Source organism: Corvus kubaryi, unplaced genomic scaffold, assembly GCF_017639235.1.
Source record: "Corvus kubaryi isolate FWS band 111438036 unplaced genomic scaffold, C.kubaryi_AGA036_p1.0 71, whole genome shotgun sequence".
Taxonomy (NCBI): domain Eukaryota; kingdom Metazoa; phylum Chordata; class Aves; order Passeriformes; family Corvidae; genus Corvus; species Corvus kubaryi.
The window spans coordinates 13,833,971-14,122,328 of record NW_024582059.1 but is presented as its reverse complement, the minus strand read 5'-3'; the positions used below and the strand labels follow the sequence as shown (position 1 = coordinate 14,122,328).

The following is a 288,358-nucleotide window of genomic DNA, read 5'->3' as shown; positions in this document are numbered from 1 at the left end:
TCTTTGTATCCCCAGTACAAAGCTGTGCTGGTTATTGGCATGCCAAGGGGAGTTTACTGCAAAGGAAACTTGCAGAAAATAAATTGTTAAATCAGACTTCTATTTTGATCACAATTCAGCAATAGCTTATACTTTGTTTCTCTTATATGTAATTCATGAGGGGTGACTAAATGGTTAATGCAACTTTAGACAAACTAGCTGGAAATACGTTGCCTGAAGTCATGCTTAATGTTCATATATATAGTATCTACTTCTCAAGCAACATGCTTATAGTATTTACTGTGCATTATTGAGCCTTTATGAATGCATTTTAACAGAAGACCTGACATTAAAAGGAATGTACTACTTTTTCTCTTCTGTGAAAGCCAAATCTATTTAAAATTTGTGGGTTTGACTTGAAAATGACTTCTTAATGTCTAAGATGAAGCTTGGTAATGAAATAGTGTGCACATTAGTAATAAAAATATGTAATTTTATAACTCAGGGATGTACTGTGTAACCTTTAATTTAGAATAAGTGAATTGTAATTTGGAGGAAAAGCAGCTACCCATATGGATGCCTCAGACATCACAGGCATGCAGGTGTTCCTTAGGTCAGCCTTGTATATTGGACTTCTGGGAGCTGTCCTGCTGGTCTGATTCTTTCTCTCACTGCCTTGAAGAAAGACCCATTTCCTGCAGCCTTTTGGATGATTTGAATCTGCTGCTCTCTGAAAGAGGCTTTTGGCCTCTTTGGTTTGTGGTAAGCTTAGTCTGGCTTGGAGAAGGCTTTGTGGGTCCTGTCCCTTGCAAATTAGAACTGGAGAATGGGTTGCTTGGAACAAGAGGCATTTAGCTTCCAGGGATGCTGGAATTAAAGCTTTAGGTGCAACTGAAATTTTGGAGGGACAAAGCATTTCCAGACTTGATGCAAGTTCTGCATTAGCTGGCAGTTGATACAGGACTGTGCACTCCAGGGTTTGTTTGTACCATTTGGGGCTTTCAGGTGAGATGTAACCATGCAGGTCCCTTAGCAAGGCTTGCTGTCTCTTACCCTTTGCCCTGAAAGATGACTTGGTACTTTGCACACTGTAAACTTTGGTCATTTCCATCAGGCTCTTGAAAAAAACAAACCCAAAATGCAAAAAAACCACACACCCTGCTTTTTTTTTTTCCCCCTGAGTTTAGAGCATAGAATTATAAAATCTCTGAGGATAAAGATTGAAAAACCTCCAATAAATAAAGATAAGATAAAGATAAAAATAAAGATAGAGTGAAACACCTCCAATCCCCACACCTTTTTCCATCATTATTACTTATGCCACAAGAAAGCCGAGGAGATTTGTGCTTATAAATAACAGTATTATTCAGAAAGGGATGGGCAACTGGAAATATAACTGCTATGTTCTACTTTGAGTTTCCCCACTTTTCTCAAAATTAACCTAACCTAGGTGTTTCTTCAGTCAGATCTTTGAAGATTTCTCTCTGCAATTTTTTCTGTCCTGCTGGACTTAACACTAATACCTTGCACATGTTGAATATTTGGCTTTTCCACTGACTCGTGAGTGTGGAGCCATTGCCCTGCAGGTAACCACAGTTACAGGAGGCAACAGAGGTTTTGGAGGGGAGGGGGGTGTGAGGAGAGCCTGTATGAGTCCTGCCTGGAGGCACCTGAGGGAGCTGGCACCTAAGCAGCAGGGAAAAAGTCCCTTTTCCCTGGCAAGCAGCTGTATTGGAGGGGTGTGCTGAGAGAGGCAAGGAGCCTGGCTCTGTCCCAGAGGAGCAGCAACCCCCATGGTAAGAGGCAGACATGCCTGAAACCACTTTTTGCTGTTCCTTTCTCTGTTTTCTTTTCATTCCTGTGCAAAGCCTAAATAACACTTGGCATTTGAGCATGTACAAGCAGCAAATCACTGTTAGCAGTGAGCTCCCAGAGGACAGGTCTGCTTATACCCAGCTGGCTCCAAACTGTGGGTGTAGCAGATTTTTCACAAGGCACTGGCTGCAGGTCCAATAACTGTTCTCTTCCCCAGTGCATCCTTTGACTAAGCTTAAACAAATTTCAGCCAGTATTCTGAAGACAAAAATGAAACATGAAAGAACTCCTGTGAGGGTTTTCCTTCCCAAAGAAACCCAGGCATTCAGGAACATGGGACACTGATAAAGGTGTGCCCTGAAGACAAGGTACCCAAGAGCCACATGTGCCCTGCATGTAGGCACAGCCAGCTGATGTATGTCACATATTTCTCTCTCTTACCTGCTGTTAAATTGTGGAGCTGTTGTTGTATTCTCTCTTACTGAAGACAGATCAGGAGAGAGTTGGAATAAATGGGTCTTGCCTTCTATTCTCATGTAGTCCAAGCCTCTTGACAACAGGAAAGAAAAGAGGGGGTGAATTGGCAGTGGCAGTCAAATACCTGGCTCTGGTGTGAGCTGAAGTGGATGAGACAGTAGCTGAGGTCTCTGCAATTGTTTCCATTGCACAGTGTGGACGTGTCAAATCAGACAAAGCTCACTAGCAGTGAGTGCTTGACGTACTTGGTTTGCTTCAGGCAACCTTACAGTAATAGACATTACGTACCCTTATGTGCAGCATTGCAAACTCCCAGCTCAAACCCCTTATCTACATTGCAGCCTGTAGTGAGATAATAAAATATTTTACTTTGCTGCAGATAGTTAAAAATGAAGGTAAAGTATTGGAAAAATTATGAATTTTTTGATGTCAGATGTAGTGAGAATTTACTTGCTCTTCCAGATGGCATTAGCAAAGGCACAGAATGTCACAGGTTATTATCTTAAATTGAATAATAAAATATGCACAAGTTATTTTACAGCTGCTTTAATACCTGATTTGTAAAATGATTGCCAGTTAATAACAAATAATAGTTGCTATAATTAGGACTAAGTCATTTGTAATTATGGAACCCTAGAAGACAGACTATTGAAAGAAGTGAGGAGAAATAACTTGTCAACTCAACTCAGTAGCAGCATCATTTATTGAATGATGAATATTAATGAATTATCAACTAACTAGTCGTTACCTGATATAAGTTATTTATAACTGGAGCTCAAATATGAGTTTGTGGCTGAGAACATCTTTGTGGCCCATCCAGAAATAACTGAAAAACAAGCTGCTCTTAATTCTGTTGGCTTCAGTGGGACAAAGAGCTGAGGCTGTTCTCAGGTGAGTTCTATCTTCACTGCTTTTTGTTAATGCAAGCTGCAGAACTTTGCTGACTTCACTGAGTAATGCAATTTCCCTGAGAGCATAAAAATGACCTAACCAAATTCAGCAACAGGTCTGACAGCAACATGTGCCTGGGGGAGCAGCAAGTGGAGGGGATGGGTGGTGGTGCTTTCCTGGGATGTGGTTTCTGTCACCCTGGAACTAAGAGACTGCTGGGAGCCAAGGTGAAATTCTCATCGGATGGCTTTTAATTCATTGGTCTTCTACAAAAATGTTCTACTGCTCTTTGAACCTGAGTAAAATTTTGATATTCACATAATGCTGTAGTAAGTTATTACAGTTTGACTGTGCATTGCATGGGAAATTGTAGCTTTTTTTTTTTTTTGTCTTGACCCTACAACCTGCTGATGTGGCTTGATGCTTTTTAGGCTTTATCTATATGTATTTCAAATTCATTTTTAATAGCATTTTTTATTTTAAACCTATATCATATCATCCCTCTGTTATTTTAGGCCGAAAAGCTGTAGGCGATCTAGTTGTTCCTTGTTTTGAAGGTATATCATACTTCTGATTTTCCTTTCCCTTTCTAGTTCTAGTGTATCTTTTGAGATTTGGGGAGAGGCCAAACCTTCAAGCAATATTCAAAAGTCAAGGTCACTTGGATTTATAGAGATATTTTCTGTTTTGTTCTCTATTTAGTTATCTCTATTTTGTCTGACACTTTAACTGCCGCTCATTGAGTGTTTTAATGGAACTCTCTCTTTTAATTCTGACTTTTCTGAGAGGTAATGGTTTGTTCAGACCCCATTGTTGTGAATATGAAGTTAGGATTGCTTTTTGTTATGTGCATCACTTTACATTTCTTCAACCTTAACTTTATCTGCCATCTACTCAGTATAATTAAATCTTTCTGCAACTCTTTGGAGTTAGCTTTTGGCTTTTTTTCTATCCTGAACAGCTCAGACTCTTCCCTTTTTATGCATGCATCTGTTTCTTGGACTCTTTAGGAAATGTGCCACAGCCTATTGGCATGTTCTACCCCCTCTCCTGTTCTAGGACAGGACAGCACTCGCTAACATGAAACAGCACACACATTTTGGGGTGTGGCCACACTCTGAAGCCATAGTGGCAGGCAAGAGGGATCTCTCCTGGCACACGTGCTGGTTTGTTCTGCTGCAGGTCAGGACTAGTTAGCCTTTGTGAAAGTATGACTGAAAGGATCCATCCTCACAGCTGGGCTGGCCAAGGAAGCAGACATGGATTACCAGTAGGCCAAGCATGTCAGCAAGGGTTCTGGTGTGGGTGGTCATATCCAGCTGCACAGCTTGGAATTTTTCCAGGTATTACCTAGAAGCAGATGGTAGACTCTATAATTCTATATGATCTTCTCGACCGGCTGCCATTAATCAGGCTGCAGCTCTAGCTCTGTCTTGGGATCTCTTCTGCTTTAGCTCTAGCACTGAGCTGGAAACAAAACTGTGAGATCCCCACAGGCTTTCCCATCTGTCTGTTAAATAAATGTTACCTAGAGAGTTCGCCCTTCTGGGAATTTGTTGTTATGGTTAATAGAATGTCTGAGAACAGCATAAGTTAGGGGTGGGAGGGGGGTTGAAAAGGCACAAAGGCTCATGGAATTGGCTCTGAGAGGGGGATTTCTCCAGGGAATAGTTGGAATTACAGCTGTTTACCTGAGAATGGGTATTGATTGTTTGCTTCCACCTTGCTCTGCCCCCCTGAATGATGTCAGGATTGCTTCCTAAGTGCCGTGTGTCAGTTGCCCAGAGAACGTTTTATACAGTGAGCCCTTGAGCATTGCTGACTGTCCTTTCAGTCTGAGGGCTCCAAACACGTGTCTGCCAGATGCCAAACCCGAGCACAGACCTGCAAGCTCACCTGGAATGCATCAGCCAGCCTTCCTGTTGAGGGAGAGCTTTGTACCTGTGTAGCTCCTGCACTGCTCATGCATTTTACATCCAAGTCATTGCATTAAGGGAGGGAGGCCAGGAAATGGGACAGGGCATAGAAAATCCTCAACGTAGGTTTCTCACTAAAATGTAATTAAATTAGTCTTTTAATTCCAGTTTGCAAGCAGAAAGAAAGAGTAATTTGGCAAGACTTCTTTCCTCCACACACTATCTCTCCACCCAAATTTTTCAACCATGTTTTCTGTAAATAACAAAAAAAATGTGTGTAAAAAGTGTACTGAGGAAAAATTGTATTAATACTGTTTCTCTGGGGATGTGTGTCTCGAGAATATAGGTAATTCAAACACTTTAGGAGCAAGAGTAGTGAAAGTGATTGTACCTTCAGAAGCAGGATTAGTCTTCATTTAAAAGTGGCATAATTTTCCTTTCTAAAACTGCTAAAGCATTTTAAAAATACCGCTATTCAACGTTAGGCTTTCTGTTATTATGAATTACTGCAAATTGTTACTAGCATAATGTTGATAAATAGGTATTTAGATATTGAGAGAGGAGAATAAATTGAACCTTACATATGTAATGATAGGTTCTGGGCTGGCTGCTACTCCACAGGAAGTATGTTTGGGATTGTAATATTAATTTATAGTAGTACCAAAAAAGGATCTCAGCTGTTAGCAATTAACTATCAGATGAGAGAATGGGGAATAAAGTGAACCTGTTGGAGCTGGTACAGAGGAAGGTCACAAAGATAGGGAGCTGGAGCACATTTCCTCTGTAGACAGGCTGAGAGAGTTGGGATTTTTCAGCCTGGAAAAGAGGAGACTCTTGGGACAACTTAGAGTCCCTTCCAGTACCTAAAGGAGGCCTACAAGAAAGCTGGAGAGGTACATTTCACAAGGGCATATAGCGATGGGACAAGTGGGAATGGTTTTAAGCTGAATGAGGGTAGGTTTAGATTAGATGTTAGGAAGAAATACTATAAGGGTGGTGAGACTGGAAGAGGTTGCCAAAGGTAGTTGTAGATGCCCCATCCCTGTCAGTCTTCAAGACCATGTTGGAACTAAATGATCTCTAAGGCTATTTCCAACCCAAACCATTCCATGATCCTATGTTTATCATGTTCTCTTTAAATCCAAAATGCACTTAGATTTTGATTGTGCAGTCTGCTCCCCTCATCTCAAAAGGGTTATGGAAGGAAAGCATGGACAGGCTTCCATGTTGGTGCATATGAGCTAGGACAGCAGGCAGTGAGAGGAGGGTGTGACAGGGGGTCTGTGAAACCTTGAGTGGGATACAGGTGGTAAATAAGGGTCCTCTGCTTTTTTTCATGCCGGAAGAGAAAGCACAGCTTGGAGGCAACCACTGAAGCTACAAAGTGTCAGACTGAAAACAGGGCAGCAGCTTTTCACATTTTTGTAGATAATAAACCTTTACATGACTTCCAGGGGCAATTTAATGAAAGAGATGCCTCTCAAAAGACTATAAAATAAATAATAATAATAAAAAGAAGAAACCTAGCAGCGTCTCTGAATCAGGATGCAATTCAGCAACTTGGTTGTCTGCAAAACTCGGGAAAAAATTTGTCTGTTCTAGAGAGAGAATGGATCTTTCATCTGATTTTATGTAGCCGCTCTTACCAAAACATGGGAAGGCCCCCAGTGCTGCCAAATCTATTCGCTGTGGGTATTTTTACTTGTAAGCATGCTGAAACAAGTGCCTTACACTTTTGTGCATACATATGTGAAGATCAGCTATAGATGGACTAAAGCATGAGCAGTATGCTGACAATTTCAATGAGTGTGAAAAGCAGGAAGGACTTGAGCTCTTACCAGAAAGCTACCCTCTCAATATATTGTCTCACCTGAAAAACAGACTTTTCACCCCTGTCACTCTGTCTTTTTGAGGAAGCTTAAGTGTTAGCAAGTATCACTCTGCATCTGTAACCCAAGAAAAAGCAAATAGGCTTTTTTTTAAAAAAGAACACAATTACACACCAAAGTGAGTAACCTGCTGTGATGGTGCTGTCTGCTCTTTTTTTCTTTTTTCTTTTCCTGAGGGTTTGTTGTTTTGAAATCCTTTGCATATGCATGTTTATATTTAATATTTTCTACTCTAGAAACAATCCATAAGATTTGATGTCAAACTGTTGGAGTTATGTACAGGGAAAACAAAAGGAAATAAAATATCAGCTATAAGTGTGTTGCATCACCTGAACTAAGTGAAACCATGCACTGGCTGAAGTGCTACCCTGCTACCCTCAGTATATGCAGAGCTCCTTGCCTATGTGGGTACCCTGTTTTCAGGGCTGAGAGAGCTCAGACAGGAGGGAGCAAAGCACTGGGGTTGGCATGAGAACCTGAACAGCACTGAGGACTTGCTGGTTCTTTATATTGGCATGAAACTTCAGTGCACCTCACTCCACTTCTGGATTACTCATTTCCAAACTATTTTTTATTCTCTGGTGCAATGGAGGGTCAGCCTCATAGTTTTTAAAGTTCATTTGAAACTTTATGAGAAGGAAATCAAGACAAGGAGGAAGGAAATAGGATGGTGACATTTTGAACTGATGATTAACTCAGCAGAATTACAGTGGACCAGCTGACATTTTCTTACAGTGCTGTCTGGGAGACCTGCCAGTGTGGAATTATATTAGTCAATGTGTGAACTGATAGGATGCGTGGTCTGGTGTTTGCAAGAGAGAGCAAGATTTAGATTGCAAATCACCTTATTCCAATGTGAATCAAAAGATAAGTGAAAGTCCTTTTATAAAGACCAACTAGTTTTCCACCAATTAACACAGGAATTATTGTCATAAGATTTACAGAAGAGTTGATGTCATTATGAACATTTCTGTTTATCTAGGAATCAAGCAATTATGAGCTGGTTTTAAGAATCTGATACTGGAAGGGTCACAAATGCTGAAGGAAAAGAAATATTAGGTGTGAGTGGAGAGCAAAGAAACTGGTCCTCACTTTCACAGAAATATTATTTCTGTCTCAGTACCACCTAAGGATATAAAACTCCCAGAAGCATAAAGTAAAAATGATGGGATCTAAAAATAATAGAACCTGGAGGACCATCTAACTGCTCAGTAATTTTGCATTGCATGTAGTAAGAGCAAGGCAGTCAAAATACTGACCCAGTGCAAATGCTGAATGAGAGCAATTGCTAGGGAAAAGTTGGTTCTTCATGGGATCACGTCATTTTTAAGAAAGTAAGAATCACTATGCAGATTCAAAATGAACTGAAATAGCAGTGAGAGTTAAGGGAGGTGCAGATTAGCAGGAAGTGAACAATATGTCTGAAATCTCTATTTTCCGTGGTTACTGTTCCAAAGCTTGGAACAAGAAGTATGATGTTTCAAGTGTTTTTTTTTTAATTTACTTGTAAGAGACTCATAATTTTCACAAGCACGATCATATTGCTTTTTTAAATATACATTTTGAATCTCTTAGCAGCAAGAAATGGGAAAAGCTCCTGTTATTGAGGCTTACACTGCAAACTGCTCTGAAGGTACTGTGGAGAACAAGAAAGTTGTGGGTGAGGTCTGACAGCCTGCTGGCATTCAATATTCCATAGGCAAGAGGGTCCCTTGGGTCTGAATGCAGTGGATTTCTGTAAAGAGGATTTTCTGAAGGGATTCTTGCATTTGAAATGAGAAAAAAATATAAAATGTAAGTTGGGAAAATGATGGGTAAGAAAGAATTGAATGACAAATAGCTATAGCTCTGCAGACATGAAAATAGTCTGGAAAGTTAGTTTTGTTGCCAGGGATGGTATAAAATTTTTTCTCTCTCTCTTCTTTTGCAGAGTCTTCTTTTGGAATAGTCTGTCTTTTCCTTTTTTGTGTTCTAAGAATAGATACATTTCAGGTTTTGGCTGTGAGAAGTTAGTTTCGGATATTTCTTTCTATGGATAAAATGTTGTTTCTTTTGCTGTGGGAGTGTCTTTGATTTCATAAAGAATAGTGATTTATTTGTGTCCTGTTACTGATTTATTTCCTGGGCAAAAAATAATGAAAAAATATTGAAGCATATTTGAAACTATTGAGCAATTTGTGATTGCTTATGAGTACAACTTCAAAACACCTAAGACTGGAACGGACTTCTGAGATTTGCTCAGTTGTATTTTTGTTATCTCCTGGGCTGGAGAATCCCAAACCTCTTTGGGCAGCCTGTTCCAGTGTTTTATCATCCTGGCAATAAAATAGTATTTTCTTATGTTTGAAAGAGATTTCTTATATTTCCATTTGTATCCATTGCATCTTGTACTGTCACTGAGTTCCATTGGGAAGAGTATGGCTCTGTCTTATTTACCATCCTCCCCCTGCTTCAGTCAGTACACACACACATAAAGTCTCCTCTAAACTGTCTCATCTCCATGCTAAGCAATCCCAATGTTCTCAGTATATTTCAAATATCACTGTTGGCCCTTTACTGGACATGCTCCAGTGCGTCTAAATCTGTCTTGAAAGGCAACTTAAAAAAGAGTGTTTAATCTCTGAAAAGAATGACAAAAATACAGACTTCTAGAAATAGTCTTTGTGGGTACTAAACCCAGGGCTGTCAGATACCTGGCTGTCAAGACTGGAATTTGAGGGAATACGTCAGTAAATCATTATAAATCAGTAAATCACTTGACCTTATGTAAATCCCACTGCACAAATGAAAATTTGTTATGCCTTTTCAGTAATATTGTTCCTACGTGATACCTGATAAATTTCTCAAGGACAGGAAAAGGGATGGAAAAAGAAGAAAACCTCCCAGTCTGACCCCAAACTATATTTTTATGAATGTGTTGCCTTAATTATATCATTCCAATACTGAAGAAATGATACAGAATCCTTGTTTTGATCGTTTCAGGCTCTTAGAAGTTGGACTGCTAGATAATACTGCTAGAGCTAGATAGCTGAAAGTAAATTCACTGAAGAAAAGTGATATTACTCCACAGGCACATGAGCTGTAGTATTGAAACATTCAGTGGAACTGAAGATTGGATTCTGAAAAGTGTGCAGCTTCCAATGGTTGCTGTAAACAACACCGTTTTAAAAAGGCAGCTTTTCAGAGGCATGGAAATGAGAGCTAAGCTTTACAGAAAATCTATTCTGCATGACTTCATTATTTGAAAAGAAAAGAAGAGCTGGTAGTGATTTCACATTAACTAAACTGTATAAGCAAAATATAAATATTTGGATAGCATTTGAACACAAAATTCTTTTGCATTTCTCCATGAGCTGAAGTAAAGTTGGGAAGTGCTGTTAGAATAGGAGAGTGAATGGATGCCAGCAAACGCAGCAGTGGCAAGGCTGGCTCTCCAGCAGGAAGGCAGAGTGGGAAGTGCAGCTGAATGGAGAACATCTCTGATACTGTCCTGCAAGGGGTAACACGGCATTGGCTTGCTATGAGGCTAAGCGAGGAAAAGAAGTGGGCTTGCTATTTATGGCCCAAGAGAATTTAATCCCTGAGGTGTGTGGCATGAAATGTTATTTGCACATTTCCAAACTGCAAAAAGTAGTTGCAGCTCCCAGGGTTAGAGAAATCCCTGTCCTACAGCTCAGGGTGGAACTCCTGCTGTCAGTGATGCTAAGTACCCCACTCTAACAGCATGGTGAGGTTTTTTGCCTTTGAAGATCCCCAATATCCATGAGCCAGATTGACCTGAGAATCCCTTTGTAAAATGGGCTCAAGACGTGATGTTGGGTTCCTCGAGATTCCTCTTTCACAAGGTACCTTCCCCTCCCTCCCCGAAGCATTTGGTGGTTTGAACCTTCCTTCCTTCGTACATCTGCCCACACAATACAGGGAATCTGTTGTTCAAACCCCTGATCCACCAAGTGAACTGAGACAGTCTCTGGGTCCTTCCTCCCACACTGGAAAATGTATCCAGAAAATTGTTTGAGGGGGAAGAAACAGGTGGGGGAGATATAATTGTTGAGTTGATGAGCTGGAGAGGAGCCAGCTCAAGTCCAGGATGAGCAGGCCATGCTGGAATGTTTGCAGAGAGCTTGAAGGCAGCATAAAAAGGAGGTTTCTAAACCTGAGGAAAAGTACCAATATTTCAAGGATGGACATGGGATTCATTGAGACTGATAAAATAGGTCTTCCACAAATGAGTTGGCTCTAATCTATTGTTTAAAAAAAGTAATAATAATTTTAAAAACTCCCCCCAGCTAGAGCTCTCCATGTTTAAGGCAAATTTTACAGAAGCTGTAGGTGCTTATTTTCTTGATGAAATTTCAATGTTTTGCAGGCTGTTATAGGAAGGAGGGAAAAGAACCAAAGGTGAGAGCCGTTACTGACATGATTCAGTCCTGTTTCTTTCCAGAAAATGAAAACCTGTGCCTGAATGCCTGAATATAGGCACAATCAAACAGCAGGACAAAGAATCAACTGGTGGGAATGTCAAAGGTCCAAGGCTTCTCTATTCTTTTCCACAGACATAGTCAACCTGACAAAAAATTCACACTATCATTTACTCGAGGCTTTCTTGTTTGGTTGGTTTTATTTGGAGTGTTTCTGTGCTTCTTAGGATTTATTCCTGCTCTCCTTTATCACATGGATGTGCCCACCCAAAGGGATCACTTTCTGGAAGATTTTGATCCAGCTCATAAAAGCATTTCCCCTCATAGTTTTGGGCTTTCTATAATAGAGATTTAGCAGTAATCTCACACTCAAGAAAAGCTTCATGTTCTTCAGTTTTAACCAGTAACAGGAAATCATTGCCACTATCAGCAAGGTACAGGAAATTAGGTAGCACACAATATATTGGAAACATTTTGGGCATGTACTTTTCCCCCATGAGTTCTTGTCACTTTCTTTAAAGTGTGGTTTGTGTGTTTCAGGAAGGTTTTCTTTGAGCAAGGTTTTATGGTACGCTGGTCATTCTTTGGGGGTTTTTTGATGCTGAGATTTCTCTGCATCCTACTGTCTAATTAGGCAAAGGCAGGGATGTACTATGAAAGGACTGGCAGCCCATTTTAGGGACAGCTAATGGGATCTCAGGCCAGGCCCACTGAATGCAGTGGGTCACTTAGCACGGCTTGGGATCAGGTTGTGATCATCAGAACTTGTTTTGTTGCAATTGTTAGATGCCCCTAGAAGACCTGCAGGAAGATCATCACCTTCCTATTCTCAGCAGATTTTCCTTTTATTCCCTATCATTGGTATATGCAGATGGTTTTGAAGGAATAAGAGGATGTGAAATTGAGAGAGGTGTTTTTACTTCCCTCTGTTGAATGAATTATATTGAAAATTTGGCTTTAATGATGTGTTTCTTTGACATTCTTCCAATCATAGTAACTTTCTGCCTTGTGAAGTCATGTGTGAACTAAATAAATGCTTTCCTGGGAGCCTCATTTGCCATCTATGCTGGTAGCTAGGTATTAGGTAGTCATTTTGCAGCTAATGAAAGATAAATCAAAGTCACTGCAGGTGATTCATAGAGGGAATATTTCCCTTCTGTTTAGACACAGGGAAATGATGTCTGATTAGCTGGCAGGTCTAGATTTTTGTATTTTAGGAAGTTCAGGTCCAAAGTAGGGCAGTTGCTTATTGTTATAGCTGAAATTAAAGTGCAAGCACATTAAACTAAATATTCTCACTTGAAGCACAGAACACAATAATCAGAGGTCATAAGCATGTTTCCCTTAAGGACCGTGTCAGAGCAAAACAAAACTCAGCTTTTGTGTCTCCTGGATACAAGTAACTTGCTGCATACAATTTTGTTATCCAGACACCCAGAAGAGAATTATGCAGAAGAGTGTAGGTATGGAAAGCGTGTGGTCCCCAGGACTGTGGAGAATTTCCTGAAAATGTGTGAATTAATTAATTGTAAATTTACCTAGTGTTTTTCTTGTGTGAAATTGTTGACAGATGGATTACAAACAGCCAAATACTGAAGTTTACGAAGGAAAGTGGGTGCAGTGCTGATAGTCAGGCCGCATTCCTTTGTTGCTCAGAAATGCTGTGCACATTTGGTGCTTAACGTTGTGTTTTAGGATTGATTTTATGATAACACGTGATGGAGCTTTGAGCAGGGTTCTGCTTCTTCCCCACCTCTGGCATTGTTTATGCAGTGCTGGTACCAGGCACATTGAGCTGCCCTGCTTTAAAGGAGACACCTGCTGCCGCTTTTGCGCCCCATGGCACAGCAGCTTTGCCCTGGGAGAAAGGGAAGCATCCCCTGGAGCAGCATAGTTGGCATGGAGGTGTGGGGTGTCCTGCTGCAAAGCAGAAAGCATGTCCTATTATCACTTGCTCGGAACTAAACAGAGGTCAGTGGAATGCTTTGGTACAGCTGAAATGGGAATGAAGTGCCTGATTTATCTTCCGCAAGCAGAGTGACTTCAGCTCTAAGGAGCAATACCTCTTGCTGACTTCTGCCCCATCCAGTGGTGGCAAGTGATAGCAAAAACCCTCTTTGTTACTGTCTGCAGTGCTGCTCCACAGAGTGTTAAACAATCCTTCGTCTTAACATCTGGAAAGACTTTTGCTCTCCCTGTGTTAGGTAATAGTTTGGCTCTCAGTGGGAAGACATGTCTAAGTAGAATTTAAATAAACTAGCTTTCAGATGGGACGTGGTGGCCAAATCTAAGTGCTGGACCTAAATATGTTTAATTCAATGTTTGAGACTTCTTGTTGCCTCACACAGGCAAACCATGAGCGATGTGTTGCCACAGCAACAGGAGTCTGACAATGTTTTGAATACTATTTTCAGCTAAGTGCATGTAAAATAACTGCAATTTTTTAAAAGCTGTGATAACCACTTTAAGTACATTTATGCCTGAAGAGAATTTTTGTACTTACATGTTCCTATCCAAGGAGTTAAGAAAATTGTTGTAAAATGCACATTACCAGCATATCTAGACTATTTAAATGGTTAAAATGTATCAAAATAATCTTTCAGCAGTTCTCAGTTTTATTTATTCTTTTTCTAATGTCATATAGTTAAAGTAATCTTCATTCATTTTTAACGACTGATAAAAAGTACAAAAAATGAGAACTGTTAAACATCTTCCACAAAAAGTAATTTCTAAACCTCGCTTCAGTCACACGTGAGAGAATAGATTGTGTGCCTTTTGCACAGTGTAATTTGGCTTCCACTAAGGAAGCAAAACTAGGTCAGGAATACAACATCCTCATTTCTAATCAAACTATTTATTTGAGTGGATTAGTTCACTGCAGAGCTGATGATCTCCCTCATGGTTTTCACACCTACAGCTTCTTACAAATGGTGTGACTGCCTTCTCTAAGCTGCAATAAAATTGTCTCTTGCCAAGGAGAGTAAAAAGCCTGATTTTTAATATTCTAATATTAAATAAGCCTGGGTTTCTTCGGTGTACTCAAAGGCTTGCTTTATTTTCTATTTCCATTTGGCTGAAGAAGCAGTGAAGTTCAATAATGTACAGTGCTGGCTTTAGGTCTGGGCACCTGAGCCTCTGCCACAGAAGATGCAGGTGCAGATACCCACCAGAAGGCAGTGATGGTGTGAGATCACTTTCCTGCTGGACCTGGAGCATGTTGTGGGGTCATCTTCTGGCCTGTTTCAGCCAGGCACTCTATGGCCCAGGTGGGATTGGGGCAGAGAGAGGCTGACTTTCCATGAGGTGCCTGATCATTGGTGTTATGCATATGTGATTAGGAGCCCTTTTACTTCACTGCAGCTTTACAAACCCATCTTGATTGAGGAGATTATTAGAAGATAAGACCCCAAATCCCTGCATGTGGGTGAGTGAAAGCAGAACTATATGTTGGAATCAGGGTAGAAGTCTCTGTGTGAGTATCTGGCCATTTCCATATGCGGGTGCTCAGGTTTGAGTTTTCTCTTGCTGCTTCTATGAATCAGCCTGTGGGCAAAACAATGAGTATTCAGATATTGCAGACAGAAAAACACCTAATTTGTCTACCAGTGGTGCTGATACTGAAGCCTCACAGAGTCCAACACAGATTAGTCTCGTTATTTGAATAATTTTGTAGCTGTGTGCAGCTGAATATAAAGTTCAGCTTACTGCAGGCTATTATAATGTTAGGTCGGGCATATTTGAGTCGTGTCCTTGTTGCAAAAGGCTATACCTATAGAAATTTCATGAGTCACTTCTTTAGGATATGGTTTGAAAAAAAGCAATTAGTGAAGAGAATAAAAGACCATGTTTCCTTGTGAGGAAACTTTATCTTCTGAAAGAAGCCTTCTTTAAGAGAAACTGGCAGACAGTGATGTCTGTAGAAAGAGAATTAAAGCAAATTGATTTTATTTCTGGGCTTAGGATGACTGCATGGGAACACTTTGGGTAAGGTATTCTCTGGGTTCCACAGTACCTTATGATGTATGTCACTGCAAGGCACCAATGTACTTCTTCAAGGAGACTGGTGTTTAAGCCGTGGGAGCTGCTCAGGCACTGAACAATTACCTCTCATTCCTGGAATCTGGCAAAACTAAAAAGCAGCATAAGACATTATGAGCATTAGTACACACAAAGGGTAATATTTCTATGTAAGCAGGGACATGGCAAAATTTAGTGGTTTTTTTCCTTCAGTGTGTCTTTCTGAAATTACTCTCTTCTCCTCGGTCACTTAACTTGCCACAAGTTAAGAGGTAGAGCCGTTCCTTGGAATCATTGCTGCTCTGCATTTCTGTGAACAATCTAGCTCAAGGTCTGCCTTGTGTTATTCCAGGTTGATATTGAAATAATTGCATTGATGTTGATAGGTGTGGAAATGGGATAAGTCAAAAGGTCCTTGTAGGTTCATAAATTGATGTTTACCCCAAAGGTAAACCTTTTTAATGGTTACTGTTTTCTTTTCTGATACTTGTGCTGTCCTCTGACTTTTAAACAATTATCAAGAATAAAGCCAAAATAAATAGTTTATCTTTAAGACTGTCATCTTTCAAAAGGACAGAAGCTTTTCTTTTTTGACGAAGAAAATGCCCAGCTGAAACTTCAAAGGGATAGCTGCACAGAACTGATTGAGCTCCTAATGCTTGAAAACACATCAAAGACTCCTGGACTTATAATCTTCATATTTTATTCATGAGCTCCTTAGAAGGAAGTGATTCAGCATCAGTGAATTTGCAAACAAGATACAAAAAAGGAGCATTTAGAAAAGAACCCTATTTTAGTGAGGGATGGGGAAACCTACTATAAGAAGATATCATAATCAATACTGAAGTAGGCAGAGGAACAGAATGCCTCACTAGATCAGGAAGTAGTTTAGCCTTTAACCACTGAATCTTCATTTGCAATCCATGCCTGATGAACAGCAAGTCCTTGTCCATGTGATGAGTCAGCTGGCAAAGCTTCAATGTCCTTTTTTCTACTGCAGGGACAGCCACATCATAAAATGCCTGACTTTTATGGGTCTTGGCTCCAGTGCTGGTTGAGGTTGGAGGCTGAATTTTTGTTCCAACCTGAAGATGTTTGTCAGCATACCCTTGACCCAGGTCATGATTTCTGACCCAAAATGTATTTGGAATGACAGGTTGACACCATTATCAAAAGGTTACCTAGACCAATCTACTTTTAACACAGAATGAACCATTCCTTCTTCCCACCAAGCAACCTGGTACAGATACTCTGTGAAAACAAGACTGCTCTTCCCAATGCTTCTTAGTTCACATAGGTGTGAGGAAAAATATTTCTAACTTAAAATGGACTGGATCTGCCACAAGAAAACCCTTCATACCTCACCCACTGTTCACGCAGAGATCATACTTGGTAATTCTAAACCCTGTTAGTGGAGGCAAATGGAATAAAGGGAAAGAATTGGTTTAGTATTCCAGACTCAGGGGAAAAAAGGATTTAAAAAAAAAAAATCACCCTCGGCAATTTTCTGGAGCCATGATCCTCACCTCTATCCCTACTCTTCCAGGGTATACACAGGCTTTGTCAGCTGAGGTGGTCAGCCAAGTTTGTCTGGCATGAGTAATTCCCTGGAAGAAGCTGTCAGAGATCCCTGCTGGTCCCTTGCTCAGTGACTTTTATCAATGAGCATGCTGTTATTCTTTGAAATGTCTTTTACTGCACTGTCCTTCTAGCAGGGAACCTTTAGATATTTTTTCCCCATTTCTTTGTTTAACTTAAATATTCTCCTTTCTACCCACGCCCAGGTCTTTCCTCCTACAGCAATGTTCTAAAAATATTGAACCAAGAAATTAATGTATGCTTACTTCCATGTCCCCAAAGAGGAGTGAAAATCAAGATGTAAAAGCAAGTTTTCATGCTTTGTTCTTCCCCATTTGTTCTGCAGCACTGAGAAATTGAGATGTTAATAGGCAGGGCAGCAGGCCAGATATCAGTGTAGCGCAGAAGGTGCTTGCTGGAAGTATATAAGATTTTATGCCTGCATTTTTCTTTTGTAGCTTAATGTCTAAGGAAAGACATTACATTTTTCTGGGAGCATAGCTGATTGACTGAAAAAATTGACTGGAAATAAAGAGGTCTGGCGTAGAGTGTTCCAGAGACGCTAACCTCCTTTTTTTCATTCTTCCTCTTCTTTCATCTTGCAAGCTTAGCCACGATCTTTACTCTTTGTCTTTAACACTTGGAGAATGCAGCCTTTCAAAGAGTAGAGTCTCAAAATCAACTGGAATTTCTAAGGCTACTGTAGTTGTTTAGGAAATCTAGTAATCTTTAATTGTTCCTTGGTATAATGAAATAAAGGTCTTGTGAATCTAAGGAAGAGGAAGAAAAGGTTAAAACAGGTGACCTGATAGCTGCTAAGAGGGCAGCACCTTCCTTCTGTGCAAAGAGCTCTGGATAAGAAAACGCTCAGTGAAATCTTTGCCATCTGCCTTGTTAGGGAGAGCTGCTGCTGTTAGGATCATCAAGTGGAATGTTGGCTTATACATTCTTATCAAAACAAATATGGTTATTTTACATTCCTACAGTACTTTGAGATAGATAAATGATTTGCTATCAAAACTTTACTGATTGATAGGGAATGTTTGTGTATTACCTTAAAGTTTATTAACAGGGTCTCACTACGCTTTGTTGCACTTTTTGATTTAATGTCACAGTTCACAGGTGATTGAATTTTCAGAGACATAACTTTTTCAGATGTTTTAATGTCTAAAGGTTTAGTAGAAACCCCAGACCTTGCTCGAATGTTGTATAGTATTCACTGTCTGACATTGCCAGTGAAAGCTCTGCCTGTAGTTTTCTCACACTTTTGTAGCACTTCAGCCTAATTCCATTGAGCATGTGTTCACTCTATTGGGAAATAAAACTTGAAGGGTTTAGACATTTGAGTTTTGCTGAGAAGCGTGTAGCCATTCATCTTCTTTATTGTCACTTTTTAGCTCCACCAGCTGAGTTTGGTAAGTGAACATACGGGATAGAAACCATGATAGACTCTCTTGTCTCTCCCAGCCTGCCTTGTGTCTGTCTCATCTACTCCTACTTTTTTTGTCTTCTCATCTCTTTTCAGGAGTCAATTGGTTGATATTAATAAGCATGATAAACTGAAAAATAGTAACTTTGGCATATAAAGAGCTGTATCTTCATGGTGACCTCTTCTCTGAAGAGACATGACAGCTTGGTTGCCTGAAGTGTTCATGGCTTGTTCTGAAACCGTTTATAACCAATCTTTAAGTTGTCCTCGTATCACCTTTCTTGCAAGCAAAGCATTCCTGTGAGATGAACTGTGTGGTGTTCATCCCTCCTGTAAGGGTCTCCCTCAAAACACTGCACACTGAGAATTGTCCCTAGTAAGATGCATAATGCACTTTTTTTAGTATGTAGAGTCCATGTTGGATGTGAAGAGAGCAAAAGCCAGAAGAAAAATTAGTTATACCTGGGTTTCATCCCATATGTCTATTATGAAGCTACAAGGATGTGATTTCCATAGGCTCCTGTGGATAGGGCTGGAATTATCATAGAGCTCACTGTGTTACTCAAAGTGATGTGTCTGGAAGGCAGGTCTTTCCACATCTGCACATCTTTGAAATTACTTCAAGGCTACTCACATGGCATATTCTATTCCCTTGAAATACACCTTTTTGTCCACAATAGAAGTTCTTTCACAATAGAAATGTGTATTTTCTAGCCCTGTGTTTTTAATGATTGCCTGTCTGGATGCATAGGGAAACACACCCGACAAGGCTCCTAAACTTATTTCGCCGCAGGAGCTTCTTCTACCCATTCTGACAATTTGTGGGGTTTGATGAATGATTTCAGTGATAGCTGTAGAGAAAAACTTCATTTCTGTAGCACAGTGGATTTCAATAAGAGGACTGATCCAAAATAGATGCAGCTCTTACCCTGGGGGTTAAGTGTAAAAATGAAACCCATGGAAGCAACCATTTCCTCGACAACTGCAAACTTTTGATGTGGTCTTTTCAGAGCTATTATACAGGGTCAGGATAAGACTATTAAATGGGTCTTAACATAACAGTGCCTTTAATCAGAGAAATTGTTATTGCATGGAGAAGCTTCTAGAACATCCTAAAATGTATTTCATCAAATGACTTGGCAGTCTCACTTTGCATGAAACCAATGGCACATTTCACTTTTGACTTCCTAGTAATGGGATTTTCTTTCTGTCACAAAACATTACTTCTTTTTTTTGCCTTGGCTCAGAAAAGATCCAGCTGGTGCTGGGTAGTAGAGCAAGCACAATGTTATTCACTGGAGTTATGTGCTAGGTCAGTTTCTATGTAGCCATTTCAAGGCAATGGAGTCTCCAAAATACACGTTGGCTCGGTTCTTCCCTTTTTCCCTACCCTTGCTTTCAATTAGAAGTCCAAATTGTCCATCAGCTGTGAACTCCCTTCTGAAATTTAAAGTTGCAGATGTCTGCAAGTAGTGAACCTATCTTGAGTGCAGCTTTTAAAAGAAGTACTGTTAAAGTAGCCCACTAAGTGGGTTTAGTATGTATGTCACACTGACAGGCTCTCTCTGCTGTGTTTTAGTGCTTCAAAATGACTATTTACCTGTAGAGAAGTCTGTCCATAGTATTAGTGCCCCCAAAAACTTCAGACTACAAATGGTTCAGGATACAGCTAATGTTATCTACTGTGGATGCGCTGCTGCATCTTTTGTACCAGAATGAAGTCAGTACTTGTATGTGGCCAGATATCTAGAGTTGGAAAATCAACCATAAAATTCAATCCATGTTGATATCTAGCCTTCAAAATATTAATTGTACAAATTACTTTGACAGCCATAATATATCTGACTGCAGACATTCCCTTTATTCCACACTGGATGCCAGCTTCTAAGAGGAAAACACTGCAGAAGTTTTGCAGGGGAATAGAGAAATAGGAATTAATCCATTGGATAAGGCAAGTTGGAGGGAAGGAACATGAAGATTTCTGGGTACTCAGTAATTAAGTATTTGCAGTCATTACGGGGAATAACTATTATAGGCATATTTTGGTTTGAAACTGAATTTCCTCTGTGGGCTTTAGGAAGTACAGGCAGTTTAACATCTATGGGACTTGGTACTGAGAAAGTAACAGAGTATTGAGGAAGTAATGAGGTGTCTTAACAATTGGAAGCGCAATTATGTTTTTAATTACTTTGCACAGTGATTTTAAACTACTGGAGCAATCCATGCTTTAACAGCTCTCCCATTTCTATGGGGTTAGGTGTTGGGCATGTTTTAAGCAATTTTGCAGTCAAATGTTGCAGGTGTTAATTAATGTGAGAATGATCAAGTTTTGCCTGTGTATTCAGCAGAGGCCTAAACTCATATCAAGACAAATTAGAGAAAGCTGAGCCAAGGCTAGCACAACCAACTTTACAGCCGACTGCTCATCTGCAGCTCAGGCCGAAGGCATCCAAACTGGATTATACAACCCAAAAAGCACTAAAAGGGAGCCACCAGCACAACATTGGATTTGATGCATTCATTTTGCTGTCAAGTGTACTTACATTGCAATGCTTGTGCATTTGGCTTGTGCAGCTTTCTGTCATCATTTTGTTTCTCATTACTGGGGTGCTGAAGAAGGAGGCATGGGGATATTTCATTTTTTTCCCTGATGGTCCCAGCCAATAACTTGAATACCTGCTTTCAGGCTCACATCTTTCTGGTTAGACTCCCATCTAGAAATATTCCTCTTTACTCCACAAACTGTGTCAGAGAGAGATAAAGCTCCTCTCAAAGGGAAGCCTTGGATAGGAAGCCTCTTGAGAACTTCTAACATAGATCTTATCTAAGCAGCATCTGAAGTATTTGCCCATAAGAGAGCTTTTGCATGTTGTTACCTCCTCTTTTAAGAAAAAATCAATAAGAGGAAATTGATAGCTGGATCATTGCTCTTCCTATGTGAACTAAATGCTTGTGTGTAAGAGAGAAAGAAGGATCTGTTCAATGTGTGAAGGGAATATCTTCAGTAAAAATGCCATCAGTATATGAAATCCGACGTGCTTTGTGGTGTGTTTCAGAGGGGTTAAAGGATGAAGGGGGTTCCCTGAGGTATTAAAGAGGAGAACTTTTGATTCTGAGGAATTTGGAGATGACTATGAGTGCTGTGAGTGATCGACTAATGGCCTTTCATGGAATAAACTATCTATCAAATCTAGGCTGCTGGCTTGCTTCTAGAGTGATTTAAGGAAAGAGGTTTCTAGCTCAGCAATTTGTCCAGTGATCCAGCCATGTAAAATCTGAGCAACCAGATTTCAAAAGGGGCTTTTGTTATCTTCTTACTCTGAGAAATCAGGAGAAAATACATTTTTATATCAGGTTAAAGGAGGATGATTGTATTAGAAGAGCCCTGGGAGTTTAGCCTGGGAAGCATTTCACAGGGTCTGAGGGATGGCTGTGGAGCCACCTGTGCTGATCAAAAGGCAGGCTGTCTGGTGGGAAGACCAGAACAGAGCTTCTCCCTGGCCAATGTGGTGACTTGCTGTCTGCCAGCTTAGCGAGCTGAAATGGCTCAGTGCAGGGTTGGAGAAAGGCCAGTGCTGGCACAGAGAGAGTCCAGGGTCACAGTTTGTGATAGACAAAATTAAAATCAGGAATGTGACAGCAAGTGGTTAGATCAGCCCAGGCTAACCTGGAAGCAGAGGTTTAACTTTCTTAATTTTTTTCAGTGTTTTGACTGATTTCATGCCTTGTACCTCCCCCCAAAGGTTTCTCTCCTCATCCATGTGTCCTAGTGGGCCCACTGTTCTCTCCGCAGCACCACATGGCTCTGGCTCTGCTACATTAGTGGTGCTTTCCGCTTCCTCGAAACATGTATGCCCAGCAAAACTGCACTGAAGTTGCAAGCTGTTTGGCTAAAGCTACTTCTGAAACTCTAAAACAAAGCACCCTTGACACCATGTTATTTCTAAGTAGGCAGTTTTGGACCTCAGAGGCTGGAGAGGTAGCACATGCAGGGGAGAGAATGGTATGGGAATTAACAGAAATCTGTTGTTGGGCCTTCAGCCAGGTGCACAGCAGCTGCCTTGGAGTAGTGCAGCACCAACAGAGATTTTCCTGTGTGTGGCTTTAGACACATAGTTGAAGTTCCCAGCCTTGTGATTTCTGCATGTTCTCTGCCCCGGTTTCAGTAATCCAAATCCCTTTTCAACTGGCGGTCTTGAGGGCTTATACTGTCCTTACTGATGTGAACAGGAATCACATCTGTGGCAGTTTGTAGCTCCCAGCAATTCAGATAGCAGTCCAAGGTGGATGTGAAATAAACAAATCATGGGCTTGAGGAAAAAATAAGTGTATGGCTGAATTTCAGATATTACTTGTGCTGCATTTGGAGAACTAGTTGTTCACTGCAAGTAGAATCACAGACTCGTGGAATCATAGCATCATAGCAACATAGAATCATAGAGTTGTTTGGGTTGGAAGGGAACTTACAGATCATCTAGTTTCCACCCCCTGCCATGGACTGGGATGCCTTCAGCCAGCCCACATTGCCTGTTTGCCATGTGGGGACTGCAGGTCTTTGCTGAGACTTGCGTAATGACAGTCTGATCTGGGAGATGGTGAGCCCTTGAACCTCCCTTTGTGCAGAGGTGGGATTTATAGTGGATGGTCATTCCCATCTCCCTGCTGTGAGGGTAGAAGTTACCCCAGGGTTGTAGGTAGCATGGTTACCTGAGCAGCTTGCTCAACTCCCCTGACAGTGCAGAGAGGAATGTGTGAGTCGATGACTGTCACCAAAAAGAAGCAGATTCTTTCAAGGTTTGGCAAGATTTGGCTTAGTTTGTGGATTTGTCAGCAGCTTTGCCCAGGTCCCCACATGCAGCAGGTGGTAATGCCTTGTGCCAATGAATGTGTCAGTCTGTGGTTTTGTTCTGCAAACTTTTCCAATGAACATTTGACTGTAAGCTTTCCATTTACATGTTTTAGACGTGATTTCTACACAAATGCTTTGTGCTGTGCTGTTTCCTAAAGCATGATCAAGATGGGCTGTGAGAATTCTTGACTGTAATACATATGCAAAATATGTACATATGGGACAAAATTAAACAATAGACCCTCTCTTCTTGGCCAAAAAAAAAATACATGTTCCTAACATGTACCTAATTAAAAGCTGAAAAATCTGTATTACTGTCATGCAAACTCCATAATAAAATTCTTGATCTTCAACTTCACTCAAGAAACATATACAGAAAATTAACTCTACCTTTTATTTTACAATAATATTGCTTTGTTAAATTCCACTGTTATAAGGCTTATTTTTCTACCAGTAAAGTAATAAAGGCATAAATGTTCTCATGAAACCACTGTCTCAGGTAAACATCACTTATTCCCTCAAAAGACGTGCTGCGGTTTACTTTAATGGAGCAACATCTGTTCATTCAGAATTAAGTGAGTTCCCTGGACAATAATTAATAAAGATATTGCCACTAAGTACGCCTGGCATATTTTTTATAATAATAACATAAACCCATACAATTGGTGCTCTTGTTTGCTTCCCCCCTTCCCCCACCCCAAGGGCCTCTTAACAAAGAGCTTCACTAGATGGTTGATTTGTTGGTCTGAATGCCTAAACACTGATAATTCATTTTCCAGGGAAGACTCGATATGTTCTCAATAGCAATAACTGTAGGAAGATATCTCATTCTTGTGGTTGCGAGATGATATGGAGTCAATAATCTGAAGGCATTGTACTACGGTGCTGCAGAGCCTGAGTATGTAAAAGAAAGTCCTAATGCATGCTATTTTACGTTGCTCCTCACCAGCAAAATTCACTAGTCAAGAGAGCAGGTCACTGACCTTCCATCAACCAGCATGCAGCAGTTTCTCATTCTTTAGAGTGGATTTTGAGATTTGCAAATAGAAATGAAATCCCTCCAAGTATCACAGGAAGAGAATGGTGAGTGTACTCACTTCATTTTTTTTTTTTTTTTTTAAATATTATAAAAATACAAAGTTTCATTGCACTCGTCTTGGACATCAGATGGTAGGGTGTTCTTAGGTTTCATAGCCATTTCTCCTGTAACTTTGCTCCTGGTCATTCATTGCAAAGAGGTTTACTATCTCACACAATAGCTAAACAGGACATGCTAACAAGCTGATGGTAGAATTTACAACGTTGTAGGAAAGATGGTTTTTGTGAACAATTGAATAGTATATCCATGTTATACAATGGTGCTGGAATATATTTTCCTCTGTTGATAAGGAGAATTACAGATTGGACTTCCCTGTTCTTATTTCTCAGTGGGCTTGCACTGTTAAAGAGAAAGGGAAGACTGGGTGGTTGTCTTAATGTCCCTCTATTTCTAATTTCTCTGGCTGTGATTACTACTTTCAGTGACACCTTTGCCCATTACATTTGCATGTCACTTGATCTAGGACTGATGGCATCTCTATAAAGGTCAGTCTCTAAAAGAGTATGCTGGGATTTAGGTTCCCTAGGAGCATGCATCTTCCCTGAAAGGGAGAGAAGTGGTTAAATTTGGGGGGGTGGAGGGTGGGAAGCTTTTTTTCCATTGTAAAGGAAAAAGGCTTTCAAACAGTTCAAGCTGCACCACTGTTAACAATGCAGACTATTAAAGGGATAGCAATCAGCCTACACACCAGACACACAGATTGAATTCTTGCTGCTTGTCATGTAACCAGAGATAAGAGTATTTTCCAGTGACTCTGATAAAATAAATGCTGTCATAATGATTCTGAGCGAGACTCATCCAGATGTTGCAGACTTCTTGCTGTGGTATTTATTCATAAATCTTGTTAAAATATAATCAGAGAAAGCATGTCTTAATTAAAACCATCAAAACTCTGTGACAATGTTCATGCAAATGTAATAATAATCTTAATGTGTTGACACAAAATTTTTGCAGTAGGTTACTGGTATATTTGAGCCTACCGATTAGAGCTCAGTAATTAGTACAAAACTAGCTTCTTACAAATGAAGGAGGATGTGTAAGTTCTTCTGTACATGAAGGATTACGGATTATGCTCTTTTTGCCTGTATACATATGACTGCTGGGACTTCCACAATGCTTAAAATTCATAAAGATTTTCATATGTATTAACCTGTACATGTGCTCTTAACTTGCTTCCCCTACTCAGTCTATACAGTTGTTACCTGGTCCTGATGCATGATACCGTTTCATTCAAGAATCTGGTTGTGTTACATAAGTAGAGAAGAATATAAAGATGAAATGGAGTTTTATGAATAATTTAGACAACAAAACAACTTGCATAAATTAGGGTATCACCACTCTTCTTTCGAACACTTGACTGTGCAGCCATAGCAGTCTGCTTTTCATTTTCCTCTGGTGAGCTGTACCTAAAGAAGCAAAAAAGACTTTAATTCTGTATTTGCTTCTAAATAAGCTGCTGCTGTAGGAATACTACTCAGTTACCACTGGGAGAGGATGGTTCTGAGCTGATGATTCTGTTAGGATGTGATCATGCCATGACAGATTTAAATGTGAAGCTTTAAGACTACTTGTGAATGCCAAAAGGAAACAATTTAGCTTGAAAATTGTAACATCATGTGTCAAATATAATTTGGGAACAGAAAGATTGCAGGGATAATTCTTGACATTTAGGCTCAACATTAAATCTGGATGAGCTTTTTGGGGACTGAAGTGCTGCAACAAAGTCTTGAGGATACTTACAAGTTAAGGCATGACTGACCAAATGTATCTTAGCAAGTTCAGGAGCATTCAAAGTAGCTGGATGGAAGAAGGCTAAGCACGCTTGGTTATCTGACATGCAGTAGCTTGCTGCTCCCTAGTAACCTGTTTGTGACTGACACCGTGGTGAGACAAGTTAGGACTCCTGCCAAAAATTTGTGGCAAACCTGAGAGAAACAAATTCTCACACTGCAGGACAGAAACCACAATGCTGAGGCTTGTAAGCTGCAAATTGATTCTATAAGGCACAACTGTGCCAGCCCAATGGCTTTATCTTTCAATAACATTGCACACTGTTGCAAAAGGTTCCCTGGCATCCAGATATGCTCTGATTGCCTTACCCCATACCACAGGGCTATCCCATCAATCTCTGACCACTGGCAGGCAGTTCCTCCTCTCCTGTCACTACACAGCTAACATTTTCATGCTTGGGAGAAATGTGCAGGAGGTGTGCAGCTGTTGCACTAGTACCTGGGTTTAAGTATTTTTACATCCTGTCTTGATGTTAGCAAGACATCAGAGAATTCTCTTCAACCCAGATTGGGAAGGTGATACTGGAAATAAAAGAAGATAAAACATGCCAAAAAAACCCAAATTACAAGCTAGATCCAAGTTGCAAATTATAGGAGAAGGAATGAAAGAAAACTGCACTTGATATAAATTCACTGATCTACAAAGTCTCTCTGTGTACTCAGGGAGTTCCTTTAGAGTTTCATCATGAGAGATTGTGTCCTCTCACATGCTCTACATCTCAGACTCTCTTTATGCAGAGAGGTCCTAGAAGAGAATCCCAGCTATTACACCTGATGACTTGCAGCCCTCCAGGGGTTCCCTTCAGTCACCCCATTTTCCCCTCCAAAATGCATTTACCTTTGAGTTATTCAGGGAATACACTTTTAGCTTCTGCTGGTAAAAGGACTCTTTCACTTTTTGATGATGCAGGTGCTGCTTTTGCAGACTGGATGATGTTTCCTGTGCTGGACTGGCCTGGGGTCATTCCTTAGCTCTGAGAGTTATTTTCATCTCCCTCACTCCCACGGTGAGCCAATTTGTATGCTTCAGTGTGAAGTGTCTCCATACGCTAACCCTGTCTTTCTTCGTGCACAAGCTGATGTAAAATGTATGTAGCTCATTTTTTCTTTTGAGAGCGGATGCTTTGGGTGAAAAATAGGTTTGGAGTGATTGACTCTTCAAATCAATCTTTGGTAGTGTAACACACAGAATTGAGCTGCGTAGGTTTCTTTGTCCTTGCAAACCACACTGTGAGGCAGGAAAGTGCTATTCTCTGTATTATTCCTTGCAAATATGAGCACAAAGAGGCTGAGAGGAGATTCCCCCAAGTGCTTCAACAATCAGTATTTTTTAAGTGCCCCTCTATGGCTGAATCAGTGTGCAAGCCACAAGTCTACTGAATACCCCAAGTGCCCAAAGAGTTTTTGCATCTTAAGTCCTGTGTGTTCCCAGAACAGTCCTCGTCCCACATGGGCACAATGAGCATGAGTCTGTGTCTTCTAGACATTTTTCTGCCTGTGTTTTAAAAGTCCAAAAAGATATTGGAGGGGCTGGAGAAGCTTATGTTCAAAAGTTATTGATTAACAGACAGCAGCCCAATACCTAGGCAGTGTGTCTGGGGTGTGGGGAGAGGAAGGTTTGATGCCCAGCTCTGCTTAAAACATTCAAAACCTTCCAGCATTTCAAGCAGAATAAGAAAGAGCCTGGAAACTCAGGTATTTTATGGTGGGAATAACTCTCTCACAACTTTAATCTCTCTCAAAACATTTGAGCTTATGTTGGAGCATGGATGGGTACTTTGGAAGGAGGTGGAAGATGCCCCATATGAACTGCTATGTCTGCCATCTTATGCTCCCAAGACTTGGACGTCTGGATGTCTGGATAACAGTAGTGTGGCATTTGCTAATGCCTAAGAGCCACCTAGTCCATTTGGCTGGATTATACATCTACCTCGCTCTTAAAATCTTGGGGTGTGGTACTGTTTCCCATTTTCATGCTGAAAAGAAGAGTTGTTATTTCCAAGCCTATCAAGAATATACTGGTTAAAAGCTATAAACTGTAATTTCATAACCCTTTATTGCCTCAAAGTGCGTATCTAAGGAAGCATTTCAGTAGGCTGAAGTAGTATTGACTCATCATCTAATGGATCTACAGCAAACACTACTCCTCTGTGGAGGACAATCTAAGGACTGTGGCCCAAAAAACAAGTAATAGCTGAAATGTAATCATCACCAGCAAGAGAATGAGTTTATGACAGGAATTACTACATGGGAAAAAAAGTGTTTTGGACAGAATACTTCCTGAAGGATGGATGCATGGCTTTGTGCTTATGATTGAGAAAGTTCAGGTTAAGTTTGCTGAGGGGGATATTTCTGCAAAATCTCTCTTGATGAAAGTCAGGTCCTTAATTTAAAAAGGCTGTCATACTGTCTGCAATCTATTTATCAAAGTAGGATGGAAGACAGATCTCTTCAAATTTATAGCCTCATCAGCTTGCAAATGTAGAAGTAAACTGAAGTAGAAAGTGTTGTGTTGTTTTAAAAACTGATTACTTTCTGGAAAAGACCTCTGTCTCTGTTTGCTTGTCTCATTATTGTGACAGCGTTTCTGTGATAGCATGCTACTGCCAGTCCTTGTTAGACAGGCAAACACATAGGTGCTTTGTGGGAACTGTTGTGTTGTCCTCTGGATGGACTTTGTCCTCGGTCTTCCCAATTTCCCTATGGTGGGCTATGCAAACTTAGCACTGGGAAACTCTTGATTTCAAAGGTGAGAGCCTTGTAATTATGGCTTCAATTTTCATCTGCCAGAGAAGCCCCATAGTCTTCATCTACCCCAAAGGTATGAGATGGAGTCCATGTGCACTAACATTTTGATGCTTAAGTAATCCAAACTACTACTGACTGAAATCCTCTCTATAATCACTGAACTGCCTCTGGAGCCTGATCTGTCTGGTTCTATCACAGTGGTTGTAAAGTGACAGGCTCAGGTGTTTAATCTTAAGTGAAAGCAGTGTCACCTATTTTACTCAGATCTTACTGGAAAGGGTTCTGGCCAGGCGTAGAGGACCAGACGTTCAGAGGAGCTCAGCTCTCAGGTTAGGCACTTAAATGAGGTCAGTTTTTCACTTTTGTTTCTCTCAATGTAAACTAGAGGGAGCTCAGCAGAGTTGCAAAGTGCAGTTTAGTAATTTCAGCTCAATGTCAAAAATAAAGCAGTGTCAAAAATACAGCAATGACATCTGCATGTCTCAGGAAATTGCAGCATTTTACCACCACTGATCTCGAGTCAGGGAAAGAGTTGAAGTGCATCAACAGAAAGTTCACAGAGCACAGAGGTCTTTTACTTCATTATTTTGCAGTGATAACAGAATATTTCAACATTTATAAATTGTACTCTTGGTTTTGTTAATCTCTTTAGGGGCTGCAGGGCTCATATGTGGAAACAGTTACAGAATGTTTTGTGCCTCTTTATTCTCCATTTCTCACAGCCAAGATTAGCAGGTGGTGCTCACTCTTTGTCTGTGGTCCTTCTCTCTGACCTGTTCAAAAAACAAATGCAGAACTGGACCTTCAGAGAATGAGAACAGCCACTGTGACAAAGATGATAAGGTAAAGTTCTCAATTTAGTGCCTATGCTATACCAGCCAATGAACTACTTGCTGGAAAACAAGCTAAGTGGGATGAACTGTAGTTACAAATAAATTACTGCTGGTGCTTGTGTGGCAAGTTTGGAAGCTTCTCATAGCACCTGCTTTTTATTATGCTGCTCCTTGAGTGTTTTGACACATTCCCTGACTTACAAAAGCATATTTTGTGTTCCTTTTCTTCAAGGAAACAAACAAGGAAGCCTGTTTTGTTCTATACAGGAAAGAAAATCTGCATCAATACTCTAAAAAACCAAGGAATGCAAAGTGCATCCAGCCTTTACCCCCTGGCAGCCACCTTTCAAAAGGGATTGGATTCTTGCACACACAGGGCTTCGGAGGATGTCTTCAACTCTAAGTTGGTCTGTCAGGCCTGTGAATCCCACCAAACCTCACTAGAGATGGACCATGTTTATAGCAGCCCCTTCCTTCACACATGCAGAAGTCCTCAGCAAACAGCTGCTGCAGGGAAAAACAGGGTACAGGATTTGTGGCACCTAGGCAACGGGTATCCCCCTGTCCTGCTGCTGGAGGGAAGCAGCCGCTGAGGAGGGAGTGGATTTGGAATTTGGAGTGAATATCTTCTCTAGACAGCACGGGAAGGGCTGGCAAAACCTGCCACTTGGAACCTATCACTTGGAACAACTCAGTTGTTCCACAAGCTCTGTGGCTCCTCGGAAGTATTGCATTTAGGAGAAGCTGAATCAAAAAAGAGCTTTTGCCAGAAGGCTGAGATGCCATTGCTTTTTCCCCCACATATCATCAGCAGCTAGATATGCTGAATTTGCTGTATGCAAGGACACAGTGCAACAATAACTGTTTTCCTACTTGTATAACAGGCTGGAACCTTTAAAAAGGGGAAGATGGATGCTTGGATGTTGGGTATAGCACAAGGTCTTGGTTCTAGCTTTTTAGAGTAGAAGAAAGTAAACATTTGCTCCCATAAAAAGCAAGGTTTTAAATTTCTGTATACTACATATAACTTCTTTGCATCAGTGGATAGATTACTTGTATCAACCTGTGAATACCCAGTTTGGGGGGCTGTCTTTTAAGGTGATTTAGCTAATAATTTTAAATGATTTTTCACATTAAAAGTTTGGGGTTTTCCACAAGGTATTTCTATTTGATTTTGTGTTGTTTCCTTGAGCATTAATAAAAATTGATTCAGGCAATAAACTTTGTGGTGGCAACCCAATAAATAAGAGAGACCTTGTGAAGTGGTAGTGAAATAGGAGACTTATTGTGAATTGCTTGATCAACAACTTTCCCCTTCAGGTGCCAAACCATCAACAAGTAGCCCTAAGTTATGTGCAATAGCCATGTTGCTGTAAGGTAAGGATGGGCTGGTTTTTCCTTCCAACAATTCCAATAAGATCTTGTTCCTTCTAAGAAACTGCTTTGGCACAAGTCTGTCATTCAACTGCTTGTCAGCTGTCTCTGAATTTATGTTAGAGAAGTGAGTTCTGGGAAACTGAGGTACGAGACTTTTCCTCCCCTTTTCTGTTTCAGAGAAAGGGATGATTAAATGGGGAAAGCGCACTGTGACAGAGTATGGACAAAAGAGCTGCAATACAAAAAAAAATGTGTTTAAATTATAAGGTGCTGCACACTTGTCTTGATCTAGAGCTCCTGAATTCCTCAAAATCACACCTAAGAGAAGTTAAAATACAAGTAAAGGATTAGGCAGTGATGTTTTCACCTGAAAAGCTGACTCTTACCAGGAAGTCTCTTTCATGAAATGCTGCACTAAAGTGCTGGCTTAGTCCAAATGAGAGGTCTTTGCTCTGAAGGTCAAAGCAAAAGGATGGGCCATGTTGCAGAGAGTCTGGACTGAATACAAGACTGGATTACAAAAGAGTGGATAGGCCTAAGCAAGATATAAATTTGGATGGTATGGTATCTAGTGGCCCACCCTGCCTTCTCATCATCAGATGGTGTGTTATTACCTAGTCAAGGAGAATTCTGGGAAGGATTTCTAGTGAGATTATCAGTGACATTTAGCAAATATTTACAGCTGCTTTCAAAGACAAGAAAGGACAAAGAGGACTTTTTTTACAAAGTGAGGGATTGAAGCCCCTGTTTTTATTCCAAATGGCAAATCTTGGGAAATTGTTCATGCAAGATATGTGGAGTTTCCCTTTCCTCCAGCATTTTTATGCTTTATAATTATTTTCTCCCATGGAAAATGATTATTTATAAGAATAAGTCAAAAGGGTGTTTTTCCTGTTTGTCCTGGATTCTGCTGGAATAGAATGGGGGAAGATGAGCAAGTGGGTGTGTGGTATTTAGTTGTTGACTGTGATCAAACCATGACACTGCTGAAACCCTGATAGTAGGAGTAATGCCTGGTTTTCTACTGTTCCTAGATGTGACGAAGTTGAAAGTTAGTGCTGCTCTTTGAGGGAGCTGGTCTATTGCATCAAAAGTCCTGCAGGGTTCTTTGAAAATCCCTGCCAAAATTCCTTCAAAAAGTATTTACATAGTGTGTACATCAGTGATTTGCACCCATGAATGAGATCACTGGTTCTGACACTAGTTAAAACATTATAAATAACTCTGTTATCAGGAGAGATGTGTTTTTATATTCAAGAACAGTTTAAACTTTCTAATATTTGCTTCAAAATTCTTAAGACCACTCTCTTAATGCTCTGTGACACATCCATGAAGTGCTGCCCATGCATTTGTGGTGCTAGTCCTGTTCAACATGACTTACCAGGTTTCAGGTTTCTATGATGCATAACAGAAAATATTAATTTGGGGGTAGAGTTATAGGTCTGGCTGAAAGTTTGCTGGCAAATGCTGTTTACATTATGACTGTGTAAAAATGTGCTGGCCAATGGCTCCTAGGAGGAAGCCATCCCTTTGGATGAAGGAGTGTAGAGCAGAACCTGTGCCTAGCTCCAGACATCAGCTGGACGTCTTAGAGCAGACTCAGTGCTGGAAAGAGTAAGAGAGAAGAAGCTGCTCTGGAGGGAGTGGGAGGTTGGGAGCTGTTTGCAGCCCTACACTATCTGAACAGAGGAGGAAGGGCTTACTCCGGTGGTAGACATAATTTCCAGTCATCTCAACCGAGCTCTAACTACAAAGAGACTGGGAATCTGTGATCTGAGGCTTACACTGCCTTAATGTAATAATCCTAGTGGAAAGTCTACAGCCATGGATATGGCCTGTGGTGCTGGATGTTAGAGAATATTTAAGGCCATAAATATTTCACTTGAGTCAGAATCCACGATGGAGTAGCTTGGACAAGGGAGCATTTCTAAAATGAAAAGAGATGAGATAAGGTAAAGATGAAAAGAAAAAAAAAATGTATTTCTAAAAATGAGGTAAAGGAAGTTAATTGATCTGTATAACAGTGAAAGCACAAAGGACTTCAGAGCTCTGTAGGCTTGGCTTGAGAGGCAGAGGAACAGCAGGGTTTAAAGATGTCATAGCCTAGCAAAGGCTTTACATCCATTTTTACTTGGGAGAGACTTTTCTGTTTTCTGGCGTGGAAAAGAGGTGACAGTGAGTTATTACACAAGTTTAGCAACACTGACTTGGTGGGACTTGTAATGGCTTGTGGGGACGGGCAGCAGGGAAAGAGTAGGAAAGCTCTGCAATTAGGAGCGCCCTCTATGTGAAGCCTCTTGGCTAGTGGTGAGCCTGCCCCATTTTCAGCTGCGCCTCTTATATCAAACAAAACAGAGTTAAAACATGAAACATCCAGTAATAAAGACCTTTTCATCCTCCTTATCTTGATCCTGGAAGTGGCAGTCAGCTTTTGGGAAACTGGTATGGAAGAACCACTCTGGTTTTGGGTTGTTTCCCAATGTATTGCCGAGTGTCTAGGGAGCCGAAGGTAGCATGGACTAAAATAATTGTTTTGAAAAAAATTAGACCTGGTGTAGTTTTACATCTCTTTGAGGCTGTTTTCTTGTGGTGGCTGGCCACAAATCAGATTATTATCATCTGAGAAGGATGTCTTCCCCACATGGTTTTTAACTACAGAAGATACTGGTTTCAGATAGTGAGGGGAGCACAGGTGCATGTGCTTAGGCTGTGGCAGTCTGAATGTGGCAGTGTGAGGCACTGAGAAGTGTTGGTGGGAGATAGCCTGTGCTCTTGGTGCTGGATTTCCAGAGCTTTTGCCTTTAGTTAGAGAGGATGAATTATGATGCTGAATTCCACATCTTTTATCTGAGTGGAGAACATGTAATTAATCTTTGCATGGCAACCTGTTCTGTCCATCTACATTCTTGTATGTGCAGAGCAATATCTTCCTTTATATTAAGAAAATGTTACCTGTTTGTACTTATTGAAAAAGAGTGAGAAACATGCAGACCCTGTGAAGAAATATAGTTAATGCCTTGCCATTTGGTAAATTGGAGAGGCAAAGTCCTACCTGTCTCCTTCTGGACAGTCCCAGGCATTGGTCACCCTTTCCCCCTCCTTTCCCCTGCTCTCCCCCCAGTACAGTGCTGACAGCGGGGCAGATTTCAGCTTGGACAGTCTCTTAAACTGGTCATACCTTTTGCACTTTATAGCAATTTTATCAGTGGCCATCCTACCAGCACTAGTGTTTCAGTTCAGGGTGGGAGGGAAAGTGTCTTCCTATCATCAATATCGCTAGATATATGTCATCAATATCGCTAGATGAAAGAGATTTTAAGGATGTCAGTTGGCATAAAATACTTTCTAGGGGAAAATCAGGAAAGGTTCTGTTTTGTGAAGTTCACCAAGCTCCTCCTGGCCGTTTCAAAAGGAACCCTTTGAGTCCCCCCCAAGCCTTTTTATAACTGTTTTTCTTCACTCCTCAAGGAGTGTTTCTAAACTTCTTCTTGACTCTTAAATGGAAGCCAGAATTATTGTTTTGTTTAAACAGAATGTTTTTGTCACTGTGCTCTTCCCCGGAATTCCATTTGAAAGAAGCTTTGATGGGATTTTTCTATTTGGTGGGAGGGTAAGGTGTCAGCATTCCATGCTGAGCTCACACTGCTCCCTAACAAGTGTCTGCAAGAGGGCTGTGTCTCACTGTGGTTATACTTCCTTGCCAAGACCAGATGCTTCTTCCACAGGGAGAAAAAAAAAGGCAACACTATTCCCAAGTATTCACTGTTTGCTTTCTTGAAAACAAGTGCAACTAGGTAAGTGGACTTTGGGGTAAATATTGACACAGTTAAGCTCTCTGCAGTTTTGATTCTACACTGTACATGTCTAAAACAATATTGCAATTTAATGACCAATTTTCTATGGTATAATGTAGACATTGGGGCAGTTCTTAGTTTTTATTTGTTTACCTGTGACATCCCAGCCACAGACTTATGCTTGCAAGGTACTGAATAAGCTCAGGGTACTTTTTATAGGGGTTGTTATAATAATATAACTTTCATATAAGAATACCTTGCTCTTTTCTTGCAAATTCCTGAATAGATTTCAGGGCATCCAGTTGCATTGTTTTGAAAAAAACCCAAACAACCATTAGATTGTCCTCATCCTTTCTGAGCCCTGTCTCTTTAGAGTTACAGGTACTGATTGCATTGGGCAAAGTAAATGCTTGCTGTTAAATAATTAAAAGCCTTTTTTTTTTTCTTAAACCAGTAGAGAATACTAAAACTTAGGCTCCTTTCTGGCAAGTTTTCCTCCTCTGTATCCTGGCTTTCCCACAGGCACTTTAACAATTCTGCATATTTTCAGTCTTTGGGATTTTATTACTTTTATATTAATACATCTCTTTGCCAATTCTCTAATTGCAAATATTCTCAGCACCAAGGAATGCTGCAAATAGCACACCCTGAGCCGTGCAGTCACCTCTTTTCTGACTCCAGGAGCTGGCCTGTATGAGTGCAAATGCATCTTTTTCATCACTGTCAGGTGTCATAGTAAGCACCTCGATTTTCCATGTTCGGGAGAGGATGGGCAAATATTTGGGCTGCTTAGCCCAAATCTTATCTTTCCTGTGAAGCTGAGTTATTTAGGAGATCTGAGTGCTATGTTTAGGTAGATAAATGGAAGCTTAGCAGTTTCTCTCTTCTCCCTCCCCATCAATATTTGTCTCCACTCAAAGGTGCGAGCCAAACTGAACCTGTGAGAGTGCGCAGAAATATTTCATTGGCTGTATTTGGATCAAAACTATGTGGGAGAGTTTGGCAGACTAGCAGATGTATGAATGTAGTGTTTCTATAGCATAGATGTATGCTATAGTGTTTTCTTGATTAGGATTTCTATCATATTACAAGAACAAAAACCAAAAAAGAAAAAGCCATACATTTTAAAAATGCCAGAAACTTAAAAAAACACCCAAATGTGTTTTTAAAGGCATGCAAGTAAAAGGCATTAATTGCCTCTCCTAAAGTGGAAAATCTGTGTTAAACTTGGTTGAAGTTTGGCAATCTTCAAGCAAGCGAGATACACATTAAAATATTGAAATATTTCCTGTCATTCCACTCCCAGGTTATGATGCACTGGTTAATCAGTTTCATGACATGCAGTTTCACTGGGGATGGCCTTTTTCTTTATTTGCGTTCCTTAATCTCAAAATAGATGCTTAGATGAGAAGTTCACACTAGAAAAACTTTTGCTGTTTAGCAGCAAAGGCCAACAATATCCTGTTTCAAGTAGTCATAGTTCCTGGAGACTTTCATTTCAGCTTGACTCTTGAGTATTTGGGATGCTGAACGATGGGGCTTCAGGTCACTTCTGCAATCACCTATGTTCTTAGTTCTTGTGGGTTAGATTGTAAAAGCAGTCTGAAAGCTTTTGTAGTTGACATTACTTAAATCTTAGGCTGGGAATTAGGAGTTTGGACTTTGCTCCTAACTTTGCCACTAATTGGCTTTTACAGCCAGGCATTACCTACCCCTTTTTGGTCTTGTTTCATTTTCCAGGCTTTAGCTAATGGCACTACAGGGATTTCTGAGTTCCCTGTACTTACACAGAGTGCTTGCTGCTCAGCACAGCATGGTCCATTTTCAGCAGCTCTTCTAGACTGTAGAGTAATATGTAATATATATAATGTATAGTATAATGGTCCTGATGAAAGCAATGGGGTGGAATAATAACATTGTTGGCTTGTGGAGCTCATGGACATGCTTCCTTTTTGCAAGATAACTCCTCCAACATGCAGTGTTTCATGCTTTCTTTCAATCCCCTCTGTCAATGCAATTTTATAAGAGGTTACATGACCAGCAGTCACGTTCCTCTGAGCACGTGTGGGTAGTGAAGACATGCTGCTGTAAGATAATACTTATTTTTGAGATAGTAATATTGGAGTTCATCAACAAGGCTATTCTAGCTTTGGAACAAGTTGGTGTACACATTCTGACTTCTGGGTGAAAAGTCCCTTTGTCAAAGATACGTTTTAGGATTGCCTGTTGCAGAAAGTAAAGAAGCAAAGCTGAGAAGTATACATTGCAATTATTCTTTATTGAATATTTCATTTTTAATACTGAAGCATCTTATGTTTTGCTTGCATTTAACACTAAAAAATTATTTTAAAGTGGCATGTAACAACTACCGTAGGTTAATCGGATTTCTCTTCAATTGACTATAAAAACAAAATGTGACTGATGGTTTACTTGAAGTATGTGTGGGGTGTGTTCAGGATTATTTGGTTGTGCTTTCCAGGAAAATCAAAATCAACTGTTTGGCCGTCTTTTATTATGAGTTTTTTCTTATCTGATTACTCAGATGACCTTGCTGTCTGAGTTTAAAAGCCTACCACTGAAAATAGAATAAACAAGGAAGGAAGGAATAGAAGATAAGGAAGAAAGTGATGTTTGCTGCTAGTTGCATTTTGCACATATGTGTATATAAGGGGCCTTTTAGCACAGTTATCTAATGATGAAGATCTTCAGGGGGTTTTTCCCCTGTATGTCAAGAACTATGTCTGGAAAGCATGCTGACTGTGTTTGTCATACGGCTGAGCAGCCATGTTGTGACATGTATTTAAAACATTCTCAAATACAGAAAGCATACAAAACTTTGATCTTAATGCATTGTTATTTCTATAAGAAAGTTACAATGTTCATCTACCATTGCAAACCAGACTGTTGTCCAAAGACTGGGGGAGCAGGAGGGAAGGAGAGGAGATATTGAAGAGGAAAATCATATCAATACCATTAATGAGAAACGTAGGCAGTGTGAAGAGAACCTGTAACAGAGTTGACATTGAGTAAGCATTGAAAAAAATATTTCCCCCACATTAAAATAACTTAAAAGTTTCAGAATTGTTTGGTGAAGAATTCAGTAATAATCCAGAAAGAATTCATGAAAATACATGGATGTATTAATTGTTTTGCTATGAAATCTTGGCAAACTAAAGATATCTCATAAGTGTCTGAAAAAGATGCTTCTATACTCATCTAAAATGCTTGGATAGCTTCTGCCTTTAAAATACAAAGTAGGTAAGAGACAGCCCTCCTTGGTCTCAGAGGTGTAATGAAGCAAGGCTTCTGTCTGTTCTACCTTGTAAATCAGAGCACTTCCCCATTTGCAAGTGTATAAATATCCCTTATGTTGTAGCTGACTGATGCTTTCCTCCCCTTCATGTTTCAATAATGCATCTCACGGGTATCTAGTTCTTCCCTTAAGAAGCTTCTTAATAATTTCTTTGTTCTGAAACAGAGTCCATGCTTTAGTTCCCTTGCTTCCATCCCAGCCTGACTTCTATGGCATGCCCTTGCCTATATTTTTCCATCACACAGGGCCAGGTTATGCTGCCCAAAGTTGACAGTATTTTATCAAACACACTGTCCTGCTGACTCAAAAAGATTTGATTTGTCATGGTGGCCCTTGGGCTTTGAAGAACAATATTATATTTCTTTTCCATCTACCTTTCCTGTTTTCAAAAATGAGGAAAAGAAAACTGATCTAGTAGCACTCCAGGTTCTCCGTATATCTGGGGAGTAAAACAGGGGCGCCACTTCCTCGGGAACTTTTTATTTTTTCTCAATTTTTTCTGTCTTCACTGTTTTCCCAGTAGCCTGCTCTGTTTTGCTCAATGGGTCTTTAGTGTTCAGCTTCCCCCTCCCTCCCATGAGTTTTATGCATGTTATTTAAGGACTGACTTCCAAGTCCCAGAACTTCATAACAGCTTTGTTGCCAGTAATGCAAATTATGTTCTTTAAAACAAATTCTTGATGGCAACCAGAAAGAGAAGTTTCATTTCTTGGCTGTTTTCAGGTAATTCCTTAATAATTTCTTTTTTTCTGAGGTTGACTTAGCAACTTTTGAACTGGCAGAACGTGATGATGTTTTTAAAAATACATAAAGCACTTAGGGAAGGTAGCAATGTGGGGCAGCCCATACCGGGTTAAGAGGTGCAGAGACTGATTGCAGTGCAGAGTATAAATGAAAAGAGAAGCTGGATTGAAGGGAAACTTGGGGTGGGGATCCACACAACTCTAAAGCCAGAAACTTAGTGCTTTATTTCTGTTTCTTCACTGTGTTATAAATGCTTCAGGAGGAGGAAATGCCTGGAAAGATTCCCACCCCCATAAGCAGCAATGCTGTAGACCCAGAGGGGTCCTCAAGGTGTCTGTTCTCTGCTTTTCTACAGGCACAGAGCATTTTACAGATGCTGTTTCAGCAGCACTCCTGTGAGGCAGCTAATGTTGGTTTACCTTAGGTGAAGTGGGGGTCTGTATCTAGCCTGATAATGCATGGGGTGTAGAGGCAGCAGCACAGATGGAATTGGACTTGCTTACGTTTCTCAAGAGTAACAACCTACTCCCATTTCCCCACCAAATGACTCTTGGTCTGTGGTCTCCAGGCCTGGAACTAGAAAGGTGTGATCCCTGGCATGCGTGGAGCTCTGGTGCAGGGTGAACAATTACTCTGTTGTGTATCCATACACGGAATGTCTGCCAAGTTCCCTGCATTCATTGACTTTCTGACTGAGCTGGCCACATTTCAGATGCCGGTGTTTCCTCCAGACAGAGCAAGCCGGAAGTGAAGTTATGTTTCTTGGTCAGTATAAGACCTCAAGGACCTGATTTCAGTCTCTTTTATAGAACGCACCTGAGTTGCTCAAAGCAGCCATCCTAGACAAGAGAGGAGGCAAAATGGGGAGAAAGATGGAAGAAGGCTTCAAATAAGGAGCAAAAACTTGTTAGTACATATTAGATACATGTCTTCTCCCTCTCTTATACTCAATGACATAAGGAGCTGCTTACAGCCAAAAAGAACCATAATCCCTAATTCACTTTATAAATCTGGCCCTTCGGTGTTCATAAATAACACCCAAGCAAAGCTTTATGAGGAATGTTTTCAGCCACTTTTTAATAAAATCTGAGACCATAAATGTGCAACACGTAGCAAAATTTTATGCCAGCTGTCACTGCTATAGACAACTTAGCAGGTAGAAATGTAGCTCAACGGTTCCATCCCTGATCCTCTCTCTAGACGGAAGAATTTTGCTTGTTTATAAATGGGTGGACAAACTCCAAATTCCCTTAGGAGGAATGAAATTTAATAGTAGGAGAGCTTTCTTGCTCACAGCCTAAGGCACCTCAGACAGAGGCTTTTCCTATGTGCTTGGGCTATGTACATCTAAACTCCTCCAGGTTGTCTGCACTTCCTTTCTTTTTTCCCACGCACTAATAATGTCCAGCAAAGCCTTTCATCTCTCTTTCTGAAATTTCTCACTTAATTCACTTCTGCCTTTGCTGTCATTCCTCTTGGCTGTCCCAAAGCTGAACTGTGGTTGTTACCCTTGCCAGCTGCAGTGAGGCTTGGTGGAAGCTGAACAGTATTTATGTGGTTTCTACTTAACTGTGTAATTTTTAGATATGCTCAACTGAATTAGAAGCCAGTCATATTGAAAAAATAAAAGTCATTTATGAAACCGGGAATTAGAGCCTTTTAAAATGTTAAACCAAATCCCTGTTCAGAAAGGGATGAAGTAAGTATAACTTCATAACCAAATCCCAAAGGTCAAATTTTTTTCCACCATTTTTTTAAGGCTTTTCTCCTGCTTCCTTACAAGAGAGATATTTCTTTTCCACAAGAGAGAGTGTTTGTCTATGGCAGCATTCAAGGATTTTAATGATCTTAACAGTAGACAGCATTATATGTGATGGGACCTGTTATTTCTCTTGGGTCGTCTTTCAGAATTTTTGCTTCATTCTTTGTGCTTTTAATCTCGTGTTCATTTTGGCTGAGAATATCCCATGCAGCTGTGTTTAAGCCAATACTCGTGTCTGCTCTAGAAAGCACAGGAAAATGCCAGAATTTACTTCATGAACTTGAGCTATCCTTGCTAGGGGAAGTTTTGACGTCTCCTTTTGGTCCCTGAAACAGATGAAACTTTTGGATGCTGGTTGTTGATCACTCCGGAGGTGTCAGCGCAGTGTTTCAAGGGGGACAGAATGGAGGGTCATCTGAAGGATGGTGTCTCCCTCTGAGAAGCTCTGAGATGGTGCAGCATTGTGTGGTGCCACAGGAAAGTTGTATCTGGATGGCAGAGGAATTTGCTTCCAAGTTATCCACAGGTGAATTGGCTGAATTTTGCAGTATTTTGTTTTTCCCAATGACTCCAGAAACTGGAATTTTATGGGACACTGGTAGCTTTTATTTGAAAATATGCCTTGGCATGTTTTTAACTGTTGCCCTCTTCCTATCTGCTGATGGAAGAAACATGGGAAGGGTGAAACATGAAAAAGAACATGGAGGCAACTAAAACAAGCAAGCATCCCATTACTTTTTTATGGTTAAAATCCTTACTTTTTAAGCCTGCTGAGTGTATTCTTGGAACCAGGCCCAAGGTCTGTGAGCTGTGTGTTGGCAGCACTGCAGCTGACATCCTGCTCTGAGCATCATCCTGCATTTTCTCTGTGTTAATCTGACACAAGTGTTTAAAGCCAAAGGGACCATTATCACCACCTGCAGATCACAAATGAAAGAACTTCGCTCAGTAGTTCCTGCACTTATTATTAACTGGGCAATGGAAGGGCTGTTAAGATAGAGGTGAAATACAGACCATGACTGTTTGGGATTGGAGTAGGAAAAGAGAGCAAATCCTTTGGATAGACCCTGGATGGTCGCCTGTATATATTCCTGTAAGCCAAATGTATGCATAGGAATGTGTTTCGACTGGAAAACGTTTTTCCTAGAGCTGTAAAATGACATATAAAATAGGATAGTATTGCATAAATGGAAACATTAGGAGGCTTAAAAAGCCATTTGGCAAGCAGATGTGTGGAGTTCTATTTTATAGATCTTTCCAATGTTATTAGGAAGCTGACATCTAATAAAACTTAATTCCATAATATTAAAATACTCACTTATTTGCTATAGAAAAAGCATCACTTTGTGAGAGAAAAGGGTGGAGGGGAATGTTCCTGGTCACTAGGCAACGTGTTGCCACATTTCTACATTAGTGCAAATGAGACATTTACCAGGTGAACATGGATGAAATATTGTGATTACAGGAGGAATTTTCAGCTTGAAGAAACTATCATATGCAGATAAAATGCAAAAAGAATGGCAATGAGAGCATTATTCAAGTGATGGGGAAGGAAAGCTGTGACACATAAAACTCTAAAAAGCTGCAAAGCTCTCTTAAGGGTTATAGTCAAGCAGTCGCTCCTGCCTGTATTGCAGAGAGCATCATCAGTTCTGGTCTTGTGGGGGGCAGGCTACATAGCAAAAGCTGGCCTCACAAGGCCTGAAGATCTTGCTGGTGAAAAATGTAGAGAACTGACTTGCTTTGGCAAGTCCCTAGAGCAGGTTTGAAATCAAAGCTAATTGAGCTGAAGGGTAGCAAGCACTGTGAGGGGGTTGACCCAACATTTCACAGAATCACAGCAGGGGTAAGGCTGGAAGGGATTCCATCTCTCTGGGCAGCCTGATCCAGTGCACAGTTACCTGCACAGTAAAGAAAGAAGTTCTTCCTCATGTTCAGGGGAAACTTCCTGTGCATCAGTTTCTCCTCATTGCCTCTTGTCCCATTGCTTGCCACCACTGAGAAGAGCCTGGAAACATCATCTTGACACCTCCCTTCAGATACTCATAGACATTGATGAGGTCCCCTCTCAGTCATCTCTTTAAGACTGAACAGCTCTCTAAGCATGTCCATAAGGAGAGATGTTCTTGTTCCTTAATTGTCTTTTTCACCCTCCACTGGACTCACTCCCTGTCTCTCTTGTCCTGAGGTGCCCAGAGCTGGACACAGCACTCCAGGTGAGGCCTCACCAAGGCTGAGCAGAATGGCAGGATCTCCTCCCTCAACCTGCTGGCCATGCTCTTCCCTATGCACCCCAGGATACCATCGGCCTTCTTGACCACCAGAGCCCTGCTGGCTCATGGACAGCCTGTTGTCCACCAGGAGAGTCTTCTGAGATCTCTGAAAAGGCTAACATTAGCTCTCCTGAAATCCATGTTTGTAACCTTACTTGCTGCCCTACTTCTTCCTGACCTGATACTGAACTCCACAATCCCATGATCACTGCAGCCGAGGCTGCCTCCAACCTTCACATCTCCAACAAGGCCTTCCCTGTTCGTTAGTATGAGGTCAAGCACCACCTTGTTATTTCCTAGCAAAATTTTTATTTCAAAGCCACTACTATGAACTGCTCAAATAGAAATATTTTTGTATTCATTTTCTCTTAGAAGCACTGTTTTAATTTAACCAATTTGCTCATCCTTAAAGGCTGAGCACACACTGCTTTGTAGGTTGAAAGGTCTAAATCTCTGAGTCTGATTTACAAAACCATCTTCTACAATGTGTGGTTTCTCAAGAATAAGCAACTCTCCAGTGCAGTAGGAAGGATTTATTGTAGTCATGTAGATTATTTCTCTAACTTCTGGGTTTTGTGGCTCATTCTCAACTTATGTTGCTAAAGATAACACTCCACACTATCTTGCACTTCATATAGGCTCCTTTGTGTATTATTTTGATTAGCAGATATATTATTTTGAATAGCAGATTCTCAGTAGCAGCAAAATATCAATAGTATTTATACTTATATCCTGGCCCATGAAGAGAAGCACCCATGAATTTTCTTCTTTGTCTAGTTGCAAATGATACAGCAGTTAGTAACTGAAACAGTTTCTTCAAAATTAAATTCCTTTTGAGCGAAAACATTATTTACTGGCATTTAAATTTCATCATGCTGTTTTCATATAGTCTTTACTCCATTTATATTTATTTACAGTAGTGGCAAAAACACTTCTTCAGAGATCCACAGTGCATAACAGCTTAGGATGGCTGGCATAACTTTAGCTTACAAAATTAGTATTTTTCTTCTCTCCTCAAACTACGAGTATAATTTCAATTTCTCTGCTGTGGATCCAGTGTTAACTAAATAGCACACAAGCTCAGTGATGTATTTGTTTAACATGCAAGAATGGCAGCCACAGGGAGCATTTAAAAGGTTTTCACTGGAAGTATCTGTGCGATATCTTGTTGTGGCTTTCATCTCTTCAGAAGCATGTCCCCTACCTGTATTTTTTAAGGAAGATTAAACTATCCCTTTCCTGTATCTGGGGAAAGTGTGTGCATGCCTGTAACTCTCATACTCTGCCACATATAGAGCTACAGGATAGGGGTAAAGAGTTTTATTCTTTTCCTCTGTGTTCTGCATCACTGCCTTTGTTCTCTGTAGTGATGAAAAACCACCTTGCTCTGCACAGTGCAGTGATATGATTTCCCTATCTCCTCTGAAGGCAGAGGACACTACCAGATGTGCTGTGTGACCCACCCTGTGAACCTTCTTCTCAACCTTCTTGCCACAATATCTGGACTGATATGCCAGGGAAGGAGGGTGGCACTGACTGTGGCACCTGTTGGTCCCATTATCTCTGTGGCTGTGCCTGTCCCCTCCTCCTGTATCTCAGCCACTTTATCTGCTAGCTGTCATCACCCCAAACTGGCAAGAAGAGCATCAGCACTGGAGAAGTCTTACTGCTGCCAGGTATTTGTGTTTGTCTCCAGCAGAAACACGCTCCTGAAAGGAAGTTCAGCAAACTTTTCCAGAGAATGGCTGAATAAACGGTGGCAGAAACAAGAGCAGATAAAAAGTAATTAGCATTAAAGCAATTTGAGAGCCTGGGTAGAAACCTCCTACCTTAATTTAGTATAAGAATGTACATTTATAAGGATTTCCAGGTAGCATCAAGCTCTTAAGATGGGGCAAAATGTTGACAGTGCTTAAGAATAGGAGGAGAGCTTCATAGATAATGTACTAAACTGAGGAGGTGCCAGTTCATTGGTTTGATCTGTCACTGCCTAATTAGCTTTATATTTAAAATAGAAAATAAAACCCAAGTCTGCCTGTGAGGCAAAAATCCCAGTTCTATGAAGAAAACAGGTCAGAAATTGGGCAGGTGTGATGGAAACAGGGATGGTGCCTTAGCAGAGGGCTTGCTAACACGCTATGGACAATAAAGCCAAGGAAGCTTCATGGATAATGAGAAAATTATTGTTGTCTGACAGTTCCTAACCAAGAAGCTTTGGGAGGGAGGCTGGCTGAAAGCACTGCAGAGATGCATCCCCCATAAATGGATTATTCTGTGCTGTCAATCATGTTGGGTTCATGCTTTACCTGTGAAGCAGAAATGCATTGCTGTGACCAGATTCAGGACCCTTGATGAGTGTAGAACATGCTTAATATATTCTGGCAGTTCCTGTGTTGAAAAGAATGTGAGCCATATAGAAAATTAAGCTATGTCAAGTAATTATGAGCATTATTATTATGGTTTCAACAAAACAGAGATGGTTTATTCAAGATGCATTTTAAACACAGCATAAATCTTTCCTTCAAAACTGGGTTGCAAATACTTGATAATCCAGTATCTAATCCAGTCAATTGTTGATTTAAGACTATTTTCAAGTCTGAACATTCAAGAAATCTTCATGACAGAGATTGCTGGTGGAATCCTGACACTCTAATTTCTCATCTCTAGGCCCTGCAAATGATGATAAATCTTTCTCAGAACTCCCTGTTCTGCAGCCTTTACCCACTAAGCTCTGGCCCTTGCATGAACCCCACATTGGTGAAGAGGTCTGTTCTCTTCTTGAGTTTATTGGACGATCAAGACTTAATTTCAGGAAATGTGTGGTTTTCATTTACTTTATAATGTGGAAAGGGACTCGGTATGTTCTGTGTGCCTCTGAAAATCCTATTCAAATGATCTCCTGCTTGGGCAGCCCTAAAAGCTCAGCATGTACAAACACAAATTTAGAACTTTAGAGAAGTTGAAAGCTGCTGCCCTGCTCTGTTAATCCTTTAATCGCTGAGCAGAGAACATCTGAGCACTGTTTCCCAAGCATCGATTTGAACTACTGAGCAAAACTCTTAGATCCCTCTGAGACTTGTATCCGTGGAACTGAAACCATCACCATCCTAGAGCAAATATATTCTGAATTATTAGTTTCACTTCTTTTTGTACGTGACCTGAGAAGTGTTACAGTTCTTTGTCTCCACTGAATGTTTTCAAGATGTTCCTGGTTTCTCAGCACTAAGGGTGCTGATACTAATCAATGCCTCTTAGCAGCTTCTCCCTTTTCTGTCCCTTTACAGCTGTTTTGGAAGTAATTCCTCTCCTGACTTTATTGCATTGATGTGCTTGTCTTTTTGAGTTCATCATGCAGTAGAAATTGCTCTATGTTCAGTGTACTGCATTGTCTCTAGGTAACATCATTAGCTCAGACTTTGATATTACTGTTTATATCATCATATTTATTATTGGGGGAGGGGGAGATATTGAAACAGAAACATTTACTTTCTTATCAAATTCTTTTTGATCTAATTACTTTGGCTTTAAATTCAGGTAACAAGAATTGTCCATCCTGCAAATTACATCACTGTGGTTACAAAAAAAATCCATTCTCGGCTAGTGCTAAATTCTTGTTTTCCTCTCATTTATAGAATCACTGAAAAGTAAAAAGCCACCAGCAGCATACAGGTCCTTTTGTATCTCTGCAGGAGGCTTCCACTTCCTGCATCTGAGGCTGTAGGACTGGGAACCAGATGTTATCGGGCTCCCATTCCTCATCTTCTTGTTAAACCCTTCATTTTTGCTGCACTCTGGGAAAAGAAAATCAAATGAGACATATGGTATCTTCTGCTCAGACATTAAACTCTCCTTCTCAAAGCAAAATTTTGCTTTTTGGTGGACTAGGGGAAGGAGGAGGAGTGACTCTCTCCTTCATAAGTGTTCATGATGCAAGAAAACTGACTATCATTCCAGTCCCTGCTATATGGAATTCTACATTTTCCTGAGACTCATATGATCCTTCCAGCTTTCTCACTTGCATGTTCCCAATTCAGAGTCAGCTTCACATGGCACTGCCTAGCTCTAGGTGAGCCAATAAAGGGACAACAGCTTTCTTCTAGAATATAGGTAATGTAGGGGTTGTTTCTACTCTACATCCCCAAGAGATGTGCTGACACTCATTCCTCTAGAAAAATGCTCAAGAATAAATTTCAGAATTTAATTTTGTGTTTAGGAAGTCCATTACCCCTTAAAGTAGCCATAAAATGCTGACTTTTGCAAACGGTACAATTTTGCAGCAAGGATTTCACTTCTGAATTGCTGCCTTGGTCATGGGTGATTTCAGTTCCAGTAACAAGTGTACAAAGCCTTTCTTTTGGGGAAGGATTACCAAGGTATAGAGTTAGAGAAGTTCTCAGAGTACTTCAAAAAAATGAAAATGTCTGCACCTCCTTGCAATGTGCTGTCTGTGAACATCTTAGGCAATATAACGTGTTCTGCCCTTTATTTTCTCAGGGAGTGCTTGATAACTTGTGAGGGATAAGATACTCTAAGGGAAAGTACTTCTATTTTTTTGGATGACTCTTATGACTGCTTATTTAGGAAGGCTTTATGGCACCTATAACTTGACAAGTCTGGCCATATTTGAGGAGTGCTATTCAGCAGTAGTAGGGTTCAACTACTCTAATCAGCTTTTAGCACAGAGCCTTTGAGTCAAAAGTCTTCCTCCTAAGGACACGTAGTATGAGCTCCACGTGATGTTCACAGTGAGCTGGCTTTTTTCTGCTTCAACATCTCAAGGTTTTAAATTGCAAGTGACTAGAAAGAGAGTCTTAAAGTGTTTAGACTCCTCACCTTCATATCCTGAAGTATCATATCAGCTGTCTCATGTGTGTGCTGTTCATTCAGGCTTTATGTATTCTGACCATCCACTGGAAATTTGTTGTGGATATGCAATAATGTACTTCAGTCTCGGCACACAAATTGTATGTTCAGTGCCTCTTGTACAGCAGTGTGAGCTTTACAACATAACAAGTTTATCTGCATTAATTTTTTTTCCTCTGTGACAGTGCATCTCTGAATCAAGGGGGTTAAATATTTATCCTTCATTTTGAGCCGCTTTGGTGAAGGTTTCTTAAGGGAAACCGAGCAAAACAAAGAAATTCAAAACAGATAATGTACTGTTCTATATAGCTGCAAATTATATTCTCTCTCCTGGCTACGTGGTAGGCAATACAAATGTATTCCTGTGGGTACCATGTTTTTCCTAATGCTGCTAACAACAGCAGCAGCATTTCCCAGCACACTACACTGGTGCTGTGAGCCCACCAAACTTTTGTTCAGTTTGGCAGCTGATAAGCATCCTGTGAGTTTGGGCACTCTTTAAAGTTATTCACCACTTATAACCATCAAATTCTGCAAGTTTTGCTGGTGCTTCGTTTTGCAGAATAGTTGGCCTTCATTTTTCAAAGTGCCAGAGGCTGGGCACAAGGAAAAGTGCCATTTAGGTTGGCAAGTAATGTATGTTATTCCTTTTGGGGTCTCAGAAGGGAAAGCACAAGATGCTAATGAGAATTTATCCTGTCAGACACAGAGTGAATTTAATAGAGATTATGGGCTGTGAGGCCAGAAGGGTGCAGAACTGTGAGGAACTGCTGTATGAGGAACAGATGTGGTTGTGGTTTTATACCCTGCATGCAATTTGGACAGCCTGCACGAGATTTGTGCACAGCTTGACCCAAAATTGAAGGGAAGCAATTGTATGGGCAGGCTCTCCCACACAGGGAAGAAGTGGTTATGTGGTCAAACACGGCTTCCCTGAAGCAGCAGCAGTGTTAAAACACAGAGCTCAACACACAGCCAGCATATGCCCTCACTCCTGCTGCCCGAGAAAATTAACTCACCTTTTGACAGGAGACTGGTAGAGCAGATTTGCCCAGCCCTTGTCCACCTCTTTCAGAAAGAGTCAACAGCTGGCCCTGGAGATGCAGTCCTGCAGAGATCAGCCCAAGTCCCAGCTGCTTGTCCTCCCAAAACCATAATGAGACTGCACAGGTTTGAGAGGGGATCAGTGCAGCATTAATAAGGCCATCAGTCCATGGCAGCAGGCTGTCTGTTGCTGGTTTCATGGAGCTTCTTTGGCCATTAAAAGTATCTGCTCTTGCTGTTTTCTTTCCCAGCTGTAAGCCTTATGGCACTGTTGTTTCTGATCGTGGTGTTTGCTTGACAGGGTGTACAAACAAACATGAGCCTTGTTACATCTTTTCACTAATTCTGTTAAAAGAAAAAAGGAAAAAATAAACAGTATTCCTACCCCAACAAAGTTTTTAAAGGTACATAATTTCTTGTTTTCCTTTTTTTTTTTTTTTGCAGGATTTTCGGTAAACATAGAAATTCCTCTTTCCTTCATTCTCTCCAGAAGGCAGATGTTTCTTGAGTCAGAGGAGTATCTTGGGAATAGGGTGTAGAGGCAGATTTAAAATTATTGTTAAAAGGAGTTGCTACTATGTTAACATCCAATTTTCTTTATGTTAGGCTTAGTAAATAAAATTCATGGTAAGTTGTAATAAGAAGTTGAATTGAAGAGTTATAGTCACAGAACTGTTGTTCACTTCTCTGAAGACAGTATGACCCTAAAAACTCTTACTGTGGCATGCACAAAATCATGTTTTGAGTGAAAAGTTAATGTATGGACTTGGGTGGTAGTTGTTGACTGTTTTGCTCAGCACTACTATTGCTACACTGGTTAGCTTGCAGATTTGGGGGGGCTGGTTTTTTTTTTGTTTAATACACTATAAATAACATCAAATGAGATGAAATGGTGAGCTCTCTTTTACTCTGCATACCACCTGGAAAATGAGATCTATTAATACTATCAGAAGATACCATCTCTCTCCTGAACAGCAGTCAGAAGGAACAGCTGTGTGTTATTTCTGCCTCAGGTTGGAGCTCATTTCAATAAGCTGAGATTGGCTGCATTTTCCAAGACTCTGCTATCTGGCTCATTTGTAACAGCCATTCTTCAGAGCTCTTGCATCTGTCAAACCTCACACAAATCCTCCCCTAGAGGAAGCAGATGTTAGAAAGTTATAATTTAGATGTTTGTTTTGCCTCTTAGAAGTATTCTGGACAGCAATCACTGTGGTCTGTTAAACATCATTAGCAAATGCAAATTGTTGATGAACCTGTATTACTTAGCAAGTGCTGTTTGTAACAACTTTTCACCTCAAGAATTAGAGCAAGGGGAATAACAAGTTAATCTACTACTACAAACTGCTAGAACTGACTAAGCTATAGATTCATGCACAGAGTTGAAGGATGCTCCCTAAAATATAGTTCTTTAAATGTGTTGCTGGAGTCATTAGTAGTGTAGACTAAATGGAGAAATTCAGACAGTTCTGTCACAAGTATTAGATGTGTGAACACTTTCCAGAGAAGACCTTCCCTTCATTTTTCAGGTTGGCTTTTTGGCCATCTGGTGCCTATTTTAGTGGTTGTCCTTTCCTGGGGGAGTTAGAGCAGATACGAGCATCTGCCTGGCAGCCTGAGGGACTTAACTGTTATTCCAGTGGTCTGCAAAGCTCCAGAAGGAGATATGGGCATTTTTTGTTGGGGCTTGGATTGGGGAGCACAGGCTCTGGTTCTGTGTGTGTTTCCAGAGTTTGTTCTGTGCGTGCACTGTCTCATGTCGGTTTGCTTTTAGAGGTCATGTGAAGGAAAAAAAATGTTAACCCTGACCTGGCTGCTGCCCTTGGGGATTAAGTGGATGAACAAAGAGGTATTTGTTTCAGCTAGCTGGAGTTCAGCACTGCAGCAAGCAGGATGGATTGTCTGCTGAGGCAGGTTAAGAGGGATGAGGCTTTTTTCATGCAATTGTCAGGTTTCCTCAAAAATCAAACTCTTAACAAGAAATACGCAATGCAGGAGAAGTTGCACTTAATTTGTCCTCTGGCAAATACAGCACCTTGTTATGTACTTTTGTAAATATCCAAAATGTGGTGAAGTAGCACATTCTACTCTGTCTGCAGTGAAATACGTGCATCATGGATTCATTAAAAAGCAGATGCTGCACACACAACCCAATTATTACACTACCTCTGCACTACAGGCCTTGGAGTGCTGAGGTAGGGTCACAGGGCAGATTTTAATGAATTAATAAAAACAGGTCCTTTTACTCATGTCTCCTAAAATACCATACCGTTGTTGAATCTGGTCTTCGCTGGTTTTGCTTTTAAAATCTTAAAAGATAACATGTCTTTTTCCAAGAACACAACCTGTATTTTTTCTTAAAATAATGATAAAAAGTTCTGTCTGTTCACATGCTGAATTATCATCGACATTTTTCAAAAATAATTATGATCTGTGGCATACTTCATTCTTAATTAACAAAAAAGGAGTTGCTGCTATTAACTGCCAACACATTTTGATGTGGGAAAATTGATTATCCATGCTACAGGAGATGAACAGGTCAGATTTTCAGCTGAGATAAACTGTCACAACTGCAGCTGTTTCTCTTGTCCCTGTTCCAGACTTAATACTAAAATAAATTTAAAAGAATCTTTTATCAAAAAATGTTTCTCTGATGGATGAGAAGTGAGGCTAAAAGTGAATTGGGTAGAATACAACCTGTTTTGCTCTGTTGCATAAGTCTGAGCAAGCTACTTTAACTTCTCTCTGCCTGGTATTTCCCCCCAGCAATCAATTCTCTCATCTAATTAGGCAGAGCTCTTTTGAGCAGAGTCTGTGGTGCATCTTTCAGGGTTCTCCATCACACTGCAGTTATCCAGTCATCAGCAGGCCCTCAGGTTGGGATTGATCATGGTGATTCTAGAATTAGGAAGTTGTCTCCCCAGGGAGATGAATGAAGCTGAAGGAGGGATAACTAGGAAGAGCAGAAGGTAAATAATCTGTCATCTGAATAAGGTCAGCTACGGTTTTGGGGGACACAGGACTTAGTGAGGCACTTAATCCCACCATAACTGGTTATCACAAACCACAACTGAAATTGTTTCACAGGTGCAGAGGCTGTTCTGGTCAGTCACAAACTTGGTCTCCCACACAAGCATCCATCATGGAGCACCCATAGTTGTCCTACTGTAGCTGTCTGAAATTTTTCCAGTTGTTGACTCACAGAGCAACAGTGCTTAGGACTGTGCAAAACTATAACCCCACCCAAACTGTTTGTCTGTGCTGGTTGTGAAGATTAATTGTCCCATCTGCTAAATCTGTGCACCTAAATTGATTTATTTAACTTTGTTCTCACTTCAGTTCCAGTTACGGATGATGTTATGACTTTCCTGAGGGATTAAAAAATTCTTCTACTTCTGGTTATTTGCTTCCTATATTGGCACTCAGACATCATGATCAATTCACTTTACATACTATCTGGTATTTTACCAGTTTATTATTCCTGAAATGTGCTTGATGAAGAGAACTGCCAATATAGGGTGTCTATTTGCAGAATGGATTGACAAAACTTTTAACGGTTCCTGGAGTCTGTCTACATTTGCTTGATGGCAGAATTTATTTTGTTATCTTTCAAATATCCCTTGTAGGTGCATATTGCACTCTTCAGCATCCCAGAGCTTTAGAATCTTGTGGGATTGAATTCTAGGAGATCACCTCATTTTTAAATTTATCTTTTAAGCAGAGAAAATTAAATCATAGCATTTTGTTTTAAACTGTTTATCTTGGTGGGTTTTTTTCTTCCCACTGGGAGAAGAGTATTCTTCTGCATTATTAAAGATATCTGGGTCCCAAAAACTCCTTGTAACACACAGCATGGCTGGATAGACCTTTGTTCTATAGACTCTTAGCTGGGAGGTATTACATCTTTCATGGCTGGTGAGATGGGAGGCAGACAGGTGAAGGTGATCAAAAGTGTGAATGAATTCAAGATTCCCAAAGGAATTAAGTCAAGAAAGGCTTAAAGTTGTAGAGGTGCAAAGATGCAGGAAGGATAAATGTGATTAAATAAAACTCTGGCACTCCTCTGAGATAAGTGAGATCTTTTCTGAAGTAGAGGTTTTGCACATCCTCAAAGGGTCCGCTCAGATAATGCAGAAGCCACAAGCAAGTAACTTGAGGAAGGCATTTCGTCTTAAACAAGGGTTAAAAGGACAAATTTGAGTCAGGCTTGGCCCCTGGTATAGCTGCCATGTAGGTGTTTGCAAGCAGTGAGCACTTAGCAGGATAAAGGCAGCATTCCTAAGAATATAGCTACATTAACAAAGAAAAGGATGTGTGACTGTAATGCTGTCGTGAGTCTTTGCAAAATCTTACTTCATCAGCTGCTTGCAACATTTTGTAATGCATTTGCCTGCTCTGTGGTTTGTGCTGATAAACACCACTGCAGCCCCACATAGGCTTGGTGTGAGTGATGCTGGGAAACCATCCCTGAACCACCATAAATACTTGTGGTTTCTTTCTGAGGGGACTTGGTGTATCTTTCTGGAGCATCTGCCATCAGCCCATTAATCACCATATCTCGGTATGCCAGTTCTGCCTTTTCTCTGAGCTCATATAGACACATCCAATTTTTTTTAAAACCCATTTTTTTGGGAAGAGAAGGCATATCACCTTGGAAATTTCTGCTTGGCTTCCAGTGGGGATACAAAATCCTCACCAACCCTGTGAACAAGGAGACTCTGGCATCTGTATCAACACCCTCCTGGTCAGGTTTGTGTGTTCCTACATCTGCACTGCAGCTTGTTTGTCTTCACAGACTCCCCTGATCTTCCTTATACAAGACGGGATTTAATCTGCTCTGGAAAACTCATTTCTAATGCCTCAGTAGATATCCAGCTACTGAGCTCTGGAATTAATCTAAAGTCCCAGGGGCTTGTATTAGCCGTTTAAAGACAGAGACACATGTCCTGAGGACACATGGGCCTGCAGTGTGGCTAAGGCATGCCAGGAGCAGCAGATCATGGCTAAGAATTTTGTATCAAGGCCTTAGTGCAAATATGTGTTAATAGATTTCTCAGTTATCCTTCTGTATGCATTGCCCAAAAGATTGCATCAGAAGCCTGGAGAAAACTTGACTGTGCAAAATGGGAGTTGTTAACTAGAAACAAAAGGAAATAGTCTGTCCCTAACATTAAGATTGTTTTGACTATTTAAGCATGTTGTGTGTAGGAAGCAATTTTCAGCTTCATTTAACATGCCAGTCAAAGAGGAAATTGTGGGTGATAAGTGCTGATACTGTCAAGCTTAACTGTCTACTGTAGGTCCAGGTGTCTATTTCATGACTTAGTTCTCAGTTAATGAAGTGCATGTTGCTCCCTGCAGGTTATTGGTTTGTTATATACATATCTATGCAATAGGAACATCAGCTCTCCCTCCCTGGGAAACAGTTTGCAGAAAAAAAATGTTTTATTAGTGATAAGCTGTATGCATCACAAGCTCTCTAAAAGTCTGGTTTCCTCAACAAGTCTTTAAGCAAAAGAACCCTTTTTATTTTTCCCTTTTACAAAATGCCTGTGTCTGGCTGCACCAGTGGGAAATCTGCAGAGTGCTGTAAGTAAGGTTCAACAAGAAATGATCCAGTCACCTCCCAGGGGAGGAGCACTCTGCAGCAGCAGTGCAGCAAGGAAAGTGCAATTGAACTAACTGAGTTATTAGGGCAGTTTTGTTGTGGAGCAGCAGCAGTTTTCCACTGAGAGTCAGAACATTGCATTATGTGTTGTTTGTTTATTTGTTCTTCCCAGTAACCAGCTCTAAAAATCTCAATATCATTAGATTGTGATTACAGCAAAAAGCAACAGCAAGAGGGATATGATTAATGAATGTGTTCTTTCTGTGCCTCTAAGTGCTGTTGGTTACTGCACTGTTGCTGACACACCGTGCAGTACAGAAAGCCTTCCCTGCACTGGAAACCTCCTGTAGCATTTCTTATTTGTTCTGATTATTGCTGTTAAGATGTCCTTAAGCGTAGCAGCTGGTAGCTCTAATCAATATCAAGGCCCTGTTATGCTATTGATTGTGCAATGCACTGTAAGGGACAGGTCCTCAGCCAGCGAGCTCACAGGGGGCAGGACTGGAGCAGTGACTGGACCAGCTTGATGCAACAGGCGACTGGCAAAGCCAGGACTAGTGTACAGGTGTCTTGGAAAGCAAAGAGCTTCTGGTTTCTCATTCCGTCTTCTGCTTTTGAAGAATGAGGTCTGTTGCAGATGACCCAGTAAAATAAACAGGCTAAGGTAGGAAAATGAGCAGACTTGTGAGTTTTCATCCAGGAATGAGTCCAGAGCAAGCTGGAGGTTGAAAACTGTTTTTGCAGGAAAACCCAGCCAAACCATTGCAAATGCAAGCAAATGAATGAAAATCATGATATGTTTTCTGGCATGCTTTAAGTCTGTGATAGTACTCAGTATGCCAAGTTAATAAAACTTGTTAGGACTTTGCTCAGTTCTCAACGAAAAAAAAATCATGAGTTCAATTCTTTACTTGAAATTTTTCAAATAATACAGCTCAAAGTGGAGCTCTAATAAGTATGAACCTAGTTTTTAAATGTAGTCTTATATTCAGGTCTTCACTTGGGAAATTAAATAAATAAATCACCATGTCATTGAATTTAGGTAGAAATACTGTTTTTCCTGAAGAGACTTCAATGCCTTGGGACAGCTGGTGAGGGAATCAGGGGCACAGTTTATTTTTTCCTCTCTTCTTCCAGGTGCAGGTAGTGACATTGAAAGAAACAGATGGTTTCAGATCCCTGGACAGTTAGTGTATTAATACACAGCTCCATGCCAAAATTTTTGTTTTCTTTGATAAAGTGATGGCCTACATGACACCAGGCTTGCTGAATTCAGACAGGATTCACCTCTCTTAAAGGGGGAAGAGGGTCTTTAGTCAAAGGTTAGTGGGGCTTACTGATAGGGCTTTAAACTATATGAAACAGGGGAGGGGAATATCAGGTCTAACCGTGATAAGGTGTGGGACAGCATGCCATACCGCTCAGCTCAAATCTGATGCTTGCTCTGAGTTACATGACTGTTGTTTCTCTGTTGAACTGCAAATCAAGTCTTGCACTGATGCTTAAGCAACATAGCAGCTCAAGTTTAGCAGTGTAATTTTCAAGTTTTTCTTGTCGTGAGGAAGAAACAGCGAGGCAAGAAATCTTTTTCTTTGGATTTTCGGCTTAATTTGAAATAAGCACTTGAATTTCCTGATTTTATGGGATGTACTCGGAGGTGCATTGCTCATGATCTTGTTCCTTTCATCTCACGGGTGGCTAGAGGAGTCAGACCAAGGAAATGCCAAATGTGCTGTTAAAGGTAACATGGAGGAATGTAGTGAACACCCCTTCATCTGGTGCCTGTCCAGGGGAATTCCCTACACCTGCACCTCTTCAACGCCAGTGTGCTGCCAGGCAGTGAAGTAGAGCTTTCTGATGAGGCTTTCAGTAAATATAATTAGCTCAGGTTCCCCCAAAGGGAAAGGCTTTCTCATTTTTTGGACAAGAAAGGCAGTGGAACTGTCTGCGAGGCTGGATAATAAATTATTAGGTATTATTAATTGCATTATTATAACATGCTTACCTGAGACCCGTCCTCACTAGTTTGCACTGATATCAGCAGGTTTTTTGTAAGCAAATAGGCCTACTTAGGTCCATGTGCCTTCTCCTGAGAGTAAGACTTTGCGAAATCTGATGTCAGCACTTTAATAAATTAAGTCACAAACAAAAATATATTTCTTGTTTGCAGGTACTGAACCTATGTACCAGATCCATGTCAGTGGGGAAATATGCCTGTCATTGAGCAAATGTTCTAGTCAGCAAAGCACAAGGATTAATGATGGAAAATACTAGATGAATGAGCATTGTAAAAACTGCCAAAGCTCAGACTCCCATATCAGTTACATTTTACCTTACACATTCCCTTGGTGTAGCAGTAAATTATTAATGCTGAAAACTGTTATTTCATTCATGAATAATTGAATATGGTACTGGATGGGTGATGGGGAGATAGTATACAGTGTAGGAACAAAGGCAGTGGCTCCTGCTGATCTATGATGTTCTACAGGCTAAGCAAGAAAAACCCTGGGTCATCTGTTGTATATCTAGGAGGCAAGAATAGAATTGATGGATCTTAGAGTCCTTCAAAATGCATCTAGCCTGTGCTGCTGAGTGATACCAGAAGTAGTATCTGCAGAGAAAGTTTCAAGGAGTAGCATTTAAGTGTGAAACTTCACAGAGAGGGTGTGTTTGTCTCGGCTCAGAATTGCATAGCACTTTCTCTGCAAAGGGTCGAGAGGGAAAGCTGTACTTGCCCCATCAAACATGGGAGCCAGAAGGAAGAGCTGCCTGAGCTCTGTAACAGAACCTGCCTCATATTACCAGGAGGGGAATCTGGAGTACCCTGGAGCTTTGCTTGAGTGCTGTAAACTGCTCTCTGGAGAACACTTAAGTGTCCAGGTATCTCAAATGGATGCCTGGAGGTAAATGCCTCCAGATTGCTCTTTGAAATTCTGCCTGGTTCTCACTTTCATTGCAGTCCTGTTCTTTTCTGGAGCAGCTGAGGGAATAGAATCACCCTCCCTTCAGTTACTCATAGATATCGATAGGGTCCCCTCTCAGTCATCTCTACTCAAGGCTCAAAAGGCCCAACTCTTTCAGCCTTTCCTCATAAGAGATGTTTCAGTTTCCTAATCATCTTTGTCGGTCTCCACTGGCCTTGCTCCAGGAGCTCCCTGTCTCTCTTGTCCTGAGGTGCCCAGCACTGGACACAGCACTCCAGGTGAGGCCTCACCAGGGCTGAGCAGAGTGGCAGGATCTCCTCCCTCAACCTGCTGGCCATGCTCTTCCCCAGGCACCCCAGGATACCATTGGCCTTCTTGACCACCAGGGCCCTGCTGGGTCATGGACATCCTGTTGCCCACCAGGACCTCCAGGTCCTTCTCCACAGAGCTGCTCCCCAGGGGCTCAGCACCCAGCTTGTGCTGGTGTGTGGGGTTATTCTGCCCCAGGTGTAGGACTCTGCATTTGCCTTTGCTGAATTTCAGATGGTTCTTCTCCGCTCATCTCCAACATATTGAGGTCTCTCAGAAGGGCTGCACAGCCCTCTGGGGTATCGGCCACTCCTCCCAGATTTGTGTCATCAGTGAACTTGATGGGGAGGCAGCTTCCCCTTCATCCAAGGCATGGATGGACAACTTAAACAATATTGGGCCCTGGGGGACACCACTAGTGACAAGTCTCCAACTGGACCCTGTGCCACTGATTACAGTCCTCTGGGATCTGCTGTTCAGCCAGTTCTCAATCCACCTCACTGTCCACTCATCCATTCCTCGCTTCCTGAGTTTTTCTGTGAGGTTGTTGTCAGAGAAAATCTTGTGTGTGTGTGTCAAAAACCTTGCTGGCATTCAGATAGACAACATCCACTGCTCTCCCCTCATCCATCCAGCCAGCTGTTTCATCATAGAGGCAATCATGTTGGTCAAGCATGATTTACCTTTTATAAATTCATGCTGACTGCACCTAATCACTTTCTTGCCATCCAGGTGGACAGAGATGGCCTCCAGAATGAGGTGCTCCATCAGCCTTCCAGGGAGGAGCAGTTTACTGAAGCCCACCACAATTCCAGCTCTAACATCTATGTTATAAATACAGCATTTCCTATAGAGCATTGAAAAGTATTTGGTCTCTGAGGATGCAAAACTGTGTTTAAAGTGCACTTGTTTGGAGCACATGCGCATCTTGGCACAAGAGCACCACTAAGTGAGCTGCAGGGTCGTCTCTAGGTCAACCTTCCAGCCCAGTCACCAGGTTGGGGTGTTGTTTTCAGTTTTCAAACTTCACTATCTTTTTAGCTGTATCATGAAACACAGGGTAAATTACCAAGTTTCTAGGGTGATTTCTCTTTGTAGAAGTTTCATGGCTTAGTTATTCATTGCTAGCAGGGGTGGAAATGTCAAAGTGTTGGGGATGAAGGAAGGTTTCTCACTGTGGTATGCCAATTAATTGGTTCTGGACTGATCTGAGACCAAGGCTGTTTCAAGAATGGAAAGAAAATGAGAAAAAGGTTGGATTTGCCAGCGTTTTTTTTTTTTTTTTTTTTTTTTTTGCTTGTGAAGCATCTGATAGCTGTGCAGAATCTGCATTCAAACAACCAGGAGCCTGACTTTCATGTGCTGTTTGTTTTAGTGTGATTACGAGGGAAATGGGGGGCCCACCTCACCTTATCCTTGAATAAAATGAGACCTTATCATGCATGTGTGCAAATAGAGAGGGGAGTGCTGGCAAAAACTGCTTCCTGGAGTGAGGTAAAAGGAGCCAAAATGCAGTTATTCAGTGTCTGCCTTCATCCTGCTATTCTCTGAATACTTCTACCCCCTTGCTGTTGTTATTTCTTTAGTTGTGCTTAGCAATACTGAGTAGGTATTTTGAGCAATGTCTAAACCCATTTTCTATTGCCTTCAACACGGAAAGAACTTCTCTCCTAATTTTGCTGTCAAGGCAGCAATCCCTTGACTACAGCACTGGAGAATATTATGTTGATGCCCTTAGCTTTGTTTGGCAGCATTTACAACTGGCTCAAGCTAGGCCATGCTGACAGTTTTTTCCTGACTTTGGGGGTATTACTTATCCTGATGAAGGGGATGCATTTTGCTTAACTGGCACTGTTCATGGTACACGATTCCATTGCCTGTGAGTGACTCTAAACCACAGAGATAGGCTCATAAACAAGATATGGATGAGAAGACTAGCTGATGCTTTTTTTTAATTTGCAGAGATATGGTGAAGCTAAGTAAATTAAATGATTCATTTATGCTAATTTTACATGCACACCAAATAATGCATGCCACTTTTGTACTTGATTGTAATATCTCTAATTTAAGGTGATTATAATGTAAAATCAGCAATACTGTGAATTGAGTAATTGGTGGAAACTCCATGGCTCTCAAAGCAAAAGGAATCTGTCTCATAGTAAGGTTATCTTTAGAAATGAAAGAGGGGGGGAAGGAAGGGGGGGCACATTCATGGCATAGTAAAAAATCTGTTTGAGTCAGGCAAACAATCTATAAAGAGTTCATGTGGAAGAGAGCAGGGTAAAATAAACCATCTGATTTTATAGGAAAAAAACAATCGGAAAAAAATTTTGACATAGCTGGACATAATTTAGGCCACACAAAGATCTGTCCTGCTGCTTCAATTAAAAAAATTACATTTTTTTTGTGGTTCTTGCCTTATATCTGTAGTTTAGGAAGTAAGAGTGTGCTCTTGCTTGGTGAGAATCTATTTGTTTCCATGCAGCTGCTGCAATGTTATAAAAATGTATCTGATCAAAATAGCCTGCTTACCTGAACCTGATCTCCTCCTGCATGACAATTCAAAGCCTCATTGAGCCGAAGAGCTGCAACTGAAGGAGGCTGCGAGCGTGGTAGGTGTGAGGAATGGTATCTCTTGCTAACACGTCTTGTGGACAGCATAAACAGCCAGATTTTATCTTTGGAATTGCTTATCATATTGATAAAGGTTAGTTAAGTTCACTATCAGCATTTTTATGAAATATTTGATTGGAATGATAATTTGTGCTTGCTAATTAGAAATCCCATTGAAGCATCTTGTGACCTAGATATCAGGTTAATTTGCATGCAGAGGCCTCTGCACCCAGTAGTGTTGTAAACAGAATGATTTTAAATGGAGAAGTAATAAAAATGTAGTTATTTCTGTTTGATGTCTTCCCCCTTCTCATGTTTTCTTCTCTTCAGAAATATAAGTATTACTTATATAGAAAAAATCTGAAAATTACCAGCACAATTCTGTGACATTGTATTGCTAGACTGTTGCCAGCTTAGTTAGACTGTATGTAAAAAGTGCATATATTTGTGTTTATTAATAAAAATGGCACCACATTTTGAGGGCAGGAATCCCCTATCCCCAACTTTTCACTTCTGTTTTTTTATTTTTATATGCTAGGCCAAACAATATTCAGAGTACCTATTTGAATCATTGGCAAACATTTAGTGCAGAGACACAGAAAATTCTGTTTCAGAAAAATGAAGGTTCTTGTAAATTACAAATTGGTTTTTCTGTTTGTAAAATGTTCAGCTGCTTCAGCTTCCTCATAAAGACACAGGCTTGTGAAGAGGAACTGATGTTAGTTAGGATTCAGATGCTGCTCTGAGCTGCTCACACATCTCAAAGAGTTGCTTGACTACATCTGAGCAGAGCACTTGGAAAGGGTTCCCACCTGCATCATGCTTTGGGCTGAAGAGCAGCAAGTGGTTGAAGGATGCAGTGTTGTGTAGCCCAGGCCTCTGATAGATGGGTCCTAGACACAATCTAATCACAGGAAGGTCCCGTGGGAAAGCAAAAGTTGAGGTGATGGTGTCTGACTCAGCTACAGACCAATGCTGGACTTTGTACATCAGTGTGGCCAAGTCACCATTACAGAGGAGATTGTCACAGATGCTGTATTTACCCTTGTGAAAAAAATGCATTCCTTCTGGGAAGGCCTGAGGAATGGAATCGAGTCATTCTGCTGATGCTGCGTTTTGAAAGGTGGATGAGGAAGTCTGGGGACTCAGAAGGCAAAGTCCATCCTCTCAAGACTCTTTCACAGCTCCTGGTTTGCTTTGTTTCCCTCCTGACATGGGAGGAAGAAGTTGAGCTGATTTCCATCTGAGCTGAGTGGTGAAGAGCAGAGTGGGTGTTATATTGTATCACTAAAGTTGTTTGTCCAGGTAGACATTGGATTTTTGGTGTTAAATAAGCCAATCTCCTCCTGGCACTCAGGGTTTACACTGTGCAGCTTTAGGAAGATTGGGAAAGATGATTTTATGTGCTGTGGGATAGCACATGCAGCTGACTTAAATGGAGAGACTCTCTCTGGATGTGTGGACTTGCAGCTATAAAAAGTTCGTCTGGGATTTGCAGGGAAACTTTTGAATGGAGAAAAAGTTTTGTTATGCTTTATTTGAATCCTTAGTTCCAGTACATGTGCTATTGTATCTTCCGCCCTTCCGCCTCTTCCCTACTAAAAAGTCTTTCTTTCATACCCTGAAATAGACCCAAGAGTGTTGGCAAAAGGAGAACCACCATCTGGTAGGTTGGATTCAGAGAAAGTCTCTCTTATTAATTTTTCTGGGGTGGAAATAAAAGTGCCCAAGGGTTTGATCCAGCTGTTCTGTTACCTTTTGATGATGCCCTGAAGTATTATCTGAGCCCTTCTTACTGTCTGCAGCACCTGGTTATAAGTATTAGGCAGGCAAATCTGCCACCTATTCTTTTCTTTCATTTCATTAATCAGTAAAGTGGTGCTGGAATACATTTAGGATGTTTGGAAAACAAGGCCCGCTTAGGGCGATTCTCATCCTGGGAATGTTTGTAAAACCCCACTCCTGATTTCCAGCAGTGTGTCTGTGACCTGTATCTGCCTGATACAGGATGGAGGCCACAGCAAGATGATGGTCAGGTTTTAGCTAGTGGCCAAATCTCAAGGCAGGGCTTTCACAGCCTTGTGACAGTCACTGTGTGTCTCCCAAGGCCTGAAGATTACTTCTGCCACAATTTAATTTGCATTTTACTGGGAAGGCCTGAAGTAGACCCTGTTCTCTGACTGCACAAGTCTCCAACTTTTTCCTTTGTCCTTTTATTGAGAACTAAATAAAGCTGAATGGAGCTGCTGATTCATAAAAAGAACAGTTGCTTTTGGAAAATGTTAATATCTTGTGATAAAGCAGTCATTGCCATTTTATGATACCTGACAGAAATTACCCAGTTTCTTTGCACACAATTAAATGGAATTATCAACCCATTAGGTTAGATACATTTCACAGTAGGAAAATAAAACCTAATGTTTACTTATCGATGTTTAAATAAATTGTAATTATCATTCCATGACAGCCCTGTACTACTGTAATTAAGCTTTAAAATAAAGGGTAATTGGAATTAAGAGGGCTTATCTACATTTCATTTAGAAGTTATTGTTTAAGTCAGCTGTGGTAATGTGCAATAACTTTCAGAAAACAGCACTCACCTGTTTCTGCCATGGATTCCATACAATGATGCTGGCACTCTAGAGAAAGAATTTGTGAACACCTCACCAAGAGAGCCACAAGGAGCCAGCTGCATATTTAGGGAAACTTCCTTGCACTGAGCACTGATGGTTTGTTTTCTTCCTTTTCTTGGGTTTGAGTGTCTTTTGAGACTGAATGTCTTTTGAGACTGAGCTGAGCTTCTTTGTTTTTCTCCTGCTCTTTGATTTCTGTTTCTTGCAAGAATAAATTTTTCAGTTTTCAGGTTTTTTTCCACCCAGTGTGGTAAATTGAATTATATGGATTGCTGGCTTTTGATCCAGCAGGCTTTGCATACAAACCTTTGATTTGCCAAGGAAACTCAGGGCTGGGTGAACAAAAAGGGCCCAAATCTACTGCTTGGGGACTTCTAAATTCCTAAATTTGATGCAGGCAACAGGACTTGGATCTTCAGGGGAATGAGTGAGTGTATATGTTCAATAGATACGGGATGGGTGTGGGGAATGCCTCAGGGAGAGAAATCAGCTCTCCCCTGAGCAGCAGCAATATAGTAACAGTAATGCATTAGCTGAGACAGCTCTTGGCACTAGTCCCTGAAAAAAAAGGTATGTCTGACTCTCAAACACCCCTTAAAGACTTCAGCAAAAGGATTTTAAAGCGGACATGATCTCTTCTGAAAATGGATGATTCAGAAAACACCTGGAACAAACAGCCTTCTGCCAGAGATGTCAGTAAGTGGGGCATTCGAGTTCCCCCCAGCAAAGGGACGTTCAAGCATGACAAAAGTTGTAGCCTCTGGCTGCTTAGGTAAAAATGCTTCCTTTGAGACTGTGCCAGACATCAGGAAAGACTGTGATCAAATCTTTTCTGCAGAATTTTTTGGGTTTTCTAATGTATTCATCTTTTTTGAAGGCTTAGGAAGGCATACTGTTTAGGATTTTTGAAATTTCATTTGGATATTGGGAATATTTTGCATAAGCAAAAGAAAGCAGCCATTCATGTACATCAGTCATTTGTTTGAAGATGTTTGTTCTGGTGGATTTGGGGTTGGTCTTGTTTCCTTCCTTAAATTGCTCTATGTCAAGAATCTAAATTGCCTAATTAAAGGGAATATTTATTTGAGTTTCTCCCCAGGCCCTTCAATTCACCAAGGGAGCGGACAGATCCATAGCCTCACAAGCAAAATGTGTTTCCCATGGGATAAGAAGCTCCTTTGGTTTAGCTTTTTATTGCACATGAACACTGATGATATTGGAGCAGCATTGCATGTAGTCTTTACTCCTTGTTCTCTTCCCACTGTGAGTAGGATGAATTTTCCTTTTCCTCCTGCCTTCCTGCTCCTCCTTGAGTCTGTGGGATTCCTGACACACTGTCAGGGCACAGTAGGAAAGGTCCAAGTACCAAGGGGCGCATCTTGAGTATCTCCCATACTGAGCTGTCCGTGCCTCAGAAGGCTGACAGAGGCCACCTTAGCTGATGGATGCACTCTCTCACATCTTGAGATGTCATGGTCTCGTCCCATTTTGTGAGAACAGCCAGGAAGATACTTCCTGCTCTGTAGTTTCCCACAGTAATATCTTCATTTGACAGGGACAGCCTATGCCAGAAGGTGAAGTCAGGACTGAGAAAGCACTGCCCACTGGATAGGGTTTAAAGTTAGCTTTAATTGCCCAGATTGGTATCAGGTTTTGTCTGGCTTCTCATTGTTAGCTACTAGTATTTCTCACAAGGCCACATAATTTTAGGGGGACACTTTATATACTTAAGACCTATATTTTAATTTGGTAGTGGCCTTGGAACTCTTCTTATGAAGTAGAGTCTATAAACATTCGAAGTGCTCTGAACTAAAACTTATAAAGGAGTTTGTTTTTCAAAAATATCTTGAGGATTGTGGCTTTTTAATATTGAGGCGGAGGTTTTTGAAAAAGTCAAAGCTGAATCTGTTTTTTTTTCTTAGAGTGTTTAAATGGATTTGGATTAAAGCTCATCTTCAGCTTAAATATAATTTAAGAATGTAGAATAAAGACATAAAGACATTCAGGACTAGCAACTACATCACTTTGAAAACTAATTAGGGAAAAAATGAAGCTAGAAGATCATATTAGTTATGCAGTACTGCTATGTAATTTTTCTTCTTAAGGAAAGTAAACACATGAAGCTATTAGTCAGCTGGGATAAATCAGATTTGGTCCTGTTACTATGGATTTATATTAGCTATGGATTTACTTTGACTTCTGGGTGGTGCAATTCAAAATTATTCCTTTCTGATTACCTTGAGATTTTTTTAAAATTTTGTATATTTTAGAGGAAGTCAAACTTGCAGTCTTGCCATTGCAATTAAAGCACATGGGTAGGCTTGGAGGAGAATTTTCACCTTTTTTGAATCTGTATTCTGAGGCTGGAATGATAGGAATTAACTACCTTCTTGAGTTTAATGTGGTATGAATTTTAGCAGTTATACTTTGATATTTATGATAGGATTTTTTTTCTTTCTTTCTTTTTTTTTCTTCTTCTTTTTTTGGTAGTATCAGCCAAATCTAGATTTTGGTTCATCATTTTCAGCATGTGTAAATTAGAAGATCTGACCTGATTTTAATCCCAGTTAATACCAGACAGGAACCTGCCCACGAAGTGACGACTAGGATTCCGAATATTTGGAAGTGATTTTTAATGATTTTCCTTAAACTATTTGTTAGTGTATTCACAGAATTCTGATCTGGTTTCTCTCTCTCTTCTCTTTTTTTTTTTTTTTGTTAGTATAAAGGGAAAAACATACCTAGATTAATCAAATAAAAAAAGAAGGTGTCATCTCACAACAAAGTTATATTAAATTTTAGCGTTTAAGGTACAAATGCCTCTGCAGCCAGCCAGCTCTGGAAGCTTTAGTTTGATGTGCTAAGCTAACATAATTGAGTGTGGTCACAGATCCACTGAAGTTAAAAGTAAAGTTTCCATTGTTAGTGGGCTTTGATCAGTAGTTGAAGAGGAGGGGATGTCAGGCACATTGATCTCCATGTTAGCTCTATTCACAGTTAAATTAGTGGCTTGCATACAGTTTCCCGGGTCGGATCTGCAGTTTTGTGAGTTCTAAGTTAGTGCCTTGTGCTGTGTATTTTCAAAGACGAACATCAGAGAGAATCATGGATCATCCGGACAGTTTGCTGAAAAAGAAAAATTCTTCTTCATAGCGTTGGTTGGCAAGAGGGGCGGCTGGGGGTGGCAGGTTTGTTAGTTACCAGCAGCTGTGTCTCTTTGGTGAGGAAGTTCTTGCAAGAGTTGTGTAGCTGTTGCTCTGTCTTCCCTCATGACCAGTGCCTACCTTTTAATACTGGAAATTGAGCAACTTGTGGTGTAAGGTCTTTCTTCCCATGAGTGAGGGAACAACAGGGTTCCTCTTGGTTGCTAACCCTCAGGATGTGCTTTGATTTCCTGAAGGGTAACAGACACAGTCTGATAGACATCCACAAACTCAGCTGCACTTTAACAGGCTGGGGTTTTTGAAGGAGCATGCTGTAACACATATGATAGATAAAAAAGTGTTGAAACAATAAAAGTCGTTTTAAAATTCCAGTGCTTGTTTATTCTGTTTGTGATCTTTACCTTGGGGAGCAGATGACGTAACGCCTCTGTTTTAGCCTGAAGCGGTGGAGTGCAATCATGTTTTCTTATTCCACTATAAAATTTTACATTGGATACAGTTGACATTTTGGTGCAATGGACCATAAATTAATGCTGGTATGAGCTATAAAAGGAAGGACATTAGAATAATCAAGTGGCCACAGAACTAGTTGAGTGCGTGTCTATAGCACAGAATTTTTCGATTAGCTTACTTTTAAGAGCCTGCTCTCTTCACTTTGTCTACATCCAACATACCTTAATTTCATTTTCTCTCCAAAGTAGCTCAAGGGATTGCTGAACCTCTTGAGTTACAGGATTTTTGTGTCAACAGAAATTTAATTACTTCAGCGAAATGAATCACTGCAACTCATCTACAATAAATCTCCACAATATAATCCAGAGAATATGCTTTTTGTTGAACCATAAGGTGTAATCTTTATCAGCATTTGTCTCTCTTATAGTATGACCATGTTAGAGATGTAGTTGTTCACTTTTTTGTTTTGTTTTCTTCTGTGTAAGCTTTCACTGCCATTAGGCTTGATCTCTGTTATGAAGGTAATGACCTGTGCATGGCACATCTCCCACACTAAGGTTTGCATTTCACAGAGACACTGTTAGCACTCCTGAAGTGACTTGCTCATGCTGTGTTTGCCAATATGAAGTAACTACTTTACACTGGAGCTGGCAGTTTTTCACCCTGCCAATTATTTAATCAATGTTAATAGCACATTGAATTACCTTAAATTGCTCCTGTTTTAGGACTTAAGGCCTGGACTTCTTTTTTGTGGACTGTTTCCCACAGCACGAGCATTGTCAGGAGCTGGGGAGTAAGGAATTAAAATGAGAGGAAGGAAGGGTTTTGCTCTGTGCTACAGCTGGAATGGAATAGTGTACTCTGCTCCATGTATATTTTAACAATTTGACCTGTAAATTTGTTAATTCAAACTGAGTTCTATGTAGCAACATGACAAGATTTTGGTTTCTAGCTACTGAGAGAAATCATTTATTTCTCAGTTAAAGTTCTCAGTTGCTGAAACAACCTGAGCAAGAGAAGTGTGGTTGTGGTCGGTTTTTGGTTGGTTGGTTGGTTGGTCTCTTCCTTAATCAGAGCTCAAAATGGAAAATAATACTGTGCAGGAGTCAGGAGTTCTTTCTTATTAGTAAGTTGGTGAGTAGATTTCTTTCCAGTACAAAAAGAGGAAAAATTACTTTTAGGTGGACAGTAGATGTGAAAGCTTTAGTTTCCACTCGAGTTCCTAAGAAAGGTTGAAACAGGGGGAAAAAAAATTACTTTTCTTTTTTTCCCTCAAGGAAGACCATGCTTGTTTTCCTTATAAGTTTCTTAGTGAATGGTGATCTCAAAGGAGTGAAACTGGTGGTCTTCTGGGAATTTTGCTCAAATATCTGAGCACTGATATATTTCAAAGATGTCTTATGATGTATTTCAAAGATGTCTTATGTCATGGTAATATCCTATTATTTGCTCTGAATCAAGTTTGTTATTACTGTGTTATTTCTGTGTCAGTGCAGCCTTTGGATTTGTGATGGTCCACAAGATGATGTCTTGCCTTGTGTAACCCATCTAAATAATTTTCATTTTTGATCCCTGCGATGTTGTTTTTCATTCTAAAAGAAAATATAATCTCTTTGTCAGAGTAAAGGTGTATAAACTGGTGCTATGTAATTTGCTGTCACATAGGAATTCACTTTCTTGTACCACACTTTGCAGCAAATATGCTCATTACACTTGGTGACCAACAGTCCTGTGAATATTATTGGAACTGGTATTGTATCTTTCCATGCTTCCAGAGAGGTTTCCTTGTTTTGGTAGCTGCTTGCAGTGAGGTCAATGGGATCAGCTATGGTTCAGAGATTCTCTGGATCTGAATTCTTTGCCATATTTGGCACAGAGAAATCACCTGGCAGTGAAGAGATCTGGGATATGCTGTTTGTGACAGAGGGTATTTTTCTATCCTGTTCACAACCTTCAGCACTTTTTCCATTCAACATTTTCACAGAATCATGTAGAAATGCTTTCCTACATCTATCTTGAAACCATTTTACTGCAGCTTACTCCCATGACTTGTCTGCATCTTTAAGGACATGGAAGACAGAGGCCTTGGCATATTTTACATGTGGATGTTTTACATTTAATGCTATCATACTTCCCCTCAAGACCTTTCCTTTTAGGTTATACTCTGAACTCCTTTTGTCTTGTTGGTAGGTGCTGTTTTCTAGACTTGAATTATTCACAGTGCTTCCATCTGGATTTTGTCTAGCTGCTCCTTTGATTTTTTTCCACCTAGTATGTTCGATTTGTCAGGATCCTTTTGGACCCAAATGCAGTTTTACAATGCAGATTATGTCCCTGCTAGTCCTATATGGTTGTCAGTGGTAAGTTTTTGTCACTATTGAATCATTTAGGTAGTTATGGAACTACTGTCTTAAGTCAAACCCTGTGGTGAATAAACATAAAAGCATCTGACTCTAAGAATGGGGTTATCTGCTTCTTTTTATCTCTAGGTGAATGTTACATCTGTTTGCAATTGTGCAACTTATGTAAAAATGAGTTTGGGGGGTTGATTTTTTTTTTTTACTATTTATATTTCCCTCTTTTTCCCATCCTGTCAGTCCTTATGCTTCCAGAGAAATGCTTCTTAACTACTGCCAAGCGACTCATTTTCAGCCCATCAAGATAAAAATGCTACCAAAGTAGCTCAAACCTGCCCTTAGGTCTTAAATAGGACTGACAGAGCAATTAATTATTGCTCTTCCTAATGACACCAAAGTCACAGAACATTTAGTGTACTTTACCTGCATGCAGAGGAGGAATTAAAAGGTTCCTTTTGACCCAAGAATAAGACAAAAGAAAGAAATATGAAGACAGGCAAGTGATATGACAGTCTGAAATGAGTCTCTAAGACCTTTTGATAAACTTCTGCCATACTGTCGTGGTGGGATGAGTCATCTGAGGCCATCAGCAAGCTAGTGGGTGGTTTGTTTTAATTAAGGATTCTTTTGGTACAGACATTATATTTTAGATAGATAGATAGATATTTGCTGAAGCTTACATGCACACTAAATAGGTATGAACATAAGTCATTGGTTTCTGTGCCCACTGCCTATTGGTTCATAAGACTGTCAGCCCTCAGTTACAGAAGTACAGCTTTTTCTCTCAAGCAGCTGTAGCTTGTCTTGCTGTGACCCTGCTTGATCCCTCTAGCTGGCTGCAGGCAGTATTTTGAAACCCACTTTTTAAAGCAAGTAGCACAGCAGCCATTTGTGGGCATATATTGGAATGGTTCTTTGCTCATCTTCTGCTCTGCTTGCCAAGAATCACATTGAAACTAAGCTTATTAATATAAAGTAATTTACTGCACGTCCACCATTCTCAATCTTTCCAAAATGCACGCTCTGTCATTGTACAGTACCTTTGCCATTTAAAAGTGCCTGCAAGATACTGACAAAGATTGCTGCTGTTACAACCCAGGTCCTCACTTGCTGTAAATCACTGCAGTTAATAGAGCAATACCAATTTCTCCAGGAAATGATGAAAATACAATTTTCCAACAGAAAGTGCTTATTCAACAAGATCAAAACATTTTGTGGAACATGCCGACTTCAATCAAACTCCATTTATAAAAGAAATCAAAGCGAAGTAGCCTTTTACCTCATTAAAAGATAGCTTTTTGATTTTTTGCTTTGAAGTTTAGATGAAGAATTAGAATATGATATTTTTTAAAATGTTCAGTTTCAATTTATTAAATGAAGTATTTGCACAAATATGTATTTTAAGGGATATTTTGACAGTTGGCAGTTCATTCAGATGTTGAATTAAGTTCATGAATGATGCGAATTCCTGCATATCTGAGGACTTTTGCTAGGCATTCAGGGATGCAGATCAGAAGCCATTATCACTGATGACTTCTTGGCATTTTCAAATATAGCCAATGAACGATTAAGAATGGAGAAGCAATTCATCCCTAAGGTAGGAATGGTCCCTATGGTATCTTATAATGAGGAAAGTGTAGGGAATTGTGCATTTCATGCAATATAAGCATACTTGCATGCCTATGCCTAAATGGCTATGCATTTATGGATGAAAGTGATGCAAGATTCCTTTCAGATTTATTTCTGTATAATATAAACACACAACATGATAATAATGTCTTTAAGTACAGGTAATGAAACTTTATTAGCCTGTGATAGCTATGTCAATAAAAATGTGAAGGGTGTGCAGCTGTTCTGAAATAAGCTTTGAATTGTGTGTGGCAATGGAGTTATTGCCATCTTTGCTGATAACAACACCCATTGTAGAATCAATGGAGCTTTGAGGAAATGAGCAGGAAGTTGAAACTCTGGCTCAAGATTTCCTACTTTGCTGTGAAAGTGTGCACGTTATTTTGGAAGAGAAGGGGAGATGCTGGCTGGGAAACTGTGGTTTAGCCAAGTGGATGATGGGGAAGGTAAGAGGCAAACCAAAGGAAAACCTTCTAGGAGAGTGTTTCCCAGGGACTGCTCACATTAAGGCCACAGAGCTGTTTGGTTTCAGTGCTTCCCTGGAACTAAAATTCCAGTAATGAAATGGGTGAGTGGGGTAGGCACCATGCCCGTGTTCCTTTGTAAGAGCAGGCAGTGATACAGTCATCTGGCCAAACTGGGACTTTCTGGCCTTGGCACCCCACTTACACTTGTACTGTAGCCAGGAATGGTCACGCTGTAAGAAGCCTTGGAGACACCAGTGGCGTTTGTGGTAGCTGCTCCTGTAATCCTTGGAGAAATACAATCTTAATCTATGATTAATTAAGAACACGAAGCAACTATGACTCCTCAGCACTAGCTGATATATGATTGTAGTCCACTGCATGTCCCTATAAATCTGACAGCCAAATAGTAAACAATAAATTTGGGCTATAAAATCCGGCAGTGAATGCTTTGGTGTTGAGCAATGCTTAGATCTAGCACATCTAGCACATAGCATAGATGATTTGTGCATTACAAACAACTAATAATCACACATGCAGCTTTTTGAAAATACCCTCTAACGTAATGGAATATACGTGTAACAGTTTGATAATGTCTATAACTTTGGACAGTGCTATTTACCTGTGGTTTGGGTCCATTTCTGTGTGTGGAGATGTGACTGCCCATCTTTCCAGGCTCTCCTTTTCTCTTGGTTTGTACCTGGTCTGTACTCTAGTGTGGTATGGGCTTTTCAGAGAGGACCACTGCTATTTTTGCCATTCATGTTATTCCTTCTACTGCTGTTCCCCTGCTTCTGGATCTCTCATTGCTGCAGTTGCACAGTTTTCTTTTGCTTTCATAACACCAGACTAGCTGACAACAGGGAAGGATCCAACCCAAAATGTAAGCAACACCATAATGTAATGAGAGGTATAACAAGTTTCTTCAGAATTACCTTGGATGAATTTCAGATCAAATTGAATTGAAATTCTAATGCTGAGTCATACCCACACATAAGTCTGGCTGAAACTGGGTATCCTGAGAAATGAAAGATGCAAGTCAGTGAGGCTCATTTCAGTGCTGAATTTCCATTAATCTTAAAGATACACAACTCATGCATTCTTTTGCAGGAAGGAAAGAAGTAAAACACTGTCTGGGCATATTTACACATGTATTTGCAGTCACATTTTTTTACTTTTAACGATACTGTGGAATTTAAGGTTCCCAATACCAACCTGTTTTGCTAGCAAAACAAATTACTCAAGGGCCTTTTCACTGTAGGGAATTTTTCTTCCTGAAGAGAACAAATCTGTTTTCTTTCCAAGTACAAATTAAAGAACAGGAGTTGCATTACTGTTGGCAGATGAAAAGATGGCTTTTTCTGTGCTGTACGCTGATCAGGGTTTAGAGTATGAAACTGAAGTTACATCAATTGTTTTAACCAATTGCTAGGCAGAGCAGATTTTTCCACTACATTACAGCTTTTCCATGAAGGAGAGCATAGAATCTGTTTTACAATTTAACTTTCTTTCATGTTTATATACCAGAAAGATAAGTGACTTTCTAGAAACTTTGCTAGACTTAGTAAGCAGCACAAAAACCCACTACCTCATTCTTTGTTTTTATCCAGGTATAGCCTCTGGATATTATCCAGAGTTTTTAAGATTCCAAATATTTTAGCACATCTTTGCAATTTTTCCATCCCTTCAGGTTATACTATTCATTAAAACTCAGTTCATTAATTTACTACTGTCTGTGCTTTCTTTCTAAGTGGCAGCATTAATATTCAGAGTTATCAGTTATTGTTTTCTTCCAAAGTATTTTGTTGTCTCAGCTTTGTACAAGCCAAACACTTTAATTGCTGCTTTTAATCTTTCAAAGTGCTTTGCAAAGATGAATTAATTAATCATCATAACCCCATTGTTGAGCAGGTACAGTTGTAGTGGGCTTAAATTGCAGGATTCTGTGCTTGCACCTGAGCACCCAGTTATGTCCCACATGTGTGTTGTACCAGGAATATGTCAGAGGATTTCAGGCATTGAGATTCTCCAATTTCCACCAATTTACTTGGAGGAATATAGAGGCTCTGGCTGCAGAGCTGAGCTAGCCTAAGGGAGATGTGTCCCAAAAGAACATGGTTGCTGTGGACAGTGGATGGAGGCAGTGACCTCTCTTAGAGCCCTTAATGTTTAGGGTAATGTAGTGGTACCCTTTGCTGTGACATCAAATATTCTAAATTTAGTGCAACTCATGCCCCTGCAGGTCTCGTTTGCTCATAGTGAGAAGCACATGCCTTCCCCCTGAGCTTCCCTGCCCATAATTTAGTTAGGGGCTGGACACCCTGGTCCTACACTGGCCAGCCCCAGGGGCTGACAGGTTCACCTAGGTAATAAAAATCAATTTACATCAGCAAATGCCATTTCCCTTCCCTCTCAAAAGTAATACTTGCACCCAAAGTCTGCTGGGGGAGCCTTCTACATGAAATGCTGTTTCTTGTTGAAAAGCAAATTGGAAGCAGTCGTGTCCTATAAATCTTTGACTAAAAAGATAGGTTGTCAATTTTATCAAAGTTGCACTGCAGAATAGCCCTAAGCAGGAGTTTCTAAAACCCTACTTCATATTCTACAGATAAGGATAAATTATAAGCCTCCTTGCTATATATCTCTGAAATATAATGTACCTATGTCTGTAACACAGGCTATAAAATGGAAATGAGATAGCCAGCACTGCGGTGTTTTTCTGATGTACAGAGGTTATCCTGGTAATATATCTCAGAAACCTCCAGCAATATTTTAAAAGATCAGCAATGTCAATTTGCATAATTTCCTATATAATCTTTTCATTTTTCCTAATGGCTGAGGAATGGTGAATAAAATTTCACACTATTCACAGTAAGAACAAATAATTTAATGTGTGAAAATGCTGCTGTTATCTGTCACACAAGGACCAAGGCGAATACACTATAGGTGTGACTTTCAGAAACCTGTCAAAATTATCTTGGGCTTGCACCTTGCATCTATAGTGGAGTTACAACTGGAAATTATTTCATTACTTCTTTGTCAAAGTGAACAGATATGGAAATTTTGTGGTTGACCTTTGACATTTTGCTAAATATAATTAATTAGATTCAGCATTTAGTGGTGTACTTAGCTTGGATTACTGCTGTGGCAAATATATGCAAGTTCTTTATAATAGATGCTGGTTACTCAGTGTTTGGGTTCATAATTCAGTGGAATGCCAACCATGAGACTTTTACTTTTTTAGACTAGGTCTTCACTGGATTAAATCTGTTGGGCTTCAATTTTTACAAAGACTTGGGGTTTCCATTTTTTTTAACAGACATATTTGGATAAAAAATTTCAGTTCTTCTGTGAAGGAGATTTTCTTCTTGGTTTTGCACGGGGAGAATTGAATATTTGCAAAACAATACAAATTTCAGATATAATTAGCACCAACTTCAAATTCAATGTTCTGCTTTCTCAGCAAGTGAGAAATAATTTCTTTCATTTTGAATGAAATTGTAACTGTCTCATTTGGGGACAAAAAACAGAAAATGCCATTTTGAAGGGAAAAGTCAATAGCTCCATTTTAAAACATGGCCACAAACAAACTTCTGACTTGGGCTAGACTTTAGTCCTAAACTCAGAGAGATCAACCCCATGTTTTCTGTTAATATGCTAGGTGTCAGAAAACTCTAATCAGCCTCTCAGCCAGGCAAATCTCTTCAAATCTTTCAGCTGCATTTGACCTATCGATATGACAGGCTGTCTAATCCACAGATATTTCTTCTACATCTACCTCTCTGGAAATATTTGTTCAGCAAGTTAAACTTATTAACTGATTTTTTCCAGCTCTTGAAAGCTGATCAATTCCTTGTGTTCAAAGTATATAAATTCTCTCTCATACATCATCTTTTCATCTCATTGATCCTGATACTATAACTTTCCTCTATGTGTATTTCTGTGGGGGCTGTGTTGAATGAGACCATACCAATTTCAACCAGAGGTCTGTATTTTGTCTTTTCCATTCGCATTTTGTGAGAGCTTTCATAGCTCCTGTTGCCCTCAAACTACTGCTGTGCTGCAGGGCAGATGTGCCTGGGTAGGTGTATTCCAGTTCTGCCCAAATAAGACTCTAACAACTGACTGTGCAAATGTATTTGCTACAGAACTGTGTTCATTCTTGCATGCAGTCGCAAATTTGGAAATAATGTCAGTCTCATTTTTGTATAGGGAGTGCTATAATTCATGATATATAAGGATATTGCAATTTTCTTCTTTTCCCAAAAGATCATTTTCACAAACTGAATCATGCTTGGGAAGATATATCTTGGATATCTCCAGAGCAAACAAATATAGAATATAATATTTTTTCCTCCAAACAAATACAAAATATAATTTTTTTCTCCAGCTAACTATATTGACAAAGCCTTATCTGCTCCATAATGGAAAGTTTTGGTGACTCAATTTATCCTTTAAAAAAAATTAAGCTGCCTAACTGTTTTAATCCATTTATTAGTTTGTCTCACCCAGAGGTGGTGTGAATACTAAAATGTGAAGGATGTGTTGATGTTCAGTCCTTGAAAAGTTGAAAAGTGTCCTCACACAGTTAAAATTTATTTTCCTTCTGCTTCATCTTAAAACCAGAGATTTGGCAAGTCTGTTCTGTAAGGTCCGATAAAGGAGTGAACCGAGACTGAAGGATCTTACTGCCTCAGCAAAATACCACCTGCATATTTAATGTTCCTTTGGTTTAGCTTTACTGTCATCTCAATCTGCATTTTCAGGGAGCTTCTGCTGAAGCCTCAAGTGCAAGCACTAATTAAAATGAGAGAGGGGAATGCCCTAGCTTCTCTTCCTCATCCCAAAACAGCAGGGTCAGGCACCCATTACCACTTTCCCAGAGGTCTGAACACCACTTTTTCATGTATTTGATTCTCCTGGTTGGGTCTAAGCCAATCCTTTCAACTGTAAAAGAAGAGGTACTCTCACATTTCATGAGATTACATCTTGTGTGGACAGTGGAAGTGCTCAGCGTGTGCCCTGTTGCCTTGGTCTCCAGGAGGCCAGATCTGCATGTGCTGCTGTCTCATCATGCACAAAGTCCCCAGCTGTCATCATTTGCACCTAGCTGATGCTGCTATATCCAATATCATCTTGCATCTGCTCTGTGGGTGTTCAGTGCACAGTCACTAATTATTCCTTCAGCAGCATATGTAGCTGTTTCTGTGTCAGTGGTGTTTGCTTCTTGCTTCTGGCCTCAGACAGTGGATGTGGAAAACAGTTTGTACTTCACTGAGACCTGTGGCTGATGAGCTTGACTCTGACCTGGTGCCAGTACTGCCGCTGGTTACAGGAGATGATCCTGAGGTTTAAATGGCATGCTTCTTGCAAAAGCTTTAGTCCTGTGACCATACCAGTCTTGACACTACCCATGTACAGGAAGGAGTCCCTAAGTGGGGTGAAACATCTCCATTGTTGCTTTTAGGAGAATATGTGGCTTGACTTAAACATAATTTTTGTTAATGCTGTGTTTTATCTCATGAGGCAGAGCACATGAGTGTGTGCAGGGAAATCAGTGGACTTGTTCCATGTGAATGAGCACTTACTTGGCTTTTTCCTTTCGTGAGTGATTTCCTTATTTGTGGAGGCAGAATTGGAGTTTGGGAAATGAGCAGACACCATGCTGTCTTACAGGTGCAGGGGATGGAAGGGACGGGATGGTGCCCCTGCATGAAGTGGGAAATTTGGTTGTATCTACATCTGTTCTGTTTCAGACCTCATTCCTTGAAATTCATCAAGACTGGAATGTTTCCATTAGCTGAAGCCAAAAGTCTGTTGTTTGACTCACAAATGTGAAAGTCTGGGGGACACCAACCTTCCAGAACTCCTAAGGCACATGTCAAACTCTTTGTGTGGCTGAGATTCATTCAGCTAATTTCTGCTGTGAGCTGGAAAAGGGAACATGTAGTTGCTGGGTGGGATATCCATGACACCAGCTTCCTGGAGGTCCCATCACCCTGTTGTGGAAAGGCACTGGCCCGTCAGTAAGCCATGGAGGATACTGGATGCTGGACTCACCTGCCTCTTCTGACTCAGCTTCATTTGAGAGCAGCTTTCCAAGGACCATCACAATGGTTGGCCATGTCAAACTCTCAGTCTGCTGAGAACCTAATCATGTGCAGAGTTAGGGAGGAGAAGGCAGCTGGGAAGCACTAATGAAATGGGCAAATAACTGCAAAGGCCAATTGATGGGGAGCAATGCAGGGAGGTGAGGGGATTGAGCATTGAGATTTTGGGCCAAGCTGGTAAAGCTGGTAGATAGCTACTTCTGGGGGTGTGCAGAGTTAGTCTGTGGATTGTGTCACAAGGTTTCTTGAAATGAATTGTATCGTTTGCATATAAACTTTCCCAGGAGCTTTTTGGGGCTGCTTTTTTCTTTTGAATGCACTTACGTGATGCTGAGCAAGGCGTTAATGACCCATACATTGAAGAAATTCTTTCTTTGAGACTTTGGCTCTGAGGGATTTCTGTACAGCAAATGAGAGTGGCAGAGGATGGAATGCATGGAAACACAGTGAGCTTAGAAAACCTTACCACTGTTATCCGTAGTGTTAGAGAACATGTCATCTACACCTTACCCCCTTGCTGAAGAGAACAAATGCAAGTTAAGAGAAAGATAACATCTGAAGTATTTGAAGGTTTGAAAAGATTTCAGTTAATTTGGCCAGGGTTTGTCTCTGCAGGTGCAACAAAGATCTGAGCAGTTAAGACTGGCTTTGTTAGAGATTTCATAAGGCAGGGGAAATGCAGAAAATGGATCCTGGCAAATTACCTAAGACAAGTCTACAAAACCTAGCAAAATCTAATATTGGAATAATCTGAGACGCCTCAAGCCCTGCACAGATGGCCCTGCTCTGTGCAAGCATTAGTGCAATGCATAGATCGAGGGAGAAGATACCACTATATTTGAAGTGTTATTCAGGAAACAGGATGGTGTGCCAGGACAAGACAAATGGCCCGTCAGCCTGAAAGTAAAGGGACACTTATTAGTTTGAAGTTGGACACAGGTTCAGAAGCCAACATGGTGCCAGAAACCATGTTAGCATTGCAGAAGAAACTACAGATGGCTGAGAGAAAATAGTTAAAAGTCCAGGATGACAGCTGGGATCTGGCCACTGCTTTAGAAATACATGAACCAAATGTGTGGCTAACAAGGTAAAACATACAGTTTGTAAAAGCATCTGAGAATGGATCACCCTGTGGGTTAGAAGCAAAACAGGTCCTTGGTTACATATGGAAAATGCTGCTTTTGTAAGAGTAGAGTAGAGATTTACATATCTGTCCCCTTGAAGGTGTGCTCAGACACCCTTCATCAACTTTTCTGCACTCTGCCAGAGTCTGAGCAAATCTGTCTGGGGATCGAGATGCATTTGAATTGTTAACCTTTGGCTCAGAGTGATTATGGAAACTCTTGCTGCAACATGCAGAAGGTATCTGATTTTTTTCCTCATTAATCAATGCCTCCATCAATACTGCCAAGATGTAGTATTTCCAGACTAGGAAATACTTGCAGAGGCAGCTAACCACTCAGGAATGTGTGGCTGAGTATTTTCACACATCCCCACTTTATCATGGGAGCTGAGAGAGGAAACATGAACAGTCACCAAACTCCTGTCTGTTCACCTGTGAGCTGTATGTCTACCACTATGTTTCTATTTCAACTTTACCTTACATTAGCATGCTTTTTGGTTGTTTAATCTTTCCAAGTATATGTTTGTGGCAGCTAAGCAGCCATTGGAAAGGAAACTATAGAGAAGTGATGTAAAAATAGGTTTTATTTCAGTTCATCAAGCTTCAGTTTGGGTGCTGCACTCACGCTCTTGCTAAATCAACAGGAATCACACTGTTTCTTGGCATTTGGTGAAAACAGCATTTAATTGAAGACCCAAGCAGTAGTTACAGATGAATACTATTCCTCATTTTGCTTCTGGACACTTTAATCAACCTGCCTGCATGTTGGGATCAATCAGTTTCAGCAGTTCTGTTCATTCATCTTTGTCCTGCCATTCATCTCATGGCAGCAAGGAGAACACTGTGTAATCGAATTTAGTTGAAATCTAATAAGAGGAAAAACCGTGACAAGCCACCTATAATCAGCTTGATTCTGAATTTTCAGAACAAGCATTAGCTTTGTATTTCCAGGAGGAATATGTCGGGGGTCCCACAGAGCTTCAGTGAGAAAGCTGGCAAAGAGAGTGAAAAACTGGAGACGTGGAGTCTGTTTTGTGGTTTGGTTGGGGATTTTTTGCCATTTATACTCATTTAAAATAGAAATTATGATATCTTGCTTGCTTTCACTCAGCTTCTACACTGTTTGCTTAATTTAGAAGGGAAATCCACAACCTTTTCCCTTGTGTAAGAAGTATAAAATGATATTTTGTGGTGTGTGTGTGTGTGTGCATGTATTTGGGTCTTTTAGGGCTAATGTAACAAATCATAGAGATAAAAATCTCAAAATATTTTTACTGAAGCAGATGTAGGTCTGGATTTTAAATTTTTCTGAAGTGCTCAGCATTTGATCTGCATTTCTACAAAGGCTCCCTTAGAAACGATTGCAGCATTGTCATGTTCATGGAGTCACTGCTTTTTTGAAAGCAGGGTATTAACCACTTGGGTTTAACATGCTGTAAGTTATGTATGTTGTCTTTAGAGTTTCAGATCTGACTTGACTGGGTATTCCCATGGAGCCGTGGCTTTTTTAAGACTTTTACCATTGCAGATCTTTCTGACAGAATTGGAGGACATCCCTATAAACAGAAACCAACTTAGGAATACTCAAAGGATTTCCCACTGCCTGTAAAGTCTTTATTTTTGGTAGTAGCTTTACACATGAATTGCAAAATGTATTCATAATCTGAAATAAGGGAGGTAAAATTGGGGAAGGAAAGGTCTCTATATACATATGTATGTGAAGAGATTGCAAATAGTCCATCAAGGACCTATTACAAGGGCTTACAATGTGTTACTCAAATTGGATATTTAATAAGATATCTCTTTTTTTGGAGTGTTATTGCAATACATTGCCAAGCTCTTACAGAGTTAAACTCCTGGGAAGTGCATGTGTGACCATTTTTTCAGATCCAATTTGGTGAAGGGAATATGCGTCAGGACACAATTCTAATTTTTCCATAATAGTTAGACCCTACTATTCTCCAGGACAGTAATATTCACAGTCCTAAGGTTGTAAGAGTATACCATGTGTCCCGATTACGTATGTATAGTTTAAGCAAAGTGCTTCAAAAATATTATTAGTTGGGGAGGGGAGTAATAAACCTATTCCTCACATACATTTTTAAGAAAACTAGGAAAATATCTGCTTTTGCTGGGTTTTGACTGCTGTAGCTGTGTCACTGAATAAGAAATGGATATGCTCAGAATGCAGCATTTGGCTTTTTGGTGATTTCAGATTACGACATCAATGAGTGTTTAATGTTTTACAGTTTAAAACGCCTGCACAGCCACCCACTGTGCAGCATTTAACCATGAGGTGGTGCACAGTTTTGAATTGAAGCCTTCCATATCTCATGCACCACGTTGGACTGGCATGTAGAGGAAATGGGTATAAAAAATGTAGAAGATTAAACATGTCAGAATACCATTTTTGCATGTTAAGGGACTACTTTACCAGTCTGTGGCCATGCCTGGCTACAGGAAAGGAGCAGCCCTGTGTACAGCCATTTGTCATAGGCAAATGAGGAAAGCACAGTGACAGGGACCTGTGCTGGGGGACTTGATTTCACTCTGCCTTTTTTCCAACCTGGCTGGAGATAAACAAGTTCTGGACTAAGGCTGTGCCCAAGCTAACAAGCCTCATTCAGCTTCTTTAATTCAATTATCTGAATTTCCCAGGTCACCCAGCTCTCACAAGCCCTGTGCCTGTTGGACATCTTTCACAGCAGTCAGTCACTTCAGGTAGCTGGGAAGAGCTGTAGGCAAGTCTTTTCTGTACCTAGAAATGAGATTCTGAGATTCCAGTTTTTGCGAATCATTTGTGTTCTTAAAAACAAACACAAAAACCTTCTCAAATAGCATCATGGGCACGTAGTTGATTTTCTCTCACTTTAACCAAAAGTAAAATTAATCGTAATTGATTGTTGGTTATTCTTGTTATTTCTCTTCTGTGAGAGTAACCAGTCCAAGCAAAACGTATCCAAGACCCAAACCCTCTAACTGTAGTGTGAGATAAGTAAGAGCAGGAGAGTACTACAGGGTGGGCAGTAAGCAGTGCACAATGTGCTAATGAGGTCAATGCAATTAGCACAATAAATCCTGGCCAAATCATTGCATGTGCTTGTGCCAAGAAGTTTAATGCATTTTTTCCTTTCATGTGAAAAAACTGTGGCAAGTGCCAAAGTAGAAACATGGCTCTATTTTGATTTTTATCTGAAAGTGTTTGGGGTTTCTTCACTCTAAGTAAATAATCTCTAATTACAATGTTCTTGTGTGTACTCTCCTTGCTGCTTTCTATTAGTGTATTTTTGAAATCACTGGGATGCCTGGAAATTACTCAAATAGAAGATGCAGGATGTTCTCATAGGCATAAATATTATGTGGGAATGAGGCTGCTAAATCTTCCTTATCCACTAAATTTGAAACACATATAGATTATATTCTGAGACAGAACATAATTTAAGGGGGATGTAATAACTCTCATTACATTCCCATTAGGCAGTAACATAAGCCACTTTCTAGCTGTGGAAGACTTCACAAGAATAGGCTGTGGTATTGTATGAATGAGATGTTATTCGTGGTAGTGATTAATTCCTGTAGTTTCTGAGATATTCTGAATATGTACCTGACCTGTGCTGCCTCCAGTGTTACAAGTACCCACTGTTTTTACTTTTCTTTCCTCATAGCTCACTGTAACAAATTCAAATTTTCAGTCTTTTTTTGTTGTCCTCCAACAGCTAAAGGTATAATTGTCTACTGGTGAGAACAGGCTGCTCCAAAACAGAGCATGTTCATTACAACAAAACTGATTTATTTTTATTTTATTGTAAGTTTTAGTGTACTGCAAGAGGGAAGGGATGAAAAATGTTTTTGAATGAGATTAGCTGAGTTATTGGCTGCTTCATCCCAAGTGAAACTACTTTTAAAAAAAGAAATTCTTCCAGCTTCATTCTACTACACTGAGCATTTCATAGGTTGTAACATTTGTCAAATTTTTACCAGGGCTTTTACAGTGTTTCTAGATATTTCTACTGATAGCAGTAGAGTTTGCCCTCTACTTATTGTGTTCTTTTTGCCAAATTTTATTAATTTTGAGGTATGTTTTAAACCCCGAAAGGATCATTTCATTACCTAAATGCATCTGCTAATAAAGTACTCAGACATCCCCTCTGTAATGCAACTCAGTAGCAGAGAGGTTTTGTAGGTCTGGAGAAGGATTGGAAGTGGATTCTTGATCCAGGTTCTTTGTCTCTCTGTTTATCCATTTTACATGCAACAGTTAATGGTTCCTTAAATCTACACAGCAGAAGAGACTAGGGAGAGGAACATGGGACTTCTCCCCTTCTGAAAGGATTTATTTTATACTAGCAGCACTTATACATAATATGCTCTGTGGAGAAGAAATTTGGGTCCAGAAAGTTGGTGGGAGTTTAGCTTTGTTGCTCTCAAAAGGCCAAGATTTTGTTTTGTCTCCTATGCTTTAATTTACTGTAAACAGCAAAAGCATTCTTACTTACTTATGTGGGGAGGTCTAAATCATTGTAAGTCAGTGCAAACAGAGGAAAACTTTATATGCAGCCTGTCAACAGCAAATGTCAATGGAAGAGCATTAGTAATAAATGTCATGGTGTGCTCTAATTACCTCCTACAGCTCCGCTCCTTTAGGGTAGATGTTCTCTCCATTGAGGTCATGCTGTGGTACATATTAATTAAATCTCTTCAGTGTTATCTGCTGTTTCTGGAAGGCAGCAAATGTAATGTGCAAAATAGTGGCTTATCTGGAAGGAAAAGAACACATCCCGGAGCAAGGAAATATCTTTATCTTCTTGAAACAGATATCATCTATTATTAAAGAAAACATAATGGGTGCCTGCTAGATTTTCTGCCCTTGTTAATAGCATGGTTTAGAAATATTGACTAGAAAGAGAAAAGGGAAATATTCTCTGACATGAAAGCACAAGGGCTATAGTTGGGTAAATATGTGTTTCCATTAAAATTATGACCCTGCAGAACCATTGGCTAGTGAAGAGAGGCATCCATAAGCATTGGAAAGAAATGCAGATACAAGCAGCTCTTTGCCCTTTGCTTGGAGAGATTTCATTTTATCTGATGGAGAAGCAAATTGTTTCAATATGAAACCCTAAAACCCACTAAAGTCAGCCAGTGAAAAAATGTGAGGCTTTCCTGTGATGCATGTGTCTGGCTCAGGTTTCTGGTACTCTTCTCATGTATATTAACACTCACATAGCCATTTTCGACAGAGCTGGTTTTAAGAACTACTTTTGCATTTTTATTTCAGCTGCAAAAATATATATCTGCACAGGCAAACCCACCTTCTTGCCAGTCAAGAAATAGGATCACTGCTTGATGACACACTGGAAAGGGGAAATTTTTGCAAACTGTCTGAGAAAAGGGAGAATACAACTTGGGTTTGAGGCAGCTTGCATTCATGTCTTTTAGAGTTTAGCAGAAATGCTTCTTAAATTTTTGAGAGTCTTCAGAATCACTAAAGAGCTTATTCTAGGTGCAGGAAGTTGTTCAAAGTGGGTGAGAAAACCTCTATGATTAATTAACAGATTTAGTATATTCCAAGTAAAATGAGTTAGAAGCACTGCAATCCAGTTTCTTTGGCTCTCTACTGTCTAGGCTCTTGTGCCTTGTTGATGAATTGGGATTGATGTTCTGTGGCAGGGGGGAAAAAAAGGAATTTCCATTTTACTCAGTTATAATGTTCATCTAAATCATTAAATACGGACATTTTTTACTAAAGTCTGTTTGTTTGTGGTTTTTAGGCTATGTCTGAAACACAGATACCAGTGGACAAATACTTAGAAGAACTCAGAGTAGTTAAGAACATAACTGTCAGGAAAGTTTAGGAGCAAGTAGTTCCTCTTGTTCCTAGATGTACACATATGTTTTGAGACCTGGCTACTGTTTTAAGTTTTTAAGGGACTAATCTTTTGGTCTGTTAATCATCTCATTCAAAACATTTTGGATGAGACACAAAAGTCTAGCTCTGTCAACAGCATGAATGTACCTCATACATTTTATAAAACTTCTGGGTCCAGCCTGAGCTCCATTAGGCCCAGAAAAGGTAACTTAGCTGTACCCTGGGTGGATCCCACCATTACATGGTGATTTGATTTGTGAAAGTGCTGGACTGCTGGTGGTCTTGAATGCTGAGGATCTCAGCCTTGATACCCACAGACCTTCACCCGTGTGTTCACCCTGTGTTGGCTGAACACAGTGTGAGTGCATCCAACATGGTCCTGGCAAGCCTAGGATTACTGTGCATGAGCTTACACTGGGAGAGAAAGCTGTGACTGTTCCCTTCATCTTGGTAACCCTGGATTTTAGCTGGTGAGTATTCAGGGTAGAGAAAGCAACGCTTCAGAGGGGCTCAGCAGGGCTGCTGAGGCTGTGATAAGCTATTTGAACCATCTCACATACCTGAAGAGGTGTTTCGATATTGAATAGCAACAGCTATTAGTATAAGTTATTACTTTAACGGAGATACTTTGGTCTACTGCCAAGCAATTACAATAAGTAGTGTTTAACTAGGTGTTAACATGAAGGAGAATTTCTTTCTTCTCTGTTGTACAGTTCAAGAATTATCACGTAAAATTCAAAAGATGAAAGGGAGAAAACAGGACACAGTGGAAGACGATCACATTGCTCTGTTACCATCCAGCTCAAATATCCTCCTCAGTTTTCAAAAGTATAAGGACAAAGTTCCCAGATGGGTTCCTGGATTTAGATCCAAGTTGCTGTCCTGAACTTTTCTCTGCTTTAGGTCAAATCCAGCTTTTGGGATTTTGGAGGAGTGTGAACCTGGATACAGAGATTAATATCTAGCTGCTTTTGAACTAAGGTGCTTAGTCTAGATGTGGTGTCCTGATGCAAACTTTTACTTCAGGCCTTCTTCTAGTTTAAAATGTTTTCAGATAGGACTTGTTTCTTTCCGAGGCAGAGAAGAAGCGGGGCAGCCCTGGAGAAAGAAGGTATTGTTTTCTCTGTACTTCATTTCTTTGCAATGTCTCTCATCTTAACTCATAAATATTTAGCTATGAGTATGCTTGACAGCTTGTCTTCATCCCATGCCTAGACAGGAGGCTCCTGCAGATAACCAACACCACTTGTGTGCCTTAATCTGTCTGCCTGAATATCCCTTAGTGCAGAGATGTACTTTAAAGGGTCTGGGAATTGCTCTGGTCTCTGCATACATTGCAGGCTTTCAAGCTCTGGGTCACTAGTAGGTCTCAGAGGCCATGGGCACCTTAGCCTCCCGCTACTTGCTGCATTTCTTGATCAGGTAACAAGGAATTCTTGTTGTATTTACATGGAAAAGGAGATCTCATTACGGGAAGAGCAGAATATCTTCATATCTGTACTAGCTCTTGGCTGTAGTTCAACACTCATCTGTTTTCACCGGGTACTGGGGACTGGCATCGACCTCTCTCAGGAGACGTGAGGTGAAAAAGTCACATTAGAGAAGCTAAACAAAAAAAAATTGCTTTTTATTTTCAAGTGCGGGCACATAAATTCTCTCTCCACAGGGCATAGGTGTGTTACAAGTAATTGGACATTTGCATTTGTTATTTGATATAAGAGCTTCCCAAATAGTGGTTTTCTGCTGATTTCAAATAGCCATAAACAAATTATTTTAATTAGCTAAAATAAATAGATCTTCCCATATATCTACCCAAATGTAGCTGCATGAGTGTTAGATTCTTTTTCTGTTAACCTGAGGTAGTAGCAATAGACAAGGGCACCACACAAAAGAAATTTACAGCATTAATGATGTTGCAGCTGTCCAAAGACATCTGCTCTTTTTATTACTGTACATCTTTTGGTGATGTGACAAATGATATAGCTAAGGCCATGGCACAAAAAGATACCTGGATGTCAGCTTGCACAAAGATGAGGGCTACTTTCTGCCAACAATTTATTAGAAAGTCAATGAGCATAAGCAGTTGTCCACAAATTTACAAACATCGCTCTTTATTATATCAAGTTGTGTCTTTGATATCAGCAAGGCTAGTCGTCTTCCTCACCCACCTGAAACATCTCACTGCCCAGCTGAGTCCCCACCACCACTGAAGGCATCCTTTGGGAAGAAAATGGTAACTAATGAAATTCAAATCCAGTGAATTATTCCAATAGCATGGATGGATATAAGTTAGGGCCTGAGACCTGCTTTAGGCTGCAGCAGTGTTTCCAATAGCATGCAGCCCCCGTTTGCTTAGGATCACTGGATAGGAAACCACCTTGCATTCAGGGACACAGTTATAGTGGGAAGACATGGAGGGAAGTGCAGCCCAAGTGAGCTGAGTTTTAACTCCACCTCTGACATGATCTTGCAGGGAATCTTGAGGAAGTAATTTTGCCTCGGTTACAAGTCATTTTGGACCTGAGTTTTTCTTAACGTGCTCCAAGTTGATTTTACTCTCCAGCATTAATCTGGGAAATTCTTTTCAGCCATGCAAGCAACTAAGTTGTTAAGTCACTTTAAAAACACAGGCAGAAGTGCAATGCTGATGTGAAATAAAACTGAGTGGCAATGCTTAAGAGACAAATAGTCCACTTGGCTGGAACTCCAGTTGCTTATGTTCTCTTCCTAAATCTGTCATCTGCTGTCATGTGGCACTGCCCTGTCAGGTATCCAAAATATTGCAGTCCTTGCCTTGGGACAGACTTGGTTCAGTAGCATGGCTGTGAAGGCATGGAGTCTTGAGAAAGAAGCACTGGAAGCACTTTACCATGACCACCACAGCTCTCTGCTCAGTTCCTGCTGTCTAGCTCTAAAACAAATATCTACATGGCATGTTTCCTCTTCTCCCACTTTGCCTTTTTGCTCATTGTTCCTTCTTATGTGTTTATAGACTGCCTGAAAGCAGCGGAAGGCTCTGTGCTTGGTGCTCGAGTAGCACACATCATCTTACAGATGAAGTTCTAAAATCTTTGTGCTTGCAAGGCTTCATCTAGATTTTATGGTGCATATAGCAATTTTTAAATGCTGCTTGTGGAGGTTCCCATTTGAAGGACAATGTTTATAAACAACTGGCTCATTATACACTTTGAGATAACACAGCTGGTTCACAGTCATACAGCTTAATTCGGTGTGCTTGAGCAATACTGAGGTTCTAAAAGGCACTCCAGGCAAGGGGATTCTTGAGTTACTCACATTTTCAGCACTGAATCTGTCTTGCAGGAGGAGTATCCACACTTCAGTCATTAAGTAAATCTTCAGACAACTAAGTGATTTTCTCCAATCTTCAAAAAGCCTGAGGTCTGAAATCATCCTGAAATCTCCTATGTTTCCAGAAATGCCACAGAAAACTGAATGAAGAAGCCTTTCTGAATATCAGGTTGACTTTAGGTGTCTTATTTTGAAAAAAATTGCTTCAGCTTTGCTCTCCCAAATCATTCAGTGAGTTTCTTCATTATATAGCACTATGTTTATGACATTAAGTTTTTGACAATCTCCTTGCGCTTCTATTTTCCTAAGTATTGATTTTTTTATTTTTTACATGGAGGAAGGGAAAAAGGAGGAAGGTCTTTTGAAAAATAGAGTTATATTCAGCACTACTTTGAAAAACTGTCACTTGCAAAAAAGCATAAACATTCTCGGTATTTGTTATGATTTACCAGAGTTCTAACAATAGCATAAGAGAGCAGATTCATAAAAGGGAGTATTTTTCTTCTTTGATAGAGAACAAACTGCACTTCTTATAGAAAGGAGGATCATTTGTACTGGGCACTGTGGTTCTGACAGATTAGTAATAAAGCTGCAGAATTTTTCCTTTGAAATCTGTGCTTCAGGAAGATTTATGGTGAGACAGAAAACTCCATTTGATTCTGCTCAAAATTTTGGGCATGAAAAGCTTAAGTTTAAAATTCTTTTGAAGAGAGCCCAAAGTAATAGAAAAGATAATTTTGAAGGAGCTGTGGCTTAAAAAACTATTTGTTTCAGAGTTAGGAGCTCTGCAATGAATTTTGTGCGTTTCACAAGAGCTGTAATGTAGTTCTTCTGCAATGGCTTAAGGCCAAATACTCGCTACTACTTTCAGGAAAGTGATTTACTATGAGCTCGTGCCTTTAAATAAGACAGTTTGACTTCTCCCCAGAATCTCTTCTGTCAAAGCCAGTCATTGCCAGTCTTCAAGTGATCCACAATATATTTCTTTAATCGGCTACCTTTTGGATTAGATTTTTTCTTTTTGAGGTTTTGTTATCTCCTTGACAACCTTCACAGTATAACAGTGTTAAAAAACAACAAAATTTTAAAATAGAGGGCTTTAAATCTGGCTGGTTGGTTGTGTTATGTCTTTTTGCTTGGTTTATGACTGTTGAGAAATTGCAATGCAGATCAATATATTTTTCAGCTATCCTTTAAAGGAAGTAGCTCCTGCCAAACCATTTCCTTTAATCTCATTTATTAACAGTGGCTGAGTGTGCCATCCATGTATGCATTTGGAAACACTGTGCTATATTCAGATGATGAAAAATTCATCTCACCTCTGTGTGATAAGGATTGCAGCACACGTGCAGCAGAGTTTTTACGTAGAGCTGGATCTGATTTCCTCAGGGCAGGGAATACCACAGTGGGATCTTTTCAATGTTACTGTGTGACTAGTCCTTATGATCTTCAGGAGATGCATTCTGCTGAACTTTAGATTCAAATCTCACCTCAGTTGCAATAGCCTTAAATACTTTTTGTAGCTTGGAACTAATTTTAAGTGATCCTTTCTCCAGATTTAGTGCTGACAAGTCTTCATGCTTGGGGATGGGCAATATTTAGCCTTAAGGAGTCATTTTCAGGATCTACATTTAGGGTCAGGAAGGTGGCATGATTCTGGATAGTCACTTCTCTCCAAGTTTATTCAGTCTATTACTTCTGTTTCTACTGTTTCAACTTTTCTGTTCCTAATTCATGTGTCCTCCAGGGTTTCCTTCATGCACTGAGGCTTATTTATTTATCTTTGTTTCCATTTACTGCTGTAATTTGGCATAATGAAGTAGATTTCCAGTTGTGTCCTGATTTTATGCAAATTTATTTCCAGGTGTCTGCTAGAAAGCCAAGTACTACATATAGTTATTATTTTGATGGACATCAGCATTTGAGTGTCAAGTAGCTACTTATCTCATCTTGTAAGGAAGAATAAAGCACTTCTGTAAAGCCTTTGGCATCACCTTTCTCAAGCTGTTTTCCCCTGTTGAGATTTCTCTTTTCCTGTACCCCAGGCTGTGATATGTAGGCACTCTTCTGTGCTAAGTTGCTTGGTGCAGCTCGTCCTACAGTGCTGTTTCTGGGAATGGCTCATTATTATCTCTGTGCTGACTGTCAGGATGCATAAAGAAAGGACTTTATTTTTAGGAGGTAAGATCCAAATACACTTACAGTCACTCCCAGTTCCTCTTGAGTGCTAGAGACACCATTTCAAACTACTGTAAAGCTTGAGAACTAAATATTTCTGCTTTGAAGCAAACATATCTGTGGAGCCAAACTAGGTCCTCAGATGCTTAAGTGCCATTTCCACTGGACAGTGGTGCCATCCTTCTTGGGAACACAAAGCAGAGTTTGGCATAACACAGTGGCTCAGGAATTAGGATTTTATGAATTGGCAGTTTAGTTCTTACTTGCTTTTGTTTAAGGCAAGGGTGCGAAAAAATTAAATAACCACTGTGAGGCTTAAGAGTCACTGTGCTTTTCATGAAGCAGAGGTTGTCTGTTGGGGAGATTTTAAAACCTGTGTTTATGTTTTGAAATAAGTGGCCTGAATTTCATATATGTTACAACATACATTGCTTTTTGAAAGTCTTACCCTTCTCTTTCCTGCTGCTGTATTTGCTGTTCTTCACCATCCACATGGTATTAGCGACAGATCCCATGCCACTCGCTGTGAGACTGGAGGCTAAACCAGCATGGAGCCACAGCAATAGCCATAATACAAAGCATCCTTGGATTTAAGAACTCAGCCTGTGTTTTACTGCTCCTACCATTCTCACAGAAGTCTTTTATTAGAGAAAGCTCACCTTGTTGATTGTGTTGCTAGACTTGAAGTTCCAGAATCTACCAGAAAAATGAGCTGGCTGCCTCTGACACCCCATTTCACCTCTCCTGGCTTTGTTTCCCCCACCTGCAAGGGGGTCCCAGGGTGATCTTTGGACACTCTTCCAACAGGCTGGGCATCAGGACCTCCTGCAACCTGCAGGACTGGTCAAATGGGCTCAGCTGGATGAGCTCACATGAAATTAACAGATTGCACCTTGCTGATGGAAACATGCCTTTTCCTTTGTCTGTAAATTATGAATGGTGATGGTTTGGGCAGCATTTCTCCTGAGTGAAAGCACTACCAGCTCAGTATTATGACTCACCAAGCAGCACATTCCTATAATGGCAGGCTTTTAAAATATTTTATGGGGTATTTGTATGGGATTGAGTAAGACTAAATAGAATTGCACAGAGCATTTTCCACAAAATTTGCTATAAACCTCTAACAGGGCAAATCTCATTGCAGACTAATTAAAGAGATCCTGCTGAAATGAAATTTGTCTTTATTGCTCTCACTTGAATAGTTTGGAATATAGCAGTATAAGCAGACCAAAGGATTTTTTAATCTTAAGATATAGCAGAAGTATTTGATAATATTTCCCACTGTTTAACTAAAAAACCAACATTGTACAAGGTCAAATCACCAAGGACCATCTTTTAAAGCTGATCCAATATTTGGGAACAAATTTTCCAGGCTGTCCCCACACTTTATGTCACCTCCACATGGTGGGCACTTTCTCTGCAGGTATCAGCACCCTCCCTGCACCTCTGATGAGCACCCAGTGCTGTGCAGACTGAGGGTGTGTTGTAAGTTCAGTGATAGCTGTCACTATGAGAGGGTTTGAACCCTTTCCATGTGAGGTCTGAAGCTGGGGCAATATCCTTGTGCTAAGAGAGAAGTAAGAGATGATACTTGTCTTTAAATAGACTAGGTGCAGAGCTCGTCCAACTTCTTCCTGTCTCCAGACTTTCCCAAGTGCCCGGGATCTGTCAGGAGCAAAAACAACAGATGCCATAATCTTCATCTGCAGGCCAGAGAACACATCTTCATGTCTTCTGGGGTTTTTTTTATTTTTCATCTTGCCTCCTGAAACTTGGAAGAACTAAGAAATGTATGTAGTAGAGGAGAAAGAATGTTTTTAACATGTGTGATAATTGCAGTGTCTGCCCTGGTGTGTACTTCATTATATGCTGATAGCTTATTCATTAAGAGCTTTATTACAAACACAGACATCTGACATTTTAATTGAAAGAAATAGAAAAGTTTGAAAATTGTTTTGTGCTCAAGTCTTATGTAAAAATTACAAACAATTTCTCTTCCTGATATATAATGCTGATTTTTCATAGTGGAATGCTCTACCTGTGGAATTTCATCCTAGAGTGCATTTTAATAGCTGAGTTCTTAACCCTTCCAAATAAAAGCATATAATGGAACTAATGATAGACTGAAATTCCACCCTTAATTTGAGCTGTGTTAGAAAGTCTGGGGATAACATTATTCTCTTACTTTTTTTCCTTTTTCGAAAATGACTATGTACTTCTGTCACTTGGCTTTATGCATATTCATACACCATTTAGCACCCTTTGCTCAGCTGGATGAGATACTTCCTAGGTAATCTAGCTCATTTTTCTTCAGCAGTGCAACTTGTGCTCAGCATTCTTCACCAGTGGGGCCTGTTAGACTGGAATGGGTGATTTTTGTGCTTTAGCTATAATATGTATGTTTTTTCAGTTGTAATAAATGCTGAAAGCTGTATATTTAGATGCAAGTGTATTTCCACATGATAAAGCCTTGCTCAGTTCATGAAATACCATCTGTAGAGCTTTACAGACTTTGTTCTCTGCTGCATTGTCGCCATGTATGCTGGTGTGACCACTGGCATAGGAGTGATGGACAAGAGGTGTGATAGAATGAACCATCAAATTCTGAATCCCCATGTACTTTCCAACCTGTTATGGTGAAAGCTCATAACTGGAAGACAGCAGTGCCTGTGAGCTCCAGCTCAGCTGACTGAGCTGCACAGGAACTTGGACACGCTTAGGGCTTCTCTGCCAGATTCTTGCACTGGCTGTGGAACAGCTTGTGGGTTCTTTTGTCCACTAGCAAGTGGCCATGGAAGGGGGAAAGCAAGTTTCCTTGAAACCTCCTTGATGGAAAATTGTCAATTTTGGGCTTTTTTAATGACTCTCTACATTATCAGAAGTCACAGACTACTGAGAAATGTTGTTGTTCTTTAGCTTTAAATGTAAGGAAAATCAGTGATTTATGCCCAGCAACTTTGTAGCACTTGATATTGATTTAGGCTGTTCTCTGCCACTTGCCAATAGAAAGAGAATGTAAGAAATGAGCTGTGTCCCTGCATAAGGAAAATATCCTCTGGATGTAAATGTCTCATCGGTGTAGGTCTGTCAACCTGCATTTCGAGAAAAATTGATGCTTTCTTTTTGCCTTCCCTTTAGGCAATTGTGAATCATTAAAAGAGCCTCTTGTTTGTTTACGGTGGGGCCGACCCCATGGGAGCACAGATGTCACGCATGATAGATTTATTGATGGATAATCATTTGTTTGGGGCTCTACCATGAAAAATGGTTTGACTTCATAAGTATCACCTTCAGAAATTATTTAGAGCCTTTTCTGTTTAAATTATGAATCTTTGCAGCAAGGAGAATCCTTGAAAGAAGCTGTCTGTAGGAACAGGAAACCTTCTCATATATGAGTAGCATTAAACAAGTAACATCCCCCAGGTACATCTACATGGGCCAGGCACCCTTGTGGGCTCAGAACAAGCTGCAGCAATGTAAAATTGTGAGCTGGTTTCTCTTCCCTTTTAGGTATGTTCATACCCTACATAGCTCAGATAAACACAGTACGGAACTGGTTGCAAACCACACACCCCCAGTACCTGGGCTGCAGGTCTCAGGGCTGCTTGCACAGTACAGCTCAACAGTGAGTTAAATCAGGTAGGAAAAAAAGCTAAAAAGTAAGGAGACTTAGAAAATGTGAGCTTAATAGATATGGAAGTCAATGCTAGTACTGGTCTGGTACAGTCTCTGCAGAGTTAGTAGTACACATACAATTCAGAGTAGCTTAGCTTGCCCTGATTACAAGACTCTGAAGAAGGGCTTTACATTGATGCTTCATGAGTCACTAAAACCTGCTGCTAATTGCCTCGGTCTGGAGGCCTCATAGAGAAACAAAAAGAAAGATCCTGCAGGTATTTTAATCGGTGTTCACAGAGCAGTCCTGTTGTGCTTCATGGATTTGATTCAAGCTGTTCTCAGTGCCGAGATGGGAGGTGGCAGTGCTGTTGCCGTCTACACTCTGTGGGCACTGCAGCCTCTCAAGGAGCCCCAGCAGGTGCCAGGGTTTCAAAGCAGCTGGAGCCATGCAGGGAAAAAGCATTCCCCTCCTTCTGGTCTAGGATCCCAGCAGTGTGCAGCAGGTGAGCAAGCAGGTGATGCAATATGGGGGAAAACGCAGAACAGCAGGTAATGTACCATAGGCAGTTGCAAAAACAGTGGAGGAGTTAAATCCACATCATTTAACGCCATAACTGGTACCTGACAGCAGTGCTTTCCCAGCAGTGAATGTAGGTTGCTTAAGAATGATAAAGAAGTTACCTCTCCCAAAACACTATTTGCTTTGGGGGTTGTTTTATGTCCTATAACATTTACTTGATCCATTATGAACAGCTCAAAGAAGTTTAATGCACACTATACAGAAACTGCAGTGCTTAGGGGCACTGTATGGATATTGGATATATGCTGATGATAATCCTGGCAGATAAAGGTAAGCCTTGAATATCTGCCATTAAATGCTACAGTACTTTTGTTACAGTACATTTTCTCAATAAATTTGTGTGAGAGAGCACTTTGTTTATCTGTCAGGCATGAATTGTTTTACAAGAGAGAGGTAAACTAATCTGCTAAAATTAGGTAGAAATTAGGTAGAAATTACTGTGAAAACTGATGTTTAGCTGGTCCCTTTCGTTCCTTGCAGTAGAGTGCTCTTGTGTCCAAATGATTATGGATTGATTCAGTTGTGCGTGAATAGGGCTCAGTACTGTTAAAATAGAACTATATTTTTTGGCATTTACAAACCATTGTGCATATTCAAAGCACTTAAAAATATGAAAGTTTAGACTATGATCCACTGCAGTTAATATCAGCCACGAGTCACTGGTCAGCAAAGAAGGCAACACAGGACAAACATTTCCCTCCATGTGTTAAAATTCTTGTTTGCCACATAAATGGAAAAATTCTCATCAAATGACATTTATAGGTCTCTAGGGTTGTTTGTGCTCAGGATATCAAGACTGACTGTTGTATCAAGAGTCAAGCCTGATCACCCAAAATGTGAAGTACAGTTTTATTTAAAGCAGAATCAAAGCAGAACTGGGTCAAATTCTTCCCATTGAAAGTTGATTGAAAATGAGTGCCTGAATGTCTTCTACCCTTTGAAAATCCAACCTAGATACTGCATCTTAGGAATCATAATCACTTTAACTTGTAGGATTGGAGGTATATAGTTTGAACGTGTCATTTCCTATAGGACAATTTTATAGGCTGATATAATCCTTCACCATTCTAGAGCAACTTGACTTCATGGCATTATGCTACTTCACTCAGGTGCTCTATCAGTTAATATCTTAACGTTTCTTGTAATAAAAGTGTAAATCTGATGCTTGCTAATTTTTTTCTAATAGCAATTTTACACCTCCAAGGAGTGTATCTTAAGGCCAGTGGACACAGCACTGAAATGTGGGATCTGCCTTAGCTGTTAGACTGCTGTGACTCATTTTTCAGTACTTGGACTTCTGCACCTGGCTGTGTTTCAAAAAGAAAGCAATGGCTTTGGCATTCTCCATAAAGTGCTCTGGGAGTGGCCTATTAGTTAAGGTTTTTCTTTTTGCTTGCTGTCTCAAAATCTAATTTCTGTAACGCGATCTGTGCAACCGTAGAGCTTTGGGAGCTAGAAGAGAAACTATTGGAACAGTCACTTTTTTCCTTGAAAACTGAGGCTTCATAAGAAAGCAATGAGTTAATAAGTTACCCCAAAACTCTGAATTCACCTCCTTGGATTTCTGGCTAGCTTTGTCTGCTAATGTTGGTAATTTTCCCTCACAAAAACACCCACATTCTATGCAGCTGCTTTAGGTTTGCTCTTGTGCTGACATTTTTAAGGCAGGACACCTTTTCAAATGTGGACAGGCTCATACTAGTGAAATATACAGAGAAAATGGTGAAGACTACCAGTGCCAAATTAATGAATTACATTATCAATGCCTTATGGAAAAAACCATGAATCACATTACAGGATAAAGAACGAATTTTTCCCCTTTGCTTTTGAAAGAAAAGCAATATATGGTTTGAAGTCTAGCTTTTGATATTTTTCTCTACTCTTCTTCCTCTCAAAGCTTTCTTACAACCAATAAAATTCACAGGTTTGCCATATCTTATTCAGTGAGAAGGCAACTAAAAAACTAATATGCTGCGTTGGCACCAAGTGAAAGAAATTGATTTAGAAGATGACAGCAAAAGGGCCATGCTGAAATGTGTATAGCCAGGCAGTGTCACACTTCCTTGGAAAGCATTCAGATCAATTTCTCATGGATATGTATTCCTGAGGAGCTGTATCAGACAAAAAAAAAAAGCTTCCTTCAGGAAGCACTGATCTGTCCAGTGGGCTCCCATCAGAGCACTTCCACAGTGCCAGCCCAGAAAGATTTACTGGATTAAATGTACTTTTACATTTTCCTGGTGTGTTAGTGCCGTCTGCCTAACGGTGGCAGACTAGGCAGTCGCCCAGGATACCTGGTGCTGATCTCAGCTTAACTCCTCATTTGTCACTTGGTCAGGGGCAAAACACATCCTTTTCAATTCACTCCAGTTTCTCTGCCTGCAGAATAGGACAACCGAATCTTTTTACTCAGGATTCTGGGAAAGTGTCTGAGGAAGGAAGGATGAAACACCTAGCTCATTGCTGCTGCTACAGTTGTTATACTTTAGTTCAAAACATCTGATTTAGATATCAGTGTTTAAGACCTTAATAGACTGTATACACTTTTCTGTTCTTATGCTGTATCACTGGCCATGCCAAGCCTCAGGCTTACACAGGAAGGACCAAATTTCTGAGGGAAGTTGTGGGATTTGTGGGTAACAGTCCGAAGCAAACCACCAGCATTTATTTTTCGATATTAGTGTCACCAGCCACAAGAACTTCCTCTTAACATTTTAGGGATAGCTGGGTTTGGACTTGCACAGTGGTCAGTTGTCCAGAGAGCCAGGAGATTATCACGGGAACCAGAAAGTTTTGTTAAACTCAGAAAATCCTTGGGATTTAGGAGTACAGATGAGGTTTGGGGAAGATAGACAATGCCTAGAGAAATGGAGATTATATCCATAAAGAAAGGCAGCGAGATTGGATGTTTAGAAACTTGTCTTTTAAGAAATAGTGACTGCAGGTTTCACATTCCCAGGGAATGAGATTGCATGCGCACCGCAATACAAAAAAGGAATAATAATGTGAAATGGAAATAGAGCAGATGAGCATGAAGGTTTTCTGGTTGCTGATCTTCCCTTCCTTCCCTGAATCACAGAGTCTGTCTGCAGAAAAAAAAATGTATAAGTGGTTTCTGTTATTCTCCCTGGCAGACAGAGCTTAGCAAGTTGCTAACTTGGAGGTTATCTTGCATTTTTTTAAGGAAGATCATCATCATTCTTCATATGCAGGAAATCCTGTATATCACCTTGCTGCTGCTGAACTCACTGCTGCTTCGGAGTTCATTATTCGAGGGATTAATTTTCTGTTCTACTTAATGGTTTTGTCTGTGTGGTTTATGGCTTTTGTTTTGTTTTGAATAACAGCAAAATACACTTGCAAGCACTTCCTGTATCTTCAAATTCATAGAATCATTTAGATTGGAAAACATGTCTAAGACTGAATCCAGCTATTAGGCTAACACTGCCAAGCCTCAGGTGCCTGCATACCATCCTTTCAGGTGCACAGTTCCCTTCCTGCTTCCCCTTTGTTCTTTGCTGTTCGACTCACTGAATTACATCCTTTTCTCTTTCCCATAAAAGTCTCCAAAAAATGCTTTACTCTGCAGTCCAGCTCCGTCTTTGAGTTACAGGATTCTCTAGGAGTCCACTTTGAAGCAGATCCCACTCCTGAGCAATTACTCTGCATGTGGAGGTCGGGTGGCACTGAACCCAAAGAGAGTCACTCCAGGGACCAGCACCAAGCATTCATTTCTAAGGTCCTCCATAAGCACATTTTGTAGATGGTTCACATGAGGGTGCATTTGAAGGAGCTGAAGGCACTGCATTAGTTTATGCAGTTACAAAAAGGTAAATGCAGCTCTTACTGGAGTCTCCTGAAATAGTGGGTTGAGCTGTTGAGGGAAAAAAATATATGAGGACTATAAAAAAAAGAGTTTCAGTTTTTGTCATGCTTTATTCCTGTTTCTTTGATGAAATGAAAGGAAAACTATTGGTTTAGAATTAAGCAGAAATGCAACATTTTCATTTTGATCTTTTTGAAGAGGGATGAAATGTCTCGGGGATTTTTCCTCCTGAGACTTGTGCCTTGTTTCTAGTTTTTGTCTCTTATCCCAATCCACTTTTGTAATGATAAAAAGGAGAGAGCAGGGAAAGAAAAAAACTGCAAAAAAGGAAGCCTAAATTTTCCTCTCTGATTCATATCAGCATGGAATTTACTTTGGTTGTCAGAAGGTTTTGCCACTCTAGCCATATCTACTGTTGGTGAAGTGAAAGAGGCAAAAGTGTGTCATCTGGGTATGGTTGAAACAAGGTAACATTGCTTCAAACATAGTATTTTATAACAAAACAAGCTGATGCTTTGTAAGCAAATGAAATAGCATGTGAAGACTATAGACAAGTCTTGCCAGTTTTCAGACTGGTAATCACTGGAGTGTTATATCAGTGTGTCAGTTTTTCCTGGAGGAGTAAACTGGGATTATTTGGTTCAGTAGCATTTTGTTTCTCAAGTGTTATAGTGGAAAATTCTCAACATTTTCAGATATCTAGCACTCGAATAGGGAGGACTTAATATCTCTATTGGTGTCCTATCAGCAGGTCAGGACTACATTTTCCTGAATGTACTTATTTTTCAAACCTATAACAAACCCTCTAAACCCGACTTCTTTTGTTGATTTCTTCTCGGCAATTCTTGCACCTTGCAGCATCATTACCTAAACAAGAATTGTATTTTGGAAATATACTTCACTATTTGCCAGTGTGGCTTGATGCACTCACTAGACAGTGGGCTTTTCCTGTTTTGCAGAGGCTGATGGGTTAAGTGCTAGAGCATAAACAGGCTGAACTGAAAGTTATCTAAATATTCGAGTGTTCAGTGCAGTCATTCACTGACACATCTTGTCCTAGCAAGTGGCTGAGGTAGAAAAAGAATCCTGGCAAAACTTGGGGTGGGATCCACAGCTGGTTTCCACCACTTTCCTTGGAATCATCTTGGGCACAGCCCACTTTGAACACACCCCACTACCTATGAAGATCTGGCTGACTGGGCCTTTTCTCTTATTTCCTTTGACTGTGAGCACAACAGTGGCTGTTGTAGGCTTTGAACTGGTCACGGAGCTCAGGTTTCATGAGTATCAGGCTGAAAGCTGAACAGTGATGCCTGCCTTCCATCTCAGAATTCTAAAGTGTCCTCAGCATCCCCTTGTAATTGTGCTGCAGAAGAGCTGAGCTGTGGGCTATCAATACCATTCTAGGTGCTTCTTTGCTCTGGTTCTGTATGATGTATGACACTAGAGATTAATTAATCAATTGAATATTTTATTTTAAAAAGATAAAAATAAATTAGTGTACTGCCTGGCCTGGACACCCAGTAAGTACTAGTAGTCTTCATTATCCCTTGAGAAATCATTGACTAGTTTATGCCATGCAGTGATGTATCATTCAGAGACAATTTCCTCAGTTACATTATTGCAGATTCTCAACGTTGCAAGAATGTACATAAAGACATGAAATCCTTAGCAATGGAAGGACAGGTGATCTTCCATAAAAATGAGAATGTACAGTTCATATTCATACACACAGAGGACTACAGGTCTTCGTGGAATCAGGCAAATGCCTTTTAATCCTGGTGGTGAGCCTTATTCTTGAAGCATGCCTGCTACTACATGTTATAATGCACTAATCCCTCTCAGTTTCTTAATGATAAACTTTAAACTTTATCAGCCTGAACTGTTGTTCTCTGCTGGAAGCTGAGTATTTTCAGTCCCATTGTTAGCAATGCTCCTGTATTTATTAATGAATGTCCACATTCCCAGCCAATTTATTCACCAGGTTTGGGATGTAAGAGTATGCACCTGGAGAAACTCATGTGCATAGCTTGAAGTCTCATCTTCTGCAGTGACAGGACACAGCACACAGAATTGTGTACCCCACATTGTCATCTAAGGCTCAATTTCATGGTGTCTCTTTGGCAGTGTAAAATAACAGCAGTTCGGAGACATTTGCTCAGCCTCCTCCTGGTGCAAAGATGCATAACTTTTCTGGCACCAGGAATTCACCCATTATCATTTCAGACCATGTCATCAACCACAACTCTGCCTTTCCGGTTCCTTGATTTTCAAGTTTCCCAGCCTGAATGCTGCATCCAAGGCAACTTCTTGTCTTGCCACAGCAGGTTTTTGTCAGGAGTGTGTTTCTTTCTAACCCATGGTTCTGCAGGCATTGTGAAATCGAGGAATGAGCCTTTGTTCCAGTGGTAGCATATGGCACTGCTACTTTATGCTTCCACCCTGCAGCTCCGCCCAGCTGGCTTGGGCCCTGCTACAAGGGATGAACTGAGTTCTGCCTCACCCACTGCTGCTGCACAGGCTTAGCACATGTTCTTGTCTGCCTTTGGGGACCTTGGTGCTGTGACTGCACTGTAGGGATGCTCTAGAGCTACTGCTATGCCTGCTATCAGACCAGAATATGTCTAAAGGCAGTGGATCTTGGCTTTCACATCAACAGTAGAGGTCTAAAACTGTCATTGTATCCTGCACAGTGCGTCCAAACTGTTCTTGTGGCATGGGGTCATAAACAGAGACCTTATGATATTTGCACTGAGTGCAGTGTAAAAGCATATTGTGTTAATCCTTTTCTTTTTACTCTATGTCTTATGGTTGTCCTTGAAACCTTGCAGAGAGTGTTGTTATCTAACAGAGATATATTGCTGTGAGAGCTTGCTACACTGGGGCTCTTCAGAAAGCTTTTACCATTTCATATTTTAAATGTATGTTTGTCCCTCTTTAATTGAAAAGTTGCTAGCAGTGAAAGGTTTGTTTGTCTGAATTGTTCGAAGGTTGCTTTGACTTTTGGTTGCCGAGGAAACTGTTTTAATGTAGAATTGTATTCCAGCGACTTCAAAGTCTCTGTTCTGTTATGGTTTGTGCATTCCTCAAGATGGGAACTCTTTCAGTTGGAAACTGTTTCGAAGTAGTTTAGTCCCATTTGGGTTTGGCATATCTAAAAAGTGCTGATGGGACTTCAAAGTTCAGCTGGCACTGAAATTTCTAAGTCAGTTCTATGTTCCATATGGAACCAGGGCTGGACCTGACATCAAAGCTGCTGACTTGTGACTTTGGAATACATGCACCAACATGTTACCTCGTATTCTGACTCATATCCTCAACTCCTTGTATTACTCCTTTGCCTGTTCATACAAGTGGAGTATGCAACTGTGGTGTCATGGTTTATTGGGTGGTGATTACATGATTATACTGGAGAATCTTCACCTTAAAGCCCCTATGAAGATGGGAAAACTGTCTGCTTTGTACAGTTACTGATGAAATATTACATGAGGAAGGCAAAGGAGGTGATGGGTCTACAGGTCTGCAATCCTCATCCATTTCATGCTCAAGGTGCTGGAAAGGAGAATTAATCCATCTCTTAGAATCCCATGTTGAGTCTAGGATGCCTCCTCACTCCCCTTTCAGGCCACTATGTTGTTCCCAATGATGGATGACATTGGTGCATAGGATCTTCCATCCTTAATTTAGAGCTGAGCCATCAAAACATAGAGTAAGGATTTGCTGAAGTCCTTGAAAATATCAGCTTGACTCTGGTTAAATCATGGGATTTCTAGGAATGCAGCCTCTGTCTTGGCTGCTAATCTCATTGTTCCTGAGGCTGGGAGTGAATGACCTCAATTGCCTGGACTCCACTGGCAGCAGGACCTCTCTTCTCACAAGCTGTCAGAACTGCAGAGCAAAAAGATGCTGTGGTGTAACCTCAGGGGCAGGAGTGTACAATTAAATCCAGTTCTGCAGGGGAGGCATTTCCTTTTCACAGGCCAGTATCAGAAGGTTGAGTGGTAGACTTTTCTTGCCCCCATTGCAGCATTTAACAGACTGTATGGAGTGGTGTAGGAAGCCCATCGTGCTCCAGGCACTAGGCTGAGGAAATAGGAGGGGAAAAACTCTTCTGTCTCAGCAGCTCAGACATCTGATAGCCAGAAGCAGCTTCAGATCATGCAAGTTGCAAAAGGGCCTTTCACCAAAAGTTCTCTCCCATGTCAGGAAAAGACAACGCTAATCTACAGTAGTGGTTGTGGGGAAAATAGCTTTAAAAAAAAAGTAGATTTTCTCCTGGAGGCACATCCTTATGTACCTTTTATGTGGAGCATGAATGCCTTAGCACAGAGGAAGAGCTCACTTCAATAGCAGGTTCTGCTGCACAGCAAAAGGCCACAGCTGCCTGGACGTGAGCCTCCAGCCTAGAAGGGGAATTGCACATCAGCTTTGGAGGCTAATAAAGGCATGACCTTCTTGCTTAATGAAAGAAAATATCCCAGGAGATGCAGTTCCCTGCTGGCTGTTTTACCTTTTCCCAGTCACAGGCCACAGTCTAGTCCCTCCTTTGCAATCAGCAACACTTGTGTTGTCACCCAAGCACCAGCTGTGGGAGGGAGAAGGTCTGACTGGATGTGAAGCTCTGGGTGAATGATCAGGAAATATTTTTCAGGCAAAGAGGTCATTAAAAAAGTCTTTTATTGCAAAGGAAGCATAGGACATGAGGAAGCTTAGGAAAGAGAATTTTTGAAGGTGGCCAGGAGGAGGTGTGGGTGATGAGCCCTGTGTGGCCGAATGCTTTAAATGTCCTGGAGTTTATGCCATCAGGAGCAAGGCAAGGAGGTTTCAGGACATCTGGGCCATTTTTTCAGTCCTGGTAAAATATAATAATTATTACATTGAATGAGTTTTGAAGGTTCAAGGGTGGAACCGGACCATAGGATTGGGTCATTTGGAGAAACCTTTGTGAAACTGATATATTCATTTTGATTTCATCACAATCCAAATAGTTCCTGAAAGTGAATTGATTTCTGGGCTGCTATTTTGGAAGCAGTGGGGGAGAAAAAACTTGACTAATGTCAAAACATCCCATTTTGAATCTGCAAAGATTTCATTTGGGTGGAGGTATTTTTGTTTGGTTGGTTTTTGTTGGGGTTTTTTTGCTGATTTTTTTTAATGGCATCATCGTTATAATGCAATGTATAAATGCAATCTAATTTATTTCATAGCACAATGTTGGATCAGTCCAAAGCAATTATTTTTCTCCTAAAATGTCATGTTTAATTTTGCCTCTTAATGAATTTAGAATTGGAAATCTCAAAGCTGTTGATGAAAACCAAATGTTCATCATTTTTTTGGACAGTTCTGTTCAGGTGCTCTACATTTGTCTGTGGTAGAGTCACTAGATAGCACAGACTGCAGTGCCTTCCTCCTACCCTGAATCTTCACTGGTTGTGGTGAAATCACTTCAGAAAAGAAGGGCTTTTTCCTATGTAAACTGTGAAGTGGAAAGGAGTAGTAATTGTCATCAAGTTTTCCAGGGTCTACTACAATACTAATTCAGGCCACGTATCTTGTAACAGGCATTAACAACAACTGTATATATAATAAGTTTGACACATTTGAGTTCTAACAACCTTAAACTCCAGGGATTCAAGCCAACTTCATTAAAACGGTGGAAGAAAATGTTAGCAAGTCATTTTAAATGGTGTTGGCATATATACACCTTTTGACTTGAATCACTTACTGTTGTCCCAGTAATTCAGTCTGGGTTTTCTGGCACACTGTGTGAATGTAAGGAGGAAGTGGTAGAGTTCCCTTAGACTCCCACTGATGCTTTGGCTGTTATCTCTGCAGTACTTGCTCCCTCTGTGTGGGTGTGTGTATTTATTTGTGTATATATTTATTTATTTCTATTTTTTTTTTATATGGGGAAAAGCTTGTATTTTTCATAAAGTATTATGGAGCATAAGCCCAATTTTTAATGCTTAAGTCTTTTAGGGATTTTACATCTTGGTTGCTAAGGTAGGTAGTCGGGCTTAAATAATTGTGCTGTCTGGACATGTATATTCGTCTGCCTAACAGCTTTTGAAGCTGGTGGCCAATTTCAATTATATTTTGAAGAGAAGCAGAGGTGTCAGAGGGACTGCACTCCTACAAGTTTTTAAGGATTAGTGGTTCATAGAGGAGCCACAGTCAAGGAAAGCTAACCCTTTGTTAAACAGCAGGAGAGCATGCAGAAGAAACACTTGTAAACCTGATTTACCGGTTCTTATGCCTCATTCAAATTATTTGTTTAAACCTGAAATACACCTAATTCATACAGAGAACAGTGTGTCTACACATATTTGCCTGTTATACACATGCATAATGTTCACTGAAATCCTTCCAGAAATTAATTGTGCTCCTCCTTGCTAAAAGCAGAACCTCAGCTCCATCTGGTGGCTCTGTGATTGGTAAGACAAAACTGCTGAAATTTGTCTTGGCTGTGATTTTGCATTTTGTCTAGTGAAAAAACACGAGCATAGAACCAGGCACAAAGATAAGTGTTAGCTCCCTCAAGATAGATTTTATCTATAACAGAGAAGACCCTTATCTTTGGTTCCTTTTTTTTGAGGAGGCTTGTTTTTCTGAACTTAATGCCCTTAGAGATCAGGGGACTTTTTCTTCAAGCATGAGCTAAAAAACCATTCAAGAAAAAAGGAGAAATTTCCCTGCACCTCACCTCCATCTCTTGAGAGCAGAAGGTAAAGCTTTATGAGGAAGGTCAAATATTATATCTGAGTTGCAATGTCTTCCTGATTTATAACTCTTGTCATGTGACCCCTGGAACAAAGCTTCAAGCCAGCTCTAAAACCAGAAATAGTCATAGACTGGTATAGCTAATTCTTTACTAATAACATATTTTGATAAAAGCCAAATGCTAAGAGTGGGTATTTTCTTCTTTCATTGCTTTTTCTCTGCTTATATTAGGAAGGCGTTGGGCATAGATTTTCTGGTTTGTAGCTGATTTGTAGTAAGAAATTATTTTTATTCCAAATAGGATAACAAAAAAGAATTCTGAAATGAATTTTTCATCAAAAATTAGTGTTAAATCTGGCAGAGTTTTTGTTTTGATTTTGGTCACATGTTTTTAAAAAAATAAAATTAGAGCAATGTTAAAAATTAAAAAAAAAGAGAAAAAGTTCTGTTCAAACAGTAGATATAGCTTCACATTTTCAGTAAAATAAGTGACGCAAATGGATGAAACATCTTTTTGGTGAAAAATAAAATGGCTTGTGGCATTTTATTGAGCTGTGCTGTCTCTGATTTTGCACAAACATGAGGGCCTGGAAGTAGGGCAGTGAGAACTGGTATAGGCATGCATAAGGTCAGCTGAAAACTAGCTCCTTTGCTCTTTTTCCACTCTGAATTGATACAACAGCTCTGGGCTAGATTGTATGATTTAAATACATTCTAAATAGAAAAACTTTGTTTTAAAAATGTTAAAATTAAACAACTTTATTTCCCTCTGCCTCCCACTGTCTTCTGAACCTGACTGAAACTCAATCACTGTTTGGATAGGCTCAGAAACATGTCTTTGATGAATTTTAATAATGTGGCCGACGTATAATTCTTCACCCCCTTTTGGCAATTAGCAGAATTGGTGGATCATCATTCAGCTTTCAGTGCTTGTTCTGTGTATAGCATGAGGCTATGAAAGGGGGAAACCTTATCCTGAACATGCTGAGGAGGAGGAGGAAGAGATTGTGAACTAGTCTGATGAGAGGAAAGCGAAATCCAACTTCTTCAGCAGATACTTGCTGAGAGAAGTAGTGAGGCCCAACACTATGGTATGAAAACAGTAACCCAAGACTGGCATTCATTATTCCTTGTACTGCCTCAGTCCTTTGGCAGAGCCTGTCACTACTTTATAGCGACATCCCCAATGTTCTTAGTGCTACAAGCAGTGAGCAAACCTGAACCTCCACAGAGGAGGAATGGAGAAGTGTAGATCAAGGCACTGTGAAGCGCAGCAAATACAGCCAGGTAGAACAAAGTTATGAGTTGAGAGTCAGAGTAAAACCAGGACATCTTGCAGGCATTTTTAATCCTTAAGATATTCAAGCTTGCTACAGAGGTGTCTTCACTGAAGTTTATGGTCCCCATGTACTCCTGGCTTATGTTGCACTTACCCGTCGCTAGGCATTTGGCAGTGGAGCTGTTGCATATTCTCTCCTTTTTATACAATGCACTTTCCTGTGTATGGGGAAGAGTTTTATATAGCCACAAAGAGTTTTATATGCCTTGGTGACATTTAATCTACATACTCTCCTCTACTTCTCTGTGTTCCTAATGAACAAGCTGTAGGCTGCATATTTTGCATACATTAATGCTTTGTCACTTCGAACTCGAGGCAGAAGACTGTTCCAGGGAGAAATACCATCTTGTTCCTGTCACAAGCCTTAATACAGGAGAATATAAAAAAACACAGTGTTTGGAATCTTTTAACCAGTTTTAAGCAGCACACGGTGTTTTCCTGTCTCATCTGTTTATAATAGTGCTTAAGATCTTAAATGAGAACTGTTTCCTCCATGTGGGAAGCACAGAGTTCATTAAGAATGAAAGAGAGCCTTTCCCTAAGCTGTGTACACTCATGATAGACAGTGGCCAGGAAATGTTCATTCCTCTCACCAGTAACTGGTGCAGGAATCACCAGACATGACCAAGGTTACACAGTGCGGTTGTGTCAGAAGGGAGATTTAATCTCTGCTGCCAGAAATAAGAACATACACGCACGCATACACAAAATGCAATAAATTGCTTAAGACTGAGGCTAACTAAAAATAAAATGTGTAGTCTACTGCTAGGCAGTTGTAAATGGTGTGCTCCAGAGAAGGGAGTTGTGCAAAATGGTTAAGCAAAGCCCACGTGACAAAACTATTCGCCCATTTCTGCCACTTCCACCTTTAAATGGATGCTGAACGCGTGTTTGAAGGATGGCATCTGCAAGACAATATTTTCCCAAGAACAAATAGTCTTGTTGGGGAGCAAAGCTGTTCAGTGTTTTCTATTCCATTCATGAAATGGAGGTGAACTTTTCTGGCATTTATAAAAAGAAACAAGCCCAGAGGACACAAGAGACCGATCATACTTGTACGTGTTTGTGTTCGCATTCAAGTGCAGTGGGGGATTGTGGTATCAGAAGGCCAGATATCAATCTGGGGAGCAGAGACTTCTCAGGACAGGCTGGAAGGATCCACAAAAAAGAAGCATCACAGCCCATGGGGATCCCTTGCCTTTCCCCCACTTCTGAGCAACCCCACTTCCTCTACATAGCATAAGGTACAATCCCTCCATGTGCTTGTGTGCCCGTTTCAAATGTAGCATTAAGGAACGAGGCTCTCTATATACAGAGGCAGGATTTGTTGAGGGAACATCCCATGCTGCCTCAAAAAGGGCACTGACTTACAAGTTCACCATCACACATCCCCACAGAGACCCTGAAATGCCAGATCTTTAAGGATACAGTAGATCTAAAATATTTCTTTTAGAAGGAAAATGGTCTTGCCCTACTGATCTATAAGGAGCATGGGAAGGATGATGACTTGACAGGTAGATAAACACACAGCATACAGCTCTCACATCCCCTTAGCGAATATCAAACCCTTTTTAGTGATAGAGAAGCCTTTTGTGGGGTTTGGTTTGGGGTTTTGGGTTTGGATTTGGTTTGGGGTTTGTTTGGTTTATTGGAGAGGAGGGGGGTTCATTTTTTTTTTTTTTTTGTGCAAGCAGAAAAATGGGCAGCAAAAAGCCAGAACTATGTGTTCATTGCACCACTGCATGTCTGTAGTATCACCACCTTTTCTGTGGAGATTGTGGAGTTTTGAAGCACTCCCTTACAGCAATTCACTAATAATTACTAGCTAGAGATCATGGGGGCCCTGTGGCAGCAGAGGAAGTATTCACTTTCTTGTGTGGCAGTTAGCTAAAACCTGACCTTTTGATCTTAGCTTGACCAAAAAGGATCAAATCAATCATAAAATTTATATATATTCCCAAATCAAAGTGTGTTTCCTAATCGGCAACTTTTACTGCACTGCAGTGACAGCTTTCAACACGCTTGATGCGATTTTGACACGCTGCAATTTGGTCTGTGGAGTTCTAATGATTGTACGTGAGGTAACATTGATTTTAGGCTTATTTTCCTCCTTTGCTGTTTTTCTTAGTCACCTGCTATGGCATCTGAATCTACACACATAAAATGAAGTGTTGTTCAATCGTGCCACAGTTGTGGCACTGTCACTGCCCTTGAGCTTCTCTCCTTTGATGTTAAGAGAGCCTGCAGAGCCCAGGCTCCTGGCTTAAGCATCAGAAGGAAGCTGCTTGATGCAGGCTATCTGAATAGCCTTTTGCTGCCCCTTGTCATCCTCTGTAAGGCTTTCTTACAGCCACATGCTTACTTAGCAATGGCATTTTTAGAGGAATCTCTGGCATGGAGTCAGTGGGTTTCAGATTGGGAGGGTCTCTGAATACCTCAACTTAAATATGTTGTAGTTTTATGTAGATATAGAGGAAGAAGAGGAAGTTGTAGTGGTAGTTTGGCTATGTGTCCCCCACTGGTTGTCTGCTCTGTGAAACTGCTTGCACTGCACCTGGTCTGAGCAAGAAATATGACAGTGGGTGTAATGAAAACATCAGGAGTTCTCATTAGGGCTGGCTGACCTTTCCATCTGAGCTGTGGGTCTGAAGAAGGTTCCATCAGAAGCAAATGTCCAAGGAACTGTTTAAGATAAGTAGTCACTGCTTTTAAGTGATAGCAGTATCAGCAGCAGTATCCCTCTGCTGCATAGGGAGCCTCACACACCCAGTCCATACGAAAGAAATTTTTCAGGATCACAGAAATATCAGTAGTGGCAGAAGGCAGAACATTTTTCACAATGGTGAAAAAATCGTATGCTTTTCCTACCATTAATTTAATCAAAATATTAGACACACCAAGTTGATGATTTGACCTTGGCCTCTGAAGATTTTAGAATAACCCTAAGGAAAGCTATGGCCAGAGAAGATAGACCAGACAATCAAATTTATCTAAACTGAGCTTTTGAACTGCATTTATTCATACTGTGCTTGTTGAAAAGCAGGATTTTTACTGTCCTTCCCTGGAACAGGTTGTTATTTTTGGCATCAGGATCTGTGTTATCATCAATGTCTGATCACTTTGTCTGTTTGTGGCAGTCCCATTCCTCTTCTCATGGTCTATCACAAAACCTGCTCTACTCAGAGATGCTGGGGAGGGGAGGGCTTGGTGCCCAGCTGTAACAGCAGAGACTCCCCCTCAAGGAGCTTCTGATTAATATCACAAGGCAAAGCGCTGTTTAATTTAAGGAAAGATAATACCCAGAGGTGATATATTCAGTCACAGCTTAATTGAAATCAAAGAGCACGCAAAAACGTGATGGAGACAGCAGACAAAAGGTTAAGCAGAGCACCTTGTATCAAATGTTCAGCTGAGGATTAGCTGTTGATTGTGGAGCATAAGCCAAAAATCAAGTTTTATTGTGTGCCCTACAGAGATTTCTGTGTTCAAAATGAAATCAGAAAAATAGGCACTTGTTTATCTCCATACATTATTGCAGCATGTGTGACAAGAAAATAAAGAAGTAATGAATATTATTAGTGCTTCCTTTTTATTGATTACTGTGTTTCTTTAGCTGCAGGAAATACTGGAGAAAATTTATGGCTCCAACCTTTAGTTTAAAAATTAGTGTAATTGTTAAGGTGTGGAATTATGAACAACTGCTTGTCAAAGAGTAACAAGAAGACAACCTTTACAAAAAACATCTAATATTCTGCCTGCATCAGAAAACTTTCAGAAAATAACAAGAGCTGATCAGTAAGAGTAATAATCTCCTTTAAAAGGGGAATGTAGATGACAGTAAGTAAACACAAACATTGAAACGGGCAGTGCAAGGCACATAATGAGGGTGTTTCAAAGAGATTTGCAGTAAATACAGCTTTTTTTTTAATAACAGGATGTTTACAAGTTCCTCTGACTTTTTTTACTCCTGAATTCCTCACAGTAATTCCACTGGCTTAGATGGCATGGTAATCAAGTCAAGCCTGATGAGAGTTAGACTTCTCTTCTGAATCATACCCACTTCATCCTCCTGGTCCACTTTTGCTAAAAATGTTTCCTCCACAGAATGCTGTGCTCCTCTTCCAGAAGAGTTAAAGAGTAGGCACAGTGGCTTTACAAATAAGCTGTTGGTCTATATCAGCCTTTGGGGCTGACACTTCATCTGTCCATAAATTTTTAAGCTGCCGTGACAGTGCTGTTACATCTTTACGTGAGTGGTGCCTCACTTTGCCCCATCCAATGTATCTTCCCTTGGCATGAGTTCCATCTGCCCAGACTCAGAAGAAACTATTTACAAGAAAATACTTTTAAAGGTTGTTTCTGGTTTATTGTAAGATATTTCTGTTCCTAAGGCATCTTTCCATCTGATGATTAGCATCAAAACATCTTGTAAGCCTTGATTCTTTAGCTTTCTCTGTAGTCCCAAGGTATATGGAGAAAAAGGTTTTGCATAGCTCAGAGCTGAAACTTACTTCTTAGCAGCAGAGAGCAAGGTGACACAACAGCTTGGGCCAGAATTAAAAAGACAAGTGATGGATGGCTAAAACTGTGAGAGGAAGCTGATGTGGAGAAAGGAATCCTTGAGTTGAATGGTCACGTGCAATTGAGACCTCCCTCTCTTTCACCTTAATCTTATTTGGTCTGTAAAGCTCTGGAGGAAATACAGAACTGGGCACTGAACAGAGATTGCAGAAAGCCTTGCTGAGCTAGAAAATTGAGGTGTATATGGAGAACAGAAGTGTTGAGTCTAAGGTCACAGCCAGCTTACAAGAGACCAAGGGCTTGGAATGTTCTGTCATGACCAGCAGATGCATTGGATGAGCAGCTCCACAGCTGGGATGTGTGGTCCTTCAAAGTCCTCCATGGAGCTGAGAACTGGGAAATCCAACAGCACACAGGAGGACTGCTGAGGATCTGGTAAGGCAAGCCAGCCAGGAAGGGAAAAAGCAAGTGACCATCCTTCATCAAAAGGGACATGGCCAACAAAGCAGTTCAATTCTGGCCATTACATGTTTCTACTGATACAGTTGTGCTGAAAAACAGTTCTTCAGTGTTAGCTATAAGCCCTCTGAGATGTTTACCTGTTTTTTATTTCACACTAAGGAATGGTCGAAAGAATATCATTGGAGCCTTTCACTGTAGAAAAATTGAATGAGTGTCCCGTCTTTGCAAGACTGAACAGTTCGATATGACCACAGGTGTAACAAACACCATCCAATGAATCACCTCCTATGCCTGATTTTCAGATGTCTTTAGCACCCTCACCAAGGATAATTGTTTAAAGAGCTCTGTACTCAAAGGGACCAGATTTCTGAGTGGCTCAGCGCTCTGGGAACAACCTATTCCCCTAGCATCATGAAGAGATACGCACACCCACTGCAACACAGACGTGTATCTCAGTCTTCGGTAACTAGCTGTCGGTCCTTAAAGATGATGTTGAAATGGAAAAGGATGTGCAGCCTGGGAAAATAATGGCCAAATTTGTTTAACATACTTTACAACAATGGTTATGTCACATAATTTTAAGTGAATCTTGTTCGTTAAAGGCTGAATCTCTGCATTTGGTGCTGTAGAAGCCTGGAGGAATCACAAAGAATTTGTCTAATTGGCATCATGCATGAAGGCTGCTGAAGCATTGGGAACGACCAGATCTTCCGCACCAGTAATGATCTTATTGCCATAGTTACAGTTGTCTGACTCTCCTGCTCCCTGCAAGCTGACAAATCACATTAAGAATATTTGCAAAACCTTGAAAGTCTCACCTAGGATGCAAGTAGTTGAACAGCTGCTTTAAAACCCACTTCTGCCTATAGTCATGCCCAATCCTGCTTCAGCTGTGGGGGAAGTCCTCATTGTCTGTAAAAGCAAAACATCTGCTTGCTCTCTAATCGCAGGCACTGCAGCCCAGGGACTCCTTGAGCTTTGTGGATGCTGAGCAGGCTGGGCCCTACGAAGGGCTATGAGGTAAAGTAGAAGTTTCTTATGTGCCTCTTTTACTAGGGAAGGGAATGAGTATAATTCTTGAAAACCCGTTCAGATCAGGAGCCTGGGTTAGGACAGGGGGGCTGAGAGTGAGTTGGTGTTGACTTGTCCTGAAAAGGCTGATATGTCTCTTCTTTCCATGAGGTGAGAGTGTTGATTCCAGCCACCCATGAACGCTGAGCTATCTTTCATTTCCCATCAGGAAGCTGTGCTCTACCTGAACAGGGCAGGTGTACAAAACCACAGGCTGTGAGTAAGAGCCAGAGCAAAGGCACTTATCACTCTTGACTAAAGAGCCTGAACTCTTGTTCTGTGAATTAAAGAATAGAAGGCTCCAAGGAACATGGTTACTAACCCACTATGGCACTTTTAATGTCAAATTGTATTCCAACCCTTACAATTTGTATCCTTTTTTTCCCTCTGCATCTTTCTCTTAGCAAGCAATAGTAGCTTCTTTTTCCATTTTCAGCCCCTTTTGTCTCAAACTGAGTGGTAAACAGGGTAGCCTGACTTAGTCAGGTGCCTCACAGGTATTAAGATGACTTCTCCTTTCCAAAGCACTTTGTCTCAACTTCCTGGCTTGTAAGGATCTGTGTGGTGATTTGGGTAGTTTCAGCATACTCTGTAATCCACTGTCTGTCTTTTTCCATGGAAAATGCAAGGATGTCATTGTCAGGCATGCACAGAAACTAGACTGCCAGGCATACTTGCATGTATCTTCTCCTTATTTTGTAAGCTGACTTGATAAATTAAGAATGGTTCTCGTACAAACAGACTTCCAAGGCATCACTTAGTACAATTAATGGGATGGGCAAAGGGTCTTTTTATCAATCACATTGTCTTTGTGCTCATCTGCCATCTTCTTTTGCAGACACATTTAAGGTGAGTCTGAAATGCGTTCAAGGTTTCAGGAGAAGCATCCATTTGAATCTTTTAATTGAGGTCAGGAGAGCAGAAGCAGCAAGCAAACTTGAAAATCTGGAAAGGGGGAAAAAAATGTCTGTGGGTCTGAGACAATCCTTGTTGCAAAGAGGCACGCGTTTGGTGAGAGGCAGGGCATGTCTTTTTCTGACAGTTTGCTGTGACTTTTGTGGATGGTGTCAGTGAGCCTCTCCCTCCCAGGCACAGAGTTTCCCCTCTGGACCATTCCTATGCAGGGCTCTGAGACCACAGTAGCCTGCAGAGGGGAAATTTTCAGTATCTCATGGGAAATGTAGTCCACTCAGAAGCCCTCACCTCAGAGAGAGGCTCTGGCACAGAAATACCCATGGGGAGCCACAATGATATTTCCAATTAAGTGTCAGTGGCACTTGACAATTTTCAGTGTTCAACTTTCCATTAAAAAAAAGAAGAAGAAACTGTTTTCTGTGAAAAATGCTTTTCTACATTTTTTTTCCAAGCCTTTGCCTACATCTTTTGCACAATTAAACCTTATTATCCAGCAGTATGGAAGGGATGAACTCTGCATCTGTCAACATGCTCCACACTAACTGCATTAGCCTCTTCTCCTTGGCCATATGGATTAAAGTTTTGAACAGTCACCTGTAGCCAATTACATAATGGCCATTAATAACATCTAAAACTACATGTGCCTTGACAAAGGAGAGAAGCACTCTCCTTTAGGTGATTGAACAGAAGCATTATTTCTGTGTCATCTTGGCAAAGTTACTATTTTCCCATGAAACCACGGGTTGGGGTTTTTTTTGCTTGTTGGGTGAATTGACGAAGATTGCATCAGGCATGAGTTAGAAGGCATTGGACCAACAAAATACAAGGACTCGTACTGTATTATGCCTTTCACAAGTTGTTTGAACAATGGGTCAATTCTCAGTTATTAATAGTTTGCAATGAGAAATCAGGCTCTGGTCTTTGATATGTTTTTTAAGTTGAACCCTACTGACTCAACTGTGCATGCAGAGTGATGTCTGCAATCGCATCCTCAAATTTTAAGTTCTAACCAAACTGCAGGAAATAAAACCTCCATGCCGATTAAATTATAGAATACTTTATTTTACTTAATCTTGCCCAGCAAGCTAAAATAAACATGCATCCTTAGATGTACCAGTAATTCATGTAACATGATAATTACTCAGTGTGCAATCATTACATTTCCAATAGCACTCATTACCCCAACAGCTCTCAAGCGTTTCTGCAGCAGCACTCGGCTTGTAGTTGCAATGACACCATTTTGCAAGTTTCTGAAGGCATTTTTTTGCTCTGACTAGCATTGATTACATTTCATTTGCCTTTTTGCCCCTGCTATTGTTTATTCGCAAGAGTTTATCAATTAGCTCAGTCACGATCCCAACAAAAACTACTGTTTCACTCACTAAAAATCAATAGGGAAACTCAATAACTCTTTCTAAAACTCAATAAAGAAGCAGCAAATAAAGAGTTCACAGCAGATATGTGCACAGGGCTTTGGTTGAATAGTTTATCTGATGAAAAAATCATGGTTTTTGTTGACTTTAACTACCTACCAAATGCAGCCTGAACCTGCAAAAAATTTGTTCCTGCCTTGCCCTTTTGCTTTTGTTTCAAAATACTGAAATAAAGGTGGTGTTTTCCAAGAGAAAGTATTTTGATAGTTTAGAAGACATATCTTGAGATAAAGGTTATGGAAATGGGAAAGTACCGCCATTTTTGAAGGTTAAAATTATGCTAAAACCAAGCCAAAATACTGTGTGCATGGACAGGAAGGAAGAACAGGTGATGTTATGCTGCTCAGCTCAGACCAAAGCAACCACTCTTTGCTTCCACTTCCAAGTGACTTTGTAATTGTCCTTTTGACCTCCATCCATTCCTCATGTTTAAAATAGGAGTCCATCTGGAGTATAATTTTGGGGACTTGGGCTAAAGCTCATTTGTTCTTTTCATGATGAGGCTAATGTAGTGACCTTCATAGCAGAAAGCAATAAGAAATTATTTTGTATTGTAGTTTGGGATGACAAATTCAAGAGGAATTTATCTGATGATGACCTAACAAATTCTAATGCAGAAGCAGGAGGTGTTTTCAGCAGAGTTACAGCAGGATCAGTTTTCAAATGCCCTTTAGATATGGGCAATAATTCTTGCTCTTTTATACTACTGTGGCAGCTAGAGGCTTCCAGCCAAGCCAGGATCTGGTATACTGTGTGATGCTGTATTGTTTTTGCACACAGTGCAAGACATTCTTGTCCCAGAAGATGTGCTAAAATAAGTAGATAAGACAAAAAAAAAACTGAGAGAAAGGAAATACTTTTATTTTTGCTTGTTCAACTGATGAAGATAGCAGAGAAGAGATACTCTCTGATTACCCGTGAAGCTGCAAGCACAGCCCCAAGGCAAACACTAGTACCTTCATTTCCAGTAGGATACTTTAAATTTGTATTATCCTTCATCTGCACAAGAACCAGAACACAGCAGCTGGGAACACATTGTGCTTCTCATATTTTGAAATGGTCCAGAGCAAGCAGCCGCTTTTGCATAGCAAAACTGCTTAAGGCTTGTCAGCAGTTAACATCATGTTTAGAAGGCAAAACATATATTCTTAAAATCTGCTTCACTCTGATCAGATTAGAAAATAGTGTCAAGGAAATTAAAGGAAAATAAAGAAGGATGAAACTGCTCTCAGAATAATGTAAAAATAATTATCATTGTGCCAGCCGTTAGCATGTTGTCCCTGCTGAGTGCCAGAGGAGGAACATCTATTTTCAAAGTGCTTTTTGGGCCTCATCCTACATCATGCTCAGGTTGCTCAGTTCCCATGCAGTGTTGATAGAAACTAGAAGCACCCAGCACCTCAACAGCTGCCCTGAGCATCTTCCAGGATCAGCCCACCATGGACAAGAGCAGCTCGTGCACTGGCAGTGAGAGCAACACAAAGGAGTTGAAAATACAACGAAGGAAAATAAAATGTGTTGGAAAATTCCATAATTAAAGATGATGGCTTTTAATTGTGATTTATTAACATGGTTGCTGCCATGTTTCCAATGATTGTCTGCCATTTTGGAAAAGTGTCTCCTTGGATGTGCTGACACATTCATGTCTGTTTACAGTGAGAGATCTCCACAGAACAGTTCAGCAGCTGGGAGACTGGTGATATACAGGAAAGTGAGTGCATCTCTTGGAGAAAAGCCCTCTGAACTTTGGTGAGGAGGTTATCATGAAGTGACTTTGAAACCTTATCCTCCTGCTCACAATAAGTTACTCCTAGGAAGGGGAATTGAAAATAAAACTCTGATTTTAATGAAATGATGGAATGAAATGAATAATGAAATTTAGGAATGTTTACATTTGCCTTCATGGCCTTTGGTTTATAAACTCTTGCAGCAGCAAATGGAGAGGCCAGAAGTAGTACTAGGACCTAGCACAGCTACAGTTTCTCATGGCAGCGGAAAAAAAATAGTGAATTCCATTAAGCTGTTGGTTTTTATTCTGCCTTGCTGCTATTTAGCAAAGGTAAATGCATTGTGAAGATCAGGGGCACAGCAGTCATATGCTCTGGCCTGTGACACGAGCATATATCGAATGGTTCTGAAGTCTTCCCTTTCTTGGCTAAATAGACGATGGCAGCAGGAGAGCTCATGCCTCACCCTCCTGCTCTAAGTGTTCTTAGCCCTTTCTAAGTACAGCCAAGGGGAAGACTTTCTTAATCAACCTCTTTGGTGATCTGACTGAAGGTCTTTAGCAAGGTTTATTATTTTCTTCATCTTTGGCCTGAGTTGGTGAGATGGGTAATTAATTATAGTTTATCCATTTCTCAGGATGATTAAAGCAGCTCTGCTGTGTAGCTTGACCTTCAGGTAACCGGAGAATTCTTTTCACTTAACTCTACCCTACCACTGCAGGAAATTTGTGCAGTCTCTTGCACCTAATATTTTCCTCATCACTGTTCTGAATGTTTTGTATTCTTTTAGTATGATTTTTTTTTTTTAAATCCAGAAAATACATAGAATCATTCTCATTAGGATTAGAAGAAATTCTGAGGCCCATAAGAATATTCATATTGAATGTTGTAGGCATTCTTGTAGGTTTATCAGCTTTTCTACAGATCTACATCCCTTTTATTCAAACTAGTATATAAAACTTCCCTGCCTCTTAGTAATTTATTCTCTCTTTCTTTACTGAAGCTGAAGATAAATCTTTTGTGATCCTACTCTCAGATGTTTTATTGAAAATCACACTTTCGCTTACCAAGGATCCTGAGAGAACCAGTTTAAATGCCTACCAGAGCGGTGGAGGATACTGAGGTTTTTGTACTGCGAGTCCAGACTGATGCTGGAAAGGGTATTCCTGCAGTCTTGCTTGTGCTGAAACAGTAAAATAAACTAAGGATATCTTTCAAATCTTCTTTGTCTTTACCATTACTTGACTTGAAAAGTCACTCCATTTCTTTTTCTTTCCTAATTATCTCTTTCAATTTGTCTAACTAGATAGTTCCGGCAGATACTCCTGTTTCTGTCTTGGGAAGGACTTTTGGTGTTGGATTGTAAACTGTAGTGGTACAGAACTGGCAGCATGATGGAGGACAGGAAATCTGAGACTTGCCACCTTCCTTCCTGGTGTGCTTTTGAAAAGTGCCTGCTATTTACTCAACGGTGACTTTTCTCACAGCACCATTGTCTGTTAGTTCACCACATGTCAAAGGAAAACCTTCTAATTTAAAATACAATAGTGCCTTGTGTCAATACTGTAATTGTGTATTCATATTCATAGATCACTTCAGAAAACTCCTGTACTTTCCAGAGTAGAGAAGTTGTGAGCAAAGATTCCGTAAGTCTTGAGATTGCCCTAAAATCCTGAGACTCCATGGTGTGTGAATGTGTATTTCTCTTAGGTATTTATTTAGGGTTTATATTTTTCAAGCTTTCCCCTGTCAGCTGAAAAGCAAGTCACTTATGAATAAAAGAAAAGCTGAGAATTTCCTTCACGTTAGAGGGCTTCAGGAGCCACAACTTGAGCATGAAATGTCACTGGATCTGTAATGAAATCATAAGAACTGGCAGGACTGCTAACATACTCTCCCTTGCCTACTTCTTTAAAAAAAAAAAAAAAAACTTTAAAATTGGGCTATTGTTCCTATAAAAATTGTAATTAAATATTACTATCCTTTAATACATACCTCCACGTGTAATTCTTTTGCATTAAACATATGATTAACAGCAGATAGAGCTGCTTGATGATGATAAATAGCTGAGGATATCGTGTATATCAGATGAGTCCATTTCTTTTTTTGTGTAGATGTTTTTTAGCTGCAGTTACACATCTGCAATAAAGCTGTAGTAAATACTTTGAGGAAACTTTTGCATTATTCCTTCCAAAAAAGATTTTTCTCTACAGCCCAAACTTTTGTAATTTAAAACCAAACATATGCATTGTCCGCACATTTCAAGAGGCAGCTGGAGTAAAACCTTCTGGATGAGATTTTAATGAATGGCTCTGTTCTCTCACTGAATCAGTGCAGGGAGTAAATTTTTAATGACTCATTAACAAAGTTAATAGTTTTGAAAATCATTACAGTGTGGTTCCATTATTTTGTTTCTTTTTGCAGTGCAACTAATGCTCCATGCATCATAGTAATGTTTTTCTTTTGGTGCTTCCAACAAAAGTTGTTCTGACTCAGAGCTTCCTCTAGGAAATGTGTTATGAAAATGGCAATTTAGAAATACTCTGAGATGCTCAAAAGTTGGATTTAGGATCACAATAGACCTACTTGAGGGCGAGACACCACAGCCTATATGGGCCCCTTTAGAAAGAGATACATACCTAATATGATTTTCAAAAGTATTTGAGTAGCCTAACATCTTGATTTAAGTATGAATGAGAGGCCAAATTTCTGTAGGCACTCTACATGACCCTGTAAGCCGCCTAGATTTTTTTTCCTTCCTTCACTGTTTGAAATGTTTCACATATGATTGTGGTCCTAGGTCTGCATTCATACGCCCACTGACCAGCAGCCGTTGCCTGGCATAATAACGAATTTATACTCAATACTGTGTATTCCCTTCTATCTACAGGCAGCACTTTCCTTTGGCTATATTTTATGTACAGACATATCTTTTATAGGAGCCTTTTACTACAGCTGTCACCCTGAAAATCAGTCTGTTGCATTTAGTTCAGATCAACTACATTGAGTGGATAAAAAAATACCTAAAATTATTTTCTGTAATTTATCTCTTAGTCAAATGTCTGTATAGTCCATTGCCCACTGAGTGAAGAGAATTTATAACAAATGTTAGCTAACAAGCTTCTTCCTTGCTAACTAGAGCATTAAATTCATTGACAAACGTTGTCATGAGTTGGTTTGTGAGCAAATAAATGGAGTTCAGAAGTAAGGAGAAGAAATATGAGGCCACAGAAAGGGGCCTGAAGAAATTTGAAAGCTTAATGCTTGTCAGCATTAGAGAAGACCTTTATCTTGACAAAACCATACAGGACAATGTTTTATAAAGTGATTAATGGAGGAGGTAGTATGGTCCCCCAAACCATAGTGAAAAGTATATAGGTGTTCAGGATACCAAAAGGGGTGAATTTAAAACTAAAACTGTAATTCCCATTGATTTGAGAGCAATTCATGGCACTAAATGAGATAAACACAGCTGATCTTATTTTTTATGGAGATTGCCTCCCATATAGCTCATGGCCAGACTACCCAAGTTGTCTGAAGGTATCAGGAGATGATATTTACAGCTTGGGCCTAAATGTAAAATAAGCATAAGCTTAAGCAACTTCCCCTCTTGCCTATCCAGCCCCAGCCAAGCATTTTGTAATTTTGACTCTTACAAGACCTTTGGAGTTAAGGAACCTCTTAGCCTGCAGCACGTTTCTACTGAGGCCTTGAGGTGCTGGTATGGGGGCATTATATTTATGAAAGACACTAAATTTTAAGACACCTTTTCTCTGTTTTACATGTTTCCTGCTCATCTTCATATGCACCTGTGTCATGATGTGGACTGTGACCCAGAAGATCTTCATGGGTTATATTTCCTTAGTCTGCAGGCAGTAGACCCTGCAGTTGTCTCAGTCTTGCTGTTGTGCAGGGACTAAAGCCTGCTGTCATAAGAGTGAACTGAGTTACTAGCAGAAATTCAGAGCTTTAAGGACAGAACTACAGGGAATCAGGGTTTTATGAACCACCATGATTCCTACCTGCTCAAGAACTGCTTGCAGATCCCGCCATTTCAGTCATAAATGGGAAGTTACCCGTGTGTCACTTATCCAATCTCACTCCTGCTCCTCATGGTCCCCAAGTTTGCTTCCCTTTGACAGGGACACTGATTTCCTTATCAATCTCATGGTGGTGGTGCCTAAAATTCAGGGCTGGCACTGCCTGTGCCAGGAGCTGGCATGACTGAACAGGTCTTCAGGTAGTTTGGTTTCAAAGGAACAAATTTATATTTTACATTGGAACTGTCCACTAGAAAGAGGTCCATGGAAAAAGAGTAACCAACTTGAGGGGTTAGACCTTGCTAAGCAGCACAGACAGGGAAGAAAGGGATCCCATATTTTTGGGCACCATCCTGCAACCCTAAAGCCTGGTTGTTTCTGCAGGTGCTCTGTAGTTTCTTAACAGGTTATTGCTGTATTAATGTAGTTGCTGATACAGGTTGTAGTCAATCTATGCGAGCTATCATAAAATTTGGATTTAGGTGCATGCATGTTTAGGTCAGTGCAGAGTGAGAGAAAGTAGCATTTGGAAGGGGGGCTGCTTCATATGTGCTGCCTTTTACTGGATATTTAATTCAAGGGGAAATTCAGTGCTTTGTTCTCACAAGAAATCAGTGAACTGTGCTGTAATTAGAAGTTCTGTGTAGAGTTCTGGTTTCACCACCAGAAATGGAGGTGCTGAAAAATAAAATGAACTCATATTATCATCAGCTCATTCAGCACTGCAGTATTTTTAAAGCTACTTATTGATAATATATAGATTCTAACTGGTAATTCCCACTTTTAATTATCTTATATTTATTTACAGCAAATGGTCCCCTCTTTCTTTACTGTAAATAAATTTGTGTGAGCATGTGTTTAATGGCCTCTTTCATATTTTCCTTTTAACCAACACTGGAATTTATTCTGCTTGAGCTAAGCACCTCCATATTTTGTGGCAGTTTACTTTCCTCTCATTCTTCTGAAAATATCACAGACAAGATAAATGGATTGGCACCAATTTGGTGCTTGGGTGATTAATGTCAAAGCTATTTCTAAACCATTAGTTTGTTATTCATGGCATTTTATCTTTGTTTAGAAAATAAATGCACTAAGTGCAGATGCTAACTATAGATTAAGAAAACTTAATTTATTTTGAAATGTAATAAACTTTGGAGAGGGGATTGCCTCCAGTGGTAATGTCCTCACCCATAAGTGTTCAGTGTTAAATATTTTTATTTTAAATCCACTTTTACTCATTAGTTTGAGCCGATTGCCTGTCTAAATAACAATACACTTCAGAAACATTGATTTATGTTTTGTTTAAAAAAAAACCAATCACCACTACTCAAAAAGCATTGTTTTTCCTGCACATCCCCAGCAACTGAGGGGACTGAATAATTTGACACTCAAATTCCAGTATCAGATTTTGTACATGTCACTTCTGAGTGAAGATATTTCATCCCCAGAAAAAACTGAAGGCAGTCCTTTAGTGCTTTTTTCACTGATTTAAGTTAAATATGTGATTTTATGCCTGTATGCAGCCTGGGTAAAGGTTTGGATCTGGGTCCCACAGGGCCTTCAGTTTTACCAGCTGCAATTTCTACTGAAAGAAGCCAGTTTCTACTGAATTTCTGCTGAATTCCCAGCCAGTTCATGCTGAACAAATTTCAATCCTGACTGTGTAGCTGATCAGTGGATGTCACAATGGTCAGCTAAGAGTGTCACACATTGCAAAACGTCTGGGAGGGAATGATTCTGAGTGATACAAACTATAATACAGACACACAGTCACTATTTGCAGTATGTCACCTGAACCTGCAGAGCAATAAAGCAGGGAAATGGAACTATGAGCTACCGTGGGGAGGGAGAAGTGGTCAACAGTGTGATATTAATGAGATTCATGGTATGGATTTCCATTTGCAGCCACAGCACTGCTGATAGAGAAGTAGTAACAACTGCGATGTATCTCAAGGAGGTTAGATCTTGTGTGCTGTCTATTTAAAAGCAAATTTTGCACCCCAAATCAGTTTTTGGTAGCTACAAAGTTATCCAACAGCCCAAAGAGATCCTAGTCCTTGATTAGCTGGGAAATTGAACTTGGAGAGATGTCCATGGCAAACCAATGCTATGGTTTGGAATAGCACACTGTATTTTGACTTCTACCCTTAAATATTAGTTTTTTCCTTCCATATTGTGTCTAAAAATACTTTAATATTTTACTCCAAGGGATTAAAATGGCCTGATTCTTGGAAGTGTTGTCCTAGCAGCAGCCAGGGAGATTGGAGAAGATTGCCAAGTAACTTGAAGACCTATAATTAGCACTGTCAAGTACATTTTCCCAAGAATAGGCCTCTTTAAAAGCCTTGATTTCCAGGAATCCCTATGGAGATCAACTTGCGTGTCCCATGCACTTTTGCAAATTAGGCTGCTTATGTTGTCAGCGAGGTATCCTTGTGCAAATTTGAAATGTTGATAGATGTATATCAGGTTTCTGCCGGGCTTATGCCCAGTGACTCCTGTGGAGTTTGGCCATTCAGAGAATGCACTGACTGCAAGAAATATTTCAGTGTGTCCCACAGTCTGCCTGCATGTGGCATCCCATGTCACAGTAACTGAGGAGATAATTCTTCAATTGAATAGAAAACAGTTTTGCAAAATGAGAGCGAGAGAGAAAGAAAACTGAACACAGGAAGATAGAAAACATCATGACAGTATTAATAGAGTAATCTGGTCCTCAATTTCTGTTTGAAGGGTATGTAAAGTTCTTTTCTTTTGATTTGTATCAGATGGATCAGCACTTCTTCCAGGAATAAAGTCATCATCTTTTTGTTCCTTCAGCTTTCTTTCCTTTCCTGCCTAGGACACATAATCAATAGCTATAAATTTCTTCATTTTTAGTGGTCCAATGTGATTTTTTTACAAAATACTTTTAACTAAGTCTTAATAGGCAAAACACCTTTTTTCTATTGATCACCTGAAGGCATGTTGATCTTCACTCCTGCTCAGCACTTGGAGTGAAACCTTCATCTGATAAGAAAAGAAAGAGGAATCAGTGACCAAGATGTACCTTTATCTTATACCTCTACACAGGAACCTCTTTATTCATGGGTAGGAAATGCTACAAATACATTTTTGCTACCTTTTTTGATATTAAATTTTAGGGTTTTCATTTAGAAACTGGTAACCAAAACATATTTACCTTGCTATATGTGTTCCTGCTTTGGTAGAAGTCATACAATTACAGTAGAATAGTTTGGGACCTCCCTGCAGTGGACACAGACATCTGTCACTATATCAGGTTGCATAAATCCCCATCCAACTGGAATTTGAACATTTCCCATGACGGGATGTCTACAATTTCTCTGGGCAACCTATTTCAGTGTCCCTCCCCCTTCAGTGTGAAAAATGTCTTCTTTATATGCAATCAAACTTTACCCTCTTTCAGATATGGAGTTTTGAATCTTTGTATTTGCATTGCAAACTTGAACACATTTAATTAAAATAAGAACAAAAGCCTATAAGCATTTCCAGTTACTTGGATGCCATTAATCTTTGGATTAATTTTCTTCGAGCAGCTATAATTTCCATGTGATGCTATCGAATAGCTGTTGTCTGGGCAGTTGCTCCTAAGTAAGGATCTGCTGCAGGAGTGTGGTAGATGTGAGCTGGATCACAGATGATTGTTTGACTTGTGTCGTGCTTGGCATACTGGGGAGAGCAAATCAAGAAGAGCACGCGTTTGTTACATGGTGGAATATAAAAGGGGAAAATAAGAAATGAGAGAGCATGAATATGTGCATGTCTGCAGGTGTACTTGTGTTCACAGACCTCTAATTCTCGAACTATTCATTCTTTGTGGTCAGGATATGGGTATTCAGGAGGTGTAGGAAACATCATTCATGTTCCAGCTGTGAGATAGCCCGAGTTCACTGCACCTCAGCAGAGCACTTGACCTATCTACTTTTAAACTGGGCTGCTTTTTCCTGTCATCCCTCTGATTGCACTGTTCCACTTTGAATGCATCATTAAAAATTCCTTGGAAGAGAGAGAGAGCCTGTTTCTCTCTGGCATTTCAGGTCATTCCTAATTCATGCCATAGGAACATTTGGGGAAGCATTTGCCTGAGAAGGGACTGCAAGCACATGTGAATTTTCTAGTTACTCTATTGGTTAACTAGTTTTCTTTGCTGTTCCGTGTTCCACCAATATTTGAAGTTTCCATTGGATTCAGTTTCTGCTCAGGGATTTTCCTCAGAGTAAAAGAAGCAGAAAGTACTGCGGGGTTGTAGCACTTCTGGTTGATATTTTCTTCTTGGAGGGGCAGGACTTCGATGTGATTTACTCGGAGAAGGCAGGATTGTGAAAGTATGCCTAAGGGCTGACTATCAGACTGGAATGAATGAGAGCATATATGCATTAGCTGTGTGAAACACTGCAGTCCTGAAGTATATGCTTGTGAGTTTGTACCAGATACACAGCATGCTTTCTTGGATAAGGAATTACTGAGGTTTTGTACAGGGAGCTCTTATGTGTATTGATAGCTGGCTCTGGAGCTGTACTGTGAGCTCCTGGCTTGCACTCTGCAAGAAATTCCACATACTGCTTTATCCTGCACTGGAGCTGTGATGCTGCTGAGGCTATAAATGCAAACATAAATGAAAAGCAGGGTGGAGCCGTTCTGTGCTGTAATTTGCTGGTCTTTTTGCTGCAAGGGCTGATCACAGGTCCTCTTGAGGGTAACCCTTTCATCTTTCCACTCTATATCTCCAAAGGCAGTTCTCACCAGTGATAGCCCTTCTCTTGTGGAAAATGAATTGACTGTTGCCAATCCCACTGCATGGGCTCTGCAGGTGGCATTTCCTGGCAGTATCTTCTGGGATCTTTGGAGAGGTCAGGTGCCACAAAGGAATGCATTCCAATAGTAAAAGTAAAGACCAAATTATCAAAGGCAGCCATTTGCTTTATTTTCTTTTTTTTTCCATAATGCTTAACTGCAAATACAGACTGTGCTACCTAGGTTTGGGTCTGGAGTTTGGGCTCATTTATACATCTGTGTGTATGTGCCTCATAAAGGGGTCAGGTCAGTTCATCTTGAGTAGACATGGTTTGATTCCAGCTCACATTCCAACAACCTTCAAAACAAACTGTGAAGTTCTAGGCCAAGAAATAAAGAGGTGGACTTGAACAGTTTTAATTTCTAATTTGATCTTTTTAGTGCATGTGGATGTACAACATCATTTGTATCATTCTATCTGTGGGCTGATCAGAGAAGTGATAAATCCCTTACTTTCATTTGTGGAGCACAGGATTTCAGGATGCAACACCAGACTTTGACAACTTCTGGGAGAGAAGGTGGGTCTCCGCAGCAGCTGGGAATCAAGCTGTAATTTTCATTTCCCCATCCTGGGCCATCAGCCCAAGAGGAGAAGGGAACTGCTGCAGGCAAAGGCTGCAGGGCCACGTGTTTGCTGAATTAAAAAGGACTGGAGGAGAGATCAGCTGGGACAAAATGACCCTGCTTTATACCTCCACACACTTTTTGAGGGGATTGAGTAATGCTTTTTGTGCGACTGAGGCCTCTGTACAGTCTTGCTCCAAGTTTTCAACTTTGATGTAGTGTATTTGCACTGGATCCTGATAAACTTGTTTAGAGCCATATTGTAAGAAATGTGGTTTGGCTGAAATTCCAGTACTGTACCAGACCATAGCTGATCACAAGACACTTCTGCAAAGCAAAAAAGATATGGAACCTTTTTAGGAATACGTGGGTTTTGACACTGATCGTGCCGTACTCAAACCTCTCCTGATGGGAGAGAGTTTTTAAAGTCCTTGCTGGGAGTTCCAGAGACAAACGGGACTCTCAGTCTTTGTTGCTTCTTGATAGTTGTTTATTAAGTCTTATCAGAGAAACAGTCACTGGTGTGATCCAGACATAGCACAAAGCAGAGAATACAGGAGAAAGCCCAATTATCAAGATTTACACAGCCCTTTAAAGATAAATTAACCAATGGTTACTAAAAACGTACATTATTTTTACTTTTCTGCCAATTATTCAGTAACACAGTCAGGAACTGCAGAATTCTTTGTCCAATCATCCCAAACTCCTTTTACTGCAGAATATGGAGTAGTAGAAGAAGAAGAAGAAGGTTTGGAGAACAACAACAATCCTCCATTTTGATGGGTTTTGCTTTTATCTATTTACTACATTGACAAACCGAAAAACCTCTAAATTTTTCACCCTGTGACAATCTTACATAGTAGTCTATCACCTAGCTTATACCAGTGTAGTTTCTAGTTCTTTTTTAATAGTAGGCAGTTTTTTCCACGGGCAGAGGTCAAAAGCTGTGTTGTTCAGGAGGGTGAAACCCCTCAAAACAGGCAGAGAAATATTCTCTGCTCTCTGGGTTCCTACAGTTTTGATCAAGAAGAGGCTGAAATATACATTTAACAGCATTTCATTTCTCAGTTTACAAAGATCTTTGTGAATGGCTTTCAAACAGGCAAAAAAATCAAAGCAAAAGGGAGGTTTACAGGAGATGTATGATTCCAGAAGTAATTATAGAGAGTGTTACTAAGACAGAGCACCTAAAACAATGCAACTTAATTATCCCATGATAGATGTATAACAAATCCTCTCAAGATTAATTAAGGTCAACAAACACATTGAAATGTCTCACAGAGGGTAAAAAATAGGAAGGTTCTTTAGTCATTAATCCAATTTTAAACCTGAAAGATCTTATAGAAATAAATTCAATAAGAGAGGAAGACAGAAAGTAGAGGGATGATTTACCCATATAGCACAAAATTTGCAACTTAGAGTTTGAAGGTTTTGTTTTGGAGTCACTTTGATGACAGAATGAACCATTTCTACGCTTAACTTTACAAGAAATGAAAATGCAGGTTTTATTAACATCTTTTAAAAGGCACCATTTTTGTGGGTAAAAATATAGCGTAAAAAAGTCGGGAAACAGTGATCAATGTTAGTAACCATGTTTGTCTGCTGTCGTGACTGCCCTTTGCTGTCCTGCAGCCTGTCCATGGTAGTGCCTCGAGCTGTAGTATCCCCTCTCTCCTATCTCTTCTCCATAAAACATTCCTGGAGATGTGGAAGCTCCTTTCTCACATTCAGGTCAGGGCTGTATATTGGCAAAGAGCTGGTGTCTCAGAAGGGGCAGCTGCTGGGATTGTCGAGTCAAGTTCCCAGCATCATGGGATTCAGAGTCATCCTGGACAAGTGTGTGGCAGTCAGCCCCCTCTACATCTTGGGGCTTTTTTGCCCTGTGGATCGACAGTCATGCTGTTTGCCATTTCCTGCATGCAGGGTGTATACCCAATAATGCCCTCTGTAGGTGCCAAAGCTCTTCACTTGGTTGCTTGGCTATAAATATTAACAGAGCAGAATACTTGATTTGGTGACCTAAGATGGGCATTAACTCAACAGGCTCTCTGCTGATGGCATTAGAATATGAACTCCTTTAAAAACTTGACCTTTTAATCACTTACAATTTTGCAGGTTAAATAATAACCTTTTGATGAGTAGAAGAGACTTGGGATGGTCTAGGTTTTACAATTCCAAGTGGTGTCTTCAGTGGCAGCTTTTCATTCAGCTTGGCAGATCCTCATCTGTCCTAGCTGACAATTAAATTCTTTTGGCAATGAGAGAACATTTGCTTGTGAGTTAAAGTGGACAGAAGCTCTGCGGGAAAAAGCAGTCTTGAAAACATCTGTGAGATATTGGATTTATCAATGTAATGTCACTCAATAGTTGCAAAACCCTCACCTAAGTTGATGAGTTGGAAAAGGAATTACAAGGCTGTAAAAAAGCATTTTGATGGGCTGCATTGTGCTTAATGATGTTATATTTTGAATTTGGGAAGGTCACAATCTGATACAGACTTTTAGTGACACTTAAAAGGATTGGTGCTACTAAATCCACATCAACACACCTCAGTGGCGTCTGGTCCCATTAAAAAATGCTGTAGCTCTCAAAATTCAAACAAGCAGAGCAATTCCCAGGAACGATCTGAGGATCTCATGACAACTATTTACACTTTGAACTAAAAGAGACACCATCTTCAAAAGGTGTTTTTCACCATTTACCAGCTTCCATTGTTCAGGTAAGAGCTGCAAAACCAGAGGCTCTTACAGTCACCACCAGTTTGCTTACCCATGAACACAGCAGTGGAGCCCTTTTTGCAGCAGCAGCAGACTTCATATTTTATATATACAAATAAGAAACATGTCAAAACAAGGGTTTTCCACTGGAATAGTGCAGTTTAAGAAAGCAGAAACTTCGTGGGCACACAGACAATTTGATGCCTTTTTCAATCAGAGGGATTGGAAGCAAATAGCTTGTTCGTGTCATTTAAGTAACGCCGAATTGCTTCTCTCAGTTAAAACATTTAATTTTCATGCTGTTTCATTTAATTCTGCTGATACTTTTGTACTGTAACATTCACTTTATGCTAAAATGTTCTCTGTTTTCTTTTATATTGCTTTAATGTTCATTTAAGCCATCCTCTTCTCTTTTCAAAAAAAAAGACTCCTCTGTATGAAAACGCAGTCTTTAGGTATTTCACAAGTTTTGCAAGAATTTTTAACTATTTTCAAGGTTCACAAGAAACATCAACTCTCGTGCTACTTTGCAATACAAAAGCATTTCAAAATGACATAAGATCCCACTGAACAGAAATATTTTCTTCATGGTTCTAGTCGATAAATTGCTTTTGGACTGTTACAAGTACTGACAGGATGTATTATTACTTCTACTGGGTGGTATTCTTTCATTATGTCTTCAGTCTGAGTTCTGTCTAGAATGTGTTTAAGTACTCATTATATTGATCTTGTATCACAGGCTCATTTTTTAAAAAAAAAAGAAGTATGCATTATTATTCAGTTTTTCAGTGATTGTGACCACACTGTATATAAAGGAGGGGGTCAATGTCTTTCCAAAGAGGCATTTTATGCAATTCCTATTCAGGTTATCCTAGCATAGCTCTCTGCTGTTTGGTTTTTGTGGTTTGTCCATTGTTGTTTTGTTTGGGGTTTTCTTCTCTGGGTGGCATGTTATTATTTCTAATCACACACCAAACAGTTATTCCCATTAGTCAGCCATGTGGGCTTTCTAGTTTTGTTTGTGAGGGGGTTGGAAAGGTTACCCACATTCCTTGGAAATGGCTGGCTTTTGTCATTCATCTACGTGATTCCTTAGGATAGCTGGGGTAGAGATGGTGAACGGGGTGTTTCAAAGCAGCTTTAGGCAGCACAGCCAACATCCTGAGTTAACATCCAGGGTTTCTGGCTGTTTGGATGTGTGCATACTTTGGAGTGTTCTGCAGCCTACAGTCAGCTCAAAGCCACGGACCTTCATCTGCAGATGGTGTTCGCCCCAGCCCTGGGGACGTGACTGTGGATTTCAGTTTGCTTCTGCTGCAAACCTCTTGCCTTTGCAAACCACACTTTTGTCTTAGATAAACCTAATCAAATGTCTTTAATTTCTCAGTGAGGCATGTGATTTACATGCTGGCCAGTGCTAGTCACTCTTTTGTGCTCTCTCAGATCAAAGGTAATCAGGAAAGGACTGAGGCAGAGTGGAGATGCTGTGCTTTACATGAAACAGCTGAGCAGAACCAACTCTAGCGGGTAGATGTCCACTAAATCTGGGCTGGTACATTGGCCAAGGCTTAGAGCTATAAAAATAACTTTCTTTTGGACTGGTCACACACATTTTGATGGTGAGAACTGTGTATTAGCAGTTTCAGAATAGCTTGATTTTAGAATTGCATTTTGAAGTTTAGTCTTCATGCAGTAATTGCGACTGAAGATTTCTGGAGTGATTTTGATTTGTGGTGAGCAAGAACACAGCCTTCCCTCTCCCCCATGCTGCCCCAGTGGTTGATGAGAAGAAAACCTACATAAGGTGTACTCCAAGTGTACTTTCTACACTTACTTTTACAGTCCTTATAATACATGTATATATTTTGGATTTTTGTTAACGGGAATTAACAAGAAAGGATGAATCTGCTCTCCTCCATGGTTCCCAGAATGGGAAGAAATGTTGCAGATTTGTTTTCTCTCAAACTAACTCAGAGCAGTGCAACCAACCAGGCTTTTAGTGAAATGTGTAGCTAAATGTCCAAGCTTCTTTAGGTAACCCTTCCCCTGTATTCCTGCCGTGAATCACATCCCTAAGCCTCCTGCTTGTAATGGTAGGACAAAGAAGAGGGAAGAAGAGTGGCTGCGAATTTAACTGTTATCCCTGCTTCACAGAGTATTTACAATACTTCTCTCTGCTGTCAAAAAACAAGTACCAGAGATGATATGCTCCCCAGTTACTGGGAAATTGTTTTCCTATTTATTTTATGCCCTGAGTGCTCTTAGGACTCAGTATCAGTACTCTGCAATAAAGAGGAAGGCTGAAGAAAGATACAGTATTTTGCTTGACTTCTCTCCTGTGCTAACAAAGGAGGCAAACCAGAGGGCATAGCTCATATAAAATCCACAGAACACCATGTTTCTTTTTCCTGAGGTTCTGCATAGGAGCAAACTGAGTGTAAAGAAAACCCCACAAACTGAAATGTTAAAATAAGCATTTCTAATGGTGGTGTTACGGCATCACTTGCTGTCGCAATGACACTCCATCAGCAGGTCTGAAAAAGGTGAAGGATTCCTTGGCCATGTTGGTCCAGATCTTCCATGGCACATTTTCCACTGCAGATGGTCATGTCAGAGCTGGAGGCAGTCAGGACAAAGGAAAAAAAACAAGTGCTAGCCCCGCCCCTCCCCACCCCACGCCCCCAAATTATAGTTTCCAAGGCTACAAAACTGAGAAATGAAACCAAAGGCATGACTGTCATTTGGTGTCACAGAAAATGTTTTGCTAAGTGTTCCGGTAAAGATGATACAGTAATGGTGTCATATTGTACATTTATATGTCACAATGCTTTTTACAGTAGCTATAGACTTTCAGATGCACTCCTTGATAATCCGGCAATTTTATCATCAGGGAGTGATAACCTCTCAGATATGAAAGCTGATGTCAGCGTCTTCTGCCACTTTGAACTGCGTGAGCTGATGTCTTGAAAATTAATGAGAATACTACATGTGAAATCAAAATCAATCTACTGTGGATTCTTTCCTCTCTCCACCTTTCCAGGAGAGCTGGCAGGGGGAGGAGGTCGGTGAGAGACATGCATTATCAAATCTGAAGCATGGCGGAGTATAAAGGCTGTAATCTCATCTCAGGATTCTTATGGCTTTAATAAACTCTTCATGCTTCATTCTTGCAGTTTACTGCATCATAGGGACCCCTCTGTAAAATTGCAGCCATAAATTTTCCCTTCTCCTGGACAGATTTTACTCCCTTGCTTTGGTATATATGTCATCCTACTTTCAACAGAGTCGAGACATGACAAAACTGATTAAATATTTGTATTACCTTTTCAAAATATACAGAGAAAAGTAATTTCTTAGATGAAGGGAAAGAAGGCAAAAACATTGTTGAGTATAGTTCATGGGGACTTCTTGGTGCTTACGAACAGACAGAAAAAAGTAGAATTCAGCTTCTGTGACCTCTTGGGATGAAAATTCCTTGTCGCTTGATCTGAGATTGGCAAAATATCTCTATTACCATTGGCATTTGGCAAAAGGTATTAGTCAATCATCCAAAAAAGCATTATTGTCCTGCCATCTGCTCCCACATCTGCTCAAGCCTTGATGGCCCCCAAGAAACTGCCTGCCATTAGCAGTGATCCCTAAAAATAAAGTCCTTTTTACTATGAGTAAGTGAGCTAAGTAGACCATGCTCTCCCTGAAGATGCCTTTAGAGGCTATGAATGCACATTAGTTATGTTTGGGGCTGACAGCTGTAAATTGGAGTAAGTGTTTGTTGGCCGCTGCTGGAGGAATATGTGGGGTGGAGCCTCTTTCATCTGTGCTCTTCCTCTCCAAGGCCCAGGCATAGCCTCAGCTCACCCTGCTGCTGCCAAAGCTTCCTCCTGTGCTACATGTACAGCTCACTGGGGACAGCTGATGTGGCACAAGGCTGGCAGCAGCAATTGCCACTGAACTGAGCACAGGCAGGTGTGACACTTTTGTGTCCCTGCTGCTGTCACCTGTTCCCGGGAGGTGAGCACTGAGGGCTGAGGTTTCCTCAACAGTAGTGCTAGAGCAGAGATGGTTTCCATGTTCTGAAACAACAGGATATCTGAGCCTCCCATTTTCCAGCAGGAAAGGCATCCCCAGAGCTGCCAAGGGAGGGAAATTGCAGAGTGTAGTTGGAGTCAATACAGCTGGCAAGTGCCCGTGACAGCAGTTTGGTGCACACAAGTGAGTGAGCATCAAATCACCAGTTCTGAACTGGAAGAAGGCATCTCTGGGCACTCTGTGCATGCATTTAGATTGTAATCTGCACTACATGGAAACAGCTAGGAGTAAAGTTTTATGTGTTTGGTCTTCATTGCGTGGTGTTTTCAGAGTTGAAATGGGGTGACAGTGTGACACTAGTAAAATATTTGCTTTGTGTTTTGACAACGAGGAAACAAATTAATCAGAACCTTTTTTTGGAAGGGGTTGAGATGATTAGAGACATGTCTTTTTACATGGACAATGACCTCAAGAACTTCATCTCCATTTTCCTAAAATTCTCCAGTAATCTGCAGAAAAGGTACCATGCATCACAAAAGTTTTTCATTATGAAAATCTGCTTAGTACTAAAACTTAAAAGTTAAGAGCACTGCCCTTACATTTCTTTTGTTTCAGGGACTTGTGTTCAAATTAATTATGACAAATACATAGAAGGTTCTTTTACTGATAATGAAAAATAAATTTAAATAACCCTGGTGCCTTGATATAAATGTCACGAGGTTTGAAAATCCAAGTCTACTGTACCAAAACTCAAAGGTCTTCAAATTAAGAGCCAATTTTAAATTTGCAGTTATCATGCTGGTTTCAGCAGGGAGCAAATCTAAAAGAATTCAGTGCATGAATTGAAAAAGCAGCGAAGATTTATGTGTCTGCATCACCATTGCCAAAAGAATATTTTTCTTCTTTGTTTTTAATGGCTCATATAAAGTCTGAAGATTCCAAAGGAAAGGAAGAAAAGATACTAAGCCTTAAATATGAAGACAAGCATACAAAATAAACATTCCAAAGTTGAGGAGGCAGGTAAGATGGATAGGAAGGAAGATGGATAGACAATAAGTAGAGTTTCTTCTGGCCTTATTTCCTCTTGTCCTACAAATCTGATCACCCATTCTGATCATCCGCATCCATGCTGGGACCCATTGTGGCAGTGCTTCTGCAGGTTCCTCTCCAGGTCTAGTTGCATCTGTAATTTGTAAAGGAAGACCAGTGATTAAGCCCTTCTGTTTTAGCCAAGTGCAGCCCTCAGGCAGCTCAACAGTTATATATACTCACATGTATATTCACAATATTCCTAGGACCTCTTTCCTTCCATATAGAAAAGTTATGAGTTCTTTTTTGTTTTTTTTTTTTTTTTTTTATTTGTTTGGGGTTTTTTTTTTTATTTCCCTAGCTCATTATTTTCTTGCCATTAGCCTGTGGAAGGCTTTGATGCCTGCAATATTCCATGATTCCCTTGCTCAGCTCTTAACATGCATAGCCACATGAAACACTTTTGCAGCGTGGTGCACCTCTGGTCAGCGTGGTGCACTGCTGCTCTTTGCAACCCAGAGTGCTGAGGATGGAACATGAAGCCCTCCTACATTGTGTGTGCGAGCTGTATGTGTATGATGAAAAGACCTTGAGGACCTTTATAGTGTCTCACTGATGTTTTGCTTAACAGGTTGTAACAACAAAAAAAAAAAGGTGATTGAAATATGGAACACCAGATTCTCATTCTCAGGGGATAGGGAAAAAAAATAAAATTAGGATTTCCAAAGTACTTGTGGGATTTAGGAAGACTTTTGGTTTTTTAGGAATTCAGTAGGAATTCATAGAGCTGTACAGAAAATTATTATCCAAAAGATATTTTAGTGGAAAATATGATTCCTGTTGAATTGTTAAAGGCATTTTATTTCCAATGGCAAAGCTGAAAAGTCCATTTCAGGTCGCTTTCAGTACTTTAGGGATCAATGGATCTATGAATATGAAGTTAGGGTGTATATTCTTCTGGTAATTTTTATTTCCAGCCCTTTCCACCTCCTCTGGACAGAGCCTCTGAAGTACTGGTATTTCCAACATGCACTGTGCTAAAATACTTGCAACTGAGCTGTACCTCACAGCCTGACACCAAAATAGATGTAGTGCTTTAGGAAAGATGTAGTTCATAGCAGGATTTTGAGCCACAAGCGCGGCAAAGAACTACAACTTCCAGAAGCCACCTTGGGAATCTCAAATGAGGAAGCAGCCACTGTAGCATTGCTCTGTCAGCTTTAGACAGACAAGGACTACACTGATAAACCTTCACATCTCATTGCAAGGTCTATTTGCTCAAGGCTTTCCTTGAAGGAGAGAGGTTATGTGCTGAACTGATTTGACAATAAAAGCATCAATGTCAGTTCTGCAATCCTTTATGAACTCATAATGTTTTAAACTGAAATACATTTGTTCAGAGCCTGCCATGAGTGTATATATATCCATCAGAGAGGAAAATAAAGTATCATGCTCTTTCTGATCCACCAGCAGCTGTACAGAAACTGCTGCTCTGTGTCAAATGTGCTACTTAACTGGGTGGAGCAGGGGCAACAAAAGTTTTCACATCCTTCTTCCACTGTCCTGCTGTGTTGATTGCTGCTTTTCCAAGGTATTGAGTTCAGAGCCAAAAGTTGCCTGAGCATTGGAAATTTTCAAGGATATCCAGGACAGCTCACCACCCAGGTCCCACACCGAACCCTACATATTTCAGGATCAAGATAGGAGTCTACTCAGTCAAATAAGATGCTGTTTCTTGAAGGTTTATTCAGTCCCTGTAGTTGTACATGCAGGAGCAGAGCAAGATTCCAGAACAAGTCACTGCAGGATCCAAGGGAAAGATGAATGGATATCTGCTAAGCAAGAGGGTGTCCAGGAGAACATATTAGCCCATTTACTCCCTAGTACTCTGATCAGACCTGTTTTAGCAAGATTTGTGATCTGTGATGTGTCCTAGAATATCAGAGGATTCAGTCAGTCTAAAGCAATTCTTGTTCATAGGAAACATTACACTGTCTTTGGTTTTGAGCTGGACATCTCAAGAGCCAAAGGCAGGCTGCAGACTTGGTAGCGGTGTTTGGATTGTCTCCTGTCATTGTCATGCCTTGTCTCTGTCATTTGGCATTTGCTAGTTTTCTGTCCATTGTGCTTGCTCAGCTATTTCATCTGTTCTCATAACAAAGCAACAAGAAACAGGTTAAGCTACGTATTAATGTTTCAGTGCAACACTGCAATTTGATAACAATAAACAGAAGCTTTTATGAGGCTGTAAATGTCCCTTCCATTTATAAATATTGTACTATAACTGCAGGCTCTAGGGTTATCAGGCAGTCAAACCTTTCATCAAAGCCAAATAGTTCCTAAAGTACCACTCTTAAAAATCTTTTGCAGGCATTAATGTTTCATTAGTTCTCTCAAATGAGTCTCCTTGGAAATCTGTATAGCAAGTAAAATCTAGCTCTAGCCCATGGAAAAATTAACTGCTTTTTTTAATTCCCTTCCTTAGAATTTACTCCACATGGCTTGGGGTGGTCCATAGCTGGTGTTTCAAATGTTCTTGGCTTAAAGGGTAGCAGTAACATTAACAACATATGCACAAATGTACATTATACCAATGTGCACTCACCCTCCAGCCAGGATTCTTTCTGCCCATCCAACTCTCCATCTATCCCTTGCTTGTCCATGGAGGGGGACTTCCTGCCTCTGCTTAGCCAAGCCAAATTTAAGGAAACTACTCTGAAGTTGCACCCACAGTGCAGCAACCAAGAAAGCACCGTCCAGGTATTTGATTGATTGACAGATTCTCAGGGCAGCAGGGACCACTGTGACTTCCATAAATACCCATTGTTTCTATCCAATGTACTTGAAACAAATTGTGCCAGCAGCACACACAGCCTGTGTATTCACTGTTCCTTTCTACCTCCAGCCTTGTAGAGTACATATCCTCAGTTCCTGCCCAGTGTTTAAATGTGCGTAATTGGCAACCTGTTGTTACTGCACGTTGGCAAGGAGCTTTATAACTGGTGTGAAAGAAAATTATTTGGGCATCTGAAATGGCTGTATCTCAGCTTCTATCTAGCCTTCCAAGCAGTGCTTGATTTTGTGCAGCTTAAAAAGGAAACTTTTAATATCAAACACAGATTGAACCTGCATCTTTGAATTCACAAGTGACTGACAGTTTTTCCTCTGTGAGCAGGTTTTTGGGGGATAGTCAAGGCCTGAACTCATCAGTAGATATGCTTTGTAAGCATTTGTGGTGTTACAAAGCCTCCTAGGGGTAGAAACAGAAGGAAATGGCTGCATGCTGCCATTGTTGGGATGTTGGGATTTGGCATAGTAGGGGTAGAAACAGAAGGAAATGGCTGCGTGCTGCCATTGTTGGGATGTTGGGATTTGGCATAGTAGGCGCTGGAGGGAGGAGAGAGGTCAGGGAAAGGCAGGAGCATGTCAGGAAGATGCATGCCTGGGTGCTTGGCTGCAGGTGTGGGAGTGGGCATGAGCACACAAAGTCACAAGATTTATACTTCTGTCCACACCACTGGTTTGAATAGGGGTGTAGTTCAAAGTGCAGTGAGCTGAGCTCCTCCTTACTTGGCCATGCTCTGCTCAGTGTGACCTTGGCTCTTCCAATTCAGAGAACTTTGGATTTTGGGATGAAATGAACTGCTAGCATTGGGAAGAAGTGTGAGTCTGCCTTTGACAGCGAGCTTGAACATAGTTATACCTGATGTCAGCATGTCTGTAGACTGCACCAAATTGTCTTCATTCATCTCATTCCTCTCACATCTCTGTTATTGAACCAATTACAAGTGTGTTTACTGATGCCCAAAAACATTGGTAAACAGGGAGTCAGCAACAAAATGATCACATATCTGACAGGTCCCCCAGGAACCTGATTGGACTGATTAGTCTACAATATCTGTTTCTGTAGTCTGAAAGAAGCTGTTCAGTCTTTGACAAAAAAGAAAAAAAAAATTAAATTATAGAATTAGTAGAATGAAAAATGGTGATGGGTACAATCCCATTATATGGGTGCTGTGAGACTGTGGGGTGCCATAGCTTGAACTGCCCCTATAGCACAGCAAGCACAAGGTTATACATCTAGGAATGCACACTGTGGTTCCTACTGGGTAGATGGTGTGGAGTGTCTCATAAAATGGTGTCTCAGGAGAGGAGCTGAGCATTGCAAGAGTCCCAGCCAACAGAATGTGAGGCGATTACTTCTGCAAACATCTGCCTGCAGCAAATCATTATAACAGGGCACAGGGATGTTTCCCTGGGCCATGTGCTGAAAGCATTTGTCCTGCAATGTCACATGCTCATCTGCAGTGAGTACAGAGTCCTGGTTAGTGAATTCACTCCCCAAGTTTTCCCTCTTTCTTTGTCACACTGGATAAAATTGCTGTCTGTGGCAGCGACAAGGCAACATGTAAATACCTTGCAGAAGAGTTATTCATCATTAATGCTGGCAGTTTGAAGTCATAATCAAACAGTATTTGGCAGGAAAAAGTTTTTAATGAGAATGGCATTAAAGAATTTAATTTAAAACCCGGGAAGGGATTCTTCTTTGCACATGCCTCTTGCTTCTCAGACTTCCAGTTCTTTTCCTGTCCATGAAAGAGTTAAAAAGTAAAAAAGAAGGCAACTTGGAGTTCATTGATTTCACATAAAGTGTTTGCCACTTAGCTCCTCACAAACAAGAGTTGCAAAAAGACTTTAGACTCAGGGAGAAGTGCAGCAGGGATTTTTGATACCAGAAATCTCTAGGGGAAAAAAAGGCATAATGAAAATAATTGGCTGGAAAATGAAGCTGGCCAAAACGAGTATATAAATAAAGTGGAAATGTTGAACAGGGAAGGAACAGCTAACCTCAAGCTGGGGTGAATGATCTTTCTGTGACATCTCTCTAAAGCAACTCCTAGTGCTCAGTCAGGAATTACAGGGTCGATGCAGAGATTATTTGGTATTGATCTTTGGCCTGGCTTTATGGAGAGAATAAGCCTGTAAAATTACAATGGTCCTTGCAAATTTATTAAAATGGCTTAAAATTTATTAATCACTTTAGAAATGCAGGTCATGGACTCCGAACTGGAATAATAAAGCTTTAAGCCACTACCAATTATCTGAGAAGTTTGTACAACACGACGGTTCAATTACTCTGTGTGCAGGTTTCCCAGCTAAACTGCAGCCAGACCACATTTGCCATCTGTCCTTTCCTAAGTAAATGGGGCTTCCAGCCTGCCCCAAATTCACACCGTACCCCACCATCAACAATCATTCTTATTAGTGAGGTAAATATGCAAATTTTTGCAGGGATATTTAAATAGATTGTTCTTATCAGAATCAAAATATGCCAGATGTGAAAAATGGGAGACATTAGAAAAAGCTATGGGCACACATTACTGTTCAGGGGAGCAGCAGGGGGGTGCTTTCTTATCTACACAGTAATAATGGCTGTGCTGTCACATCCCATTGCTCCTGATAAAGGAAGAGGTCATTGTTGTACATATTTTTTGACAGAATGAGGTCGTTGATGTTATCTCTGATTAGTTGAATAATGATCATGACAGATTCTTAGTTGTCTTACCTTAGAAATGACAGTCTGCTTTCCTATCCTGGCTGACCTTTTTTCTTTAAAGGGAACTGTACTTGCAAAGCAGCCACAGAAACTGAGAACTGTGGGGGCTGGGTTTTCTCCTCTCCCCCTGTGAAAGGGTAGTGTAAAAAAAGGGGGAGAAACTTTAGTGGCTGCTGTAGCAGCAAGCACTCCTATTTATCTTGCAGTATGCATGAAGGATATGATCTCTGTGGAAGAAATTCCCCACCTCAGCTGTGGCAGATTGTTGCCCCTCAGATGAGGAAGGAGAGCTCCTTGCAAGGTTATTTTATTAGATCATCTGCTTTGCCCTCAATAGCATCTCAGCCCTGTGCCCTGCTACCAAGCAGAATAATGTGACTAAAACACCTCTTAACATTTAACAGCCCCATTAATTTTCCATTGATGCACCACACAGACTAAGGGATTTGCACCCTTGACCTTGGGCATCTAACACATAAAATATTAGATTATGTTTTTGCAAATCTTTTGTACACTCTCAGTCTTTCAGTGCTGGGAGCACAGACAGTTATAACCAGCTTAGTCAGGCAACATAAAAATTTAAACTTTTCTGGCATAGACAAGGCTAGAGACACAGGAGAAATTCAATGTCCTTGTCTTGTTTAATAAGTCTGCAAGCTTGAAAGTCTTATTAAGCATTCAGAAAACAGAACGTGACACACTAAAGTTTGTGGAAATTACCTTTTCTTTTTTTTTTAATTCCTGTTGAAGTCTCCTTGAAAAATGAGAACTGATAACAGAATTCTCATTTTTGGTGCCTTACAGTAATTTGGATTGAATGTGAACTGTTTTCTTTTCCTCTCCATTCAGTTAGCCAGCAAATGGAAAACATATATTGTTTGAAAAACCTTTAGGGAGTGAATAGAAATGAAGTTATTCTAAACAACCACTGCATTAGAGAAGTAATATAAATGAGGTTCTGTTTTCCTGTGGAACTGCTGTTAAATTTGACTTGAAATGCAATGAACTAGATCAGAGACACACCCTATAAGGAACAGTTAAATTACAGGAAGTAGAAAAGATTGTTAAAGTTGGAGCTAGAGCCGACCTATAACTGTTCGCTGGATCACTCTCTCTCCCTGCCCACCATACTTCGAAAAATTTGGAGGATTTAGTATATGCTTTTAGCTACTCTCTGAAGCAGCTCATGGGAACTAATAAATCACTAAGACTTCATGAGGACAAACTTTAGTGAGCTAAGTGGCTGCTTTCCTGGAAAACTCCTTCAGACACTTCTTACTTTATTTCCAGCAGGAAGAAGGATGAGATGTAGATACAGGGAGTCTGGAAAGCACAAATAAGCGTGGTGCTCTGTTTCTGAGACCAGTGTGCCACATGCAGCTCCTCTCAGGAGCTGGCAGGGAAGCAGGCAGGCTCTGAGACCCTCTGCAGTGTCTGTGCTGGGTGGTGTCAATCCTAACCACCTATGGAGCCCTTAGGCTTTCTAGGCACTCATGCTGCAGGTTTTTTGAGGCATGTTCTAAGCAACAACACCTCTTTTTCCTTAAATTAAATGACTCCTCATTTTGTATCCTGTTAGGAAGCTAACTCGAAGAGCTGTAGTGCTCCAGCTCATCATTCTCTATCATCCACTACAATGAAAATAATGAACAACCCCTTCGTAGAAAAAGAGAGAGGGCAGTCTGGGATGGAGCAAAAACAAGCTGACAATCTAAAGTTATAACCCCAAAGAGAAAGACAAAATAATATTTTCTGAGGTTGTTATCAGGGAAAGTTAATAAAGCTCTAATGAATATTAATTTATATCCATACAGGATTGCTTACTTCTGTGCTTTTGCTGGCATGGCAAGCTGTCAGTATTTAAATGTCTAGTACAACTTTTGATTTGCCACAATTAATGTTTCATGGCGTGTATGTGAGTTTATAAATTAAAAAATTTAATTACAAGTTGTTCTTCTTGGGGTTTTTTTTGTATAGACCGAATGGCAAACAGAGCTGCAAAGCCATGACATACTCAGGATCAGGATGCTGATATAAATATGGGTAGATGATGATAACTAAGTTATTTCCTTTTAAATCTCTTCATATCGTGAATGGAAATGTGGCTTTAGATGAAAATGCTCATTATACAAATTAGATGGATGTTATTATTGAGAACATTAATCATTTTTTCTCCAAATGTTCACTTTACAAATGTAATTATTTTTAATCATACTGTTTCCACTAAATTAGAGATTTGGTTTCCTTTTACACTCAAATTCAAGGTCTCTGTATTTAAAAGCACATTATTTTTTATAGATTATTTCCTGTCATTTTACTTCAAAAGCACCTGATAAAATTTCAGTAAATATGATTAAATAGCACAGGAAAGTTGCCATGGTATTTTTCTTCCTTTCAGCCTCATAAAATCACTGGTTTATCTGTGGCAGGTTTGAGGCTTCACAAGAGTGTGGGTGTGTAATTAACCTGATTTCTTAATGAGTGTATTGAAAACATATTTTCTTGCAGTTCAGTGGCTGATGGTAAGCTATTGAGTATTTAGCCCTGGCAGAAGATCAGGACAAAGCTTGTAAGACAATGAAATACCACCTGTAGCTTATTTTGAAGTCTCATAAGTTACTTAGTAGACCTTGTTGACACCTCAAAACCAAGCACAAACTCTATCCCATGCTTTAAAAAATCCCAAATTGTCAAAACCACGGGAGTTTTATGACCCTCTTTTTCCCTGGTCATTTGCAGCAGAAAAAGCAGCCTAACATCTTGTGTTGTCAACAACCATCTGGCAAAATTTCATTGTCTAGGCTTTTCAGCTGCTTTATGAGGAACAACAATTTAACTCCACATTGAAGACTGTGCAGGCTCACAACCAGATCCAGTCATTTTCAGTACTGCCTTTGTGTTAGTGTGTATAATTAATATGGACTTTGAGACATTAAGCAACAAATTCTGTAACTGGAAGATATTTCATGTGCAGATTAGGAAGTAACCATCTGCCACATTCTTTATGCAGCACTGTGCTTTATTTTAGAAAGACAAGAAAAATCCCAACATATTCACTGTTTTGCAGAGACCAAGAATGTTCCCAAGAGAACCTGGCTTTGCCTTTGCTGGAAATGTAATTCAGCTACAAGTGTAAATATACACTCTCTGTGCACCTTTTCTACAGCAATTTTGCTAATATTTTAAGGAATAATACTTCTGTGAGATTCTGTTTTTTAGAAGTTTAGCAGAAGTTAAAAAAAAGGGGGGGAAGGAAAAATATTAGCAACTATCTCTGTCTGATGTTGTATGCTACAGTGGTTTGGTGGGTTGATTCCCAAACTGCACTTCAGAGATGCCTCCCCATTCAGCTTACAAAATCATCTTTTTTTTTTTTTTCTTTTTAAAAACAAAACTCCGCCTAGCTCCTATTGTCCCTCACTTTGCTGTTGGTTTTATTACAAAATCCACCTCTCCACAATTTGTCTGCAAAAGGGATCATGCAAAAATGCAGACGAAGAGATTAATTGATGGGCAATTGTAGTTCCTGATGAGGCAGAGATGTGCTATGAATATTTGTATTAGTTAAAGGGAGCCATGGGCATTCATAAATGTGTGAAAGAGAGCATACATTCAAAAACTATTCCATGAATAAACACTGTTCATCTCATTGTGTTAACAATTTAAGGCACTTTGAAAAATAGCATGAAATATTGTTCTTTTTTAATTCATTGTACAACAGGCTGCTAAGAACACTGTTATACCATTGATGGTTTGCGGTTTCAAAGGCATTTTGGAAAATCAGCAAAACATCTATAACAGTTTTGTAAAAGTGAGCAAACACCTGTCAAAAAGCAAGACCAGGAAAAAAAGACATTGAAGACATTGGAAGAAAATGTAGCAATGTACACGCAGTGGCCCACTTGTAGCCTGTTGGATGCAAGTGTCTACAGTGCAGGAAGGTGGGAGGAAGTCCCAGAGCAACTGGGGTTCTCTCCTTCTGTCCTCCTCTATGTTCTTCTGCAAGGGCCTCTTCCACAACTCACTCCATAGATATTTGAATTGATCCACAAGGGTTACGTATGTAATTCCTGTTTTGATTTTAAAGCTCTTTCTAAAATGATTGTCTTAGATTTCCACATGAAGTTTAAGGAGGCAGGGAGCTGTGTTTCACTGAGCTGTGCTTGTCTCATAGGGTTCTGTAAGACCCCAGGAGAAATATTTCTCTTTTGATCTTCTCTTTGCAGTGGAAAGCTCATTTTTATTGTTTCTGCTCCATAGTGGACTCATCCCCTCCTTGTAGTTCTAAATATAAAACCCCCTGGTGAATGACCACAGAAATCCAGTGCCATAGACACAGGGCAGGAATTACCTTGCCAGCATTCTTGCACTTCACTGGCATGTTGAAGAGCTGGCAACTCCATGAGTGGTGGGATGGATTAAGTTGGTGTTCTTTGGCTTTTTGTGCCAGTGTTGGCTTGTTAGAGGCTGATGGAGGTGACTCATCCACATCTGTTCCTTCAGTTGGAGGCTGCTCATATGTCTCCCTATTAGCCTTCCCAGTTTTGTGAATGTTTTCAGGAATTTACTGTCTTAAAGATCTCTGCCTTTTTGTCAAACTTGATGGAAATATTCACATTTACTGGGGAAGATGAAGGTGTAGATGTGCACACACAAAGAGCACGATTACATAGCCTTTGTTTGCTTAGGGAAGCTGGAAAAAAGTGTCCACTGCATCCCCAGTCCCCATCAGAGCCACACCAGTGAAGCTGTCTTTCTTGAAATGCATTAAATTCTGGCACAGTTTTAAAAGAGAATGAGTGATGTGAGTTTGTAGTAAATGGGCTGGGATTTTTTTTTTTTTTTTAGTCCTCAGAATCCTTGACATATAACCTTTTGCTTATATAAAACACTTCAGCTGTTCATTCATAGGTTTAACTATGCTGAAGACTATCCAGTGGAAAGAAATCTTATTATCTCCAGCTTAATATTTCATTATCTGGCACAATATGAGGATATTAGACTTTGATTGCTGGTTCTCTTCAGAGATTACAGCATTTAAATTCTTATTCCCATCTGCATTTCAAACTTCATCCTTTTTTTAAACTGGTCATATTTATGTTTCATTTAAATCTTGTCTTTCAAGTTTTCAGGTTAAAAAGTTTAGGTGCAAAATATTCAAATTAGTCTTACCCTAAATTTCCCCGACTATTCTGGTGTTCACTCACTCATTTTATGTCCTAACAATATGCAGACACAATAATGGACATCAAGGAAGTGCAATGGTCATTCAGTACACACCAATATCACACATCTGACCAAAAAAAAAAATCCCTTCAAGAACAATATGGTGACCTGATGCACCTAAACCTTTTACAAAACTATTAATCTGTGACAATGTCACCCAAAGTTACAGTAAATAAGTTATTGAAGTAGTTTTATGGGTCACAGTAATGTATCTGTTTGGAATCCATTGTACTCAGACAGGCATATACATTTGCTGTAAATAGATCTTCAATCTCTGAGAATCATTTTATTCTTTTTATACACACTATAAAATTGCCATTTTTATGGCCAGCTTGATGTATGATATGGCTGAAGAGCTGTATGAGTTAATTAAAGAATAAAGGGCTGTCCCTTCTGCTCAATATTTCTGTTCATGACATTAGTATCTGAGAACCACTGTTTTGTACCACACAGAGATTTTGACTTTAAGGGAATCATATAGGTTGAGGTATGTATACACCCATACTGTGCAGGGCATGTGATTGGGTCCAAAATCCAGAGGCTTCGTATCACCAAGGTAAGCATTTGCCCTGCTGAGGCATCCCTGTATTTCTTTGAAAGCTTCAATAACATCCCAGAACACAGAGCCGAGTAGTTTCTGTAAATGGTAATCCCACCAAGAAAATGAATGTGGAGAAACAGGGCAGCGAAGGATCACTTAAATTCTGTCTGCTGCCACCACAGATGGCCATGCTGTCTCATCTCACTTAGGCACACACCAGAGCTCAGTAACATCTCTCTCAGCCTCTGCTTTGCTAAGCTCAGTAAGAAAAACCCACAGTTCACTCTCGAGAGATAAACTTGCCATTTCTTTGATCATCCTTCACCTGCACCTCCTTGAGTTTGTATTTTTGCCCAGAGCTGGCAAACACCATCCCGTAAATTTCAGTCAAGATCTCCCCAGGTTACCTTCTGTGGAAGATCCTGGAAAGAGAGGATCAGGACCACCAACATCAGCCTTCGGAGGTGAATGTGTGTACCAAACACCTGACTCTGAGGCCATGCATTTCCCAGTCAGTAGCTCTTGTCTCATACCAGACCAAAGATGAGCAAAAATCCCATAGCAAGGGAGCATCTTCAATTCTTTCTCTTTGAATTCTGGCTGTTGTGCATTAAATAAGTTATTTTCTTCCTTTGTAACCATGTGATAGAAGTTCCCAAAAGCACTTTCCCTTCATCAAGAGAATATTATTTAGACAGCCAAAAGGAAGGTAATTGTAGCATAGGATAATCACTGGAAAGAGAAAAGAATGCCTCCTTACATTTACATTTTAGAAAGCATGAAATTTTGTCTCACTTGCTCGTCATTATCCAGTATGAGCTAAGACATTTGCAGAATGTGAGCTCTCCAAAACAGTTTTAAAAGATAAAGTATTCTGATTACTCTGAAGTGTAGAACAATATTTTTCTCCATATTAATGTTAGAGAAAAATAGCACAAAAATGTCAGGAACTGTAACTCATTGCTCTTTTTTCACGTAACTTAATCATGTGCCTTCACTTTGAAGCCCACATCCAATAAAGCAAATTCTCTTTGAACAACATCTTTAAGAAATCATCTTTCTTCTGTACGGTCTGTATTACTGCTGCCCCCCTTCTCTTTTAGTTTTTTCTTCCTGTAAATGCTATTGTAGATGCAGATCTTTAATATTCTATTGATACCTAAGTTTTCTCCTTGAGATTATTTTGTCCTAAGAAAAGAGTTATAGTCTTTAGCTGTCACAGTTACAGGTGGATACAACCTCTCATTCCTGTGAGGCACTGGTTTGCTGCAAACAGGCTAGAAAAGCACAGTTAAAGAAATGAACACTTGAGATGGCAAAACACTGCAAGAAAGGTTTCAAATGCCATGCAGATTATAGGTCTTTAAAAGGTACATGGCTCTGTCATATTCCTTCCCAGAACCCAATTTTGTCTGCACAAATATGACATACAACTATCATTCCTCTCACATATTAGGCTTATCATCTCCTTGCCCTTTACAGCCTCCCTCATGTCCTCTGTTAGCTATAATAAAAGTTAATCCATAAGAAAAGGCTCAGAAGACCAAGCAGACCAAGCTCAATTAGTTCTTTGATTAACTTCATAATTGAGCCATAAGCCACAGAGCTAGAGCTTCTTCAGCTGAAAGGGACAGCACTCTCTGTGGCAAGGTACAGCCTGCTCAACATGCATTTCTGCACAATTTTATTTATTTCACAGTTTTTTGTAACTCAATGAATGCATGCAGGGGTTAGGGGTGTATACCCTGGTTAACACTGGGTATTCTGCGCACAGCTGTGCCCCAAACCTCTCATGACCCTTTCCCTGACATCACACTTCCATTTCTAAGGTTTAGTAAAGAGGTCGTCTTGGTGTACCATGGGCTTTTACTAGGAACACCAGAAGATGAGCAGCCAGAACTAGACATTAACTTTTAAATCTGCGGTGAGAATGTCCCTCTACAGTGTACTGCAAAAATGCCATCCTTTTTAAGGCAGCTCTGTAAAGAAGCATTGTATTAAAGAGGGTGAGAAACTGAAGGATTTGGACTGGTCCAGGAGGTGTGCTGACACACCAGTATTTGGGAGTAAAATCCAGATGTCTGTTCCTGCCAGGGGGAATCTATCCTTCTTGGCAAAATGTGCAGTATGTGGGGTTTTCCATGTGTGGTTCTGCACTGAGATATCCACATAGACAAGGTACTATAGGTGTTTGGAGATGAGACAGAGTAATATATTTATAAGGACTCTGCAAAGAGCTCAGACTGGTTTTTGGAAGTTTCCTCCTGAAATTGAATATTCAAAAAATTGTCTCACAATAAATGTATGCCCATCTGTGATATTCACAGCTTGTTTTAACTTTATGATGCTGGAGGCAGACCTCCAATCTCAGCGGGTGCATTCTCACTGAAGAAATGGCCCTATAAAAGATAATGGGTAATTAATATCGTAAAAAATTCCTCAGTAATGACTGGGGATATCAGAACTTGGTTCATATTTCCTTTTGGGACCCTGGAAATAAAATTTTATATTTTCCAGCAAAAAAGGCTGATCTTTGTATTTTGAGTACATGCAACAGCAAATAGTACACTTCCACAGTTTTATAACATGCTGACTGGAATTCGATTTCTTCCTTTGCTAGCTGAGGAAGGAAGATCCGAAACATCCTCAAAGTCTAACAAGATGCTAATGCGCTAAAAAGAGCCTTTGAATGAGCTTGTTTTAGTCAAAATATAGCAAGTGTGTTAATTTAAAGACCTCTAATGGCACTAAAAACATTCATTGACAAATGCCTCATTTTCTCTTAATAACACTTGCTTTAATGTTGCTGTAAATGATACCAAGTTTGCCATAATGATACAGTGCTAGCACTTAAAATCTACCTTCAATGGCTATTTGTATTTTAAATTTTGCATTTTCATTTGATCCCATATGCTTTTGACAATGCTGGATTGATTTAAAGCCAGCTGATTACAGAACACTGAATTAAAGCCGAATCTCAGGTACATTACAAAGGTGAAGGAGCAGCTAGATTCTAAGCAACACCTGAGCTAATGTCTCTTTTCTAATTGAGTGATAGTCAGGCAGTTTGCAGTGCCAGCAAGTATGGTTAAATCAAATTGACTTTTAGTGTTAGACCAATGGTGCTAATAGACTGGGTTCACTGTCTATAATGGATATGGAAAGACAAATACATTAAAAGCAAAGGTCATTCTTATCTTTTGCTTTTGACAGCAAAGACTTAACTGTACAAAGTTCGTTTCCCCTCCAAGAAATTATCGTTCCTACAGTTTATCTCAAATGAGTTTGGTAATGAAAATCTAGAAGGATTTTTTTCTTTCCACATCATCCTCCATAACTCAAGACTTATCGCCCTTATACCTGGATGCATTATTTGCCTTTTCTCCTCATGCTCAGATGGGAGTAAGGGATTGTTTTCCTTTTTATTTTTGCTTACAGAATCTAGTATAATGATGTCATGATCTTTGCTTCAAGTGTTAATGTATCAACAAATAAGCAATAGCAGTTCCAAGCATGGGAAGCAGGATGAGGTTGTGAGTTGTCTGGAGGAACACAGAACATGTGGTAGGAAGTATGGACCATTGCTTCCTTCAGCAGTGAACAGGAAGAGAAATAGGCATCTTGGCGAACTTGAAACACTATTCCCCTGCTGAGCTCATGAACTTTTTGCCAGTGCTAAAAGAATGTCCTTTTCATATAGATGAATACTGCAGGGAGGGGGGGAGTTTTAATACTGCTTTCAGCGTTATATTTCAGGTACTGAGGGCTGCAGAAGCCTTAGCCCATTGATTTGTGTGGGGCTTGCAGTCTGCGTGGGGTTAAGTACGTGTGTGACTGTCTTGGCTCAGGATGGCACCCAGAGAGCTCTGAAAGCTCATGAATTGCAGATTAATAACAACGCAGGTAGCAGTTAGGGTACAGAATAACTTCCTTCAGCACAGTGAAAACGATGCATGTTTACAGCTGAAGGTTTGTGTCTGACGATGAGGCAAGATGAAGGGAGTTGCATTTCAGTAGGGACTTCAGCAAAAGACAGCAACAACATCTTATGCTAACAAGTAAGGAAAAGCTTTTGTCAGTAAGTAGCAGGATCCTCTACCTATTGTCTGATTTTGGCAATGTCTGATTTGTAGTGTTATGTTGTATCTAGGGCTTTCTGGCCCATAATAGGCTGCTGAAAGCCATCTGGGCAGTGCCATCCCCCACAACAAGTCACAAATGCAGAAGGAGAAGTTCTTCTGGGAGTCTGATCTAGTGAGGGGATCCATACGGGATGTGCTACAAATCCTGACAGCATCCACAGGGCGGGACTGGAAAGAGTTCTCTTACTTCTGTTTTAGAGCCCTCTGATATTCCATACCTGAGGGCCAAAATTCAGTGGCAATGCATCACTCTCTCCCTAAGTGCTGCCTTACCAAAGGGCTTCTCTCCAGTCTCAGACTCCATGGTTTGCTTTCCTGGAGGATGCACATGGAGGGAGTAACTTCTGCACGCTTGGGTTAAAGGAGTTGAGAACAAGCAGTGCTCTGTGCACTGCTGCTGCATTCAGGAGGGGCTGCATCACCCTGCTTGTCACACTTTCTTTTTTTAATACTTTTATTCTATCCACCAATAGTGCTGCCTATTTGTATTCGTTTGAATGATGAATAATTTTTAAATGCAACTGTCATACTCTGCCTCATGAATTGCAGTGATTCTACCATGCTGTACAGAAACATTTTGACCTTGTAAAAAACAAACTTTTGCTAAAACATTTTTGATATTCATAAAGGTAAAATTTTAGTACGGTTTTCATGGTTTTGCTATAGACCAGGTACAAAATTCTGTTCCACAATACATTTTGAGTGTGCAACTAACATTTCTCACTTGATTTAGGGAGGACAGAATAAAAAGCAAACTGAATAGCAAAAGATTGGAGTTTCTAGCAAGCTGAAAATACCATGGTTTGTTTCCCACCAATACCAAGAGAGATAAAGTTAATCTGAAAGTACACAGAAATTCACATTTACAAAATCTGGTCTCCACAAGGCCATGAAATCCTTAATTTGTTTATTTCTCCCAGAAGAATATAAATCACTGTTGCATCGCCCAAATGTTTGTGAGTTTATCAAAAGGAGCGTTTATTCAGCATTCGTTCCACTCTGTCATTAAATCCTCGGGATTATATGGCTGTTGTTGTCTTTTAAATTCCTGATAAATACGTTGCTGACAGCCAGCTGCTCTTTCCAATGCATCATAACCAACCATCCTAGAGTAGATCATTAGTCTGCTTGCATCTATCTATTTTGTTTATGCCACTCAGGGAGATTACAATGGCCATCTGCAACTGTGGGCACTTTTTGTTTCGGAGGAATGCGCCATCAGTGGCACAGGAATGTGAGGGACAGGGCAGAGTTTCAAGGATATCAGCTCTCTTGGAGTGGTAAGGCTTGCTTGCCCAGTAGAGGGACACTTTGGTGTCTCTGGTGGCTTCAGCTCTTTTCCCCTGAGGCAGTTTTGGAGCCATATAGACTGGTGACACTACAGAAAGCTTCTTGGGGCTGAACCCACAGGCAAGACACATCACACCACCTGGTTACCCCTGGGAGCAAAAATTTGGGTGTACAATAAGTGTCAGTTGTGGCACAGACTTTTCCCCCCTCATACTCTTATGCCATACTACATTTGTTAAATAGAAGGTCAGAGCTTTCCAGAGTTCCCCCTTGGCAGCAAGCTGAATTTTCCTGCTGCTCTTTTAACCTTTCAGTGGTCTGAAGCATCAGGTTTGGTTCACTCGCAGTTCAAGCTGTCAAACTCCCATGTACAGAGCAGTCAGAGTATGTTTCTGCTGGGGAAATCGAACAGTATGTTTTCCAGTTTGCAGCATTCAGCCCACACGGGTTTTTTCTCAGAAAACAAGAGAATGCTGCCCCTTGCACTTGTAATTTACAGTAATTAGCAAGGAAATTATGCTTGGTTTTAGAGAAAGAAGCACACTGAGCAACTCATTCCTAAAAAGAAGATTTGGAAAGGAGGCTCACATTGGGAAGTAGTACATTTTTATTCCCATTGTAAACATAAATATTCAACACTTTTTGCAAATCAGAAATCAGAAGGGAGAAAAGCAGTGATCTTTGGATTGATTGGACTTTTTTCCTCCTAACTTATGCTGAAATGCATAATATTTCAACTGTGTGTGAAATGCAAGTAAGCTGATAGATTGGTTGTATTAATTGAAAAAAAAAAAAACAAAAAAAAAATCCTAGCTGAGACACTCTATTTTCAAAGAACAGATGGCTTTCTTTACTTACAGCTGTAGAATATTTTGCTGCAACATAAAGACATATAGTATATCCTCTGGGGATGAAGGAAAATGAAATGGAGAGAAAACGTTTCAGGGAAAATCATTAGAAGCTCTACAAGTAATAGAAATACCAGGCCTGACTTTTGCTGCCACTAACCTTTGTTGACTTCAAATGACAAGTCCTACTTGAGATCAAGACATCAGCAGGACCCCTACTTGCCCTGAGTTTCCCACTCTCCTCCCCATAAGGAAAGCAGCAGGAGAAGCCTCACCTGCAGCCATTTCTTGTGGCAGAGGACATTTTTTATGTTTTCTCTACCAGCCTGCCTGGCTTAACCTTTGGACCATCCTTCAGCTGCCTCTTAATGTGACCATTTTATCAACAACTGCAGTTAAAATGGCAGTCAGTTTAGCCAGCTCTGTCTGCTGCTGCTTGAAATTTTATGTATTGTGACCTTCTTTGTGCCCTTAATTTCTGCTGGAGATGCTCATCTCCTTGCTCTGTAACCAATGAATCAATTTTATTTTCTCTGCTGAAAATGTTGGGGAGGTGCAAAGCAAAGTTTCTCCCCCTGCTCCTTATCTGTAATAAGAAAACTCCTGCAGTTTTTCTCTCTTTGTAACTGCCTATTGATTGTGTATGTCAACTGTATGTCTGTGGGCGCTGAAGGATTTGATTTTATTTCTGTTTGCTCAATGATATCTAAAAAGTGACTGCTTGAAGAGCTGCTGAGAAGTGGGGGTCTTGTCCACAGGTTTTATAATGCATTATTTGTGTGTAATTACAGCAGGATGGTGTAATTACACAAGGTGTTTCCTTTTACTTGTTTAGGTATTCTTTTTGAATGACACAAGCATCTGCAGTCCCAAGGCCCCAGAACTGCCATAGGCAAGATTGCCCCATACTGCCTTACACACGCCCAGGTTTAGTGCTCTTGCATGAATTGTTTGCCAGTAAATAAAAGCAGTCATTTTTCTGAGTGTTTGATGGCAATGGATGCTGTTCTCACTTCTGTTGGTCTGGGCAGTCCTCTGCCACAGAGAGCGATTCAGATGCCTGAATGAAACAGGCTGGGAAGGACAAGAATTGCCTAAGGAATGAGAAGCAAACATCAATTACTTGCTCAAGGATGAAAAAGCGTTTGGTAGGCTACTTATTTAGATGGCTAAGCACATCTTGCACTTGGCTCCAGTATCCTGGCCTTGCACTTACAGCACATCTCCTATCACATCTGTGATGCTTGAGCAGTTCAAAGAAGAGTTTGTGCAATGACCCTTCTTGTTAGGGCCTGGGCCATTAGGAAAGGACCTCTGAGAGGGAGAAGTAGCTGTATGGGCTTTGGTTCATCATGGGTTCAGAACCATCAGCACTGGAATGGGGCAGTCTGTGGGGACTGTTAACTCCCATCTGTGACAGCTGAGCTCTTCTCTGCGAAGCTCACACACTCTGACACCCTTGGTCAAAGCCTTGTGTGTGCCCTAAGGATCTGGCTATCAGGCCCAGGGTGGGATTCCTGGGGTGTCCTGAGCAGGACCAGGAGTTGGACTCGATGATTCTGATGGGTTCCTTCCAGCTCAGCATATTCTATGATTCTGTAATACAGTAGCAGGTCATACAGTAATTCCCTGTGTAACTTGCATTACTCAGTGCAAGACTGTGTGAGGAACGAGACAACTCTTAGAAAAATTAAAGTAATTTATTAGAACAGAAAAATTGAAAAATTACAAAAATCAGAAAAATATAAAAATTTGGGATCCTAGTGGCTCAAGAGGTATGCCCAGGAACGCAGGGATTAGAGATCTTTGGGCTTAAACAGCACTGGACCTCTGGTGGAAAACTTGCAGTGCTGGGCTGACTTTTAGCTAACCCAAAAGTCAAAGAAAAATTATTAAACGCTCCTAAATAGGAGTAAAGCTTAGGTGCCCAGCACTGGCATCCACAACCTCTGAAATCTGCAGTGTTCAGCCCCTGCTCTGAGGCTGACTCACTATTTTATAGTACCTTTGCTCCGCCCCAGTCCGCCCACAGACCACCCACGGCACACCCCTTTGGTCCTAAGTGATTGGTGCTTCCCTTTTGACAGATCATCTCTGTCTACCAATAGCTCGTCGTTGTCAGGGTTGGGGTAGTAGCATCTGGAGTAAGAGTGGTAACATGCCCTCATTAAGAGTCAGGTTGCCATGGGGCTTACTTACAGACCAACAGCTAAAGGTCTAAAGCGGGCTGTTGGCTGTTAGAAACTGGGGTTTGGAGCTGGTTCTGAGACTTAGGGTGCAAAGTAGAAACCCTTAAAAAAAATACTAAAATTCATCCAACACATCTTAAAACATTTGTAAAAGTATACAGAGAACATGAGAAAAACAACTCTTACAGTGTACAAGTGGTTTAAAGTTGGAAAGGGATTTTTAACTGGGACAGTTTTAACTGGGAGATTTTAACTGGAACTGGTGCAGATAAACTGCTTTGAACAAGTGAAAACACTAATAACAGAACTTGATATTTGTACCGGGACTGATGGGTGAACATTAACACTCAATTAAAAATTGTGTAACCCAAAATTAACTGATTAAAACACTTAACATGCAAAGACCAAGCTAATTAGGGAGTTCATGTATGACAACTGTCATGACTGTGAGTGACAATTACTCTAAAATTTATATTTCCAAGCCAAGTGGAAAAGTTTCGGAAGTACAGCTTCCAGCAAATATTATAATCAAATATATTATCTCTTTATTTAATTCTAGATCCGTAATCAAGATCACCTTTATTAGATTTCAGGAAATCTTTATTGCACTGCCTTCTCCTGGGAGAGGTGCCCAAGGTACTGAGCCCCTGAGCAGAAGCCTGGGTGAAGTAGTAGATCTCAAATTACCACAGCCCTGTGTCAGTATGTCTCTGTATCTGTAACAGCACAATATCTATCTTCCTTTTACCTGATGGGGCCTGCTGAATGAGAAGATGTGTCAATCCTAGGTGAGAGGGTTGCTGTTTCTAATGTTACAAATTTATGATTTCCTAGCAAGATACTGATGCAAACCTGGAAGAATTAAACTTCTGCTTTTGCAGAAAGGAGTTCCTGAGTAGCTCCAGCCCTTCAGAGGTTAAGAGCAAAGGAAGCAAGGAAAAGCATTTTGAAGTTAGGGCTCAGATAGTGCCAAGTATTGCAATTCACTGCTTGAAGATTTAGTTCTGTGCTTGCAACTGGATTAAGGTGAGATGCTTGGCAAGTCTCTGAACATAGCTGAACATTGTGCTTCATGTGGCTGTTGGAAGGATATCTAAAAATGGCAGCAAAGTATTAATGTATATGTGGGGCAACAGGGCTGGAATTGGTTAACTGTTCAAAAGATTCTGCATCCTCAGAGTTTTGAAATGAAGGGATTTTCCTGTGACATAATTGTGTATGTCAAAGCTCTGATAGGTAAGTAGTTAAGAGTTTGAATGACAGGCATACAAATCCAATACAAAGCACCCTCTGCAAAGAGATGATGTAAACCAGAGGGTGGAAGAATACAGTGTGTGTGTATACGTGACAAAAATTCCCTGTTGGCTCAAGAACAGGAGCTTTGTTTTTCATTAGATACAATATTGGAGATGTGTCATCTTTAATCCATTTCTCTCAAGTTCAGTTCAGAAAGACTGAAATTTCTTTCAAAAAAGACATAGCTGCTAATCCCTAAAAGCACACTGCAACCACATTCTGGTCTTTCCAGATCTCTAATCAATGTCTCCTGCAAAGATGCCCTTGAATCTTGGAAATGGCCTCATAATATTAATAGAAAAGATTAAAAGTACCCTTTTTTCCCTATTCTTACCTTGCAGAGAGGGACATCTTTTTAAATATTTGTTTCTTTTGTAACTCAGTGTCACAGTTTCATCAGTCAACTGAAAACTCATCAACTTTTCAGTCTGAATAAGAGTCAAAAAAATGATTGATGTTTTCTTTGGAGCCTGTCTTGTAGTGCTTTAAAAGAGTCCCCAAATGGGGAAATCTGCAATTTTGAAACAAAAGCCTTTTCCTGTTGAGTATGGCCAGGTACTCATAACCGTGAAAGGAATCACTTATAGAGCTATATTACTTTTTCACAGGAATAATACTGTGTGTTAGGAAAAAACTGGCTAACAATCAGATTTCTTTGACAAAAGATGTGAAGTTTGCTTTTTTAAAATATGGAATTCATTAGTATTATTGAAGAGTCTTATCATATTTCTTTGAACTATAAATGATTTCCTCATACTTGGTTCCTCAAGTTTCAAAGGCTTTAGAAGTTACATAAAAGCAGGTACATGATAGAAGACTGGGTATTGTGGAGGTGTTAATACGTGGCAGATTTTTTTTTAACCTAAGCACACATATTTCAGGACCCATTATCTTGTCTTTTTTTTTTTTTTTTTTTTTTTGATAAAGTGGTTTTAGATTGACTATTACATTCCAAAGAAATTTAGCACAGATTATTTCCGTCACACAATGACCGGCACTCCTCACCTGGACAACTTCTCGTCCAATTGGACAAGATGGAAAAATAAATGTGTTCTCAAATGTGTTCTCAGGGCAGAACTGGGTGAGAGGAGGTCTCTGGTATGCTAGACAAATGAATAACCAAACACCAGGACCATGATAAAGGCATGGGACAGCTCAGCTCTTGGAGCTGATACCTGCAGAAAGAGTTGTAAGTTCGAGTCACAGGTGGCTGACAATGTGCAGAGACCATCAACATAAACATTCTTCTGTGGTGCTAAACATGCGTGAAGTGAAAATCACCTTTAACTGTAGCTGTACAGCAGCCTCTGTGCACTCACCTATGATAAACCAGGCCTTTCATAAAAAATATTGTTCATATAGGTACTGATCTGTGTTCAATGACAGCACAAAACTCCATCTACATTTATTTATTGAACACTGGGATAGGCATAGAGTGTGTTTCTCCAAAAGCTTCCATGAATGTTAATGACAAGGAATATCACTTGTAGACAACACTTGTGCCTAGGAAAATAAAGAAAAAGAAAGCCAATAAAGCGTCATGTGAAAAATATTAGCTTGCTGAAAAGCTTTTTATGGTTTGAATTAATTTTTAGTTCAGCAGCACTTGTTAAACCTATAAATAGATAAAGTCTCTTGCCTTCCTACAGCTTTTTTCCTCTTATAGTGTGCTTTAGAAGTCTTCACATTCCGTGATTTTTATTATATTATATTTAGTTAACATTGCAGGCTCTCTTTCAGAGAACTGCTTTGATAACAGGCTGTTTCATCTCAGTTCCTAGTGTGATAAAAGCCAATTTAGAGTCACTTACTTTATACAAAACAATACAAAGTACAAGATATTTTGATGATAATAAGATCTTTAAAAAAGGATGACCATCTGCCTTTATTCACTTCTCCTACTTTCAGCATCCTTTTGATCTCCACTTTCCCTATGGAAAGATGAAATCACAGAGATCATTTTCAGTCCTGTCAGCTGCAAAGATGTGGTAACCATCTTATAAGACAAACATATGGCTGGGTCTTTAGGGCTTTTTCAAACTGGGAATCCAAATACAGGCAGCCAAGTTGTGTACAGAAGCATCTGCCACATCAGTTCCCCATCACAACGCCTTCCTGTACCACCAGGAGGCCTGAGCCAGTGCCTGCTCTTTTCCAGGTTGGCATTTTATGGCAAGAACCAGCCACAAAAATGTAGAGATGTGTATCTGAAGGTTTAACTTTAGACTCCTTAATCTCAATGTTTTAGGATTAATTTGGGACAGATGAGACTCATCCATCCAGAGAGTTCCAACAAAAACCCAGCTGTAAGCTGCAGGGTGAGCATGGAAGGACCTGGAAGTTGAGCAGTCTCTCCAGGTGGACCGGGGACTGGTTATCTTAAGATACACTTTCGTCCCACAGGCAATGCTATTCACATAGTCCTTATTGGCAGGCCAGGAAGGATCTACTCATACTCCATCTGATTTATTTTTACACAGTTCCTGACAAAACTGTTGTCTACTCTCTGTTTCTTGCTTCATTTGTGGTCTCTTGGTTTAGATGGCTTCCCTCCTGAGAAGTATTAAGCAGGAATTGCCCCATACATGGGTCTATAGCAGCTCCTCATAGCTAACCAGAACGTGCCTTCAACCACTTGATTTTCCTGCTGTACAATGCTCCTGCCTCCTGCCTTTTGTGAGGAATGTGGTTATTTGCTTCTGCGAGCTATTATGGCTCTTTTTGGAGGTTGAGTCTTTCCATCTGACCTTGAAACATGGTGGGATTCTGGTAGTGGGGTGGCCTTGCCCATGCCTTCCTTCTACTGGTGGCTCTGAAGAAGTGAGGTCTGCGCTTCAGAGAAAACACAGCCAAATGAATTTGCAGTTGACCACCTGCTTCCTCATCAGCCCCTTGTACAAGAAAGTCCTGGATATGTAGAGCTTAATAGGGCATTTTTTTCCAGGTGATCAGAACAATTATGACAAATATTTGTGCGAAGACAACTGTTTTGGTTGAAAATGTGCATGGTACTTGAGGACTAAAATCACTGTTGGAAGCAACATTCATATAGTAATACTTTTTTTTTAACTGGGTGGGTTTCTTTGTTTGGGTTTTTCAGTATCCTATAAGCAAGGCCTCTGAAATGTTTATCAAAACAAAGACTGGTGATTTTTATAAACTTTTTGTTTTGAAGCAGAACATTCCAACCATTCCAGGAAGTTAACTTACCTTTTCTAATTGCATGGAACTTGCCCTGAAAATCAGAGGAGAATGTGTAATATAGAGAGATCCATAAAGGTGCAGGAAGTTAGATTTACTGCTGTTCGTGAAGCCATTTAACACTGCTCAGAGCAGTTTTAGCTCATCAATATCCCACTGGTGAATCTCAAAATATCTATCATGTTTATCTGAGACAGCCTTCTGCAATGTATCTTCATTTGTTCTTACTTAGTGTTTGCTCTCACCCTTTACTTTACTTTTTACCTTACTTTAGAATTTCAGTCATTTACTTCAGGAGCCAAAATTCTCCTCATCCTCACCCCAGGTACTGAATAACCAACTAACAGTGAGGTAAAAAATTCCTGAAATACTTCCTTCACCTAAGCTAACTGTTGCATAGGAACCATGTTCCCAGCAATTGGCATCACACTGGAAACATGCCTTGAACAGACTTAAAGCTGCAGCCATTACAATCAAAACATTAATAGATAAGTAATTAATTTTAATAAGTTACTCTCCTACATGGACTATTTTAAAACTTTAAGATTGCTGAAATAAGACATTTAATAAATTTAATAAACGTGAAAGGAAAAGAATCTCAGTAGCTGGATTTAAAAAAACAGACAACAGCCTTGACTCACACATCTAACATTGTCTGGAAAAAAAAAGTTTCAAAAATATTGTGGTTAAGTATTCAATTAAAGAGTATAGAAAACAATTTTTCAAAAATAGATCTTTATTAGCAGGCTGGGTTAGAGAATTGGGTATTCACTTTGATTAGGGTTTTCCATTGAGAGGAATAAAAATTTTAGGTTCTCACAGGTTACAATTTAAAAAATATGGAAAGTGATGTATTTACTTTACAAGGATGAAATTGAGTTACAGGGACTAATAGGATAAGTGCTGCAAGTTAGACGTTAGAAGAGGGATATGAATACAATTTACTGGGCAAATTAACTTTCTTAGAACACTTGGGCTGGTGCAAACATAACAGCACCTTTAGGAGACAAACTTCCTTCCTTGCTTGTATACTCCAGGGTTTCTCTAATGACTATAAAATTCTTTAGGCAAGATTTTTTTCACCAGCCTAAGGGAACCAAAAGATATTGATAAATGTGCAGCAGAAACAGAATGAAAGCTGGACTCGATGCCCTAACTCTTCATATCCTAATACCTGCTGAAGCAGTTCTGGTTCCTTTGCGTAACTAAAACTGTGCTCCTGCATGGCATGGGTGCCACTGATCTGCAAATGGAGCTACTCAGTGTTTTCAGGACTTGAATAACAAGCCCAGAGAATCCCTTAAAAAATAATATCCTGGAAAGCAAAGTGGCAAGTAGAGCCTGGCCAAACTGAAGGGGAGCTGAAGCCTGTCAGCAGGGTCCATCTGAGGCAGTTCAGATATGGACTGAAATGCATTTGGCGTCTCTTTCCTGTTCAATAACGAGCCGTACTCTGCTTCACCTTGTCCCCAAGGCTTTCACAGTGCTTCATACAAGTAAGGGGAATGGTGTCTGGATACAGACAGGCACTGAACAAGGGGATCTTAACATGTTTGTTAGTGCAGAAGGTCTTCTGCTATTTCTAGACTGTTCAATGTGAGAAAGGGAAGTGGGCTTCAATGATGTACCCAAGGTTCTGCCTCAAATTATTTACAAGATGGGAAGAGGTCAAAAACGGTCCTCTCTGAGATCATGGGGCTGAGCTGCCTTCCTGAAAATAAAAGAAAGCCAGTCCTCTCTGCAGTGAATAATTTAAGCCAATTTGTATTGAACAAGTTGCTATGAGATTTGATTTAAAAAAAAAAGAAAGAAAAACTTTGTGAAGCTAGACTAAACAGTGTTTACAGCATAGCGGTCATCTTTTGATGTGATGCTTTAGAGGAGCTGAGGCAGAATGTGCTTTTTCTGTGCAGTTTAATAAAAATAAGGCTGTGAAACATCTTCTGATGCAAAAATCCAAGACTGTCCTCAACATCTAACGCTGAACCTTAAAATTACCATACCTGAATGCATGCAGATGAGTTGTGTTCATTAATTTTAGCAGCATCTGTGCCCATTTACACCAGGTAAATATCTAACATTCAATTTTCTTGTCCCTTTTCAATTAGCTCCATTACAGGAAATCTAATTAAATCCTATCTTTTAGCAGGAACCAAGAATTCAAGAGCTAAATTTTTGCACTTAATTAAAACCTCTTCATCTTGAACTGTTAATTTTCTGAAAAAGATATCCAGTAGTTTTTTCCTCTGATCCACTTGGTTCCTGAATGAAATGGCTCATTTACTCTGAGCTGGCTCTTGAAGTGTACACTTAGGCTCCAACTCTTGTGACGATCTCAGAAGATGATAGGAATCATAGCTGCTTTTCTCCGCACTTCTGGATAAAATCTTTTCAGATAAAGCTTGTGTTTCTTTTGGGCCCATAGAGACATCTGGATGACCATCAGGAAAGCAAAGATGCCAACTAGCAAGGAAAAAGATTTAAAGAAAAGGATCATGTGTGTTCTTTCAGTGCCTGTCCCTGTAAATACAATGGGGTTTATGGCAATGCTTGGCCCTAAAGCAAGTAGGCAGTAGCTGCCTGGTTCAGCTGCCTGGCAGCGAGGTCTCAAAAAACCCAGCAACTAAAAGACTTCCCAGGACCCTGCTGTGGCTGTCGGGAGCCAGTAAGTGGATCTTGGGTACCTCTCCCTTCAGGCTGAGTGGCACAAAATGGAGGATAATTTTACTGCATTTGCATTTTGAAAATTCATTATCCTTTCTTCCTTAAAATGAGGTAGTTAATCAGAAGCATTCATTTGGCATCCGGTCAAGTTATCGCTGAGACAATTACAGCAAGGATGAGTGTGCTGCATATGTTGCTGCTCCTGCTATTGTAGGAACAGCCCTACATTGTCCCCAAACTTTCAGATCATTTCCATACCGAAACCTAAAGAACAAAAATGTTTCATCTTTTCAAACAAAATTTCAGTTTAATTTTTCCATGATGCAGTTTAACCCACTTTTGAAATTAGTTTCTTTTTCATTTGTAAACCACGTGGGGCTACTTCTTACAAGTAGTTTTATAAGTTTCTATTTTGAAATAGAAAACTAATTAAAAAGTTAATGTTTTGGAGAGCTCCAGAGTCCCAGGGACCATATTTTTGGGAGTGTTTAGGTCTCTAAGGATGCAGGAAAGCAAGAGTCACAAAAGCTACTAGGCAGGCTGCTCTTACGAGCATTTTGAAGGTTTATACATTTATCTCAGCAAATCTGATGGCAATATTTCATATGCTATAGACTTCTTTGGTAAATTTTAAATGTCCAGAATTCACTTCCACAAACGACACTTTAAATGCTGTCTTCATTCTGCTACAAACTTACCTGGCAGAGTTTGTGTCATCACTGTGAAACTAATCCAAGACCCGGCCTGTTGCAAAGAAAAAGGCACTGTTAGTTTTATATTTTATGTAAAGCAAAATGGCAAGTTTTCAAAAGCTTCCCCTGGAAAAACAGTGTGTACTGGAAATGGGAGAAGAAAAATAGTAAGAAATCAAACTCATTTGGTTTTTCAAGATGGTCAAATAGTGTGCTGGATGGGATGAAGAGATGGGTGGTAAATATTTAGATCACTGGGGAGACTGCAGTGAAGGGAAATATAGAGAAGAGTCCATGGGATAATGATGTGAGGAAAGAGAAGGGTCTGGTGGAAAAGCTTATGTGGGAACAAGGAGACTCTGACATAGGAACCACAAGGATTGATGTGCAGAGGAAACTGCATGGAGGTGTTGCAGATTTTCTGCAAAGGCTGAAACAGCGACCACCTACCCTTTGCATATAAGCAGAAGAAAGTCATGTACCTCATATGTATAGTTGGGACAGGATACCAGCAGGAAGAGCCACGTGAAGGGGTTGTAGGTTGGACTTGGAAAACAGGTTCTATTTCCTTGTGAAAGGGAAAAAAAAGGGTGGGGAAAATCAGAACCAGTTTCAGTACAGGGAGAGGGAAAGTGAGCCTTATCACAGCCTGCCTATGTAACAGCAATCCCTTGGGCCAACGCTCTCAGAGCACAACCTGTTAGAAAAGTTTCAGTGAAATCTTTTGAGGTAGCAAAAGCTGTACCTATCCCAGTGAGAATGCTGCTCAGCAAGCCTTATATCAGTTTTTACAAGGTCTGGTGTGTCCAAAGGATGCAACTTCTGTTCAGAAGAGGGAGACTAGTTCAGTGTGGGCTAGTCAACAGGCGAGTACTCAGGGCACCCACTGGGATGTGGGGGATGCAGCTGTATCTTATTCTGACTCAGTAACATGAATCTGTTGGCTCCCACATCCTCACCCTTTATCTCTGGTAGAATAGGAAAACAACTCCAGAGCTAACAGGATGCCTCTCTACAGCCACTGATAATGCTCACACCAAAGGCATCAGTGTAAATTTTGTATTTTAGATATTTAATATCAAATACAAATTCAGTGGCCTCACAAACATGTGGGGTTGGTTGGGGTTTTTTGCTTGATTAGTTTTGATGTGGCTTTTTTTATTTGGTAGGTTTTTTCCCCTTTCCTCCCTGCTTGGACTGGTGAAGGATTAAGAGAGAATAGGTAAAAATAATCCTTTTATTCTGGAGTTGGAATTAAAAGATTTTATGTTAGGAAATATCTCAGAGTAAAAGTGATTTCTAATCAAGGACATTCATTATCCTTTCCAAGAAGTACAAAAAGAATTGCAGAAATTATCAATTATTAATGAGCACCACCTAATTTTTAAGTTCTGGCAACAATGCTATCTTTAATACTTGTAGACACTGAGAACTTAAATCAATTTTTTGGCTCTTGCTGCTTTTAATCTGAATTAGGCCCCTTGCAAGAAATAATATAAGCAGTTTCCTAACCACAGTGCATAAAAACCTTCAAGAGCAGAAACTGACTCCTGTGTGTGAAGTTAATAGTACTGTGGTATTTTCTTGAATAGGGTGTTCCAGTGGGGAAATTACACTATTAGTGTCTGAAAACATACTTTACTTTCTGGTATAGATTGTATAACTTTTAATCTCATGACACAAAAATGCTGAAAACCCAGCCTGTGAAGAGCATACATTTACATTGATGCCCGTGCAAGTATTCATGAGTCTGAGTATTTGAATATATGCATGTGTATTTTTGCCTGAGATGAATGTGTCTAAAGACTCTGCAATATAGTTTAGAAGTTCTTGAGACTTATTTAAAATGCAACATGCTGCTGTCAGTCACCAGCATGCTTTAAAGGACTTCTGAGTTTAAATCCAGATTTAAATTGCAGTTGTGTCTAATTAGGATAAATTTGTTATAAGCTTTGAAACAATAACAGTGTTGCTAATGTTTCCTTCTCATCCCATTTATTTTGAAGTTGTTAGACCAATGGCATGATACCTACTTCATCTTTCTTTTTTTGGTGGATATAGGTACATAAATTACTGTACAGCAGCAGAAGATGGATAGGTTAAGTACACTTCAGTCTTAGACAAACAGGAAACAAAGACAGACCTGAATTGGTTTGGTGAGCTAAAGCTACATTGATAAAGTGATTTCCAGCTTCACACATCTGCAAGACATTAAAAACATATTTTCAGTTGTATGCCTAAAAAGTGTGGTAATTGTGTTGCACTGCATAACCAGAACCCTCCCCATTACAACTCAGCCTCTGTATCCAGGAAATATGTACTCCAGAAAATAGCCTGTGATCACAGTCACACACACACAAGTGTCCAGTGAACACGGTGGGTGCAGCCTGGCATGAAAGCCCCTGGCACAGCTCCGTAGAGCTCCATGCAGCCAGGCCTTCAGTGGGGTTCCCATGCCCAGCATGTGCAATGTTTGGCCCTGGGGAGATCAGACAGACTCCCTGGCTCTAAGGAATTCAGCAAGATGCTCTTCTTGATCTCTTCTGGCTTTAATCCAAGCTGCAAAGAAGAAGGTGGAAAGCTGACCTCTGGTTTTGTAAAGATGTCACGAGTTAATGTCTCTAACCTTTTCCTACACACACTTTCAAAGGTGTTGAGCAAAACAGGAAGGAAAAATAAGGTGAATAAAAAAACCAGCAGTTCTCCAAAAGGCAGGCTGGTTGAATGGATAGTAGTTGGGGATTGATAAAGGAAGGGAGCCAGTACTATTCCTGTTTCTGCAACTCTCTGGTTATTCTGTTTCCAGCTGTGACCAACCTCTCAGCGCTGGTCTCCAACATTTAGGTGTTTCGAACCTTTGGGAGAGGTACCATGTCTCCCTGTTGATTTCAGATTTGCTTGGGGCTTTCAGTACTTCATCAGCTACAACTACTAAATAATCAAAATCAATATTTACCCATATTTAAAGTGGGAACTGGTAGGAAAATTATTTTATATTCCTGAAGAAGAAGACCTGTCATCACCATTACGTAATTTTATGGTTTTCATTTTTCCCCTACTCTGTGAAGAAAACCAAGATGCTGTATACAGTTCAAGCTCAGGCTGAATTGAATTTTTTATTCATTTCCGTGTTTGAAGACTGATTTGTCCTCTCAAACTGCAAAAATGCAGAGTTAAAAAGTTGCATTTTCTTACAGCATTTGTTGTTCTAAATTTTGTAAGGCTTGAAAAAGTTTAAGAAATTAAAATTTAAAGGAAAATGTTAAAGCCTAAAGATGTTAAAAGTGTGAAGTCACAAAATTAATACAAAAAAAGAACTTCAATTGTCATTTTTAAGTTAATTCTGAAAGTCATCCATAACAAATTTTTGCTAAAACTAATTGAAAGAAATATGTGACTTCATTTTATATTGAAACATGCTAATATCTGAAGGAACATTGTAGTTAGCCTTGCTGAAGAATTTTCCCCTTTTTGGCAGAGATTTTTGTTGGGTTTGTTTGGAAGGTTTAGATCGGGTCTATTAGTAAATAGACCTGTAATTGGCTGTTATTCTGCATGGCTAGGTAGTTATGGTTCAAGTCCTGCTGTCCTTTTAAATTTTTCTAATTCCAAATAACTGACCATCCTCTATCATAAATACCAGATGTAAAACACTAAATAGCCAGAAAATGAAATTCTATTTTAAAATACCCTATCAGAAGCTTTAACTCTAACCATAGCAATGGACGTAATTTTGATTTACATACTTCCAATAATGAGCTGGGAACGTGATTTGTTTTTCTGATTGCTATTATGTTAAAGAAAAAATTTTGTGGTTACAAGTGGTTTTGTGAAACACTATACCTAAGGAGATGCCCATACTATTGTGGAGCAAGAGATGTTCACACATATACATAATTAACCCCTACTGATTCTAAGTAAAACAAGCAAAGGGCATTTCTGCAGGGATTTTATTGGCTTACCTTTGACTCTGCAGCTGCATTCTGCTGTGATTAAATTTTATGCCCCTTGTTAGAAATGGGACTGTTAATGTTCTACATTGAGAACCACTGCTAAATTTAATCTAGTCTCCATAGTTTAGCATATATAAAATATGGGGCAGTGGGGAACAGCAGAGAAAAAGCTGGTGTTATTTATGATGATAAAATATTGACATCTACACACCGTTTCCCCTCTTTATATTCCATGTGTACCCTATGAGAAAAACATCCCTGCAAAGCTTATTTTCTCTAAACATGAGAATCTTTCAGGAGGGCCTGCAGACACTCTTCAAATTACTCTGTACTGTTGTTTACAGCAGCTGCAGATGTGTACACTTAAATCAGGATGTGTAATAAAGACAAGACTTAAAAGAGGGTAAAAAAAGAGAAATCTTTCAAATATTTTATTCATATATTTTAGAAACCTGTGAAAACAGCTTCAAATTATTTTATTTCTTATGTTGATGTTTTAAATTCATTGTCTGGGAATCTGCCAGCACAAGATCTGAAAGGGACAGGTTTTGAGTTTCCATGGGTAGGGAGTTCTCAAAAGAGCTGTAAGAATTCAGAGCCCAGACCAGGTGCTGATGCAGATCTTAAGGGCATTGACATATTTTACAGCAAACATCCTCAACACGACCCATCCCTTTGCTTGTTTGCAGCATTTTCCCTACAAGCTCTAGCAGGGCATGTTCCACTGATGCAGGGAAGGATGTTTCAAAGGAAAAGGAGGCTCTCTCTAAGCAGAGACTTTGATGAGGACTAGTTTTGTTGGTAGCACTGAATATTCAGGCAAGTAGCTTGCTTGGTTTCAAACACCCCCTGAGCCTGGGTAGGGTGCACACAGCAAGGTTCTGGGCATACTGCTGTCTACCACTGCCACAACCTCCTGTCTCTGCAGTACTGGGTTATCGCTTTTGGCTCTAGAGCCTCATGGAGTGTGTGAACTTCTTCATAAAAGTATTTTTGCTATTTTTGCTATACCTTATTAGAGCAAGAAAAGCTGAGAACTGCGTGGCCAGCCCCAGAGACAAACACTGCCAAAACTGTGACAAAAGCATTTAAATATTGCTAATGAGTTTTTGTATGTTTTTCTGAATAGTGTTTGTCTGAAGGAGCCTAGACATATTACTGTCCCATTACCCTGTTATATTTCTGGAAACTGATCTGTACCTGATTCTCAAAGAGAATGTTTTGGCTACTGACCCAGCAGTTCCAAAGGACAGAGAGGATATATATTTCCATGTGAGGGCTTCTTGTGAAGCCTCTGTCTCACTGTACAATTATGTTCATTCAAACACCAGGTTGGGTAGTCTCAGCCATTCTTCATCAGCTGCATTTTCCTTTGGCTTATCCCATTTTGGCAGGGATTGTTTATATAGATTTTAATAGCTGTTGAGTATAAGTCATTCAGGGTACACTGAACTATTGCAAAGTCTGCTTAGGTTGTAATTCTTCAGTATCTTAAAAATGACAAGTTTCAGTCTGTCTAAATATTAGTGTTCTAATACAATTACCAGTAATAATGATGCTGATGATGTTCTCATGGCTCTCAAAATGCAGTATCTCTGTTTAAACTCTGCGTACATAAATATTAGTAGGACACTTCCTGACTGAGAAACCTTAATAGATTAGTACTAAATCTAGTCAAAGTACACAGGGCTGTGGACATGGGCTTGTATGTATGTATACACACAAATGCACAGAAGCATTACTGCATTTTACTAAATTGTGAGTTAATCCTCTTCCATAATCATAAATAAAACTTCATTTTTGTACGTACCAGAAAAGCAAGAGCAGCATAAGAAACTTGTTTGTGGCCAAATGCTAGAAAATAGAATGAAATTATAAATTGCATTTTACGGTGTGCACATTGTTTGTTATGGGTGAAATTAATCTAGTGCTGAGGAGCAGAAATGCTTCTCTCCTGACAGGCTCTGCAGAAAGATTGGATATTATCACACACAATATGAAGACAATACAAACAACAACAGCACTCCAGAAATGCCAGTTTTGCACCACTGATCTAAAGGCAGTTTTCACCCAACTGTTTTTAGTATTTGCCAGCTTCAAATGTTCAAGTGTTTTGTCAAAGCAGCTGGTGGTGAAGAATCCCTTGAAAAGACAAGGAGAGGAGTGAAGGTCAGTGGCAAAACCAGGCCAAGAATCACAGCCTTATCCGTAGACCCTTCTAATTCCATGAGCAGAAAACCCAATACGTAACTTATCCATTACCTTCTTTAATTTTAGTAGTGAGGCAATAGTCAGGCTTTAATACACAGCCACTGTCTGCTTCAGAGTCATACAAGAAATACATTTAACATCTGCAAATTTCACCTGCCATTTGCCTGCCCTCTCCTTTTAGCTGTTGTCCCAGACCAGTGCAGGGCTCTACCATGTTCATGTCCAAAGGTTTACACTTCCCAAGTAAACCTTGGTCATAGCTGGGGGACACAAACCACGTGTACGTACCTCACTTGCCTTGGCCATGTCTCATCAAGCCTTTACTTTTGAGAACTATTTTTTCCTGGCTGGCACAGGACTCTTCTGTGGTGCCAAAGGCATTTTAAGGCAGTGGCAAGCAATTAGAAATATTTCTTCTGAATGCTTCCTCTTTTGTGTCTTGAACAAAGAGCTTCCCCTAGAAAGACACTGCACTTATTGATTTGATAGCCCAGACTGCTAAAAACTGTCTAGGGAGGTTTCTGCATTGTTTGCAGCATTGTTGTTAAAGCCACGCCAAATCCAACTGTCATTCAATGAATCACATAATTTTGAAATAGAACCTTTGTGCTATTTTGAAAGAAAAGCAAGTGTCATGTAGGAGAAATTTTTGGTTGAAAAAACTTAGCATTTTAACTGAGTGTAAATAAAAATGCCAAAGCAAATGCCTTGTTCCCAAAGTTCATAGATAAATGAGAGGAAAAGAAAGACTAAGGTATAGCAAGGAAAGTAAAGTAGCAGAAAATAAAACCTGTGCCAATTATGGTCAAAAGAAGCAAAAGTCTAGAGAGCAAACAGAAAAGAATAATGAAGAAAGAGCAGTGTAATAGTAAAATACGAGGACAGGGAACAAAATGATAAAAAATCTAAAAATTAAAAAAAAAAATCTGTTATCAGCAGTATGTGATGGATTTTTACTGGTTTTTCTCAGGGGGAAAAAAAAAGAAAAACCTTAATTTACATGAAAAGGATGTATCTTTAGCAAATAAATATCTCCTCCAAGAAAATGCAACCTGCTCTAGTTCTCCCCTGCATTCTTTAATACAAACCTTGTGAAGATGAGCAAAATACATTGATCTTTGTGTTTTCTCTAGTTGTCCAAATTGGACAGCGATTGACCATTGCTGGACAGGCACAAACATTCAGTGGCACAAAGCAGAGGTGCTTCCAACACAGCCACCTTCATTCTGACAGGGAGCAAAGATTAATTTCTGGAGAGATTAGTCATATAATCTAATGTGGGAGCAGTCTCTTGATTCTGGAGAACTTCAGGTTACATGGCAAAGACTTTTTCAAGCCGAGTTTGTTATCTTTGTGTCCTACCCATACCTACATGGTGGCGTGTACCGCGGGTGGTTGATGTAGTATGCGATCCAGGATGTGAATCCCCAGTAAAAGGCACAGCCCTGGAACAGACAGATAATTTTTTTGAAAGGGCAACAAGGAAGTACAAACTGTAACTTCATAAGTATAAATTCTGCCAAGCCAAAACCCGGGTGACCACCAAAAGACTCTGCAGTTGCTTTGTGAGTCTCAGAATATCTATCTTTCTAAGATGCTATGAAGCAAGTAAAAAAAAATTAGGTACACAGCGTGGATTTTTTTTTTTTATTGTGTGGAATGTGTTTCATGCCTGTTGTAGGAATTGGCACTAGTTTTCTTCTTCTTTGATTCTACTGCTAAAGATTACGTTTCTTTGTGTTGTGCTGTTAAAAGCCTAGGGCTGGTTAACACACCTGAGCTGTTACTGTACCTGAAATTCAGCATTCCCAACCAAGACAAACAGAACGCTAAACCAGACAAAACAAGGGAGAGTAAAAGTGAAGCTCCCTATCAAGGCCATGTGTTAATCTCCTTCACCAAAATCCTAAATGTATTCCAAAATATTTAAAGGGAGGGTCTTTACATCACACCATATGGGGTGGAGGGGTTATACAAAATGGCCAAGGTACAGTGTGTGAAATAAAAGAAAGGAAAGCCTATGAGTAATGACACACAGTTGAAATTCAGGAGGCTTTGGAAGAGAGAAGACCTGGCCAGTTCAGTATCTTCCTGCCTGAGGCTTCCATCTGTAGAAGGAGAAATTTTTTTTTCCTACTTGTAATTTGATTTTCACTTCCTAGCACAAGGCCTGTCTCTTGCTCTGTATTTATGTTGCACCAAGGAAGCAGTGTATGACTTCTGTCAACACTGCTAGATGTTGCAGCAACAGCCATCATCATAAAATACCATTCAGTCTGAAAAATATCCTGGACATGACAATCAGCCCCTTGGGTGTATGAGTCAAAGTGGACATTTACATGCAGGAGCTAAAATGGACATTGATTTCAATTTATGTCCTTGGGGACATGGTCCTGAAATCCCTCCTGTATCTGTATTTTCACTAAACATAATTCCTGGAGCTACAAAATAAATTAATTTTTATTTCCCTATCTTCTTCCAAGGACTGCTTTGATATGAGGATATTCTCTCTTACACAAGATGATAAACATATTGTCACCTTTATCATATTTTTCAGAGGAGTGTGCCCTTCCGAAAACTTGTGAACAAATAACGTCTCCAGAAGATGTCTGATGTAGTGTAAACAGTGACAGAAACAGGCCAAGCTGGAAGGGAGAGGGAGAAAAAAAAAAAAAAGAAATTAAGGTAAGTGAAAGATTTTTTTTATTACCTCACAGTTAATATCATGAAAGGAATAAGAACTAATATTCCAAAACTGCAGTCACATTAAAATTGTGGGATTTAAGATATTGTCTTAATTGAAGCATCTGGAACCAAAGATTAATCGAATCATTTTCAGTGTTATACAAAGTTGTTTGCATTTTGCAGGGAAGCAGCTTATTTTTACTAGCCTTGAAATAAAAAGAGCTCCTCGAGCTCTGAATGTGATACATAGTCCTGACAAAACATTTAGACAGGACAGATGTGTATACAGCCAGGCGTCTGACGCACTCTTCCAAAAGACCTCTTCCACGTTTAAGGCCACCTTAATGCTCCTGTAGGATGTGTCTGACATTTAAAAACATTCTGAATATCTTCTGAATGGTTTCCTTGTCCTTTGCCAACTCAAGTAGCTGCATGGGGGTAGTTTGTGTTTCATTTCCTTGTGGATGCAAAATGAGATTTTGTTCTTAAATTAATCCATTCTGATGGCTTTTTTGTTGCCTGTTATAAAGAAATGAGGTAATTGTGGTAGAAACTATTATATTGATTCTCTTTTGAGGAAGATTATGAAACAATAACAGGCATTGCTGATTTGCTTCCGAGAATGAGTTGCAGCTCATAGTGATTGAGTTTCAGAAACAAATGTCAGGAGTGATTCCTGATGGCATTTTATCTTGGTTACATTTACCGTACTACCATAGCCCATCTTGCTGCAAATCAATTATAAGACATAAATGAAAAGTGGTTTTCAGCATGTGAAATCTCAAATAATTTTATTATGCATCATGTACGGTAGCTAAAGTCAAAGATTAAACAATTTCAAAGTAATTAAACCAGAGAGAGTTGAGCTAAGAAAATTTCAAACAATTAACGACTAATCCAAAGCTTGGAGCAAACTTCCAGCTTTGCTGGAAATTTCTAAATTAATTTTGCTTAGGATGGGGACCTCAGATGAACCCATTAAGGAGTGGCCACTGGCAGGATTCTGCACAACCCTTGCCCATGTAAAAGAAGGTAAAGGTATTGCAGGTTCTTCTGCAGGTGCTGCCAGAAATGCTCTCCTTTCAAGCATATGCACAAGAGAAGGAAGACAAGCATCTTGCAGCTCTGGATTTGCATTCAATTGCTTTGTATTCTCATTCCCAGCTCCACTAACTCCCCTAATGTCTCTCCAAGTGCCTGTTTCTCCATCTATAAATGGCATTATTACTCACTGTATTTCTCTGCTGTATACCAGTTCCCCTGATTCTGCAATCACAGTGTGGAAGTATGTGGGAAAGCTGTACAGTCCTTGAGCCTCCTAGGTCCCTGTGTGCTCTCCCATAAGTGGTCCAGCTTATCCAGGTGACAGGCTTTCCTTGATCACCTTTCATCCTTCTGCCAGGCACTAATCACCCAGAATGGGGACAATTCCACTGAAAGGAAATTCCTTAAGTGTGACATTTCCCAGTCTGACTGGTGAATTGTACCACCGTCCTGTGGAGATGATTCTTTTGAGGTTCTTGACCTGACTCATGACATGCAAACCTGTTGAATTTCCTCTTTCTTGTGCCTAGGTGAGAGCTGGTGTGGGGGTAGTTACTTTCTGTGCTGAATGCTGGTGCTGCTCATCTCAAGAGCAGGAATGTGCTGTAAGGAGATTGGTAGTGGGGCACCTGGAGTCTTGTCTTCTCTTCTCCATCAAGCATGGCTTTGGGTTACTACCCACTGTGTTTTTTATTTCACCTTATGTTCAGAATTTATGTTAAACTGGGGAAAACACTGCATCTCCATGGTGACCATGTGCAGTGACTGTTGCAGCTGGGATCCCATTTTTGGTCAGGCTTATGAGTGCTGCTAAATGTCAAACAGGTATTGGTAAGAACTGAATCTGACACCAGGCAAGCAGCCTCAGGCCCCCTGTAACACCCTCAGCCCTGGAAATGCAATCTCCATCCCTCTGGTTTCTCATGCTCCAGGAAAACAGTTCACACAAGTGTCACTTACTGAACCACCGGGTGGCGGAAGCTCTTCCTGCTTTCCACTTGATCATAAATAGTCGAGAGGCGAATGTAGAAGAGCAGATATATGAGAAGAGGCCCAGTGTATTCTGTTAGAAAAAACTAGAAATGAAAAATAAAATAGCTGTGGCAGAGTAGAAAATTGCACAGGAAAGGTGTGAGAAAAAGAATGCCCCAATCCACAGCCCCTATTCATCCTTCAAATGACTTTTGGCTTCATTTTCAGGACTTAAATGACACATAGGGGTTTCTTCTGCAGTCTCTTTAGCAAAGGAGTAAAATCCATCTAGGAAATGAGAGATAGGTTTCTGTGCAGAACATTAACCCAGTCAGGACTGCTTCATGGAAGGTGGTCAAAATTACAGTTATCTCCTCTTTATACTTTTGGCTGTGCCATCAGATGCCTATTTGGAATCTAAATAACACTAAAAACCAAGGCCAAGAAACTGAAGGCAGCTTGCTTTCTGCCAGTGTTTTTTGCAATTAAGCAGTACATCAGTTAAAAGCCAACCAAGCATGACAGAAACAAACATGGCTTTGAATCCTGGTTGCCAGCAGAGTCATCTGGAAGGGAGGCTATCATTGCTTGAAATTTCATGGTGGGTGGAAGAGCAGGACCAGCCTGCTTGGTGCATGGTGCTTCGAGCTCTTTTTCAGTGACTGGGTGGTGCTCCTCCCTGTGCAGGCACCAGCAGAAATAGCCTGTGGTGGGCAGACTGGACAAGTAAGCTACCCTACCGTGACAAAAACAAAGCAAGAAGAAATAACTTCATCTCACCACTGTCACTCCTGCTAGGCACAGAGAGCTGAGAGGAGGGGCAGGGAGAGAAGGTAGAGTCATGGAGATGACATGAGCCACCCTCAGTTTTAAGGTCTGACTTTGGCTTGCTACAGTCTGTATCGCTTTTGCTTGGGGAACATTCTTAAACTACACACAGCTGGAAGAAATAAAATGACACTAGAGTGATGAGAGGTCTAGATTTGATCACCTGTCCCCACTGGACTGAATCCTAGAATAAAATGGAAGTGGTGTAGTCCTACACATTTACAAGGACTGGCGAATTGTAACTCAAGTGCCTATTATTGATCAGGGAGAAAGATTTATGACTGAAGGGTTATTTGGCTTTATGGTGGCTATTGGCACTGTTGTAGAATTGTAATGAATAAATACCTGTGGCTTAAGGAAGCAACACTGACTTTAGACCATCTTTCTCAAAACTAGTATTTGATCCCCCAGCAGGCTGTTCTGTTAATCACTCTTCAGAAGAGCATTGAAAGAGAAAGGTTTTCCTGCAGAAATATCCTGCAATTAGGTTCCCTTTTTCTCTGTTACAGGTGGAAGCTTTTTGAAATTTTATCCATTCATAGGAGGACAGTCTCCAAAAGTAACAACAGACTTAAGTGTTCTCTACCAGGGGAACATGAAACTCCCTTTTGTTCCAAGTGACATCATGACTTCCGTGCTCCATTTAGACTCCGAAAGATCCCAAGAGCAGGTGTGTGTGTGTGTGTGTGTGAAAATATTTAATCTAGGAGTCCAAGAGCACTCATTGTTGTGGAATACCTCACAGCCAAGGGCTTTTTAGAATTTTGTCCTAGTAGTAGTTGTATGGTTCTGTTCCAAAATCTGAGCCCACTGGGTCTGGCAGTCTGCAAACACTGTAAGGGATGGCCTCTGCTATTTAAACCTAACACACTAAATCTATACTTTGGTGGTATAGGGGACAGAGGTGAAGATAATGTGGTCTTGGCAGGTCAGCAGAAGAGCCTGGAATGAGCTGCTTTCTCCAGTGTAGCTTTTTCTCTCTGCCATGAGCTGTACCCCAAAGCACATCCGTAACTGCCAGCTTTCAACATCTGTTTGGCATGAGCACATTACAAAGCTGCCAGGAAGAGTTTGGCCGGACTTAGCACCAAGTTGTGCTTACTTGTAACTGCACCAAGTGTTCCCCTTTACCCCCTGACTGATTTCAGATGCTGAAAGGAGAGTTTCAAGATTTAGTAAAAAATCCAGTCTCTCTTTAAAAGCCAAAGCTCCCAGACACAAGATAATCCTGTGACAGGGTTCATCAGTGCAATCCAGAGAAGCAGTTGAGAGCACTGACAATAGCTCTAGAGCTGGGGATTGTGGAGGTGAGCAGCATCAGCATGCTCAGGGTGCTTCACAGGTTGGGGACAGGGTTCACTCTTGTCTGTGTGTCAGTCACATCACCCATGTGGAGGCAGGTGCTGCAGGGTCAGCCATGAAATTTGCAGTCAAACTGGGCACTGTCTGGCAGGCAGGACTCTGTTTGCCTTTGTCATAACTGAGTCACACTGGCACATAGTTAGGATCAGTAACATTCTGTTTTAGAGGATGAGGTTCAATTTGCTGTAGTTTTTGTTGTTGTTTAGTTTAGTTTAGGTAAGTTTCAGGCTGTTTCCTTCTGCTGCATCTCCCATGCTGCGACTGCTGCACTAATTCTCTGGCCCACTGATTTAAGTTTGTCATAAATGAAAAATGAGCTCCAGAAAGGCAGGCAGAGAAACTGCTAAAAATTCCCATGAGTTCAAGCAGGTGAAAGGGAAAGTAGTCTTAAATTAACACAACATTACAATTATTGGTTCTACCCACTGGCAATCAAGGGCAAGCACCATTCTTTTACTATTGATTCTCAATGATTATATGCAATTGAGCCTACCTAGTATCTTCATACTCATCCTATAGCTGACTAATTGCTGGGCTTGGGAAGGTATTAGTTGTGTCAAGGATCAGTTCAACCCATCATTTTTATAGGTGCTCAAAATTACTAATTCCTGCTGACATATTCTGCAAAAACAGTAATCACATTTTAAACAAATAATAACACTGTTATTTCCTCTGAAAATAATAACATTGTAGCTTGTTGTTTCTGAACAAAAGAAATATAATTTTATTTTTAAAAAAACCAACTGATCATTTAAAACATGGAGCAGATTTATCTTTTAGAAATGAAAAAAAAAAAAGGCAAAACAAAACAAAAAAAACCCCAATATTTAAAAGAAAATGATTTTTTCTTTACCATCTTGTGGTCCTGCCTAGATTATTTTGATGTAGTGGGTGCAACCAAATATGGTGACACATAATAGCAAAATTATCTTTTCCTGGAGGAGCAGTATGTCTCTATAACAATGAGCATATCTCAATAGGATTTAACTGTTGAGCTCATCATTCACTCTCAGAAGAGAGAAAAGAGGAGATTGCCTCTTTTTCCCACGTCTGTAAAGTCTACTTCATATCTTGCACAGTGTCCAGTTCTCTTACCTTCCTTCTCTCCTCTCCAGTGTCTGACATGATATACTCTGTAGACCTCTTTCTCAGCAGCATAGAGAAAGTGCTCTTAAATGAAAGTATTCTGGAATCAAAACTTTCCCCAGCGTGGTCTCCATACAGAGTGCTAAAATCAAGCTTCTTTAACCATCTCAGTTATCAGGCCCTCAGGGATCTGATTCAGTAACACCTAAACTGGAAGTACCTACTACATAAACATAAAAACTGGGATCTGAAACATGTCAAAAGAGAGCTAAGAAGGAGTTTCCATTATCCAAGAGATGGTGGAACAAATGGTAAAACAATACAGGAGAGCTAATCTGCAAATCAGCAAAGCATCTTATCTTGCAGGACACAAATTGTACCTGCTTCTTTTATCTCTATTCAGCTCACCGTGCCAGGAACACCTTGCTGAACAGAGTAACAGCCAGATCAGGAATTCAAATCCCAGACCTTGTGAGTCAGAGGGATATTTAGGGAGGTATGAATGCAGCAGAAGTGAAAGGAGTTCTTTAAAGTTATTGGAGGGATTTTCTGGCTAGTAAGGGCAGCTGACATAGTGCCTGACACTGTCCCAACAGGTCTGCTAAAGGGAATGGAAAGGATTTTGATGTGAGTTAAAGTATTGTGTGTACTGGTCAGGAAAAGGCAGAACAGGACAAAAGGAAGTTGTAAACAGAGGCAGTGGAGTAGAGGGAGTCTGAAAAAAGTCCAACCAAATCTTTATAAATGAACAGCCCACATATTAGTATCTTCACATGAGGACATCAGCTAATTCCTCTCTGTAATGTTTATGACATGCCCTTTCTGTAATATCACACAACACACCCTATCTTGTTGCCTTTTGGCAGAGTCTCACATTATCTCATTTATGACAAGCTGCAGAGCTGAGGAAAGGCCATGCAGCCTCTTCCATAACTGATCCCTTCCTGCAGCTCTTTCCATGCCATGTAGGGCCAGTTTCCCAGTCACCAGTGCTGTTTGTGATGTTTTCTCTTCCATTGCCCACGGGATGTCTGCGCTGAAGCAGAGAGCGTGGGATGAGAGTAATACCTGCAGCCAGGACAATGACTTTGGGTCACTGTCTGTAGTCCTCAGCACAGCAAGAGATACAAAACAGCTCAAGCATGTCCTGGGTAACTCTGATGGAAAAGCAGCTGCAGCATATAAATTATCTAATGGACAGGGCTTAGTTTCTCTGGTAAATGTGAGACAAAGGCAGTAGTTGCAGTCCTGAGCCAAGGTCAGCCTGACACGGTACATACTGCACAAAGATGAGGATCTGCTGCTATCAGACAGACAGACCATTGCTGAGTGTGAGTGTACAGAGCACAGCCAGGATTTCAGAGAAACCCAAGAGAAACAGGCAGTTAAATCCTCCCAAGTCCCCAGATCATGTTAGACTTAGTGTATAACTACCTTAGACTCCTTTTACAATCCCAACCCTAAGTACTCTTGAGCTAATGATCATTAAGAAACATTATTAATTTCTAGTCTAATTTCTACTTCATATACTTTGTTACCTCATTAGAGGCCATACAGTTACCTGGGGATGATAATGGCATAATTTTAGCACCGTCTCTAAAATCTTCACCTTTGTAAAAGTTTTGTATTTTCATGTTTGCAAAAATCCGCAGCAGCAGCAATTTTGTATCAGGTTCTTTGTTTACAGTTCTTAAGGGCTGCTTGAATATTCAATTACTTCTTGTTCCAGTTCTCATGGAACTGGCTAATTCAGTCTACAAAACTTAAATTGTGCATGCAGACACACCTGAAATGTCCCTTGTCTGGGTAGATTTTGCAGTGACTCGGTGTCTATGAGTACTTCAGGCTGCTGCTCAATGTTTACTGCAAATACCAGAGGTAGAATGGATTTGCTGTAGGATTTTATAGGCAAATTGCAGCTGACTCAGGCCAATTTCAGGAGCTGGGAAATGAACAGCGAAGGGCACTGTTTGTCCAAGTCAGGGCTGTGCATGGTCTGTGGACGAAGGCAGGCGAAACCCCAGCTTCCTCCTGTCTCTTCTAAGACTGAGCTGTCTGAAACCTTGGCACCAGACCACTTCATACCACGGTCAAAATTCTTCCCTTAGACCACAAGTCCTTTCGTGTTTCTTACTCAAAACAGAAAATTATTGCAAATTAACAAACATTATTCTTATGCACACACATATATGTATGTTGTAAATGTTTGTACCAATACATATTCAATGAAGCACTCAAGTCCTCTTTGTAACCAAACACCAATGTGAGTTCAGATTTGCTGCCAGATCTTTACTGTCTTTGACAGCATTTTGAAATCTTCCTTTTAATGTGCATTGTTTTAAAATGTGTATTTATTATCTGCTATGCAGATATGTAAGCAAAATTGTGCTTTTTAACACCTGGTTATTATAAATAACAGCATCTGTGCTTTCCATCCAGAAGCCTCAAAGCACTTTGCAAAGTGGAAAATACTGTTACTTTCTTGCCAGTATTTTGGAAGCTGAAATACAGAGAAATTCAGTGGCTTGTCAAGGGCATCAGAAAAAGGTGGGCAAAGGGGCACCTGGTCCTCTCAAACACTGTTTCTGTCTCTGGTTCACACTGCTCAACACTGGTTCACCCCATGGTTCACTCTCCTCTGCGCTCTCCTTACACCCTGTATGGGGTTGGGCAAAATTCCCCATACAAAATAATTGTGCCAGGCTTATGCATTCTAGAGGGACTATAACTGCTCAAATTTGCATAGATTGACAAAATGTCAACCTCCTTTGTTACTCTGAATACAAATAGGAAAATGTCGACATTTGCCAGTACTGTACATCAAGCATCTCTTTGTTCCTTGAGCAGCAGGAAGGGTTTAAGCATAAAGTCGTGTATAACTAAAAGAAACAGTTTGTTCTATTTATGCTTACTGAATTCTGTCTACCTTCTTTTTGCACTCAAAGTGGTACAAACTCAAGGGCATTCCTATAAACCCTTAGGTGTAGGTCTTTCACTCTTTGCTGTGCTTAACAGTAACTAGAACCCTCAGAATTAAGTTTTCTAGTAGCTCCCTAATTCCCTTTGGCAACTGAAAAATTGACACTCTGGCATGGTTCATCGTGAGCTAGTGGCATTTGTTGTTGAGACCAAGAGAAATTATTGCAACACTGTTTGCAACGTTAGAAGCAGCATCTGAGGAACCCAAATCTGCCAGCTGGGCAGTTTCAGAGGTCTCCTCTTCCCTTATCTGTTAACTTCATGCTGCCACTGGGCAATAACAAAGAGCCAAAAGTATGTGTGGCCCAAGGAAAGGCACAAACAATATAAAACCATGGCAAGAAATCAGGCAAATGCAAGCTGTTCTCTCCTGATAACCCTGGAGGCTGAAAAATATTAGACTTAATTAAATGAAAAATAAGAGCAATCTTGTGTGTGCAGTTTGCCTTTGTGAAAGGTCACAATGTTTTTAAAAGTTCGCAGCTTTTGACTGGGATCAGCTCAAGACTTGGCCAACTGCACCAAGGTAGAGCAACGCTTACTGTGTGTTCAAGCAGAAACCTCTGCCAAGTACAAACTGTTAGCTGTAAAACAGAGGTGCTTTGCATTACAAATAATTGTAGTTGGAAAAGGTGCTGTCAAGGAATTAGTGACTTCTTTTTTCTCCTGGAGATCATGTTCTGTGAGCAAATTATCTATTGATCCAAGAGGTTTAGCAATGAAAAACCGTTTGAGGATTTTTCTGTCTTTGGCACTTTTTTGTAGCTGTTCTTAAGCCATCCGTAGATTCACACAGACTCACACGTTCTGTTTATTTGGCACTTCTGCAAAGCTTTTCAGGTATCCACAATTCCCTGAGAGTGTTACTCAATTTGTGGGGTCCTATTCCCACAACTAATTCTGTCTGAATTGGCCACAGAATAAGCAAACCCTGATATCTATCTGCTGAGAACCATTCAGTGACATTCTCTGATACATCAAACAGATCCTCAGCTCTCTCTCTCTCTTACCTGGACCTCAAATTCCTTCCTAAGCTATGATAATATGAGTTTTCTTACACTTATCATCTTTACACTGGCTCACTAGTTTGCTGGGACTCCCATCCTCACACTCCTTCAAACTCCTCAGATCCTCTCTTTTTCCTTTTCTTGTAATTGTCTGTACCTTTACATCCCATTGGGAGGTTATAGACCTTTACTGAAGTCTCTTCTTCTGTTCCCAAATTAGGGAAAATATCTTAAGTTGTTCTTCATGGGGAGTCCAAATCTGGCCTCAGTGCAGAGAAGGTGGAGAAAATGAGCCTGCAGCAGTTTGGCTGCTTTTTTTCCAAATCCATTGATACGCAAATCGCTGCCTATCGCAATCATCCCATAGACTTCATGGGATTGTTCCACATTTATGGGACCAACGGATTGAGCTGTGCCAGACAGAGCAAACTGCTGCTCCCCTGTTCACCAACAGGACTGACAAACTTTGGTGCACAGGCACTGTGCCAGCAAGAGGGGAGAACCACACTGACCAAAGTACTGCCTTCCCTTTGAGAGAACAGCAGCACCTCCTTACAGCCCTTCCCCACTGTGTACAGGTGCTGTGCATAACCACACAGCTCCAAACACAGATCCCTCCCTGGCTTCTTGCTCATTTTCCACAATGTCTAACTTGCCAGCCAGGGGAGAACAGATCAATTAGTGAAAAATGTGGATTTTCAGACTTCAGATATGCTCTTGGGTTTAAACAAGTATTAGTCTCTACATTTCTAAATTGAGCAGAATCTTTTTTCATTGGGAAATTTGAAATGGAGCAGTTCTGCTGCCAGCCTTACTATTTTAAGGCCCTCAGGAGTCAAAGTACTTAAGCAATCCCTAATTTTAAATCACAGTTACAAAAAATATTTACTGAAGTACTGCGTTTCAGGGTTAATCTTCTGAAATTCACAAGCTCGGAGGTAAATTTTTTTTTTTACAGTTCTATGCTGTTTTCTCAGCTCTATTTGGATCCTTTTGGTAGCTGGCCCAGGTAGCAACAGGACAACAGAAGCTGATAAATCAGAAATTGCAATCATTGCTCAAATAAGGAAAGCTTTAGAAGCAGTGTGAATTTGAGCAGGAAGAATGGATTTTTTCCATTTTTTCTTCTTTTCACTACAGCAGCAGTGTATATTCTTAGTAGTAAAACACCAGCCATGTTTCAGAAAGTCACCATGCCACATTCCAATTATGTAAAAAGAGGTGTCTGTCAAACATGCTTAGGCCCAAAATTGCAGAGATTAAAAATAAAAGCCGTCGCTCCAGTGGTGGAAATTTCAAACATCCCTGGGGGTAAAATCTTTACAGGGCCATATAAAACAAATCTATAAACTCAGCTCCCATTAGTATCTCTGCAGCATCAGTCAGCAGACCTCAATCATACACTCCAGGCAGGGTAAAGAAATTGGTACGTCTTGTGCAGAAGTAAATTATGTGTTTCAGGTAATATTTGTTTTATATAAAAGAAGGGAGAGTAGAGCAAGAATTCTAACAAATTTCATGATACTAAGAAACAGGTTTTGTTTTCTCCCTGAATTATATTCTGGAAATCAGCCTTGAGGGCCTCCTTTCTTCTAAAAGAGCCAGCTGAGGTTGAATACCTACTTTTATCCTAGAAAAGGACTTCATTTTTCAAAAGAGACTGACAAATAATTGTTCCAATGGAGGAGAGTCACAAATCCCTCACCCAAATTTGTCCTCCTCCCTCCATCAGAGCAACCCAGCCTCTAGAATTTGTTGACAACAGCCAATCTCAGAGCTGTGGTGTAACCTGAGCCCAGGGGATGTCTGGCTTTTCATTGCACAAAACACCAAAAATATTTTAGTCACTGTGCAACAGTGTTTTAGGAAAGCTGAGGAAGAGGACGAAACATCCTTCCTACAAGGTGTCAGCCTCTGGCAGAGGGGCTAAGTAGACAACAGGAGACAACAAACCCTTGAGCTGCCAAGGTGGAGTGTGACAAGTATTGTAAATCTGAGACTGTGAATGCTCCAAAAGGGAAGCTGAAGTTTCTTGATTTTCCTAGACTTATTGATGCACAAACTCTTTATCTGGGAACACAGAGCAGCATCACCTTTTATTTTACATGTTTGGAAAGGGTGCTGCTCCCAGGTGGAGGTTGATACTGCTTTCCCCTTTTAAAAACCACAAGTCATTGTCTTGGTGTAAATCCCCAGCACTGGGGGTCTTGGTCCTCAAGTGTGATCTCCAGTGAGGTGACTGAGCCCCAGAAGACCCACCTCTGTGCTTAGTGTTCCCCTAGACAGATCCATACCCAATGCATCAACCTCTGCAGCCCCAACATGTCTCCATGTGCTTCTGTATCTATTTTTGGAGTCCAGACCTGAATGTGGCCCTTTGTTCCTTAGCTATCATTTTGCTGATGAGATAAGAATATTTTCATTCTGTGCCTTGTTTATTTAAATGTCAAACCTTTAAATCAGAAGCCTCCCTCACTGTGTGTGTAAATCTGGTAGAGCATTAAGGGGGAAGGGAGCACAGGAGCTCTAAGCACAGTAAAAATGGCAGTAAAACTACACATCCTGTGTACAAATGCATTTCTAATTGCTGTTGTTAGAATAGAATCTTCTGTGAACCTTTTCTCTATTGCTGTAGACTAGCTATAATATAAAAATCTCTTGACTGTTTAAATGACGTGGCTAGGAAGAAGATTTCTCTCACAGAGAATGGAGGCAGTTTAGAATATGGAGCAGAATGGGATAAGATGAATATTCAGAAACTCGTAGAGTCAACTTTTTGCATGCAGATTAAATCATAAAAAAAATGCCACTGCCTGCAGTACCTACTCCTGGTCATAACTGCAGTATTTATAATGGGATATTAAGCTTTAGTTATGTTACTGTCTCAGGCTACATAAACCACCAGGAAAAGAGAATAAATAAGGTTCTTGCAAATTAGTTAATTGTAGCAAACAGGAAGCTGCAGTAATCACAATTTTGCTTTACAAGGAAATTCCATGGTTGAGAGATGGTGGGATGGATTCGTGAGGGAAACGGGACTAGCATTAATTAGTCTGGCCCCAGTAGGCCATTAATCAGGATGGGGTAAAGCCTCAGCCTCAGTAAATGCACAGACCTCTACTCAAACAGGTAGGTCACACAGTGGGAAATGCTCTAGTTCCACTGAAGTAAGTTGCTGGTCCCCTGGGGATCTGAGTCCTGTCAGAACTGGGAAGGATGGACACAGGTCATGCTCTTCTTCACAGTGCCTAAAAGCTGCCAGACTTGTTGCTGCTCAGGGCTATCTGCTTCCCTGGAGAGGGAGAAATGCACATGATCTTGAGCAGTTGGGACAGATATGTGACCTTATAGAGCTGATGCAGAGGCTGACTTTTCCCAAGCCAAAGGCAGTTCTGGCAGCAACATTCACCTTGAGGGTACGTTTCAACAGATAAGGAACTGTAAATTAGCATATCCATTCCAAGTGTCTTGTAGTAATGTGTCATACCCCATAGTGACCTATTGGAGAGAGGAACAGGGACTATCACCTGCAAGCTGCTCAAAGACCTGACACAAACTCCGTCCTTGTAGGCACAGCCAAGGAAGGACAGTGGCTTGTAGTCTCCCCATGTGAGCAGGGACTGCCTGAGGACTGCCTGAGGTAAGAATCTAATAATGTGGCCAACAGCCATGATGCCAGTTAGCAAAAACTCGTTTGCTTCATTAAAGGATTGCAAGCAACTGGTGGTTTGCCTTCCATTTCCATAAGAAGTTTTATCATGGCTTTTATGGCTTTCAGAAACTGTAGTTCTGTCTTACTCAGGTTTCTCAGGGCAGAAATTGGGAATCTCGTTATCCAATATACAGATGTGGGTTGTGTGTTACTCCTGCTAGTGCTCTACTGCAGCAAAAGCTTGGTCAGAGTGATCACGAGACTACTTTCATCTCCCCACATGTACCTTCTGCAGGACATTGGAAAGGTCCCTTTTTCTCCCATTCTTTTACTGTCCTTTCAAACCCTCATACTGTCTGCTGTCTTTGGGCTGTGGAAGAATTCAATCTTTTACTTCTCACTTTCCCAAAGGAGCCTGTAAGCTAGAGTTCCCTACACCCCATTTGGGTGGAATGTGCTGCCTCTCTCGCAGCACCCTGACCTTCCAATACCTGCTTATAGAAAAATAACTAAATTCAAACCTGGTCTACCTACAGCGTAAGACAGCTATTGTTGTTATGGCAAATGCTTTTGTTTTACAAGGAGATTCAAAAGTTTTGGCTCCTGAGCCTTGCTGGGCATCTTCTGCTTGGAATCCTTGGCCTCTCTCAGAATTGTTCTTTGCTTGGACAAAGCGTAAGTTATTTCCATCCAGTTATTTTCCTGCATTAGTAACAGGATTACTAGAAATCCGTTTTTTCTTTATAATATCCTTCCACTTTCAAAGCTGAGGAGTCTTTCAGTAAATTAATGTATTTGACTACAGTTCGGCACAGGCATATGAGCCCAAGATAAGCTAAAACTGTTTTTTAAAATTGATTTTTTTCCCTCAGGCAATATTTTTATGTTCCCCTTCTAATCTTTAATTGGAAGTCAGAGTTAGCATATTGATAACTTGGCTCACTCTCCATTTAATTCTGTTTTGAGTGCTGATAAACTAATTATGCCATTTTACATAAGGAAGCACAGGCTGAGGAAGCTGAAGCAATTTGATGCCAAAACACATTGTCCATTAAGATGTATCATGCTGACTGCTACGAGGACATACTTACTGTGGTCCAACCGACCTGCTGACCCAGGTCTGTAAAGTACAGTGTAACGATGGAGGAGACGGCAAGGCTTTGAATGCTGACGGAATCCTTCAAAAAAGGCCCGTCTGCAGTGGCAAAAATGGAAGAGGAGATGGGGTGAACAACAGGTGCGCTCTCGGAGACCCAGCATAACACACAGGCTGCCCTGCTCACTAGCTGTAGGCCCAGCTTGGAGTCTGATTTACTTTGGTGACTTGGTATTTATTCTCCAGGTTAGCAACTTAGAGCTCTTCCATGAGAGTTATTCCCTCTCCATTTTAACAAAAGCATGAGGCAGCAATGTGTGACAGCTGTACAATGCTGTCTCTGTTAACCTGGCCCATTAGGGACAGGCCGTGCAATCAAACAACTCCACAGAGCACTGCTTGCCCTGTCTTGCAAGACTAATGGCAAAGTCTGTGTTATGCAGCATCTCCCTCACTGACATATTTTGCTGAAGCATTTGCACTCTCAGGCTGTTTTATAACAGGCAGCATCTGATGATGAATGCAACTTCTTGGGCAAAGGCTCACAATCCAAGATTTCTTTGCCGGCTGTCTGACCTAGGCAGACCAGGTGTATCTGAGCATTACAATACTGTTTGCAGTATTCTGAAGCTTCTGCTTCCAAACCTAATGGATCTGAAGTGTGCAGGCAGAGACATGAAATAACAACATTTGGTTCTTCTTTTTTACATATATGTAGGCAGTGAGCTGGATATTGGAAAAATCCAGCAGCCACTGGCATAGTATGTTGCCATGGCTGCAACACCTCTTTGCTCTTTTCTTTATGTATGGTCTCCCTTTCAATATACTTTTGTCGACTGTTTACATCAGTGAGGCTGCTAAATTCCATCAGGTGCTGAGCCCTCATTTTCTACGTCTTTGCAATTCTCCACATCCACAGACCAAACACCAAACAGCTCCTGGCATCTTCCATTATCTTTCACTGCTATGTCCACCAAGAACTTGTGGACTGACACAGGGGTTGCCTCCTGCAGCTAGCTGCATCTTCTGGTGAGGCACTGAGCAAGTATTAAAACAGGTAATGCAGTGAGGGAAGGAAGGGAGTGAATGGGCTTGAAACATCAAGACAATGCCTTGCCTTCGTTATTTGATCCATACACTGTATCCTGGAACATTTCTACTCAGTGGTTTTGAAAACCATTAGGTTCCTTTATTAGTGAGAAGACTAATAGGTTAATAATTTATGTCAGTTAATGAGAATGTACTAACAGTTCACCCAATAACAAGTATAGAGAGAGCAATACTATGAGGAGGAGAACCTGCCAGAGCATTAGTAATATGGTAGGTGCCTGTGTTCAGCCATATGAATACTCACTGTGTTCTAGTTGCAGGCCAACACGGGACGGGTACCACTGGGGACCTGTTCCAATCACAAAGCATGGCTGTTAATTTCATGATAGAAGAGCTAAATTTCTGTTAGGTTTGGGGGGTTTTTTCAGCTGATAGCTACAAAACTGAGATGGAATAAAAAAACACCTCTTTTTCAGTCTTAGCTGTACAAATAGAATACAAGAGAGCTGGGAGAAGCACAGAATACACACATTAGAGCATAAATCCCTTCTCCCCATTTGAGTGCTGGAAGGCCAGTCTCAATGCTGAGCACTCTGTCAGCACAGCCTGTGTGTGCAGCACTGGGAAATATAAAGATGACTCTATTTATTATTATATTTGCCGAAATATAATAAATGCAGTACTAAATCCATCAGTCTTGCCCCTCCTTCCAAAATTATACCTGAGCTACAGTCCAGTCCAAAGGACTTTGTGTTTCCCCTTCAGGAACATAAAACCTGACTAGGGATGTGCAGCTTGTATTAGTTCTCAATCACAGATTAATCAGGGAAATAGGGACACAGAAAGTAGAAGCACATGGGTAGCTAATACTGGGATACTTATGGTTTCCTTGATACCCTCAACTTAAGGATGTTTCCCAGAAGTACATTTTTAAATGCTCTGGTTTAGAGGTCTTTCTAAAATGCACAATAGCAGTTGGCAGTTGTTATTGGATTCCCTTTGGTGATTTTGAACAGAGACCTGTCAGGTTGGTCAAACAGGTACAGGTCTCCAGATGCATTTGTTTCCCTTGGTGTCAGAGTAAGCTGGTAATTGCCACAGACATGGGGCAGAGGGGATCATGGCTGCTCAAGTGCTTAATTTGGCCATTAAAGTTCCTCTATGTAGAAGGCTGTGCTTCTGCAGCTGTGGGGCTGTATGGACAGTATAAACACTCCTTTTTTGCCTCACAAGGACAAGTAACTTTGCTTAACCCATACACACTCTTTGGTTTGCTGTTGAAGGTTTTTAGGGCTGACCTAGCACATTTTTGGGCTGACCTGAAGCAGCCTGGGGAGACCTTACATAGCCCATGATGTTGACTGAGATTGGGGGAAGCAAATATTGTCTGAGAAAGGTGAGGAAACTGCTGCAATATCACCACCCTCAGACATTGCTACTACATTTGTCTTTATTTCCTTTGACACAGTTGATAGCTTGAAGGAGATTTGCTTTCTTTTCAATTCAAAGCCTGGGTGAAATTAGTCAGATTTTTTTTAGACATATCTTACCACTCTTAGTGATCCTGTATTTAAGGTACAATTATTTCCATACCTTTAAATGGAAAAAAATGTTCACAATGACTGTGATCAAACATGGGAACATTTGCCTCCAGAAGCTGTGGGATCACCTTCCCTGGAGATAGTCAGGCCTCCTCTGGGGATGACCTTGAACAGTCTTATAGGACTTGAAAGTTGGCCCTGCTCTGAGCAGGAACCTGGACTAGATGAGCTCTGGAGGTTGCTTCTGTGTAATGTATTCCAGGATGATCAGGAGAGCTGTACACCAGCTGCCAGCTGGAGGGGAAGGGAGCTGTACACAGTGTGCACTGTGCAGTGACACCCAGCACACCCTCATTTCAAAAGCACTTGGTCTGACTTTTGTGGGCAAGAACAGGCGTTAGATGAACCCATGAACCAGGGCTAATAGCAGGAGGTGAGACATCCATCGAGTAAGTTGCAAATATTTTTTTCAAGGTACCACAACAATCCATGGCTATTAAGGATAACAAAGGGAAGATAGAGAAGGAGCAGCTGTCTGACTTGTCAAGGAAGATATGATTTGCTCCAGGACAGCAGATATCAATAGTTATTTGGGAGCCTGAAATGCAATGTATTTGTGTTAAATTGGAATCTTCCCCCCAGCTCCCCCCTTCATATTACAGTATGTTTCAATAAAAGTCAATTTACCTGATCCTGTGGCAATGCTCTTTTAGGTATGGCTCATAATCTTCACAAGGGCAAACAGAGGTTGTGCATTTAAGCACGTCATCCCATATTTCCTTAGCCTCAGTGTACCATTATGTTCAAACATACTCAAAAATTTAGACAGATGGAAGTGTGCCTTTGCTGCTGCTCCTCTGCAGTGACCTTGTTATAGTATCAGTGTGTCTCTGGTTTCCAGGCCATGCTTGGAGTGCTGTGTGTATTCTTCTGGAAGGGCCAGGAATTAGCTGCTCCTTCCCTGATCTTTGTGTTGGTGGGGGGCCACCAGCTAACGTCAAGTGGAAATGCTAAATGGAGTGGAGAACGAAGTCCAAACACATTTCTATGTTGGTTTGAGTGAGAACACCAAAGTTTCCTGCTTTCAGTCTCTACTGTCAGCAGATTTCAGCAAGGCTGTTCCCAAGTGTTAGCTGTCCAGGGTCCTGCAGAAACCAGCATTGCTTCCTGGGGAGAAGTGTGACCCCAAAAAAAGTCTGCTCTCCCAGCTTGGTAAGACTCAAATAGGAAATCTCACACATTCCTAGGCATCCTGCTCACCATTTGGTAGCAGTCAGCCAAGGGGACCCTGGCCCCACCTGTCACCACCTATTTGCCTTCCTCCAATGACTATTTTCCACAGGGATCCTCCAAAAATCTCACTAGAACAGCTCTGGATTTCTGTTTGGCAATGTGGGATGCTTTTAAAATCCAGCCTACATATGGCAGACACAAATCCTCTCATTCCTATAGCAGGAAAGCTCTCTTTTCATTAAATAGTGAAAAGAAGCCAAACTGAGTGACTAATTACCACTTGTATTAATTCTTGCTGCTGCCTGTCAGAATGGGGGGTTGATGGCTCTCTCGGATACCCAGAGCCAGCACTGTCTGACAGAGCAGCTTCACCTGGCATCAGCAGGAGCTCCGAAGTGTGTGTGCAGAGTCCTGCTCCCAGACAGGATAAACACACACTCGTTAAAGGCAGAGGCACAGCTGCAGCTGTGTGCAGCACTTGAAAGCCTCTCTGCACTCCCACACCTGGCAGAGCTCCCCTTGCTTCCATGAAGGGTTTCTCTTTTGCAGGGTTGTTTTGGGGGTTTTTTAGCAGGGTTTAATTCCCAGTTTTTTCTTATTAACATTTTCCGTTGCTGCCTCCTGCAGAGATTAATGGCAATCCAAGACCGTGGGTGACTGAAGTTTATCTTGTAACTCCTGTGGCATCTAAGATCAGGCATATATCAATATTTACTTTCTGACATCGTGATGGTGCATCAGAGCTCAGCCACAGCAGGTCACAGTCTTTGTGTAATCCTTGTGGTTAGCAGAGCTGTTCAGCTCCCTTATGCAAGGTTTATAGGTTTGTATATGTATTTCACACTAGGAACACAGTTGTAAAAATAGCATTTCAGCTCACTTATATATCCCAGACTGGTTTTGACTTGGAAAAGCAGCTATAAGCTGTCTAGGAAATAAGAGTGGCCATGATGGTTCAAACCACAGGTCTATTTAGCCAATATTACATCCTCTAATATTTAGTCAATATTCTGGTTCCTCCTCATCTATTACATTTCTAGCATCTATGTAAAACAGCTTTAGTTCCTCTCTTTGCAATATCATTGGACAGCTATTGAAATTACTTCCTAGCTTTCCATCTCTATTTGATTATTTCTACTCTCCTGGCTTATCCTTCTCTGGAAGGATGTTTGCCTCAGACTCTAACATGGTCACCCTCCAACTGCAGGTATGTAGGCACCTGAAAGCTTTGCCCATTCCTCAGCTGAAAAGTTATTCACAAACTCCTTGAATTTAAGCGACATCAGCTTCATTCTTCTTCACTGAGCAACCTGATCTAGTTGAAGATGTCCCTTCCCATGCCAAGGGGGCTGGACTAGATGATCTCTCATTATCCATTTCAACCTCAACTGTTCTACAGTTCTATGAATTATTCTGTTATGACTCAGGCAAAGTTATTTCTATGTGTACAGGCTTCCATTAGTCTGGAAGTGTAAGCAATTGTGACAGGTCTTAAGTCTTTGACCACATTCCATCTTCTCTATCAGGAATTTGTTCCAACTTTGCGTTAAAAAAATCCATACATTTATTTTAAAAAAGCTTAGAATATTTTAATTCTTTTATGTTTAAGGCATCATAATTTTTCTACGCAGGATGACATTTGCTTGGAAAGAAACTCAATGTTTACTTTTAAAAACCTCTTTAAAAAAATGGATATGAGGAAAAATATTTAAGTTTGGGTGGGTTATTTGTTGTACCCATCCATACTTAAAACAGAAATTAAAATACAAGCAAGCTGACAGGACACATAAAAACAGACAGCCACCTTTAATTTTCCCTTAGCCAACTATGGAATTACCTGTTAATACTGGCTATAAAAAGGAGATGTAGTGCTGTCAAACGACCATACAAATACCAGCTAAAATGACAGCCTCTGTGCCATGCCCAGCTGCCAATACCACTGTGCAAAAATGCACAGAAAACCAAGTTCCACTGGTCCTGCTGACCTCATGGTTTGTTTGTTCACTGCCTGTATACTAGAATCCTAGTAAATGAACCAGCTGACAATCCTAGCAACCAAGGACAGTTAGAAAAGGCCCTACACAGCTGTAACAGTGTCCAGAGGTACTCTACCCACATGATTTAAATTGATCCTAATGTGTGTTTCACCACTTAAATATCACGAGATGTTTTGAAAATTTAACAACTAAGAAATCTAAGTACTTGGTATTTTTCAATAGATATGAAATTGAAGGAATTGACCTAATTTTTATTAAGTTTCATAAAGAATCTTCTACAGAAAAGTTAGTGCACTGTCTGCTCTGCAGTAAATTGCACAATCAAATGCCCGTGTGTCACAAAGTATTTATGGAGTTACATGAGCCTGTATGAGAACAAAGGTGGAACATGATGAAAATCTCTCTTGCTGGGGAATTCGCTGTGTTCCTTAGAATGCAGACCTGCAAAAACTATTCTGCTGGGGAGCGAGGAGTCTAAGAAATGCAAAACACAACTGACAGACACAATTTGGAGATAATTAGCAGATTGACTTTCCATCATCAGCTAATTTTATTACCAGTTAAATTGTTTGCTTCTCATTGTATTTCACCACCCGTGCATCTCTAATAACAAATAGCCTTAATAATTACAAGCAATACCTGCTGTGATATGAATAGGGTGATATGAACAACAAAATTACTATAATCAATCATCAGCAGCATGTTGTTTAAATTTGCAGAAATAGCGGAAATTCCAACGAACCACTGCAGCACCAACCTCCCTTATCTGATCACAAAAACGTTGCACATGAGCTGAGAAGGGTAACAGCACTTGCTCATGTGAACTGAGCACGGCTGAAATGCATTCCACGACCTTAACCAGATGGCAGTTTTGATATACATGTAGCAATAAGAAGAGTTTGCTAGGAAAGACTCACATATCAGTATGTGTGGGGATACTGGGTTTGTGCACAATATATAGAGACAGGCAGATTATCTTAAAACTTGCTGAGGTCTCTCCTTGACAAGTAAACGCTGAACAAATACAGTTGTCCCATGTCTGTGACCTTAGACAACGGCCATAAGTGTTGTCTCCCTTGGTTGCAGCAGCTGTGTCTGAGTGTTCCCAGGAACACTTCTGAGAAAACAAAGATAGAGATATCACCATGCTAGCAACCACAGCCTTTGCAGGCTGAAGTTTGCGTACTTCTGCTTCACTGAGCTGCAAGCAGGAGAAGCAGGATGCTGAAATGACTCGAAGCTATTGCTTTCTGCTTTTATTTGGAAAAAAGGGCTGTGTGATTTATTGTGCTAACATCGCACTTGAGTGATTCCTGAGCGTGATGGTAGAAAGCAAAGCACACCAAAGGAACCACAGTAAAACTAAGCTTGGCCACAAGATCAAGAGAGAAAGTAGCCGAAGTGATTACTTACTGTGCTTGCCTCCTGTAACTGTAATAAATGGCAGCTGCTGAGAGCTGCAATCTGAACACCCAGCCCACTTGAAGAATTGCAGCTCTCAGCAGCAAGCCTGGGGCAAGCAGGACCACAGCATCTCTTTGCATGGTCCCTCTCCAAAGGCCCTCTTTGGCTGCAGGCCAAAAGATGTTTTGCTGCTTTGACACACTAAGTGCCAGCACAATTACCTGAGTCTATTTTCCAGGGCTAGCTCAGAGAAGAGCTCTGGCCAGGCCCCCTCCAGGTACCTCTCAGCTGACACCAGACTGAGCTCCTGAGACCAGCAGGGCTCGCCAGGGTCAGCCTACCAATTGTGTGCTGATTCCATCTCTTGCTAAGTCTTTAGGGCACAGGGCTGACATTCAGAGGGCACTTTCTGGATCTGGGATCATTCAGCTAGGCTGTGTTTTCCTGGTAGAAGGACCTCTGAGAGGGTGTATCAGAATATTTAAAGAGCGGGAGCAGATCTTGACCTAGATCCATGTTTTTATGGGAAGTTAGTGGAAAGAGCAGATCCAGTGTGCCCTGTTCAGTAAAATCTCAGCAGAGTACTGAAATTGATGTTGTTTTTAATGGCTCCATAGCTGAAGATAAATCCCTTTTCTTTGTCAGCTTTTTTCTCTGAGTATTTTCTCTGATTTGTTTCATTTGTAAGAAGGGAAGATCTTTGGCCATGTGTTTTACAAAGGCACCTTGAACTCTAGTTGCTATGGGGACACAAAGAAGCACTTCCTTAATGGCATGTGGAATTTGAAAAATGAGCTATTTGATCATAAGCATCCATTTCTTTCTTCTGGTCTTTGCAATATGTGAATTCATCGAGCTACAACCACACTGCTTGCTGAGGGAGAGCAGGCAGTGAGCTGGCTGAACTGATGTCTCAGACACACTGGCTAAGACCAGCAGCACTAGGACAGGGTCTGGCCCAGAGGCAGGACAGCATGCACTTCCCATGGACTACTAAGAAAGTAAACCCCAGCCTGACTAAATATCTGGCTAAATGCTTCTGGTTTAGCTGTTCATTTGATTATTCCCATTGGCCTTAAGCGTTTAAAATCTGTGACCATCCATTTTTCCTACATGAAGTCATGCAACAGTCACCCTGGCAGCTCCACTGAAGCCTCACAGAGACTGATCCAGAAGGTTTCTCAGAGGTCACCTAATGTCTCTATAGCACAGTGCACACAATGCCTGCACCCATTCCCCTTAAAAAAAGTTTCTGAATTTTGCCTTTCTTGCCTAGGATCTGGCAAAAAAGGATAGCCCTGTCCATATGTCGGTTCCTGGGGGCAGTTCAGCTGCTGTGACTGTGCCCAGATGTGAAGCTCCAGACTGTGGGAGTCTGCACTGCACCTTGAGTCACAAATTTACTTGACTGCATTTTCATTAAAAATCTTATATAAATGCCTGAACTTCTTGAGGAACAGAACACTCCACTTCCCCCATACCTTTTTTTCCCCACTGAAATAAAAATTTAAAGTCTCATTGTTTGGCTATATTCTGATCAGGCATTAATGGACAAATTTCTTAAGAGTCAGCATAGTTTTTCTTAATGGAGATTGATTCTTTTTAGTGGTAAACAGAATATTATTTGTCATTTGGATGTCAATTTATGTCACTAACACATTAACCTTTCAATATTCCTTCTGAAACAGTCTGCAACTGAAGGCAACTGTGGAAATTCAGACCACCAAAAAGCATCAGGAAAAAAAAAGCAAGCAAGCATGCAACATTTAGATGCATATGTTAATATTTTTTCTACATTGTTTTTCCTTTGCACTTCCAAAAAAAAAAAGAGAAAAGGGAAAAGCCAGCCCTGTGCATTTCCATTTTCATGTAGCCTGCTGCAGAAAGCATAATTAATTTTGATCTTTCTGTGTGAATTTGCATTTAAATTAATGTGCATGCGCAAAGGAAGGGAAAGGGAATGAGGCTCACCTTTTACTTCATTAATAACAACGACAGACCAGAATACAGAGAAACAAGAAAATAGGTCCTCTGACAAGCTTGGGAGTGGGAAGGAACTTTCCCACGGGGACTGCCCTTCATCACTGCAGAGAGGTGAGGAGGTCTGAGCTCGTGGTGCTGCGCAGAGCTGGCCAGGACAGCACTGTGACCCTGTGGGGCAGCGTCACTGCAGGCCTGGACCCCCTCACCCTGCCCTGGCTGCCCCTGTGACACAGTCACACACTGCAGGGTGGCAGGGGGTGGTCAGTGCAGCTGGGCTCTGCCTAATGGGCTCGGGAATCTTTTGACCAGGGACCCCCAGGGAGGGCACTGTAACAGCACTGGGTTTGCTTCGCATTCGCAGACAGTTGGGTTCTGGCTCTGAAGTACCAGCCCAGATTAAGAGAGAGACGAGTAATTTATGCCAATTGAGGATCTGTATTCTGGTAGTTATCTTTGCCTTTGATTCTCTCATCTCCACAAGTCTGGAAAGGGTAACAAAGATAATTGTTCAGGTATCAAGAGGCTGTGAGAACTCGAGCAGGATTCTCTTCCTAAATATAAGCTCTATCAGTGAAGCCTTCTCACGAAGGGCAACACAAACCTGAGAAACTGCACATTAAGGATCTTAATTTTGCCAAACTAAGTATGTGTTTCAGGGATGAAAAACATCCTTCCTCTCGATCTTCTTGTTCATAATTTGACATGGGATTTTTTAAAATGCAGCTTAATATTTGATGGCTTATGGAATCAGTTACTGTCTATCTCAACCCATAAATGCTCAACTATCTGTACTGGTTTGGAGTAGCCAGCCCAGACAAGGTTTTCACTGGCAGCAAAGCAGAGCATTTAAACACAGGTATCTGCCCACCCTCGTGGTCTCAGGAAACACAGGAAGTAAGATATTAAGGCCTGTTTTAAAATGTTGTTCCTTTTAAAACCTTTGTTCGTGCTCATCCCGTGCCAGGTTCTGAGAGAACAAGTAGTGCTGTGCCTCACGGTGTCGCAGATAGGCTGGGCTTCAGGACACCGATAACACAGGTCACTGCTCCCTCACTTCAGAAAGCTCTGGTGTGGGTACTGCCACAATCAGCACAACTGCTGAGTACATTTAGGTAGCAGCTCTCCACAAAGCTGCAAGAGGGACAGAGAGCAGAGAACTGGCAAGGTCAGTGTTTCAAACCAGTGCTGTATGCACGCTGCCTGAATGTGGTCCTGTGCCAACACACATTACAGCAGGACTGGGGCCCCACTGGTTTTATATTCCAGCATCAGAAAGTACACAGTGATCCAACAATCACAGCTGATACAGGAAAGATGGCTCAAAAGCTCATTTGTGCCTTCCCCACTGATGTACTGGGCAGACTCCTACACCAGGCTCTAGCTGTTTCTTTAAAAGCATTCCACAGTCAATTAGCTAATAAAGTATGCTAATTAAGTATAATTTTCTTTCAATATTGACTATCCAAGGGATAGTGCTCTCTCCAGCCACTAAGCTAATCAGGATGTTTTCCCTCGCTGACCCCCAAAGCAATGTGGGTTTTGTATCTAATGGCCACACCAATGCCATCAACAATTAACTGAACACATTTGAATTGACACGATTTCGTCCTTAGTACAAATTAACTTCTCATAAATTCATTGGTAAATTCACCACACTGAAAATTAATCCCCACTAGGAACAGGGCTAAATTGTAATTTCTCCAGGAGCAGTGAGAAAAAGGCAGCAGAGATCTGCCCTGCTCTGGCAGCAGAGCAGACACTAGCATGCAAGCCAGAGGCTGTCATGTTCCCATGTCCTTCCTGGGAGAAATTTGTTTGGGCTGGTTTAATTCCCCCCTCCAACCACTTTACTTAGGTTGTGGAAAGGGTTTTGTGCCTCAGAAGCACTGCTACAAGGCCTGAGGGGACCTTATCACTCTCTACAACTCCCTGAAAGAGGTGGTAGCAAGGCGGGGATCAGGCTCTTCTCCCAGGCAACCAATGACGGGATGAGAGGACATATCCTCAAGCTGCACCAGGGGAGGTTCAGGCTGAATATCAGGAGGAATTTCTTCATGGAAAGGGTTCTAAAGATTGGAATGGGCTTCCCAGGAAGGTGGTGGAGTCGCCATCCCTGGAGGTGTTAAAGAAACAACAGAACATGGCACTCGGTGCTATGGACTGGTTGACAAGGTGGTGATCGGTCAAAGGTTGGACGCAATGATCTCAGAGGCCTTTTCCAACCTAAAAGCTGATCAGCAAAGTGCTTTTCCACAGCTTCCCAGATACAGTCCATGAAGGATTTGATTGCAGTGATACTGCTTGTTGAGTATTCGTTCTCATATTTGAGGGATGACGTTTCATCCCAATCTATACGGCAAACACTTCATGGCCTTTGAACACCTCTACTGCTTTCCCTCTGTAAATGTTATAGACACGGCTCATCTAGACAGTTTGTACACTCTGAACTTGTAGTCTAGTGGCAGAACATAAAAAAAATATTGCCTTCCACTAGTATGTATTTAAACCAGAGCAACAAGCGTTGTTCCAGTATAACTCACACATCATTTGTTTCAGTGGTGAGTAATTTTCAACAGCAAATGTATTCAATATCATTGCGACTTGGGGACAATTTAGAAAGAGGCAAAACTCTGCTACATTATTTTTACTGTGAATCATTTGTTCACCTTCTTGTCTTTGATGCATTGCTTTCATTAACTTGAAACAGTTGGAAATACCAAATTTTGTTTGAAAGCTTTCTTGTTTTGCTTGTTCTTAGGGTTTCTTTCCCCACATGCCCAAATAGGAAAAGAAATAAAGAAATAGGCTACAAATATGAGAGAGGGCTTGCGTGTAAACAAATGCAAAACAAACCACTATCACAGGGTGAGATCCTTCACACACAGGTCTGAACAGCCCCCCTTGCTCTTGTGCTCACCTGACCCTACCCCTGGAATTGCGGTTACCTGTTACATCACAGCTCCTAGGCCTGAGGAGGCCAGGGGCTGCAGAAGAACATCCAGGGAATACATGAGGCAGAGAAGACCTGGGGGAAAGTCTGCACTTAGAAGCTGAAGCTGCTGCCTCTTCTCTAGCCTGTCTAGCAGAGATGACACCATAGGACTTGTCATTTATTTCCCATGTTCTCAGAGGTTTTTCAAGGAGGAAGGTTCCTTCCACTCTGGCAAGGGAGATTCATTTTCTCTCCTGCTATCCAGTGCCTGTTGTCTTTCACAAGAAATCCTGGGATATTTCCTACACATCCATTCCAAGCAGCTCTTTGTAAGAGAAGCTGTTGGACCTTTCAGTAAGGCCACGTGCCAACTTAGGTGTTCAAAAGCACAGGGATTCCTATGGAAAACCTGATGTAGGTGCAGAGCACATTTAAAGCCTCAGGTGACCTTGACCCTCCGTTAATCAACAGACACCTGTCTTATTAATGGACATGAGATTCTTTTCACACTTATGAAGGCCCACTGGGGCTTTCAGCATCTTGAGTTCCTTGAATGAACATTAAGCCCACGAGCCTGCTGGTGAACACCAGGTAAACACTGGGAATTAGTCTCTTCTTCAGACAAAAAACATTAATATCTGAGTTTAAATTGATCTAGAAGCAGTTTTAAACCCAAAACTACTTTGGCATCTTCTATTAACAGTTCAGTAGGCTTTAGTTCCTCATTTTCCCTAAGACTGGATATTCTCTAGGGCCTGGATTACTTCTATAGGGCCTTCTACTGTAATTTTCTCAGCTGAACCATAGGCAGCAATATAAGACACATGGTAAATAATAACAGGCAATTCTGGTAAACAAATTGATGTTTTTCATCTAGATCTGTCAATTAAATCTACTGCAAAGTCAAGAAAAGCAAAGAATCTAGCTATGAAATTTCCTTTTCTTAATGAGGCATTTAAATAGCATCTCACATTTGTTCTCCAATTGTTTACATAGGATGTCATTTGTGATGCATTGTTAGAGCACTGTAAATCTCAGCTGGGAACAATATCCCAGAGAGCAGAGGGGGACAGTTCTGCTTCAAGCTACATCTCAGTAGAATTGCTGCCTTTTCTTTTATTATGTTACTCATCTGAAATGATATCTGTAATCCTGCTAATGAAATGCAATAACATCAGATGCAGCAGCTGTCAAAAAGAAAGAGAAATAACGTGAATTTTCATTAAATTTTTTGAGCTGATCTTCACTTTTTCCATTGCTGATTTTAATACTGATGGTTTTCTGAAGGTCATCTTATTTCTATAAGGATTTAATGAATCCTGGCTTTTGTGTTTTAGACACCTTACTCCCTCTGGTTCAATAGGTCATTAAACATATATTTAAGTCATCCTTTGTCCCAAGTGTTTCTTACAGGATGACAGCCAAAACAGACAAAAGATCCCAAGGTGGATGAAAGGCAGGTAAATTATTCTTATTTTATAGATGAGAAAATGAAGTTCAAAAGGGGGAAGGTGTCTAGCACACAACTCACCCCAGTCAATAGCATGACTCCTATTGGTCAAGTCTTAAAGACCTAAGTCTTAAGCATCACATTCATTTCAGTGTTAATCGGGAGACCTCAAAAGTCCCAGGGGGCCTCCTGGATTTTATTATTATCTTTTGGAGACCAAAATGCTTTAAAAATCCATCTCTTAAAGTCTTGCTTAAGGTTCTCTGTGCCCTGCTTCTAAATCAGCTTGGTGAACCAAACCTCCACCATCGTTTCCTAATTTAATACATAAAATATTTTTGCAACCATGTATGTATTTCAGAAAGCAAAACTTAATGGATACCTGATCAGAGGCTTTTCAGACTGTTTTAGTATCTCTTTCTCTGTAACTTATAATGAGATTCAAGTGCTCAGCAGAGAAATGAACTGCAGATGCCTGGTCTGGTGCTTGCTCTCACTGCTGTTATCTCAGCACCCCAGCTAGAAATGTCCAAAAGCAAAATCCGGGCCTTAGCAGTGTCCAGAGACACATGAGTGGGGCTTAAATGGGAGGCTGATGACCACAGCTCAGGATGCACAACAGTGTCTGTGAAGTGCACAGAACCTTCTGGAGGTATGTGATGGGCTCCATGCATTGTCTGTCCCTTTTGGAAAACAGCCAGAATTGGTTTTCTGTCATTCCAATACAGAATGGGGATGGGGGGTGTGGTGTCTGAGTAAAAGGCAAATCTTCATGCACTCTGAGGATGAAAATCAAGAGGTTAACTCAGTTTGGCTTCTCCTTTCTTTTAACAGTGTTAGGTCAATGATGCCATTCTCATTTCCTGACTGGCTGTTGCAAAGGAGTTTAAAAAATTGCCAGCTTTCACAGGAGGGCTTCAATTATTTTGACAGCCAAGCCATAAATTCAGGTCACACAAATCTGTACCAGCAGACAGACTCCTGTATTTTGGATATCCAGATTTGCACAGATATGTTACAAATAAGCTGAGAGGGGGTCGTCCTCCTGATGCTTCTCCCTGCCCAGGATAGAAATGCAGTTACTGGATGGGCTGGTCTTGTGACTAAAGCCCCATCCTGAGGCAAGAATTTGGGTCCTTGTTCTTACAGGCACGTGCTGCACAGGCAGGAAGCAATTTGCTCATGGATGAGATCTCTGATTTTGAGCTGGGAAGGAAGAGGGTAGCAACCTCTTTGAATTTTGTGGCAGGAGCTGTTGCTTACTTTGTGCTCAGAGCTGGGAAGCAAACAGTAAAGAATTTCAGAATATACAAGCCTCACTGAGGAAGTAACAAGAAATTCAAGGAGTTTCTAATAAACTGGGTTGTATTGACAGGCATAGAGAAGTAAAAAGATCTTAGAATTGTGTCACTTGAGGGATACAGAAATTCATCAGAAACTAGTATTCTATTGATCTCTGCTGTGTGACTAAGACAAAAGAAAACTAAATTATAAATATAGGATGGAATAAATACCATGTTCCCTCCTAATCTAGTAATTTCCATTTACAAATCAACACAGATGAATGAGCAATTTACACTGATGAAATCACCGTTCTTCTTAGTGCCCATTTGTAATAACTGCCCATCCCCAGTGATTTGCCTTCATTGTGTAATTTCCAATTGAGTTGTTATGAATGCAGAGAGGGGAGAATTTATTGAAAACAATAGCTGGATGTGACTGCCAACCCAGTGTGCTCTGAGAATCCATACTGGGGACGTAATGCTGGGCCTCTGAGCTCTGCAATCAGATGCCTGCACAGCAGGATATTGTCTGTCCTTTCGAAAACTCCTTCATATATGGATTCTGGGCTAGTGCGAACTACTTAGGACACAATCAGGGAGGAAGGAGTTTGAGATCTGATAAAAGCTATAGACTTTGTAGCTGCCTTTCTGTCCGGGGAGTGCATCCAGCTCAAGGCAACTCATGGTGAGATCAGATCTTTGCCCTCTTTCAAAAATGTTGGCTTTCTCAAAGCCTGATCTCCTAATATAGGACAGAAGAAAGATCCCTCTGGAAGGCTCTGTGCCCTAGATATAACTTATTTGGGTCTCTTTGGTTTGTGAGACACATGGCTGATTGACAGGCCAAGAGTATGAAGTCAACTTTGCTGAGCCATAAATAGCATAATTCAGCTTCTCTTAGTCCCCAGCAGATGTATTCATCAGGCACATGAGTCTCTCCAGGCATCAAAATTGACAGATTTCATTAACTTTCTGCAACCTGAGAATCCAGCCGTAATAGACAGTGTGGAGAAATCAGAGGAACTGCAGGTTCTCAGCAAGACTGTGTTATCAGACAGTCCTGATTATACAGAGCCGGTAGGCAAGGACTGGCTTAGCAGTCACCGCTCTCCCTGGTACTGCTCTTAATGGCTAATCCCCACAGCATCCTTCCTCACCTCTCTGAGCCTTGCAGTTTAACATCACAGCCAGCCTCCAGAAGGAAATTACGTGATGCAGTACAGTCATCCTTTCCAGCATCAGTTCTGCATCCTGCTCTTATGTGTCAGCACAGGGCCTGGCAAAAAAACAGTTATTCCTGATGCCCTTGCTATTGGAATCGTGCTGTTAGATTTCAAATGTCATGAAAACCAGAAAAGTTGCACATTAAGGGCATGAAAACGCTTAGCAGCCTTTTTAGAAAGGAGAAAAGAAAGAGGACTTCTTCCACTAAAGAATTAATTTTAGTACTTCTTGTGCCTTGAGCTGTGCTCACAAAGCTTGCTTTGTGATTTCTGAGCAACGAGAGATTCTCCTCCTTGCCCTTCACCCCATCAGCTTGATTTCTGCTGTTCTGTGTTTTGAAGATCTGCTTCAGGGTTCTGGGTGAACAAGAACCTGGTTTTTTTAAAGTGCTGCTCTCCCTGCAGCTGCTGAGCACTGCCTGAGCAGAGCACTACTGACAGACAACTGGGGGTAGAAGTGAGCTGAAGGCAGTAACAGATCATTTTGAAAAGGGGAGGAGGGAGAATATGCACAGGGAAAAGTATTGTGTGATTTGGTACTTCTGCTTATGTTTGTCTTCTGAGAGCACATCTCCTTGCACTAGGCAATAAACATCTTATTCAAGCACCTGGAAGTCAGTGGGAGTGTTTGACAGGCGTTGGTGAATGCTGTGGTGGAAGGGCCTGCACGGGAGCCTCTGATTTGCTTTTGTGCAGACAGTCAGACAGGGGGTGCTCTGACCAGGGGGTTTGCAGGGTGGTGGAATCTGCAGGGTTCTCCTGTTGCTTCTGGGGAACACTCAGGATGAGAGCAGTAGGCAAAACCTGGCAGATGATCCCTAACACACTGCCCTACTGTAAGGAGGAGGCTAAAAGAGAGATTGGTCCCATCATGAAGAAGGAATTGCACTGTCTTTTTCCTCGTCCTCTCTCTAGAGAAAAGCAAGAGAAAATATTTCAGCAGCATTCCAGGGAACATAGGTCCCAGGATCACTATAGAAATACCTATAAGGAGCAGTTACAAGATGGTATGGCAAGATTCTGAAGTTTCATATTGTTTAGAAGTTATGCTGTTTATTCTTGAGTGCCATCTACTGACAATTTCTGTATTAATGATTTGCTTTCATTGATGTGGCTTATTTTAAATGCCCTGTATAACTTCTTTTAGCTTAGATGTTCCTTATTCCTTGAGCACTTTATTTCCCTCTGCAGCCCAGGATACCCTTGACATGATGTTTTCAGTTGTCTCTTGGACTTCACTTTTTCCTTCCACACATCACTAGGCTTCCTGCCTTCCCTGCCTGCTCCTTCTGCCTAGAGGGTAATTTCTGGCCTCCCTACGCTCACCCTTCTGGCTTCAAAGTGTAGCTGCAATTGTGCTGTCCCCCTTGTGCAAGAGGTTGCCTCCATCAGTTTGTTACAGTACTGCTGAGATCTTATTACCCCCTTTCATTTCTGTTCTTCCTCTTCTTTCAAGAGCTTTTTCAGCAACTTTCATGCAGTAACCTTGAAAATATTTAATGATCACTGACTCCACTATATTATCTGTTCTAGAGGTATTTTATTTTAGTTATGTGATACTTGAATTAGCATTATTATTACAGTTCTTCATTTTCTATCTGTAAGATTTCCTCCCCCAGCAGTCCAATACATTTTGCAAGGATAAAAATAAATTAAAGGTGAAAAGTTATTGCCAAGGACAAGAGCTCAGGAATTTTAGCCTACAAGCTATCTCTTTCTCCATTGAAAACATAATCTGTATAGATAAAGAAAATGGCAGGTACCTAACTCATTATAAGCAACTGAGAAAATGGGTCAAGAGACTTCTTTCTTATACACTTAGTTTTTGGCTTGGTTGCATGTCTGCCAGCTAGCCAAAGGAATGAGGAAAATTCTAGTAAAGTCTCCTAGCACACAGCACCAATTTGATTGAGGCTTCTTTGCCCATGCCTCAGACAACTCAGCATGATGTCCAGTGATACCCTGACACACAGCTGCCACTCAATTTCAGGCAGAAAACATCAAGCTGTAGAAGTGTAGGCGTTTGTCCACAACACACTTATATTGTGGAACTCCTTCCCAGAGGATTTTGCTGAGGTCAAAACTGTAAGTAGGTTTAAAAAGGATTAGACAGATCCATGGTGGGCAGGTGTGATGTTTGCCATTAAGCATGACAGCCTGGCTCTAACATCTGTTACAGAGAGCTGATGGCTGGAGGGGGCTGCAGCAGGGAATCTGCTGTTCTGGGCTGACCCCAGTTGGTGCTGCCCGTCCCTCCCACAGGCAGTGGCTACAGCAGCCAGGGGATGATTCAGCTTCCGTCTGGAAAAAGCCTTTGAACTCCCATGAAAATAGCACTTTGTCTTAAATGGTTACTCTCCACTAAGATCCCTGAATCACCGGTGATGAAACTGGGATTGCCCCCATGAACCCAATGCCACAAAAAGCACAGGATTAGGCCTTGCTGGGATTGTTTCAGTAGAGACAGTTTTGCTGAAGTGAAGGCTGAGGAGTATTTCAGTGTTTGTTCCTGGACTTCTAAATCCTTATTCTGCCTTTTGTATAAATGCAGATCCAAACTAATATTTGGCTAACTTAGAAATTATTTTTCACTAAGACGGCACGTGTCACTTGCATTTCATTTCTTTTATTTTAATGTCTAACAGCCTGTGCTGCAATTCACAATTCAGTCTTTTTCCTCCTTTCTTGAATCAGGCAGCAAAACCTGATCTGTGACAGAGATGATGCTTGTGAAATTGCTGCACAGGGGTCCCTCTCACTGAAGGGCTGACAAGATACCAGCTGAGGAGAAAGCTTAATTGCATGGGTGATCAAAGGAGAGTGTATGAAGACAGGGAGACTGTAAGGGGGTGTGCGTAGGAGTGTGTTTTAATGAGAGATTATAGGGGAACATGTGAGTCTGGCACACACAAAATGACAGAAATGAATGCATGAGCTAGTACAAAATGCATGCTAACCAAAGGTATCCACAGATCAGCTTCAGCCCCTTCTCAGCCCTTGCCTAAGAGAACAATATTTTATTAGCTGTCATCCCACTAACTATACAAAGAGAAAAAAGTGAAGGTTTGATCTTTGCAACCGGGAAAGAAGGAAGGGGGGGAACCTCATGAGACAACAACATCCAGGCTGAACTGGAAAAGAGAGATCAAAGCAATGAGCTGAAATGAGAAGAAAGGACAGAGGACACTGATATGGTGTACTCCAAGGAATGGGAGGAATTGACGTAAAAAACTGAGAACTTAAAAAGCATTGAAGGCACTTGCCAGCCCTTCCCTGCGCTGTAAAACACTGCACTGCCAGAGGTTTGGTTCATGATGTGTGCTGTGCTTTGTTGTATGCTTACTGTCTTCCTTTACACTCAGCTCCACTTACATCACTGGGAGTACTTGAGGAGTAAGATGCTTCTTAATATCAAAACAGGTGCCATTGAAATGGTTTGTACACAATCTTGCATCATTTTAGCCCAAATCCATTAAAAACCACATCACAGTTATATTGGCATAAACCTCTGTGCCAGGGTTCTCCAACAAATTTAAACTGCATCAATATAAATCCCGTTTCAATTGATTTAAGAGATTCTAGGCAGAAGTGCACTGCATTTGACAAACTGATGGGAGGACATACCCTTACTGAAATATTAAAACTTATGCACTCGATCTTTTCATATTCAGCAGGGTGGCTTTTGAACTTTTGCCATTTTGTATTTTACAAGCCCTTACAGGGAGGGAAAATAAGTAACTTTAGAGCAGGCAGGTTAACAGCCTTTCACTTCATCAACTGAACCCGTGTGCAACCACAGATGCCTTAAGCTTCAGTGTTTTATAAAATTCTAAGGACAGAGGAGAAGCATAGTGCTTTTTCTACTTACCCTACTCTGAACTCAGGCATATTAGTGGCTGACAACCTTTTTGTTGTTGTTGTTGCAAAAGGGATCTAGCCTTTAGTTGATCACACTTTTTTTTTTTGTAAAACTAATGAGAGCTCAGTATCTAAGATGCCACCCACTAGACCAGGGTGCTCAGTGCCCCATCCAACCTGGCCTGGAACCCTTCCAGGGACAGGACATCCACAGCTTCTCTGGGCAGCCTGTGCCAGTGCTTTGCCACCCTCACCATAAAGAATTTCCTCTGTATATCTAACCTAAATCCAGATGTCATTTAATCACTCTGAACTCGAGTTCCCCACTACAGTATTTCTTTGGTCCACATGGTCAGTTTAGGGCCAGCTTGAAGCAGTCTATATTTATTGAAGTTTATCCAGTGTAACACTGGGAGAACAAATGTAGTACTGGTCTTGAATTGACACTGTGTAACATTAAAAACAAGATAAAAACTACTGCCCCTCATGTGCTGGCAGTGATAAATTATGCAGTTATCTCCTTCCAGTCTCTCCCATCTGCAATAGCTACAATAGAACTTTAGTTCAAACACTGTTCTTATTGAGCACTGGAGCTGTCAAGCCAGTCTCAGCTTTTGTGTGAGATTCATGAAAAATAAATTTGACAATTTCTCTAAGTGAAAGGCCTCTAACTATGCCTCCAGCCTGGTAGCCATAGTACTTACATGCTTTGTGAAATTTGTGTTTCACATCAAGAAGGGTAGATGCTGGAGGTACCTGGAAAAGAAAGCAAAATTCATGCAGATTAGTTTTTCTTTCTTCTTCACTTTGGGATCCTTTCTCCATTCTAATGCAGATATGCTTAATTTTGTCCGCAAGTTCTTCAGGCTAGAATGAAACAAATCAGAAAATTTGCTTTCACATGTTGGTATGTTATTAAGGATTGTCCACATTTGATTTACATGTCACCTGGACCACCTCTGCCTGGTCAATGGAAGGGTAAAAACCATAAAGGTCAAGAGAGAAAGCTGCTGGCACTGCTTGATGCAATAATTGCCCCCAAGGTGAAACCAGTGGGAAAATTTAAAGGGTTTAGCTTAAAAGTTAGATTGAAGCATGCTGAGGTCTATCTCCTAGAGATATGAAAGGGTTCTCTGGAGAGGCCAGTAGCAAAAGTGGCAGGTTCTGTCCTTTCTGCCTGAAATGAGTTTGCTTCTGCGTGCTTTTGTTCATGTCCACTGAAGCAATTCAGGTGTCACAGTGTTAGAGGGCAGTCTGGAGGCTTTTTTAGGCTCTGTTTTATTGTGTATATTGATTTCTTAATATACTTTGTACAAATTGTATGAGAAACACAGCATTTACTAGAGCAAAAGACTTGGATTTGCCTTTTGTTTTCCAGGAAAGGCAACAGGACTCTTGAGGAAGTAGCACGTTGAGCTACTTATTAGTGGATTGTGACAATAACCATGCAAAAGTATAGAAAAGAACATGAGAAATTCTCCTAGTAGAGATCAGTCAAACCTTAACATAGGTTGTTTTGTTGAAAAGATTGAGTTTGGAGAAATACTGATGAAACGAAATAAAATTGCTGACTCCAAAGCAACAAATCAGCACGGAAAGAAAATTTATGTTATTTGACACCCCATGCAAATATAAAATATATGTGCTATCAGTACTTATGAGTAACCCAACTTGCTTCCAGAAATAATATGAACAGGCAGAGAGCTCAATATGGATTTCAATGATCTAAAGATGTAAAATGACACCTGTGCTAAAAGGCAGTAAAGTACAGACCTCTCCCAGCTTTTTCCTTGGGTTTAGCTGAGAACACTCTATTTTCCACAGTTACAGAGGGTTTTACTGGGCATTGGAGAAGTCCTTATTTACAGGAACTGCTGTAAATTACATTCTACTTAAACCCTGACTTGTGTCTATGTTGTGGCTGCTAAGCAATGCCAACTCCACCCAAATCAAGGCCTGGGCTCCTTGAAACCAGGGATCACCTTTTCTCTGTCCCCAAACCTGTGTTGACCCAAACCACGTTGAACAGTACTGGGCCAGGCAAGAGGCATTGCCCTGGGAGTCTCTTTTCTTCCTAGCTGCAGCAAACAAAGAAGACCTTTTATCTTTCTCAGTTCAAAAATGAAAGAAAATATTTTATCTGTTTGTTGCACTGAAGCCATTTCATGCAACACCCAATAGAACAGCACATCTCTCATAGTCTCCATGTGTCTTTTCTTGTCACATGTGCATCCTCTGTGGACTTGACTACTGGAGCTGGGGGCTTAGGTTCTCAAAACCTCTAAAAATGTTTGAAATTGCTTTATCACACTTTGTAATCTCCCACCTGTGAGGCCTGGAGCCCAGAATCCATCAGATATGGATGCAAGCACTGTTAGGTGGCAAAAACTATTCAGCACACAAGCCTGCAGACCAAAATCTGTCATGTGTCCTAGCACAGGGCAGATGTGCAGGTATTTAGAGCTGGCATTGCCAGCTGAAGGACAGGGATGGTCTTTTCCAATTTGTCAGAAACACACTATAAGCCACAGTACTGCAGGGCCTGCATCCCTACAGGTCAGCACCTCACTGTGATGGGTTCTGGGACAGAGTAGCTAGGGCCAAACCATGCTCTGGAGAGCTGATCATCTGATTTAGTCAAAGAAAGCTGAAAAACTGTAAAGCTTAGCATGCTTACGAAGCAGTGCTTGCTCAAAACACAGCCTAGGTCTCCATCTCCAGCTCTCCTGAGTATGTTTTCAGTTCAGGGCAGAGCTGCTCTCAATCTCTTCCAAATGCTAGCCCAGCCCTCGTTAGCAACTCTACCTTTACATCCCTCTCCTTTTTTTCATCCTGAGACAATCAGTGCTTTCTCCCCTCTAAATCATCCTATGGCAGAGCCTAACTTCAGCTATTTAAAAAGTTGATCTAAGCTCATGCTTTAGGTCTACCTGTGGAACCATCCACATGCCTTAGGTGTTTAAAAGTCACAAAGTGCTTCCAGTGTCCTGCTGCAGCCCAGGAGCCGGTGAGTGTGCCCATGGGGTGTGTGATGTGCAGCACCACACACCACTCCCCACCTCCAAGGCCGGCGCTCGCAGCGTACAGCAGCAGCTGGAAGGGCCGTGCTCTGTACACCCCTGAGCAAGGCAGAGCTCATTAGCAGGAGCACTGCTGTGCTTGGCTACATCCAAGCTGCTTCAGGCCAGAGCTGGTTTAAGCCCTGCCAGCCCGGGCCCAGAGATGTCTGGGCTGGTGAGTCGCAGTCTGGCAGCTCTGCATGGCTCTGCACAGGCTGTGGGGGCCAAGGGAAGGCATGGAGCTCACATCCAGCCGGGAGGGCAGCAGGACACTTGTTTTATGAGCCAGCTGGCTTAGAAGAGGACCTTCCACTTGAGACAAACTGCACAGATTGTGAGCTGAAAAATAACACAAATACTTTCTCCCTTCAGAATGGGTTGTGACATAGAAGAATCGCGGTGTCCTTTCCCAGGCAGAATAATGAGGCTATAGCCACAAAAGAATGAAATACACTTTTTTATGATCTTGATAATTCTGTGTGCTTTTTTAAAGACCTCATAAAACAACCAGTGAAGTTATAGTTTCTTATATTGATCAGTGAGAAGATGGATGCTGAGACACCAGCTTACTACTAAGGGTGTCCTCTTCGTAGACCGTTAGTTATCTTTTGTTCTTTTCATTGTACATCAATACAAGCTGAGGAATTGTCAGGACTGGGAAAGTATCTGCCCTTATTACCCTTCCTGCTAACTGAATAAAACACTCTGGAATATTTCACTGTAATTATTAGTCTTACTCTCATTCTTCTGAAATATTTCTAAAAGTGTTATAACCCTTTCTTTCTTCTATTTCAGCACTTTCCAAATATGCAAAGGCAAAGCAGAGTGAGAGACCACCCTTAATTTGTTTAAAGCAAGACGGATTTCTGCTCTTATTTGGTATGTATCTTCTACAGTCCGATGGTCAAGCCAGTTTTTCCCTACAACTTCTTAACTTGTAGTCTAACACCAGATTTAAAATATAGTCAACTTTCTAATAAATGACTATCATGTGTAAGGTGCCAGACTACTTTTTCTCGAAAAAATGTTATGAATAAATGCATATTTTACAGCTGTGGGTTCCGTTCATTACACTTTTCATTCAGAAAAGGATGATTTAAAAATGTCAAATCCTGGTTTTCCTGTACTTTCACAGCCAGAAAACTTTTGCTTTTCCATTTGAGGCAACTTTTCATTTATAAGAATTCAATAATTAAAGGACCTTCTGGGTCATCCATACCAGTTCTGTTCTTCCTTTCAACACCAATGCACAAAGCATCACATTTCTTTTTAAGATTTAAAATACCATATTAGTATTTTATGCTATGACTCAAGGAAGAGCACTAAGTGGAAGATATTAAGGGAACTTAATACTGCCTTTTGTGAGTGCAAGCTAATCAGATAGTTATCCACTTTCATACCTCTTTTACATTTATAAGTCAAGGAATTATGCCAAATCTGGTGATCTGTATGTAATTGCATCACACAGTTCTTGCACTAAAGAATTATTGTAGGGGTCAGAGGTCAGCAGAATATCAATAAGAATTTGAATAATAGAATTTCAGCAAATAAGTAATCTTTCATTCAACATTTCCCTATGAATATTTTTTTCTCTTTGTGACATATCAGTACCACTGCACTGCTGAGTCACCTACTTTATCATAGGCATTTTCCATAATTGCAGAAATTCAGAAATTCTTCCACTCCAGCTGCTCATTAACCACCACCCCATCTTCAGCCAGGGTAAATTTGTTCAAAGGGGTGACATCAGTTTATTGCAGCTGAGGATCTGGCTGCAAAACAGATAACCAGCTAATGGGAAAGCCAGGTAATTTCCAAATTCAGTACTCAACAAATACTTCATCATTACTGCTTTTCCACCCTGTCCTTGTTTTGGGAGCATGCTGTATTATCAGAAACCAGCAGCATTCCACAGAAAGTTAATTAGAAAAACACCTGTTCTAACAGAGTTCTGTGTTTCGTGAATTTGACTTCCAGATCAGACTGGCTCTTCCTTATTGTCAGTTTTCAAAGACAGAATTAAAAATTTGGCACTGTTTTGCTTTAACCTTTCCCTGGTGTGTCCCACACTGCTCTCTTGGTGAACCAGTGTGCTGGTCATGCCCAAAGAGATATAAATAAATGAGGTCACCATGGAAATGACACAGAGGTAACTACATATAGACAAGTGCTGTCAGCAGCTACACAAAGGCTTTATACAGAATGCAGTATTTTACTCAGTAGACTGCAGTGAAGTGGCTCCCAAACAGCTGGCTCTGATCTCAATCTCTCAATCCAGTCTTTCCAGAACCAGGAGATATTCCGAATTATGGCTTGAGCTGAAGTAGTTTCCAGCACACGTCCGTAAGTAGAGGGCTGTCTCACTGAACAGTCTTCCAGATTATTAACTGGTCACATGAACCTTGGCATATGAGATAATCTGACTAGTATTTCCAGTGATTATGGGCCAAATTAGCTAAGAATACACGTAGCCACATGCTTGCTGGGTGCAGTCATGTCAATGTACACCAGGCAAGTTTGTCTCTAAAGATGATTAATTGTTTTTGTACTGATAGCTGGGTATTTCTATTAAAAAAAAGAATCCTCTCTCTTTGCAAATAATTGCCTGAAAAGGTGTCAGACACCAAAAAGAGCTTTTTCTCTCTCTGCTAAAGATGAGAGTGGAAGTAAAGAGAATGTAATTCATTAGCAGAGAGAAGGTGTGCAAGCCATGCCTCAGTTTACAGAATTCAACATGTACACCAATTTCTGAGCAAATCGGACTGGAATTGGTCCTCTGACCTTTTATTAAGGGGGATTGAGTAAGGTTACTGTTCACCACAGCACCTGAATAGCAGAACTTGTCAGGAAGCCTCAGTCACAACACTTTTCTACCAGGGAAATGGAGCTGTTCTGGCAAAACCCTGGATATGTAAATTTGTGTTGACTTCAAATTTTAAAAATGGAATAGAAATTTTTTTTTTAAAATCTGCTTCTGGCACATGCTGGAAATTCATTTTGTTGTTATTTTCATTACTTTTTATCCCTCATCTGTATGAAACTGTCATTACTTTTGCATTATTTTATGACACATCTATCATGACGGTGCAAAATAATATAACACATGGCTCTCGTGTCATTGAAAACAACCCAATAGGAAATAATATGCAAATAAATGCACTATTAAGTTGTAAAATAAATTGAACTTGAAATATTTATTGTGTCATAACAGATTGAAATATTTATTGTGTCACAACAGATTGAAATATTTCAGAATTAACTTGTAATGCAATCTTTCCCAAATTCTACCTCATCAAAAAATCAAGATTCATTTTTTTTCCCACTGTTGCTTTCAAAGACAGCAACATTTGGGATATTCATGTAAAAACAAATTATGTGACCAAAAAAAAATGATATAAAAGAAAAATAATAACAGAAACTTTAAAATAAATATTATAATGTTTTATTATAAATATATATAACAATGTTTTCTTGAATAAAATATAAATAATATATTTTTAGAATAATAAAGAAAAATTCTGACCTGTAATTCTCAGGAAAAAAGTGAGGCTTGGGGTGGGGTTTATGTTTTTGTTTGGATTTTGATTTCCAGTTCTAGCACAGATAAAGCATATGGCTTAGCTGTGGCACCTCTGAATTTGTCTTCCCTTTTCTATCAAATGTCTGTATAGATTTTTTTTTGCTTTTTTATATCTACACAGACTGCTAAAATTTAAAATCAAGAGGTGCACCAAAGAAACTCAACCAATATTTAGCACAAGATGGTCACAATCTATTTGGGGGACTGCATGAAGTAAAAAAAAAAGCCAAAAGATTAACCAATTCAAAAGAAAATTCACAGAAGAATTTATTTTGTCAAAACAAGTGGCTCTCTGAGCAGCAGGGCTAATAAAGCAGGTCCATGGAGGGAAGCTGGAAGCTGAGAAGCAGCAGATAGGAATGGGAAATGAGGGTGATAGATGAGAACAACCAGGCAGCATCAGGTCTGTTAGAAATCCAAGTACTATTCATTATTCAATACCAAGTGCAATGAGGAGACTGCTGTACTTCTGGTAGAGAGTCTCTGACTGCAACAGTTTGTTCTTTTGAAGCACAAGAAACGTGGCTGTTAAGAAAGAAAATCTTGCATTTTAAGGACTTTTTTAAAATCCAGAATTGCTTAAACATAGGCAGATATAATAATAGCATTAACATATACTGCTGGGTATTTATAGATCCATGACTACATGGCTCAGGTGTTTTGTGAAGAATCACACGTCTGACTTCAGAAAGAACCTGAAGCATGTTCTGATGGAGCAATAAATCACATGCAGGAGTATTTTAATGCTACAATAATGCCTATATGAGATGCCATTATGCACCTGACTTTCCATCATGGGCTGTGCTGTTAGCTATTAGACTAATAAAACATCTACTGCTCCCTGTGGTCTGGTATTGCTCCAGTACATTCATAATTTGCAATAATCTGTGAATTATCTTTAATGCAATAAGGCAAATGTGTGGCTGGGGTAAAATGTCATAACTTTGGTGGGAAAGAGGACATTTTCACACTGGCTGGGAATCTGTATCTGTTGAGAATTTTTGGCAATATTCACTGCTCTGGTAACATAGCTGCCTTTTACTGCTGGCCAGAATGGCTTATGTTCAGGAAGAGTTGGAGCACCACCAGTGTATCATAAATTCACTCTCTTGTTTTTGCTGAACTTTGTATGAAACTTAATTTTTTTTTTAATATTTATTATATTTGTTTCTTTACTCTTTCCCCAGGCTTAGGCTTTTTTTATCTAAAATAAGAGATGCATAAAACCTGTCATTTAAAGGCACTTCTAAGCTTTGATTAGTATCAGCTGAAGCATTAGTCATCTGTTGCAGCTTCTGTAATTCTTTAAATTATCCCTTTACAAATGCTAAATGCCCTAAAGGTACCAGCTTCTCCCCTCCCCAGTCTCTCTCTTCTAGAAAAATCAAAGGCCATTTCTCCAGGTATTCCGTTTAAAAAGCCATCTCGCAGCAAGCAAGAAGTTATATGTAGAGTTGCCTCTTTTCATCTGAAACCATCTGTAGCTATATTGACATTAAAATTATGTGAATTTCTAGCAGAGCAGGAAGAAATAAGTGTCATGCATTGCTACAGCAGAATTTGAATATGTTTACCTACTTTACCAAGTATAAGTAATAACTGGGGAAGAAAATACTACTGTCATCACTTCCAGCACGGGAGGCTAGGTATAAGATTCAATTCTTACAGGCAAGAAAACACACAGATTTTATAAATGTATTTTTTTGCTGTGCCCCCCAGCAGGGACCAGATCCCCATTGCGCTGGATGCTGTGAAAATGTACAGTAAAAGACACCACAAAATCCTCCTTCCAAAAGGAAATTTAAAAAGAGGACTTCTACAGCAATCAGACTAAATTCAGCCATTTTGCTGTGGGAATTGCTGCTATGTGGGACTCAGCATATCCATGTCTTACTATAGTAAGCCCCCTAGTTTGACACAGCTGGTTATTCAGCCCCTTTGGGCATCTCTGGCATCAGTGGTGGCACATCTTCAATGACAGATTGCCTGAATGAGAAAAATGATGATAAAAATCCTCTGCGTGAAATGAGGCCGCTGTGGATGGTCACAGGTTCTGCTCATTCTCCACAAAGAAGAATATATAGTCCTCTGAAGTGAAATATTAGAAGTGAAAGATTTAAGGGGGGGGGGGGGAATACCTAAAATGGCCATGAAGGTATTAATCTCTTTCCTGGGAAAGGACTTCTTTACTTTGCTTCCCTAGAATGAGGCTAATGGGGAGAATCTGACATTAGAGGCAATGTTCTGGTACTGCAAAGAGTTCCTTTGCAGAGTTTCATTGCCTACTTTAATGACTGCATTTGCTCACCTAAAATGAATGTGGTATGTCTAACCTTCAAGCCATGATGTGAGAAGTTATTTTTATTTGCTAGAGCTGACTGTGCAAGAGACAGTGATGACTGCTCTCCTTGGCTGTTCACTTTCTGTGAGAGAGTAGCAACCCGCAGGCAAGGGGAAGAGATTTCTGATACCAGAGACAGCATTTCTGCATGTAAATGGCTTTGCTGACATGCCAGGGTAAATTCATTGTATTATTAAGTCATCACATGCAGATAACAAAGACACTTTGTTGATTTAGGTGATTTTCAACCAAAAAAATGCTTATGAACTCATTCAGAGAAGGACAGGCCTTTCAGAGCAATCAGAATAAGCCCTAATTCATCTTTGGCAAAAGATGTAGTGATATACACACTGTAGTATTTCTCTGCAAGAAATGTTGTGTATGTAGAAGTGACTGTGTTGATGCACAGATGTGTGTCTATGCAAGGGCCTTTTAATTCACTAAAAATGACAATATTCACATGACATTCATTGTAGGCATTGCACAGCATGCCTACACTCACAAACATACAGGTAAATGTTCCTACAGGGTGTATTGTCAACTAAAAACATTTATCTATCACTAACTGGGTTTTACAAAGAGATTTCAGTGGGAGAGGGCATGAGGTGGGGCATGGAGAGCTGGTTTAATGAACAGTAGGAAAGTAGCCTCCATTATCTTTGCAACACATCAAGAAAAGAGGCTCTTCCTGCACATCTGAGGGAGCAAGCTCTCTTCTGCAGGCCTTAGGAAGTGTTCTGAAAAGGAGGATCACTGCATAGTAGCCAAAACCTGAGTTTCCACCTCTGTTTACAGCTTAACTTGCAAAAGCGTACAGCACAAAACTACTGAGCTCCGAGGCTTTTGATGGGAAAAAGCTTTCTCTGCTGGTTCCCCCAGAGGTGATTTGTTCTGTAAAAACTGTATTGTGTAACACTTTCTGCCTTAAAAGCAACTCATGCAAAGTTAATTACATTGCACCATTTGTGAGAAAATACATTTTACTACAAGTTAATATGAAGAAAAAAATATTATACAATGAGTGCTATAAAAGAAACAGTTATGAGTTGCTTTAACAGCATTTATAAATCAAATCACTGCACATCGATAACTTTGAAACCAACCTACATCAGGCTTTTGGAACTATGTATGAGTAAAACAGTTTTTGAGTAGCTATGTATTTTTCATAAGTTGTGGGTGGCAAAAAAAAATGTGGGTTATTTGTTAAAAAATACAAAAAGGAATTGTTTTCTTTCATTTATAAGATTTGATTTTTGTGTGTTCTGCTGTTTTCTGTGGCTTTTTGGAAGTAATACAGAAGCCAAAATCCTTAGACATTTTGTGATGCTTTTTAATTGAAAATATTTGTTACAAGAAATCACTAATTACATGCTTTCCTCTTTACACAGAGATAGCAATTTCATCCATACAAATTAATAAATTGCAAGGAAAAAAGGGACTTTTGATCATCTAGGCTCACCTGCTGTTTTACACTGGCCAAAGAAGAGATTCCTTCCTTGCTAAATACTCACTGAGCAAGAAACCAGTATGATTCATGTTTCAGCTACTTATTATTCAACTATTTATTAATCTGAGAATATCTTCACATAAATGCAGTATTGATGTGCATATTCAAGTGGTGAAGATTGGCCCACAAGACACTAAACTGTTATTTACCATCTCTTAACTGTCAAAATATGGGCCAAATTGCTTGGTTAAATTTTCCTAATTGTGGCTTTCAGGCACCAGCTCTTGTAAGGCCTTTGGGTGCTTTGGTAAGGACCTTCCTGCTCAGAGACATCCTCTCCTGGGCCTGCCTCCTTGGGGAGCAGGGAAAGAAGGAAGGAAAACCCAGGATGCTGTCCTGCACACTGACCCAGACACCTGGATTCTTGTCCTGTCATGGGCAGTGTGTGGAGCAGGAGGCTGCTCGTACACCTCCTCACAACTTCATTGCCTAGTCCCTAGGCACCTCCTCTGAGCATTTATGTACTGCTTTTAAGGGCAGTTGTAGCCTGAGTTTAAATTAACTTTCCCCACTTGGAGACTTCCCCTAGTTTGGGGACATTTTGTAGAATAACTGGGGAAAAAAAAAAAAAATAAAGTGAGGCAAGTTTGTGATTCCTCCATTCCCTCCCCATCCCCCAAAATCAGAAGCCTCTTCTCCATGGCTTATCGCCTCGGAATTAATTTCTGTACCAAGAGCAAATCTGGGGAAAAAGATCTCACACTGCTATTATTCCTCTTCTAAATTCTTTAAGTAACTCACTGCAAAAGCTCATGTGTGCCAAACTACTTGCATAATGTCATATCCATAGCAGAGAAAGTCCCCAGAGTAGGTTGACAATATTAAATAAAAGAAATGATACTCCCATAAAGAATTTCATGTTCACAGCGTGCATGTGCAAAATAAGCTCCGGTGTTGCTGACTCGTGTGAATTTTACTTCAAGTTTTGCAAGATTAGGTAATTTTCTTCAGGACCCAACTCCTGCAGGACATGACTATGGGACCAAAATGTCTGGGATTTTTCTCTCCTCCTGCTTCCTTTCAGTATTTTTTTCTGCCTTTCCTGGTTGTAGAAAAGCCTGCAATATGATGTGAATGTGTCTTAAAAGTTTAAAAGCAGACAAATATGTATTTATTCTGTTCCTTGAAGTTAAAGACAATCAAGAACTTAAAATAACCACTTAATCTAAGTGACTGATCCTTCCCAAAAGTATAAGATAGGTAAGAAAACCAAAGGAAATAATGTTATTTTCCTTTTTCAGATGGAGAATTAACTCAGAGATTTAATTGTGCTGGATTCAAAACCTTGGATTGGTGCCAACTGGTTTCTCAAGCTCACACAGCTAAACAGACCTTTTCTAAATCCCTGACACTGCATTGAGGACAGGAAATAATTTCTTGCTAAATACCAGAACTAGTTAAATGTACCATAATTTTGCAGACTTTACAGAGCTCCCACTAATCTGAATGGGATTCAGAAGCACATGCAAGAGCCTCCTAGGAAATCAACCTCTGGAAGCAGCTCCTGGTGTTTAACCACAGAGCATTAAGCACTGAATTACTCTGCCTGAGTTTCTGTTGCGTGGAGAAAGAAAGGGTTCTTCTCTCTGCCATTATAATACAGTTTGGCCCTTTAGATTCATCTGAGAACATTAAAAATGCATTGCTAAATCATAGTATTCTGAACCACTAGTAATATGCAATAAGAATCTAAATACATACATTTTAAAATCTATGGTTCCTACTCTCTCCTATTCTGACAAGCAATAATTACATGCAAACCCAAGAAATTAAGTTAATCATAACTGTCTTGCAAACAGAAAACAGGCATTAGAAGTGTCATGTTGGCCCTGTATCAGTTATATTTAATTAAACAGAAAATTATGCAGAATCCAGTACAACAGACTCTTGTTTGCTCTAAAAACCAACTGAAATTAAGGTCACCAATAATAACAAGTGTTCATGGAAGCAAGCAACTCAACTTCTGTACTGTCAGGGTTGACTTAGGAGGGGATTATCACAGCAAATAAAGGGACTTAAACAGCCAGGTGAATGAGCATACAGAAACCAAATTCTTTAGGCAGTCTTAGAAATCTCAGCCTTATACTGTACTTGCACCAATCCCTTGGTACTGTGCCAAAAATATTTTTATAAAAGTCCATGCTGCTGGCTATGTAAATTGAACATATATTCCTGCTTCTGAGCAGAGGCTTCCTGCTGTTATTGCTACCCTCTGTGTATTTTACCTCTGAATACAATCACCACTCATGTCTCTCTTTTCACCTCTACAGGGGCAGAGTCCATGGTTTGGAGGAGGTGTAGAAAATCTTCAAGGTCAGAAAAATTCAGAATAAAGATTAAAACACAGGTCTGGTATCATCCCAGCAGCATGCAGCACAGAAAGATTCCTGAAATGTGGCTCTTTGCCTAATGCTGTTTCTTTATTATATTTCTTTTAATGACACTATAGGAAAGCTCAAGATAAGAAACAGACATAGTCTTTATTTTGATCAAAACCTAATTCTAAATGTATGTAGATAAACTAACGGTGTAAATAACACTTAATAAAGTGATGTGAACGCTATCATCAAAATTGTTATTAATAGTCATCCTATTTGACCATTTTGGACACGTTTCTTCTTTGGGTACATTAAAAAAAATAGCAAAAAATATTTTGCCCCATTAGGAATGAACAAATGAGTCATTTACCATTAACTAGGCACACAAATTGCAAAAACACCCTTTAAATTACCAAGAACACTGGAAATCTGGTAGTATTCCACTCTGCGTATTTCAAAGGCATTAAATTAAACATTTGAAGCAAACTTATCTACCTGTTCCAGCTCTTGCCAATGAGGATAAGGGGATTTTTTTTTTCTAGAAAACAGTAAGTCTCAAAACTCCACTAAGTTACTGAAAAATTCCATAGGCTAAATAAATTAGGATTCCCATTTTCATGGCAGGCAAGAGACCAACTCTTTCACTGAGGGACAATAAATCACAAAAATTGTGATGAAAATATTTATGAAGCATTTTTTAGCTGTTATTTATGGGTTTGTAAGCTTCCTTCCTACCCAGTCCTCTCATCCTACTTATGCAATTTGGCTGTAGTTTATATTGTTTTACTCACGTTATTCAAACAAAAAAAAAAAAAAAACAAAAAAACAAAAAAAAAACCTCAGAACACCTCTTTTAGCTAAGACCCTTTGTTTAAAACTAAAATTTTTTTTTAATTGCCTGTTCCAATCTAATAAGCAGGGCACAGCAGAGTACATTTAGATACCAGCAAGTACTCATAGCATTGCAGAGATGGTAAGCTTTACAAACGTATTAAAACTGAGAATCCATTCTGAAAGAAACGTTTAAGTATCGTGCTCTGAAACAGACACTGCAATCTAAGTGTCAAGAGTCAGCCTAAGGACATAACTTGGAATCCACAGAGCAGCCAGGAGGTCTACAACAAACCAGTGCAGGATTATTTGTAAAAATCCTGAAGAAGCACAGCCCAGGGTTGTGACTAACAAGGAATTCTTAGTGTCTCCCAGAGAAAGGAATGAAAGTAGTACTACAGAATAAGACCACAACACACTGAAAACAGAGTCCCTGAACTGGCACCGTGTGAACCAGGCACACCCCCAGCGTGCTGGGATAATACACTCACCTTGTCCACAATGCAGATCTGCTTTTTGCTTTGCACATCAACAATTTCTACTTCAAAGTACGTGATTTTTGAATGTTTGAGGGCTGGCGATGGTTTGATCCGGCCAGCAGAGAGCACCAGCTGAGATAAGCTGAAAAAAGAGCGTGAGTCGTTGTGAGACATGGACAGAACTCCTCCATCGGCTGCGAGATCCCTCCTGTGCTCTGGAGTGCTGGGATTCTGCCTCTTGAGCATGGTGTGACCCAGCAACAGCGATCGTCATATCAACAGGGGACAGTTCCAGGGGAAAATGTTTCCTCTCTGCCTCAGTTAAATACAGTCACAGACTGACAAGACACAAAAGGTCAAGTGGCATTCCATTTTAAGTGTACTGTCTTATTTAGCAGGAGTGAAAACAATGGCTCTGTTAATCCATGTCTATATTTAATCTGCTGTCATGATGTGCTGCATTGGTGCTGCTGCTGCTTCCTTATTTTCTTTTTTTCATTTTATTTTAACCAGCATTTGAAACAAGACATGCCGAGATTCCCTACTAGCAGATAACAGATCCTGAAGTTCCCAAGCCCCAGAGAGGCAACCAGAAATGAATGTAGTAAATTCCACTGTTACCTACTGAGACAGGTGTTTAAAATGTCCACATACACACACAAGAAGAGATATAGATGTCATCTATTCTAGAATCATCATCAGATGTCATCTGTTTTAGAAATACCTACTAACAAAATACCATGAGTTCATCAGCAAAATTTAGGGGATGCTTGCCCATATCTGCTTGGTTTTAGCACTATGGATTTCTGGTATTTAATGGGGAAGAGCTTTCCTTACAGTTCTGCCAGGGAAAATCAACTGAAGGAAAGACAGTTATAGCCTTAAAGGCATTCATTCAGAGCTTGGATCATTTCACTATTTTCTTATTCTTTCCTGGCAATTTTTACAATGCGATTCTGCAACAAAAGCAGCTTTAATGGTAAAAATAAAGACTACACAAAACAACAAATTTTCTCTGAAGCAGCTTCCCCAAGCCTTGTTTAAACTTCATTTTTCCATGTATGGCTTTTTAACTTTAATTTAATAGAACTAGCAACACTCTTCCATCCTGAAATTCTCCTTTAATTTCCCTGGGCTGCCCAGGATTACAGTGTTAGAAGGGCACCATGAGTTTCTGGAGACAGCTCTTTCCACAGAATAAATTCTGAATCCATTTCTCCATGGTAAAATCTCAGGAAAACTACAATCACTGTTGCAAAAATCATATGGGTTTGTTGCTCTGATGAAATAAATTAAGTGGGAAAATCTTCCACGAGGTAAAAGTCACCACACAACTAATACCCTCTCTGGAAAGCAGGGGGGGGAACAGAACAGGTCTCTTTTCTTTGATTCTGCTATAACTTACAGAAAATTCAGTGGTCACTACATCCTATCTAGAGACACATGGCAAGAACCTCTATGAAATAACAGAGAAAATAATTGGTAAGTTACTCCAAGAATTAAAATGAAAGTGAGGGGGACCCCCAAAGGAAGGCAATTTCCACACTAGTTGCTGTTAAAGGAATAATCCATGCTGTATCAAGTTGTATATGTGCTCAAGTTCTGGAAAATCAAGCCTGGATACATGAAGAGTCCTGCTTATAAACACAAGGCAAAGACATAGGAAAAAGTGAAATTAACAGAGGCTGAACTTGTGGACAGGTCTGAGCTCAATGTTAACCGGACTGGGTATTTGAAATAAGAAAACTATTTCAGCATGAAGAGACAGTTAAATTTATTTATGGTTCTTCAGCCAGTGGTTCTGACTAAAGAGTCTAACCCAAACTCATAGCTAAGATGCTTCATGCCCACATGACATGACACATTTTGGAGTAGCTTAGACTGAGAGAAAAGTCCCCACTGCTTGCTGATGCAGTCACGCAGCCTTTAAATGCCTTTACTGGATTTGTTAATGGAAAGCCCTGACTGAGGGAATGCAGATGTAAAACAATATTGATCCTCTACTACAAAAAACAGGATTAAATTTTGACTACACTGAAATCAGTTAGTGTCTTGCCATTGGTGCAGAACAAGTCAGCATCTAAAGAAAAAAATAGTTTGACTTTAACAAGATTATATCGTATCGAAGTTCACCTGTGTCTGAGTTTAAATGAAATGGGTTCAAGGAAATATCACCTTGGTGGAGTCAATACAACAAGCAGAAATTTTGGTATAAGCTAGTCACAACAGGGAGAATTATTGTCTTACTCTAAGGGGCTTGCTAAAAACAGCCACTTAAAGACCCCAGAACACACAGGTCCTAAAATCCAAGTGTGAGAGACACTTATTTGAACAGGCTACTATAAAGAAACTGTGCAAACTGCTGTACAAGGGATGAGACAAACTGATATAATATCCCCTTTTAGCTGTAAGTTTATATGAATCAGTGAGCTGTAATAGCATATATTAATAAATTTCTAAATTTATTTCAATTCAAAAGCCATAAAGAAGAATATTGATCATCAAGGCTAATTTCTGTGTATATAAAGGAAGTGCTGTTACAGTCATCACTGCGGGTATATTTATAACATTTAAAAGGATAACATCTGAGCTGCTGCTGTGAAAAAAAGCTTTTGATTTACTGCAGGCATTTAAAAGATCAGAATTTTATTACTGACCAATGAACACTTGAATATCTGAACCAATTCCAGGAAAATGCTTACAAAAATACACTCCTATTTTTTCAATCCAAGTTGACCATTTGCAATTTCAATATTTTGGTGAACAACAATCTTTACAGACCCAAACACTTTGCTGACATAAATTAGGAGAGCTTCCCCAAAGGTGGCTAGCTCTTTCCTCCCTCTATTTTGTTACGGATTTAGGATTAGACTGCAGCAAACATAATGCTTGCATATAAGGTGGATGAGAGCTACTCTACCAAAAATAATCAGGGATAGAGTTACCACTGATAACCTAAGCTCTAAAAGGGAGGTGAATAAAAGCTGTGATGATTTTGCCGTTATTGTAACAAGTGCTGCACTTTCCTGAAATGGCATCAATGGGTTTGGATGTTCCAGCTCGATGTGAAGTTATCCAGCCCATTCTGTGTGGAAGTGCACATAGAAGGGAAACATTAATTACTGGACAGAAGGCACATATTTCCTTTCAATGCAGTTATTGTACCTCATCTCAGTCCTCAGCACTGGGAATGTGGAGTCCCAGCATATGGGGACAAGCGATTGGTCCCATGGTGAGACTTATTGATCCACATTACACAGATATAAGGTGCTGTCCCCAGAGCTGTGGCAGGGCTAGCAGCCAGCAGCCACCCAGCCCCTGACCTCAGCTTCACTCTGGGACTCAGAGGAGTCAAAGAGCACTCAGCAAGAATTAAATCATCTCTGACAGCTTCAACCTGCACTGAAGTTCAGGCCATATAAGGGGCCGATATTTTTGAGGGGCTGCAAGAATGGGCATCACTCTTCTCAAAGAGTGGCTCTGCCTCCTCCCCTCACTTGGCACTCAGCTCACATGAGCTGTTTTGGAGACAGTCAGGCACTTGGTTAAGCCATCCTTCCGAAGGGCACTTTTTCCAGGAGGCAGGGAATGCCTGCCCCCAAAATCACAGAGCCTGGCCATCATCTCTGGTTAATAGAACTGCTGGCATTTTCAGAAAAAAAGTAACACCTGTAAAGGATTTTTTGCACCCTTCTAATCAATATCTGGAAACAAACATCAGCCTGAGCTGTTTGTGACAAACTGTAACAATGCCCTGGTCAGGGGCTAAGACAGCATTCAATTTCTGCTTATGATACTAATCACCTGTGAGGTGTTAGGGGACTGATGGCTTTCTTGCTTTTCCCTTCCTATTCCACATGCCTTCCCTGTGAGAGGCTCTCTTGCACTGTGCATTTTGCAGATAGCCTGGCACAAAGGGATTTCAGAAGATCTCAGCTGGGGCCTTAAGGCGCTTCTGAAGTTCCTTTTCATCTCTGGTTATGTTTTGAACTCCTCCTTCCCCAGAGGACTGGTCATCTTTCAGCCTGCAGAATGTCAGCTGTTAAGTCAGCAGCAGAGGGTCACCTCTCTCAATCCAGATGCTTGTCAGCAGCCCCTCATGTGGCACTTTTTTATCCCACACACTTCGAATGCTTGATGGAACCAGGGTTATTACTTTCCCACAGGCTTTGCCCCCAAGACACAGAACTCCAGAGCCCAAAGCGTGCAAGGTTCAGAATCACAGGCCAAGCAATCTAAAACAAAGCAGAATGCCAAGGTCACACTCACCTTATTGTCCCATTTATGGAGATTCTGCCATTTGTCTTGCTGGGGAGGGAGATCTGAACCAGTGTGTTCACATGGCCCTTGGCCTCACACCTTGTTTAGCTGCTGTGCAGCCCTTACACCTGGTATTGTGCCTGATCTAACCAGCACTGTTCACATCTCCCTATCTCAATCTTGGATTTCATAGTTTCAGGGCCAGGCAGGAGTGTAGCTGTTCTTCCAGTGTCTTTTTATTGAGCCATCCAAGGAAGGATTTAAGAACCTGATCTAATTTACTCAATTTGGAAGAATACTAACCATAATTTGTGTGTCTGGCTCCTGGCTTCATCTGGCAGAGAGTTTAGGAATAGGTTTACTAGATTATTTGGGGGGTACTGCATTTAAATATTTTGTTTGATTCTGCTATCCATAACAATTAAATAACAACTAGAATGTATTTCTGAAGCATTGCAGAAATTTAAGCATGAGCCTGGCTGCTAGGGGAAAAAAACAACAAAAACCACCCTGCATGAACCTCTGGCATCTTTGCCTGCACACACCTACCTTAGGAGACAGAAGATCAATTTAAAACATTCTATCAACATGCACGCACACAAAAATGCCACTTAGAAGCAGCTCCACAGCATTACTACTAAAACTACTCAGGTCATTTCGTTTTCTCTCTTGAAGCTAAGTCTCTTAACAGATAAGTAATGGACAAGAGAAAGGCACAGAAGCAGAGTGTCCTGATTCTAACACTAAACAATCCAAAAGATATTTTAAATAATGCTGAAGTCAGAACTAAACCTCACCAGCTAGGGGACAGGATAAAAGTGACATACACCCATATTTCTCCTCTTCAGCTACACTGGCAGGGCTCCTCAGCAAAGGCTGGCAACCTTTCTGACCCTGTGAACTGTGCAATGGAAACATTACATGGCCAAAAGCCACAAGCCTCAGGCCACATCCTTCAGAGGTTGTGAGAAGGGAGAGTCAAAGGAGCAGCTTACAAGCAGGGCCCAGGGATCTCCAGTGCCCACCTTGTCCCTGCAGGAGCTTTTACCACTGACCAGAGCAAGGATGTTTTGTCAGCTGTTTAAAATCCCACTGTAGTAGCCTGGCTTTATCCTTCTGGCTTTGAAAACTGCAAATATTGACTTTAAACTTTGGGGTGTGGGTGGTGCCAATTAGAAGCAAATTCACAGTGCAAATCAAATCTAAAGCCAGTGTTTGTTTTATCCCCCACAGACATCTACAAGAGACACAAGGGAAATAAGCAAAGTTGAAATACAGGCACAGTAATTCCATCTGCAAGCAGTACAGAGTGCAACCTCCACCCCCAGCCCCTGTAGCACGCAAACACACACCTACTTCTCTACCAAAATAAGTACAGCCTGATACAGAACTCAAATCTGATGACGGGCAGGGTATATAGTAACAGGCAGCTGCTGGATGTAATGTGGAAGAAGCCCAAGAAGATGCTCCTGGTGGTGAAGAGACCCAAATGAATCTTCAAAGGTGACCAGTCTTTTAAGGTCACTGACAATAAATAGCATGTTTACAGCTGTGAAGTTTCAGTTCTTGTTTACACAAAAACAACAGAAATTGTGCTATTCCATTATTTGAGGCATGTGATGGTCTTCTCCCGCATGCATCTGGAAATACGTGGCTATGTGAAATGCTATGTGAAAAGTCTTTTTTTTTTTTTTCCAACATATATTTTGTCATTCTCTTTCACTCAGGTAAATGTGTAGACCTTTTAAACATACAGGAACATCTGAAAGCTTGACTCGAAAAAGTCTAAGGAAAAAGATTTATTTTTTCATGTCAAAACAAAGTCTACGATTTTTAAGCTAGCCTTGGCATTTTGCAGACAGGGAGATCAACACTCTACGTGTTTAAGTCCTTGCACAGACAATATGCTTTGTACCCCACTGTTTCTTTGAGGCAAAGATTAGAAAGCAGTATTAGAAATCAGACAAAGAAATGTGTCCCAAACTTGTCCAAGAACTACTTTTAAGGAAAACTCCACTGACCTTTACCTGCAGAATTTCCCCTACAGCATTACACTCATCCTTTAGCATGTCCTCAAGCAGTTTTTGCCTCTCAGTGGCAATAAGTGCTTCCATACATTTGCCTTAATGTAGTGTGACTCCCCTTACTGCATCATCAATTCTGCCCAATAAAATGGCACCTCAATTAACAGAGGTTAGAAATGGGCTTACAAATGTCTGCCTTTATTTCAGCTTTCCACAGCAGGCTTTGTGCACTCTCATGTGCCACTGCTAACCTGAGGGAAGCCACTGGGATGAGCTCCCCGTCAGTCTCAGCCCCGCAGCAAAGCTATCAAACAAGGCAGCATCTAGGTGGATGAGACTCCTCAAAGCATGGGCAGACAGCAAGTTTCCAAGTATTTCATTGTGCCTTTATGTCATCGTGTCACTTCACAGTGTAAAGAGAAAGGGCTGAGCAGATTAATGAAGGACAGGTGCTGATACCCTGTACTTTGCAGCAGTGCAGCTTAGCCCATGGCCTCACTTAATTTCAGCTGAGTATAGGTATTACTGACAGCATTTTTTAAAATCCCCTCTGAGAACATACCCTGATGAGATAATGGATTGTAATTTCACAGGATAGGATCAAGTAACCACATTATTGGAAGCTGATCAGCCACTAAGTAAGGATAATGAAAAGAAATACAGTAAGGCAAAGCCATTTCTCACAAATGGCAGCAGTACAGAACTGGCAAATCCATATTCTTACAGCTGAGATTAGGTGCATCCTTCATTTGGGTAAAACTATTACATGCAAGATGAAGTTGGAGTTACTTGGAGTAGTTTCAGAAAAAAAAAAATGTTGTTTAAATACGCGTTTTTCAGTGACACTGAAGCAGTTAAAAAGATTTACTCATTTGGATGAAAAGGTTTTGAGGTTCAGAACAATCTGGTTCTCTCTAATAATTTCTGACCAGTAGGAGGGAAGAACAACCTTGACTAGAACACCTACAGATTCCTAAAGAAACTATTTCAATATTAAAATATTCAAAAGTCCTTGTTTGCTAATGCAGAATGTATAAAACCCTGGAAGCTCAGTAACTGTCACAAAAATATACTCACGGGCTTTCAGACAGTTCTATCTAGAGATACATTTAAAAGTTTATAATGACAAAAAGAAACCTAACTCCTATTTTACAATCCCTCTTTATCGTCTGAAGTTCTTGGGGTGATTGGCCTTTCATTGCTTTTGAAATGTTACGTGGTCTTTCTTCTCATACAAGAAGCCAAATTGTTCTAGGTCTTTTTCATTTCAGGGCTTCATTAATTAGGTTTCTGAAACATCTGTCAGCATAACCTCCTTCTTTCACAAACTTTCAAGTTTCCAGAAAAGTTCCTATTTATTATGACATTTTTAATAGTCAGTCTCAGTCCTTGAGCTAAATTATCTGTCTTTTTTTACAATCATTTTGTGACTGAAAAATATTCTTGTGACACTTTTCTCTCAAAGCTGAATGATTTTGAGAAACAGTAGAATTGCTGGAATTGCTGGAAACTTGGAATTAGACAAGTAAACAAAAAAAGAAAAAAAGACCTTATTTATTTGATTAGAGCTGTTGTTCAGTGCTAGGTTTTTTCAAGCTTGAAATGTTTGAAAAATGTTTCTATGAAGCAAAATTTAGAGGGGGGAAAAAAAAGCAAGCATGCTCATCAGAATGAAATATTACCTCTTTTTTTTCTTTAATTCATTCTCTTGTTAAGACTCTTCTGCCCCCACACCACTACCATTCCCAGTAACAACCCTGACAAAAAAGTGACACTGCCCCAGTCTAGAGATTGTGTTAGTGCCTTCTGTTTTGACCATTATTTCTGACAAGCCTGCATCAGAGCCATGCTCTCCTCACTGGGGGTGTTTAAAACTGCACAGGAAATCTATCATGTTTAAGGCACTGCAAGAAACCCTTATTCTTTATTTTCATTCTTTATTTACACTTCAGAAGCAGAAAGAAGTCTCACCTGTGAACAGATCACTTTTCTGCTGGGGCTGGGGTCTGGTCCAGCATAGGAAGCAGTGCTCAGCCAGGCAGTTCTGCTGGCAGCAGATTTAGTGGAAATGTCGCTGATTTACTGCCACAAACTGAGCAGGTTCATGTGCTCAGGATTACCACCTCATCAAACCTGCCATCCTCACAGCATCTGGAGCCACCACAAGCCCTGAAATAAAATCTGCCTTTCACCAGGAAATCCAGGGCATGCTGACAGAACCACAGAAAGTGGGGGCTCCACGGGGAGCCCAGTAGCACAGCCACACGTGTCATGGGGGCTCTCTCACAAATCAGTTGAGCAACCTGGCCCTTTCTCTCATGGCTGAACATGATAGCTGCCCACAGACACAATGGACCTCAATACAACATCAGGGGATCTTCCCATGCACAAGAAGATGGAGCTCATGTGAGCTCAAGGCCTCCCCTCTCTTCCATTGTTGACTATCAGAAAAAAATGCAGACACAAACAAGTTTCATCTCTGTAAGGGTACTATACCACACAGCAACCTGGAACAAGTTGAAAACAACAGGATGTTTATCCTGAGCCCCAAGGAAAATGGTACCATTAGCTCCAGAAATGCTTCTGTGGCTTCTCATGAAACACCTGCACTCCTAGTGAAGAAAGCATTTTCCGCCTGGCTCTTTCTTGCTGGCACATCCCAGTTTACCCATGCTTTGTTTTATCACACCAACACTGGCACAGAAGCATTTTAACATAAAAAAATGTTCTTCTGCCCAGCACAGTTGGCAAGGAAGAATGCGTTAATTTGCGTTTACAATGCACAGGTTTCCCTTGTCCGGTAGCAAGTCAAAAGGAGAGAGGCTTGATGCAGCTTATATTAGTTAGCATGTGACAACTAATAGTGATAAGTGATAAGGAGTTTGGCTCCAGAGACAACAAAGCCAAAGCAAACGGCAGCCGTAGTAGACTCTAAACCTTGACAGAACCGATATGTGAGCTCAGGCTGCCAAAACGCAGCACTTGTTGTTTGGCACACGAGGACAACAGCATGTCACTCAACACCTCTGGAGTCTGCTCCAGTTTAACAGCTCCCAGTCAGGAATGACTGCGACCAGCTTGCAAACAATGTCAAGACAACCACCGTGTGGTTACATCCAGCTGTCAAAATTATCTTTGATTCAAGGAAAAAAAAAGCTGGTGCTCTTCCTGGGCTGACAACTGTCTCCATAAGGCATTCCTGCAATTTCCATAGCCATCTTGGGGGCAAGGTCAGAGAGATAGATGTGACAAGGAGAGCCCTGACATTTAACAGCCTGGGAAGCAACACTGGAGGATTATAGGTAAGATATCAACATGCTTCACCATGGGACAAGTTCCTATTGCAGAAAGCAACTCAGTTCCACAGACAGCTTCAAAAATGCTGTAAAATAAAGCCCCTGGTTAGAAACAATGCCCTCTCTCTATATCCAGCTGTAGGAAGTACTCTAAAAGGCTGAAGGTGCAGTTCCTATACAAGGGTAAAATGAAAGAAGATTCAGTATCACATCTGCCATCTTCCAGGGCTAGAAATTAAATGGTGGGAAGGGAAAATCCACAGCTGCTTAGTGAGACTTAATGAGGTTATTGTTAGTTCGACAATATGATGAGATACATAAATTCTTTTTTGGGGGGTGTGTGGGGTTTTTTTATATTAATAAGAACCCTGGCTTACCTGTGCTATTTTCCAGCAGGAGGTTGGAGTGTGTCTGCGTTTGAAAGGACGGGGAGGTGTGAATTGACCAGGGTCACACGCTGTGCATGTGTGACAGCCACAGTCTGCCGTCAAGTGTCCCTCTTCCTCTGCACAGCTGCAGAGTCGTGTGGTCATCACTGCCACGCAAAAGACACTGCTCCAGCTGCTTTCTGATGCAGCTTTCCCCTGAGACCAAACCACACACAAGCACCAGAGATACTGTACCTGAGCCCCTCCAGTTTAGAGGTCTTTGTGCCTGAGCTCTTGGTGGTACGTCAGCCCCACGAACAACTGGCTGTGCCTGCAAGCTTCTTTTCAAATAGGAAACCTGCTTTGTTGTTGCTGATGTTAATACAGAGGATCTGGGAGTGTCATTTAAAAAAAGCTGATTTTGCATGCAAAAGCACAACAGCCAAGGAAAAAAAAACTTTTAAAGAGACTTGATCCCTGCCTTTGTAGGTTTATGTATTAGTCTCATGTTTCTAATTGAACATTTGAATTCACAGCATTTAGAGCAAAGCTGACTGACCACTGGTGTCAGCTTGTTGTAAGCTAAGCACAGGACACTACCTACCTAGAAAAAACTACAAACTCCATCTTGAAATATCTCTTTCAGAGCACTCCCTTAGCAGAATAATACCCATTAAAACTTAATTACTTGGTTCTTCATCAAGAATAAAAATACAGCTTTAATGAACGGGGCCAAAAAAAATTAATTTTTCTTTATGTTACTCCCAGAAAACATTTCTGTTTTCAACTACCTGTAGCTCTCACAGGTAAAAAAAACTCTGTCAGAACAGGAGCATAGCAGCCTTCTATCTTTCTTTTGAACAGATTATCACCACCAGGCAAGGATAAAATAATTTCTACTTGTTCTGCTTTTATCATTTTTGTTATTATATGCTAATTAGCTCAGCACAGCATTTTAAAACACTCCTAAACACAGAGGGGTTTCTAAGAACACTAAAGGCCCCAGGAATGCTACACACAGAGCCCAGCAGGTCTCCTCTTGTAGGTGATGCACAGGCTGGAGTCACTGCCATTGGCACACCCCAACTGGGAAACAGGCTGAGCTCCTCAGGCCCACACCTCGAGTCAGCACTGCTGAGATGGTGATAAAGAAATAGACAGCTTCACTGGCAAAATCCTTGAAGGCTGTTTTTTAATAATGTTCTGTGTGTTGCTAAAGGGCAAGTTCTGAGCCAAAAAGTTAATGGTTTCCTACTTGATGGCCTTTGAACTTTGAGACACAAGCATTTCAGAATCAGTAGTTTCTCTCATGAATATACTTTTCCAGCTCTCTCTTGCAAAATGCAACCCAGAAAGGCAAAATATTCAGCAGCAGCACGTGCCTCATTTTCAATGGCTCTGTCAGCTTTGTCTCAAAGAAGCTGAAGCACAGTTTACATCTCTCCCTCCTGAAATCCAACAACTGATTGAAACAATGCAGGACAATATAAAAGTGCCAGTGAAGCATCTGTAACTACTTAAAAATGACAGAACAAGCAGCAAGTCATTAGTAAGTCTACTGAAACCCACAAATTAAATTATCTATTTCTCCCCTGAGGAAAATGGGAGGTCGAACATCACAAACTATTCCAGAGGAAAAGACCATCTGGGCAGAATTTTGAAAATCACAGCAAGTGCATTAGCATGGACTGGGCGTTTGGCCAGAGGGAGCTTACCAAAAACTGAAGGCCTCAGGGGGCTGAGCGGACAGGGACCTGGAGGCTGAGCTCTGAAACAACACAAACTGAAATGAAACTCTTTGCAGCAACCAGAAGAGACTTGGGTTTGCTTAAATAACACCAACACATTCGTGTCCTTGATTAAAAGTAACCGAATGAACCACTTAAGAAATGAAATATTGTGAAATCTAAAAGAGATACTAACATTTTATGGGATAAAAAGCTTAAAGAGTTTTCAGTTTAGTTATCTCATTCAGCTGATTTTAGCCTAGAAATTAGTAAAATACAGCTATTCACACCATCCAGCCCAGGAAACTGCATTTTATATTTTTCCTCCATACACAGTCAGTGAACAGAAGGTAAATCAAGGCATCTGAATCAGGCCCGAGAAAAAAACCTTTCCTTTTCCATGGAATTGCATACCTAAGGTCAGGCTCTCTGAATATCCTTCTAGATGCCCACCACCAGAAACTCACAAGGAATGAAAGCTCTGTTTTCTGCTCTGCTTTAGTCACTGCATGGCTGAAATTCTGGGACTAGCAGACATCTCAGAAGAGGTAGGCAGGGATCCAACCGAGCTGTACATAATCAGAAGCTGCACCTTAGATTTCAGCTACAAAAAGCCTTCCTGTAGCTCAGGACTCCCGTTAGACTTAAGTTGCTACCCCATTCTCAGAGCAGTGCAGAGGACCACCTGCTACCAGAGAGGGAAGGACCAGGCCACCATTCCAACATCAACACTTGCAGACAAGCTTTTTATTATGGAAACATCTGCATAAATTTATTAGCCCCAGCACATTTATTGACACTCCTTAGGGGTAACCGAGATCATGATCTGGCCTTTCACTTTCACCACACACAGTCCAATTAAGAGCAGAAACACATACAAAGTAAAAACTTACTTTGGGAACTGATTTTTAAAGAGGGATAATTACCATTTTTCTGCAGAGTAAATGGCTAGGTTAAGTTTAATTAATGTTTATTAAGGCCCATGAAAGTTGCTGTGTGAGAGACAAATACAATTATCTTTACTATGGGAATAAATGTATAAGGAAATCCTGGCTTTCCCTTGTTAAAATAACATACTTCACTATAAGTATAGATTTTGGCAAAGCAACGTTCCCCTGCCACACAGCACATGTTTAATGAAGTTACTCCTCAGCTGTTACTGAACTGAGCCAAAATGAGATAAGCTGAGTCCATAAGCACTCCTATTCCATTAAAATGGAAACATCCACTGAAGAAAAATGCTTTACAGTTTCAATCTAGAAACTATGTCGGCTTATTGAAAAGACAATCATTCTATCGTCTCTCAAAGTAATTAGAGCAGAAAGTAATCACAGAAGGGAATTAAGTACTTGTGGTCAGATTTCCCATCAGGATCACTCAGACCAGCTGTATTCGTACAGCCTCATATCTTTCCCTTTGCCTTGTCACATCCTGGCCAGCAGCAGCTCTGGCACAGGTATACTGAAACAATGCCAATGGCACTTGCATGCCCTGCAATTAATATGCAAGGTTCTAATTTACATATTTAAAAAATTACATTCTAGGAAGGTAATGAAAAGCCATTTTCTTAACAAAACAAACTATTTTCTCTGGTCTGAACAAATGATCCTATTATTACACAGCCCACATGAACACAGAGGGAAAGATTTTTTCGTTTCATAAAAAAAACCCAAGGCTTTTTTGCATGGAAAACCATGTCATTGGAACAGTATGAGCTGCAAAATGGAGCTTTAATAGTCAATAAAGACAGAAAAAAAGACACTACTTGCTACCTCATAGCTAGCAGGTTTTCAAATTATGGAATTCATCTGTCACACTCCACTTAGCATATCTGTATCACTTCGCCAAGTAATGCCACCATCAGATAGTTATTTTAATAGTAAACAGATAAATGAATAGTGTAAAGAGTAATAGAATGGGGAGGAAAAAGAGACAGGAGCATTAAGACTTTTTTCTTTTTCTCTGACACTGTAGAGTGAAGATTCCTCTTTGACTTACTTTAAAAGGGAGGAATATAAAAAAGGGAGAGAGACATATTTAGCATGGTAATTTAATACAGGAGAAATCTTCAAGCTTATTTCAGGGGCACATCTCTAGTGGTGCTTGCAAGGTGCTTCCCAAGGGTAAACAGAACTTACTGCATCAATTTACATAAAGCAAATGGTGGTCCAAACTTAAGAGTGGCTTGAGACTCATCCCTAAAAATTCAAAGCCTTCATCTTTACTGTCTTTGTGCTCCACAGCAGCTGATAAGCCACGGTCTGCCAAGCAGTTCTCAAGGTTCTTGAGCAGGCTGGCTGTGCCACTGCACCCACACTGCCTCCTTAGTGGGCAAAATTCACAGGTCTGCTCCACCACGGGGACTGGGGACCTGTGGAAATGCGAGCTGCCCTTCACCCCAGCCCACGTTCATTAGCATGGCTGAAGCTGTCAGGAGATTTCAGTAGCCACTGAGGTTTGCTCCAACAAGTTGTTTCCCTCAGTTCCTCCAGTTCCAGCACTAGCTTGGGCTCAAGAGGCAGCACAAAACACAACTGCATCCTGGAAGCTCAGGGCTGTAAACATTTCATGTTTTGTTTTTAACCTGCCTTCAGTTGTTCCTGTGGGGCACTGCTCCCACACCGTGCAGAGCAACAGAGGCTGGGGGAGTGAGGGGAGCAAAGAAAGAAGAGCTTTTGCACACAGGGCATGTTTTCTACTGCAAAGCCCCAGCACACTCATACATGCAGCCCACCCATAAAATCTGCCCCCTTATAATTTGCTGCTGCACACATACTGACACATTTTTTAACCAGCTCACCAGACAAGAACCCTGTGTCTTCTTCCAGTCTTCCCATTCCTTTTCATAAAATATAGTGTAGCAATTGCACAAGAGATTATCTGAATTTTGCAAAGATCTTTTGTTTATTATTTACTAGAAGACGATGGCATACATTCAGGGAATATAAAAATGTTTTATTCACTATCTTCAGCTGACTCTTATTTTTCCTCTACCCCAGTAATAGAGTTAATACATTTGTACACATCCTCAATGTAGCATGTCACATTCCACCTGCAGATATATCTTTTTGTCTTTGAAATATCTGTGAACTGCATTAAATAATCACTGTAAGCCATCTTCTGTTGATAACTTTATCATTTTACTGCCCTGAATTATTCATACAAAGCCAACACCATATCACTATATCATTACAGGAAAGCAATTAAGGTGGAATGTATGGTTTCAAGAAAATGGAAATCCCTCTATTCTGTTGCACAGAGCAGATTGTTTCTACCTTTTACTTAGGTCAGTGTCAGAAAACATCAGAAGTTTGCAGAGCTATTGGGCGAGGGGGGTGTGGAGGGGATACTTGTTCAGTAGTGTTACCAGTTGCATAGAGGAATAAGGACAGGTTTCCTAGCCCCAGTGCCTGGCTTCAGCAGAGCACTTGTCATCAACACACATATAAAGTTGAGGGCAATTTTTTCCCTGGCCACAGCTGGTGAAAAAAAAGCATGGCAGATTCTGCCTCCAGTTATACTCACAGCTCCTGCCTGCTGCAAGGTGCCTGCAGTTCCCGAGTGCTGGCTCAGCACACAAACTAGCCTGCTACACACCCACACCAGCAAACAAAACCCCAGCCTCACCCCAGCAGCTCGAAATGGCTGGTTTTAAAAATGCAGCAGCTGGTTTCAGGTGCCTTAACACCTGTGTATTGCTTTCATGTACCTGTGAAAGCCACTGATCCCTTAACACCAGCTTGGAAATTAAACTCTACACTATGACTTACTTCGTGAAAGAATCTGAGTCCATCTGAGCACCAATCTTGTATCTGTCTGAAACCTGATATGTAAGACATACTTATTTCCTTCACAGGGCACTCCTTGTATGAGATAAGACTATCCAATAACTCTTGGTTTCTTTTTTCCTTTTAACAACTCCTGAAACACTGAATAAATCCCTCTCCAATCTAAATTAATGGATATAGTTGATTTAACGAAACCAACTGGCAAAAGTGTATAGACCTATATAGCTTTTGTGTTTAGACCAGATTTAATGCAAACGTTCCAGAACAGAAAACAGGAGTTGTCCCCACACAGTCTCCCACAGCTGTCATTATGTCCTGGAACAGCTAGCCTGTGAAAAAAAATTTATCCTGGGTGGTACTGACAGAAAACAGAAACATACCACAGAGAGACATCTCCCCAAAGCTCCCTGTTCATCATGAAAAGCTTTTGCTATGAGAAAGTCTAAATACTATTAGACATACAAACACATATCTATATCTATATCTGTATCTATATCTATATATATCTACTTGGGGGTTTTATACTAGTTCCAGTAATGAGCATTTTCTCACTCAACAGAGAACTATTTGTGGTAATAACTGAAACACAAAAGGAAAAAAAAGCAAAAATAAGAACAGGGTTCAAATTCTGAGGGGAAAAAAAAAAGAAAAAAGAAAAAAGAAGTCCATCCTCTTTGAAAAGCTGAATTGGTTAAAAAAAAGCATAAAGAAATTCTCCTGCTTTGCTGCTATCCCCCATGTCAGCAACTGTGCCTTCTCACAGGGAGCACAAAACAAGCTGGGAGTGCATAGTCAAGTAAAAAAACCAAAACTTGCAGCTATTACATGCGGAAAGTGAAGTGAAGCCTTTTCCCTCTGCCCAATGCTGTGCAGCACACAGATGAAACCACAGCCCAAGCTGACTAGCAAAATGGCAAAGCTGAGCCTCTGTCCAGCGTGTCCTTGAGGTCTACAAGACATCTCAAGCCTGTCTGGAAATCCTTCCCACTTGGCAGTGGAAAGTACTGGGCAGAGAGGAGCCATCCCTGTGAGCAACAATTAGGAAAGAAAAATAAACCCTCCTGCCTTTAGGTAGCTCTGTCCTCCTGCTAACGTGTCCTTTCTTATCAACTGGAAACAGCCCTCATGGATGTAGAGTGCAGAAAAATCACCTCTAGCTTTGCAAGAAACCACTTTAGGTTCGATGGAAAGAAAAAAAACCCTCTGTCAAGTCACTTTCTCTGTCATTTGCACAATAAGACAGTGGTCGAATAGGCACTATTCGCTTATTCACACTCAGCAGCCCAGAGCATAAAACAAACCAGGGAGCTGGCAGGTTAGCTGAACATAACATGCTGCATAATTTATTATACACAGCTCCCTAATGAGCTGTGAAATAAATTCAGATGTGGCCATTTTAGCAAATTCAGAACAATCTCTGTCTCTCAAATATCTGAGCTACTGATTCACAGTTTGTTCAGAAATAGAAATGTCACTCCCCTAGCCTGTTGCTACTGGTCTTCACGTAAGGGGAGCAGCAACAATTCTGTATCTCTTCTTTGCATCACAAAGGTACCTGAGAGCTTCAGGCAAGCTTGAGTTTCTCTCCTACCTGGGACTGCACAGTCTCTCTGCACTGCCCTCACTGCAGGGAGGACATCTTCTAAGAATTTTGAGACGGCTCAGAAAACATCTTAATCTGAGAATTTTGGCAAGGACTACCCTGGCTACTCTTCCTAAAACCAGTTCTCTACTAAGCATACCTTAGTATGAGGTTTTGGGTTAGAGTTGTTTGTTGGTTTGGGTTTTGGGTTGGTTTTATTTCAAAAGCGAGAGGAGCAGATACACATTAAAGGTAGCAAAAAATACAGTGGGTTTGTGCTGAAGACCTTAAACAGACGTGATGGCGTGCAACAGGTAAGATGCACGTACTTGAGCCCAAGGCTGCAAACAACCATAAATTTACCACACTATAAATTTCTCACCCTTCAAGACATTTTTATTCTGTCACACCCAGTTTTAAGTCTCAGGCAAAGGTGATTTTCAGACTATTATATTTCATTAACAAGAAGCCTTCTGGATACTCATTTACAATTTTCCCTTCCTTAATTAAGTCCAACTACTTCTAGCTACACCTTTGTGTGCTTCATTAAATCATTTAATTTCCTCCTTGGTATTTAATAGCCTTCAGTTATTTGCAGACCACTGGGCCCTGTTCTCACCCTTTAGGTTGGCTAGTGGCCAAAACTAAACTAGCCAGCTCAGATCCTCAGCTGGCATAAATCACTTTAGTACTTTTAATCTCTCTCATACTGTACAAGTTGTTCATTCCAAGTCAACGATCTGCTCATCAATTTTTTTCTCTTTCAGCTCTGACCTCTCCCTACTGATAACACAATGCCCAGACTCAGTACAACGTTGGAGAAATGAGTGCACCAGGGTTCTTCTGTAAAGGCAACCCCGATTGCCACTGGCTTTTTCTAAGCAGGTTGCAGGCCCATGTCTGATTCTGGTCTGCTATCCAGATAGTACACTCTCTGCCTCCTTCAGTAGTTTCTTTCCGTGCTGTGTAAGTGTGGATGACTTTGACAAAAATCACTGGAAAAAAATAACATTTAATGAAACTCAGCTCATTTCCATATATAATTTTGTAGGATTTCCCTGCTCCAGTGCTTTTGTCTGTCTTGTTGAATCATGGATCTCAGGTCTGTTTATCTCATTCAGTAAAACACAAGCTCTGAATGAATCTCCCTGGAGTGTGCACCATGAAGGTGTATGGGATTAGCTGCCTCTGAAATGCAATGGCATGACACCTATTCAAACCTGCTCACCAGGAGAGATGTAGGGGACACCTGTGATGCTTACAGATATCTGCAGCGCAGAACTGAAGGAACAAAGCTAGTCCTCCAATCTGAATTATTATCTAGCAGTGCTAGAGCTGCTGTGCAAACAGAAAACTAGTCCTTGGCTATGCTGCTTGCAGCACGTGTCATTCCAAGAATTGCAGGCCTTCCTGGGAGTAATTTTATTGCTTGCTACTGAAGGAATTGTGCCTACTGCATAGTGCTGTCATGAGGTGCAGAACTGATCTCTCTAATTGGATGTATTGTCCTCAGTAATTTCCCAGTGACTTCAGTTGAATAACTGACAGAAGGAAATAGCTTCAGGCTTCTGTGTCTCTGAGGACTCAGCTTCCCTCACAGCCCAGGGCAGATGTTGCTGTTTTTGCTGCTCTAGGGACTGTGCTCCCGAGTTTTGCTTCTAAGCATAAATGCAGTCACACAGTCCAGAGTGTTCAGAGGTCATTTTGTGCCACGCAGCTCCTCAGAAACAGCCCCAGTAACAGGCTGCAGATGTGAGGCATGACAAATGGCCATGCTATGAACAGCAATGGCTCCTCACAACAGAGAAGGCAGGCTCACAGTGCTGATAAAAGACATGTAAGGCATTTAACACCCAGCTTTTCAATTGCCTAAGTAGAGTGATTATTTTCCTCAAGAAAGAAAACAATCATGACTGGGGTATTAAAACAGTGTGAGTTGAACACAAATGCCAGAAAATAGTTTTTGACAGAACTGACACAGCTGAACTAGTGTTTAGCAAACAGGGTCAGTAGCTGGGGCTATCCCAGAGGGCTGCAAATGTCAACATGGCCAAGTAATTTCTGTGTGAGATGAAGGGAATCACATCCTACCCATTCTCTCGGAATAGCAACATAAGGGACAGTGGCGTGACTGCCAGCTTCTAGAAAGATGACTGCAGGTTGCTTCTTGCCCTTCCACACTAAAATGGAACACCTTTTGCATCCCATAAGGAATATACGTCTGTCCCACAGAGCAACAGGATGGTGAGCTGAGAATTACTTGAGTGCAGGTTAATGAAATAAAAACTAAGACACACTCCAAAGAACACTAGTAAAAAAACAGCCCTTCATGCTCACCAAAGAGCAGTCAGGGAATCAGATGTTCAGATTTGCTAATTAGACAATTCCTTGTTACATCTTACTAAATAACCAAAATTAATCACGACTGCTTTAGAAAATCCTGTTCTTTACCTTCAGATACATCAGACTGAACACTCTCAGCTTCTCGAGGCAGACTGATTAACACGTTAGAAACCTCAGAGTATGAGAAAGCTGTTTCCAAGGCATTCATTCTCGAGACCAGAAATGGCCACATTATTTAAAGCTGCTCTGGAGTTGCTCTAAGCTTCACCATACACACAGGATCTTAACAGAGACAGTACCAGTGCAGGAAACCAGCAGGCCCCAGAGAGATACTGTCTGTACCTTCCTTCCATACGGTCTGCATATTTTTCCTTTCATCATTATTAGATGCTAGCAATATTGTAATTAGTGTTAATATTTGTCTCACCAGCGATCTCACAGGTCAATTCTGCTCTCAGCCACTAAATGTTTGGCCCTGAACCATGCCAAATGTGGGTACAGCCACAGTGATCCAGAAATTGATGCTGTTATTAGCTCTTGACAGGAACATCTCCCATTCCCACATAAACACCATTTTTCCTCAGCTGTGAAACATCCTAGAGCTTTGGGATGTCTTTCTAATCCAAAGAAAATCCACACAGAATTTGTAATTTTAATTCAGACCCTTAGAGTAGCATAAAGTAAGGTCTGTGTAGCAGAGTCCAGCCAAATTTCAGTATACATGAAAGATTAATGATATAAAAAGATAAGAAAGAAGTCAATACAGGAAAAAGTTGAAATCTGAGTAGTTTACCCAGCAAATTATAGGAAGAGAAAGCTGCAAGTAAGGCTGAAAAGACAAAACTAGAGCTGAATCGAGAGTCAAGCTCTCATCAGAAGCTCTGACAAGCTAGTGCACTGCAAATTATCCTGAACTTTAAAAGTTGCAGTTTGAAACTAGATAATTTTTTAACTAATGAAATACAGGGAAAATGAAGTCTATTTTATGTTAGAGAAGTCTTTCTTCCTAGAGAGGATCTTTCCTTTGTTTTCCATCACTTAAACTGTTTTAATTCCTCTGCTGACAAAAACAAGTCCCATTATGGCACAGAGTATTTCTCTCCAAAATTATCGTGTTCTGTAAATCAGATCTGCAGAGCACAAACCTTGTAAGTTTTGATATTTTCAAGATTTCCTGGAAAAATACATCTCTTGGACTAACCTCTTGGTTATGCAAAACCACCCTGATCCCAATAAAACTTTCGACATATGTACCCTGCCTGGAATGCTAGTGCTGACTTCTGTCCCAGTGCAAATAAGTGTTAGGGTAGTGACAAGCTCTTTGCCTTCAGTTTTAGAGCAGTTTTACCTCAAGACCCTATCTAATTTGGATGCAAACACTTCAAAAAGAAGAAATGTGAGAGGGCATCAAAAGTATCCTGCAATGCCTGCTTTAATTAAGCTGTGTTGAATCAACTGCACTTTGAGCTTCCAATGCCTTTTTTTGCTGTGTATGAACTATCTTCACCATTTCTGATTTCATTCTTTTGCTGATGGAAAAGATAGCAGGAAAGGATTCCTCAGGATTGATTAACTAAGCTCTCACCCCATTGCCCTTGGTAAGCTTAAAGAGAACTGGAGGTTATAAACTTTATCACTGCACGATGCAGAGCTATGCAGATTTCCATCTTTCACTTTACCATGACTGCACTTAAAGGAGCATTCAGCTCTGTGAAAGCAACCATCCCCTCTGTCTCCAGCCAACAGTCTTCAAGACAGTTCTGGATAGCTACACTATGCTGTGGAGCCCCCTTTGGTGAGCATGGCTTTGTAAAAGTGCTTATTGTGGTCTAGGGTACACGGTGTTAATTAAATGGGGGTTGAAATTGATGCTTCCTCCTATACTACCTGTGTGACTTTGGGCTGTTCATGTGGGATTATAGGGACAAAAAATAACCCTCTAGCCATAATGGTACTTACTTTTTGTCAGCAGCAGAATTAAAACAGTTTAAGTGGTGGAAACCAAAGGAAAGATCCCCCCTAGGAAGGAAGATTTCTCTTACAGAAAATATATTTCACTGTGTTCTTTTGTTGAGCTTGCTTTAGTGATACTAAAGAGATGGCCTGATGGATCTGGTGGAGCGTTGATTCCACCTCCTGGTTGCCAACTGGAAGTCTGAATGGGAATAAGATTTTATTGCCACATTGAAGCTTTGTAAGCCTCCTTCTTCTAAGCAGTAAAGTGGAACAGAAAGGAATTACAAAGAATAAACACATGAACTGTGGGTTTTTTCCGGAGTTTAAAGGTGAAGTTGTACAAATATCAGAAACTAATTAAGCTGACTCTGTGATATTTAGTTATCTTAGATCCTGGGAGAAAAAAATTGATTTCTGTTACACTGAATTAAATTACATTTTCATACTGATTGATACAAGCTCACTTTGCTTCTACTTGTCTTACAAAACTACCCGTTATCTGACTTTAGTTCTTGAAACTGGGCTGCTGACCTTCTGCAGTGATGCTATTTTAGCACTGTATTGATGAACAAACACTTTGTCTACGGGTAGCATTTGTCTGAAAGATCTTATATATCTCTTACCTCGCTTGTTCAACTAAGTGCAGGTTTGAAAAGGACATTATTTTTCCTAAGTGAAACAGTATTTTTAACCTGTGCAAGTATGCTGTGCTGCTACCAGCTTCCACATGCAGAACCTTTCGTGTGAGAGTGTGAATGCAAGTAACAAAAGCTTTTTTCCTCCCTGAACTACAATCAGCTTTTAAAACAAAGTCAGCGCCTGGAAACCAAGCACTGTCACATGTTTGAGCTGCATGGCCCTTGCATCTGTCCCAGCTGATACCAAACTTCCATCTTCAGGAAGGTGAGCCTTAATCCCCTAGCTGGTCTCGCATCTGGTGCAGGAAGGGTGCTGAGCTGCATGATGGAGCAGCAGTGGAGCAGGTGTACAGTGTCTGGGGGGGAACACCTGCAGGCCACGGCCTGGCCTGCTTTCTTTCCATGACCTCTTCCACTATGTGCTGGTGCAAGCATGAACTAAACTACTGTACAAATATAGGTACAAAATACTTCAAATTGTGACTGCTTATCTGACACAACCCCCAAATTCAAGGATGTGACATCTACTGCTTGGCAATGGTGCCACAGTGCAAGTTTTTGATCTCTCATTGTCAGGACAGCTGGTGTTCTCATCCTCTGAAAGCTGACTCCACCAGCAGTCCGTATTGCTCCTACACCACAAAGAGAGAGGGTGCTTGTACTTGTGGATTAACTTCCCAGTGTCAGAGAAAGGGAAGGAGGATGTAGTACACTACTCTTAAGTGAACAAGGAAGATGGTCCCAAATAAGTGGAAAAAGTGCCAAAACATTTTTGTATGATGTTAAACCTGCTTTCCTATTGGGAGATAATTTATTTTTTGCTGGTGGGGGGGCAGGAAGCATAGGAAGGTTAATCTGAAAATGTTATGTTGCTATCTTGATGCACTTGGTAATGGATGATCTTCCTTTCATCTTGCAAAACAATTTTGAGGATCCCCTTGATTCCTATGGAAAGCAAGCACACTTGGAACTGCCCAAGGACTCCAGTGTAAATAATTTTTTGAATGCCTGACTCCTTTCACTCGTTCATGCTTCTCATGGATTCCTCATGATATCTGTAATGGAAATTGCATGTGACATGTCTTTCACACTTATGGGCTTATCAAGGTAAAGCTGACAAGTTCTCTTTTCTCAGCCTCTGACTCTACATGACAACCTGTAGTGAGCCTTGGCAACTTCCAGACAGATGACTACTTCTGTTTTGCACAAGGCCAGAGACATTTTGTCACAGCGATAAAGTGCGTGTCACTGAGTGCTGGGGTTAAGTGCTGCTCAAAATACACCAAAAGCAATGGGGAACTGGCACAAGAAATGATGAAAGGGAGAAAAGGAACTTCAGGCTAGACCCAAGGACTGTGAAGAGCTTGGTGACTTTACTGGGAGACCAGCTCAAATTGAAGTCAGTGGACAAGCTTTGGATGACAGACAAATTCACATAGATTTCTTAGAATACAGCCATGTGCTGTGTCTACCTGCTTCCCAAAGTTTTAGATGTTTTTTCTAAGCACTGTGAATAATTTGGACACAGAAATCTGTGCTCAGAATCTTTGAGACAGCAATTCAAGAGTTACATTATGTAAAGTTGGTCAAAAGCCTTTCCACGTATTTGGGTTGTTGTTTCTAAGCAATGTAGAAAGAGATCAATTTGCAGGCTGTTGTCTTTCATAAAAACCTGCCCTTCCTATCCCATATTTATCTCAAATAATGTTCATTAAGGCAGTTCCCCTTCCTTTATGAAGGCTGAAGTAGATGCTCTCTTAGATATTATTTGAAGAAAATCTGGATTCGCTGAGTATTATGACAAAGACTTCTTACTCATTTGCTTCATTCTTTCATTTTGGGTAGTTTACATCGAGTGAGTGTAAAGATATTTCCTTTGTTACCAAAAATTACTCCAGTACCTCCTCACACAGGAATGTACAGAGACAAAAAGTCCTAATTTGTAAGACTAAAGTTTGTAAGACCGACTAGCAAATGTGAGATGTTTGCAGATGGTGTTGATAAAAAGCAAAAGTGCCAGGATAAGCAGAAAGGATAGAAATAAATGAGGTAGAAAGGACATTCTAACAATACCAAAATAGCCTTCAAAGATCAAGAGGTTGCGGCCGAGACAAATGAATAATGGTGGAAGCACAAGCTGCTGATGCAAAACCAGAAGAGAAATGATGGCTACAGAGGTGGCAACGGCCTTCCCCTAAATTCACCTGCTTACGTGGCCTCTGTTAGAGTAGATTCAGCCTGCAAGCTGTTGTTTTTATTCTCATGCCAACATTAGCTCCAGGGCAGAGGTGGACATTTGGTTTTCAGATGGGGCACGGGGACAGTGGTCACAGAGCAATGCCAGCAGTGTTTCTCCTGCCCTACACTACCCTGCAACCCACCAGGTGCTTGCTCTTACTCTGCTCAGCCAGTTTCAGAAGTAGTACTCAAGGACTAAATCTCCACTTAATTTAATTGAGAAAGGCTGTAGGGCTTTACTGCTATCATTGTTTAGCAGTTATTTTTCCTGAAGCTGCAATTATCACTGCCAGTGCAATTCAGTGGGTAATGGAGGAAGTCAGGACAGTATACGCTTCACAACCTCTCAGATGCTACCAACCCATGACATTAATTTATGAGGCTCCCACTCTGCTCTCCGTTGTTTCAGGAAAAATAAAAAGCATGAGCTCTCCCTGATTTAAACATCCAGCTCATCTTTTACCCTTGCATTTGAAGGAGTAGGGGAGGAGTGCTGGGGGAGGAGGGGAAGAAATTCACAAAATTAAACAAGGATAATTAAAGAACAAAGGCAAGAAGTCTGCCCTTGTTAATTTAGCCCTTGAGGAGCTGATGAAGTGTCAAAGTAACGGACAGGTAAAGTCATGGCCAGGAAAAGGACTTTTAGCAACTGTATTGCGGACCAAGTTTTTGTAAAAAAAGATGGTGGGATTTAGGCTTTGGTAAATACAAGGGTCACTTGGCACTCAGTCATTTCTACTGAGGTGCTTCCAGTTTCCCCCTTGAGGTTCTCCTTCAGAACCTGGATCCCAGCCCTTGAACAGAAGGTGCTCCTGTGAGAGTCAGCCACTGTCTACATATTTCACCCCAGTCCCTGAAATTTTTTAGCTTCAGGCCCTGGTCATTTACATTTTTCCATTAAGATTCTGCCAATAAAGGGCTGATAAAGGTTTCAATGCTTTCTTCATGAAGTCATAAAATCCAACAGACCAGCAAGTTGTTTCTACCTGTGGTCTGTAACCATCTGCAGCATTCACTAATGTATTTATAATCATCCAGAGAGAAGTGGCATATGTGATAACATTTGATACTCATTACTAAACCCAAATAGACCACTGGAGAATGTTACTTTGATATGAAGTTGAATTATAATTTTATTACTCAAAGGACACAAACTAATTTCCACCTACAGTTTAGCCAAACAGAAGGTATACTGTATAGGTATACAGCAATTCATTGCTGCTTTTGAACTGAAAGGACAAAAGAAAACCCTGAACCACACATGAACACATGCAATGAGCAAACCTGCTACAAACCTTCTTGGAGGAAGAAGAAAATATTGGGGAAAGAAAATCCCCCTTGCAAGAAAAGGCTCAGTAGGACGAAGGCAAGTTTCTTACCAAACTTACTGAAATAATGAAAAAGTAATGAATTATCCAGGCAAACTTCTGGGATAAAATTGCAAAATACAGGGCTTTCTTGGTGTAATTATTTTGTATGCCCTGCTTATTCCTACTCAATACTACAGTGTTAGATTTCTTTAATCAATTAAACAGGTGCATTCATGATGCAGAACAAATTAAGTGGAACAACTTTGGACAGGATTTGCATGTGGATTTCTCTTGCCTTCTGCCTGCAGTGTGCTATGCAAGTGTGCCATCAAGTGGTACAGAGAGAAAGAACTCAGCAAAGAACTGATCCTCCACCTTAAGCCTATTAAAGACAGGAGACCGACTGTCCCCTGAAATGCCACCTTTTAATCAGTAAATAACCAGGGACAAATATTCACATGCCGCCGTAAAACTAGCTGGGAAAGGGCTGTATGTCCGGGGCTGCTGGGCACGTGGCTACAGGGGCAAATGTCTATGAATTCAAAAGCCTTTGAGGACCTTGTAACAGGCTTGTATAAAAGCCTGACATTTTATAAGTCTGCCAAAGGCCCTCATTAGCACACAGTGAGGTGTCTGTCCCGCATCACAGAACAAAGCAGCCCTCGAATGACCCTTCTGAGGAGCTGGTGAGCAGCATGGCTTGCTCAGACAGATGATGCTGATTTCAATGCAGCTCAGCTGAGCCCAGAAGGGAAATTGTCACTGCCATCTGGGACCTGCTGGTAGTGCCTGACTGTACACCAAAAGACCTGTACACCAATGTGGTGACACCAGGAGATTCTCCATCCTCCTCCTTGCATTGCTGCCAGCCATGCTGGAGCTGATGAGTTTGGCTCAGAAATGTTTGACTGGGGTCAAGGATTAGGGATTAATTTGGGTACATAAAGAAACATTTTTCTGGTTTCTGGGTGTTCCACACCCCTTTCATCACCAAACCACCTCAGCATCTCAAACTTGAATGCCATGTTACTATGAAAGAAAAATGTTTTACTGCTTTGTTTTGGGGGTTTTTTTTGCATCCAGGTAACTCGAGCGCATACAAGGAAAACAGCATACTTCAAGAGCTGTTGAGGCACCTGTAATTCAGTAAAATCACTAGAAATTAACTGCCCCTAAATACCTTTACAAATATGGTACTAGGTGATTTGTCTCTGAGCATACAAGTACATTGTACAAACCCACGGTTTTCTTGGTGGGTGGTATGGTTTTGTAAGTGTGGTGGGTGGTAAGACCAAGAGCATCTTAAAGCAGATCTTGTATTTTTCAGACTAGCCTGGCTTTGATTTTACCTTATATATCTCTCTCACTTATGAATTGCAGTTTCCATTCTGGTGGAACTGAGCATCAAATATTACCCTATGCATATTTTATTTCCCTCAGTATCACCTAATGCCAAACACATCTCAACACTGCCTGCTGCCTTTGATGTACAAAAAGTTGTGCAACTCTGTAAGAGAGTGTGTGGTTAGTGTTGAAGCAGATATCTGAAATAAGAGAATAGGAAAATGCCAAGGAAAAAGAACAATATGAGCAGTAACTGAAAGATTGGTTGGGGAGCATCAGTAATTTGTGGTTAGCAACACAGAGATGTTTGAATCAGGACCACAAGTGGTAATTTCCTAAAAGTGAGTAAAACAAACCTTTACAAATCTGCTCATTCTCCCTGTGAAAAGCACTAGGAAACATTCAGCTTTCCTCTTTTCCACTGATTGTGAAGACTTACACTCAGTATAGTTATCCATGGTCAGCTGAGCTATCTGTCTGTATCTCTGTTCTCACCTACAGCCCACCTTCCCAGGCAAAAAAGTCACAGGAGCATAAAGGAAGCCATCATTTACCCGTTGAGGACTATCTGCAACACTGGCATGGTGAAATAGCCAGGTGGTCTATTCTCTTTGTTATCAAGAAAACATGCTGCACACTGGCAGACCTTCTAAGCTACCAAGGAAGGCTGAGTGACGGGAAAGTTCCTCAGAAGACAATGGCAAAGAATGAAAGGGGATTTATTAGGAGATGTATGCCAAATTACCTGGGAAAGCAAGAAAGGAGCACGCTGCTCAATAAAAATACACGCAGATCTGAAAAGCGCTCAGTATTCAAATTGCAGATACTCTCTACTCACTTCATGTGCTGTTGGAAAAGTAAATCTGCTGATGCATGAAGGCATGGCTAAGACATGGGAGGCTGGGAAAGTAGCACGTGAAAAGTAGAGGCTGTGCTTTAAAGCAATTAAAGAAAGTGAACATTAGAACTTCCCAAACTCTTCTAAGGTACTGCCTTCCCTCCTGCTGTGGCAAGCAGTCCTGTCTTGTCATGCTCGAGTGACTGCCATGCTGGTTCACGGAAAGGGCAATTCACCCTCTGCTCTTCAGCTCTTCTGTTGTAAGGCACTGGCTTTATTCTCTCGTGTTTAAAAAAGCAAAACCTAAACGAGCTTTTCTGTTCCCCACGGTGTGGCTAATGTGCTGCTCAGTCCTGTACAGACAGACCGGCCTGGGCTCTTCCTTTCAGTAGAATTTGGCCTGAAGTTTGCAGCTGACAGATCTGTGTCAAGTAAGGGCCATCAAAGCTGAGGGCAGTGCTAGAGGCACCATCACATATGTACTCGTGATCTAGATGTATTTGCTATAAGCCCAATGTTTAGCCTGCAAAAATGAACGAAAATACTCCAATTCATAGAAAGCAAGAATGCATTATTAAACAGAGCAGCTTTCGAGCATCTCTGTTTATGTGCATACCTGCCTCAGGGAAAGAGGGCAGAGTTCAGTGAGACTAATGGTCTCTGGGGAATAGACAGGGCTACTGGGCAAAGGTCCAGAGGATCAGAGCTAATGGTGTTAGAAATCTCAGTGGCAGAGAAGTATCTCACAGCAGTAGGATGGAAGTTGCCCACCTCTGTCCTGGGTTGCAGTGTATTCTATTACCATCCCCATCAGCCGTTGAAATCAAGTGGGGCAGTGTTTCCTTGCCTCCTCCCCCCAGACTATCTTTCTGTTAATGGCCCATCATTGTCCTGCCGCCTGACTCAGAGATAACTCCCTCCGGACTATCTTCTGTTAATGAGCCTAATCAACACTTGGCCTCATGACTCGTTACCCCATTGTGAGATGCTCCGCCCAGAGGGAGGAACCAAGCATCCCATCGTGGATATAATCTGAGGCTGAACACCAGAGACACCGGGCTTCCCACTGGATTTCCAGAGGACAGGAGCTACACAGCCACCACTGGACTTCCTGAGGAAGAGCAGACTGTTTTACTACAGGATCACTGCTTCAGAGGACTGCAGCCACCATTCTACCAGACTGCTACCACCACCCTGCCTAACAGGGTGTCAGGTTGTACCTTGACTCTGTCAGTTTGACAGTGTTTTCTTTTACCTTTTTTTCCCCTTTTCTTTAATTTCCATTAAATTGTTATTCTGACTTGGTGCCTCCCACTGGTTTGTTTTCAAACTAGCACAACCTCTCTTCACTGTCTTAAAAATTATGAAGTTGACTTAAGATGACATTTTAATTGAAGTTACCTTTTCCTTTCATCTGCTCTTCATGTCTTCTTACTGCAACTTGTAAGACTTCTCCAATTTTCAAATTGATTTTCTCATAATTAATTGGAAAATTAACTGTAACTTAGTAATTATTTATCAAGCGTGCTCATTATGCAAATACCTACAGATCCAAAATATATCCACACTCAATGAATTTAATAAGAAGGCATCGCTGTGGATATTATAGAATTGTTCTTCACTTGCACCAAATATTTGAAAAGCAAATGTTAGGATTATATTTGTTTTTGCAGTCACTATAGGTTTTTGAAATGTGTTGTAGAATGTGCTCTCTGTCACCACAGGCCAGTATGCAATAGCTTAATTAATGCTGAAAGGACTGTAGGATATCCCCTTGTTTTTTTGCTGCTGCTGCTGTTTTCCTCTCTATCATAAGCCACTCAGAGGAATGTGAAAACAATGAAATGGAAAAGCTTCAGAGATCTGTGGCTGTTTCTGTAATTGGCTATTTTTATTTTTATGGCTGTTTGAGAGGTAAAGCATTGGAAATACTTGGCCTGCAGTTATTTGTGAGTACTGTTAAAATATCCATTTTCCTGACAATCTGGAAAGCTCAGAAGGCCATTTTATGTTTGGAAAATTAAGTTGCATCAACATTTAGCAGAAAAAAGCTGCAGGAATCTGAGAGCAAACTTAAAGAAGGCATACATCACTTCAGAAATCAGAGTTAGAAAGAAATATTCACAAGCATTTATGGGTGGGAATCCAGAACATTTTTACTCATATATTGACCACATAAAGTTTTAATGAAAAACCTGTGATATGATCAGTCTGATTAGGTGGTTGTCAAATATTGCAGCTTTCACAGCATGCTCAGTGAATGGCTTTTTGTTTTCCCATTTTGAAACTTTCCAAGTAGAATATTTTTGAAGGATATTTTTCCCAGTCTGATTTACCTTTGTCTCTATTTTCCCTGGTAATCTGACTGCCTGAAGAACAAGTTAATCATATCTGTGTTCCTGGTAATTCACTATTCCATTTGCAAAAAGACGTAGAAAAAGCCCCAAAGAATCCAGTATTGTGTAGGGGTATAAATTATTCTGGATTATTCTGCAGGTTCTTCTTTTGCAACTGTGGCAAATCTCCAGGAAGCAAAAGAGATCCAACCAAGATAGTTCTGGCTTATTTCTAGCACTCTAGAAATAGAAAATGTCTGGATGCTCAAGGAAGATGTATCCCATCCGATCCACAACTCAGGGATGTAAAGATGTAATGTTTAGTGGCAGGTTACACAATCACAAACCCACAGATTCCTTGGGCCACGTTTCTCAGTAATTATGCAGTGCTTAGATGCTTTCAAGTGAAAGTGGGTTTAGGTAAAAGCAGAAGTAAAGCAAAGCTCAACTGAACTGTGTCTGGTAAAGCCACACTATGCATCATACTCTGGAAAGTAAATAAAAATCAGTGGCACTATCAGCAGGAATGCTACTACATTTACTCTTTGGTAAAGAATTAATACTCACAGATAAAGAATTTATAATCTAATCTATCATTTAAGGTTTTATATGCACCCAAGTAAATAAATCCCAGTCAAATCAGTATCGCTTCCATCACAAATATGAATAAACTACAGTCAGCACTGTTATAATCAGGTATTTCCTTTAGGCAGCCTCTGGCATCTCTCTTAGAAAATATTTTAATTGAAGTTAGAAGATTAAAAGCGATAAAAGAGAAGGTTTTCCTTTTTTTCAAACCTATATCCATTTCCATCTTGGTTTTCATATTACCAGCATGACAAATGTTTTTGAGCTTTGATGTAAATGTGATGCAATTTCAGGAGAACTCAAAACAACATAAATTTTTTTGACAGACTGTTGAATATCAGAAGCATTTGTATTATTTCTTATGCTTTTTCAAAAGCTGACCTGTTGGCAAAAATGGAACGATGTCACTTTCCTTATGTTTAGATTTTGTCATGGATGTTAGTCCTAACCCAAAACTGAAAATAGTTTGGTGGAAACATACATTTACCAATGTATGTTCACAATGTAGTTCAAAGTAAACATGTTAACATTGAAAAGAACATAATCTTCAAAAATTAAGACTCACATACAGCAAAATGTTTTATTCATAACTAGTTGAATGTATTTCCCTTAGTGTTGTAAGGACTTACACATGCGGTTATTTTCATCCTGTTGTGTTGGCTGACCTTGGCTTTCAGTGAGGCTGCCCAAAATGTGCCAAAGGACTTGCCTGGGTTTTGTTTGTTTGCTAGAATTTCTCTTTGTTTAGCATAAATGATAGCTTTAAGCTCAATTCAGTTATCTAAGAGTCAGACATGTTTAGCAGTCCTCAGTTTGACAGTGAAATGACCTGTGTATACGTGGATAACTTTGAGTACAACAGTTCTGCACTCACTCTGTGGTGTCCATTTCCACTTGAGCCAGTTGCTTTAATTTGTAGTGTGTGTTGGTGCTTTGACCACCATCAGCTCCAGCTCTCTCATGCTCCATTAGCCAGCCTAGTGCAGTGCAACTCTGCAGTGATTCCATAGAGTTCTCTTAACCAAAACTTGACTGAAAGGCTGCCTTTTTGGAACGAAGGATCGTAACCCTAACCAATGTCTCTGAATGGTTCAAACAGGACTGTTTCAGACTGCATTGTTGGGCTCCATCAGCAATTTTATTTCTGTTATTTCTAGGCTTAGTGTAGTTTTGGTGTCTTTTTTAAGCATGCTGCCTACATGTCCCTCTTTCAGAGGGCACTGACAGCCCTCAGCCTCCTCCTGACCCCCTTTTCTTTAGTCTTCCTTTTTTTCTAGGCTTGGGGAAGGGGAGAATAGAATTTGCTAGTCCTTGTGGAGTTAGGCTAATAAATGCCATTTATTAGTATCCTCTCTGCTTTCTCAATGACTCAGTATTCTTAGCCCAGCTCTCAATGTTTCCTTTTGTCAATGTCATTACACATTGTTAATTTGCTGTGAGTTTCATCCCACAAAAGCCCCTATTGATTTACTGTAAAATATTAAATGGGTCAATTGCATAATTTTTTATAAACAGCACACAGTTCATTCCCTTCTTTGCTACAGAAGCCTTCCTTCCTTTGAAGTTCTGACATCACTGTTAGTCATCCTCAGGTTGTATCCCACCAGTATCACATTTAAATAAATCGAGCAGCCTGAAGAGATTTAATGTGAACTGGCTAATTCGCCAGTTCTCAGCTCCTGCTTCTCAAACAGGACTGCCAGCAATAAACCAAGTGGCAGTCTGCCATTCCCCTCACTCATCCAAAGGTGCTTCTCCATGTGGATGCCAGCAATCCTGAAACACACTCATTCCTTTTTATGACAGTGAGGACTGCCATACTCAGCAGTACTGACTATCACAGCATTTCAAAGTGTCACAGGCTCCTTTAAAAAGGTTGAACTATGTATTATCACAAAAGAAGGCTTGGGAGCTACTACATAGATGTAACCACAAGTCCTAGAGTTCCATGGAGGGAGCCAAGAGTGCACAAAGCCCAGTGACAAATGAGTGTGTCGAAACATGCATGTGAAATTATTATTTCCAAAGTGCTCACTGGATTCATAAAGATTGGATACTCAAATTTAAAAGCATTTTCCTGTCCACTACAGTTTTAGCCAAAAATCTCTAACCTTAAAATCTGTGGGATTTTTGACAGTAGCGATAAACCTTAAATTTTGCCCAGTGAATCCCTGTGTCAGTTCATTGCCTGGTAGGTTCTAGTCGAAGGTATTTACTGCATTTCCCAGCCAGTTCCCATCAGGAAAAAGATGTCCTCTAAGGCACTTGTTTGAAAGACTTAGGTGCATTCATGCTGTCTGACATGCTTCCTAACACATATTTGGAGGAATTGCCTTTACTTCTCTAAATTTCCCTTATTCTTTGGACAAAAAGGAAGAATATGCTTAAAGCTCTGCCTGTAGGTCTCCTCACCTTGTAGAATAATAAAGTATGAACAGCATGTCAGTGAGGTTGACCTTCCTCTGTTGGATACCATGTTTTTACTTTCTTTTCTCCTTTTTCCCGTATTTTCTCTGCTTGCCGTAACTATGAGAGGTTCAGCAAGTTCTCAGAACTTTTGCAAGTGTATTTGATATATTTTTATTTTCTTGTCCATTGTTAATGTTAACAACATGTTTTGTTATTTGCAGGATTTTATTAAGGTCTTGGCAAATCTGACATTTAGAAGCTCAAGGACCTGCTTCTAACCTCTAACTTTGCCTGCCTTGACTTTTAGAAAAAATGTCAGGCTTCCCTCACTTCATTCTGAGTGCTTTTCTAAAATTAAATGTGCTTGCTTTGCAAATACAGAAGGTACTGTAAAAGGTACTGTAATTCCCATCTTGTGGACAAATAAAACAATGCCACACCAAATGTTCTAAAGGTGTAGAATAAAATCTCTCTCGCTTTTGTAACTGTAGATAGCTTGAAATTTCAAAATTCATGTGCCTATATACCTGTTTATCAATTTCAGACTAAACACAGTACAATCTACCATGCACAGATCAAGATCAGGATTAATTTTGTAGTTACATTTTTATTTTAAATTAGCAAATCTGTAAATGTGTAAAGGTATTATTTGTGATTGCAAGAATTGCTTCCTGAATTCAGGTGTACCCTTAAAACAAATGTAGTACATTTTCTTTCGTGGTTTTGGTTGTGGAGCATAGATCAGATCACAGAGACATGATCTCTGTGGACAGATTTTTGACAGTTTTGTGAAGAAAAACAGTAGCTAGTTACATTTCACCGTGTTTCTACAACACTTGTCAATTGTACCTCATTCCAAAACCTGTTTTAAGGTCTGTGGGACCCAAAGCCCAGGCCCTAGTTTTGAAATGTTCCTGTGGTGACTTTTGCACGTAAGACCACAAAGATTAAACCTTGTTGTCGCTAAATGCAGCCCTCTTTTAACCAGTTTCTGCTACTTTTTTTTTTCTGTTTGCTCCAGCTTTTTCCCTTTTCTTCACTTTTTGAGTGTTTGAAGTTCTTAATCGTTTTACTTTCTTTTTCCAGGTGTAGAGGGATTCCTTGTGGAATATAGGATACCCCAGGAGGGCTTGGGCATCCCAGGGCTGTTGCAGAAGTACCCCTGATGGGGCCTCAGGCTGAAAACAGGCTTGCTAGGCACCTGCCAGCCAGCAGCCTTGAACAGCCTTGGGAAAAGGTATACACTGGTCAGCTCCCCCGCTGCTTAGAGGCTTTCTCATGGGAAAGGGGCATGAACTTTGGGGGAAAAAGTATAACTTGGTGTACCCGAATAATGAAAGGGGAGCGCGATGCTCAAATCGTATCGGTGTTCGTATCGTGACTCTGGCTGGATTCCCCTGCTCCCGGGACCCCTCCCTGCTACACGTGGCGCCCGAACGGCAGGGACCCGAGTGAGTTTTGCTTCAGGCAGGTTCGCTTCAATGCGGTAAGACTCCGTATTTCATCATATCCGTGCGGCGGAGCCAGGGGAACCAGAGCGGGTGGCCCCGAAGCTGAGTAAAGCCGGGGGCCCGGTCTCAAAGCAGAATAGAAGGCCGGAGGATAAGTCCCGAAGCCGAGTAAAGCCGGGGGCTAAACCTCAAAGCTGAGTGGCCGGAGACCGTATTTTCGCGCGGCCGAGCGAATACCCGCAGCACAGAAGCTATGGACTACGGGGCAGGACCTCGACTCCTAGCTAATATTCTCTCTATGAGAGGCGAGATTGTAAAAGACCGAGATCTGAATGCCCTCGTTACGTGGGCCCGGGAACACGGATTATTGAGTTACACTTCGCGTTTGTTCTCAGTCGAAGCGTGGGGGGAAGTTGGAAACGAACTGTGGCTGTCCACGATTGAGAGAGGAAAGGCAGCTAAAGAAGTTAAAGCCCTCAGCTTAACCTGGAGGGCAGTAACTAGCACTCTCACAGAAATAAAAACAGAAAAGACAGTTGCTGTAGCTGCCATAGAGGCTTTAGAGAATAGCAGCTCTGGGAAAGGAACAGACGGGGGTCTTATGGAGCGGCGGCCAGAGACCAGAGCAGAGTCCAGGGTAGCACGGTCCTTCGGGCTGGCCGCGAGAAAACCGGTTAAAAACGCGGCGGTGCGCGTCCGCTCAGTGCGGGAGCTGCTAAACTCGGCAGGGCAGGATGCTCTCCCTCCGACGGCCGAGGGAGGAATGGCTGCGAACGCGGAAGCAGAGACACCCGATCCAGGGGGCGGGGCGCAGGCGGGCCAAGGAGACACAGGCAGTCCTGCTGTCCAGCCGAAAGCGGCAGAGCAACGCAGAGGTCCTAAAACCCAGCCAAAAGCGGCAGAGAGTAACCCCCCCCAGCCCCCCCCGCCGAACAGCGGGACGTCCGGCAGCAGCGCGGCTTCTGCGGTTTCGTCTCCTGCAAAGCCAAAGCGGCCCAGAAGTGGCCCCAGGACAGGGAGAAACACCAAGAACTGATACAACAAGTAATCAAAAAGCTTGCTAACTTATCTACACAAAGCTTTTTGCAGTCTATCTTTACAGCAGATGTCCTGTGTTCAAATTACTACATCAGCATCGTACAGTTGTTATTAACCCATTCACAGTTCCTGCTCTGGGAGCGAACGTGGACTGCAATGCTACAGAATGTCCTGCAACAACAGGGACAAGTCATCGCTGCATCACTGACCAGAGCTGTGCCCAGCAAAGTGGTGCCATGCTACAGGACCCCGAAACAAGAAGGCACTATCAGCATCAGCTTCTGAGAAAAGTGACACCACTACTTCAACAGCTGGGACTCTGAGACCTGTCCCGGGGAGCCTTGAGAGAGGCTGCAGACGTGGCTGAGTGAAGGAGCTGAGGACTTGCCAGATCCACCACTCTCTGTAGCAGGAGAAATAGTGAGACTCTGGGGCGAATGTAACAGCTGCCCTGGGTGGTTGCTAGTGACTTGCGGTGGGTGTCGGGGAACCCTTTCCAAAGACAAAACTAAGAAGGAGAATTGCATAAATTTCTGGGTATATTGCATAAATTTTTGGGCATAGCACCAGACACAGAGGTAGAGCGAGAAATTGTTTTTTGACTGTCTTGAGACAGGAGCATTAGCGGACATTTTCAATCAGCTGTCTGCCCATTTAGATCAAGTGAAGGCAGTCAATTTGGCTAGCATCTATGTTGTTACTTGGTGTTTCGGCAGCCAGGGCTCACGCTATTTTGCATAAACTTGCTTGCTGGGAGAGGGATAAGTTAAACATAACTTTGCAGATGCTTGATGAGTTAAGCGTAGATGTTACTAGTGTTAGACATACAGTATTACAAAATCGAGCAGCCATTGATTTTCTACTACTAGCTCACAGCCACGGCTACAAAGAGTTCCAGCGTATGTGCTGTATGAATCTTTCTGACCACTCTGTCCCAATTCACAAGCACCTCTCTGACCTCCAGAGGGGCCTACACATCTTTCAGGAGACAGACGACCCTCTTGGAGATTGGCTTAAGGGTCTGGGTATCACCGGATGGCTGCATACCTTGGTAGTAGAAGGCTGCCGATTGCTATTTGTAGTTATATTAGGTTTAATAATACTTGGGAGTATTTTGTTTTGCCTTAAAGCGGGGCTGCGATAGATCATCGACCAGACCTGGGTTGCCCAAAAAGAAAACGGGGGATGTGTAGAGGGATTCCTTGTGGAATATAGGATACCCCAGGAGAGCTTGGGCATCCCAGGGCTGTTGCAGAAGTACCCCTGATGGGGCCTCAGGCTGAAAACAGGCTTGCAAGGCACCTGCCAGCCAGCAGCCTTGAACAGCCTTGGGAAAAGGTATACACTGGTCAGCTCCCCCGCTGCTTAGAGGCTTTCTCATGGGAAAGGGGCGTGAACTTTGGGGGAAAAAGTATAACTTGGTGTACCCGAATAATGAAAGGGGAGCGCGATGCTCAAATCATATCGGTGTTCGTATCGGGACTCTGGCTGGATTCCCCTGCTCTGGGGACCCCTCCCTGCCCCCGCAACATCCAGGCTCTTCACTGATGGAAATATATCCCAACTTTTATTCTTCTATAAAAGTTTGAGGAACAGTCTGTGCAAATTAGTCTGTTTCACACTGGGAGTGGAGTGACACCACCCCAGGCAGTGCTCCAGGAAGGACTAAAGCCACCGAATGTGTGCAAACTTTACAAAGCAAAAAGGAAGAGCCAGGGGTATTCACCTCTGCAGCCCATGACTATTATGCACAGCAGTGGATGTTTTTATGGAAATCAGTACCAAAGATACTTTAAAGCTGGAAGCGAGACATAAGGGAGTGATGGATTCTCCTGGGGCCGGTAAGCACAGCTCTGAATTCAGGCACTGCAGAACTGCATCATCCCCACAAGAACATTATAGTGGCTTCTGGCCTCAAAAAGCTACAGTGAGTGCCTTTCAGACCTCTGAAGCGTAGAGGGGAAGTGCTGTCTACCAGTGCCTTTTCATGAAGTACATCATCCACACACCTGTCATGCAGCCAAGGATGAAGAGGAAGAGGTGTCACTTTGGTATCTTTCAATACCTTGACCTGCTTTTGCGTTGTGATATTAAGCTGGCAGCTCTGGCAGATCTTCATATTCTTTCTCTCTCACCACCATCTGATCCACGTAAAACATCCAGGAGAAGTTTGGATTGGTACATTTGTTCAAGATGCAGAGGTCCCTGTCTCAGTATTTTGCATTCTTCTCAGTATTTATGTCTTAAGACATAAATTAAACAACATAACTTGTTTGTGCTGTTTCTAGACACATGAAGTTGTTTAGCCTCTTGCCAGGTTAAAAATGTTCAACCATTCAAACCCAGTCTTGGAAGAAATGCAGAAAGCAACATGGTTCTCCCATTTAGCTATGAGCAAGTCAAGGAAGGGACTTGATAAATCTGTGGCCTGCTCAAAAAGAATGGGCAGAATTTGTACAGGGGTTGCTTTGCACTGTGTTATAACAGTTGACATAAATATGGCACTTCCTCTTCCATCATCACAAAAGTTATTTTAAAAAGAATCTCTGGAAAAAAAAAAAAAGCTTCTAGAATCTTGCTCTTAAACATTAAAAAGATAGTGTTTTTTCCCTTTCATGAGGGGGAAATTGAAAATCAAAGCATTGTGAAGATTAGCACAGCTAAAACAGATAATCCTCACACCAGTCCTGTTGGCAACTCCTTCAGTAATTTTGGCAGCCAAATGTGAGGCCTGACAGCAGCACAAAGAAATCCAGCCAGGAAGACAGCTGCAGTCCTATATATCCATGCTGGAAAAAACACATTCTGGAGCTTGCTGCCTGTGCTCTGATGCTTGCCAAGCACACCCTAGGAGTGGCCACACATGTGCTGGCTTTCACAACAGAGAAACAGAAGGAAAACGGGAGAGCTGTGTGAGCCACAGCCTGAGCAGCAAGGAACATGCTGCCATAGTCCTTTTCTTTCTTCTAGAAAGAACTAGAAAAGACTTCCTGAGAAGTCAAGGTGAGGGTGCACATATTTTGTCTAATGTACAGGAGGAACTCTAGTCTATATGCAGACGTGAACCACGTTCCCTGTGTTCACTGGCAGCAGATTGACCTTCATAAGGAACAACTGATTTCCTACACCAGGTGCACTGGGCAGGAGCCAGCAAGGACAGGGAACCTCCCTCAAGGCAGTGCCAAACTTCAAACCCTACAGCACCCAGCGCTTCTCAAACCCACTGTGGTCCCGCTTGGCACAACCCATCTCACTGGACCCCAGCGTGGGGAGCAGGGCAGGAGGCAGCAGAGCAGGGTGAGGAAGAGGTGAAGGAAGTAGCAGAGCATGGGAAGTGGCTCCACAGGAGACCCCGGCAGCCTCATAGTGGGGACAAGAGTGGCCCTGGGCAGGGCCTGCAGACAGAAGTGGTCCCACAGGGTGGGCTGGGGCTGAAAATGGGGGAAACAAAGAGCAAGGCAAAGGGACAGGTTTCCCTAAAGGAATGCCAATACATCCCACAGGCAACAATGGTGAGAAGAGGATGCTGAATGAGCCAATGATTTCTGCACAACACCCAGGCTTCTTCAGGATAACAGTCAAGTGCCCAAGGACAGCAGAGCCACCTCTGGGGACTGACTGGGGAAAACATCAGTGAATGGTAAGGAGATTAGAAGATACTCTTTTCTTGCCTCTTTTTCAGCAGACTGGTTGGCCCTGTCTCTCACACTCTGCCTGTCTTTAGCAGATGGAGCATATTTATTATTGCACTGGAGCTTTCCTGTATTTAGCAAGATGGTTATGCCCACAGAAAGAGTGCTTTGTCAACTAGGACACAAAAGAGCATCTGAGAAGTTTTACTCTACACCCTTGGTTTCAGAAACCTCTACCCAAGCTACAGAAACCAAATCAAAGCAGTGAATTGCAAAACTTTCCTCTTCAGACACATGAGCAGACCCACTTTTCATCACATCACTTTTCCTGCTTCCAAAAGCAGGATACTGCACACCATCATCTGCCCCAGATGCTGAAGGAGAGAAAGGACACAACTTTTGGGCAATGTTGTTCAATCAGTTTCAGCCACTAGAAGGGTCATACCCACACTGGAGCATTCCCTGCTCCTTCCACCTCCTTAACTGTGGAAATACCCAAGAACAAGGTCATGATTTCTAACGTGAGGGAGTGTGCCTGCAAGAGACCACCTACTCAATAAGCAGCAAAGACCAGATCAGGAAAGTGAGTTTCCACCCTGTATTTCAAGAGGGGACAGGTAAAGGGATCTGCCCATTGATGCAGATCCCAAGGAGAAGCTGTTTTCCCTCCCACAGCAAGGTCCCAGCCCCTCAGTTCATTCCAAAGGGCTGCAGTTCATTCTGCTGGATCAGATGTGGACTTGCAGAGCTCCCACCCAGCTTTCCAAAATGTATCTGCTGGCCTTTAAGAACAAGTCCAAGGTTTTCTGAATACCAATAAGCCACAAGGTTCTCCAGGGGCTGTTCTGTCTTCTGCCTTGCTCAGATGATGAGAAACACTATCTGCTTCCCACAGTTCTTAGGTTTTCCACAAAGGAGGGAGGCTTTTTGGTCCTGTAGGCAGGAGTGCCTGGGATCCGTGCCCCTCTGATGCTACTGATGTAAGGCAAAAGCGGAGGCTCCCGCACCACCAGCGCAGTGCCCTTGGGAGTGTAGGCTCGGAGCAGCAATTCCTCTTCCGCGTGAGCCGTCACTGCCACCCAGCCTGCAGAGCCAAAGAGAATACGGACAGTGAGGAAGACAAGTCCCTAGGATCAAAGTAAGGTTCTGACACAAACTACTGCCTCCCACAGTGCCTAAAACCCTGGGCTACCCACGTGTGGTTGCTTGAGAAACCAAGCTCAAAGGTCATATCCAGCCCTTTCCCAACAGAAGGCAGCACCTAAAGCCACATGTTACTCTTCCCAAACACAGCTCTTTCCTGGTAAGCTTAAGAGGGATGGTGGGAACTACCAAGAACACAAGAATGAAGCTTTCCAGTCAATGGCCCTTTCCCTCTCACCTGGACAGCTGACAGTGTCACAGCCATTCCTGATGCTATAGAACCTGTATGGCAGCCAGAGCATAAACTATTCCAATGCTGCCATCCTGTACAAGCATGGCTGTCAATCCCCATTCCTGGAGGTTGCCAAGCTTCAGCTGGACAAAGTCATGGCTGCTATGATTTTGTGTGGTTGAAAGTCCTGCTCTGAGCAGGAAATACAGCTTCACCCCTTCAGAGGCTTCTTCCCATCAACATTTCTAGGATGCAGACCCTGCAAAGCAAACTAATGAAGAAATATTAAATTACCTGCAGAGGAAAGCTTGATATCTGCAACTGCCTCAGTGGTATCAATTCCCTTCAGTGTAATGTCCTGAGGGACAAGTGGGGGGAACTCTTTCATTCTCTCTTCCCCACCCATGGGAACCTAAGATTAAAACACAGCGAAAAGATTTAACAGTCAAAAGATGCTTCAGCATCCCTACCTCAAACCAGCAAGCAAGGCACAAGGGAGAATAAAGACATCAGACATTTGTTAGCCAATTAAGAGCTGGTTTGAATAACCTACAGGAGTTATTTCAAGTTTGCCAGAACAGAGTCAGAATTACATCAGAGGAACCCTGGGGGAGGTGAGCAAAGATGGAGTGCCCACTGCAGGATGCAGCTGGTGGATCAGGCCAGCTGCCTTGATGTGAGTGACAGCACTTGTTCTCCATGTGCACAGGAATGGAAGTGTCAGGACAGGGACAGCTCACCCCCCTCTCCCATCAATCTGCAAGTGCTACACAGAACACTGCCATACCAAGGAAAAAATCAGACCACCAAGAGATGAAGGTATGTGCAGAAGATCCATCAGGCAAAGAATAAAAAGGCACATTTTTCACCTGCTATCTGTTCTGAAACCTCAGTCAGCAGGTTTGCCATGGAAAATATCCCTGTTGCTGCCTGCACTTTAAGGCTGCTCAAGAAGAGCCAAGTATGAGAAAGCAGAGCACTGCAAATCTTACCAGCCTGAATGCTAGAAACAGAAACTCTGCTGAAAATACATCATCTTGAGTGCTCTCTCTTAACACACCTCAGCCATGCAGTCTGTGCAAGACTGTTCCACACTGCACATCTGCACTCACCCACTACAGAAATCCCAAACTCCTGATACCTGTGGATGTTCCCTGCCAGGTGTGGCCCAGACAGGGGGCCTGCCTACCTGCAGCCATGAGCTCCCCCCAGCACCTCCCCTTACCTTTAGGAACTCTTGGGCTGTGTGCTTCTCATAGACAGCATCAGCATTACTCAGCGTAGTTACGTGGACTGGCAACAGATTGGAAGCCAAGACAGAAAACCAGGCAGGCTTATCCCCCTGAAATAAATACCAAAAGGATGTTGATTTTGCGAACAGAAAAGCAGCCCTGAATTGCTCTCTCCTGGCCCCTTTCTTTCCTGCATGTTGAATACCTGTTTGCCTGATGTCCCCTCTGTGTCCGAGGGGTCCTTGCCTCTGCCAGTGAGAGCAGCCAGGGCTTATATAAACTGGGGAGCTGAGCTTCCAGACAGCTTCACCATCCTGCCTCAAAGCACTCCCAATGCCACAACTACTGCCAGCACAGCTACTCAGCTCAGGCAAATCATCCAACAGAGATCTTTGCTCTCATTTAATTCACAAGAACAAACTCAGTGTGGTTATTCAGCACTAGAGGTGATGGACATCTGCTCTGGTGCTTCTTCTCCTATCTCTCTACATTTCTAACACACAGCTCTCATCAAACAGTACTTGGTTCCAGCGCTCTCAAGCTATGCAAAGTCTGTGGAGCAACTGCAGCAGGCACTCTCATCACATCTGCAGACAGAGCAAATAAGCTCAGAGTGGGAGAGACCTCTCCAAACACTGCAGGAAGCCTGAAATAAGTGCAGCAATTCCTTCAAGTTCAAAGGTGTAATTCGAGGCAGGAGCTTCTGTCATGATCTGAGCACAATAGTCCTCCAAGACCTCAGGAGGATGTAGATGCACAAAACTGATACATCGTTGTGTGCTCCTGCCATATTGGTACATTTTTTACTTGACAGAATCCTGCCCCCTCCACCTTTCTGGTTTTGTTCCAGTAGGTCAAGAGTGTTCTTAGCAAAGCACCAATTCAACATTTCTGTGGTGATCTTGGAAAGCAGACTGAAACAAAGGAATAGCCATACACACGCCCAAAACAGGGCAAGCTACTGAGAAAAGGATCTAGGATAATGTCTGTCTGGAAAAACTGCCCCTTCCAGAGGAAACATCATGGGAGATCAACTCCACACAGTTCAGTAAAGGTGTATGGCATGGGATTTTTAATAAATGGAAGAAATTACTGGCAGGGGGGACACACAGCACCTTTTACAGAAACTAAAATACATGTGCAGTTAATTGCTTACTCTGGCAAATTCTTCAGAGGTCTAAGTCAGAAAAGAAAAACGTCTATGCTTTTCTCTCTTGGCAGACAGATTTCGCAAAACACAGGAATGATGAAACCCACCTATTTTCCCAGTTAATTCTGACATTCTCCTCCCTGCCTTGTGCCTCTTTGTATGTCATGGGAAGCACATTAACCTGAAGACATTTGTCAGCATTCAAAAGCAGCTCCCATTATATGCTATAAAATACTGCACACTTGTAACAAGTAACAAACCTTTCAACTACGCATCCCAAGGCATTCTGACTTTATGCAGTGACTCAGTAACTGATTCATCATCTCCAAAGCAGCAACAAAAGGGTCTGAGAAAGCTACCCAGAAAGCCTTTTATGGCTGGTACTACAGTAAGAGACTAAGCAGCTGCTCCCAAAATCCTTTCTTCCCCTACCTCTAAGTAGTCTATACGTCCCAAGGCTGCTAGAAATAAGACCATTCCTGGCTTGAGAATGAAGGTCCGTGGAACAATGGCATGTGATGGCAAAACCAGCTTTACTTCCTTCTCTGTCAGGAGATTTAAAACCTGCAAAATAAATTGCCATAACTCATTCCAGATGTTTCAATGGGAACAACGAAATTAGTATTAGCATTGTAGAGGAAAAAGACCAAGTAAGGCAGTGTCAAGAACATCTGACACAACAGTTCAATTCTGGTCCACACAGTAAGTGAGAAACAGGAAGAATCTCCCCTGCCACACAGACAATCTGCTTGTCCTCTACTCAGACTGAACATTGATTGTAGGAACAAAATTCTATCTGAAACGTGGCATGGAGCTCTCCAAAGGAGAGCACAAGGATAATCAGAATCAGAAACAGCACCAAGTATTTCTGGATGCAGTAAGCATTTTCCAAGTGTATTCAACTCCAGAAGAAGGGAGGAAAATATACAATCTCAAGTTACCAAACCATGTCTCTAAGCTGATGCCAGTCTCTACACTGGCTATTAGAGACTTAAGTGCTATAGCAAAGCAGGTTATGGTCTGGCAAACACATCACTAGGAAACCAGGAGTTTTCTAGTGTTCATGAAAGTAGCACCTGCATTTGAGCTGTAAAGTCTCAGCACAGTTCTCACACTTCATTCTCTTCAGAACCCTCCTGTCTCCCTGTACATGTTAATCCTCCCCAAAAGGTCACCTGCACCTCTGCATGGGTATCAAAATGCTCAAAAAACAAAACATGCCTGTTTTGGACATGTGCACTTTGTCAGCACTGGCTTCAGTAGGGCATTGCTCTACTGAAACACTGACAGAGGCCTGATGTACTGGAGCCAGTAGCAGCAACACTGTAGATACTGCTAGCTTCAGGAGAATGCTTTCTCTAAGATTTGGTTCAGTCATACAACCCTGGTTATCCTCCTAAGCTCCACCTTTTTCAGTAGGCTGCAAGAGCTAAAGAAGTGCCAGCTTCACTGGGTGAAGCACTCTTGCTTACTCCCCTTCCTGCAGAGGTTGTGGAAGCTCGGTGATGCAGTCTGTCTTGGGGTGACTTATGATGTGTATCCCCTATCGCTGCCCGATTCCCAGAAATTAATTTTGTGCCTTTCTATGCCTCTAAACTGAGCCTGAGAGGGGGGAGAGGAAAAAAAAACGAGAGAACTTTCAAAGCAGTGTTTCAAGGACACGCACACTCCTCTGCGTCCTGCAGTGCCGAGAGGAGCAGGAGGAAGCAGCCTGCTTGCTTTTCAGCCAGCTTTCGGCTACTTTTCTCTGGAGAGAGACAGAGAGCCGAACTTTCGTTTCGCTGAGACTTTGGGTTTTTTTCTCTCTTCTTTTTCTGGACTGTTTCAACATCAGAACACATCAGGAGGATGTTTTTTCCATCAAGGCCCCCGAGGAGGGCCCACCCCATCCCAGCTCCAAGGAGGAGGGGAGAGGCTACCTACGGAAGGACTCTAACTCTCCACAGCGAGAGGTTTTATTATCTAGCATTATTATTGTTTTCCTGTGTGTTTGTTAAATAAATAGTTTTTATCTCTTTCACTTTCCTCCAAGGAAAAATTTCTTATTTTTCCCCGAACCTGGTGGGGGAGGGGTGGAACCTGCCTTCTCTCAGAGGATATATTTACAAATTTGTCCAAACCAGCACACAGTCCTACAGCTCCTTTGCAAAGCTGGCAGTATTACACTATTCAGAAATGCAACAGCATTACCACATGAACCCTTTGCAAGTAAATAAAAACCTTATCTTAATACAATTCCCAAACTTAGAGAATCTTAATGCCAGGACTACAGCAGAAATACTTTCCCACAGGCACATCTAAGGCAGAACAGTCCTCCCAAACCCTGTCAGCCTGACACACAGCACCACAGAGTACCTACACAGTCTTCCTTTACAATTCCTGGAGTGTCAAAACACCACCGAGCATCTTTCACTTCATTGTGTGTGAACTCCTCCCTTTCCTCATGCATCTTAGGGGGATCTCTGGGATCTTCATCCATGCTGTAGGAGAGCATGTCAGGGTCGAAGTCAATCTCAGAGCAAGACTTCTGCTGTTGAAATGTTCTTCCAACTCTTCCTGGATTAAAATGAAAGGTTTCCTGGTAATTAACTTATTAACTTGCCTTTCCTTCAATCAAACATCTGCCCCTTTCCCAACTTAACAGAGACGTACATCAGTAATATAACGGTGATAAACTCACTATGTGGCTAAAAATTTGTGTGTTCAAAAGCCAAAATGGTAAGAAATCCCCTCTATAATTCTTGCTTAGCACTCCTCAGACCCCGAAATCTCAGCACGGACCAGATCACAGACACTCCATTACTTCCAATTTATGGTAAAGCAGACTGCCTTGTTTTTCCACCGCCTCAGACTGCCAAAATTGAATTACCTGAAAAACACAGCTATCTTGTGCCAACCTGCTCTTTTGAATACATACTAAAATGATGTACAATCCCTGCAGCCCAAACAGGATTATTTAAAATTAAACTTATTTTCTTTATTTGGGAACAAGAGATGGCCCATACTGTGATATCCTTGCAAACTACTAAGCTATCAGAATTTGCCAGCCTAGTTCAGACAGAGGATGCATTGCACAGAGGAACCCTCGGCTACTACAGCAGCTGACAAGTATTCAAAAGAAGTGCTAATTATGCTGCTTATGGAGGAGGTAGAGGTCTTGCCCCCATTAATCCAGCAGCAAGTACTGGTCAAAATAAATTTACTTTTGTGTAATGCAGTACTTTCATCAGGGGCAGGAAGATAACACCTTTATTCAGGCAATACCCACCCACTACGTAACCTTGCTTTTTAAGTTGATTAAGGTGTTTTTTTTCTTCACTGCTTAGCTGATCTTCTGTTTTTGTTGCCTCTTGTTTTAGCCTCTCCTGCCTTCGGAATATCCTGTCACACGTAGGATTAATAATTGGAAATTTCAACAGGTTCAGTGTTGTTCCTGGAAAAACAAACAGAAGGCACATTTGGGTCTCTGACTACCTGATATATTTCAGCTCTGAGGAACAAGATTACAAAAAATCTGCTTCTCTAACTTTTTTGGTGAAACTCAGTAAAACAAAGTCAGAGGTGGAACTACAGCTGCTCCCATAGAGTACTACCCTCCCAGGTTGGGGCAGCAAAAACAACCCATCCAAGGGCATCCAAAACAAGCCACTTGAGACCTGCTCTCACCTACAGTTTGAACAGAACAGTCTCAAAGCCAAGAGGTGCCAAGACTGACTTAGTACACCCCAGGTAAGTCTCACCTCCTGACAGCTTGTTTTGGCCTACAGCTGTTCACCACTCCACCTCCAGGTCTCTCCAGACTGGAGGGCACCTCTAATGGATAGGGACAGGGCAAGGCATGCAGATCAGGTGCCATCCTAACCAGGAGGGGTGCACACAGGGGTGCACACTCTGGTTTACCAGGCCTCTTATCGCTACAGGATGCACAGCACCCTCACCACATGCATCCCACCCCTGCTGCCCGGAGGAATCACAGAATCAAATAGTGTGGAAAAGGCCTCTGGGATCATCAAATGCAACCTATGACTGAACATCACCATGTCAACTAGACCATGGCACTGAGTGCCACATCCAGTCTTTCCTTGAACCCTCCAGGGACTATGACTCCATCTCTCTAGACAGTTCATTCCAGTATCTAATCACCTTTTCTGTGAAAACAACCCTCCTAATCTCCAACCTGAACCTTCCCTGGTGCAGCTTAACATTATGTCCTCTTCTCCTGTTGCCAGCTACTTGGGGCAAGAGACCTACTGTTATGTGGCTACAACCTCCTTTCAGGTAGTTATAGAGAACAGTAAGGTCTCCCCTGAGCCTCCTTTAACAGCCCCAGCTCCTGCAGCCACTCTTCACAGGGGACAATTTGAAGCAAGGCGCAGCTCTGGAACTCAGTGCCCACCACAGAGGTGCTCAGGGTGGCAGGTACCCTTGGTGACAGGTTCTCCTACTGTAGGGGTGGCCGAGAGCAGCCCAGAGGCCCACCGCTCACTGTTTTCTGCGCACCCCCCAGCCCCCATTACCCGTGCTACAAAGGGCCAAGCGGCGCCCTGACCTGGCCACGGGGACACGGTGGCCCTGTCGATGATGTCGGGGGCGCGGGACTTGCAGTAGTCGGAGCGCAGCAGGGTGTTGAAGAGAGTAGACTTGCCAGAGTTAGTAGCACCCAGCAGGTAGACATCGCCAGCACACTTCCAGGAGCGCTGCAGCCGGCTGACCAGCCCCTCCACACCGAAGCCCGTCTTGGCGCTCACCAGGCGGATATCCACCAGCGCGGCTCCCCGCAGCCCGGCCCGGGCGCAGGCCGCCGCCACCCGCTCCCGCAGCCGCCCCAGGTGCCCGCGGCAGTCCGCGGGCAGCAGGTCCACCTTGTTGCCCACCACCAGCACGCCCGCGGCGGGCACGTCGGGGCCCAGCAGCGCCGGCAGCTGCGGCAGCACCGGGTCGGGCAGCTCCATCACGTCCAGCACGTAGAGCAGCAGCGGCCCGCGGCCGTGGCGCGGCGGGCGGCGCAGGGCCGCGCTCAGCACGCGGCGGTGCTCGTCGGGCGGCAGCCGCAGCCGCAGGGCGCTCCCGTGGTGCGCCAGCGCCCAGCACCGCTGGCACACGGCGCCGCGCAGCGCCGCGGGGCCCTCGGACAGGAGGCTGCGGTACTTCTCGGCCGGCACGAAGCCCGGCGCGCCGCCATCCCCGCACTGCAGCTCGGCCCCGCAGCCCGAGCAGCTCACGCCGCTCGGCGGCACCGACGGGTCGGACAGGCTCGGTACTGCCGCCGCTGCGCCGCGCCCCCGCCGCGACTTCGGCTCCCGCTCCCGGCGCAGCGCCGCCGCCGCCGCCCTCTCAGCCGGGTCCGGCTCGTACTCGAGGAAGACGAAGCGCTCCTGCTCCTCGCCGCCGCCCGCTGCTGCCGCCGCCCCGCACCGCCGCGGCGGGGCGCGGGGCTGGGCGCGGGCCAGGCGGGCCAGGAGCGCGGGGCCCAGGCGGAGCATGGCGGCACCGCACCGCACCGCCCGGCGCGCGCGCCCGACGTCACAAAGCGCGCCGGCGCCCCGCTGGAGGCGCGTACGTGACATCACGATGAGCGCGGGCGCCTCGCGGGAGACGCGCGCGTGACGTCACGGGTGGCGCAGCCGCCGTCCCGCTGCCGCTCGGCCGCGCTCGCGCTCGCCTCTCGCCCCTCGCCTCTCGCCCCTCGCCCCTCGCTCGGCCGCCGCCGCCGCGGCTCCTCCCGCCGCCACCATGTACGACGCGGACGAAGGTGAGGGGTTCTCCCTTTCTTTCTCCTCGCCTTTTCCTCCCGTCCGTCCTCGCAAGGGGGCCGGGGATGGCGCTGGGCGCGCGCGGGGCCCGCAGGAACCGGGACATGGGGGGATGCGCCGGGCGCGGTGGGATCTCCCGCGGGAGCCGGGGTGCCGGAGGGTCCCTGAGCGGGCGAGGAGGGACACCGCGGTGGTCGGAGCCTGGCTCACATGTTGTGCTTCCCTGCAGATATGCAATATGATGAAGACGATGATGAAATTACCCCCGACCTGTGGCAAGAAGCCTGCTGGATTGTTATTAGGTGACCGGCTAAAACTCGGTGTCCTTAAGCCTTCAATACATGTGCTCTCGGTTGTGCGGGGTGACATCCAGGTTGCTCCCGGAAACGCGTCTGGGAGCTGCAGGCTTGGTGGTGCTAAACTGTGTGTTGCAGCTCGTTCAGAGCAGGAGGGCTTTTGGCAGAAACAAAGGCTTGTCGTCAGGGATTGAGAAGCTCTGGTGACCCCCGGCACACAGTTTTTCAGTGAAGAAATAGGTGGTTTTGGTTCCATATCAAGCCCACTAATCTCACAGCTGATGCTGGTATTAGGACATCAGTACTTGGTTATTTCCACCATTTTGGTGGTGTTGTTTTTTTCTAGTGTCCAGGACGTGCAGCTTTTTATGAGTGTTAAGGAGTGTTAAGGGATGCTATGTGGAACTGAGTAAAAAGTGTTTCTTTTGCTAGTTACATCATTCATAAGATGTACACAAGTGGTGTCTTAGAGTAGCAGTTGCAAGCCTAAGGGTAGATCTGTGGGGCTGGTCCCATAGGCAGTCTGCTTGGAGACCAGAAGTGAGAAACTTCGGAGGCAGTCCTGGGATACAGGTTGTTCTTTCCCATCATCCTTTTTCTTGGGCAACAGCAAACTGTGCAGCAACACACAAGATAGCCAAGGGTGTGCTACCCTTCCTGGAGGAGCTTGAACTTGTTGGTGGGGGGTAGTTCTTCCCAGTTTTCTGTGAGAAGTTGACAGTGATGGGACAGAAGCTGAGGTAATGTGGGTTCCCTGGCTCACTTCAGTAATGTGAGGTAGAGGAACTTGATGGCGTGAGTGTATGCAGCAGACATGGTTAGTTTATCCCACCAAAAGTCAGGCTGTGGAGCTTTGAATTTGGGCTCTGATTGGGCTTGTTTGAAGTTAGGTGACCCAAAAGCTAAGAGAAATCTGGAGGAGGTGAAGCTGGGAATTCCTGTGTGTCTGGAACAGAGAGGACGCAAGATAAAAGTTTTGAGAACAATGCCTTGGACTTGGGGGCATGCTCCCAGTTTACTACAGCTTGGAACATTAGTTAAAGCAAAGTATTTTACAGGCGTTATTGAAAACTTGAGCTGAAGCTGTTTTCTGTGAGGTTTGTCATCATGTTTCTCTTCCAATTTAAGAGAAATTTAAGGCACTGACTGTGCATGCAGTCGTGGCTTAGCCAAGAGGTGGCAGCAAGTCTGTCACTCGGAAGTGTCTGTGTCTTCAGGCAGTGAGGGAATTGTTAAATATTTGTGAGGAGCATCTGTGTTTGAAACTCATGCCTTGGGATAAGTGGATGTGCTTGATTCTGTACTGTATTTCAGGGCTTTTGGAGGTTTTGTTATAAATATATCTTAAGTTTGTTGATGTGTGAAGTACATGAATTAAAAGATTTCTTATTAACCTGTTCTTTTTTTTTTTTTTTAGCTCCTATTTTGATGAAAAGGGTTTAGTCAGGCAACAGCTGGATTCCTTTGATGAGTTTATTCAGATGTCTGTGCAGAGAATTGTTGAAGATGCTCCACCAATTGATTTACAAGCTGAAGCCCAGCATGCCTCAGGAGAAGTGGAAGAGCCAGTAAGTGGAGAATCCTGGCAGAGATGATGTGTTTTTACAATGCAAAATCATTTTACATCAGTTTTATTCCACCCCTGTCCCGCTGCTTGAGTTGAGAAGTGAGCAAGAACAAGTGGCTGCTGCAGCTCATGTTGTCAGTTCCTGTGCAAAACTGCATGCACAGATTTAGTAGAGCAGGTCAGGTAGCCAAGAGCAAGTCATGTCTTGGTGAGATTTTGATTTTTCAGTAGCTTTACCATGGCAAGAAAGGTTTTTGGCTGAAAACTTCTCCTCTGTTGGCTTTGACTTAAGTTGGGCTCAAGTTTGGTCCAGGTTTTCAAAGGGTGCTGTTGTTCATCTTCTTCCCTCGGCACCACGTTCCAAAGAGGACAAATTGTCTCGGATCTGCGCCGTGCAATGGCTCCTCTACAATGAGTGTGCACCTTCTGCAGTGACTGTGGGGCTTTCACCTGTGTCCCTTGTGTGGTCTGATCCCTGTTCCATAAGTGCAAATGGTGATGAGCCATTGCCTTGCTGTCAGTCACTACCTAGATGCTTCCCTCTAGAGATTTAAAGGATCTTTAGGACACCCAAGCATTAAATTTGTTACACGTTTTTCCTGTTCCTTTGCATTTTTTTTCAAGCAAACAACTATCCTGCAGAGAACAACTGAGATGCCTTTTGGTTTCTCTGTTAGACAAACTGTTCATAAGCATCTATCCCACTAATTCTTCTTAACGTTTCCTCTGTTATTCTGTGTATATTATGGCAGAATTCTCCAGCTGTGCAGTTCTGCAGTTACTGTTTGCACTGTGCCTGGTCACAGTTCAGGTCACAAGTGTGGTTTGTGCTGGGCTTCTTTTTGCCCAAGAGCTACTATTTTACTTTCTCAAATGACAGAGGTTAGTGTCTTATTCTCATTTATTAAATACAAGTTTTTAGGAATAGGTTTAGGGATGAGAAAAAGAAAACTTACTTTTTCCTTCAGAGTCACTTGCAGCCAATCTCTCACCACATTTGAAGATACTAAACTAATTTAAGGAAACTGGGTGTATTGGGAAAAACTTGATTTTTTTGTTTCTGTTTCCCTCTACTTCTCAGTCTCAAATTTTGAAGGCAGTTTAGAGCACATGAGAGGATTTAGCAATCATGCTCAGAGATAAGAATGTGTTCTCTTTAAGAGTGCTTTCATGAGAACTGTATGTGGCTGTTGCTGCAAATCCAGGAGAAGGTGTTTCTTCACATAAGGACTGAGAAAGAGGGATTTTTTGACCTACAAAATGTTTGCCAACAAGGGTGTTCTACCTCCTGTTGTAGGAAGCTTTTGTGCATTTTAAAAATCAGATTGTTTTCCAAAAACTCAAGTCTTACTTGTTTACTTGTCCTGTAGAATCATCCTAGGAACCAATGTTGCCAACTTGCTGTGTTTTCATTTATTGGTAGTGGTTGTTCTTCTGCAGTAACATTCTGGTTGCTAATAAGAGAGATGTTTCTTCCATTACAAGTAAATATATTCTTGTTTTCCAGCCCCGGTATCTGTTGAAGTTTGAACAAATCTATCTCTCCAAACCTACACATTGGGAAAGAGATGGAGCACCCTCACCTATGATGCCAAATGAAGCCAGACTGAGAAATCTTACGTAAGAGCCAACTCTGTGGTGGATAAACACAAGGAAGAACTGCCTCTGCTTTATTGACTGATATTCTTTTTCAATATAGTAGTGCCTTGAAAATGCAATATTACTGCTTTGTTTAAAATGCCATGTCTGTTTGTTAAATGCAGATGGTGATTAATGATTTGGTAATAATGCTTAATACACCAGTGAGTGCTTGAATAACTGCCTTCATTACTCAGGGCTGTACGGAGAGACAATAACTGACAGATAACACAGTGGTGTTTTTATTCTGTAGGTATTCTGCCCCCTTGTATGTGGATATAACTAAAACAGTTATTAAAGAAGGAGAGGACCAATTGCAGACCCAGCACCAGAAAACCTTTATAGGAAAAATCCCTATCATGTTGCGTTCCACGTACTGTTTGCTGAACGGCTTAACTGACCGTGATCTTTGTGAGCTGAACGAGTGTCCGCTTGATCCTGGTGGCTACTTCATCATTAATGGATCAGAAAAGGTAAGGGACTATACCTTGCACAGCCATCTTGACAGACACTGGAAGTTCTTTACTTGTTTCCATATGTTCTGTGCCAGGAGCATAAACACTCTTACTCCAGTGTATCAGAGTTACTGTGGGAGCTCCTGATCGTGCAGAAGGATGGGCTTTTAATCTGTTAAGGCTTTTGCAAGCCACCTTTTCTTCTTTGAGGCACATTTCCCATCTTCAGGTCTTCCCTTCTTCAGTTTTGTGAACTGCTTTTCATTTTGTGAACTGTTTGCCACTACATACTCCAGATATTTGTATTTCCTTTTCCGGAACTGCAGAGCAGCATGCCCTGTGAAATGAGGCACTTCTTCACTCAGAGTGTCCTCCAGCTTGTTCACAACCATATAGATGCATTTTGTTTTAATAATAGGTTCTTGCCTCCATTGCTGTGGAAGCAGCTTCAGCAAATCATATCCACACCCTGTTAGTGCCTCACCAGTGGAACTGCCATTATTTTCTAACTGATAACCTAGGCAAACACAGCAAAATAATTAGAATTTTATAGTCTTCTTGGGGGAAACAGAAAAATCTGGCTTTGATTGTTGAGCTGGCATTTAAATTTAAATGCCTGTGTAATGCGTTGGCCTTGGAAAAACAGATAGTGAAATGCTTTCTGTATCAGCATTGTGCCTACAGCTAGCAGAAATGTCTCGGCACAGCCAGCAGGTGTGGTAAATAATCACAGACAACAGTGTTCCCTGAGTCTCTTGTTTTGGCTATTCCATCTTAACTAGCTGTAGATTTTGTTTAAATCTGTATTTTTAAAATACAGAGTATAATCCAGCTGAGTTTGTGTGGTGGTTTGGTCCAAAATGCTCATTACTGTTTATCTGCTGTGAGATAAGAATTAGGAGAAATGCAAAGCAGGCACCAAACTTGAAAGAATATAAAGAAGTTTATTAATAAACCTAAAAGAGGGAAAAAAAAATTATACCACCTTCAGAACTCTCCTCCTCCCCCCACCTTCCTCCCTTCTCCCACTGACAATGTTCAAAGACAACCCTTAAGATGTTCAGTCTGTTTACCACTTCCATATTAACCTTGTTCAATCCATTTAGAAAGAGAAGTCTCTTCTTGCTCATGCTATGAACACATTATCACAACGAGCCAGCCGCCCACTTCCAAATATTGTTCAGTCCATTTAGGAAGAGGAGTCTCTCTGCCTGCGTGTGAGTCCCTTCCCCCAACTTGCAGCTTTTCCTGCAACTGCTTTTGAGGATCCACTCTTGAAGTTTTTTGGGGTACAATTTTAAGGTTGAGCCGTTCAGAAACAAAAACAGAGGCCCTTCTCCTTCCCTGGGAGCAAAGGGTCTTCATCATCTTCATCATTAGGACTATCTCTGGGAGCATCTCTAGGAACTGAGGTTTTCTCCTTTCCCATTTGGAGCAAAAGTCCTCATCTGGTTCATCTCTAGGGACTGAGGTTTTCTCCTTTCCCGTTTGGAGCAAAAGTCCTCATCTGGTTCATCTCTCCCTGTCCAAACTTCTCATGGAATTACAGCTGCGTCAGCATCTGCCTATCTCAGCGCAGGTGCTTTTGCTCACAAGTTGAACACTCCACCCCCCATATCTTCATGAAATTACAACAGGATACTCTGATATATCATAGCTTCACAACAGAATTTCAGCTTTAAGCATCTCCTCTCTCTCTTCCCTCAGGTTTTCAGCTCTTCACAGCAATAAAAGGGTTAATCTCACCTCGGCCTTGCAGCTTTGCAGCTGGAATGTTGAATTTTTCTTATCGCAGTGGAGAGGGGGGAGAGCCGAGCCGCTCCGACTGCCCACGGCAAGGCAGTGGGGGGGGTTCCACGGGTGGAACAGGTCCATCGGCTCCAGGATGGCCTGGCCGGGCCCGGCCTGGCCCAAGCAGGGCCTGGCCGGGCCCGCTGGCCCCCACACGGGGCCCGCAGCCACCTGTGCCAGCGCCGGAAACGAGAGAGAGCTTGGCGGGGGAGTTTGCCTATTCTTAAATGTGGATCACAGAGGTGGTCACAACTTTAAGTGGCTTAGAGAATTGTCCATATTCAAACTGGCCAGCTGATAGGTTCTATCAGGTCCCAGAGGAAACTGTAAGCACCCCTTAGCAAGGACATCCCTTCGGGGACTATGCTTGCTAACCTATGACAGTTTGTCAAGTTGCCTTCATGCTGTACAGTGCTCCAAAAGTTAAGGCACCTGAAGGAGTAGTGGAATCACCGTGAGTGTTGGTTTCAGCATGCTGTTTTGTCAGTTATTTACTGGTGCTCTTGCTTCCAACACAGGTTCTGATTGCTCAGGAGAAGATGGCTACAAACACAGTGTATGTGTTTGCAAAGAAAGATTCAAAATATGCCTACACAGGAGAGTGTAGATCGTGTCTGGAAAATTCCTCTCGACCAACAAGTACTATATGGGTCAGCATGCTGGCCAGAGGTGGACAGGTATGCCTTGGCAGTAATAACCCCAGAGTTTGTTTTAGGAGTTTTGTTACTGTGCTGTCTCTTCATGTCATTGGGTTTTGGGATATTGAGAAGAAATTTCTTCTGATGCTAAATTGTAAAGAAGATAAAAGTAAATGAAAATTTGTTTGTCAAACGTTATGCCTGTCTCTATGATAAATAATTTCAGGATTGAAATGAAGGCTCAATTTGTGGCAGATTTTAGGGTAAGGCTAAAAATAATTTTAAAATTACTGTACACGAGCTTTAAAAAATTCAAACAAGCTGTATCCTGTTTTTTCACAAAGAACAAATAGAGGAGCAGGGACCCTCTCTTTGCTGATGGCCAAGCTAGTGTCGACATGTGTTTTGCAGACCACATATTAATTCATATATAACATCTAATTGTGCCATCTGTGAGGGGAAATAAGTGCTACTTGTAACTTCTAAAGCAAAAGGTGTCAGTACTCATTTAGTATTGCACTGATGTTTTGAAAAGAGCAACTTAAATAGAAGCTTTACAGTATTTTCACCCCTGATGTCTGGGGCACTCTTGAGTTCTCTGCATCCCACAGTGTTTCCTTCTGGAGAAGGGCAGCAGCTACTTGAATAATCAGTTGCGCAGTGGGTTAGAAAAGCTGAGTTTAAGCCTAACAGAAAGAACACTGAAGCTGGATAGGATTGCTCTTGGCACAAAGGGAGAGAAGCGATGCATATGGGTGAACGAGTAGTATTTACATTCCTTTGTATCAGCAAAAACTTAGAAGTATTTGCAGATTTCTAAAGCTCAAAATGCTTTTAAAATAAAAAGTCATTGCTGGAGGAAGGTTTCAGAGTAGCTCCTTAGCTGGCCTGCTGAGAAGTCATGTTTTTCTGTGGTGCTTGAATAAATACGCTTCTGTTGTATCATCCAAATCCAGAGAGAGACTTTTAAGGAAAGGCAGGATGATTTTAGAGACTTCTGTTGAGAGGCAGGATGATTTAAGCCTAACCTGTGCTTCCCCCCATCTCTTCAGGGTGCAAAGAAGAGTGCCATTGGTCAGCGCATTGTAGCAACTCTGCCGTATATCAAACAAGAGGTGCCCATCATCATTGTCTTCCGTGCACTCGGCTTTGTGTCCGACAGGGACATTCTGGAGCACATCATATATGATTTTGAAGACCCAGAAATGATGGAAATGGTAATACATGTTCAATTATTTCCTGTCTTCATGTTTGGTGGTGTGTAGGTGCAGCTAGTCATCAGTTGAAGTGTTGTTCATTTTCCAGTTGTAATTTATTTATTATTGTTGTAGATTCTGTATTAGAAATGTCAAAAGTTCTCTACCTGAACCTATTCTAATAAGTACATTAAGTGAACAGAGTTCAGTGGAAATTTCTAAGAGTTAATATGTATTTGGGGAGGTAGGGTCTTCTCTTGCTGTTGTTGACTTTAACTGTAAACTCTTGATTATATCTGAAACGGCGTCAGGGTTAGAATGTACTTGAATGAGAACTTTTTTCTGAAGTTTGAACTATTCTTTGTGTTCTTCCTGCATGCTTCATTACTGTTTTCTGGTGCCAGAAAAGAGCTGGATCAGTAATTAGCAGATCCTGAAAGGAACCATCAGCAAACTACTGTGTAGTTTCATTCAGCCCCAACAGTCACTGGTTGCTACAGGATTTTGCTATATTTTTGTGCCTTAGGTCAAACCTTCTCTGGATGAAGCATTTGTCATTCAGGAGCAAAATGTTGCCCTAAACTTCATTGGCTCAAGAGGTGCCAAGCCAGGTGTCACCAAAGAAAAGAGAATCAAGTACGCCAAAGAAGTCTTGCAGAAAGAAATGCTCCCACACGTTGGTGTCAGTGACTTCTGTGAAACCAAAAAGGCCTATTTTCTAGGGTATGTCAGACCTCTCTCTCACAGCTGCAAATGGACCCTAAATACATATTTTACTCACATATATGTCTATTATTGGAAGAGCACACTGAATGGAAGTTTGTTTTAACCTCAGTCTCCTGGATACTCAGTGATAAACCTTGGGGCACTGGTATATTTTTGAGGGTGAGAAAATACAAATTTTGATAAAATACTGAAAAAAAAAAAAAAAAAGGAAACAAAATGAGCCCCCAACACTTTTTGGTTCTTAAGTTAGATGTGATGATAGTGCTAAATGACTTGATATCCAGTTGCATGGACAACATCTAGAAATTGATAACTAAGATGTAGATAACTCTGATAAGCTGATTGTAATGTAAACCACTCGTTAAAACTAGTAGCACATTGTCTTGATCACTGCTTATTGGTATGCAGATGATGAACTGTAGCATCAGGAGACTTGTGATTTTTATAGCAGATTGCATGTGCCTAAACAGAACCTATATTACAGTACAGGACAGTATATTTAAGGCATGACTATCACGATGTAAATATTTTCTTCTCTCTGTCCTTAGCCTGAACTTTCAGTGGGTCATCTACCTCTAAGGATAGACTGAAGAGATTTCTTTTAGGACAGTGGTATCCTAAAGATCTAGAATGGACAGCCTGTAGGAAAGAGTTCACTGATTTATTTGTGGAAACATGTAATCTTTGCTGTGAATGTCTGCTGTCAGTTTAAAACATAAACTATCTTCTTTGCTTAGGTATATGGTTCATAGATTGTTGCTGGCAGCACTTGGAAGAAGAGAGCTGGATGACAGAGATCATTATGGCAACAAGAGACTGGATCTTGCTGGGCCACTCTTGGCTTTCCTGTTCAGAGGGTAACTATAACATACACATTTTCTTTGGACATAATTAAGGGTAGAGGCATTGCCAACTCTGTGCTTCCAAATCAGACTAATTCTGTTGTGTCAGAGAGCCAGTCTTGGGCAACAGAGCCTCTATCTGGTTGTGACTTCTTCATGGAGTGTTTAAGTCTCCTCTAACAGTAGGTGGCTAGCGTTGACTTGCTTTGAAGCATATTTTGTGCATGTTTACAAACATGCACAAAATTTGCTTTATTCCCCTCTGCCGCCCCTCCCCCCTCCCCCCACTAGTTACGAATTGATTCTTTTCAGGAGGACAGTGACATTTCTTCCAAATAGTCCCAAGTAGGCTGAATTTCACAGCACTGTTTAATCATATTTTTCGGTGTCTTTCTTCTACAGAATGTTCAAGAATTTGCTGAAGGAAGTGAGAATATATGCACAGAAGTTCATTGACAGAGGGAAAGATTTCAACTTGGAGTTGGCAATTAAAACAAGAATTATTTCAGACGGTTTGAAATACTCATTGGCAACTGGAAACTGGGGTGACCAGAAGAAAGCTCATCAGGCCAGAGCAGGAGTATCTCAGGTACAATAAGGACTTTGTCAGGTTTACAGTTTTTATGGTAAAACTGTCATGGAAGAGTTTAACATTGCTTAGCAGCCATGCACGTTGTATGTTAAATAGAAATATTCTTATAAGGAGACTTCCTTAGGTGACAGATGAAGATCCAAATAGTTGGGTCAGGTGTGTAGTTTAGGGTTTTTTTGTCATGGTTTGTTTGTTTCAGCTATTGCATTCACTGCTTAACAGTTGGTGTAACTCTTGTAAGGATTTTTTTGTTAGATCTTAGACTTCTGTGTAAATTTGTAGTCCCAGGGAATCTTTCAGGAGGATGGATTTCTTTCCTTTAGTTACTTCCAATGCTTCGCAGGCCATTAAAAAAACTTGAGTGACACCTTGTAATACAAAAGTTACATACTCCACGGCAAATGATGAGGAGCACTGACTTCATTAGCCCAGTGCAGTGTTTAGTTAAGCCTCTCTTTCCCATAAGGATGAAAACAGGAAAAAGTTTTCAGTTTTTAAATGCCAACACAGTTTGTTGCTGTTTGCTTTTTAAATAACCTCACATTTCAGGCTGTTAAGGTAGATTTTCTTAGATTTTAGAGAAGCTTTGAGAAGAGTGAAAAGAATGTGAATGCTGATTTGCTCCTAATAACTAAGTGGTCCTAGTTTTCCAAAGTTGGAAAAGAAGACTGTCATTGTACTGGCAAACCCTCCCGGGGGGACAGTGCAGCTTAGAAAATACCACTTGTTCAGTTCATTTGATCAGAGTAAGCTACACAACAAAAACCAGACCTCTGCTTGGATAGAAGTGTGTTCATCATGCTGAGCCTTGCTGTGGCATAAGCATGCTCTGGAAACTTCTGCCATTATAACACTAGTTAGGAGCTTGAGTTTCCAGGGGTAGTGTAAGATTAGTGGAGGTGAGCTGAAAAGTGTAGCTAACAAATATCAGAGCTATTTTAGTTCTTTGTAAGCACATAATTTCTAGAGGGCATTGATCCTTTGTGCTGTGTGTCGTGATGCCTGTCAGCAATGCACTTACGAAGCCTTGACTGACTGAACCCCTTCCTGCGTGCAGGTGTTGAACCGCCTGACTTTTGCATCCACACTTTCCCACCTGAGACGCCTGAATTCTCCGATTGGGAGAGATGGAAAACTGGCCAAGCCCCGGCAGCTGCACAACACCCTGTGGGGAATGGTTTGCCCTGCTGAGACCCCTGAGGTAATGAAGGCAAGATTTGTGTACTAACTGCCTTTCCCTCATGGTCATTTTGTAGCCGTGGCACTTGGGATGATCCCTTGCACTTCTTTTAGTAATGCTGACACAAATATTTAGCTTTATAGCTAGCTCGGTGGTTAAAAGCATGTTTCTGTGTCCAGTTCCTTGAGGAGTTAAGTTTAAATTGTTGGATCTTCTTGGGGGAACCTCTTGATTTGAAAATGCAGGTTAACTTTGTGTTTCTAACTAGGGTCATGCAGTCGGACTTGTGAAGAACTTAGCCTTGATGGCTTACATTTCTGTGGGGTCTCAGCCATCCCCGATTCTGGAATTCTTGGAGGAGTGGAGTATGGAAAACCTAGAAGAAATCTCTCCAGCAGCAATAGCTGAGTATGTGCAAATGAAACTTTTTTAACAGACTTAAGCTTTTTATCCTGCACAATACTTCAAGGGTTTGGGATTCTTCAGTGGGGTGGGATTTTTTTAATTATTATTTGTTTGTGTTTCCCATTTCTAGTGCTACCAAGATCTTTGTTAATGGCTGCTGGGTAGGAATACACAAAGATCCAGAGCAGCTCATGAATACCCTAAGGAAGCTTCGTCGTCAGATGGACATCATTGTGTCAGAGGTATAAATTTTTTACATCTAGAGTTTGGGTGTCCTTTCAGACAAGAGAGGATAATGCCTTTATACTACTTTGCATGCTCCAAGTGGCATTATTTGCAAATCTCTTTCTGAATATATTTCACATTGGGTTTGTTTAGCGTTTTGTTAGGGAGGCTTTTGTACTTGGTCCATGTGATTTAGTAGTATTATTATTATTATTATTATTATTATTATTATATGCTTGGTGTTGTGTATGGTTTGTTGTTTGGTTGTGGGGTTGGTTTTTTTAGGGGAGGTTGTTTGTTTTTCAAGAGGACCCAGTTGAAAGACAAAACAGTTATAAATAATCTTCTGAAACACTTCTTTTTGTAGGAGTGTTACTGTTTGTTCTGTGTTTCTGATAGTGTATAGAAAATCTTTGCTTTAGAGAATTTAGTTATCCTGTTTCGTGTTCTGTGGTTCTGATTCCAAGCTGAGACTTTGTAGTCACAGGATGCTGCTCTCTTGCCCAGGTCTCGATGATTAGAGATATTCGTGAGCGAGAAATCCGCATCTACACCGATGCAGGCAGAATTTGTCGGCCCCTTTTAATTGTGGAGAAACAGAAGTTGCTGCTGAAGAAAAGGCACATTGACCAGCTGAAGGAACGAGAGTATAACAACTACAGGTGAGTTATGGTCTTGAAATTCAACTGAAGGTATCATTTTCCATCTCGGAAGCTGCATGTTCCCTCAGGTTGGAGAGAGGAATGTTTAAAGCTTTGTGCAGCACAAAGATGCTTTCTCTGCCTGGTAGTTTAATCAATTTTTTTAATCACACTGAGGCAGTGGTAGTAATAATAACCCAGGGAAGTCCTTGTTCTTGTCACTGCTGAAGAGACCCATTTTAATTGAGTTACTGGTTGTTCAGTTGGCAGGATCTCGTGGCCAGTGGTGTAGTAGAGTACATTGACACCCTGGAAGAAGAGACTGTGATGCTGGCAATGACTCCAGATGACTTGCAAGAGAAAGGTGTGGCGTATTGCTCAACATACACACACTGTGAGATTCACCCATCCATGATCCTGGGAGTGTGTGCATCTATTATCCCTTTCCCTGATCACAACCAGGTCAGTGCACTTCTGCTGACATCCTGCTTTTCAAGCTGACAGAACACACCCCGGTGTGTGTCTGTGTGCGTCAAGAGTTTTATGTACGTAATTATTGGTCTTCCTTTGTCTGTCTAGTCTCCCAGGAACACGTACCAGTCTGCTATGGGTAAACAGGCTATGGGAGTCTACATTACCAACTTCCATGTCCGTATGGACACGCTGGCACATGTGTTGTATTATCCCCAGAAGCCCCTGGTAACAACACGCTCCATGGAGTACTTGAGGTTCAGAGAGTTACCAGCAGGTGTGTGGTCAGTTCATGGTCATTGAACAAAAATACCACTGTTTTGTTTAAAACACCTCACAAATGGTGTGTGTAGAGTACCTGAACATTTAGCAAACGTATGCAATTTAAGAAATAAGTAGAGGCTAAGTGTTAGCTTGTAGCTGGACGCCTCGACTGCAAAAAATATGTTGGTAGTGTTTCAGCTGGAACTACTTTACCCATAAAGTCTGCTAAAATCTAACTGAAAAAATGCATTTTCTGTATTGGTGTTTGATAGGTTTTTCACAAGGGGTCACTCTTGAGTCTCTTTTCTAACAAGAGCTGCATTTGCTGATACTACGTGTTTTTGTGTGTGGGATGTAGAGATTTTATCTGAGAAAGGGTAGAACAGCTTCACTGTAGAGAGTACAGCCTACTTTGAGTTTAACTAGTGTCTGTCTGGGCATGTGTGCATTCTTCCAAAATATTTTCCCTGCATATTGTAGGTATCAACTCGATCGTAGCCATTGCATCATACACAGGCTATAACCAAGAAGACTCTGTCATCATGAACCGTTCTGCTGTTGACAGAGGCTTTTTCAGGTAAGATCTGAATCTTTCCAACTTGAGAAGCTTTTATTTTTTTTTTAATGGAGTTTGAGGGAGCAGCACAATGAAAACAGTGAATGTGTATCTTAGCAAAACACAGGAATGGTTCATCCGTTGTGTAACCTGACTGTTCACTTTGCCTTCCCAACTCTTCCATTTTGGTGTTTATTCTGTTTTGGGTCTTTTGTATCACAGTTTAATGGAGAAATATTTGGGCTCTTCCCTGGTGTATTTTCATATAACTCTCGCCAGTTACATGAACAATGTTGCAGCGTTTTAACATAGTCTTGTCTTTATTAGTGAGACAGTTGCTACCAGTAGGGATTGGAATGCCCTCTCCTTAGAAGGAACTGCTGTTGGCACAGCTGGTGGCTGATGGGACTTTGTGCATTATAGTATCTGAAAGCACTTTCATGTGCTGGCAACTGAGGCAGCAAACAAAAACCCTTAAAGCCCCAGAAAGACCCTTATATGAATTGAAAGTTCTTCACTGCAGCTCAGTTGTTCTGTGTGTGGCACTGCAAGGTAGCAGTAGAAGCCTAAAAAAGTTTGCAAAATGGCAGGTATAAGGAGGAAAGTAACACAGGAATGATATGCTGAAGATGTGAATAGTCATTAGGAATAATAACTACTTCTGAGATGTCAAGCAGATCCAAAAGTCTTTACAGTGCATCAAAAATTAGGATGTTATCTTAGGTACTTTGGCAATACCTGCAAAGTGACCATAATGCCATCTGAAACGTTTTGGTTTGGTGGGGTGTTTTATTGGTTTTTTCCCCTCCTCAGTGAAGGTCAGATTAACAGGAAATCAGAGGAAAGGTTGTGTGGCATATGGTCATTATTTGGATTTGGTTGTCATTAGTAACAGTAGCCATAATATCCGAAAATGAGATATACAGATGAGGGAAAATGATGCCAGTTTCACTGGAGAAGACTCTGTAACTTTGTTTCAGATCTGTGTTCTATCGCTCATACAAAGAGCAGGAGTCTAAGAAAGGGTATGACCAAGAGGAAGTTTTTGAAAAGCCCACACGTGAAACTTGCCAAGGTAAGAGAAAGGAACGTACGAAGACTGAGTTTTTAAATTAAGATTTTTGTGGGCAAGGTAGTTAATGTTGAACTAATTCAGTCTTCATTTTGGGACATACTAATACAGACATTTCTGTATTTCATAGCAATTAATATATCAGTTGAGATATTTCCATTAGGTATTTCAGCAGTTGTCTGAAGTTGCAAGCAGACTTGTTGAATTACTGCAGCACATCAGAGTCAGTATGTTGAAAAATTTGGGAGTCTACTTTCATTTTTCCTTTTTTCCCCCCAAGGTATGAGACACGCAATCTATGACAAACTTGATGATGATGGTTTGATAGCCCCTGGGGTCCGTGTGTCTGGGGATGATGTCATCATTGGCAAAACAGTCACACTGCCAGAAAATGAAGATGAGCTGGAAAGCACGAACAGACGCTTCACCAAGAGAGACTGCAGCACCTTCCTGCGGACCAGCGAGACTGGGATTGTAGATCAGGTCATGGTAACCCTGAACCAGGAAGGGTACAAGTTCTGCAAGATTAGGGTGAGCACCGACATTCATGCTGTCTGCTTTAATCATCCTTGGTCTGTGTTTAAGTTATCAGTTGAGTGTTTTCCTTTGGCTTACAGGTACGTTCTGTAAGAATTCCGCAAATTGGAGATAAATTCGCTAGCAGACATGGTCAGAAAGGAACCTGTGGTATCCAGTACAGGCAAGAGGTAGCCATTTATTTTTTTTCTTCTGGAGATTTTACCTGTGATGATCTTAGAATTGGAACTGTCTTAAGTGAATTGTCTTTGGAATTTCTACTCCTGTGCAATATGTTGACATAAGTGTAGATAAAATATTTTTTGAAGAGGACACAGCTGCTTCTTACATACTTAAATGCCTTTGAAATGCTTTAAAAGATGTAATTTGGATCCAGGCACCCACTTTTCCTAAACATGATGTTCTGGGAAGAAATGACTGTGTGTTTCCCTGCTCTAGGATATGCCCTTCACATGTGAAGGCATCACACCTGATATCATTATCAACCCCCATGCCATCCCTTCCCGTATGACCATTGGTCACTTGATTGAGTGTCTTCAGGGCAAGGTAAGAACAGTCTTTTATACTGCATGTCTGAGCAATATGAATTTAAATTTGGTGGGGGTTGTTGTTTGCTTTGAGCTTTTTTCTTTTTTTTTTTTTTTGTAAAGATGAATACTATCTAGTAGGTATTAATTCACTTAAAAATTATTGTTCTCCAGTTACTTGATAGCAAAAGGAGCTTTCTTAGGGAAGATATACAGTCCTATAAATTTTATCCAGCAGATCAGGCCCTACCTACAGGGTGCTCTCTCATGTGTTGCTTTTGTTCCAGACATTTTCCCCGACCCAGAAAAGGGAGTAGCAAAATTGTTTATTGTATATTTTTAAAAATAAGTGGCAGATAAACAAAGTGAGATAGGGTAGTACCATTGGCATGAAATTTCAAATTCCAGTATTAAGAGTTACAACTGTTTGAAACAGCTAAATATGGTCTACACAGTCCTTCGAAACCTGACAAACTTTTCCAAATCTCTTCTCTGTAGGTGTCTGCGAACAAGGGAGAAATTGGTGATGCTACACCCTTTAATGATGCTGTCAATGTGCAAAAGATTTCTAATCTTTTATCAGATTATGGCTATCATCTAAGAGGAAATGAGGTATAATCAAAACATCAATTTTTTTAATATACATTTGATGGGTGGTAAGGTTTATGACTGCATTGACTTCTTCAGGTCCTCTACAATGGCTTCACTGGTCGAAAAATCACATCCCAGATCTTCATTGGTCCTACCTATTACCAGCGTTTGAAGCACATGGTGGATGACAAAATCCATTCTCGTGCAAGAGGGCCAATCCAGATCCTTAACAGACAGCCCATGGAAGGCAGATCTCGGTAAGGATCCGTGTTAGTTTCTATATGGTGTTTTGTTTTTCTGTTGCGTTTTTAGCCCTGAACAATTAGTGGCTTCAGCTTTGCAGCTAGAACCAAATGGCCACCCGTTTTTTCATGTGTTTGGCTTAAGATTGTGTACTGGGTGCAGGTGCCAAGGTTTTGGTAGCAGGAGCCACTGCTGGGGTGGCCTCTCTGAGAATGGACCAGGGCTTGCCCTGTGCTGGACACAGCCACTTACAGCTGGCCCTGGAAGCCCCTCTGCTGGCCAGAGCTGAGCCCAGCAGTGGTGCTGGTGGCACCTCTGTGGGAATGTATTTAAGAGAGGGTAAAAAGTGCTGCACAGCAGCTGTGAGAGAGGAGTGAGGAAATGCAACAGGATCTGCCCTGCAGCCTGTGGAAAGCCCACGCTGGAGGAGGCTCCTGGCAGGAGGTGTGATCCGTGGGGGACCCCTGCTGCTGCAATCTGTTCCTGAAGGATTGGACCCCATGGGAAGGGCCCACACTGAAAGAGTTTGTGAAGGACTATCCCATGGGAGGGACCACATGCTGGAGCAGGAACAAACTGAGGAGAAAGGAGCAGCTGAGAAGGAACTGTGGTGCAGTGACTGCAAGCCCCATTCCCCGTGTCATCACAGGGAGAGGAGGAAGGACTTGGGAATGAAGGAGTGAAATAAGCCTGGGAAGAAGGCTGGGGAAGTGAACTTTTTAGTTTTGTCTTTATTTCGCATCATCCTACTCCATTTTTAATGGGTGATACCATTTTCCCCATGTGGAATCTGTTTTGCCTGTGATAGTAATTGATAAGCAATCTCCCTGGTTTTATCTCCACTCATGAGCTTTCCCATCTGACTTTCTCCCCATGTCCTGTCGACATGGTGGGGATCAGAGAGCTGCTTGGTGGGCATCTGGCAAGCAGCCAAGATTTAACCCACCACAGATAAGCAGAGGATGACTTAATTGTACATTTCATTTTGCCGTGCAGTTGTGCTGTGGCTGTCAGATACCTGCTGTAGAAATGCTCACAGCAGTTAGAAATTACTGTTTTCACCGTTTTATTCTGAGGTGTTAGAGGAAAATTAATGCACAGCTTTCCTCCTGCCTTGTAATACAGATACCTGTTCCACCAACAAGAATCGATTATTTTGCCAGTGAACTCAAAAGTTGGTTTTTCTCTTCCTTTTAGTGATGGTGGCCTTCGCTTTGGAGAAATGGAACGAGATTGCCAGATTGCTCATGGAGCAGCCCAGTTCTTGAGAGAAAGGTTGTTTGAAGCTTCAGACCCATACCAAGTCCACGTGTGTAACCTCTGTGGAATCATGGCGATTGCAAACACGAGGACTCACACCTACGAATGCCGCGGATGCCGTAATAAAACTCAGGTACGTGTGGTTTTCATCAGCCATTGTTTCTCCTTGTGGGCAAGAGGAAATGCCACTTGAGTGAAGCAGGAGGATAGGGAAGTAAATATTTAAAGAAGCACCAGAACAATTGCTATTTTAGTTTCATAACTGTTTTAAGTGTTTATAGCGTTGCAGTCAATTTGGATGTTTCGTTATTAATTTTGTAGTGTTGGTTTGTCACTTGGCAGGAAATGCTGTTCAAATATTGTACGGTGCGGAGTTTTCAGAGACTTTAAACGCTCAAGAGCTTATTTTTAGAAGTAAAACTCAGAATCACAGGAATTTAGAGGCATCGCCCTTGTGACTGTCCCATGAAGATATTTATGCTTGCAGAGCTGGGTCCCCACAGGAGGTCTTTTGTGTTGCACTTTGGTGGCTTTTTTTAACTTAATAAAAGCTCTGCAGTCCATGCTTGGTTACAGAAGTATGTCAAGGGAGAGCGGTGGCAGAGATAAGAATAGTTGCCTTGAACAGGCATGGTTTTGTGTGAGGGACTGACTGCTGCAACTCTTAACACAGCACTGGGGTTACAAAGTGATGTGTGCTGGAAACCTTACGTGCATTTATGCACCTCAGGCACACTCTGCTATGCACATGTTCTGTGTTAAGTGGCTCTTGTTTAGGATCAGATCCCTTTTAGGCTGCACTTTTACATTAAAAATGTGTTCTGGAGAGCTGCTACGTAGCCCTTACAGGAAATCTCAGCTTCCTTCTTGCTTTAAGTACTGTTTGTGAGCAATTCGTGTTAAATGCTTTCATGCATAACTTCAGATATGCTTTTAAGCCAAAAACTCAACAAGTTATTTGTGTAGAGGGTGGTGGAAGTTGATGCTTTATGAGTGTTTATCACAAGACTTTTATAATCTCTTTCCAGATATCTTTGGTTCGAATGCCCTATGCCTGCAAACTCCTCTTCCAAGAACTGATGTCTATGAGTATTGCACCTCGTATGATGAGTGTTTAGCCTTGAAAAGGGCTTCTTTTTTTTTTAATTACGAGACTGAAGTGCTCAGGTTTTGTTTCATTTTGTGTATGTTCCATTCAATATACAGTTTTACTCATCTGCCATGTGCTGTTCAAAAGTATGTTTATTTCCTGTAAATAGAATTAAAATTTGTAATCAAACTTGTGATTCTATTTGTGTATCTGTGAAAGAAGTGTGCAAGCAAATTGGGACTCACAGAAAAAGGGAGTTAAGAGGGATTGGTTAGTCAGCTAGAAAAAGCCAGAGCTTGCAGCTTTCCGAAATACTAATTTAAAACTGTGCGTAAGTGAAAGTCCTCACATCACAGCTCTGCACCATCATCTGTGGAAAAACAAAAACATGTTACACTCTGACCTGTTCCAAGGGGGAATATTGCAACTTTGGCAGTAGCTTTGGGATCTCTTGGCTGAGGGCGAGACCTGACCCCTCCTTCCTTCCTGCCTTCTTTCCTTCCCTCCCTGCTGCAGGGGAGTGATAATAGATACATTTTTCTGTGCTGAGATCACCTGGGCATGGCACACAGACTCTCACAGTGTAGCTATGATGTCTGACAGTTTGTTACATTAACCTTATCAATTTCTTTTAAGCTGGCAGTCTGCATTTACTTATCACTTAGCTCCAGCTGCCTTAGAGCTTTCCTACAGCTGAAAAGAACCAGCTGTAACACGTGCTGGGTGTGTGTAAGAAACAAACTGAGGCACTATGCACAGGACTGCAACCACGCAGTAGTTACTGTGAGAGAGGGAGTGAACGTTTTCTGCTCTGGGTACAAGTGTGCTGTTCGTGGCACAACTCACTAAAACTCAATTTCATTCACATCCATAAATAAGATGTTTGAAAAGGGATTAGAAACTACCTAAAAACCATAAGCAAAATTCCTGTGAATGATATTTGGATTCATTGTAAGCTCTCATTTCAATGCCAGGTGCTGCTAATGCTCTTCTAAAGGAAGTATTTCAGCTCTTCAAACATAAGGATACAAAAAGTCAAGACTATGTCATTTGGATAAAGCCAGCTGGGATTAAAAACTAAGGATTATGTCCAACAGAGGATTTGGGCAGCACAGTATTCTCTAGCTGGATGCTTTGTTCACCATGCCTCTGCCTCTAGCAGGGTTACAGTTACTGTTCTGGCTATCCAGATTTATTCCTAAGCTTATCATGTGGCTGTGGTACATCCTCTGCAGCTGGAATGAGGGTGACTGGTTTGCCACCAGCTTTGCTCACAGCCTAGGAAAGAGGACATGCTGTGGCAAATCTCTGAGGTCTGACATCCCAGCATACAGAGAACATGGCAGGAACTGGAATGTCTGTTGTGCCAATACTTCTCCCAAGAGAGAGGAGCAGGTTTGAAAGCATCCACACAACACTGAAAGGATGATACAAATGTAGGGTTGGAAACCCACTGAAAGTTGCTCTATAAAAAACCCAGAAGGTTGTTGTTTTGGTTTTTTTTTATTTTTTTTAATTTTTTTTTATTTTTTTCTTTTTATATTTTATGTTTTTTATTTTTTAATTTTAATTTGGTATTTCCAGTACTTTACAGCATGTGGCAGGTTATTTAACAATCCCTTGAGAACTCTAGAAGCTGATTTGCTGGAATGTTTTGTCAAATGCAAAAAACTGCATGTTAAACTGGTATTTCTAATGCAGGGCAGGGGGAGGGTTTGTTGGGTTCTTTTTTTTTTTTTTTTTTTTCTTTGAAAGCATTAAACAGAGGTGGCCCTTTTGTATCAAATAACAATAAACTGTTTGGGGAGAGAGCTGCTGAGTGTTCAGCCACACTTACCAACCTTTGGTCAAGGCTATTTCATGCAGAGTTTCCACAACGTGGATTTTCGCAGAAGCTGTTGCCTCTCCTTTGGCATTAGATGCATGGCACTCATACTCCCCAGCATCCTCTTTGCTCAGAGGAGATATCTAAGGGAAGAAACACACCCCAGTCCCCCAGTGAGCATCCTGTGCACTGGTAGAGGTGATGCTGTTTTCAGGTATCTTACCTAACTTCTTTGTGCCAAACCCCATACTCCCCTGTATCCCCCCTCTGCTTTTGCAGGTGGTATGCACACTTCTGCTAGACAGAGGAAGGGTGCATGCCACAGGTAGGACTGGAGGCAGCAGCCACCTTTATCCTTCATTTGTAACTCACTCAGGTTGTTTTCCTCTAAATGCCCTGTCTGTTGCCATGTCTCCTGTCCTGTTCTTTGTTCACGAGCAGCTTGCATGCTGCACTCTGCTGTCTGTGCAGCTCTGTGCATACACAGAGTACTTACCAGCACCCAGCCAGTCACTTCGTGCTTCTCAGGGCCCCCACGGGTCTGGATAGCCAAGTTCTCCCGGTCCCCAGGCAGAAGCTCCATCCTCTGGACACCATACTGTCCTCGAACTATCTAAACAGAAGTGCAGGAATGGGTAAAAACTTTGGGGCTTGCTTACGTTGGAACTGTGTGCTGAACCACACCTGCACACAGATCAACATTAGTTATACATGAATGTGTTTTATGCAGCAGCAGCATTTCCTAGTGTCAGCGTTTCACCTTATAGTGCAGCCCCACTACCCCAGAATCTCAGCCCTGAGGCTGTGTTCCCCTTGCCCCAGCAGCAACACACAGAGTGGCACAGTTTTGTGGCATGGATGGTGCTGGGCAGTGGGATGTGCCAGCATGCCCTGTGCTGATCTGGCCTCGCAGAACTCGTGTGTTCCCAAGGGTGTGCTCAGCCCTGGATGCTTCTGCGGCAGCGAAGCAGGCAGTACCTCCTGGTAGGCACAGTATCCATGGGAAAGCAGCACTGCAGTCACTTCCCAGTGTCTGAGCCCAGAGCACAGCACAGGGTAAGTGGTGCTCAGCCCTTGTTACCACCAGGTCAAGCAGTCTCTCAGCCATGAGGAAGAGGCATGGAAAGCAGAGCAGCACTGACAGTGTAAACTCGGCATCTGCTCATAAACAAGCAGAACACGCTGCCTGAGTCAGCAAGCCCACACTGTATGCTCACCTGAGTCTGCTCTGGAACCCCTACGAATAAAGCTTACGAATTTGTCTTACAGCAAATTTTGGGCCAATCTAGGTTTTTTCTCCGTTGTATCCTTAAGTAGTAATGTTTCAGCTTAATTTTAAGATCCTTCACAAGGATGCATAAACCTGTGGCACTTGAGGAGGCTGCAGGGGTGATGCAGTGGCTCTCAGCCCTAT

General features: G+C 41.2%; 4 protein-coding genes and 4 long non-coding RNA genes across 13 annotated transcripts in view; 4 read left to right on the top strand and 4 right to left on the bottom strand.

Annotated features, from left to right (window-relative positions):
• Positions 1-111,620: 111,620 nt before the first annotated feature.
• On the top strand, positions 111,621-177,298 carry LOC121674976. The gene is made up of 3 exons (XR_006019913.1): positions 111,621-111,730; positions 169,418-169,545; positions 177,288-177,298. It is a non-coding gene; the product is annotated as an uncharacterized LOC121674976 (long non-coding RNA).
• TECRL (trans-2,3-enoyl-CoA reductase like) lies at positions 158,057-227,768 on the bottom strand. 6 transcript variants are annotated; one of them, XM_042049881.1, is made up of 12 exons: positions 227,598-227,768; positions 204,230-204,281; positions 184,926-184,970; positions 183,567-183,670; positions 171,550-171,665; positions 169,400-169,505; positions 168,233-168,305; positions 166,460-166,503; positions 162,840-162,897; positions 161,179-161,264; positions 160,703-160,748; positions 158,057-159,803 (listed from the first exon to the last, which is right to left on the bottom strand). In XM_042049881.1, exons 1-12 carry the CDS (start codon positions 227,751-227,753, stop codon positions 159,676-159,678), a joined length of 1,014 nt encoding a protein of 337 aa, XP_041905815.1. In that variant the 5' UTR covers positions 227,754-227,768; the 3' UTR covers positions 158,057-159,675. The 6 variants fall into 6 exon arrangements, with proteins under 6 accessions (XP_041905815.1, XP_041905813.1, XP_041905814.1 ...); XM_042049879.1 differs by lacking the exon at positions 227,598-227,768 and adding an exon at positions 217,653-217,944; XM_042049880.1 differs by lacking the exon at positions 227,598-227,768 and adding an exon at positions 217,653-217,944 and having other exon boundaries at positions 183,582-183,670.
• Positions 207,159-216,590, top strand: LOC121674975. Its single transcript, XR_006019912.1, has 2 exons — positions 207,159-207,463; positions 216,283-216,590. It is a non-coding gene; the product is annotated as an uncharacterized LOC121674975 (long non-coding RNA).
• Positions 227,769-251,954: 24,186 nt separating the features above from the next.
• Positions 251,955-259,056, top strand: LOC121674805. The gene is made up of 2 exons (XR_006019847.1): positions 251,955-252,136; positions 256,678-259,056. It is a non-coding gene; the product is annotated as an uncharacterized LOC121674805 (long non-coding RNA).
• On the bottom strand, positions 257,391-266,067 carry NOA1 (nitric oxide associated 1). The gene is made up of 7 exons (XM_042049447.1): positions 265,113-266,067; positions 263,832-263,996; positions 262,923-263,119; positions 260,996-261,127; positions 259,407-259,523; positions 258,476-258,593; positions 257,391-257,890 (listed from the first exon to the last, which is right to left on the bottom strand). The coding sequence occupies exons 1-7, from the start codon at positions 266,044-266,046 to the stop codon at positions 257,685-257,687; spliced, it is 1,869 nt and encodes a 622-aa protein (XP_041905381.1). The 5' UTR covers positions 266,047-266,067; the 3' UTR covers positions 257,391-257,684.
• Positions 266,068-266,202: 135 nt separating this feature from the next.
• Positions 266,203-285,308, top strand: POLR2B (RNA polymerase II subunit B). The gene is made up of 25 exons (XM_042049421.1): positions 266,203-266,315; positions 266,546-266,618; positions 268,030-268,180; positions 269,687-269,799; positions 270,071-270,290; positions 272,582-272,740; positions 273,754-273,918; positions 274,424-274,620; positions 275,361-275,480; positions 275,868-276,054; positions 277,115-277,258; positions 277,506-277,645; positions 277,773-277,884; positions 278,375-278,529; positions 278,772-278,970; positions 279,088-279,256; positions 279,724-279,820; positions 280,780-280,874; positions 281,152-281,402; positions 281,489-281,578; positions 281,847-281,954; positions 282,434-282,547; positions 282,623-282,783; positions 283,967-284,162; positions 285,058-285,308. Exons 1-25 carry the CDS (start codon positions 266,297-266,299, stop codon positions 285,145-285,147), a joined length of 3,525 nt encoding a protein of 1,174 aa, XP_041905355.1. The 5' UTR covers positions 266,203-266,296; the 3' UTR covers positions 285,148-285,308.
• On the bottom strand, positions 272,790-273,757 carry LOC121674803. Its single transcript, XR_006019846.1, has 2 exons — positions 273,271-273,757; positions 272,790-272,848 (listed from the first exon to the last, which is right to left on the bottom strand). It is a non-coding gene; the product is annotated as an uncharacterized LOC121674803 (long non-coding RNA).
• IGFBP7 (insulin like growth factor binding protein 7) overlaps positions 285,254-288,358 on the bottom strand; it is a 15,907-nt gene continuing 12,802 nt past the window's right edge. Inside the window, exons 4-6 of the mRNA XM_042050041.1 lie at positions 287,441-287,557; positions 286,961-287,087; positions 285,254-285,489 (exon numbers count right to left, since the gene is read on the bottom strand). Coding sequence (XP_041905975.1) covers positions 285,470-285,489; positions 286,961-287,087; positions 287,441-287,557 — 264 coding nt within the window. The 3' untranslated portion in view covers positions 285,254-285,469. The remainder of the gene's footprint in view (positions 285,490-286,960; positions 287,088-287,440; positions 287,558-288,358) is intronic.

What these genes read in the sequence shown, in the direction of transcription:
- POLR2B (XM_042049421.1), top strand. An exon ending in ACCCAGAAATGATGGAAATG is followed by an intron (nt 273,919 to 274,423) that starts GTAATACATGTT and finishes TTTGTGCCTTAG; the next exon opens with GTCAAACCTTCTCTGGATGA. An exon ending in CACACGTGAAACTTGCCAAG is followed by an intron (nt 280,875 to 281,151) that starts GTAAGAGAAAGG and finishes TTTCCCCCCAAG; the next exon opens with GTATGAGACACGCAATCTAT.
- TECRL (XM_042049879.1), bottom strand. Translation starts at nt 217,886, where the DNA reads ATGCTCAAGAGGCAGAATCCCAGCACTCCAGAGCACAGGAGGGATCTC. An exon ending in CCCGCGGTACACGCCACCAT is followed by an intron (nt 166,504 to 168,232) that starts GTAGGTATGGGT and finishes TCTATTTTCTAG; the next exon opens with CATTTGGCCACAAACAAGTT. An exon ending in AGCTCACCAAACCAATTCAG is followed by an intron (nt 161,265 to 162,839) that starts GTCTGTCTTTGT and finishes CCCTTTCACAAG; the next exon opens with GAAATAGAACCTGTTTTCCA.
- NOA1 (XM_042049447.1), bottom strand. Translation starts at nt 266,046, where the DNA reads ATGCTCCGCCTGGGCCCCGCGCTCCTGGCCCGCCTGGCCCGCGCCCAG. An exon ending in GAATTGTAAAGGAAGACTGT is followed by an intron (nt 261,128 to 262,922) that starts GTAGGTACTCTG and finishes TTTATTTTGCAG; the next exon opens with GTTTTAAATCTCCTGACAGA. An exon ending in CAGCCCAAGAGTTCCTAAAG is followed by an intron (nt 258,594 to 259,406) that starts GTAAGGGGAGGT and finishes TTTTAATCTTAG; the next exon opens with GTTCCCATGGGTGGGGAAGA.